The following is a 247,150-nucleotide window of genomic DNA, read 5'->3' as shown; positions in this document are numbered from 1 at the left end:
GCTAGGCTTAAAAATTACCTGAGGAGGCCTCATGTTCACCTAACGTGGTACCTTCGTCTGTTAGGTTACGCAAGACTTAAGCCAGAAACCTGGGAGCTTTTCCCTAAAACTTATTCCCGCCCCCCAACCCTCTTATTCAGTAAAGCACTAGGTTCTCCTTATTCTGCCTTAGTGTTTCTGAAATCTGGAGTCTCCTCTCCGCTCCTGCTAGTAAGAAGATCCTTAGTACAGGCTCCATCTGAACTGCTGTAAAAACTTCCTAACTGCTTTTTTCAGTCTTTGCTTCCAGTGGAGTTCAGTTTAAGCCCGTTCTCCATGATGAATGCAAAATCATCCATCTGAATGCAAATCTGACCTGCTTAAAACCTTCCGTGGCTTCACAATTGCCTCCTACATTGTAGGAATACTCCAAGGCTGGCAGGGGCCCCACAGGTATATGAATGCTTAAGAAAAGAAGGAATAAGACAATGGGTGCTTGTATTGCAAGGAACCGTAACTCCCATCTAGTTATATTCATTGCCTTTTCCCTATTACATAGGAAAAGACAAAAATAAACACTATATTGGCCAGACAAAATTAGAGGACGAAATGAAGTGACGGGATACTGGCAGAAGATAAGGGAGAGGTGGGGGTGGGGGAACGAATCACAAAGGGCTTTGTGGGCCCTTGGTAAGGACTCCAGATTTCATTCTGAGTGAAATGCAAACCATAGCAGAGTTTGAACAGAGAAATGACATGACTTTATTTCTATTTGAAAGAATCACTCTGGGTGTTGTCTAGAGAATATATTAATATTAGCATGACTCGAAGTGGGCAAGAGCTAATGGTAGCTCAGTCCGGGTGGTTCAGCACAAACAGTACAGGTTTGAGATAGATTCTGCAGACATTTTAACAGTAGAGCCAAGAGGATTTCCTGACAAGTTGGACATGGGAGCGAAACAAAGTAGTTGAGAATGACTCCAGAATTTGGTCTGAACAGCCAGAAAAGTTTAGTTGCCATCAACAGAGTTGGAGAAAGCTGTGAGTAGACCACATTGAGAGAGAGTTTAAGAAGTCTATTACCCTAAACCAAATTGAAAAACATACTTCAGGATACCATCCAGGAGAATGTCACCAACCTAGCAAGACAGGCCAACATTCAAATTCAAGAAATGCAGAGAACCCCAGAAAGATACTCCATAAAAAGATCAACCCCAAGACGCATAATCATCAGATTCTCCAAGGTCAAAATGTTAGAAAAAATGTTCAGGGCAGCCAGAGAAAAAGACCAGGTCACCTACAAAGGGAAACCCCTCAGACTATCAGTGGACGTCTCAGTGGAAACTTTACAAGTTAGAAGAAATTGGGGGCCAGTATTCGGCATTCTCAACCGAATTTCCAACCCAGAATTTCATATCCAGCCAAAATAAGCTTCATAAGTGGAGAAGTAATAAGATCCTCTTCAGACAAGCAAATGCTGAGGGAATTTGTCACCACCAAACCTGCCTTGCAAGAGCTCCTGAAGGAAGCACTAAATATGGAAAGGAAAAACCATTACCAGCCAGTAAAAAAAACAAACAAAAAAACACTGAATGAAGTACACAGACCAGTGACACTATGAAGCAACCACATAAACAAATCTGCAAAATATCCAGCTACCTTTATGAAGACAGGATCAAGTCCACACATAACAATACTAACCTTAAATGTAAATGGCTAAATGCCCCAATTAAATGACACAGAATGGCAAGCTGGATAAACCACCAAGACCAAGACAGCTGGCAAGATGGTCGAATAGGAACAGCTGTGGTCTGCAGCTCGCAGCAAGATGGACACTAAAGGAGGGTGATGTCTGCATTTCCAACTGAGGTACGCAGTTCATCTCATTGGGACTGATTGGACAGTGGGTACAGCCCACAGAGGGGAAGCCGAAGCAGGGTGGGGCGTCACCTCACCCAGGAAGTGCAAGGTGTCGGGGAATTTCTCCCCCACCCAAGGGAAGCCGTGAGGGACTGAGCCTGAGGAACTAGAGCACAGATACTGCTCTTGTCCCATGGTGTTTGTGACCCACAAACCAGGAGATTCCCTCTGGTGCCTACCCCACCAGGGCCCTGGGTTTCAAGCACAAAACTGGGTGGCCATTTGAGAAGACACCAAACTAGCTGTAGGAGTTCTTTTTTTCCGTACCCCAGTGGCACCTGGAACACCAGTGAGACAGAACCGTACACTCCCCTGGAAAGGGGTGCTGAAGCCAGGGAGCCAAGTGGCCTGGCTTGGGGGTCCCACCTTCCCAGAACCCAGCAAACTAAGATCCACTGGCTTGAAATTCTCGCTGCCAGCATGGCAGTAGTCTGAGATCGACCTGGGACACTCCAGCTTGGTGGGGGGAGGGGTGTCCACCATTGCTGAGGTTTGAGTAGGTGGTTTTACACTCCCAGTGTAAACAAAGCTACTGGGAAGTTAGAAGTGGGTGGATCCCACTGCACCTCAGCAAGGCTGCTGTGGCCAGACTGCCAGATTTCCCTTCTCTGGGCAGGACATCTCTGAAAAAAATGCAGCAGCCCCAGTCAGGGACTTACAGATAAAATCCCCATCTCCCTGGGACAGAGCACCTGGAGAAAGGGGTGGCTCGGGGCACAGCTTCAGCAGACTTAAATTTCCCTGCCTGACAGCTCTGAAGAGAGCAACAGACCTCCCAGCACAGCATTCTAGCTCAGCTAAGGGTCAGACTGCTTCCTCAAGTGGGTCCCTGACCCCCGTGTATCCTGACTGGGAGACACGTCCCAGTAGGGGCCGACAGACACCTCATACAGGAGAGCTCTGGCTGGCATCTGGCAGGCACCCCTCTGGGACTAAGCTTCCAGAGGAAAGGTCAGGCAGCAATCTTTGCTCTTCTGCAGCCTCTGCTGGTGATACCCAGGCAAACAGGGTGAGGAGTGGACCTCCAGAAAACTCCAGCAGACCTGCAGTAGAGGGGCCTGTCAGAAGGAAAACCAACAGAAAGAAATAGCATGTCCACTCAAAGACCTCATCTGAAGGTCACCAACATCAAAGACCAAAGGTAGATAAATCCACAAAGATGGGGAGAAACCAGTGCAAAAAAAGCTGAAAACTTCAAAAACTGAACGTCTCTTCTTCTGTAAAGGATCACAACTCCTTGCCAGCAAGGGAACAAAACTGGATGGAGAATGAGTTTGACAAATTGACAGAAATAGGCTTCAGAAGGTGGGTAATAACAAACTCCTCCGAACTAAGGGAGCATGTTCTAACCTAATGCAAGGAAGCTAAGAACCTTGAAAAAAGGTTTGACAAATTGCTAACTAGAGTAACCAGTGTAGAGAAGAACATAAATGACCTGATGTAGCTGCATAACACAGCATGAGAACTTTGTGAAGCATACACGTTTCAATAGCTGAATCAATCAAGCAGAAGAAAGGATATCAGCTATTGAAGATAAACTTAATGAAAGAAAGAGAGAAAACAAGATTAGAGAAAACAGAGTGAAAAGGAACGAACAAAGCCTCCAAGAAATATGGGACTATGTGAAAAGATCAAATCCACGTTTGACTGGTGTACCTGAAAGTGACGAGGAGAATTGAACCAAGTTCAATTCGCAAACCAAGTTCAGGATATTATCCAGGAGAACTTCCCCAACCTAGCAAGACAGGCCAACATTCAAATTCAGGAAATACAGAGAACACCACAAAGATACTCCTAGAGAAGAGCAACTCCAAGACACATAATCGTCAGATTTGCCAAGGTTGAAATGAAGGAAAAAAGGGCAGAGAGAAGGGTGGGGTTACCCACAAACGGAAGCCCATCGGGCTAACGGCAGATCTCTCTATAAGCCAGAAGAGAGAAGGGGTCAATATTCAACCTGCCTAAAGAAAAGAATTTTCAACACAGAATTTCATATCCAGCCAAACTAAGCTTCGTAAGTGAAGGAGAAATAAAATCATTTACAGACAAGCAAATGCTGAGAGATTTTGTCACCACCAGGCCTGCCTTACAAGAGAAGGAAGCAATGAACATGGAAAGGAACAACCGGTACCAGCCACTGCAAAAACATGCCAAATTGTAAAGACCATCGATGCTAGGCAAAGCAAGCAGCTAACATCATAATGACAGGATCAAATTCACACATAACGATATTAAAGTTAAATGTAAATGGGCTAAATGCCCCAGTTAAAAGACACAGACTGGCAAATTGGATAGAGTCAAGAACCATCAGTGTGCTGTATTCAGGAGACCCATCTCACATACAAAGACACATAAAGGCTCAAAATAAAGGGATAGAGGAATATTTACCAAGCAAATGGAAAAAAAAAAAAAAAAGCAGGAGTTGTAATCCTAATCTCAGCTAGAACAGATTTTAAACCAACAAAGATCAAAAGAGACAAAGAAAGGCATTACATAATGATAAAGGGATCAATGCAGCAAAAAGAGCTAACTATCCTAAATATATATGCACCCAATACAGGAGCATCCAGATTCATAAAGCAAGTTCTTAGAGACCTACAAAGAGACTTAGACTCCCACACAATAATAGTGGGAGACTTTAACACGACATATCAACGTGACAGAAAATTAACAAGGATATTCAGGACTTGAACTCAGTTCTGGACCAAGCAGACCTAATAGACATCTACAGCACTCTCCACCCCAAATCAACAGAATATACATTTGTCTCAGCATCTCATCGCACTTATTCTAAAATTGACCACATAATTGGAAGTAAAACACTCCTGAGCAAATGTAGAGAACAGAAATCATAACAAACAGTCTCTCCGATCACAGTACAATCAAACTAGAACTTAGGACTAAAAAACTCACTCAAAACCGTGCAACTACATGGAAACTGAATGACCTGCTCCTAAATGACTACTAGATAAATAACAAAATGAAGGCAGAAATAAAGATGTTCTTTGAAACCAATGAGAACGAAAACACAACGTACCAGAATCTCTGGGACATATTTAAAGCAGTGTGGAGAGGGAAATTTATAGCACTAAATGCCCACAAGAGAAACCAGGAAAGATCTAAAATTGACACCCTAAAATCAAAATGAAAAGAACTAGAGAAGCAACAGCAAAGAAATTCAAAATCTAGCAGAAGACAAGAAATAACTAAGATCACAGCAGAACTGAAGGAGATAGAGACACTAAAAACCCTTCAAAAAATCAATGAATCCAGGAGCTGGTTTTTTGAAAAGATCAACAAAGTAGATAGACCACTAGCAAGACTAATAAAGAAGAAAAGAGAGAGGAATCAAATAGATGCAATAAAAAATGATAAAGGGGATATCACCACCAACTCCACTTAAATACAAACCACCACTAGAGAATACTATAAACACCTCTACACAAATAAACTAGAAAATCTAGAAGAAATGGATAAATTTCTGGACACATACACCCTCCCAAGTCTAAACCATGAAGAAGCCAAATCCCTGAATAGACCAATAACAAGTTCTGAAATTGAGGCAGTAATTAACAGCCTACAAACCAAAAAAAGTCCAGGACCAGACAGATTCACAGCCTAATTCTACCAGAGGTACAAAGAGGAGCTGGTACCATTCCTTCTGAAACTATTCCAAACAATAGAAAAAGAGGGAATCCTCCATAACTCATTTTATGAGTCCAGCATCATCCTGATATCACAACCTGGCAGAGACACAACAAAAAAAAGAAAATTTCAGGTCAATATCCCTGATGAACGTCGATGCCAAAATGCTTAATAAAACATTGCCAAACCAAATCCAGCGGCACATGAAAAAGCTTATCTACCACGATCAAGCTGGCTTCATACCTGGGATGCAAGACTGGTTCAACATACACAAATCAATAAACATAATCCATCATATAAACAGAAACAATCACAAAAACCACATGATTATCTCAATAGATGCAGAAAAGGCCTTCAACAAAATTCAACACCCTTTCATGCTAAAAACTCTCAATAAACTGGGTATCAATGGAACATATCTCAAAATAATAGGAGTTATTTATGACAAACCCAATATCATACTAAATGGGCAAAAACTGGAAGCATTCCCTTTGAAAACCAGCACAAGACAAGGATGCCCTCTCTCACCACTCCTATTCAACATAGTATTGGAAGTTCTGGCCAGGGCCATCAGGCAAGAGAAAGAAATAAAGGATATTCAAATAGGAAGCAAGGAAGTCAAATTGTCTCTATTTGCAGATGACATGATTGTATATTTAGAAAACCCCATAGTCAAAACGCAAAATCTCCTTAAGCTGATAAGCAACTTCAGCAAAGTCTCAGAATACAAAATCAATGTGCAAAAATCACAAGCATTCTTATACACCAATAACAAACAGAGAGCCAAATCATGAATGAACTCCCATTCACAATTGCAACAAAGAGAATAAAATACCTAGGAACACAACTTGCAAGAGATGTGAAGAATCTCTTCAAGGAGAACTACCAACCACTGCTCGAGGAAATAAGAGAGGACCCAAACAAATGGAAAAACATTCTATGCTCATGGATAGGAAGAATCACATGGATAGGCCAATCGTGAAAATGGCCATATTGCCCAAAGTAATTTATAGATTCAATGCTATACACATCAAGCTACCACTGACTTTCTTCACAGAATTGGAAAAAACTAATTTCAAGTTCATATGGAATCAAAAAAGGGCCTGCATAGCCAAGACAATCTTGGGCAAGAAGAACAAAGCTGAAGGTATCACGCTGCTTGACTTCACACTATACTACAAGGCTACAGTAATGAAAACAGCATGGTACTGGTACCAAAACAGATACCTAGACCAATGGAACAGAATAGAGGCCTCAGAAATAACACCACACATCTACAACCATCTGATCTTTGACAAACCTGACACAAACAAGGAACAGGGAAAAGAATTCCCTATTTAATAAATGTTGTTGGGAAAACTGGCTAGCCATATGCAGAAAACTGAAACTGGACCCCTTCCTTGCACCTTATACAAAAATCAACTCAAGACTGATCAAAGACTTAAATGTGCTAAGACCTAGGGCCATAAAAATCCTAGAAGAAAACCTGGGCAATACCATTCAGGACATAGGCATGGGCAAAGACTTCATGTCTAAAACACCAAAAGCAACGGCAACAAAAGCCAAAACAGACAAATGGGATCTAATTAAACTAAAGAGCTTCTGCACAGCAAAAGAAACTATCATCAGAGTGGAGAAATAGGAATGCTTTTACACTGTTGGTGGGAGTGTAAATTAGTTCAACCATTGTGGAGGACAGTGTGGCAATTCCTCAAGAATCTAGAACTAGAAATACCATTTGACCTAGCGATTCCATTACGGGGTATATACCCAAAGGATTATAAATCATTTTACTATAAAGGCACATACACACATTTTTATCGCAGCACTATTCACAATAGCAAAGAATTGGAACCAACCCAAATGTCCATCAATAATAGACTGGATAAAGAAAATGTGGCACATATACACCATGGAATACTATGCAGCCATAAAAAAGCATGAGTTCATGAGTTCACATCCTTTGCAGGCACATGGATGAAGCTGGAAACCATCATTCTCAGCAAACTGTCACAAGAACAAACAACCAAACACCACATGTTCTCACTCATAAGTGAGAGTTGAACAATGAGAACACATGGACATAGGGAGGGGAAGATCACACACCGGGGCCTGTCAGGGAGTAGGGGGCTAGAGGAGGGATAACATTAGGAGAAATACATAATGTAGGTGGCAGGTTGATGGGTGCAGCAAACCACTGTGGCACATGTATACCTATGTAACAAAACTGCACTTTCTGCACACGTACCCCAGAACTTAAAGTAAAAAAAAAAAAAAAAAAAAAGATATTTTTAAAATAATAAATAAATAAAGAGATAACACACACAAACAAAAAAAGAACCAAGAACCATCAATATGATGTCTTCAAGAGACCCATCGTACATGCAAAAACACACATAGGCTCAAATAAAGGGATGGAGTAAAATTTACCAAACAAATGGAAAACAGAAAATAGCAGGGGTTGCAATTCTAGTTTCTTACAATAAGGACTTTAAACCAACAAAGATTAAAAAAAGACAAAGAAGGGCTTTACATAACGGTAAAGGGTTCAATTAAACAAGAAGACCTAACTATCTGTGATGGTTAGTACTGAGTGTCAACTTGATTGAAGGATACAAAGTATTGATCCTGGGTGTATCTGTGAGAGTGTTGCCAAAAGAGATTAACATTTGAGTCAGTGGGCTGAGGAAGGCAGATCCACCCTTAATCTGGTGGGCACAATCTTATCAGCTGCCAGTGAAAATAAAGCAGGCAGAAAAATGTGAAAAGGAGAGACTGGCCTAGCCTCCCAACCATCTTTCTGCCATGCTGGATGCTACCTGCCCTCAAACATTGGACTCCAAGTTCTTCAGTTTTGGGACTCGGACTGGCTCTCTTTGCTCCTCAGGTTGCAGACAGCCTATTGTGAGACCTTGTGGTTGTGTGATTGTGTAAGTTAATACTTAATAAACTCCCCTTTACATACATACATATATATATGTGTGTGTGTGTGTATATCCTAATAAGCTCCACTTCTATATATATATATAAAATATATATATTATATATATAAAATATATATATTATATATATAAAATATATATATTATATATATAAAAATATATATATTATATATATATAAAATATATATTATATATAAAATATATATATTATATATAAAATATATATTATATATATAAAAATATATATTATATATAATATATATTAATATATAAAATATATATTATATATATAATTAGGATATATAGAGATCCCTATACACCATAGTGATATATATACACACACACACCCCTATATATAGATACATATATAAATACATATATATCCTATTAGTTCTGTCCCTCTAGAGACCTGTAATACACTATCCTAAATATATATGCACCCAATACAGGAGCACCCAGATTCATAAAGCAAGTTCTTAGAGACCTTCAATGAAACTTAAACTCCCATACAATAATAGTGGGAGACCTTAACACCCTACCGACAATATTAGACAGATCATTGAGATAGAAAATTAACAACGATATTCAGGACCTGAACTTAGATCTGGATCAAGTGGACCTGATAGACATCTACAGATCTCTCCACCACAAAACAACAGAATATACATTCTTCCCATTGCCACACAGTACTTACTCTGAATTTGACCACATAATCAGATGTGAAATAGTCCTCAGCAAATGCAAAATAACTGCAATCCTAACAGTCTTTCAGACCACTGGGCAATCAAATTAGAACTCAAGATTAAGAGATTTACTCAAAACCACACAACTACATGGGAATTGAACAACCTGCTTCTGAATGACTCTTGGGTAAATAATGAAATTAAGGCAGATATCAAAAAGTTCTTTGAAACTAATGAGAACAAATTTACAACATGCCAGAATCTCTGGGACACAGTTAAAGCAGTGTTAAAAGGGAAATATATAGCACTAAACGCTCACATCAAAAAGATAGAAAGATCTCAGGTTAACAATCTAATATCACAACTGAAAGAACAAGAGAACCAAGACCAAACAAACCCCAAAGCTAGCAGAAGACAAGAAATAACCAAGATTAGAGCTGAACTGAAGGAGATAGAGACATGAAAAACCCTTCAAAAGAGTATCAAATCCAGAAGCTGGGTGTTTTTTTTTGTTTTTTTTGTTTTTGTTTTTGTTTTAAAGTAATAGACCACTAGCTAGACTAATACAGAAGACAGACGATTCAAATAAACACAATCAGAAATGTTAAGGGGGATATCACCACTGATTCCACAGAAATACAAACCACCATCAGATAAGACTACAAACACCTCTATGCACATAAACTATAAAATCTAAAGGAAATAGATAACTTCCTAGACACATACACCCTCCCAAGACTGAACCAGGAATAAATCGAATCTGTGAATAGACCAGTAATGAGTTCTGAAATTGAGGCAGTAATAAACAGCCTAACAACAACAACAACAATAAAAGTGCTTAGGACCAAACAGATTCACAGCTGAATTCTACCCAGAGATACCAAGAATAGCTGGTACCATTTCTACTGAAACTATTCCAAACAGTTGAAAAGGAGGGACTCCTCCATAACTCATTCTATGAGACCAGCATCATCCTGATACCAAAACCCGGCAGAGACACAACAACAAAAAAGAAAACTTCAGGCCAATATCCTTGATGAACATCAATGCAAATATCCTCAATAAAATACTGGCAAACCAAATCCAGCAGTACATCAAAAAGCTTATCCACCATGATCAAGTAGGGTTAATTCCTGGGATGCAAGGTTGGTTCAACATACACGAATCAATAAATGTGATTCATCACATAAACAGAACTAAAGAAAAAAACCACATGATTATCTCAACAGATGTAAAAAAGGCCTTCGATAAACTTCAACATCCCTTCATGTTAAAAACTCTCAATAAACTAGGTATTGAAGGAACATGCCTCAAAATAATAAGAGCCATACATGACAAACTCACAGCAAATATCATACTGAATGGGCAGAAGCTAGAAGCATCCCCCTTGAAAGTCAACACCAGGATGCCCTCTCTTGCCACTCCTATTCAACACAGTATTGGAAGTTCTGGCCAGAGCAGTCAGGCAAGAGACAGAAATAAAAGGTATTCAAATAGGAAGAGAGGAAGTCAAGCTATCTTCGTTTGCAGATGACATGATCCTCTATCTAGAAAACCCCATCATCTCAGTCCAAAGGCTTCTTAAGCTGATAACCAACTTCAGCAAAGTCTCAGGATATAAAATCAATGTGCAAAAATCACTGGCATTTTTATACACCAACAACAGGCAAGCAGAAAGCCGAATCATGAATGAACTCCCATTCACAATTGCCACAGAAAGAATAAAATATCTAGGAATACAACTAACAAGGGAAATGAAGGACCTCTTCAAGGAGGACTACAAACCACTGCTCAAATAAATCAGAAATGACACAAACAAATGGAAAAACATTCCATGCTCATGGAAAGGAAGAATCAATATCGTGAAAATGGCCATACTGCCCAAAGCAATTTATACATTCAGTGCTATTCCCATTAAACTACCATCAACATTCTTCACAGAATTAGAAAGACTATTTTAAAGTTCATATAAAACCAAAAGGGATCCCAAATAGCCAAAACAATCCTAAGCAAAAAGAACAAAGCTGGAGGCATCACGCTACCTGACATCAAACTATACTACAGGGCTACAGTAGCCAAAACAGCATGGTACTGGTACAAGAACAGACACATAGACCAACTGAACAGAATAGAAGCCCAGAAATAAGATCACACATCTACAACCATCTGATCTGCAACAAACCTGACAAAAACAAGAAATGGAGAAAGGATTCCCTATTTAATAAATGGTGCTGGGATAGCTGGCTAGCCATATGCAGAAAATTGAAACTGGACCCCTTCTTTACACCGTACACAAAAATTAACTCAAGATGGATTAAAGATTTAAATGTAAAATCCAAAACTTGGCCAGGCGAGGTGGCTCACGCCTGAAATCCCAGCACTTCGGGAGGCCAATGCGAGTGGATCACATGAGGTCAGGAGTTCGTGACCAGCCTGGCCAACATGGTGAAACACTGTCTCTACTAAAAATACAAAAATTAGCTGGGAGTGGTGGCACACACCTGTAGCCCCAGCTACTCGGGAGGCTGGGGCAGGAGAATCACTTGAACCTGGGAGGCAGAGGTTGCAGCAAGCTGAGATCGTGCCACTGCACTCCAGCCTGGGCAACAGAGTGAGACTCTAGCAAGACAAAACTATAAAAACCCTGGTAGACAACCTAGGCAATACCATTCAGGACATAGGCACGGGCAAAGATTTCATGACTAAAACACCAAAAGCAATTGCAACAAAAGCAAAAATTGACAAATGGGATCTCAGTAAACTAAAGAGCTTCTGCACAGTAAAGGAAACTATCATCATAGTGAACAGACAACCTACAGAATGGGAGAAAATTTCTGCAATCTATTCATCTGACAAAGGTCTAATATCCAGCATCTGCAAGGTACTTAAATAAATTTACAAGAAAAAAAAAAGCCATCAAAAAGTAGGCAAAGGACATGAACAGACACTTCTCAAAAGAAGATATACACGCAGCCAACAAACATGAAGAAAAGCTCAACATCGCTGATTATTAGAGAAATGCAAATCAAAACCACAAGGAGATACCATCTCACACCAGTCAGAATGGTGATTATTAAAAAGAAGTAACAATAAACGTTGACAAGATTGTGGAGAAAAAGGAACATTTTTACACTGTTGGTGGGAGTGTAAATTAGCTTAACTATTGTGGAAGACAGTGTGGCAATTCCTCAAAGACCTAGATGCAGAAATACCATTTGACCCAACAAACGCATTACTGGGTATATACCCAAAGGATTATAAGTCATTCTATTATAAAGATATGTGCATGCATATGTTCACTGCAACACTCTTCACAATAGCAAAGACATGGAACCAATCTAAATGCCCATCAATGATAGACTGGACAAAGAAAATGTGGTACATATATACCATGAAATATTATGCAGCTATAAAAAGGAATGAGATCATGCCCTTTGCAGGGATATGGATGGAGCTGGAAGCCATTATCCTCAGCAAACTAACACAGGAACAGAAAACTAAACACTGCATGTTTTCACTTGTAAGTGGGATCTGATTGATAACACATGGACACGTGGGGGGAAACAACACACACTGGGGCCTGTTGGAGGGTAGAAGATGGGAGGAGAGAGCACATCAGGAAGAACAGCTAATAGATGCTGGGCTTAATACCTAGGTGATAGGATGATCTGTATAGCAAACCATCATGGCCTACATTTATCTATATAACAAATCTGCACATCCTGCACATGTACCCCAAAACTTAAAAAGTTTGAAAAAAATTAAAAAGTCTATTAGTCATCCAAATGAAGATTTTCAGTTTGCATTTGACATAGGAACTCAGAATTTGGGAGACAGCAATTTGAGAGTTAGCATGTAAGTGGGCTTTTCAGGCTTTGCTTGTGCTATTTCCACCGCCAGAGAAACTCTCCCGGCCTTTCTTTACCAGGCTAAATTTTCTCATTCTTCAAAACTCAGCTTGGGTCTCATCTCCTTCAGTATACCTTCCCATGAATTATTTTCATTTGTCTCTCCTCTTGCTCTTGAATACTTGGTGCAAACCCACATCTCAAAAATGTATTAAAATCACTGGTATGAAGAGGTACACCCTTTTCCCCTAGTGCCACCCACCAGACAGTAAATTCCTGGGGACTGAGGGAGCTATATTTTATTTTAACCTCCTCCCAGCCCCCACCACATCCCCTGCTGAGTGCCTACCACTCACTAGATCTTTGTTGAAATGAACTTCTGGAGTTGCTCTCCATTGAGATCATTCTGCATGGTGCTTTGCTCACAGGCAGGATTTGTTCATCCCTTTTTAGATAGCCCATGCTGATGGGAAGTCAATTTGTTTTAACATTAATAGTAGCTAACACTTATTACATATTTGCTATGGTTTCCTAACAATAGCCCAAAGAGATTGATACTAGTCTCAATTTACAGTTTAGAAAACTTAGAAAGGTGAGATAATTTGCTCAAAGATACATAGTTTGAAAGTGCTGAAGCCAAAAGTCTGATTCCAAAGCCCTTGCTCTTTACCACTATGTTATGTGACCTTTCTCTCTAAAAACAATCTCACGAGATTAAAGAATGGCGTGAGAACCACAAAGACAGGAATTTGAACCTAAATGCCTAGGTTATAAACTGTTATAATGTTTTGCTAATTTCTTTGGTAACAACTTCATTGAGATATAATTGACATATCACAGTTCACCCATTTAAAGTACACACCTCGGCTGGGCACGGTGGCTCATGCCTGTAATCCCAACACTTTGGGAGGCTGAGGCAGGCAGATCGCCTGAGGTCGGGAGTTCAAGACCAGTCTGGGCAACATGGTAAAACCCCATCTCTACTGAAAAAAAAAAAAAAAAAAATTAGCCAGGTATGGTGGCACACACCTGTAAAACCCAGGCATGAGAATCGCTTGAACTATTTATTTTAGCACATTATATTCTGTCTTTGCCCCCAAGTGATAAACCCTAGCCAGTTTTTCTTTTTTCTTCTTGTTCTTCTTCTTTTTTTTTTTTTCTTGAGATGGAGTCTCACTGTGTCATCCAAGCTGGAATGTAGTGGTGCAATCTCGGTTCACTGCAACCTTCACCTGAGTTCAAGCAATTCTCCTGTCTCAGCCTCCCAAGTAGCTGGGACTACAGGCACACACCACCATGCCCAGCTATGTTTTGTATTTTTTCTTAGCAGAGACAGGGTTTCACCATGTTAGCCAGGCTGGTCTTGAACTCATGAGCTCAAGTGATCCACCTGCCTTGGCCTCCCAAATTGCTGGGATTACTGGCATGAGCCACTGCACCCAGTCCCTAGCCAGTTTTTCTAAAACTGTAGAAATGCCATTTTACTCTATCATTGTTGAAACCAAGATAGTTAAAATCAAAGTCTTTAATGGCAAATAGAAATGTAAGCATAAACGGACTTAAGCCTCTCTGTTTTTCTCTTCTAACTCTGGATATATAATCAGCAAATTTGAAGGGTTTGTTTGGGATGTTCTTACATAGATACATTTTGTACACCTGCAATTCAGCTTAGGGAATCCTAGAGAGCATCTCAGACAATCACCCTGCAGAACAGCTAAAACTATGATATGAGAAACCAGTATAATTGCGGGACAAAAGTGATATCATATTAAGCTGAATAGACAGAGAAAAAGACCATAGGTTTTCTTTTTTTTTTTTTTTTTTTAATTTTTGATTCTACTTTAAGTTCCAGGGTACATGTGCACAAAGTGCAGGTTTGTTACCTAGGTATACATGTGCCATGCTGGTGTGCTGCACCCATTAACTCATCATTTACATTAGGTGTATCTCCTAATGCTATCCCTCCCTCCTCCCCCTATCCGACGACAGGCCCAGTGTGTGATGTTCCCCACACTATGTCCAAGTGTTCTCATTGTTCAATTCCCACCTATGAGTGAAAACATGCGTGTTTGGTTTTCTGTTCTTGGGATAGTTTGCTGAGAATGATGGTTTCCAGCAGCATCCATGTACCTACAAAGGACATGAACTCATCCTTTTTTATGGCTGCATAGTATTCCATGGTGTATATTTGCCACATTTTCTTAATCCATTCTATCATTGATGGACATTTGGGTTGGTTCCAAGTCTTCACTATTATGAATAGTGCCTCAATAAACATACGTGTGCATGTGTCTTTATAGCAGCATGATTTATAATCCTATGGGTATACACCCAGTAATGGGATGACTGGGTGAAATGGTATTTCTATTTCTAGATCCTTGAGGAATTGTCACACTGTTTTCCACAATGGTTGAACTAGTTTGCAGTCCCACCAACAGTGTAAAAGTGTTCCTATTTCTCCACATCCTCTCCAGCACCTGTTGTTTCCTGACTTTTTAATGATCATCATTCTAACTGGTGTGAGATGGTATCTTATTGTGGTTTTGATTTGCATTTCTCTGATGGTGAGTGATGATGAGCATTTTTTTCATGTGTCTGTTGGCTGTATAAATGTCTTCTTTTGAGAAGTGTCTGTTCATATCCTTTGCCCACTTTTTGATGGGGTTGTTTTTTTCTTGTAAATTTGTTTGACTTCTTTGTAGGTTTTGGATATTAGCCCTTTGTCAGATGAGTAGATTGCAAAAATTTTCTCCCATTCTGTAGGTCGTCTGTTCACTCTGATGGTAGTTTCTTTTGCTGTGCAGAAACTCTTTGGTTTAATTAGATCCCATTTGTCAATTTTGGCTTTTGTTGCCATTGCTTTTGGTGTATTAGACATGAAGTCCTTCCCCATGCCTATGTCCTGAATGGTATTGCCTAGGTTTCTTCTAGGGTTTTTATGGTTTTAGGTCTAACATTTAAGTCTCTAATCCATCTTGAATTAATTTTCATATAAGGAGTAAAGAAGGGATCCAGTTTCAGCTTTCTACATATGGCTATCTAATTTTCCCAGCACCATTTATTAAATAGGGAATCCTTTCCCCATTCCTTGTTTTTGTCAGGTTTGTCAAAGATCAGATGGTTGTAGGTGTGTGGTATTATTTCTGAGGGCTATGTTCTGTTCCATTGGTCTATATCTCTGTTTTTGTACCAGTACCATGCTGTTTTGGTTACTGTAGCCTTGTAGTATAGTTTGATGTCAGGTAGCGTGATGCCTCCAGCTTTGTTCTTTTTGCTTAGGATTGTCTTGGCAATGCGGGCTCTTTCTTGGTTCCATATGAACTTTAAAGTAGTTTTTTCCAATTCTGTGAAGAAAGTCATTGGTAGCTTAATGGGGATGACATTGAATTTATAAATTACCTTGGGCAGTATGGTCATTTTCACGATATTGATTCTTTCTATCCACGAGCATGGAATGTTCTTCCATTTGTTTATGTCCTCTTTTATTTCATTGAGCAGTTGTTTGTAGTTCTTGAAGAGGTCCTTCACATCCCTTGTAAGTTGAATTCCTAGGTATTTTTTTCTCTTTGAAGCAATTGTGAATGGGAGTTCACTCATGATTTGGCTGTCTGTTATTGGTGTATATGAATGCTTGTGATTTTTGCACATTGATTTTGTATCCTGAGACTTTGCTGAAGTTACTTATCAGCTTAAGGAGATTTTGGGCTGAGATGATGGGGTTTTCTAAGTATGCAATCATGTCATCTGCAAACAGGGACAATTTGACTTCCTCTCTTCCTAATTGAATACCCTTTATTTCTTTCTCTTGCCTGATTGCCCTGGCCAGAACTTCCAACACTATGTTGAATAGGAGTGGTGAGAGAGGGCATCCCTGTCTTGTGCCAGTTTTCAAAGGGAATGCTTCCAGTTTTTGCCTATTCAGTATGATATTGGCTGTGGATTTGTCATAAATAACTTTTATTATTTTGAGATATGTTCCATTAATACCGAATTTATTGAGAGATTTTAACATGAAGGGCTGTTGAATTTTGTCAAAGGCCTTTTCTGCATCTATTGAGATAATCATGTGGTTTTCATCTTTGGTTCTGTTTATACGCTGGATTACGTTTATTGATTTGCATATGTTGAACCAGCCTTGCATCCCAGGGATGAAGCCCACTTGATCATGGTGGATAAGCTTTTTGATGTGCTGCTGTATTTGGTTTGCCAGTAGTTTATTGAGGATTTTCGCATCGATGTTCATCAGGGATATTGGTCTAAAATTCTCTTTTTTTGTTGTGTCTCTGCCAGGCTTTGGTATCAGAATGATGCTGGCCTCATAAAATGAGTTAGGGAGGATTCCCTCTTTTTCTATTGATTGGAATAGTTTCAGAAGGAATGGTACCAGCTCCTCCTTGTACCTCTGGTAGAATTCAGCTGTGAATCCGTCTGGTCCTGGACTTCTTTTTGTTGGTAGGCTATTAATTGTTGCCTCAATTTCAGAGCCTGTTATTGGTCTATTCAGGGATTCAACTTCTTCCTGGTTTAGTCTTGGGAGAGTGTATGTGTCCAGGAATTTATTCATTTCTTCTCGGTTTTCTAGTTTATTTGCATGGAGGTGTTTATAGTATTCTCTGATGGTAGTTTGTATTTTGGTGGGGTCAGTGGTGATATCCCCATTATCATTTTTTATTGTGTCTATTTGATTCTTCTTTCTTTTATTCTTTATTAGTCTTGCTAGCAGTCTATCAATTTTGTTATCTTTTCAAAAAACCAGCTCCTGGATTCTTTGATTTTTTTGAAGGGTTTTTTGCGTCTCTATCTCCTTCAGTTCTGCCTTACTAGTTATGTGTTGCCTTCTGCTAGCTTTTGAATGTGTTTGCTCTTGCTTTTCTAGTTCTTTTAATTGTGATGTGAGGGTGTCAAATTTAGATCTTTCCTGCTTTCTCTTGTGGGCATTTAGTTCTATAAATTTCCCTCTACACACTGCTTTAAATGTGTCCCAGAGATTCTGGTATGTTGTATCTTTGTTCTCATTGGTTTCAAAGAACATCTTTATTTCTGCCTTCATTTCGTTATTTACCCACTAGTCATTCAGGAGCAGGTTGTTCAGTTTCCATGTAGTTGGGCAGTTTTGAGTGAGTTTCTTAATCCTGAATTCTAGTTGGATTGCACTGTGGTCTGAGAGACAGTTTGTTATAATTTCTGTTCTTTTACATTTGCTGAGGAGTGCTTTACTTCCAACTATGTGATCAATTTTGGAATAAGTGTGACGTGGTGTTGAGAAGAATGTATATTCTGTTGATTTGGGGTGGAGAGTTCTGTAGATGTCTATTAGGTCTGCTCGGTGCAGAGCTGAGTTCAATTCCTGGATATCCTTGTTAATTTTCTGTCTCATTGATCTGGCTAATGTTGACAGTGGGGTGTTAAAGTCTCCTATTATTATTGTGTGGGAGTATAAGTCTCTTTGTAAGTCTCTGAGGATTTGCTTTATGAATCTGGGTGCTCCTGTATTGGGTGCATATATATTTAGAATAGTTAGCTCTTCTTGTTGAATTGATCCCTTTACCATTATGTAATGAACTTCTTTGTCTCTTTTGATCTTGTGGTTTAAAGTCTGTTTTATCAGAGACTAGGATTGCAACCCCTGCCTTTTTTGTTTTCCATTTGCTTGGTAGATCTTCCTCCATCCCTTTATTTTGAGACGATGTGTGTCTCTGCACGTGAGATGGGTCTCCTGAATACAGCACACTGATGGGTCTTGACTCTTTATCCAATTTGCCAGTCTGTGTCTTTTAATTCGAGCAGTTAGCCCATTTACATTTAAGGTTAATATTGTTATGTGTGAATTTGATCCTGTCATTATGATGTTAGCTGGTTGTTTTGCTCGTTAGTTGATGCAGTTTCTTCCTAGCATCGATGGTCTTTACAATTTGGCATGTTTTTGCACTAACTGGTACCGGTTGTTCCTTTCCATGTTTAGTACTTCCTTCAGGAGTTCTTGTAGGGCAGGCCTGGTGGTGACAAAATCTCTCAGTATTTGCTTGTCTGTAAAGGATTTTATTTCTCTTTCACTTATGAAACTAAGTTTGGCTGGATATGAAATTCTGGGTTGAAAATGCTTTTCTTTACGAATGTTGAATATTGGCCCCCACTCTCTTCTGGCTTGTAGAGTTTCTGCCGAGCGGTCCGCTGTTAGTCTGATGGGCTTCCCTTTCTGGGTAACCCAACCTTTCTCTCTGGCTGCCCTTAACATTTTTTCCTTCATTTCAACTTTGGTGAATCTGACAATTATGTGTCTTGGAGTTGCTCTTCTCGAGGAGTATCTTTGTGGCATTCTCTGTATTTCCTGAATTTGAATGTTGGCCTGCGTTGCTAGGTTGGGGAAGTTCTCCTGGATAATATCCTGCGGTGTTTTCCAACTTGGTTCCATTCTCCCCGTCACTTTCAGGTATACCAATCAGATGTAGATTTGGTCTTTTCACATAGTCCCACATTTCTTGGCGGCTTTGTTCTTTTCTTTTTTCTTTAAACTTATCTTCTCACTTCATTTCATTAATTTGATCTTCAATCACTGATACCCTTTCTTCCAGTTGATCGAATCAGTTACTGAAGATTGTTCATTTGTCACGTAGTTCTCGTGCCACGGTTTTCAGCTCCATCAGGTCATTTAAGGACTTCCTTACATTGGGTATTCTAGTTAGCCATTCGTCTAATCTTTTTTCAAGGTTTTTTGCTTCTTTGAGATGGGTTCGAACTTCCTCCTTTAGCTTGGAGAAGTTTGATCGTCTGAAGCCTTCTTCTCTCAACTCGTCAAAGTCATTCTCTGTCCAGCTTTGTTCCGTTACTGGCGAGGAGCTGCATTCCTTTGGAGGGGGACACTCTGATTTTTAGAATTTTCAGCTTTTCTGCTGTTTTTTCCCCATCTTTGTGGTTTTATCTACCTTTAGTCCTTGATGATGGTGATGTACAGATGGGATTTTGGTGTGGATGTCCTTTCTGTTTGTTAGTTTTCCTTCTAACACTCAGGACCCTCAGTTGCAGGTCTCTTGGGGTTTCCTGGAGGTCCACTCCAGACCCTGTTTGCCTGGGTATCAGCAGCGAAGGCTGTAGAAGAGTGAATATTGCTGAACAGCAAATGTTGCTGCCTGATTATTCCTCTGGAAGCTTTGTCTCAGAGGGGTACCCAGCCATGTGAGGTGTCAGTCTGCCCCTACTGGGGGGTGCCTCCCAGTTAGGCTACTTGGGGGTCAGGGACCCACTTGAGCAGACAGTCTGTCCGTTCTCAGATCTCAAACTCCATGCTGGGAGAACCACTACTCTCTTCAACGCTGTCAGACAGGGACATTTAAATCTGCAGAGGTTTCTGCTGCCTTCTGTTTGGCTATGTCCTGTTCCCAGAGGTGGAGTCTACAGAGGCAGGCAGACCTCCTTGAGCTGCGGTGGGCTCCATCCAGTTCGAGCTTCCCAGCAGCTTTGTTTACCTACTCAAGCCTCAGCAATGGTGAACGCCCCTCCCCCAGCCTTGCTGCCACCTTGCAGTTAGATCTCAGACTGCTGTGCTAGCATTAAGGGAGGCTTCGTGGGCATGGGACCCTCCAAGTCAGGCACAGGATATAATCTCCTGGTGTGCCGTTTGCTAAGACCCTTGGAAAAGTGCAGTATTAGGGTGGGAGTGACCCAATTTTCCAGGTGCTGTGTGTCACAGTTTCCCTTGGCTAGGAAAGGGAATTCCCTTACCCCTTGCACCTCTCGGGTGAGGTGATGCCTTGCCCTGCTTCAGCTCTTGCTCGGTGGGCTGCACCCACTGTCCTGGACCCACTTGCCGACACACCCCGTGAGATGAACCCGGAACCTCAGTTGGAAATGCAGAAATCACCCATCTTCTATGTCACTCACACTGAGAGATGTAGCCTGAAGCTGTTCCTATTCGACCATATTGGCGATTTCGACCATAGGTTTTCTAATATGAGCCTCAAACCAAAAACCAAAAGGGCTGACTGTCTAAAGTACAAGGATTAATTTGCTTTAGGGCACTTTATGTAGCTTATTTACAGTGACAAACTGCATGGATTTATTTAATGATTCTCCCAAGTACTATTGGAGAGACTGGCTAGTATATGTATGTGTAAATATCTCCTTGACAATCAGGAGCATATTTCAGGCATCCTACCTATTGTTTAATGATTTTAAAGTATTAATCCTTCTTTGAGTTTGGTGTGGTAGGCTCCAACTTAAGCCTTGTTCTTAACTTTTCTGAGTGTGAACAGGAATAGCACCAAGAGACAAAATTCATATTATCATTGTGATTTTAATTTTTGATGGAAATTGGATATTCTATATGGCTGAGAGTCTGAATATACAAATGGACAGTGGCCATGCCATGTATGACAAAACTCTGGCAGCAGTCAGCCTTGGAAGCCAAATCACAACTTTTGCAGCAATAGGCTCAGAATGGTATGGACTTGGTTGGTAACTGCCAGCCTCCCTAATTTTACCCTCTCTTGCCACTCAGGACCAACAACAAAACAAAGCCCAGTATGTTCCCTAAATCAAGCACATAGGATGCCCACTAGATTCTAGTTAACTCATTTTCAGCTTCCTATGTTAACAGCCTCCAATGGGAGTATGCCTAAAATCTTCTCTTTTTTTCACTATAAAGATTTCCCACTACTTTGCCTATATCTGAGTCTCTGCAAAATACAAGTGATGGAGGCTGACTCCCTGGCTGTAGCAAGCTCTGAATAAATAGCCTGTGTTCTTATTGGGGCTGTCTTCATGTATTTCCACATAGCTAAGGCATACTTTAAATTTGTATACACAAAAGAATCTGAATGACAGGACAGGGCATTAGAGTGTTTTTCCTAGGAACTGGATGGCAACTCCACATGGAATGATATGTGGTACCACCCCCACATTCCAATCTCTAAAGTAACTTCATGTGGTAAGAAGATTTAGAAACAGAGGTTATAAATTTTATATATTGCTTATTTCCATTTTTTAAATAATCATTGGTTATTTTTACTTTTGTTAAATTATGTATCTTATCTACACCGGATAACAACTACCCACATCATTATCACATTTATCTGGAAAACAAATTTTTTCCCCTATTTCCTAACTTAACAGTTCATAATTTTTTTCCAAAAGGAACATAATTAGTTTAATATATTCATTAGGCAATTTCTTAACTTATCCAAGATAACTACCATCTGGACCTGCTGGTTTAGATTTATTCTAATTGTCAATATATTCCATTACATTACTTTGTTTCTTGCACAGACTGATGAGATAATTCAATTTTTAACCCTTCCCTAGTCAAAGTTTGAAAACTCTTAATATTGCTTTAGGACGTTAAAATTTTTACTAGTAGAGAATAATTTATTTTTCTCTTCTCCTCCTTTGTTTCTTCTTCCTCCCACCTCTTTTTGTTAAATGGATTTTAGCTCTAAGGAGTTTTTTTTTTTAACTGTGTTGGTCTCTCCTGTAACCCCAGCACCTAGAACAAAGCCTGACATAATGCAGTAAATGCTCAATAAATATTTGTTAAATGATTGGACCATATTTAATGAAGAAATAAAGATTATGTTATTACAACTTATAAAAGAATATTAGATTGGTCAAAATAAATGATCTCAACTTTTAATCCCCCAATCAGGTATCAGTGGTCAGAAAAAAAGAAGTCCAATAACTTCAATTTCCAATCTCCTTACCCAAGGCCAAAACAACAGCAAGTGATTCTCTAGTAAATCAGGGGTTAGCAGCACCAAAGTTGGGCTGATGCAGGAGAGGGGTACTATTCAGGGCAGTATGAGCAGGCAGAAAGCCAAGGTGAAATATTTGGAATCAAACAGCCACCATTTTTTTCACCCCAGCTCTAAATTTATTAATGTGGAATGAACATATCTTTAAGCTCCTCTAAGCCTTAGTTTCCTTCTCTGGAAAAGAAATTGCAGATAATAACAGTGCCACCTCATAGGGTTGCTCTTAACATAAGGAGATAATGTCTGTAAGACATATAGTTTACTGCCTGGCCAAACTGAAAATTAGCCACCAATGATAAAGATATATAAAATATATGCATACTGATAGCAAGGGGAAAGAAGGGAAAAAAGATATATATTTTTAACTGGTGTCACTGTTTCAGGATTCTACAGCCCTTTTAGTCAACATTTACTGTGTCTCTATCTGATTATAGTACCTGTAGCAGACACTAGAGCACTGGAGGGAGGTAAGCACAGCCCTTGCCCTTGGGATATTTACACACCTCATAAAACAATTCAAGAGTACTTATAAAGTAACTGGAAAATGAGTGCAAATTATACTCTGTATCAGTACATGAGAGGGAGGTAGCAGTTTATATATTTCTCACAGCACAGGAGAAAAAATGAGATCTTTTACATCAGCAGCCTTCACATCTCATTTTTTTTTTTTTTGAAACAGAGTCTCACTCTGTTGCCCAGGCTGGAGTGCAGTGACACCATCTTGTCTCACTGCAACCTCTGCCTCCTGGGTTCAAGCAATTTGGCTGCCTCAGCCTCCCGAGTAGCTGGGATTACAGGCATGTGCCACCATGCCCAGCTTTTTTGTATTTTCAGTAGAGACGGGGTTTCACCATGTTGCACAGGCTGGTCTCGAACTCCTGACCTCAAGTGATCCACCCACCTTGGCCTCCCAAAGTGCTGGGATTACAGGCATGAGTCACCGTGCCTGGCCTACATTTCCTCATTTTTAACAACAATAGGGAAGAACTGTTTGATTTAGGCGCTCCCTCTTTGCCCCATAGCACTGTGTGTATACCTAACTTAGACTGGGAACAGAAGAGATGGTAGGGAAGGCTTTTGCCAAACTGAACATCTGTTCAGTGCTGAGACACTAAACGAAGTAAGGACTGGGGACACAGACACAGGTCAAAGGAAATCACTGTCTAATAAGGAAAACATAAAAGATCTGATAAATGCTGTGATAACACAGTATAGAGGGGCTCCAGCTGTATTGAGGAGAAAGATACAACCGGCCTGGGGGTAGTGGGGAGGTGATCAGTTGAATGACCCCTGAGTAGTCTTCAAAGGCAAGTTTGAGTGAGACACATCGGGTAGGGAGAAAACAACAATCCAAGAGGGAAAACAGCATTGGCAAAGGCAAGGAGGAATACAAAAATGGAATGCTGTCCAAACTCCAAGTAGTTGGAGGGTTAGAGCAAAGGTAGTGTGAAGAGGGTGGTGTCTCTATTTTAGCTCTCTCAAAAACAACTGTATTTCAAGTTCCCCATGATACCAGCTGAAAATGTAAAGAAAAATGAGATTTGGATGAAATTTATCATATCATATGACAACCAGTCATCATTATTTCAGAAATTCAGTTAACACTTGCTGCACATTTTGTCATGCACAAGATACCATGCTAAAGGAGGTAGAGAGAGAAAACAGTTTGGCCCTTCAGGAACTTGCTAATGGTAGAAGACAAGTAAAGAATTTAACACAAACAAAACATGCCAGAAATACCATCAGAAAAGTATAAATACACACCAGATCCAACGAAGGTAAATATCTCATCTTGTTGGAAAGATCAGAAAATGATTCATGGAAATAAACTAAGGATTAGCAGGATTTTAATGTGATTTAATATGGCAAGGAGGAAGGAAGTAGAGAAATCACATGGGAAGTTTAGAAAACAACAAGGAGTCTAGTTTGGCTAGAACAAAGTGTACAGAGTAGAATGATGGGGGAGATTGCTAGAAAGTTAGGACCATTAGGAGATTCTAAATTCTGCTACATTTTTAGTAGGAAGCAACATGACTGGGGCCATATTTTGGTACAAATAACCAGGCAGTGTACGTTTGGGAGAGACTCAAATGGGGAGAATTTGAATCTCCCCAAATTCAAATTCTCATGTTTGAAACATGAGAAGAAAGAAAGAAACGTGTTAGGAGGCATTTACAGTAATCTAGGCAGGATGAGATTAGGACCTGAACTGAACACTACCTTTCTTCAGGAATGAGAATGCCAGAGGGAAACCATTGGTAGCATGCCACCACCATTCATAACAGCACTCACCTGCCAGGTTTCCACTGCTCCTTCTACTCCTCTGGCTCCACAGTCCATGCTGAGGGAGCCAGGAGTGTAGAGCTGTTGGGCAAGTAAACACAGATGGCCAAAGCACAAACCAGGGCCCGCCAATAGGTGTTCTGGGGAAACCAACAAGGTGTTCCAGGAAAACAGTACATTCTCGCAAGCCAACTAAAATATTTTAATTACCAACTCTAAGTAGTAACTATTACCAAAATTTATTCTATATACACTTTAAAAATTAACTCAAGGAACATTTCCCCTATTTGGCAATGTCACAGCACATCAACCTCAAATATATAAAAGCTACATTTACTTTTTTGAAGAAAAGCCAAAATCATCATAAATGAGTCTTTGGTGCCCCCTTGTGAAATGTTCAATGTAATCCTTGAAATACTCTCCATACAGAAATAATGGGTATTTCAATTTTTAAAAACGCTTAAAGCATTTTCTATTTATGATACACTATTTTTTAATGGAAATAATTGAAAATAAAGCCATAATAAATAACTTAGTACAAACCAGGAACATAACAGATAAATTTTTTTAAAGTTCAGTACATTTTTGTGTCACACATTTATGATAATTTTGCTTTGTGTCGTAAACTAAGCAAAGGTAGTAAAAAAACTTAGCTTTACACAGTGCTAAGTATCAAAATATTTTCTCAAGAGCAATTCAATCCTTAAATTATTGCTAGGAAATCCATAATAAGACTTAAGTCTTTCAATAGCTAGGATAAATGTAAATCTATATTTGTGTCCATCGAAATGCTAGTATAAAATTATCAGATAGCTCTTAAAGGGTTGTTTCTCTTTACATTATTTGCCACAAGTTTCTGGCAATTTTTTCTAAACTATGGTGTCAGAGAATACCTGCCCTTCCTGAAACTAAGTAGAAGTCAAATAGGACGAATAATCTTACCCATCAGTTAGCAAGACTGTCAAGGCAACAGACCACAGGGAGAAAAGATTGAGAGGTTATTACCCCAAATCAATAAAAGGTAAAACATTTATTGGCTTTCCTCTTAATTCTCATTCTTTTCTTCTATCCTTATTAAGAAGTGAAACAAACCACAAAAATAAAGTGCTAAATTTAATCCTTCCTCTTGTTTTGGTACCTCCTTGGGAACCCACAGTACATCCATCAATAAATGTTTGGTGAATTTTTCTTATTGCTTTCCCTCACTAATAATAAAAAACTGGTAAGAATGTAGCAATAACTGGAATGTTGTCATACTTACTCTTGTTTTCATGCCCTGTGCCTTTAAATTATAAAGACTTTGGAACTGGAGCAGTTCTCTCTTTTGAGCTGAGTTCTTGGATAACAGTATGCTCATTTCACTCATTTAAATTTTCAAGTAATGAAGTTGTTTAAGCTACCCATGAGCTAAGGAACTACTTTATTCAAGCAAAATTATTCTCAATTAGAATTGTTTTTTCCCTGGGTAGAACAACTTATTTTTAAAAATGGGAAAAATTTTTTCCATTTATGACACTATAATTACACGTGTACTGAGTTTATCAATAGCTCTACAAAGAGTTTTGTTTTGTACTAATGGCAGACTGCTTGTTAGAATACTCACCCCAATTTTCTGTGTGATTTTTTTTTTTTTTTTTTTTTTTTGTGACAGAGTCTTGCTTTGTCTCCTAGGCTGGAGTGCAGTGCTGTGATCATGGCTCACTGCAGCCTTGGCCTTCTGGGGCTCAAGTGATCCTCCCACCTCAGCTTCCTGAGTAGCTGGGACTACAGGCATGCACCACCATGCCCAGCTAGTATTTTTTAAATTTTTGTAAAGACAGGGTCTCACTATGCTGGCCAGGCTGGTCTCATACTCTTGGGCTCAAGCAATCCTTCTGCCTCAGTCTCCCAAAATGCTGAGATTACAGGTGTAAGCCACCATGCTCGGCCTAAGCCAGACATTTTTTTGAAAGCTGTTTAGAAGATGATTTTATAGTTTCATTTGGCATGATGATGATATCAAGGTTATATGTTCTATCCCCACAAATGCTATTTCATTTTATTCTATTCACATGCAGCCAAATGTGTAGTAACACAAATTGGTGTAAGAGTTTCCAGAGTGAGTTCACAATACATCAAGCCTTTTAACTTTCCATTTATAAAGGAAATAGGCTCAGATGCAATAAGTAACTTGCATAAGGGAACAACTAGTAAGTAGTTCAGGAGACCAACCCAAGCTTTTTTACTTCTAGCCTAAGGTTCCTTCCATTATACCATAAATGGTTCTAAGAAAGATCAGCTAAAAGAATGAGTAGACCAAATATATTCATGACTATATGTTTACATGGAATTTAAGAAATCATTTAGATCCCACTTTTTGTATATTAAAGCATTAATCACTGAAAATCAAACATTAATTAATAAATTATTAGGATAAAATTGTTTAGTTACTATTTTATAGTGGTTTACTTGGATGAAAGTACCAATAGCACCAACTCGTTCAATAACTATTTACCAAGCACCTTTTACTTGGCTGGCTATTACGCTAGGTGCTAGGGATGCAATGGTATTTACATCAAACATAAGATAGTCTAGGACTTCACAGAGCTTACAGGGAAATAAAGTTAACAACTGATTTAAATAAAGTGAACTAAGTGCCACGACAGAGGGTGTACAAGCTGCTATGGAAGTACACAGTTGGGATAACTGGTCCAAGTCAGTTATGACAATACACAATAACGATAGTGTCACTTTTTTCTGGGTAGCTGGATCCTCTGTTCTATAAAGTTGTACACAATACTGTATGACTTTCTTCTAGTTAACCTATCTCTTGACCCCATCACAAATATAAAATCCACCAAAAAGAAACGCCTTTTGAATTCCTACTTTGATCCTTTTTCTTCAGTTTTATTACAAAATCATTACAATATGGGTATTCAGTCTTTATACTATTTCATTCACATATACTTGATTGTAATATTTAAACCCCAAATAAAATCAGAAATATAAAAAACATCAACTTCCATTGTTTCACAGTACTTATAGTAAAGAGAACCACTTACTGTTAATTTCTAAAATTAAATGTGATAAAATCTTTTTCACCACCAAAGTGAAATAAAAGATTACATTCTAATGGGCTGGTGCATTAGTCCGTTTTCATGCTGCTGATAAAGACATACCCAAGACTGGGAAGAAAAAGAGGTTTAATTGGACTTACAGTTCCACATGGCTGAGGAGGCCTCAGAATCATGGTGGGAGGCAAAAGGCACTTCTTACATAGAGGTGGAACAGAAAATGAGGAAGAAGCAGAAGTGGAAACCCCTGATAAACCCATTAGATCTCCTGAGACTTATTCACTGTCCTGAGAATAGCACAGGAAAGACCTGCTCTCATGACTCAATTACCTTCTCCTGGGTCCCTCCCACAATATGTGGGAATTCAAGTTGAGATTTGGGTGGACACACCACCAAACCATATCATTCTGCCCCTGGTCCCTCCAAATCTCATGTCCTCACATTTCAAAATCAATTACACCTTCCCAAAAGTGCCCCGAAGTCTTAACTCATTTCAACATTAACTCAAAAGTCCAGCCCAAAGTCTCATGTGAGATTAAGGCAAGTCCCTTCTGCCTATGAGCCTGTAATACAAAAGAAAGCTAGTGACTTCCTAGATACAATGGGGGTACAGGTATTGGGGAAATACAGCTGTTCCGAATGGGAAAAGTTATCCAAAACAAAGAGGTTACAGGGCCCATGGAAGTCCGAAAACCAGTAGGGCAGCCAAATTTTAAAGCTCCAAAATGATCTCCTTTGATTCCAGGTCTCACATCCAGGTCAGGCTGATGCAAAAGGTAGGTTTCCATGGTCTTGGGCAGCTCTGCCCCTGTGGCTTTGCAGGGTATAGCCTCCCTCCTGGCTGCTTTCATGGTCTGGCGTTGAATGTCTGCAGCTTTTCCAGGCACATGGTGCAAGCTGTCGGTGGATCTACCATTCTGGGGTCTGAAGGATGGTGGCCCTCTTCTCACAACTCTCACAACTCCACTAGGCAGTGCCCCAGTAGGGACTCTGTGTGGGGGCTCCAATCCCACATTTCCCTTCTGCACTGCACTAGCAGAGGTTCTCCATGAGGGCCCCACCCCTGCAGCAAACTTTTGCCTGGGCATCCAGGCATCTCCATACATCTTCTGAAATCTAGGCAGAGGTTCCCAAACCTCAGTTCTTGACTTCTGTGCACTCACAGGCTCAACACCATGTGGAAGCTGCCAAGGCTTGAAGCCACAGCCCAAGCTGTACACTGGCCCCTTTCAGCCATGGCTGGAGTGGCTGGGACACAGGGCACCAAGTCCTTAGGCTGCACACAGTATGGGAACCATGGGCCAGGCCCATGAAACCACTTTTTCCTTGTAGGCCTCTGGGCTTGTGATGGGAGGGGCTGCTGTAAAGGTCTCTGACATGGCCTGGAGACATTTTCCCCATGGTCTTGGGGATTAACATTTGGCTCCTTGCTACTTATGCAAATTTCTGCAGCTGGCTTGAATTTCTCCCCAGAAAATGGGTTTTTCTTTTCTATTGCATAGTCAGGCTGCAAATTTTCCCAACTTTTATGTTCTGTTTCCCTTATAAAACTGAGTTCCTTTAATGACACCCAAGTTACCTATTGAATGCTTTGCTGCTTAGGAATTTCTTCTGCCAGATACCCTAAATCATCTTTCTCAAGTTTAAAGTTCCACAAATCTCTAGGGCAGGGGCAAAATGGCACGAGTCTCTTTGCTAAAACATAACAAGAGTCACCTTTACTCCAGTTTCCCAACCAGTTCCTCATCTCCATCTGAGACCACCTCAGCCTGGACTTTATTGTCCCAGACTGCTGTAAGCATTGGGGCAAAGCCATTCAACAAGTCTCTAGGAAGTTCCAAAATTTCCCACATTTTCCTGTCTTCTGAGCCCTCCAAAGTGTCCCAACCTTTGCCTGTTATCCTGTTCCAAAATCGCTTCCACATTTTCGGGTATCTTTTCAGCAACACCCCACTTTACCGGTACCAATTTACTGTATTAGTCTGTTTTCACACTGCTGATAAAGACATACCCGAGACTGGGAAGAAAAAGAGATTTCATTGGACATACAGTTCCACATGGCTGGGGAGGCCTCAGAATCATGGTGGGAGGCAAAAGGCACTTCTTACATGGTGGTGGAAGAGAAAATGAGGAAGAAGCAAAAGTGGAAACCCCTGTTAAACTCATCAGATCTCCTGAGACTTATTCGCTATCCCAAGACTAGCACGGGAAAGACCTGTCACCGTGATTCAATTACCTCCTCCTGAGTCCCTCCTGCAACACGTGGGAATTCTGAGAGATACAATTCAAGCTGAGATTTGGGTGGGGACACTGCCAAACCATATCAGCTGGGTAACCACAAAATGACAAAGGTGATCAAACCAAGAGGTCAGTATGACTGCAATATATAAAAGACAATAACAAAGTGTGTCATGATGGACTAGAAATAGGATTCTAGATTCCTTCATTGTACTACTGACATTTTTCACATGTTAAGTAAAAGAAATGTTTCTATTTCCTTTTGCATTATTCTGTAATAAAATAATAAAAATTCATAAGATATTAGGAAATGTGAGTATTTAAAATGACCCATTAAATTGAATAAATATTGCTTTTCATTTTTTAAAAATATGTCAAGGAACTGGATCTGTGATTTTTAAGATCTAAAAAGTCACTGAAGGAATATCATTTAGGCCAGGCAGAAATCAAGAGTATAAAATAGCAATACTGTTCATATGACAAATGAAGATATGGTTTGATCTGAGCCACAGAAAGAGAGGGCTTAGGTCAGGCGCAGTGGCTCACACTTGTAATCCCAGCATTTTGGGAGGCCAATGCGGGCAGATCACTTGAGGTCAGGAGTTTGTGACCAGACTGCCCAACATGGTGAAACCCCATCTCTACTAAAAATACAAAAATTAGCCAGGCATGGTGGCAGGCACCTGTAATCCTAGCTACTCAGGAGGCTGAGGCAGGAGAATTGCTTGAACCCAGGAGGCGGAGGTTGCAGTGAGCTGAGATCATATCACTGCACTCCAGCCTGGGTGACACAGTGAGGCTCCATCTCAAAAAAAAAGAAAGAGAGGGCTTAAATAAATTAAATAATTAAATTAATTAAAGAATCAACTTCATAAATTAAGAGAATCAAGACTGAAATAAATTTCCTAAAAACAAAGAAACTTCTCTTATAGAGAAAAAAGTTAAGACTAAGTGAAGAACATTAATTAGTAAGTTGATCCTGATGTGAAAGATGTCTCAGAAAATTTATGAATAAATATAATTTACATAAATATAATTTAGCCTCCAAAAACCCTTTGTGGAATTAGAAAGGATATAGATGAAAATTTAATATTTAGCAGCTAATCTAAATTTTATAGCAAGTTAAGTAACAAGTTAAAATTTCAGGCAGATTTCCCCCACATATGCCTATATCTAACTCATACTTCAAACTGCTTTGTTAAAAAAACACGTAAGAGCTACATTTAAGTCTATGCATAGATTGTGAACACAGATATGTATATATATCAGTTACCCATACACAAACAAAAAAATTATGAAACTATCTTCAAATTTTCCCCTGGTATTAGTAATTTGTTCAACAGTAGAACTTATCTGTTTCTTAGCCCAGCGCGGTAGCTCATGCCTGTACTCCCAGCACTTTGGGAGGCCGACGCGGGTGGATCACTTGTGGTCAGGAGTTCAAGACCAGTCTGGTCAACATGGTGAAATCCCATCTCCACTAAAAACACAAAAATTAGACGGGCATGATGGTGCGCGCCTATAATCCCAGCTACTCTGGAGGCTGAGGCAGGAGAATCACTTGAATCTGGGAGGCGGAGTGTGCAGTGAGCCAAGATCCCATGAGATCATGCCACTGCACTACAGCCTGAGAAGACAGAGCTAGACCATGCCTCAAAACAAAACAAAACAAAAACTTATCTCTTTCTTGCTGTTCTATAAACAGAACATGCAAACTCAAATCATTTTTGGAAATGATTTATAAATCATTTAAGTACTTTTTAAAGTACTTTATAAATAACTTAGTAAACCTTCTTACTGAAATCTGTCTTTTCCAACCAGCCCAAATTTGTCAGAATATCCAGATTAGATTAAATAAAAGAAATCTGTGCCTATAGTTCTAGAATTTTTTAAAGTTCTTATTTGAAATGTGTTACTTATAAGGGTATATTAACTAAGACTCCCATTATGAATAACTACATACTTCTAATAAGTTACTCTTTATGTCTTCCTAGTTATTAATATTCAGTAAATTTTACTTAACCAGAGACTGAAATTATAGAATAAATTCGATAGAACTTCTGAAAATATTTTATTTATATTTCATTTCAGTCAAGTACTCATTTTCCAAATCTATAAGGCCATCTGTCTCGAGTTCAAAATCTTTAATACTATTTGAAAAACTATTTTTAAAAAAATTATTGAAGAACATTTCAACAGAGTGATGAAATGCACAAATTTAAAATGTTATATAAAACAATAAAATACATACATATAACAACAATGAAAATTCTTTATTTAAAACACCAAGTTATTAAAATGGGTAAAATGACATAGTAAAATAAAGTTTTTTCAAAACGAACTTTAAAGAAAACATACAATGCCATGGATTATAATATATACAAAATAGGAAATAAATCATCACCTGTCATTAATGGGAAGATTTGCATGTATTCAAAATATTCATAATTTTAAGTCAGATAAATAGAACACTGCATGGGGGAGTGCTTCTATATTTAGTCTCTTCAGAGGCGTTTTAAATTCCGCTTACTCTGGGCACTTCCTGGGAGAGCATCTTTTCTATTTCTTGGCTTTGCTGCTCCTCTACTACATTCTTCAGACCCATGATAAGCACACAAACATAACACACAAAAGTCAAAACCACAGGCTGTGCGGCTACACAGTCCCCTTTTCTTATATGGCTGGTATTTAGCAGGGGACTGGCACCTTGGGCAAGGTTTTAATGCTTCATCAATAAAAAGTGTTTTGGCAACCTGCAGTGAAAGCACACACACTAAATCTTCTGGTTTCATATAGAGGAGCACTTTATTTCAAACTCTGTAAATATTTCTAATAACTTATTATATAATAAATACTCACCTGAACATATTCTTCCTGTTTACTACTTAAGTGAGTAACAGAAGAGCTTGCTAGAGGTGTCAAAACTTCTCCCCAGGGAGATAATGTTGACCCTTGCTCTCTCTGAGAACCAGGTATCCTAGCCTGTGCCTGCACAGATCTTAAAGCTGAGCGATTTAAAAGCTGGAGCCGAGTGGCAGCATCCTCAACATTTAATACAGCCCCCTGTGGTAAAGGACAAGAGGCATCAATATTGCAATACCAAAACAGTTCCAGGATAGCTTTCTGTTGCACACGGATTTACAAGCTTTGAAGAGTTTTTTTTTTTTTTTTTTTTTTGCCATCAGAATTCTCTCCCTAGGCCATTCCTTTTTAGGAAAAAAAAAAAAAAGGACCTTTTCTCACCTAACATATAAAAGTTAAATAAATATAAAAAGAAAAAATTTTAAATTAAATTCTACATCTAAGTTTGTGTGTCTGGTTACTTTTCCATTTTTTAAAGTTTGGTTCAGCAAACCTTTCCTGTAAAGGACCAGATAATATATAGTCTAGACTTTGTGGGCCATGTAGTTCCAGCTACTCAACTCTGCGGTTGTAGAAAAAGCAGCTGTAGGCAAGAAGTAAACAAAAGAGTGGAGAAAACCATCAAATAACTTTCTTGTATAATTTTTTTTGTTTTGGTTAATAATACATTGGAATAGTTCAAGTAGGAAGCAACCAGTCTATGTTGGAATAGGACAGCAAAGGGCCCCAGGAAGGATGTCTCTGAGGAAAAGAAGGAACAGGTAGAATACCTGATTTGTTTGGACTTACACAGAGGAGACTTTCAGTTCTGGTGGATAATGGGAGATGAATCAGGGATCTGTATAGAGAAACACTAAGCAAAAATAAATAAATAAAAGAGAGAGACAGAAAACTAGGCAATTATTAACTCTGGAGGGAAAAAGTTATACAAGAACGAAAGTGTAATCATAGTGTACGACATACTAAAGCTGTGAAAAAAGTTATAATAATCTCAATACAATCTTTATAATATCAGCACCTAATTCTGATTCATTCCCAAATGGTGGTGTAACTATAGTCATAAGATAGGAAAAGAGAGAAAGGAATTCAGAGAGAGAGAGGGGTTATGTTGGTAGTGGTAGTAGTAGTGAGAGGTTAGAGAACCTAATCCTTCTATAGAAAATAGTAAAGAAATGACAAGGAAATAAAATCATTTAGAAGTATGGAGCTAAATACTAGAAGAAAGTGTTGAAAATGATTGTCTTAATGGAACAAGAATCAAGAGTATGAAGGCATAATGGTATATTTTGTTACGATAGTCCAATTTGACTTTTTAAACCATGTATTACTTTGAAAAAGATTTTAAAAAGCAAGTCAAAATAAGAAAAAGAGCATAAGAAAGGAGGAAAACTATAGTTCTTTAAGAAACTGAGTTTTTAAAAAAGTGATTGCAGAGTATGAGGATAGAATTTTTTCTTTTTCTTTTTTTTTTTTTTTTTTTTTTTGAGACAAAGTTTAACTCTGCCACCCAGGCTGGAGTGCAGTGGCATGATCTCAGCTCACTGCAACCTCCACCTCCCAGGTTCAAGCGATCCTCCTGCCTCAGCCTCCCAAGTAGCTGGGATTACAAGCCTGCACCACCACACCCAGCTAATTTTTGTATTTTTAGTAGAGACAGGGGTTCCACCATGTTGGTCAGGCTGGTCTCGAACTCCTGATGTCAAGTGATCCACCAACCTCGGCTTCCCAAAGTGCTGAGATTATAGGCATGAGCCACTGTGCCTGGCCAAATATGAGAAAATTTCTTTTTTTTTTTTTTTTGAGAATTGAATATTTCATTATCTGGAGTTACATGGAGGGTTGCCAGCACAACCATATGCTTCTTCCTTAGAGGAGTTAAGGAGTATATGGAGCCAAATGTTTAAATATTAATAAGTGCATGCTTAAACAACGGTTTTTTAAGTCTGTCCTTAGTATACAGGGCAGCATTCAAAAAAGAGATGTTAAGAAGGCAATTAATATCTTCCCTATTATAAACTCCCAGAGCCAGTAGCTACAGAAGTGGCCAGGAGCTCTGAAAGGGTGAAAAGGTAAAGCTTTTCTTCAAAATAAAAAAGAAAGTCAAAGTTTTAGTTAATAGCAGTCCCTAATAGTTCGCTGTAATGAAAAACCTGCCAATCTATATGTAGATGTTCATATTTGTTTATGCCATGCTTCATTCCAATTATTATATTTAGTCAAATTAGAAATTTACTTATAGTATGTTATTAAATATTTTTCACTAGAACAGGAATGAATTATTGAACTCTCAGAATTTTTTTTGGCCTAAAGTTAAATCTATAATCAAACATGGGTGCTAGAGTCATCAGATACCTATTACACAAAACAGCATGACTGACAGGAATCCATCAGCTTCTGTAGGACTTTTCTTGTAATTTTAAAGCCAGAATTAAATCCTCAAGGGATTGCAAGTTTATGATGCTTCACAGGTACTAATTTGCTTTGCTCACTTACCTCCAGGCTTGTACATAGGTTATTTTCTCTGCTAAAACCCTCTTCTCTGTGTTCACCTGGCTAACTGCTAACTCATCATTCAGGTATCAGTAGAGACGTACTTCTCCTGATTCCCAAGTATCAGTCAAAAACTCCTTTAAATAACTCTGGGCTTCCTTTAACATACCTGGATTGTAGTCACCTATTTGGGTGTGTGCTCCAAGAGAGCAGGAACCATATCAGAAATGTTCACCATTGTAATCTGAGTACTGGTACAGTCACTAGCATGTAATGTCCACTCGAAAGACTGGATTAAAAATGCTATAAGCATATCTCATTATGATTAGGATCCAGCATATAATTGGTATTCAAATGTTGCTAAGAGCACATACACATAAGCAGCAACAAAGCCCAAAAAGATGTTCTTGATGCTATGTTGTTTATTCCATTTACAGACTGGGTGAAAATTGAGTTTGGGAAAGCTAAAGAATTTATGAGTAAATGTTTGTTAAATGGAAAAGATTAAAAGATAGCAGGAAAACCAAATTAGGTTGTCTAGCAACAGGAGATTATTATGTATTTATACAAATCCATTTTAGAGAAGTATTATATACATTACCTTGGAATCTGTTTTCAGTTGTGTGATATAAAATTTTCTCCTCCGATTTGCATTTTTATCTTGAACAACAATTTCACGCCAATTTCTGCTTACTTTCCAAACACTATATAACAAAAAGATCCATCCTTATATTGCATACATTCTATAGGATTAACATTTTGTTGTGTATGCTAACTAATGAGAAAAATTTGTCTTCAAGATTTCGGGCAGTAAATCTAAACCTAAAAATTTAGATTAAAAATATGACTTAGTCAACACTGTTATTTCATACTGATTCATCATATAAAAGAATTCCTATTAAAATGTAAAATATATGCCAGCATTATATAGATTACTCTTTTATAAATGGTCATATAAAGCCAGTATGAATCCACTGGGAGACTGATTAAGAGGATTTAACTTCAAATGTAACATTAAAAATTTGGAACAAGAGATACAGGAAATGATTGTCATCTATAACACAAGAGGTTTCATCAATTTCTCCTATTCCTGTGTTTATCTCTGTCATTTTGATTACATAAACACAAGCACAATTAATCCGTCATTGGTATTACTAAGTGCCAACTATAAATACTATTATGGGTCGTACCAGAGTTCCTACTTCATTAACCAAAGTTTATGAGAATGAAGCAGCTAAAAACACAATTTTTGTCCAGTGATTGCTGATTTATCAATAACTTTGATAATATTATTATTAAAAAGTAACACTTTGACTGTTAATCTGGTCTTTTTTTTTTTTGTTATTCTAACAAATCAAAAGGAGTAAGGTCAGAAAAGATTGAAATAAAAAAGTCACTTCTTACAGAGGGTCCCAGTTGTCAAAACTACTATTCTTCCAGCTACCATGGCCACTTCAATTGCCATTGACTCTCTCTAAGCTGATATATGTGCCCTATATCAGAGGGAAGGAAAGGAACAGACATAAAGTCACCCAATAATGGGGAAGAAACGAACTACATAATTGGGTATTTGCCACAGATACTGCAACTGATCATCAACTCACAAGTTACCAGGAAGAACAGTACTGCCAACATAGTTACATACTTTGTAGTACCAATACTGTACTTTTGGAGAGATGGGAAGGAGAGACAATTGTTGAAATATGACTGAAAATCAACTGCTCACATAAGCAAGCACCCAAAAGTGTCACCCAATTTTAATTTTAATTGATGCAAATACTCCAGCATATAAAAATAGCATTCCTGGCTGGTCACAGTTGCTCACACCTGTGACCCCAGCACTTTGGGAGGCCAAGGCAGGAGGATTGCTAGAGCCCAGGAGTTTGAGACTAGCCTGGGCAATGTGGTAAGACCCCATCCATACCAAAAATATTTTTTAAATCCTGTATCTCAGCCATCTCCTTAATTTTTTAAAAAGTTTATCATTTGAACATTTTTAAAAGGCATACAACATGGGTGCACTAATCTGTTTATTATCCTACTTAAGACATACCAAATACATTCTTGATCAAATCTATTTCAGAAAGCCTTAAACCTTAATAAAAGTTTATGGAAAAATACTAGATTAGAAATCAGAGAGCTCATTATAGACCTAGATCTATTTCTATCTCCTTGAGTGGCTGTCAGAAGCTTACTTCTCTGGGGCTTATTTCCTCCTCTGCGAAACATGTGATTGAACTAGATACCTTAGAAGACTTCCAGCTAAGAAATCCTACAGTTCTCTACAATAAACATACAATTAATGTGTGGAGGAAAGATAAAGAAGGGCTTTGATAGAAGTAGTGGCCATAAAAACAAGGACAGAACAAGCAGTGGCTCACACCTGTAATCCCAGCACTTTGGGAGGCCGAGGTGGGAGGATCACTTGAGCTCAGGAGTTCCAGACCAGCCTGGGTAACACAGTGAGACCCCATCTCTACAAAAACTAAAAACAAAACAAAACAAAAAAACCAAGGACCCTATAAAAAACTCTTGACATATACCTGTCAAGAAAGAGGTTCGCTAACTTCCTGCATGTTCCTCCATAACCATCACTTTGCAGAAATTCTGTTCCACATGACTTCTCTCCTTCATTGCCATGGCATTCCCATGGGTCTTGTCTTCTGATTGTCCTGTAACTCCCCCAAATTGGCATGAACAGAGGCTCATTTTAGTCTCTGTAACCCTAGTTCCCACCCTCAATATTCTGAAATGTCTTTCTCTTTATTATGCAGCAGCATTCAATCTACTGCAACATCTGTGAAAACAAATTCTTCAGTTTCTAATTTCTTGAAATTCCCCAAAGTAATTAACTTTCACTGCTGTGTTAACAATAAAAATGAAATAATCCATATTACCCTGATCTCTGGAAAGATCAAAACCTAAAATGAAAGCTAGCCACTGTTTTTAAATTCTAGAACTTAAATAATTAAGTGGTATTCTTTGTACACTGCCATTTCTCAGTCACCACAGTGCATTACAATATTTCTGACAAAGTGTCATAACTTTAATACTACTTGCAATCTGACAATATGATCTGAACTATTAAATCATTAAACAACTTACATGGAATAGAGCTTGCCATCTTGAAAATTTAAAATTCAACATTTAGCAACTCTCTTTCCAAGTGACAGTGATAAGAACTTTATTCAGAAAAAAAGACAATATTATTGCTACTTAAGCAGGCTTTTAAACAGAAGGATTGGCCGGGCGCGGTGGCTTATGCCTGTAATCCCAGCACTTTGGGAGTCCAAGGCAGGTGGATCACAAGGTCAGGAGATCGAGATCATCCTGGCTAACATGGTGAAATCCCATCCCTCCTAAAAATACAAAAAATTAGCTGGGCATGGTGGCGGGCACCTGTAGTCCCAGCTGCTCGGGAGGCTGAGGCAGGAGAATGGCGTGAACCCGGGAGGCAGAGCTTGCAGTGAGCCGAGATCACACCACTGCACTCGAGCCTGGGCGACAGAGCAAGACTCCATCTCAAAAAAAAAAACAAAAAACAAAAAACAAAAAAACAGAAGGATCTGTACTAGTTAGCTTTGCTGGGAAGTTCACTTAAACTACCTTTGATATAAGATAACAAAAGATAGAGATAATAAACAAAATAAAGGACAACCACTCAAGTCACAGAAAAACTTTCCAACTTAAAAAAAGGTAAGTTTTATTTCATAAATAACTCTTACTTCTTACCTGCATAGGCTCTCTGCAGTCAAGGAATCTAAAACCATAGCAAGAATATGCTTTAAATTTCTGTATTTTAATTCTGTTAAGATGTCCAGTTTTTCTATACCCATTTTCTTGCCAATCAGTCCTGCAAGTATACACTGTAGCACAGCTATTTTCTCCCCATTCCCTTGCTCTAAGAATTCATGTCCACTATTTTCCTGTAATCTTTTTCTTTTGCTTTTCATGAACAGCTCATGCACCAATTGCAAGGCTGGGGTCTTTGATAAATTCTTTAAGCTAAAGGTCAAATCCCCACTCTCATCACTGCTCAGCTGACCCTCTGAGATGGCAGAAGCAGCTGCTGCTCTTTTTTCAGAGTCAGGGTGGACAATCTGCTTTTCCTCTTCTGTCTCTGACTGCGAACTTTGCTCCCGAAGGGTGGACAGTCTTCTCGACCTTCCAAGATGTCTTGTCTTTCTTATGGTGTCCCCCACTTTGGGAGTCCCCTTATGTTTCTGAAGTAGTTCTTGAAAAGAACCCTCCTGGTCAGAGAGGGAATCTTCTGATTTCTCCAAGCTAAGTGAGTTAAAACCACTGTCTTCAGGCGTTGAAATATTGCCTCTCACTTCAGGTGAAGGAGAAAGTATTTGACTTGCATTAAATCTAATGTTTGCCACAAGATTACTTATCGGAGTCACAAATATGTCCTCATCTGTTCCACAAGTTGTTCCACTAACAGAGGAGCCCAGGAGCTCTGGACATGCATTCTCATCATTAATGCATAAACTGCTATCACTAAAGTCATGCGTGATAGAGTCTTTAAAATCATTGCCCTGAATTGGAGATATACATTCAACTTCAAATAGGCTACAATCATCTTTGGAATCATCAATTGTGGAAGTCTTTTGCTGAGAAAAATTAAGCCTCAATTTTTGACTGCATGAAGTCACTTCTTCTGTTTTTAAAGTGCTAGTAACTAAAGGGCTAAAATTATTTGCCCTGGAAAAACCTGAAGCACTGCTTGGAATATTTTTTTCTAAGTTGAGAACTTGGCTTATACTACTTTCTAGAGCACTATTTTGTGATTCAAAGTCCCCCTTTAGAAGAGAGAAAGATACATGCAACCTTCTGCGAGGTAAACATTTTTTCCCACTAATTTTAGGTGTTTCACAAAGTTCTGGGGTTTTATCATTTTCCTTCCTAGGCAAGATAAATTTCTTTTTTTGAGTGGGAGACTCTAAAGAATGTGTTAAGCCCAGGCCTGTAGTTTCAGGGTGCTCATGGAGTAATGTTGGGCCTTTTACTTTCTTTCCAAGATATTCTTTATCTGTATTATCAAAGCTACAAGATTTTAACTCATTGTAGCCACTATCTTGAAATGAAGATGTGGAACAAAAATCTCTGAAGGTGGAGTACTTGGAGTTGACAATTGGAGGAGAGTCCACCCCACTTCCTGCTTCAGTGCCAGCTTGACCTGAGTGTTTTTGAGACATCTTCAAAATCTCTGTTTCTGCAAAGTGACAACAAAGTTATTCTGCCTTTGAAATGAGAATCCAGGCAGCTTACACCAAAATACATTATTTGTTATGAGTACAGATAATAATGGAAAATTGTAAGACAATTTTTGAAAAGTTACTTTAAAAAAAAATTCTACTCCATAAAAAACTGTTGTATATCCTACTTAAAATGAGTTGTTGACATCAAAAAGCCAAAATGTTCAGTTTATAAATATTCAAAGATCACTTGATTAACTATAGGCTAAGCACCATGTACACATATTTTATTGAACTACCCTAAAGAGAAAAAACCTAGAAGCATTATTTTGATATTATTACCTTATGATTTTCACAGAACTAAACAATTTTCATTTTAATATTCCAGCTTATTTGTGCCAGCCTATATTAGTCTAGTCAGAAAACACTATATGCTACTTTTTAAACATCTTTGGGAAATGTGTCAAATAATGAGTGCTGCCACTACATCCACCTGCAATCAGGCTGAACAACTCGAGTAATGTTCAAACATGTAACACAGACCTGTTGTAGAAATCTAGTCCCCATAACCATTCACAAGGTGTGAATTCCCAGACTTAAGCCTTTACAAAGACTCTGGCTCATCAATAAACTACTAATACATTCTTCTTGAGCTAACCATAATGCACCACTGCACCACAGACAGGGCCATTTCAAACTTGGCATGTTGTACTTATTCATATCTCACTTTCTAAATATTTTGTGATGCAAGGTCCAGTTTCAGCCTTGAATTCACAGTTAACAGGCAACTATTTATGGGAAAACCACCATTTAAAATATTCTTGAAGTTGCAAATAAAGAATGCAACTCAATTACTTAAAGAACAGTTACTCAGTAGTTACATGAGCAAGGAATGACACTAATAAATATTTTACTCTTTAACCTTTTCAACAGTATCATCATATTCCTTCTTTTTAGAAACCTGAAATAAATCTTAAAGAAAGCTAACAAATTTGTTTTGATAAAAATAGTGTTAAGAAAAAAAATTTATTATAGTTTTCGATATTTTTCCAGATGATTCAAAGGACACGAAGAAGACTGTCATTCCTTCAAAGTTTTCTCCAGGACAAATGCACAATTTTTCTCCATTAAAAGATCCTGGGAAGATCTATTTAGTTGGCTGTAATGTGACAGTAATTTATTTATGCTTAAATTTAATCAAATATGAGTGAATGATCTTTGTTACAAAAGCAAATTGCTACTCTAAACACAAATTATTTCTTTATGGTTTGATGATCATTAAAAGATTATTTTTACCAAACAAAGTCTAAGTATTTTTTAACCTTTTAAGTCTATACTCATTTTTGATAAATGTCATATATGTCCCCTTCTGATCTACATCCTCTCAGATCACTGCTAACTTCTGCATATGGTCACAAGCCAAGATTTATCAAACTGCTTTTTATAATTTTGTTCTATTTTTAAACAATTTTGTTTTACAAATAATAAACTAGAATGCATATTCAAATTACACCTCCACCCATGAACTGTTTTCTCCCTCTCTGAAAGTAATTCTGCTAAATAACACTTTTCACTCAATTTGGATCACAGTCCTTTTGTTTTTATTTTTATATTTTTTATTTATTTATTTATTTTTTTTTTTGAGATGGGAGTCTCTTGTTGCCCAGGCTGGAGTACAATGGCGCGATTTCGCCTCACTGCAGCCTCTGCCTCCCGGGTTCAACCAATTCTCCTGCCTCAGCCTCCCCACTGGCTGGGATTACAGGTGCCCACCACCACGCCCGGCTAATTTGTGTATTTTTAGTAGAGACGGGCTTTCGCCATGTTGGCCAGGTTGGTCTCGCACTCTTGACGTCAGGTGATCCACCCACCTTGGCCTCCCAAAGTACTGGGATTACAGGCTTGAGCCACCGCACCCGGCCGGTCACGGTCCTTTTAGAAGGTTATGGCAATTGTACTGCTACTTCACCACTAGGTGTCTCACAATGCTAGAATTTGGGAAACTCAAGAGGCAAACTGTTAAAAACAAAGTGGGGAATGCAGATATCATCTCTTCCCCTAAAATGTTATCCAAAAATCTAATCTGGCCGGTCGCTCACGCCTGTAATCCCAGAACTTTAGGAGGCCGCGGCGGGAGAAATGCTTGAGTCCAGGAGTTTGAGACCAGCCTGGGTAACATAGTGAGACTCCATCTCTTCAAACAAAAACACAATTTGTTTCTGTTCGTCTACACACTTAAAGTTGCCTCCAAAGTCCTTTCTCTGCTATCATTTTCATCTTTCTACTACCCCAAGACGTTGGTCTCAAACGTGGTTCTTCCCAACTGAATTTTAAAATTATTCATGTAAAATCATGGACTGTGTGTTGTATTTTACGGACTCAACAGTTCACGGATAAATTCAATCAAGCCTCTTCCATATTCATTTCAAAAAACTAGGCTTCTGATAAAAGGCTGAGAAAATTTATCCCTAAAGAGTTCTTCAAGAAAAAAAGAAAGAAAAAAGCAGCGGCCGGACGCGGTGGCTCACGCCTGTGATTCCAGCACTCTAGGAGCCGGAGGCAGGCGGATCACGAGGTCAGGAGATCCAGACCATCCTGGCTAACATGGTGAAACCCCGTCTCTACTAAAAATACAAAAAACTAGCCGGGCGAGGTGGCGGGCGCCTGTAGTCCCAGCTACTCGGAAGGCTGAGGCAGGAGAATGGCGTGAACCCGGGAGGCGGAGCTTGCAGTGAGCTGAGATCCGGCCACTGCACTCCAGCCTGGGCAACAGACAGAATCCGTCTTAAAAATAAAAAAAAAAAAAAAAAAAAAAAAAAGCACCTATCAAATCAGAGAATGAAATACTTACATTAAACCCAAATGTCCTTCATTTGTTAAAGTGGAAACTCTTACCATCAGTAAATCTTGAGCTCTTAGATGACAGTTACGTAGCTTCCAAACAAGAAATTCTCTCATCTTTGTCTTTAAAATTCATGCCAAAATAATGCCACTCAAACAGGAAAACTTTCGTTTGCACAATTAATTGAAAGGTGCGGCAGCACCATGACTGCTCAAAGTCGAAGGGTACACAGTGTGCACGCCGCAGGGATTATTCCTAACATTTGAGAAGGTCTAAATCATTTTGAATTTCCCTCAGCCCTCCAGAAAATAGTTATCGTAATATCCTTGTTTTCTCCAGCTGCACTTAGACATGAGTAAACTCCCCAAATTCGGGTTCCTGAAAAGGCAGTGTGTGCTGCAGCCTGGCACTGACTCCCCCGAGGAGCTATGGCGGGCGGGTAGGTAACGGTCTCAGCAGGGCGTCAAAGATCCGCTAGGCCCAGAAAGCCAAGGGCGGCAGCGGATGGGCTGGCGTCACCAGGAGCGGAGGAGTGAGGACTGCCGCGCGCTTCCGTAGGCCTACCACCTGGAAGACACAGAGGGGCGCGGGGCCGGGGCCGCCGGGAGACCCGCTAACGGGCACTCGCCTGGGGTCCCCCCGCCGCCCGCCTGGAGGCCGCGGGGTCCGGCGAAGCGCCGAAGCGGACAGGTGGGAGGGGAGCCGGGCAGCCGCCGCTGGATGCGCCCGGGAGGAGCCCCGGCCTCGCCCCCTGGGATGCGGACTATGGCAACCCCCACGCCAGCTTCGCTTGGGGCCGCCGCCTTTCACTCCTCGGGTTTGAACGGCCCGCCCGGAGTAACCGCTACACGCAGCCCCGCCCCGCGTCGCCCCGCCCCTTCCTCCGGCTCCGCAGCGCCCCCGCCCGGCCGCCCGCAGGCCTCGGTCCTCGCCTGAGCGGAAGGCGCGCCCCCTCTCTTGCTCACCCCTGCACCCGCCCTAAGGCGAGTCAGAAAGGCTCTGCCTCTCCCCATTCCCACATTGGGAAGCATTACCGTATTTAGGAAGGCTAACGTGGCCTACAGTGGGATGCCATTAGAAATCATGTATGAGAATGTTCGCCTGGAAATGTTTCTCCAAACTGTCAAATGTAAAAAGCAAGTTACAAACTGACCCCTTTTAGGTTAAAAATATGGATATACACGGGATGAGGTCTGAAAGGTATGAATAACTTGGATACGGTACCTTTGTACAGGATTATGCTTGCTTTTTAGTTGTGTCTTTTTATCTGTGTTTTCTTCTCGTGTTTCAACAATGAATATATACAGATTTTGTGATAAAAAAGCTAAGCCGGGCCTGGTGGCTCACGTCTGTAATCCCAGCACTTTGAGAGGCACACATGAGAGGATCACTTGAACCAAGGAATTCGAGACCAGCCTGGGAAACATAGTGAGACCCCCGTCTCAAAAAAAAAAAAAGATTTAAAAAAAATCTATTAATAAAAACCAGACTGAAATGTGTTCGTTATTTACAAACATCCCTTTTTGGGCATCATGAACTCCCAAGTACCCTCGATGCCAAATAAATTTTTTAAACCCTAATTTTTTCATTCAATAAATATTTACTGGGCATCTATTATATGCCAGGGACACTCCTGCTGCTCTTGGCTGCTTCTTCCTAGTCTCCTTTTTCTGGCTTCTTTTCTTGGCCTACTCCCTAAATGAGAGGTCCTACCTCAGCCTTTTTATTAGTTTATCATCCCATGCTTATGTAATTCTTATTCAGAACTTCAACCATCACTTTTAAGCCAGTAACAGGCACTGCCACCACTCTTCTCTGACTGGACATTTCTCTATCTGGATGTTCCTTAGTCATCCAAAATCAAACTAATATTATTATTATTATGAGACAGGGTCTTGCTCTGTCACCCAGGCTGGAGTGCAGTGGCGCGATCTTGGCTCACTGCAACCTCCACCTCCCAGGTTCAAACGATTCTCCTGCCTCAGCCTCCCGAGCAGCTGGGATTACAGGCGCCCACCACCAAGCCTAGCTAATTTTTGTATTTTTAGTAGAGACAGAGTTTTGCCAGGTTGGCCAGTCTGGTCTCGAACTCCTGACCTCAGTTGATCCACCGCCTCAGCTTCCAAAAGTGCTGAGATTACAGGCGTGAGCCACTGTGCCCGTCCACTAACGGTTAATTTCCAACTATGTGCCAATTACTGGGCTAGGTACTGGGAATACAAAGCTGACACAGCCACAGTTACTGCTGTTGAGGAGCTCATTGGTATAGAGCAAGTGCTGCAACAGAGGAACAGTAGCAGCACAAAGAAGAACCAGCTAACCCTACTGGAGAACAGAGTGCATGAGATAGATTTTGATTTTCAAGTGGCAATTTAAAAGGCAGACAACAGGAAATTCCTAACTTAAAATGTGCAAGGGCAGGAAAATTTCAAACTCAAAACAAAATGTGCAAGAGCAATTAGGCACATGGAGAAACTGCAAATAATTTGTTATATGCAGAAACTAAGAGTTGTTGGAGGAAAGGATTAGAGAAAATTCCTGAGAAGTGAAGAAGCTAAGTCTTGGAAAGTTCTGGATGCACGTTAAGAGTTTGAAGAGCATTTTTAGAAAGTCCACTCCGGTGGCAGAATGGAGGACAGAATGAAGAGAGGCAAGGGTGGCTGCCAGGAGACCAGTAGGAAGCTACTGCATTTCTCCAGAAGGCAGTAGGGGTGGAGCAGAACCAAGATGTGACATATTCAGTTGGCAGAATCAACTGCATGGGGCAAGGAGTGAGGGAATGAAGAGTATAGGCTTGAGAGAAAATAAGATGCATTTAGTGTGAGGTTAAGTTTGAGGTACTTGTAGGACTGTAAAGAATTAATGAATTACACATTCTTCAAGACAGCACCTCTCTGAAGCCTACCCTCACACTCACTGGTAGAGTGAATAGTACCCTCTCTAGCTCTTCAAACAAATCTCTACTACAGCCATTTTACCCTTTCCTGCCCCACATTTGCAATTCTGCAGAATTCTACTGAATTTTCTCTGTGTAGTTTATTATCTTCTAAAATCCCTTATTATCTACTCATTTTTGTTTAATGTCTGCTCCCCATCTCCACCCCAATGTAAACAGGGCAGGGAATTTTGCCTATGGTTAAATAAAATCCACATAACTCCAAAACCATTTAAACTTTGCCCTTTTCTTTTTTCTCCAGTTAATTAATTTTTCTTGAGATATTTTATTATGACTGAGGATTAAAAGACCATATCATATCTCCTTTATATTGTTCAAGGAAGAATCACTGTCACCTCTCCCCACCTTTAAAAACAGACAAAAGGGCACCTAGTTACATGTAGTTTGCCTGAGCTTTACTTACATACTCCGGATTTAAGCCACTGAGCTGTAATTTCATATTCTTTGCTCACCACAGTTTTTGCCTTTTTGCTTCCTTTTTTTTTTTTTTTTTTTTTTTTGACAGAGTCTCGCGTTGTCACCCAAACTGGAGTGCAGTGGGACAATCTCAGCTCACTGCAACCTCCGCCTCCCAGGTTCAAGCGATTCTTGCAACTCAGCCTTCCGAGTAGCTGAGATTACACGTGCATGCCACCATGTCTGGCTAATTTTTTGTATTTTTAGTAGAGACAGGGTTTCACCATGTTGGCCAGGCTGGTTTTGAACTCCTGACCTGAAGCAATGTGCCCACCTTGGCTTCCCAAAGTGCTGAGATTACAGGCATGAGCCACCGTGCCCAGCCCTTTGCTTTTCTTTCTTGCATTGGGTGTCACACTATCATTGACTTCAGAACTCTAAAAGCCGTCTGCTTACCACAAAATCTGATGCTTCTTTTTGGGACCATCCAATAAAACGTAATGGGAGATTTCCCAAATTACCATGATATTCAAGCTCTCTGGACATATTTAAGTGAATATAATCAAGGAAAAAGGAAACACAGAGATTCAGGGAAAAAAAAAACAGCAACTTGCATCTCCATAACCTTCTGAATAAAGAGGTAAAAAGCACTCTTGTCCAGGATGGCAAGACAACTACCCCCATTAGAACAAAGCAATACAATGACGTCTGGCATGTAGTACATGCTCAGAAAAAGTTAGTTAATGCTATCATTGATAATAGGGTAGCTTACACTGACCATACTCCCAAGTGATCCTAAAACTACCAGTCTCTGCTGATAGGAAAGAGCATGTTGGATTGGGAACTAGCACCAACATAAATTCTTGTTGAAATTCTGAATCTTCTTGCTATGACTTGTCATTACCTTGCCCTTTTGTAGGGCCCCAGGACCCATTTGTATTCTACCTATGTTGATCCATTTTGATCTCCATAATTGTTCTGCACCAGAATTATCTTGATATTTCAACTGGAGAGTTAGAATACAAGATAGCTTGTAAATATGAAAGTATGACTTTTGGGAACACTCTGTCATCTCTCTTAGGTTAACAATGGTTCCATCTAATAGTTCTTAAAGGGAAGCCTATTGTGCCTCTTCTGTTAGATCACCTCTTTGGTTAAGAGGAAAGGTACTTTGTGACAGTACTAATGGTTAAAATATTTATGCTCTGTAAGCCTGTCTGTGAAGAAAGAAGCCAGGAACTACTTGTTCCCCTGAAAGGTTTTTAAATGGCATCTTCCTGGGAAAGATCAACTTAAATCCCTCAAGCTGGTCTGGGGAGATGCAACAGAAGGAGTTTGAACTTCTGGAAGTGAAAGCTGAAGCTCAAAGCTCTCAGATTTCTGGATGGAGAGCCCGAAAGGAGTATAACCTGCTTAATAAAATATCAGACATATTGCGTGTTGGGGGAAAGAGTGCCTACTTCTTTCATTAACTTTAAAATAGTTATTAACAAGTTGTTTTTTAATTTTTTTAGGTAGCTTCATTTTCTTCACCCTACTAAGTAAAATATCTTCTGCAAAAAAGGGAAACCAACGTAAACGTTCTGAACCCAACTGATCCATCATATTGAAATTTTGGTATGTGAAAGAACACACCTCCACTGAGCAGAGTGTTTTGTTGTTCTATGGTGGAATACATAGAACGGAGGGAGGGAGAGTAGACAACAAAAGCTACCAAAATCTCTCAGATTTAAGTGGGAGTTGTTCATGTAGCTACCATCACGCTAGCCTTTGCTTTAAAACAAGTAAACGGATTCAGCAAAGGATGTAACAGTAGTGTGTCCAGAATTGGTCGGTTCTTGGTCTCGCTGACTTTCAGAATGAAGCCTTGGACCCGGGCAGTGTTACAGTTCTTAAAGACAGTGTGTCTCGAGTTGTTCGTTCCTTCCAGTCGTTGGTTCCTTCATGGTCTCACTGGCCTCAGGAGTGAAGCTGCAGACCTTTGTGGTGTTACAGTTCACAAAGGTGGCCCATCTGGAGTTGTTTGTTCCTCCTGTCTGGAGTTACTCATCCCTTCTGGTGGGTTTGTGGTCTCACTGGCTTCAGGAGTGAAGCTGCAGACCTTTGCAGTGAGTGTTACAGCTCATAAAGGCAGCTGGGACCCACTGAGCAGCATTAACGTTTATTGCCAAGAGCAAAAGAACAAAGCTTCTCCAGCATGCTAAGGGTCCCCAACCCTGTTGCCTCTGCTGGCTCCGCCGGCCTTTTATTCCCTTATCTGGCCCCACCCACATCCTGCTGATTGGTCCATTTTAGAGTGCTGATTGGTGCATTTACAAACCTTTAGCTAGACACAGAACACTGATTGATGCGTTTACAGTCCTTTAGCTAGACAGAAAAGTTCTCAAAGTCCCCACCGGATTAGCTAGACATAGAGCGCTGATTGGTGCGTTTACAAACCTTTAGCTAGACACAGAGTGCTGATTGGTGTGTTTACAATCCTTTAGCCGTACAGAAAAGTTCTCCAAGTCCCCACTCGTCCCAGAAGCCCAGGCGGCTTCACTTCTCACTGGCACTGGCCGCGGGACTTTGCAGCACCTAGTCCCGGGCACTCCGGCAGCCTAGAGGGGGCACTTCCCCAGATCAAGCCCAACAGGCGCCGGCAGGCCGCGCCCGCCCGGAAACTGCGCCGGACCGCGAGCGCCCCGCGCAGCCCCGGCTCCCGCCCGCGCCTCTTCCTCACCTCCCAGCGAGCAGACGGAGCCGGCTCCGGCCTCGGCCAGCCCCAGAGAGGGGCCCCCACAGCGCAGCCGCGTGCTGAAGGGCACTTCCAGCATGGCCAGAGCAAACGCAGAGGCCGAGGAGGCGCGGAGAGCGAGCGAGGTCTGCTGGCACGTTGTCACCTCAGTAGCCTATAAGAGAAAGGGCCAGAAAGCAAAAACAAAATCAAGAGAAGGATAAGCGGCAGCTGCCCCACTGCCACACTACAGGTATCCATTTTTAAAACCAATGTGGAAAAGTGTTTTCCACGTGAAAATCATTGGTGTAGTCGATTCTATTACGTTCGTCCGAATAACGGCTAGCCTAGTACTTCATGAAAAGTGTAATCTCGGTTTTTCTCCTAACCCTCTACGCTTCTGGAAAAGTGTTACTTTGTACCACTACATTAGTCAGAAACACACACCGCCTTGTACTTGCATAACTGTTACAATGCTGTGCTTTCCTGCAAAATTAAAATAGCTGGGGAACAAACAGGCACTTACACCCGTAAAATCTAACAGAAAGCCCCTGCTTTACCGCCTTTGCGCAATCCGGACTCTCGGGCCACGCCTGGGGCGGAAGAGGCGGGGAGAAAGAGAGAGAGAGAGAGAGAGAGAGAGAGAGAGAGAGAGACTCCACTGTGCGTCATGTACCAGCGCCGGAAGTTGGTCTTGACGCCTAGACGAGAGGGTTGTATTTGGAAACGCGGAGTGGGAAGTTTTTCGGTGCTGTGTAGGTAGCGAATTGGCGGATTGGGGTTTGTGGTGGATATCTGGGCCAAAACTGGAAAGACACCTGGAGTAAAAAGGTCCGGTATGGGGGTAGATTTGAGAGTGCCTGGGGATACAGTCCATGCTATCGTTCTTTTCCCTATTTTCTTTTAGTTTAGATGTTTAGCCAATAGGAGTTATTTCATTGTTCTTTCCTTCGGTTAGCCTGTTCCCCTGTTGAGGGATATAATTTTTTTTTGGCTAACTTCTACTAGAGTTTGGGAAAAATAGAACTTGTGTTAAACGAAGACGCGAGCTTTACAGTCAGATCTGTATCCCTTTGACTTTTAGTAGCTGAGTGATCCTGCGGAAATTAACGTGTCTAAATATCGGTCGCTTCATCTATAAAATAAGAGTGATGTCTCCGAGCATTGTTATGTAGATTATAATGGCCTATCATGTATGGAGTAGTTATTATGTCCAGTTTCGGGTAAACGCTCAATACATGTGTGTATGCATTTCGTGCTTGAGACCTATAGGATTTGGGGAAAGGAGCAGATTAGGAATTGGGATCTTTTTAGCTTTTCCTGAGAAAAATGGGCCCAGATGGACTTGTGAGAAGCCCTTTTGAGATATTCAGTATTTGAGTCTGTGATTTCAGGGGCTAACAATGGACACCCAGAAGGACGTTCAACCTCCAAAGCAGCAACCAATGATATATATCTGTGGAGGTAAGAGTAACACTTACATAAAGTAAGAATATTTTATTTAAGTTTTTTTGAAATTGTTACATTTATTCTTTGCTTAAATGAGTTACTGGTCTTCAAAGTTATAAAGTAGAACACTTTAGCAACCATAAAAAAAAAATCTCCTTAAGGTCAGTAGACCTGGGTTCGTCCTTGGTCTTCCGTTTACTAACAGAAAAAAACAAAACTCATTGAGATTTCATTCTCTCTCCTGGAAATATGCATGGCCTACAACCCTTTTCTTTCCTACCTAATACATTTAATAATAGCAGCACATCCTTGAGATTGAGTATATTTTAGTGTTTTGAATTGCCTTAGGTGAAAAATGTAGTTAAGATAATTTGTCTGTAATATTTTCCTTTTAGGCATTGAGTAAATTTTTTTTTTTTTTTTAATTCTAGAATGTCACACAGAAAATGAAATAAAATCTAGGGATCCAATCAGATGCAGAGAATGTGGATACAGAATAATGTACAAGAAAAGGACTAAAAGATGTATCCTTTTAACTGTGCTTTCTAAATATAAGGTAGGAGGAAATGAATAATGCTGGGGTTGATAAAGATGAATGATAGGGATACATTCTGAGAATTGTGTCCTTAAGCAATTTCATCATTCCTACAGAAACCTAGACCGTATATCCTACTATACATACACATCTAGTCTATATGGTATAGCTTATTGCTGCTAGGCTACACACATGTACAGCGTGTTATTGTACTGAATACTATAGATAGTTGTAATACAATGTTTTTGTATATCTGAGCATAGAAAAGGTACAGCAAAAATGTAGCATCATCTTATGTGACCACTGTTTATATGTGATCCATCTTTGACCAAAACGTCATTATGGATGCATGACTACATTTGTATAAAGTATTCATTCTTGAGCTTGATTTTATGGACAAGCTAAAGTTCACAAGAAGAAATACAAATATTGCATATACTACCTAATGGAAAAAGTTGAGCATACAAATTGTTCAAACATTGAGAGTAGGCCCAGCATGGTGGCTCACACCTATAATCCTAGCACTTTGGGAGGCTACAGAAGTTCAAGACCAGCCTGGGCAACATAGTGTGATCCTATGTGGAAAAAGAAAATACTGAGTAAATTGTTATGCTATAACTAACACATTTTTTTTAAATCGACAGATTATCACCTTTAATATTGCTTTAGTGTTTTTTTTTTTTTTGAGACGGAGTCTCACTCTGTCGCCCAGGCTGGAGTACAGTGGTGTGATCTCGGCTCACTGCAAGCTCTGCCTCCCGGGTTCACGCCATTCTTCTGCCTCAGCCTCCCGAGTTGCTGGGACTACAGGTGCCCGCCACCATGCCTGGCTGATTTTTTGTATTTTTTAGTAAAGACGGGGTTTCACCGTGTTAGCCATGATGGTCTCCATCTCCAGACCTCATGATCTGCCCGCCTCAGCCTCCCAAAGTGCTGGGATTACAGGCGTGAGCCACCGGGCCTGGCCTGCTTTAGTGTTTTTCGATACATTTTATGGAAAAGGTGGTGATAAAAATTGAAAGTGTTTTTAGTTTATTTAAAAACCAGTTATCATAGTAAATAGTGAATTCCATTCTTTTTTGTATTTTAAGTTAAATAACCAGCTTATTGCAAAGAGAAAGTGACTGAAATCTTCAATTTTAATAATGTTTAAGTACCGTTTTTGTCCTTAACTAAAATTAATACAGTGGTTGTTTTTGATGCTCGATGAAACCTGGGAATTCAGAGGAGTGTCTTCACTTATACTTGGATTTGCTGTCTTAACGTTTCTGATTGTTGTATTTCGATTTTGCATACAGTAGTTCTCTCTTATCTTTGGGGGATACATTCCAAGGCCCCCAGTGAACTCCTGAAACCTCAGATAGTACCAAACCTTTATACACTGTTTTTTCTATATATACTATGATATATGTGTGAGAGAGATATATATATGGTAAAGTATAATGTATAAATTAAGCATAGCAAGAGATTAATAACAATGTAATAGGACAATGCTAACATACTGTAATAAAAGTTATGTGAATGTGGTTGGTCTCTCTTGCTCTCAAAATATCTTCTTTTACAGTACTCACCTATTTTAGAATGTGGCTGACTACAGGTAACTGAAACCACAGAAAGGGAAACTTTGGATGAGGGGGGCACTACTGTACTTAGGAATACAACTATATATACATATGATTTTATTTTCAAGACCATATTGTATTTGGGTATCTACTAATATTCTGTATAAAGCAATTTTTTGTTCCATTACATTACTTTTTGTTTTATTGTATATGTAATCTGACATACAATAAAGGGTAAAGTTGCTTCCCCAAACCATACTTTTAATCAAAACCTAGAATCATCTGCAGTCCTTGTTAAAAATGCAGGTTTCTAGAACCCTCTGAAGTTCTGATTAAATAAATTTATTGGAAACCACTGTCCGTGTCACTGTGTCATTTGATATGGAGTATACCATTTTGCTTGTTGTCAATACGCATACATCATCTTGAGTTCAGTTTTTCATTTATTACTAGGTATAGGCCTTTCTGTATTTTCATATAATGTTTGACTCTCTTTTAAATCTCAGAATCATGAAGGGAAACTTTGTTTTCTGTAAGGCAAAATCAACCCCAAGCAAAGTGAATAAGCAGGCTATTAAGCCAAGTGCAGTTTCCCAGGTGTAATCACGCATTAAGGTCAACAGTTCTACTTTTAGGATATAAAAAGAACAGGCAGTGACTCGGGAGGCTGAGATGGGAGGATCACTTGAGCCCAAGAGTTTGAGGCTACAGTGAGCCATAATCGTGCTGCTGCACTCCAGCGTGATGGACAGAGCAACACCCTGAGTCAAGGGCTGGGGAGGGGAGCATTGGTTTACACTGAATTATTGGATAAATGTTTAAGTCTTTAACCTGATCTTTGGGATGTAGAATTAATGGTCACACCTACATGCTATTCTGTTCAAGGATTCCATGGTTGTGGAATGTCATGTTGGCCAGCCTGATGTGCATTTTAAAGATTAGATGTATTCCAACTTTATTTAAATAGCTATGTCTGTCTTTGACATTCAAAATATTGTCCATGATATTTTGTAAAAAAAAAAAAAAAAAAACCTGTATTTTTACTACCATCTTCATATATTAAATTCTATAAATTTATTACATGCTATATGAAATACTGCCATGCTCAGATTTTTTTTTTTTTTTTTTTTTTTAAGACAGTGTCTCCCTCTGTTGTCCAGACTGGAGTGCAGTGGCATGATCATAGCTTACTACAGCCTCCATCTCCCAGGCTTACATAATCCTCTCACTTCAGCTTCCTGAATAGCCAGCAAGCACGTACCACCATGCTGGCTGATTCTTTTGATTTTTAGTAGAGATGAGGTCTCACTACATTGCCCAGGCTGGTAATGAAATTGAGGTTTCATAATTTTATAATTCTAATATATTACTTCCTGAACTTTTTAGATATGGGAGTCCCAATACATGTTGGGACAGTTCCCTAAGCAGATAAACCCCAACTTATGGGATAATACACTTCTCTTAACTCTTCTAATTTTAGACTAAGTCCTTTGCATATCAGTAGTTTAATTAAATATTGTCAATCTGGTTAACTGGACAGAAGAACTTAATGCAAAAAGTATTTCAGACTGCTTTCGGTCAGCCACTTACCTTTTTGTGCTCCCTTCATCTATTAACTAGAAGAAATTTTACCTCTTACCTACCTAGACAGTTTCAAGGAAAAAACTGATATAAAATTGCTTTAAAAATATTCTTTTGAATAGTGCTCTGTCAATATGAGAATTAGTAAGCTTGAGCTTGATGTTAGCACATCACTTGGTACCCTATAAACTGCTTGCTGACTGGACACACTGAAAAGCACATCTTTGTCCATGGGAAAAGTACTGAATGGAAATTTGTTCAAATTCAGCCCTGCCCCTCAATGACTGGCCAATTCACTTTATTTCTTTTAACTTCAGCTTTATTATCAAACTGAAAGAATTATGATTATAAATAATCTTAGGGAGTATAAAGTGCTTTAAGATAGCTATCTTAAGAGATTGGAGTTACGAAAAATTCAAAAATGAAATCAGAAATGAAGCCAGGAGTGGTGGTTCACACTTGTTTTTTGTTTTTGTTTTTGTTTTTGTTTTGAGACAGAGTCTCGCTCTGTCACCCAGGCTGGAGTGCAGTGGCCGGATCTCAGCTCACTGCAAGCTCCGCCTCCCGGGTTCACGCCATTCTCCTGCCTCCGCCTCCCGAGTAACTGGGACTACAGGCGCCCGCCACCTCGCCCGGCTAGTTTTTTGTATTTTTTTGGGTAGAGACGGGGTTTCACCGTGTTAGTCAGGCTGGTCTCGATCTCCTGACCTCGTGATCCGCCCGTCTCGGCCTTCCTAAGTGCTGGAATTACAGGCGTGAGCCACCGCGCCCGGCCAGTGGTTCACACTTGTAATCCTAGCACTTTGGGAGGCCAAGGCGGGAAGATCGCTTGAGCTCAGGAGTTCAAGACCAGTCTGGCCAACATGGTGAAACCCTGTCTATACTAAAAATACAGAAATTACCTGGGTGTGGTGGTACATGCCTGTAATTCCAGCTAATTGGGAGGCTGAGGCATGAAAATCGCTTGAACCCAGGAAGTGGAGGTTGCAGTGAGTCAAGATTGCACCACTGCACTCCAGCTTGGGCGACAAGTTGCCTCATCATACATAATACACACATGTCCTCACCTTTCCTTAGAATAAGTTCTGTGTAATAAGTTTAGGTGGAGTGGTTATTTGAACAAAGTGGACTGAAGAATGAGAAAGAACATTATTGAAACAGGGAAAACACTCCATGTAAAAGCCCTGGGGTGGAAAGTGAGCTTAATCTTGTTCCCACCTCAGAATGAGGCCCATGTGACTCCAACTTCATGACAGGAGGGATAATGGAAGGAGATGAAGTTCCAGAGATGGGCAGAGGCCAGCTCACTTAGGGTGTTGTGATGTGAAGCCATTGGGACAGTAAGCAGGAGGGTGACCTGGTCTGATGTGAAGAATCACTAGGCTGTTCTGTGAGAATAGACTATATAGGACAGGTGGCAACAAAGAAACAACAGACCATCTGTAATAGTTAAAAGTTAGTGGTAATGGTGGTTGGGCCAGGGCTGTAGTTGTGGAGGTGGTGAGAAGTATCTGGCTGTGGGTTACATTTTGAGATTGAGCCAATGGGACTTACTGATGGATTGGTTAGTAATTAAGAGCTTAGTAAACAATATGGGCTTTGGTGTAAGGCTTTGGGTCCAAACACCCGCGCCACCCCTTGTTACTTGGCTAAGTGACCTTACCAGGCCTCGCCTTATCTCCTTGTTTCTTGGATGATACCTTCTTTTATCTCTATGAAGACTAAAGTGATCTTTTTTTTAAAATTTTAAAATTTATTTTATAGAGCAAGCCTCTCACTATATTGCACAGGCTGGTCTGAACTCCTGGGCTCAAGCAATCTGCCTGCCTTGGCCTCCCAAAGTGCTGGAATTACAGGCATAAGCCACCATGTCCTGCCAAGCATTAGAATTTTTGCCACTAACAGTGCTTGGTAGCAGACTGCAGATCTCTAATTTAAGTGCAAAAGGGAAAGAGAAATAAATTTACAGAACTGCCAGGCACTGTAAATGAACTTTGATCTTCATGATCTATTTTAACTATTTGAAATTATAAAACTGAAGTAAATTTCCTGACAAGTAACCTCTATTGTTTTACTCATCTGAGTTGTATTAGTATTTTGTCTTATTCACCTTTTCATCCCTGTGCTGAGTATGGTGCCTGACTCATAACCAGCACTCAGAAAATGTGGAATGCATGAAAAGGAAGAGGGAATCTTGTCTTTCATTTACTCTTTTGTTTAAAGAGGAAGAAGTAAGTAAATCTTGGTTGCAGTGCACTCTGAAATTTTAATTACATTTTTATAGTTAAATAGGAGTAATCAATTTACTTAGCAGGGAATATAGCAGTCCAGGATAACAGACCACTAACAGCATTTAAAAATATATTTTATTTATGGGCCAGGTGTGGTGGCTTACGCCTGTAATCCTAGCACTTTGGGAGGCCAAGGCTGGCAGATCACTTGAGGTCAGGAGTTCAAGACCAGCCTGGCCAACATGGTGAACTCCATCTCTACTAAAAATGCAAAAAAATTAGCCGGGCGTGGTGGCGGGCACCTGTAATCCTAGCTACTTGGGGGGCTGAGGCATGAGAATCGCTTGAACCCGGGAGGCAGAGGTTGCAGTGAGCCAAGATCACGACACTGCACTCCAGCCTGGGCAACAGAGCGAGACTCTGTCTCTAAAAAATTAAATACATGAATACAATAAAAAATTTTAAAAATTATTTATATATATAAATAAAATATTTATATATTTTATATATATTCATATATATATTGTAGAGGCAGGCTCTCACTGTGTTGCCCGGCTGGTCTCGAACCCCTGGCCTCAAGCCATCCTCCTGCCTCGGCCTCCCAAAGTGCTAGGATTACAGGCCTGAGCCCTCTGGGCCCAGCCGATTCCAGCGTTTTAACTCTCTACAACAAATTGAAACTCAAACGAGAGTAAGGGGACATCTCACACCAAGTCTTATGCCCAAATGGCCCTCTGCCAGTGAAGGCGGGGAAGGTGAACATGGGGCCGGTGGGCAGATCTGCCGGACAGCAGGTCGGGGCGTGGCAGAGGCCTAGTCCCCGCCCCGGCCGTCAGCCTGTCGCCTTTGGCTCGGGCCGGGCGACCAGCCCCTCCCTTAGCACCTGTAGCGCAGCTAGAGTCGGTGCGGCGGCCGCGACCTCTCCGAGGCGGCGCGCTGAGAACCAGGTGAGTGCCTGTGTGTACCTGCCGGCCGGGAATAGAAGACCTGTCGCATCTCAGTCCTTACTTCCCGGAGCAGGGGTGAGAGGTCGAGGCGGGGAGGCGAAGGGGCGGTGGGCCGCGAGGGAAAGGGAGCCATGGGGTGGACGTCCTTCAGGGCCGGGGAACACACGGGGCTTTCCAGGCCGCGGGGGACGGTGGCGGGTGTCGGGGTGCGGTGGCAACGCTGGAGTTCCCGGGTCCACTATCGCAGTCAGCCCTGGTGACCCAAGCCAGGGACTGGGGAGCCAACTGAGACCGTTGCGGCTGGGCCGTGGGGCTCCCCGCTCCCGGCGGGTCCTGGCGCCGCTGTACATAGAAACCGTTGCCACGGCGGCAGGATGCCGTTTCTTTTCGGTCCCCGACTGCAGGGGGCGCTCGGCCCTGTGGATGCAGGAAAGAGGGTGCCTCGGTGGGAGAGACCCAGCTTTTCGCGTTAGCACGCCCCAGCAGTTTGAACTGGAGGTATTACTAAGCTGTAAATCCAGCTGGGACCGAAGGTTTTCCCAATCAGAGACAGACTTTGCAAACAGAGGTGGAGGAGTTCTAAAGTATTGTATAACTTGGTTTTTGGAACTTGAGATGGATATTCAGTAGTCTTGAGGTGTATCCTACAGAAAGAAAAGGAAAAAAAATGGTAATTTTCAAAAAGGATTCTCAGAGAGACTTGGTCCAAAGGTAGTGAATTCTCTCACTTAATTGTTCAGTTATAGATCCAACTCCTTGTTGTACTCTTTCTCCCCTTCTCACTACTGCACTTGATTAGTCTTTAAAAAAAAAATTCTCAGAAATGTTAAAACGGTGTTCAGAATGAAATTCATTTGATTAGGTAAGAGATGGCTCTATCATTTCATGTGTTTTTAATCACATTTTATTGAAATCATAAAATCTCAGGGGTTGCAAAATACCTTCAATTCAAGGTAATCTATTTTAATCCCATTAGATGCTTACATCTCTCCCACCATAGATCCCCCATTCTTTGGAAAAATCCTCCTAAGGCAACCCATTCTGTTCTGGGCAGCATTAATAATTTACAAGTTCTTCATCTTGCTTTCCTGTAACTTCTACCCTTAAGGTTATCCTTGTCATGGGAGCCATTCATCAATAGGCCCTGCAAGTATGAGGTGAAAGCCACATCTAATTTATCAGCTAGGTCTCATCCTGAAGCCTAAGAACTGTCGTCTATATCTTATACCTAAGTCAAAGCCGGCAGGAATTTGGAGAAGTGGACAGTGTCATCCTTTTCTGCAGAGGTCTGATATATAAACAGACTCCCAGAGGGTTGAAAGAAATATTTCTATGAATTAGACCCGTTGCTACTTCTTGTTTTTAAAATTATTGCCCAAGTACAGTGGGTTTTTTAAAAACCTTTGACAGTGACCCACAATAAGAAATATAGTTTACTTGATAACCTCGTGCATTTATATAAACACATAATTTCCATTTATGTAGACATGAAGTAAAAGTTTTTATAAAGCAATATTTACTTTAATATTATATGTCAGGTAGTCCATTTTTTATTGTATTCCATCTCATTATAAAACAATGTTAATTGCAACTCACTAAATTTATTTATGGGTTGCTACCTGCCGTTTGAAAATCACTGGTACAGTGGTTAAGTATGTAGGCTCTGTAGTTAGCCTACTGAGACTCTTATCCTTAGTTCACTTGTCGACTTGCTCATTTATAAAATAGGAATAATTATTAATATCCTTTATGAGAGAGGTTTTGAAGATTAGGTGAGGTCATCTATGGCACATGATAATTTAGCTCCATAAATGTTAACTGTTATTACTAACATCACTTAAAATAAAATCTACCCGATACAGTAATTGAGGGATTAAATGAAGTAATATATGTAAAGTACTGAGAATGGTGCCTAGCATACATTAATAACTATATATTTGTTGCTATTATTATTATCATTATCATTAGCAGCAGTATCTTTAAAGTGAACTTCTCTAAGGCCTCCTTATTCCCAATTCAATTAAATTTAGTGAATGTTTCTGAAGGGGTATAGGCACTACTTATTATGTTAGCCCTGGAGCTATGAGGATAAATAAAGTAAGCTCTTTCACAATCTAGAAGGGAAGGCAAATAAACATAATTCAAATATGTGCGCTGAGAGAGGTAAGTACAGAGCCCGGCACGGTGGCTCACGCCTGTGATCCCAGCACTTTGGGAGGCCAAGGCAGGCAGATCACTTGAGGTCAAGAGTTCAAGACCACCTATCTCTACTAAAAATACAAAAATTAGTTGGGCGTGGTGGCCCACACCTATAATGCCAGCTACTCGAGAGGCTGAAGCAGGAGAATCGCTTGAACCCAGGAGGAGGAGGTGGCAGTAAGCCGGGATTGTGTCACTGCACTCCAGCCTGGGTAAGAGAGCAAGACTCTATCTCAAAAAAAAAAAAAAAAAAAAAAAGAGAGAGAGAGATATGTACAGAGTGCCCTTAGTGCCCTTAGAACATAGTTCATTGTGTGGCGGGGAGAAGAAGGAGGCCGGGGGTGGGAAAAAGGATTGTGTTAAGGCAAGTTACAGAAAGGATGTTATTATTTATGTTTGTAGTGAATCACAAAGAATGGGATGTTAACAGACAGCTAAACTAACAGAAGGTCATTCAAAATTAACATTAAAAAAATCTTAAAAAGCAGTTTTGGCACCACAACCTCCTCTGTCATTGTATTCCAGCTTCGCTTAAGTAAAGATTAAGTGAGGTAATCCATGTATGGCCCATAGTAATTTAACTCCATAAATGTTAACTGTTGTTATCAGGGACAGAGAATTCAAAATTAGTAGACTTCCTCCATGGAAAAAACCCTCTACCTTCTTTTCCTACAGAAGTACCTAGAAGGGCTGGGTGTGATGGCTGACACCTGTAATCCCAGCACTTTGGGAGGCCAAGGCAGGAGGATCACTTGAGCCCAGGAGTTCGAGACCAGCCTGGGGAACATGGTGAAACCCCATCTCTACAAAAAAACTAAGAGAAATTAGCTGGGAGTGGTGGCACGTGCCTGTAGTCCCAGCTACTCAGGAGTCTGAGGTGGAAGGATCACCGAGTCCAGAAGGTCAGGCTGCAGTGGCCCACGATTGCACCACTGCATTTCAGCCTGGGTGACAGAGTGACACCATCTCAAAAACAAAAACAAACAAAACACTCCACCTCCTTTTATACAGAAGTACCTATGTGGCAGGCCAGGTCTCACTAACACAGGCCTCCATAACAACGGTTTCAGTACTGACTGAGGGGTTAAGTTAAATATTAGAAGCCAGTGCCCTTAGACAAAGGCTGGGATGTAACAAAAGCTCACCAAGAGTTTTGCCTAGGCCTTCCCTGGGCCTTAAAGCATGACAAAATAGCAAAGGAATTTTTAACAGGACCCATTTAGGATTAAACAAGTTTTATTGTGGGTCTGAAGAAACTCCCCAGACCTCCACAAATAAGTTTATGGGGGGTCTGAAGGAACTCCCCAAACCTCCGTAATTTAGCAGGAGAAAAGATAAGGGTAATCGCCCCAGCACCTGGACCCATTTAAATTAAGTAAATTTACTGAGACCCCAGAGGAAGGTCTTCAGGACTCAGACCTTAGTTATACATTAAAAGAAGTTAATCACTTATGTCTTTAGATGAATGCACACTTACACATGGACATATAGCTTAGAAGGCATATAAGCTCTGGAAAACTTTGTAATTTTGAGTTGGTCTGGCAATAATTTCCAGGCCTTCTCCCTGTAACCAGTTGCAGAAATAAATACTCTCTTCCTCCTCAATTCATCTGCATCTCATTATTGGGCCACAAAAACTAGCAGGCCAACCTTCAGTTTGGTCCAGGAACACCTAGGTGGGACAGGTACAATGGCTCATGCTGGTAATGCCAGCACTTTGGGAGCCTGAAGCAGGAGGATTGCTTGAGGCCAGAAGTTAGAGACCAGCCTGGGCAACATAGGGAGACCCTGTCTCCACAAAAAAATTTAAAAACTTCAAAAAATACAAACAAGTACCTACATGGTTACTACTATCCAAATTGAGTATTATTTATACATTAGATTAATAACTTTTAAATATTGTATTTCAGCTATGACCACCAAAGATTATCCATCATTGTGGGGCTTTGGAACAACAAAAACATTTAAAATTCCCATTGAACATCTGGATTTCAAATACATTGAAAAATGTTCAGATGTTAAACATCTGGAAAAAATTCTTTGCGTGCTCAGGTAAGCATTTAAAATCATTTCATGTTTTAGTATGACCGTTTTAATTATCCTGTTGTTGCCTTCTAAAGGTAAAAGCTACGTTAGAAATTGTAGGGTCCAGCCCCACAGGGTCAGTGGGTTTTTCTCCCCGTCTGCGGAGACGAGAGATTGTAGAAATAAAGACACAAGACAAAGAGATAAAAGAAAAGGCAGCTGGGCCCGGGGGACCACTACCACCAAGACGCAGAGACCAGTAGTGGCCCCGAATGCCAGGCTGCACTGATATTTATTAGATACAAGACAAAGGGGCAGGGTAAGGAGTGTGAGCCATCTCCAATGATAGGTAAGGTCACGTGGGTCACATGTCCACTGGACAGGGGGCCTTTCCCTGCCTGGCAGCCGAGACAGAGAGAAAGGGAGGGGAGAGAGAGAGACAGCTTACGTCTTTATTTCTGCTATCAGAGACTTTTAGTACTTTCACTAATTTGCTACTGCTATCTAAAAGGCAGAGCCAGGTGTACAGGATGGAACATGAAGGCGGACTAGGAGCGTGACCACTGAAGCACAGCATCACAGGGAGATGGTTAGGCCTCCGGATAACTGATGTCAGGCCCTCCACAAGAGGTGCCCTCCACAAGAGGTGCCCTCCACAAGAGGTGGAGGAGTAGAGTCTTCTCTATAAACTCCCCTGGGGAAAGGGAGACTCCCTTTCCCATATTTCCCGGTCTGCTAAGTATCGGGTGTTCTTCCTTGACACTGACGCTACCGCTAAACCACAGTCCGCTTGGCAACAGGCATCTTCCCAGACGCTGGCATTACCGCTAGAGCAAGGAGCCCTCTGGCGGCCCTGCCAGGGCGTAACAGAAGGCTCGCACTCTTGTCTTCTGGTCACTTCTCACTATGTCCCCTCAGCTCCAATCTCTGTATGGCCTGGTTTTTCCTAGGTTATGATTGTAAAATGAGGAGTATTATAATATTGGAATAAAGAGTAATTGCTACAAACTAATGATTAATGATATTCATATATAATCATATCTATGATCTATATCTAGTATAACTATTTTTATTTTATATATTTTATTACACTGGAACAGCTCGTGCCGTCGGTCTCTTGCCTCAGCACCTGGGTGGCTTGCCGCCCACAAGAAATACTGAAGAAAATTCTCAAATATTGAGATTGTTGTTTTTGCCCATGCATGGTAGGTCCCAAAATAGTGGTTTTGATCCTATGGTTAGTTTGGAGAGTTTCACCTAGGTCTACTGCCAGCATGAGACTTAGGCTAATTAGTATCCAGGAGGGCATTTTTCTTGGCTTCTCTACATTTTCTAGGAGAAGGTAAAGTAGTTGTGAAAGCAGCCATTAGGGTGGGGTGTGATGGCTCATGCCTGCAACACTAGCATTTTGGGAGGCCGAAGCAGGTGGATCATTTGAGCTCAGGAGTTCAAGACCAGCCTGAGCAACAGGGTAAAATCCTGTCTCTACAAAAAATACAAAAATTATCTCGACCTGTAATCCCAGCTACTCAGAAGGCTGAGGTGGGAGGATTGCTTTGGCCTTGGAGGCTATAGTGATCCCTGGTTGTGCCACTGCACTCCAGCCTGGGTGACAGTCTCAAAAAATTAAAAAAAAAAAAAAAAAAAAAAAAGCTATTAGGAGATAAGCTTATCTCACCAACCTAGGCTGGTGGCACTTTCCCACTTCATATCACCTGACAACAAAGGAGGGTGACCCACCACACGCTGATCACATGGAGGGTGGCGGGGAGGCCTGAAGGTAATACCAGAAGGCAGGGAATCAGGACCTTTTCAGGGTAGAGCCCCATCCTAGTGACTGTCCCACTGAATATACATCAAATGTGATTGTTAAAAATGCATATTTGAGGACCCTATTCCCAGCAATTCTGCTTCAAAAAATCTGGGGTAGGGCCAGGGAACATATGATTTACCAGTGGAGCTGGCTGATTGATATGCAGGTGTTCAAGGAACCCACTTCAAGAACACTGTCCTGAGGAGTACCAACCTGTGACACCTCTTTTGGATTTCTTTTCTTTTATCCTTCCTTCCTTCCTTCCTTCCTTCCTTCCTTCCTTCCTTCCTTCCTTCCTTCCTTCCTTCCTCCTCCCTCTCTCTTTCTCTCTCTCTCTCTCTCTTTCTTTCTTTCTTTCTTTCTTTTTTTTTTTGTGTGTGTGTGTTTTTTTTAAGACTGGATCTCACTATGTTGTCGAGGCTGATGTCAAACTCCTGGACTTGAGCAATCCTCCTGCTTTGGCCTCCCAAAGTGCCGGGGCCTCTTTGAGCTATTTTCATTTAGAGACCAGAGTTGTATTGCAGAAGACACTTGTGGAGCATGAGCTACTTTCCAGGAATCTAGAATTCCTTTTGCTCTGTGGTGGTTCTTTATTTCCTCTATCCCTATTCCTTATCGCTGGGTTCTTTCCTTTTTCTCTTTCATCACCTTTAGCTTCCTGTCTTCCCTGTTGGTCCCCAGCCAGACGCTGATGGAAAGTGAAAAATCAGTAATATCAATTGTTTTCCCTTTTTTAGCAGAATATTATCATGTATACTTGGTCAAGGACGGATAAATAAAAATGAAAAGTTTATTGGATGAAACAGTTGGAAAGCTACAGTTATAATAATGTTGGTTCCAAGAAATTCTATGAATAGCCTAATTCAGTGATAATATATTGAACTTGGAATTGTTTTTTAAAATTTAATTTGGAAATGAAATTTTTTTTTTTTTTTTTTTTTTTTTTTTGAGACGGAGTCTCGCTCTGTCGCCCAGGCTGGAGTGCAGTGGCCCGATCTCGGTTCACTGCAAGCTCTGCCTCCCAGGTTCCAGCCATTCTCCCGGCTCAGCCTCCCGAGTAGCTGGGACTACAGGCGCCCACAACCTCGCCCGGCTAATTTTTTGTATTTTTAGTAGAGACGGGGTTTCACCGTGGTCTCGATCTCCTGACCTTGTGATCCGCCCGCCTCGGCCTCCCAAAGTGGGAAATGAAATTTATTTATATTTTTCTAGAAATGTAAGAATGAACAGACCTACAAAAGAATGGGAAAAGACTGATTTTCCTTAAAATAAAAGGAACAGATGTCTCCATTTAACTCTCTAAGGAAAGAATTCTGTTCCTTGAGTGGTTGAATTTCAGGGTGTTTTGTTTAAGCTGTTTATCTGCCATTTTCTTCCTACCTCTTTGAAAAAAAAAATTTAACTATGAACAGAAAATCTTTGTTGAAAAGGAAGTCCAAATTATCTTTCTGCCAGTCTCTAATACTGACTTTATGAGTTTAATATCATGTACAAAATGAACATATGAACATACATATGTTGAAGAGAAAATATCATTCCATTTTTGCTAAAGTTTTGTTTCTTTGGTTGATATTAAACTGAAATTTATATGATACATGAGATTTGAAACTTAAAAAAAAGTAAATGACAATTTTTTTTTTTTTTTTTTTTTTGGGACAGAGTCTCTCCCTGTCACCCAGACTGGAGTACAGTGGCGTGATCTTGGCTCACTGCAACCTCTGCCTTCTGGGTCAAGCGATTCTCCTGCCTCAGCCTCCCACGTAGCTAGGATTACAGGCGCTCGCTGCCTTGCCTGGCTAATTTTTGTACTTTTAGTAGAGAGTCCGTTTCGCCATGTTGGCCAGGCTGTTCTCGAACTCCTGACCTCGAGTGATCCGCCTGCCTCGGCCTCCCAAAGTGCTGGGAATACAGGCCTGAGCTACAGCGCCCAGCCTGATAAAAATTTAATATAGTTAACTATTCATTGATATGTTTATTGACTTCATCATAAGCTATATATTTAATTAAAAATCAAACTATGAGTCTGCAAACCAGATGCTATCAAACAAATTGCCATCCATGATCCATAATTCTTTTTATATTTTTAACTCAGACAAATATGTAAGATTCAGTAAATTTTAATGTTTCAAATGTTTTCCAAAAAATTATCAGAAATGCCCAGTTATAAAATAGTTGGATAATCCATTTACCCCAAATGAACTACCTGTTTGTGTGTGAGGTAGCAATGTTCTGTGACACTATTACGCTTAATTCATATGCATTCCCTCTTCACATGAAGAGTACAGACAACAAAAAGGGACAGATGAGTCTTATTATTCATTGACTCTTGGTGTTTTCATCGTGCGTTAAATGCCTGATTTCAATTTTACGGCAACAAAAAATACCAATATTTATTCTGAAAGGTAATTGTATGTTCCAAGCAGGCAATATTAACAACTTCCATCACGACTCTAGGAATAATTCGCAGTTCTGAACCATGTTTTAGAAAAACATTTCCAGCAGTCTGTACGGGATATATTAATATTCCATCATGGATAATAATTGCACTTCTTGGAGCAGGAACTTGAAATTCTGAAATTCTTCTGTTGCAAACTATAAGACTGCTGTGAAAGGTGTACTTTCAGGAACAGAGTACTTTTTATGCCAGCCGCGGGTCAGACCTCAGAGTGATCTTAAAGGAACCCATTCACGTGGTGGTGCCGGGATGAACCCAGAACCCACGCCAACTCCGCGGAGCAGCCCCACTGCCTCCACGGTGCTGGGGACCACCCCGCCCCAGTCACCCTTATCCAGTTTTTAAAGTGTATGATGAAAATTGGTTCCTTTGGACTTCCTTTTTTTTCTTCATTGTATCGTTCCGTAGATTAATGGGTAAAAATTGAGACTGTGCGGGTTGAGGAAAGAGACTGGGAAGCAGCCCTTGAGATCTCCACAGAACGTTAGGGCTCCATGGAACCCAGCCTGCAAACCACTGGTCTAGATGATCCTAAATAAGGTGCTAACTCTAAAACTTATTTATTTCTTTTTAAGGTCTGGCGAGGAAGGATATTATCCTGAACTTACAGAATTTTGTGAAAAGCACCTTGAAGCCTTGGCCCCTGAAAGTAGAGCTTTGAGGAAAGATAAACCAGCAGCAACAGCAGCCAGTTTTACAGCTGAAGAATGGGAAAAAATTGATGATGATATAAAGGTATAGAGTAATACCAATTTTCCACAGATATTGTTGAGACATTGTATATGTGTTTACTTATCTGAAATCCTAGGCTTCTTGTTTGTCCGTAAAGGGCTTCTAGTGTCAATTAGGCAGGATTGGTCGCTTTTTACACCCAGGGGAACATTGCAAATTTGTGTGTGTGTGCACGTCCATACATGTGTGCATTTAAATTAGCTGAATAATATTCCATCCTATTAAAAAACCTATAATTTAATCATCTTCAATAAATAGTGCTGAATAAACATGTTTATTTGTAATTTTTTTTTTTTTTTTTGAGATGGAGTCTCGCTTTGTCGCCTAGGCTGGAGTGCAGTGGTGTGACCTCGGCTCACTGCAACCTCTGCCTCCCAGGTTCAAATGATTCTCCTGCCTCAGCCACCCCAGTAGCTGGGATTACAGGCACATGCCACCATGCCTGGCTAATTTTTGTATTTTTAGTAGAGATGGGGTTTCACCATGTTGGCCAGACTTCTCGAACTCCTGATCTCAGGTGATCCGCCCACCTCGGCCTCCCAAAGTGCTGGGATTACAGGCATGAGCCACCATGCCTTGCCTATTTTTTGCACCTCCCTGATTATTTCCTCAGGATAAATTATTAGAATTCAAATTGCTTGGTCAGGTGTGGTTGCTCACACCACCTGTAATCCCAGTACTTTGGGCGGCTGAGTCAGAAGGATCACTTCAGGCCAGGAGACCAGCCTGGGCAACATAGTCAGAGCTGTCTCTACAAAAATACAAAACTTAGCTGGACATGGTGACATGTGCCTGTAGTCCCAGCCATTCAGGAGGCTGAGACAGGAGGATCGCTTTATCCTGAGAGATTGAGGCTGCCGTGAGCTGTGATGGTGTCATTGCACTCTGGCCTGGGTGACAGAGTGAGACCCTGTCTAACAACGAAAAGCAAGAGAGAGAGAAAAAATTTAAATTGTTTGATCAAAGGGTTTGAATGTTTTTAAGGCTTTTCAAACGTATGTTCTCAGAAAAGTTGTACCTTCATACATCAACCCCAACAGTGTATAAGAATGCCCAAGCCAGGTGCAGTGGTGTGTGCCTATAGTCCCAGTTACTCAGGGAGGATTGCTTGAACCCAAGAGTTTGGGGCCAGCCTAGACAATACAGAGAGACCTGGTTTCTTTATTTAAAAAAAAAAATGCCCATTTTTAGGTACTCTTTATTGGATACTGTAATCATTTTTAGTCAATTAAATAGTTGAAAAAATGGTAGTACCATAGTCCCTTCTTATCTTTTGGGCATACTTTCCAAGACCCCCAGTAGATGCCTAAAACTGCAGATAGTACTGAAGCCTAAATATACCATGTTTTTTCCTCTATATGCATGTCTATGATAAAATTTAACTTATAAATTAGGCACAGTAAAAGATGAACAATAACTAAAAAAACAGAACAATTATAACAACATACTGTTGTAAGAGTTATGTGTATATGAGCTCTCTTTCTCTCAAAATATCTTACTGTATTGTACTCACCTATTTTTGGACTGCAGTTGACTGTGGGTAACTGAAACCACAGAAGGCAAAATTACAGATAAGGGGAGGACTATTGTAGTATATTTTTTGATTACTAGTAAAGTTGAGTTATCTTTCATGGATCTGTCACTTAAATTTCTTAAATATTTACAGATTTCTTTTAATCAGCTTTATTGAGGTAAAATTTATATTCCATAAAAATTACCACCTTTATAGTGTACATTTCACTGAGTTTTGACAAATGTATATGATACCGAACATTTCCATCACCACTAAAACTTTTCTCTTGCCCATTTGTGGTCAGTGCAGACCCCACTGCCTGGGCTTTGGCAACCACTGAACTGTCAGCATAGTTTTGCCTTTTCTAGACTTGTGTATAAATGTAATCATACAGTATGTTGTCGTTCCTGTGTGTCTTCTTTCACTTACATAATGCTTCTGAGATTCATCTATGTGGTTGCTTGTGTCTATAGTTCATTCCTCTGAGTTGCTGAGTAGTATTGAATTGTATGAATATCCTACAGTTTGTTTACCCACTTACCTTTGATAAGACCCCCAGTGGATGCCTAAAACCTAGATAATACTGAGCCCTAAATATACTATGTTTCAACTGCCAAAATGTTTTCCAAAGTGGCTGTACCATTGTGCAATCCTGACAGCAATATATAAAATTTCCACCTGCTTTATATCCTGGTCAGCACATAGTATTGTCAGTTTTGTTAGTTTTAGCCACTCTACCAGGTATCTCATTGTGGTTTTAATTTGCGTATCTCTAATGACTAATGACATTGAGTGTCTTTTCATGTAACTTCTATTGTGAAGTGTCTTTACATCCTTTGCCCATTAAAAAACAAAATTGCATTGTGTTCTTATTGAGTTATGAAGTACTTGTTCTTTATCAGATACATTGCTCTGTTGCCCAGGCTGGAGTGCAGTGATACCATCATGACTCACTGCAGCCTTGATCTCCCAGACTCAAGCAATTCTCCCACTTCTGCCTACAGAGTAGCTGGGACCACAGGTTTGCACCACCATGCTTGGCTTTTTTTTTTTTTTTTTTTAATTGTTTGTAGAGACAGGGCTTCACTATGTTGTCCAGGCTAGTCTTGAATACCTGGGCTGCTTTGGCCCCTCAAAGTGCTGAGATTACTGGCATGAGCCACCATGCCCAGCCATCTTTTATTTTATTTATTTATTTATTTATTTATTTTGAGACAGAGTTTTGCTCTTGTTGCCCAGGCTGGAGTGCAATGGCGCAATCTCAGATCATCGCAACCTCTGCCTCCCAGGTTCAAGCAATTCTCCTGCCTCAGCTTCCTGAGTAGCTGGAATTACAGGCATGAGCCACCACGCCCAGCTAATTTTGTATTTTTAGTAGAGATGGGGTTTTTCCATGTTGGTCAGACTGGTCTCAAACTCCCAACCTCAGGTGATCTGCCCGTCTTGGCCTCCCAAAGTGCTGGGATTACAGGTGTGAGCCGCCACACCCAGCCTCTTTTCATTTTTTTTTAACAGTATCTTTGGAAGAGTACAAGTTTTAACTTTTGATGAAATCTTTTCTTTATTGTTTGGGCTTTTGTGTTTTATCTAAGAAATCTTTGTTTAATCCAGGACCTCTAATTTTTCTCCTAGAAAGTTTATAGTTTTAATTCTTATATCTAGGTCTATAATCAGTTTTAATTTTCGTATTGGTGTTTGAACAAAAAGTATTCAAGCACCGTTTAATAAAATATTATCTTTAAATTTCTTGGTACCATTGTCAAAACTCAGTTGACCAAAGCTGGGTGTGGTGGTGCATGCCTGTAGTCCCAGTTTCTGTGGAGGCTGAGACAAGGAGATCACTTGAGCCCAGGAGTTTTAGGCTATGGTGCACTATTACCAAGCCTGTGAATAGCTGTTTAACTCTAGGCTGGACAATACAGCAAGACCTCATCTCTAAAAAATCTTTTTAAAAAAAATCAACTGGGTTGAGCACAGTGGCTCACGCCTGTAATCCAGCACTTTGGGAAGCTGAGGTGGGTGGATCACCTGAGGTCAGGAGTTCAAGACCAGCCTGGCCAACGTGGCAAAACCCCATCTCTACTAAATACCAAAAATTAGCTGAGCATGGTGGCATGTGCCTGTAGTCCCAGCTACTCAGGAGGCTGAGGCACAAGAATTGCTTGAACCCAGGAGGCAGAGGTTGCAGTGAGCTGAGATGGTGCCACTGAACTCCAGTCTAGATGACAGAGCAAGACTGTCTCAAAAAAAAAAGAATCAATTGATCTTATGTGCACGTCTATTTCTGACTCCCTCAATTCTGTTTCATTATTTTAATTTTTATATTTATTTATTTATTTTATACTCCTTGATAAGCAAGGCTACCCCATAGGCAGTCTGTCCACAGTAGCATGTTTCATTATATTAAATGTCCATCTTTATTACCTTCTTGTCTTGATTGCAATAGTTTTACAGTAACTCTTGAAATTTTACTGTAATAAAAGGCTGAAAAAAAAAAGAGGCTGGAGTTAGTGCAAGTCTTCCACCTTTGTTCTTTTTAAAAGTTGTTTTGGCTATTTTAGGTCTTTTGCTTATTATAAAATAACTTGCTTGTGTTTGAATTGGGATTGTGTTGAATTTATGGATCAATTTTGGAAGAACTGACATCTTAATACTGAGGTTTCGGATCCATGAACATTGTATATTTCTCCATTCATTTAAGTCTTCAATTTTTTTTTTACAGCAATGTCTTATAGTTTTCAGTATATAGTTCTTGCATAGTTTTGCTAAACTTATTCCTAAGCATTACATGTAGCTCATGCTATTATAAATGTTAATATTTTTGTAATTTCAATGTTTTGCTCATCCTGTCACCTCAGTTATGAAAGTTTGTTTTTTTCATTATAGTGAAATACATATTACATGAAATGTATTATCTTTACCAGTTTTAAGTGTACAGTTCAGTAGTGTTAAGCATGTTCACATGGTTGTGCAACCACTCTTCAGAACTTTTTCATCCTGCAAAACAAACGCTATACTCATTAAACAACTCCCCATTTTCCCCACTCCCCTATCCTCTAGCAACCACCATTCTATTGCTGTTCCTGTAAGTTTGACTACTCCAGATACCTAATTTTAATTTCAATTTTTAATTGTACAAGTTTATATTTATCTAATTGCTTTTTCATATTGACTTCATATCCTGCAATTTTGTTAAATTCATGGATTAGTTCTAGGAATGTTTTTGTAGATTCATTGGATTTTCTACCTGCAGGGTCATGCCATCTGTGAAAAATGAGAGATTTGCTTCTTTTCCAGTCTGCCATTTATTTATTTATTTTTTTTACTTGCCTTATCGAACTGGCTAGAACCTCCAGTTTAGTAGAAGCGGTAAGAGCAGATATCCTTGCCTATTTCCCAGTCTTACAGGGAAATCATTTTGACTTGCACTATGAAATATAATGTGAGCTTTAAATTTTGTGTAGATGCCCTTTATCAAGTTGAAGTTTTCTTCTGTTCCTTGTTTGATGAGAATTTTTATCATGAATGGGTTTTAAATTTTGTGAAATGCTTTTTCTGCATTTATTGAGATGAACAGATGATTTTCTTTGTAGTCTGTTAATAAGGTAAATTATGTAGATTGTTTTCAAATATTATACCAACCTTACATTCCAGGATAAACTCTACTTGGTCATGATATATCTTTTACAAATATATTCCTGGATTTGATTTGCTAAAATTCTGTGAAGGGTTTTTGTGTCTATGATCATGAGAGATATTGGTCAATAGTTTTATTTTCCTGTAATGCCATTGCCTGGTTTTGGTAGCAGGGTAATGCTGGTCTCATAGAAGGAGTTGAGAAGTATTGTCTCCTCTTCTGTTTTCTAAAAAAGTTGGTATGTAATTGGTATTATTTCTTTCTTAAATTTTTTCAATTCACTGTTGACACTGTATAGGCCTGGGGTTTTCTTTTCAGGAAAGATTTTAACTGTGAATTCAATTTTTCAAATAGATACAAGGCTGTTCAGGTTATCTTTAGAGCTCTCTTTCTGTACAGCTTCCTCCTCTCTGATATTTTTTCCCCTGAAACCTCATAGTCTTGGTCTCCCTAACGTCCAAACTTTGTCTGCTGAATTCAGCAAGACCACAGGGTTCTGTTTGGGTACTTTAACTGTGCTGCAGCCTGGAAACTGCAGACAGTGAGTTGGAGCAAATGTAGGGCTTACCTCATTTGTTCCCCTTTCTTTCAATAATCACTGTCCTGTGCCTCCCTGGTTCAGGTGATTCTCCTACCTCAGCCTCCCGAGTAGTTGGGATTACAGGCACATGCCACTGCGCCCAGCTAATTTTTGCATTTTTTCTATTAATGTATTTCTCATTGTTTTGTAAGAGTTCTGTACTGTATATTGTAAATTTTCCTCTAGCTTGTTGTTTACCTTTTAAATGTTGTGTGTGGTGTTTTTTATTTTTTAAAAATTTTATGCTATCCTCTTAATTTTATTCTTTAAGATCTTTTCATCAGCTTTTATAGTTAGGAAGGTTTTCTCTCCACCAGATACACATTTACTTATATTTTCTCAGAGTTTCTTCAGTTTCATTTTGCTTAAGAAATTATTTTTTGGCTGGGCATGAGTGGCTCATGCCTGTAATCCCAGCAGTTTGGGAGGCCGAGGAGGGCAGATCACCTAAGGTCAGGAGTTCGAGACCACCCTGGCCAACATGGTGAAACCCTGTCTCTACTAAAAATACAATCAGCCAGGTGTGGTGGTGCATGCCTGTAATCCCAGCTACTCAGGAGGCTGAGGCATGAGAATCAGTTGAACCCAGGAGGTGGAGGTTGTAGTGAGCAAAGATGGCACCATTGTATTCCAGCCTGGGAGTCAGAGCTAGACTCTGCCTAAAATAAAGAAAAAAAATATATATATATATATATGTGTGTGTGTGTGTGTGTGTATGTATATATATATATGTGTGTGTATGTGTATATATATGTGTGTGTGTGCATATATATATAAAATATATGTATCTCACAGATTCTGGAGAACCAGTTTTTTTGTTTACTTTATTTTATTTATATTTTTCTGGGGTTAAAAACAATTTTAAAACATCTAAAAACAATGTTGAGGTATATGCATTCTGTAACTTATAATGCTGCTTTTTAAACTTTCAGCCTTCTCATTTTATTGGCTTGAGCTCAAAAATATGGTAATTAATCTACCAGTCAAAAATAGCACTTTATGTCCAGACTTTTTGGCCTTGTTTTCAGGATTTAGACAGCTTGATTTCAGTTGAAGAGCCTATGTTTTTCCCCGTTGTGTGTCTTTGCTCTTCTTGACCACTTTTTTTTTTTTTTTTTTGGAGATGGGGTCTTGCTCTGTCACCCAGGCTGGCGTGCAGTGGCACAATAATAGCTCGCTGCAGCCTTGAACTCTTGGGCTCAAGTGATCCTCCTTATTCTCCCAAGTAGCTGGGATTATAGGCATTTACCACCACACTCAGATAATTTTTTTTGTAGAGACATGGGTCTTGCTATGTTGCCCAGGGTGGTCTAGAACTCCTGTTGGTCACTTCGCAAGTTAGTCTCCTTTTCACTTGCCTTTCTTTCATACTTTGTCACTTGTCCCCTTTTCTCCATTCTTTCTTGCTCCCTTCCTCCTCTATAAATCTTCCTCTTATCTTTTACCACTCTAACCTTATTGCTTTTCTTTTTCTTCTCATATTTCTCCTCTTTGCCCTTTTTCACCCTCCCTGCCTTCTATATACAGATAGGACAGATAATATAGTTTGTTTTTTTTTTTTTTTTTTTTTTTTTGCTGTATCCCAGTGCTTTTAAGAGTGTCTAACAAATATTAGAACTCTCAATACATCTTTTCTGAATATTAAGTAATACTATTTCACGGATAATAAATATCTTACTCAATTTTTTTTTCTGGCACCTATGACAATTTAATAAACATTAAGAACCTACTATATGTCAGACACTGAATCACAAAGATGAAATTAAGACATAGGCCCTGCCCTCAAGGAATTTACAGTGTAAGAAGAGAGACTAACAATAGATGATTTTTAAATATTTATGCTAATATATTATGGAGGAGAAGCACTTTTAGCCCAACTAGGAAGTTCTGGGAAATCTTGCTGAAAAGAATGATGAATAAGGTCTTGCAAGATAAATAAAAGTAGGAAGGGCAACAACAATGTATATATACTTAACAAGACTGAACTGTAGACTTAAAAACTGTTAAGATGGCCAATTTTATTATGTTATGCATATTTACAACAATTTAAAATAAAAGGTACGAAGTATGTTCCAGATAGTGAGGATGGCAAGATCACATTGTCTAAAAAATTGACTCATAGGAAACTATGATAAATATAGGTGACTCTTGAACAACACAAGGAGTTAGGGGCACTGGCTCCCTTTACAATCAAAAATGTACTTACAACTTTTGACTCCCCCAGAACTTAACTACTGATAGTCTTTTGTTGACTGAAAGCCTTACCAATAACATAAACAGTTGATTAACATATATTTTGTATGTTATATAGATTATATACTGTATTCTTACAATAAAGTAAGCTAGAGAAAAGAAAATATTATTAGGAAAATCCTGAGGAAGAGAAGATACATTTTCTATGCATTAAGTGGAAGTGGATCATCATAAAGGTCTTCATCCCCATCATCATCAAATTAAGTAGGTTGAGGAGGAGGAGGCACAGGAGGGGTTGGTTTTGCTGTCTCAAGGGTAGCAGAGATGGAAGAGGTGGAGGAGATGAAAGGAGAGGCAGGAGAGGCATGAGAAGTGTACTTGGTGTAACTTTATAGAAATCAATCATAATTTCTGTCTTTTGCTTTTTCATTTCTCTAAAAATGTTACGATATGGTACCAATCCTTCTTCTACCGTTTGCTTTAGTTTTAGTCCCCATATCACAGAGGATAGATGTTGTAACAGAAGTCAAAAACAGTCTTCAGTAATCAGAGCCCTTCTGCCAGATTGTCTTATGTTAGTTTATTTTCTGGCATTGCTTCTTCTGTGTCTTCTCATTGTCTGGCACTGGTTCAGAAGCACTTACCTTCATGAAGTCATCTTCTGTTAATTACTGTGGTGTGGCGTTAGCACTTGAATTTCTCCAACATCCATATCTTGAGACACTTCACCCTCAACTTTTTTTTGGCATATTCATAATCTCTTTTATGATTTCCTTGATTTACTCTATTGTAAATCCTATGAAATCCTGGACAATATCTGGACAGTTTTTTTCTAGCATGGATTTATTATTTCATGGCTTTTTTTTTTTTTTTCTTAGAGATGGGATCTTGCCATGTTGCCAGGGCTGGAATGCAATGGCTATTCACAGGCAGGGTCATAGCACACAGTACAGCCTACAACTCATGGGCTCAAGTGATCCTCCTGCCTCAGCCTCCAGAGTAACTGGGGCTACAGGTGCATGTGCCACCACTCCTGGCTTAATGGCTTTTTCTATAATAATGATGGCATTTTCAATGGTGTAACCCTTCTAGACGTTCATGATGTTCTATCAGGGTTCTCTTCGGTAGTATTGACAGTCCTTTCCATAGAGTAGGGCATGCAGTGAAGTTCTTTTTTTTTTTTTTTTTTTTTTTTTTTTTTGAGACAGAGTCTTGTTCTGTCACCCAGCCTGGAGTGCAGTGGCTCACTGCAAGCTCCGCCACCTGGGTTCACCCCATTCTTCTGCCTCAGCCTCCCGAGTAGCTGGGACTATAAGTGCCCGCCACCACGCCTGGCTAATTTTTTTTTTTGTATTTTTAGTAGGGATGGGGTTTCACCATGTTAGCCAGGATGGTCTCAATTTCCTGACCTCGTGATCCACCCGCCTTGGCTTCCCAAAGTGTTGGGATTACAGGCGTGAGCCACCGCGCCCGGCTGGCATGCAGTAAAGTTCTTAAAGATCTTTGTGACCCCCTGATCTAGAGGTTGAATTAGAGATGTTGTTTTGGGGTAAGTAGACCACTTGACCCCTTTGGTCTTGAACTCATGGGGTTCTGGGTGGTCTGGGACATTGTCCAACATCAAAAGACAGTCCCTTAGTGGCAAGGTACATCCTGACTTCAGGAACAAAGCATTGATGGAACCAATACAGAAAAAGGTTCTTGAATAGGCCTTCTTGCTGTACAGTCAAAAGACTGGCAGCTGATATCTATCTTTTCTCCTCAAGGCTTGAGGGTTAGCAGCTTTACAGATAAAGTCAGTCCTGATCATAAACCCAACTGCGTTTGCACAAAATAGTTGAGTTTCCCTTTCCCTTCCTGCCTTAAATCCTGGTGCTTGCTTCTGTTCCTTACTAATAAATATCCTTTGTGGCACTTTTTTTTCCCTAGAATACAGCACTTTTGTCTGCATTAAAAACCTGCTCAGACAGATATTCTTTCTCTTTAGTGATTTTCTCAATGGCACCTGGAAACTTGTCTGCTGCTTTTTGGTTGGGAGAAGCTGCTTCTCCTGTTCTCTTGACATTTTAAAAGCCAAACCTTTTTCTAAAATTCAAACCATCCTTTGCTGGCATTCAATTCTTCAGCTTTATAGGTTCATCATCTTCTTTTGCTTTAAGTTGTCATATAGTGACTTTGCTTTTTCTGGAATCATATTAGAATCTATAGGAATGTCTTTCTTTTTCTCTCTTTTTTTTTTTTGAGACTGAGTCTTGCTCTGTCTCCCAGGCTGGGGTGCAGTGGTGCCATCTCGGCTCACTGCAACCTCCGCCTCCTGGGTTCAAGCAATTCTTCTGCCTCAGACTCCCCAGTAGCTAGGATTACAGGCGCCCACCAACCACGCCTGGCTAATTTTGTGTTTTTAGTAGAGACGTTGGCCAGGCTGGTCTGCAACTCCTGACATCAAGTGATCTGCCCGCTTCGGCCTTCCAAAGTGCTGGCATTACAGGAGTGAGCCACCACGCCCAGCCAGGAATGTCTTCTTTACATCAATCTTGCACCCACATGAAGGCTGCATTTTCAATACAAGATAAAAAGGCATTTCACAAGAAGTGCAAAGTCTTTGCACCTGATGGTGTATCCGCAGTGATGCAATGATGGCCTTACAAATTTCCTTCTCCTCTCCTCTCCTCTTCTCCCTCTTCCTTTCCCCCTCCCCCTCCCCCTCTCTCTTCCTCTCTCCCTTTCCCTCCCCCTTTCCTCTCCCTCTCCTCTCCCTCTTTTTTCTTTTCTTTCTTTTTTTTTTCAGTGGTCCTTATTCTGGATTCATTTATTTTGAAATGGTGGACAACTGCAACTGTAGCTTATGCCAGATCTTAATCTCTGGCACATATCAAGCAATTCAACTTTTTCTTTTGTAATATCATGTGTTTTCTCTGTTTCTTGGGAGCACTTCCAGCATCACTAGTGATACTTCGTATGGGTCCCATGGTGTTATTTAAGGTTTACAGTGTTGCACTAGACATCATAAAAATATGTGAGAACTGTGAGAGATCACTTTTTATGACAAGATGCAGTTTACTAGAGACAAACTGCTTCTGCAGAGATGACTAGTGTCACAAGGCATTTTAAGCAGATACTTGTAACTTAAAGCTTACAACAACAGCAACAGGAGGTGGCTGTGAAATTATTATGTATTGTAGTGTGTAATACAGTCAGTTTTATGCAGTTATGATTTAATATTGCATCCTTATGTCTTTTTTTTTACATTTCTCTTTACTGTGAATGGTGCTATTTATGGTCTGTAAGTGTTTGTGTGGGTAAGTTTTGATAAATTTTAACTTTTTATAACTTATGTATACTTTATTGTAGTAAATGATAAACTAGGCTAGTATCTACATATATTTTATGCATTCATGAAATACCTAACTTAGCTTAATTTTTTGATATTTCTAATTCATCTGTGAGTTTTTTCAAACTGTCACAAATCTCCAAATATTTTTCCAACATTTTTACTGAAAAAAATCCACGTAGACCCATGCAGTTCAAACTTGCATTGTTCAAGGGTCAGCTATAGTTCTTTCTTATGCTTGGTTATAATTATTTCAAACTATATATTTACCTTTTTCTCTATTCTCAGAGTTGGGTATCGGAAATTAAAAAAGAAGAAGATAAAATGCACTTTCATGAAACCGAGACATTTCCAGCAATGAAAGATAATTTGCCTCCAGTTCGTGGTTCAAACAGCTGTCTTCATGTTGGCAAGGTAGGCCTTTTTGATATCTTTGTGGGTGGTAGTGGGAGAGGATTGTTGCTGTTTATTAAGGGGCAATCTCAGTTGAATCGGAGCAGCCTATGTGTGATGTCCTCTAGGAGAGTTGGGGAGTTTGTTCAGCTGGCTGGGAACTATCACCTTCTTCACTAGGCTGTATCTCATTACTTGGAGATCAAAATGAAACAGTTTTTTCCTTTGAAGTCTTGCATCTTGGGCTTATTTACTGCCTTTAGTCTTTTTTTTTTTTTTTTTTTTTTTTATATACGCCCTGTCTCTTCTGTCCAATTTTGATGAGAGCAAAAGGTCTGATTCAGTGTGTGAAAATTTCAGGGAACAATTATATATATATATCTAGTAGGGCTACAGAGGATATATCATATTACATAATTTAATTATGGATTTAAAACAGTAAACAGATACTTTCAGTACTTATAAATGTCATTCCTCTATTTAGTGCATGTGTTCTTCCCCTTATTCCCATTTCTCTGTGTGGTCCCTATTTTGTCACATAGACCTCTCCTTTTTAATCCGTGGGCTCCATACAGAACGGGCCTGTTGAAGTTCCAGGCCCATTCTATTTAACTTTAGATTGAAACTGGGTTTCCTGGCATCCATCTGACCTTGTAATTTCTCAGATGACTCCTCAAGTCTTTTCGTTTCTAGGTTAACTCATTCTTGTGATTCTCATCTTTTCTTTGAATCAATTTTATTTTAAAAATATCCATGGCTCTTCATCACTCTGCTCTCTGATAATTTACCTTCCTGGATCTTTTTACTCCTCATTAGGAATTACGTACGTAACTGAGGTGTACAGTAATCTGGTGAGGATGCCACTGTCTGCAATCCATGAAATTGTATTTATTGAATAGTCGGTCGGGCACGGTGGCTCACGCCTGTAATCCCAGCACTTTGGGAGGCTGAGATGGATGGATTACTTGAGGCCAGGAGTTTAAGACCAGCCTGGCCAACATGGTGAAACCCCATCTCTACTAAAAATGCAAAAACATTAGCCAAGCGTGGTGGCATGTGCCTGTAATCCCAGCTTCCTGGGAGGCTGAGGCACGAGAATTGTTTGAACCCAGGAGATGGAGGTTGCAGCGAGCTGAGATCATCTCCTCTGTCTCAAAAAAAAAAAAGAAAAAAAAAAAAAAAAAAAAGAATAGTCCTTGTGCACTAAGACTGTGCCCTGAAAATATAACAATGAATAAGCATTGCTGAAGGAGCAATGGGGTGGACGGACTAGTGGTACAGTAGTTCTCAAAGTATGGTCTAGGAAGCCCTTAAAGTCCCAGAGATTCTTCCAGGGGATCCAGAAAGTCAGTGCTATTTTGAAAATAATACTAGTGCTTTGTCCTTGTCACTGTGTTGGCATTTGCCCTGAGGATAAAGCTGCTGTTGCTTTAACATGAAGCAAGGCAGGCACCACACTGTACATACAGTAAAAACAAATTCCAATATTACTTAAAAATACCTTTAATAAAATAATAGAATATTTACTTTGTTAGATCTTGAACTTCTAGGACATGTCCTTTTAGTATTTTGTGTGACAAAGTGAGAAGTATGCAGAAAGCACTTCCCTGCATAGTGAAATATGATGGTTATGATATGATGCATAGCCACGTTTTCCTGGAACACTGTTTCTACTTGAAATAATGGTTGACAAACTGTCATTATTCAGAATTGGGATTTCAGCAACAATTTTGTTGAAAGTGAATGAAGGAGGCCTGTCACTTTAAGGAAAACAACTCACAGTATTTGTTGCTAGTAAGCAAATCTGAGCTTTCAAGTGCAAACTAGGTCCAGGCAAGTGGGGCAGTGGCTCAGGCCTGTAATCCCAGCACTTTGGGAGGCCAAGGCGGGTAGATCACTTGAGCCCAGGAGTTCGAGGCCTGGGTAACAGAGTGAGACCCCATCTCTACAAAACTTTTTTTTTTTCATTAGTGTGGTGTGGTGGCACATGCCTGTAGTTGTAGTTCTAGCTACTCAGGAGACTGAGGTAAGAGGATTGCCTGAGCCCTGGAGGTCAAGGCTGCAGTGAGCCATGATGACACCACTGTACTCCAGTCTGGGCAACAGAGCAAGACCCTGTCTCTAAAAACAAAGTGCAAATTAGGACTTTAGGTATTAAATATTTAGTATAATATAATAATATCTAATAATTTAGATATTATGTGTTTCTCAAATTTCTGCTTGTGACAGAAAATAGCCCTTAAGGGGGATACTTGTCAAAGGACAACATTATAACAAATTTCAAGATTTAATTGGCTTATATTAACAATTTGTGAATCAGGATGACATCTCCTCTAAAAATTTAGAAAATGTGCTCCAATGGCCATGGCAGAACAGCTGGTTTTTATAAGGTAGCTTGAGCAGGGACAAGGAATACAAAAAGTAGACTATTTAACAACAGGTTATTTTCCTTATAAGGGTTAAAGCAGAAATTTGGTTATTATCTATGTCTTTTGATTTCTCTAGTCAGGTAAGCAAGTTAATTTTGGGTTGGTGATATGGAACTTTAGCACCAGTGACTACATTTTAGTCTGTTGGGGCCTAGTGCAGGAGCTTATTCCAAATCACTGACCTCCTATAAATTTTATTTAACATACCTGAAAGTCTTTTTTGATGAGCTCCATGCGGATATTAACAAATTGTGATTTATAAAATTGTATAATGAAATCTGTGAATATTTGGAAAATCTGTATAACTCCAATGACCGATAGTTTTGAGGAGTGTGAGCGTGTCATGATACTGAAAAATTTGAGCCGCCCCATGGATTATGACAGTAAATATGCAGTGTTATAAGAATACATAGAAGGCACATGTCCCAATCTTTCAGTCAGAGAGCATTGCCTTCTTAAAATATCCAAATATAATATTACACATTAGATTTTATCCCATATACTAAGTCCATGTCTTGAGACTTTTATTGCTCCCCGTTCATTTTTTTATTTATTGAAAATTTTTTTCTTCTTTATTCAGTTATAATTGATAACACTTGCATATATTTATGGTGTGATAAAACAATGTGATGTTTTGATATATCTACACAGTTTGAAATGTCAAGCCAATTCATGTCCATTTCTTGATCCCTAAAGGGGGATATTTTTTGTCACAGGTAGGTATTTGAGAGCCACGTATGAATATTAAATACCCCTGATTTCGCATCAATGCCTTTTGAAACTAAGTGATACAACTCGTATTAGTTTCCTAGGGCTGCTGTAACACCACAGGAAGTGGTTGGCATAAAACAACAGAAATGTTTTCTTCCACAGTTCTAGGGGTTAGAAGTACAAAATCAAGGTATTGGCAGGGCCTCCAAAACCTGTAAGGGAAGATCCTTCTTTGGCTCTTCCAGCTTTTGGAAGCCCTGGCCTTCCTTGCCTTGTAGCGGTACAACTCTAAGCTCTGTTTTCATTTTCACACCGCCAGCTTCCTTCTCTTGGAACTTCGTCTCCTCTTTTTATAGGGACACAGTCATACTGGATTAGGGCCCACCCTAATGACTTCATCTTCACTTGATTATATTGCAAAGACTCTATTTCCAAATAAGGTCTCATTCACAGGTACCAGGGTTAGGACTTCATCATACTGTTTTGGGAGACACAATTCAACCCATAACATCATCTTAGCATTGAGAACATTGTCTTGATGAGCAGGAAATCAAGTGCAAGCATCAAATGAGACTTTTTGAGCCTGTAAGGACTGCATAGTACTCATTTATGTGGTTTATATAGTTCCTAGTATTGCTATTAGCAAACCTGAGCCTAATGAGAATGAAGATATGTAACAGTTTAAAAACAAATCAGCACCTACTTTATTATTATAAATTCTACTATACTTCCCTTTCTTCAGACTATATAGATAAATATTTTAAAGTTAATAATTCCTTAGTACTTACCTAGCAAAAAATTGTACCCTGTCTCGGAGACTGATTATTGGTGAGCATTATGGCTATTGTTTGCCTTTCTCTCATTCTGTTCCGGTGCAGAACCTGCCCTCTGTCTTCAGCAGTGGGAATGTGGCTACTTTGGGCCACTGTTAGTGCTTGGTCAAGATGGGCCCATGACCCGAGCTAGCCAGTCAGTTCTTCCTTGGAATTTCTCTAACTGAAGACAGAGAGAAGAGTCACTCTCCTTTTCCTCTGGTGGAGAGAGCTGTGAGGTTATAATTCCAGAATGCTTGTGGCGATGTTTCCTGCCACATAAAGAAAGCAAGTACCCATCAGGGAAAGTGAAATCAGTAGGTAGAGAGGAGCAGAGACTGGGAGGGACATGGAGAGCTGGAGAAAGGGCATAGGAATCCCCTCATCCAGCAATACCCTGCCCTTCCATCAGTTTAGTTATATAAGCTGATAATTTCTTCTTTCTTAATGTAATTATTCCAAATCAGATTACTGTCATTGCAAACTTCTGACTAACATAGCAGTTATTCTTGTTTCTCCAATGCCTAGGTTTGAAAAGAATGAATCAGAATTTAGTACTTTTTTATTATAAGAAAATCAGTAATAATCATATTCACACATAAGTTTTAAAATTATACATATATATACTTAAAAACCTATAGATTGTCCCCAGAATAACTACAAATTTAAAATTCTTAATAACTTTAATGCTGAAGTTATAGTAACTTCCAGGGTACCTATTTTTCTTATCCATTCCATTTGTATATCTTTATTTTATTTTTTTGAGAAAGTCTCGCTTTGTCACCCAGGCTGGAGTATAGTGGCTCAATCTCTGCTCACTGCAACCTCCACCTCCCAGGTTCAAGCAATTCTCATGCCTCAACCTCCAAGTACCTGGGATTGCAGGCATGCGCCACCATGCCCAGCTAATTTTTGTATTTTTAGTAGAGACAGCATTTCTCCATGTTGGCCAGACTGGTCTGGAACTTCTGGCCTCAAGTGATCTGTCCACCTCAACCTCCCAAAGTGCTGGGATTACAGGCGTGAGCCCCTGCATCTGGCCTCCATTTGTATATCTTAACCCAATACTTTACATTGCATTTACAGTAAAACCTGATAATCTTATATTAAATATACCTCATAAAATATGATTTTATTCTTTTAGGAAAAATGTTCTAAAAGACCAACTAAAAAGAAAACTCCAAGGGATTATGCAGAATGGGATAAGTATGTTTTACATGTCTTTATATAAAATGTATCACTAAAAAAGTTATCTACCACAAAATACTAAAGTAATTTCTTAAATAATTATTATAAACCTGAACATGTCAAGAATACCAAATTACTTTAATAGAGTACTGAGAATATCTGGCCTCAGCCCTTTTGATGTTTTTTCAGTACATAAAAAACTACTATATCCTTTTTTTAAATATAAAACCAACCAAAAAAAAACTAATGTAATTTTTACACCCATCCAAACTATAAAAGAACAAAAATGTAAAATTGAGATAAGTTAGTCACATTTTAATTTCAAAGTTCTGACCAGTTTAGATTTGATTAACGTTTAAGCTCTCACTAAATTGTGTGTTTTCTTAAGAAGGAACTCAGATGACTTGAACTATAAAGTTACTGCATATCTTTGAATATGGATCCAAAGGCATACTTGTACAAATATAAGAATATCAATAATACATTTGTTTTCTTGCCTGTATTGTATTTCGTTTGGTTTTTATTGTTCTTTCATTTAAGATTTGACGTGGAAAAGGAATGTTTGAAAATTGATGAAGATTACAAAGAAAAGACGGTAATAGACAAGTCACACTTGTCTAAAATTGAGACAAGAATAGATACAGCAGGTAATTGGAGAAAAAATAATAATTTAGTAGTCTTTAAAGTTTTTGAATTATAATAAAAACTGTCAATCTAGAAGACATTGTCTTTGAGTACTGCACAGATTACCATGAAAAGCTTATGGATTTTCTCCGACAGTTGACCATTCAACAAATTTGCTTCTCTCTTTTACCCACTTAATTTTTAAATGTAGTAAGACTTTAAAATATAAACTTATTTTTCTTACTGTAATTCATTTGTAATTCCTTTTTTTCCAATCCTCTTTTCCCTCCAAATTCCTCAAATTGTTTTCTATTTGCTTCAAAACAAAAAGATGGGGCAGTTTATTTGTTTTTGTTTGTAGTCAACAGATGAATGGCACCTATAAAGTAAAACAAAATCAATCATTAAAAAAATTCTGAATCCTCAAAACTTGTGAATGATTTAAAAAGAAAACATCACTAAGCTTAAGGAACCTTTTATTTTCTTTTGTTTATTTTATGATCTTTCTGCTCTCTTCTGCTTCTGTTAAAATAAGCATTCTTAGATTTAAACTTTAAAAATTCTGTTAAATTATATGTTTACATATAGCAGATAACATTTATTTCTAGGTCTAACTGAGAAAGAAAAGGATTTTCTTGCCATTCGTGAAAAGGAGAAAGGAAATGAAGCTTTCAACTCAGGAGATTATGAAGAAGCAGTGATGTATTATACCAGGTGAGCAGACGTTTGTTGTGGTTTAAACTTGCCTTTTAAAAAATGATAATGTCTTAATTGTTGAAACATAAATAAGCGAAAGTCTATGTCAGAATCTCTCAATGTATTGTACTTGTGATTTACCATATATTCACTTATGTTTCTCCTATTTTTTCAATACTTTTCTCAAACCTTTAAGCTCCCACTCCACTCCTACTTTTGACAGAGGACGTAACTTCCTATCTTGCAGAGAAAATAGAAGCCATCTGACAGGAATTCAACAGAAGGCCCATATGATATAGAAGTGAATAACTTAGGTTCTACTGTAGACTGCCTGGATTTAATTCCAGTATTTGTGGTGCTCCTTCCTACCACAGGGCCTTTGCACATGCTGGGTCCTCCATCAAAAATGCTTTTCCCATGGCTGATCTGAGTACAGTGGTGTTTACAACTAATTGATCACAACCAGATACAGATTTCCTTGTCCCTTCTCCACTCCCACCGTTTCACTTGACTAGCCTTTGAAAGAGAAAAGAAAATTAAGAAGAAAAAAATGCTCTTCCCTCCTCCCATTATCTAGTTAATTCTGATTTATCCTTCAGATCTTAGTCTTCACCTTACTTCTTTGGAGAAGTCTTACTTGACCTTCCAAACTAGGTTAAATCTCCATCCCACCCCACCCACTTCACCTCCCAATTTATAGGCTCTTATAGCAGTCTTACCTCTCCTTTGTAGCACTTGTCAGAAGTATAATTTAAGCTTGTGTGATTTGATAATAACTAGAATGTAAGATTTATAAGAGCAGAACCCAATTGTCAAGGATTTTTACATCATCGTATCCCCAAGGCCCAACAAAGTACCTGGTTCATAGTAGCTGTTCAATAAGTATGTATATGAACTTCTGAAGTTCTTAACAGCCTATGAAAAGTAGACTAAGTTTTTAAAATGTTGTTACAGATAAACTGTTCTTATAGAATCACCAATGCCACCTTAGCCCTAAACTCTGTACAATCTTTTTTCCACCTTTGGAAATAAGATAGATTTTTTTCAATGTTGTTGATGTCTCTAAAGAAGTTTTCTCAGACTGTTTAAATGAAGACATGAGGTAAAGAGGATATATGATGGATCATTCATTCAGTACAGCCTCCCCTGTTCAGGCAGGTGGATGTCAGTCTTGATAACTGTTCTTTCTTTTCTTGTAGATTTATACCACAGAGTCTCTTGTCTATTACAGGTTGCAAAACTCTTTTCTTCTTTTATGAGGAATCATGTAGTTGAAGAATTAAAGCAGCATAGTATAATGGTTAATGGTTAAGGGAATTCAGACTACCACTTTCTGACCTTGGGCAGATTCTTTTTTTTTTTTTTTTTTTGAGACAGGGTCTCACTCTGTTATCCAGGCAAGAGTGCAGTGGTATGATCATAGCTCACTGCAGCCTCAAACTCCTGGGCTCAAGGGATCCTCCCACCTCAGCCTCCGGAGAATAGCTGGGACTACAGGTGTGAGCCACCATACGTGGATAATTTTCTCTTGTATTTTTTTGTAGAGACAGGCTCTCACTATGTTGCCCAGGCTAGTCTGGAACCCCTAGCCTCAAGCCATGCTCCCACCTTGGTCTCCCAAAGTGCTGAGATTACAGGGGTGAGCCACCATGCCTGGCTCCAAAAAATGTGTTTGGTATTTGATATTTGATGTTAACTGACATCAATGGTTTTTTTTAAGGTGATCTATAGGTATTTATCTTTTTCTACCTTCATTTTAATTCTAGTAACTAAAGCTCAGATTCCAGATATATGAGTATTTAAATTCTCATAATGCCTCTAAAGCCTGAGTTAACCTTAAGGCTATTAACTGGATGTTTAAGCATCTGTTTAAATATTGATTTAGTATGCTTATAGAATTGTATTTTATTATTTTTGATAATATAGGCTATATTTGTTTGCAAAGGTTGCTGTAACAAAGTACCACAGACTGAGCGGCTTAAACGAGAGAAATTTCTTTTCTCACACTTCTGGAGGCTGGAAGTTTGAGATCAAGATGCTAGTAGGGTTGGTTTTTTCAAGGCCTCTCTCCTTGGCTTCTAGGTGGCCGTCTTCTCCCAGTGACTTTACAGTCTGTCCATACATGTATGTCCGAATATCTTCTTATTATAAGGAAACCACTTTTATGGGATCAGGGCCCCCTCTCATGACTTCATTTCACCTTAATTGGCTTTTTAAAGACCCTATCTCCAAATACAGTCATGTTCTGAGATACTGTGGGGTTAGTGCTTCAACATATGAATGTTGGTGGATACAATTCAGCCATTCAACAATTATACACAGGTTATAATTGTTTTATGTGTAACTTAAGCTGAATTTCTCTATGTTCTTGTGTTTACCTTAGGCTTGCTTGTTGCCAGTAACGGTTTCTTTTCTAGGAGCATATCGGCGCTTCCCACTGTAGTTGCCTATAACAATCGAGCTCAAGCAGAAATCAAATTACAGAACTGGAATAGTGCTTTTCAGGATTGTGAAAAGGTCTTGGAGTTAGAACCTGGAAACATAAAGGGTAAAAAATATTATAGAATTCTTTTACATTTACAGCAGGACCCATTAATAAAGACCATTCATAGATACTTGCAATGTTTACATTAAAAATATTTCAGATAAACTCAAATTTCTGTATGTGAATCACCAACTTCACAAAGTTGCCTTTAAGTTTAACTTGTAAGTTAAGTCCCTGATTATTTGTACGGAAGTAGCTAATAATCCCAGAGGATTTAATAAAATACATATATATTTTTAAGAAGTATCTCAGTAAACAAAAAACCAACAACAAAAATAAAAGAGAAGTATCTCGGCCAGGCACAGTGGCTCACACCTATATTCCCAGAATTTTGGGAGGCCGAGGTGAAATGATTGCTTGAGTCTAGGAGTTTGAGACCAGCCTGGGCAACACAGCAGAACCCTGTGTCTCAAAAAAAAAAAAAAAAAAAAAAAAAAAATCTCAAGCTTGCATTTGAACATTCTCTTTATCAAAAAAAATAATAATAATAAGTATAACTTAATGTAGATTTTCTGTTATTTATAAATATAATAAAATTATAAGCCCACACTGGACCTCTAGAACCTTCTCCCAGCTTCTTTGTGGATATTTTCACCTAGGTGGCTGTATATAATTTTGTTTGTTTGTTTGTTTGTTTGAGACAGAGTCTCATTCTGTCACCGAGCCTGGAGTGCAGTGGCATGATCTTGGCTCACTGCAACCTCTGCCTCCTGGGTTCAAGTGGTTCTCCTGCCTCAGCTTCCCAAGTAGCTGGGACTACAGGCATGCACCACCACGCCTGGCTAATTGTTGTATTTTTAGTAGAGAGATGGGGTTTCACCATGTTGGCCAGGCTGGTCTCGAACTCCTGACCTCAGGTGATCCACCTGCCTCGGCCTCCCAAAGTGCTGGGATTACAAGCGTGAGCTACCGCTCCTGGCCTGTTTTTGTTTTGTTTTGTTTTGTTTTGTTTTTGAGATAGGGCCTCACTGTGTCACCCAGCCTGCTGTGCACTGGTGCAATCTTGGCTTACTGCAACCTCCGCTTCCCAGTCTCAAGCAATCCTCCCACCTCAGCCTCCCAAGTAGCTGGGACTACAAGCATGTGCTACCACACCCGGCTAATTTTTTTTGTATTTCTTTAAAGATGGGGTTTCACTGTGTCGCTCAGGCTGGTCTCAAACTCCTGAGCTCAAGTGTTCTGCCCACCTCGACCTCCCAAAGTGCTGGGATTACAGGCATGAGCCACTAAGCCTGGCTTGCTATAAATAATTTAATTTTCACTTTAAATTAATAATTTGAATAACTTAATTATAAATTAAATTTGTCCAAAAATGACTCTTTCTGCCAGAAACCTGCACTCTATTTTGATTCCCTGTCCCTGTGACTGACCACCTTGTCATGGTTCAGACCTGAAGTATGCAAATCAGACTCTATTCTCCTTTTCTGTTATCAAGAAGGAGTCATTCCAAGAGGGAGTGACATACATTGTAATTGACACATTATATTTCTTTAAATTTTTATGGATTCAAAATAAATATAAACACTTTTTCACATGGAATGTATCCCTTTTTGCCTATAAACATGGTGGAGGTGGCAGAAGCCATGGGAGTGCTTAGGGGAAGCCTGGTGCATCACCTGCCACTGTCATTGTCATGGATTGCCCTCCATTTACCAATAAAGTCCTGTTGGGCCTGTGTTTTATGCAAGCTGGTCTCTGTCACAGAGTATGACTGGGCTCCCAGCTTTAGGCAGCAGCCCACTGAAGGTTTTGCCAATCCCATACCACTGCTCTGTCAGGCCCTGTGCCAAGCACTTTACGTGTATTAACTCTGTTAATTTTAACAAGTCTCGGCCGAGTGCAGTGGCTCATGTCTGTAATCCCAGCACTTTGGGAGGCTGAGGTGTGCAGATCACCTGAGGTTAGGCATTCGAGACCAGCCTGGCCAACATGGCAAAACTCCATCTCTACTAAAAATTAAAAAAAAAAAAAAAAAAAAAAAAAAAAGGAGGGGTGTAGTGGCTCATGCTTGTAATCGCAGCACTTTGGGAGGCTGAGGTGGGTGGATCACTTGAGGCCAGGAGTACAAGACCAGCCTGGCCAATGTGGCGAAACCCCATCTCTACTAAAAACACAAAAAATTAGCTGGGCATGGTGGTAGGCACCTGTAATCCCAGCAACTTGGAAGGCTGAGGCAGGAGAATCACTGGAACCCAGGAGGCAGAGGTTGCAGTGAGCCGAGATCATGCCACTGCACTCCAGCCTGGGCGACAGAATAAGAATACGTCTCAAAAAAACCTATAATACATTTTTTAAAAAATTAGCTAGACGTGGTGGTGGGCACTTGTAGTCCCAGCTTCTTGGGAGGCTGAGGCAGGAGAATTGCTTGAACCTGGGAGGCAGAGATTGTAGTGAACTAAGATCATGCCACTGCACTTCAGCCTAGGCAACAGAGCAAGACTCTGTTTCAAAAATAAAGAAAGAAAGAAAGAAAGAAGATGTTAGCATTAGGTAAAGCTGAGTTAAGGGACACAGGAACTCTCCGTACTATCTCTGCAACTTTTCTGTAAATCTCCAATTATTCCAAGATAAAAAGTTTTAGAAAAGGACAATCATTATGTCATGAATATTTCTTCATGGAAATTCCCTTCAGGAATCTGCGTAGCAATAGCAATAGCTAAATTATATTTAAAGTGCAGTGCTACAACTTTAATTAAATTTAAAACAAAATGATTTATCATTTAGATTTTCATAGCTCATTCTAAGACTAAAATTCAGATTGGTCAAATTTATAATTATGTTTTAAAATAGCATATTAAAATATGCCAGATAAAATTTCACACCTTTCGGCCAGGTGGGTGGCTCATGCCTGTAATCCCAGCACTTTGGGAGGCTGGCGCAGGTGGATCATGAGGTCAGGAGATTGAGACCATCCTGGCTAACATGGTGAAACCCCGTCTCTACTAAAAATACCAAAAAAAATTAGCTGGATGTGGTGGCATGAGCCTGTAGTCCCAGCTACTTGGGAGGCTGAGGCAGGAGAATCGCTTGAACCCCGGAGGCGGAGGCAGTGAGCCGAGATTGTGCCACTGCACTCCAGCATGGGCAACAGAGCAAGACTCTGTCTCAAAAAAAAAAAAAAAAAAAAAAAAAAAAATTCCCACTTTTCAGAATTACCAAACTTGATTCTTTTTCAAAGTAATGACGTATTACACCAAGTTCTCCTTATATAATAGTTAATGATGAGTCTAGAGAGGCATTCATTGTCAGTATTAAATAATAATCAAATTATACATTGAAACGTACCAAAAAAATCAAATACGAATTATCAAAGTGCTTAATTTCTGGACCTAACTGACTTAATCATCAGGATTCTCTCAGTTCCCTGTGCTAAGTAACTCCTTCTAATCATTTTAAGGATTGCTATACAGATGTCACTAATGAGCCATATTCTGAGCTAGATGCTGGTCAGTAACACACTATTTTTTTTTGTTGTTTTGTTTTGGAGACAGAGTCTTGCTCTGTCACCCAGGCTGGAGTGCAGTAGCACAATCTTGCCTCACTGCAACCTCCACCTCCCAGGCTCAAACAATTCTCCTGCCTCAGTTTCCCGAGTAGCTGGGATTACAGATGTGTGCCCCCACGCCCAGCTAAAATTTTTTTGTATTTTTAGTAGAGATGGGATTTTGCCGTGTTGGCCAGGCTGGTCTTGAACTCCTGGCCTCAAGTGATCCGCCCACCTCAGGCTCCCACATTGTTGGGATTACAGGCGTGAGCCACTGTGCCTAGCCAATATACTAAATTTTGATAAGGGATTCTATGTTTTCAAAAAGTGGCAAAATAATACTCACCATAATTATAAGAAGGAAAGGATTATTATCAGTGAAAATCATTCCGATATTGCAATACAATGTGTTGCCTGTGAAGGGTTGAGGTATGAAATCTCTTAGTCCTTGGAAACACTGGCAGGGCCTGGGGCTGCCAGAGGGCCAGAGGGTTGTTATAGAGGGGACAGTTGCCTGATGCAGCCTCTCTTATGTACCTCAGTGTCATCTCCTATGTGTGTATCAACATGAAAATGGGTGTAGTTGAGCTTTGGGTAATTACATCATAAAGTATTCTGTGCTGCTCATATTCTTCCACTTGCAAAATATGTTGCAACCATAATGCCAAATATTAAAAAACACACCTTTTATTCTGGTAAATTTTCAGCTCTTCTGCGTCGTGCTACTACATATAAACATCAAAACAAGCTCCAGGAAGCTATAGAAGATTTGAGTAAAGTACTGGATGTTGAGCCTGATAATGAGTTGGCCAAGGTAAGTGCAGAAAGTGATTTCTCACCTAATTCTGTAGTTGGCTGTTTCTGTATTTATTTTAAAGTGGTATCAATCTTGCCAAACAAATTCTGTTGAAGATTAGGTCACAGCTTTAAAAGGTAGGTATGTTCTAGACACCCCAAAACGTTAACATCTATTTGAAGTGGAAGAAAGCAGAATCTTAACTTTTTTTTCAAAACTATAAACCTTCCTCTGAAAGACAAATATCAATTTTTCTTTTTCATATATGCTGGGTGTGGTAGCTCACACCTATAATCCCAGAACTTCAGGAGGCTGAGGTGAGAGGATTGCTTGATCCCACAGGTTTAAGACTAGACTGGGCAACCTAGTGAGACCTCGTCTCTATATTTTAAATAAACAAACAGCATATGTAGCATGATTTCATTTGTGTAAAACTATACATCTCTGTGGGTATATATGCATAGAAACATCTAGAAAGATGATTATCAAAATGTTAATAGTAGTATCTGAGTAGCAAGATTTTAGGTGATTTTTTTCTTTATTTTTTATACTTGTTACACTGGTTTTTTTGTTTATTTGTTTTGTTTTTGTTTTTTTACAGTGGACATGTATGATTACAATCAAAGGCCACCCCAAAAAAAGCCGTGTCTTAGTTGTATTCTTTTTTCAACATCTTTATGTTTTTACCTGAAAGAATGGTTATATTTATTATTAAAGGAAAATATTTTGTTTAATATGGTGATTATGTTGCAGAAAACCTTGTCAGAGGTTGAAAGAGATCTGAAAAATTCTGAAGCTGTATCTAAGACTCAAACCAAAGGCAAAAGGATGGTTATTCAGGAAATAGAAAACTCTGAAGATGAAGAAGGAAAAGACAGCGGAAGAAAACATGAAGATGGCAGTGGAGATAAGAGTAAAATATCTTTTCTATTTAGGTTATGTAAAAAACTGCCTTTTTATATGATGAGCTGGCTCAGTTTTTCTATTTGTACAGAAATTCGTAATCTACCAAAGTTTTTCTAGCTTTGCCTTGTAAATTCACAAGCCAGCTTCGCTCATCTTTTTCTTAATACAGCTTGACAGAATCTCTCAAACCCATTTTCCTTCTTAACCTGTCACCTTTTTCTAGTGCTCAGTTTAATTCCTGGTCACCACCTTTAAATGTAAATGACTGTGTTCATATGACACAAACCATTTGCAAGTTAACCTTAAATATCTCTCTCTGATAATTGTTTTGTATGTATCTTCTTGACTGCAAACAAATGTGTTGGTTTCAAAACAGGTATGGGTAGCCCCATTTATATGCTCAAAAATATTTTAAATATGCAAAAGAAATAAGTATAATTTAACACTTGAAACAATATTTTAAGAGACTCTAGACTAGATAAAGCGTTATCTTCATAATATAAAACATCAAAAGTTATGTCAACTTTGAGGGGAAAGATTTGCCTCGTCACTTGACAAGGGACATAAAAACTTTCCCCTCCGTCAGCTGGGTGTGGTGGTTCACATCTGTAATCCCAGCATTTTGGGAGGCCGAGGCGGGTGCATCATGACATCAGGAGTTCAAGACCAGCCTGGCCAACATGGTGAAACCCTGTCTCTACTCAAAATATAAAAATTATCTGGGTGTGGTGGCATGCACCTGTAATCCCAGCTACTCGGGAGGCTGAGGCAGGACAGTGGCTTAAACCAGGGAGGTGGAGGTTGTGGTGAGCCAAGATGGTGCCACTGTACTCCAGCCTGAGCAATAGAGTGAGACTCCATCTCAAAAAAAAAAAAAAAAAAAAAAAACTTTTCCCTCTTTCTTGAGAACACCTGAGCAACCGGCAGGGGCAGGGCAGTGGAGGGGGGAGATAGTATCAATTTTGAAAATCATTCACAAGTAAAAATCAACTTGTAAGTAATTTGACAGAATATTCTAATTTTGAGAGAGATACAAAATGTTCAGTTCAGTCCATTTGAAAAATAAAGAACAAGTTTTAATTTTTTTACATGACAAAAAATAATGTAATGTATACACTTCAGATTAAAATACAATCAGTTAAGATAGGATAAAGACAAAGGAACAGAAAGGGAGGGAGGGAGAAAGAGGAAGACAATCAGAGAGGTGAGAAGGAAGAGAGAACATAAAAAGGATTCAAAAGGGAGAAATTAAGGTAACCAGTTTTTCAAGGATTCAGGCTTGCCTTTTAGCCAGATTGTAAATACGATCTGGCAGCAAATCTTCTTAGGGTTTATATTTAGCTTTGCATAATTAACCATATGTCTTACAGTTAAAGGAAATAATTTTAAATCTTATCTGAAGTGAGATGAAGTATAAGCTATATTAATTCCTGTTATTTTAAAATTATTAAAAAATTTTATATATAGTAAAAATGGACCTTTTGAATATACAGTTCTAATACATGGTAACCATCACCATAGTCAGGATACAGAACAATTCTACCATCCAAAAAGGCCTTCTTGCTGTCCTTTCAGTGAAACCCTTCCCTCACCCCAGCTCTTCTCTGTTCCTATAGCTTTACCTTTTCTAGAATGTCATATAAATGGAACTGGAAAGTATGTCACGTTTTTAGTCTAGCTTCCTTCACTTAGCATGTCACTGAGATTCATTCATGTAGCTGCATGTACCACTGGCTCATTCCTTTTTATTGCTGAGTAGCATTCCATTAATAGTTATACCAAAGTTTATACATTCATTTATTCAAGGACATTCGGGTTATTTCCAGTATTCGGTAATTATGAGTAAACACTGCTATAAACACTCATGTGCAGGTTTTTGTGTAAACATATGTTTTCATTTCCCCTGAGTAAATATCTAAGAGTGGGACTGCTGGTCCATATGGCAAGTATATGTTTAACTTTATTGGAAATTGCCTGACTCTTTTCCAGAGTGGCTATACCATTTTGCGTTGCCATTAGTAACATATGAGAGTTCTAGATGCTTCTCATCCTTGCCATCATTTGGTATTGGCATTTTTTCCCCTTTTTACCCATTCTATTAGGTGTACAGTGGTTTCTCATCAGTTTTAATTTGCATTTTCCTGATGAGAATCTTTGTATGTGTTCACTTACCATCTCTATATTGCTTTTAGTGAAGTGTCTCTTGAAATTATTCCACCACTTTTCAAAAATTGGGTTGTTGTTTTCTACTGTTAAGTCCCGAGAATTCTTTTTATAATCTTGATGAAAGGTCTTTCTTATGTATGAGATTTGAAAAATTTTTTTGTCTGTAGCTTTTTTCGTTCTTTTAACAGTCTTTTACAGAGCAAAGGTTTTTTCATTTTGTAGAAGTACAATTTATCCAATGTTTTAAATGGACTGTGCTTTTGATGTTATATCTATGAACACTTTGCCTAAATCAAAGTCATGAAGATTTTCTTAGAAGTTTTTCTTTTTCAGAGATAGGGTCTTGCTCTGTTGTTCAGGCTGGAGTGCAGAGGTGTGATCATAGCTCACTGCAGCCTCAACCGCCAGGGCTCAAGTGATCCTGCCTCAGGCTCTCAAGCAGCTAGGACTATAGCTGAGTGCCATCATATCTGGCTAATTTTTAAAAATTATTTAGGCCAGGCGCAGTGGCTCACGCCTGCAATCCCAGCGCTCTAGGAGGCTGAGAGGGGTGGGTCCCCTGAAGTCAGGAGTTCAAGACTAGCCTGGCCAACATGGTGAAACCCCATCTCTACCAAAAATACAAAAATTAGCCAGGCATGGTAGTGTGTGCCTGTAGTCCTAGCTACTTGGGAGGCAGAGGCAGGAGAATCGTTTGAACCCGGGAGGCGGAGGTTGCAGTGAGCCAAGATTGCACCACTGCACTCCAGCCTGGGTGATAGAGAGACTCTATCTCAAACAAAAACAAAAACAAAACAAAGCAAACAAATGAACAAAAATTATTTGTTGTAAAGACAAGGTCTTGCCATGTTGCCTAGGCTGGCCTCAACCTCCTGGGCTCAAGCGATCCTCCTACCTCAACCTCCCAAAGCACTGGGATTAAAGAAGTAAGCCACTGTACCTGGTCTGTTTTCTGAAACCATTTGTTGAAAGCTATCTTTGCTCCTTTGAATTGCCTATGCACCTTTGTAAAAGATTACATTTGTATAACCAGTTAGTAGAATCCAATTCTGGACTCCATTCTGTTCCATTGACCTATGTGTCTATCACTTCATCAATACCACACTGTCTTGATTAACACAGATTGGCAGTTAAGTCTAAAATCAGGTTGTGTGATTTTTTTTTTCAGCTTTATTTTTCTTTTTCAGAATTGTTTGGCTGTTCTAGTTCCTTTGCCTTCACACATAGTTTTCATTTTAATTTTTCTGAGACAGGGTTTCGCTCTGCTGCTCAGGCTAGAATGCAGTGATGAGATCACTGCTCACTGTAGCCTTGACCTCCTGGGCTCAGGCAATCCTCCTGCCTCAGTCTCCTGACTGAGACTGCATGTGTGTGCCACCACACCTGGCTAATTTTTAAAATTATTTGTAGAGATGAAGTCTCCCTGTGTTGCCCAGACTGTTCTCAAACTCCTGGGTTCAAGCCATCCTCCCGCCTTAGCCCCCCAAATTGCTGGGATTATAGGTGTAAGCCATCGTGCATGGCCACACATAGTTTTAAAATCAGTTTTTTTCTGTTATATTTTCCTTTTTTTCCCCTAGGATATAGATTCTGAATATTTTACTTTTTATGGTCTGCATTCCTCCCATTTCTCTTAATTCAATTATATTTATTTATCATATGAAATTACTTAACAATGACTTATATTTGGTGACTATTTTACCACAAGTCTTTGTATGGGCCAGGCACTGTGGCTCACGCCTGTAATCCCAGCACTTTGGGAGGCCAAGGTGGGTGGATGGCTTGAGTGCAGGAGTTCAACATGGCAAAACCCTGTCTCTACAAAAAATACAAAAACTAGCTGGGTGTGTAGCGCACTCCTGTAGTCCCAGCCACTCAGGAGGCTGAGGCAGAAGAATTGCTTGAGCCCAGAAGGTAGAGGTTGCAGTGACCTGAAATCACGCCACTGTAAAAAAAAAAAAAAAAAAAAAAAAAAAAAAAAAAAAAAAAAAAAAAAAAAAAAAAAGTCTTGTATTTTTAGTCATTGTAAAATACAAGAGATTTTCCTCTATATATCATTATATAAAGATCTATGATAGAATATAATAATAGTATGGCAGATATAAAGGAGTAAAATTGGTCTTTCTCTATTTAAAAAAAGTCATCCAAAAAAATTAGCCAGGCATGGTGGTGCATGCTTGTAGTCCTAGCTACTTGGAGGCTGAGGCAAGAGGATTGCTTGAACCCAGGAGTTTGAGGCTGCAGTTAGCCATGATCATGCTACTGCACTTCCATATGGGTGACAGCAAGACTCCCATTCTCAGGGGGAAAAAGTCATGCTGGGAATTTGATTGAAATGGAACTGAATTTATAGATCACTTTGGAGGAGAAATGACATTGTGACTATATTGCATTTTCTAATCTATGAACATGGTATGTCTCTCCATTTATTTAGGTCCTCTTTGATTTCTTCCATTAGTGTTTTTTGTTTTGCAGCATACAGATACTACACAGGCTTTGACAGATTTATACTTCAGTATTTTAGCTTTTTGAAGTTATCGTAAATCATATTTTTAAAAATTTTATAAAATTGAAAATTCAGTTGTTCATTACTAGAATATAGAAATATAATTGATTATTTTCTAGGTTGATCTAGCACAATCTGGCTAATTCACTTATAAGTTCTAGGATCCTTTTTGTAGATTCTTTGGAATTTTCTTCATAGACAATTATGTTGTTTGCAAATAAGGTGAGTTTTATTTTTTCATTTCTTCTCTCTCTTGTTCTCTCTTGCTTTATTGCACTGAAGTGAACATATGTGTCTTGTTTTCAGTCTTAGAGGGCAAGCATTTAGTCTTACCAGTAAGTTTGATGATAAGTGTTGGGTTTTGATAGATGCCCTGTATCAACTTAATGAAGTGGCCTTCTGTTTCTAGATGGTTGGGAGTTTTTATCTTGAATTGATGTTGATTTTTTAAATGCTTTTTTTTTTTTTTTGCATCAGTTGATTTGGTCATATAGTTTTCTTCTGTTGTCTGTTAATATATTCGATATGAGATATATTGAACTATAGTTTTTATTCCTTTTTTCTTTACTTTTTCATTTTAAAAACCTGGTTTTGGTATCAGGACAATGCCAACCTCATAAGATGAGTTGGAATGTGCTTCCTCTACTTCTATTTGTGCAAGAGATTGCATAGAATTGATATATATATGTTTTAAATGTTTGGTAGAATTTGCCAGCGAAGCCATGCAGGACTGAAGTTTGTTTTGTGAAATATTCTGAATTAAGAATTTTATTTCTAAATGGATGCCGGTGGCTCATGCCTGAAATCCCACCACTTTGGGAGGCTGAGGCAGGAGCTTGAGGCCAGAAGTTTGAGACCAGCCTGGTCAACATAATGAGATCCCATCTCTTAAAAGAAAAAAAAAAGAAAAAAAGGAAGAAAGAAGGAAGGAAGGATGGAAGGAAGAACTTGACTTTTTTCATAGATATGCAACTATTCAGGTTATCTGTTTTTTCTTAGCTGAATCCTGGTAGTTTGGTAGTTTCAAGGAATTGGTGCATTTCATTCCAGTCGTTGAGTTTATCTACATAAGAGCTGTTCATAGTACTCCCTTGGTATTTTAATGTCTGGTAGGTCTGTAGTGATCTCCCCCTTTTTGATATTAGTAATTTGTATTTTATTCCTTTGTCAAACTGGCTAGAGGTTTAGCTATGTATATTGATGTTTTCAAGGTAACAGCTTTTGTTTCATGGATTTTTCTCTGCTTTAAAATTCTTTTTTTCAATTTCATTGATTTTTACTCTTTATTATATTCTTCCTTCTGCTTGTTTTTATGTTCATTTGCCTCTCTTTTTCTTTTTTTCGTTTTGAGATGGAGTCTTGCCATATCACCCAGGCTGGATTCGAGCTCCTGGGCCAAAGATTCTCCCACCTCAGGCTCCAGAGTTAACTGGGACTATAGGCATGCCACCACACTCAGCTTGCTCCTCTTTTTATAAGATAGTTTCTCAAGACAGAAGCCTGGAATATTTATTTGAGAATTTCTCCTCCGACTATGAGCATTGGATGCTGTAAGTTTCTTTCTGATACAAAGAATATAATTTTTAAGCTAGGCACAGTGGCATGCACTCATAGTCCCAGGAAGCTCAGGAGGCTGAGGATTGCTTAAGGCCAGAAGTTCAATCCCAGCCTGGGCAACATAGCCAGACCCCATCTTTTTTTTTTTTTTTTAGAAAAATAATATAATATAAATTTTAAGACCAGTAAGTTCCCTTTTATCAGAAAAGTAAATTGAGATTAAGTAGAATAAATAGCCAGAAACTCAGACATAATCTTTTCATCCTAAAATGAAATGAAATCAATTGAACTAGTTTACATTCACCTCTAGTTACATTGAACTAGTTACATTCAGACAAGTTACATTGTTTGATACAGTGTGAAAAGAGGTGCTAGAGCCTTGGACACAAGAGAAGCAACCTGAGTCACTTTTAGGAAAATCATGTTAAAGCCCGGAGGAAAGTTATCAGGTTGGAATCTTTACATGTGGTTCTCCATCTCATCACATTCCAGGAAAGAATTCTCAGTCGTTATGGGGTATGTTCCATGACCGTGGAAAAAGGCAGCAATTTGTGTTTTGTAACCTTGGCTGGTAATGCTGTCCCTTTATGAACTCCACTCAGGTTGGCCAGGCCCAGTTCATCCCGACTGGGGTATTACATAACTGATGGATTTAATTTAACAACTGACAATTACTGAGCACCTGCTCTGTGTCAGGTACTGAGATAAGACAATTGATAGGCTTTCTTTGCCTCTCCTTCTAAGGGCCAGTATTAACAAATTGCCTATTGGCCAGGATGATTACACCTGGGGATTTGAGTTCATGGACTTTTTCCTGGAAGCTCCCTATCTGTTTGCCTTCACTAGTAGAGATCATTTAGAAGGAAGAAGTGGCCATCACCATACAGCTGTAGCTGTCAAAGAGTTTGGTATTTATTCCATCTATCTCCTTACAGAGACGCAATCAGAGGAAAGTGAGCATCTACCCTCCCTTGCAGTGTTCTTGGTATTCCTACTTAAAAATGAAAGCTAAGAAAATTAAACAGTCACTCACAAACAGAAGAATAAAACATAGATCAGTATTTCTCTCGTCCTAGAACCGGCAGGATCAGGAGGGTGGAAGTTGGAGATTTCCAGGAGTTCAAACCATCAACAAAATCATAAAGAGAAAGGTGAATAATTTTGATTAGTGAAAATGAAAAACATGTATATGTTAGGTGCCGTAAAAAAACTAAAAGACAAATGACAAACTAGGAAAGATGGCAAAGGGTTGATAACCTTATAATATGAAAAGTTTCTACAAAATAAGAAAAAGATGACGTGCTAGTACAAAACTGGGCAAAGCATACAAACAGACAAATCACTAATGAAGAAATAGAAACGATCAATAAACTTTGTATTACTCATAAAAATGAAAATTAAATAGATTCTTTTTCTTTCCTATCAAATTGGCTGAGATAGAAAAAAAATAGTACCCTTTGTTGTCAAAAGTGAGGTAAAATAAGCATTAAAAATATTTTAATATAATTCATATATAGTAAAATCCATCCTTTTCAAATTCAGTGAATTTTAGTAATATTCACAAAGTTGTACAACTATCACCACGATCTAATTTCAGAACATTTTTATAAAGAAATTTCATACCTATTGGCAGTTACTGCCCATTTTACCCTTCCCAGGGCCCCTGGCAACCACTAGTCTACTTTTATTTGTATGGATTTGCTTATCCTGAGTATTTCATACCAATGGAATCATAGTATATAGCCTTTTGTATCTGTCTTTCACTTAACATAATGTTTTCAAGGTTCATGTGTGTTGCATCTTGCATTAGTACTTCATTCCTTTTTCTGTAGAAATAATATTCCATTGTGTAGATAATACCAGATTTTCTTTATTCACCAGTTGCTGGACCTTTGGGTCGTTTCCACTTTTTGGCTGTTATGAATAATGCTGTCGTGAACGCTCATGTACAGATTTTTGTTTGAACAGATGTTTTAGATTTTCTTGTGCATTATTTGGGAGTGGATTGCTGGGTGATATACTGTGTTTAACTTTGAGGAAATGCAGACTATTTTCCAAAGTGGCTATCCTATTTTACATTCCCACCTGCAATAAGCGTTCCAATTTCTTTACATATTTGCCAGCACTTGTTATTGTCTGCCTTTTTGTTTAAAAGCCATCCTAATGGGTATGTAGTGGTAGCTCCTTATGGCTTTGATTTGCATTTTCCTAAGAACTAATTATGTTGACTGTCTCTTCAATCCCTATTGGCTATTTGTATATCCTCTTTGGAGAAATGTCTATTCAAGTTCTTTGCTTTTTTTTTTGAGATGGAGTTTCGCTCTTGTTGCCCAGGCTGTAGTACAATGGCATGATCTCGGCTCACTGCAACCTCCGCCTCCCAGATTCAAGCAATTCTCCTGCTGCAGCCTCCCGAGTAGCTGGGATTACAGGCTCCCACCATCACGCCTGGCTAATTTTTTGCATTTTTAGTAGAGATGGAGTTTCACCATGTTGGCCAGGCTGGTCTCGAACCCCTGATCTCAGGTGATCTACCTGCCTTGACCTCCCAAAGTGCTGGGATTACAGACGTGAGCCACCGCGCCTGGCCTCTTTGCCCATTTTTAATTGGGTTATTTATCTTTTTATTGTTGAGTTGTAAGCATTTTTTATACATTCTAGATACTAGACCCTTATTAAATATGATTTGCAAATACTTTTCCCATTCTGTGGGCTATCTTTTAAGTTTTTTGATAATTTCCTTTGATGTACAAGTTTTTAATTTTTATATGAAGTCCAATTTATCTAATTTTTTTCAGAGCCCCCCTTAAGAAAGATTTTTTTCAGGTATTTTTTCTTTTGTTGCTTGTACTTTTGATATCATATATAAGAATCCATTGTCAAATCCAAGGTTTAAATATTTACCCCTGTGTTTTCCCCTTCCTTCCTTCCTTCCTTCCTTCCTTCCTTCCTTCCTTTCTTCCTTCCTTCCTTTTTTTAGAAAAGGTCTCTCTCTGTTGCCCAGACTGAAGTGCAGAGTGGCACAATCATAGCTCACTGCAGCCTCTAACTCCTGGGCTCAAGTGATCCTCCTACCTCATCCTGAGTAGCCTGGACTACAGACACATGGCACCATCCCTGCTTAATTTTTTCATTTTTATTTTTTGTAGAGACAGGGGTCTCATTATGTTGCTCAGGGTGGTCTTGAACCCCTGGGCTCAAGACATTCTCCCATCTCAGCCTCCAAAAGTGCTGGGATTACAGATATGTAATGGGGTGATTGACCTGGACTCTCAAAATGAAATCAGTCTACTCCACAGTGGAGGTAAGGAAGAGTATGCATGGAATGCAGGAGATCCATGAGGGCGTCTCTTAGTATTACTATGTCCTCTGATTAAGGTCAATGGGAAACTGCAACAACCCAATCCAGCCAGGACTACAAATGTCCCAGACCCTTCAGGAATGAAGGTTTGGGGCACTCCATCAGAAAAAAAACCAAGACCTGCTGAGGTGCTTACTGAAGGCAAAGGGAATACAGAATGGGTAGTAGAAGAAGGTAGTCAATACCAGCTATGCCCACGTGACCAGCTGCAGAAACGGGGACTGTAATTGTCATGAGTATTCTCTCCTTTTGTTAAAAACATGTTTGTGCAGTTATACATTTGTACTAAGAACATGTCTTCATTTTATTTCCTTTTTCCTTTATCATGTGACATAAGATTGACTTCATATCAGCATTTAAGTATTATTCACTTTATGTTATAGTATTTGGGTTGGGGATTGGTGCATTTCTGGTTGTACAAAGGACAGTTGTATTATGTTAGGTATAATTATGACCTTATTATTGTCTTTATTTGAAGATTATGTATAATCTTGGGAAATGTATATGGGTTCAGGTTGACAAGGGGTGGTTGTTATGGTTAATACTGTCAACTTGATTGAATTGAAGGATACAAAGTATTGATCCTGGGTGTGTCTGAGAGTGTTGCCAAAAGAGATTAACATTTAAGTCAGTGGGCTGGGGAAGGCAGATCCACCCTTAATCTGGTGGGCACAATCTAATCAGCTGCCAGCGAATATAAAGCAGGCAGAAAAACATGAAAAGGAGAGACTGGCCTCCCAGCCTACATCTTTCTCCCGTGCTGGGTGCTTCCTGCCCTCGAACATCATATCACACTCTGAGTTCTTCTGTTTTGAGACTTGGTCTGGCTCTCCACGCTCCCCAAGCTTGCAGACAGCCTATTGTGGGACCTTGTGATTGTGTAAGTTAATACTGAATAAACTCCTCTTTACATATATATATCCTATTAATTCTGTCCCTCTAGAGAGAACCCTGACTAATATATCATTAAAGTGAGACCCTGTCTAAAAAAAAAGAGAGAGAAAAGAGAGCCCTTTGATTTTATTTTTTCAGGATCTTTTTGGCTATTCTGAATTCCTTTCAATTTTCTATGAATTTAAGAATTGTCTTTTCCATTTCTGCAAAAAGTTTTGATAGGATTGTGTTGCATCTGTAGATTGCTTTGAGTAGTATTGACATTTTAACCTTAATAACAATAAGTTTTCCTATCCATGATTACAGGATATATTTCCATTTATTCAAGTCTTTTAAAAAATTTCTTAAAGTAATACTTTTATCTCCTTGGTTAAATTTATTCCTAGATATTTTATTCTTTTGGATGCTATTATAAATATAATTGTTTCCTTGATTTCCTTTTTGTTCTGTTGACTGCTAGTGTATAGAAACACTGATTTTGGCTTGTTGATCTTATACCCTACAACTTATACCCTACAACTTAGCTGAATTTGTTTATTGCTCTAGGTTTTTTTTTTTTTGGTGGGGGTGGTGAAGAGGGGTGGATTCTTTTTTTAAATATAAATAGGATCATATAATTATGAATAGAGATAGTTTTCTTTTCCTTTTTTTTTTTTTTTTTTTTTTTGAGGCGGAGTCTCGCTCTGTCGCCCAGGCCGGAGTGCAGTGGCCGGATCTCAGCTCACTGCAAGCTCCGCCTCCCAGATTTACGCCATTATCCTGCCTCAGCCTCCTGAGTAGCTGGGACTACAGGCGCCCGCCACCTCGCCCGGCTAGTTTTTTGTATTTTTTAGTAGAGACAGGGTTTCACTGTGTTAGCCAGGATGGTCTCGATCTCCTGACCTCGTGATCCGCCCGTCTCGGCCTCCCAAAGTGCTGGGATTACAGGCTTGAGCCACCGCGCCCGGCCGATAGTTTTATTTTCTTTCCAATTTGGATGCCTTTTATTTCATTTTAGTGCCTAATTGATCAGTCTACAACTTTTAGTGCAGTGTTGAATAGCCGTGGTGAAAATGGGCATCCTTGTCTTGTTGATGATGTTTAGGGGAAAGCTTTCATTACTTTTATCTTTGAATGTGATGTTGGCTCTGGGTTTTTCATAAATATGCCTTATTATGTTGAGGAATTTCACTTCTATTCCTAGTTTTCTGAGTTTTTTTTTTTTTTTTAAATCATGAAAGCACGTTGGATTTTGTCATGCCTTTTCAGCATCAATTGTGGGATCATGTATGCAATTCTTTACTTTTTCTGTTAATGAGGTGTGTTGGCATTGATTGATTTTCTAATGCTGAACTATCTTTGTATTCCTGGGATAAATCCCACTTGGCCATGGGGTATAATCCATTCAGTATGCTGTTGAATCTGTTTGCTAGTATTTTGCTGAGGATTTTTGGTCTATCAACCACTCACACTACCCTACTTGAGGCTACACTGTTGGCCATTCATTCCTTTGATAGTTGTTATTGTTGACTCCTTTCTTCCCAAACTATTCTTGGTGTTTCTGAGGCAGTATGCGCTCCTGTTTTTTTTTCTTTCATTTCTAGGCATTTCTGTGCCTACACTGTAGATTTTTCCTCTGTTCATCCTTTTAAGTGTTAGTATATCTCAGGGATCCTTGTGAGCCTTTGAGTGATCCCATCTACATCCAAACTTTTATTTTTATTTTTTGTAGAGATGGAGTCTTGCTATGTTGCCCAGGTTTGCTTCAAACTAGTGGCCTCAAGCAGTCCTCCTGCCTCAGCCTGCCAGAATGCTGGGATTACAGGAGTAAGCCACCTTGCCAGTTCCACACCCAAACTTTTTTTTTTTTTTGAGATGGAGTTTTACCTTGTCGCCCAGGGTGGAGTGCAATGGTGTAATCTTGGCTCACTGCAACCTCCACCTCCTGGGTCCAAACGATTCTCCTGCCTCAGCCTCTTGAGTAGCTGGGATTACAGGCATCCAATACCATGCCCAGCTAATTTTTGTATTTTTAGTAGAAACAGGGTTTCACCATGTTGGCCAGGGTGGTCTCGAACTGCTGACCTCATGATCTGCTTGCCTCAGCTTCCTAAAGTGCTGGGATTACAGGCATGAGCCACGGTGCCCGGCCCCAAACTTTTATATATTAGTAACTCCCAAGTCACTGTCTCTGGATAAGGCCACTTCTCTGATCTACATGTGGAGCCACCCCCTGAACAGCTCCACTACATTGTCCCATGGGTATCCCAACACCCAACAGAACTCACAAGTCTTTCATGTTTGGGCCTCTCTACCTGTCCAGAGACTATCAGAGTTGTTTAGGGCCATTTCAGTCTTAAGGAAAGAATGCTTTGCATTCAGTTCAAATCTGGGTTATGGCTGAGCACAGTGGCTTATGCCTGCAATCCCAGCACTTTGGGAGGCCAAGGAGAGAGGATTGTTTGAGACCAGGACTTTGAGACCATCCTGGACAACACAGCAAGACCTCATCTGTATAAAAAATTTTAAAAATTAGCCAGGCATCGTGGCTGGCTCTCGCCTGTCGTCCCAGCTACTCTGGAAGCTAAGGGGAGGATTGCCTGCCACAGAGGTCGAGGCTGCAGTGAGCTATGATGGCCCCATTGCACTCCACCCTGGGCAGCAGAGCAAGACCCTGTGTCAAAATAAATACATAAAAATAATAAAAATAAAAACAAATCCGAGTTATGCTGGCTTCTAGCTCTGTGTACTAGAGCGCATTCCTTAGCTTCTTCCTTGTTTCTCTGTTGCCTCATTTGTAAAGTGGGAATGATAATACTTGGTATTAGGATTAATGTGACCCATATTAGTTCTAAATGAACTGCCGTGATAGTATTGGTCAGACCTGAGGGGATACTGTACAAAGGGGTGAAAGTAATACCAAGCTGACCATTGTTTCTGCCAACCCTGACTTTTGTGCTTTCACCCAGTTTCTGGTGGAGAACCTGACTGACAGAAACCACATGAAAACTGGAGCCTTACTCTAATAACCCTGCTGGGTTTAATCTGCAGATTTATCTTTATAGCAAAATATTTTTTATTGTTTTAATTAAGATCCCTTTGGCTGGTGATCCAAATTGAATGTTATTCTGCTATATAGGAAACAGTATTTATTAATGTGTTTTTATACTTGATGCTTGTCTTAAGGTGATCACCTACTGATTTTCACTTAAATAATTGTGCTTTTCTGTTCCTTCTGTCTCTATGCTTAAAATCTTGGCTTTACCATTCATGAAAGAGAATGGAAAATATATCCATTAAGAATCAGATAAGAATTAGTTAGAGAAAGCTTGGAAATCTCCATATTTAAGTATGTTTTAACAGTGTTTTGAAATGATTAATTGCTTTGTTTTAAATATTGATAAGACACCATAAATTAAATATTTATACATCCTTTTCATATTTAAAAATAGATTCAACAACTATTAAAGCTATTAATACCCGAACTCCTAATCAAAATCAAATAAATTTTTAGTTTGAATAAGGCAATGGGATGGAAAATTTACTGTTTTTAAGGCTCCCTTTAAGCTTAAAAACTAGGTGCCTAATTTGTGAGTTTTTTTTGCTAAATTCACTTTTAAAATGACTTAAAAATCACTTACGCTTTATTTTTCTTTCAAATCTTTTTCTCCTAATATTTTAAAATAAGGAAAGGTGCCTCCGTGTTGGATACTATAATTGTATTCAAGTTTTTGCAACTCCATTCAAAAAAGTACGTATTTTGTAAGCTCTAACTGGACAGGTGGGCTTGATGAAGGGGATGGCTCTGAGGTGCCGGTTTTCAGCCACAGGCCCTTCAGCGCTTAAACAGTTACAGGCAGGGTAGGTTTCTGGCCGGAGCTCGGGAGCCGAGTCCTCAGGAAGCCGCAGAGGCCCCGAGGGCGCGGACTGGGCCGACGGGCGGCAGAGGTCGTCCAGCACCAGCTCCGCCCGCAGGGGCGGAGCCCGACCCGGCTTCCCCAGAGCCCGCCCTCCGCGCCGGGCGCCCCCGCGGCCTCCCCGGCAGCTTTCCCAGTGATGCAAACCCTCACTTCCCGCATCCACTTCCCCACAGAGCCCGCGGAGCCGGCGGGAGCCGCGCGCGCCGCCCAGCCGTGTGCCATGGGCAACATCCAGAAGAAGCTGACTGGCAAAGCCGAGGGTGGCAAGCGGCCGACAAGGGGCGCGCCGCGGCGGGGCCAGACCCCGGAGGCGGGCGCGGACAAGCGGAGCCCGCGGCGGGCCTCTGCGGCGGCGGCGGCGGGCGGCGGCGCCACCGGGCATCCGGGCGGCGGACCGGGCGCGGAGACCCCCGCCGCCCCACTTAGCCCCGCCGGCCTGAAGAGCCAGGGCAACGAGCTGTTCCGAAGCGGGCAGTTCGCCGAGGCGGCCAGCAAGTACTCGGCGGCAATCGCGCTTCTGGAGCCGGCAGGTAGGTGCGCCGCGCCCCGCCGCTTCCCGGGCCCCTTGCTCTGCGGTTCACCCGACCCCCAGGGGCCCCGTGGGAGAGGCGCTGCCGCCTCCTGAATGACAGGCGCCGGCATCGCTGCATTCCTCCCAGGTGACTAAGAGCGCCGTGCCACCTGACCTCAGTGAGCAGCACCTTGGAATGCGGGCATGTTCCCGGCCAGGCACATTTGCCTCCGTCCCCGCCGGGCTTTCCCTTGGTGGCTATTGCGGGTAGCAGCTCCGCCGAGTTCTGCATGATCAGTCTGTAGGACTGCAGTGCCACCCCACCGGAGACCTCGGCTGTCTTGTAATTCTGGTGAACTGTGATCTTGCTAATGGATTTTAACTGTATTTAATTAAATGTGATTTTTAGGAAGTGAAATTGCAGATGATCTAAGTATCTTATATTCAAATAGAGCAGCATGTTACCTAAAAGAAGGAAACTGCAGTGGCTGCATTCAAGATTGTAACAGGTAAACTGCACGTTTTCAGGTTTGTCAAGAGATTGTTATAATTTCATTGTGGTGAATGCAATATCCAAGATCCTAAATTTTCTGCCTAAGGATCTAATTTCTTAAGAGCTTTATGGTATGTTAATTGATTGATGCATAAAAATCAGAAATTATCTCATGTATATGAAGGGAGTCATAGAAGACTGTGCAAACTTTTTTCATTTCCACTGCTACTGCCTAATTCGTGCTCTTTTCATATCACTCCTAGACTACTGGAGAAGCCTGATAACTAATTCCAATCCACTGCGGCATCAGAATAACTCTCCTGAAACATTATTTTGTTCAGATTGTTTCCAACAGGCCTTTAATGGCTCAGTATTGGCTTCGAAATAACTGTAAACTTCTCTGTCACCACACTGCCTCCAAGCAAGTTTCTGCTTCCATTTGGTCTACTGGACCACTTGCTTACTCTCGCCCACCCTGTTCTCTGAGCCCTTGCCCAGGTTGCCCCTAATGGTGGTAATGCCCTTTGCATATCTTAGCTTCTGAAGTTCTTGCTCAGCTACCCCTTCTCTCTACCTTCTTGGGTGCCCCAGACTTCCTGGTCATCTGCAGGCCTATAACACCTACACTGACACTTGGTCACACCTCTAAGTCCTGTTATCCACTGAAGGGGGTTTAAACACATTGAGGTTAGGCACCATGTCTTTTCTTTTTTTAATAGACAACTAATCACTGTACATATTTATGGGGTACCGAGTGATGCTTCAATATATATGATGTGGCCAGGCGCAGTGGCTCATGCCTATAATCCCAGCATTTTGGAAGGCCGAGGTGGGCAGATTGCTTCAGGTCAGTTTGAGATCGTCCTAGCCAACATGATGAAACCTGGTCTCTACTAAAAATACAAAAATTAGCTGGGTGTGGTGGCACACCCTTGTAGTCCCAGCTATTCGGGAGGCTGAAGCAGGAGAATCGCTTGAACCTGGGAGGCAGACGTTGTTGCAGTGAGCCGAGATCCCACGACTGCACTCCAGCCTGGGCAACAGACAAGAGACTCTACTGTAAACTTTACATATATACACACACACATATTTATATATACACATATGTATATATATGTATATATGTATATACACATACATGTGTATATATGTATATATGTATATACACATACATGTGTATATATGTATATTTATGTATATATGTATATATGTGTGTGTATATATATGAAGAGAGTTATAGAAGATTGTGCAAACTTTTTTCATTTCTCATTTCCACTGCTACCGCCCTAATTCGTGCTCTTTTCATATCACTCCTAGACTACTGGAGAAGCCTGATAACTTCTCCATATATATATGAAGTTATCCATATATATCCATATATATGAAGTATATGTATATGTGTATATATGTATACATGTATATATACACATATATACATATACATATATATGAAACTATGTATCGTTGTTAACTATAGTCATCCTACAGTGCTATGGAATACTAGAACTTGTGCCTCCTATCTAGCTGTAATTTTGTATCCTTTAACAAATCTCTGCCTGTCCCCCACTTCCCCCTACCCTTCCCAGCCTCTGGTAGCCTCTGAGGAACCGTGTCTTACACAGCTTTGTACCCCTCGAAGCATATTAGTCACCCATGGTACTCAATAAGTTACCTGCCTGGATGGTAAATATCTACATAATAAAACATTGTTTTCCACCATTAAGTAATAAGAAGCCCAAAAGAAGAAGTCATGCCCTAGTTTGACTAACACAGCTCTGGCTTACCCATGTTGTCTCATATAATACTCTCAGAACCTCTAGTTTGAACAGTAAATTATGTGGACACTGTTTACAAGGTCAGTAATTTAGTATTGTTTTCATTGACTGTATCAGTTTATTGATACGGGTAAAGCTTGCTAGTATCTGTGCCTAAGTTTAAAAAGAAGGCCTGGAGGCACTTGGATTTTTTTGCCAGTTTTACATATCTAAATTTGAAGTGAATAATACTTATATTCTCTTTGACCTGACATCAGACCGCATCCTCAGTTGTGTTGGCTCATACTCGCTAATTATCACATTTTTCAGGATTTTGTGAGCTGGTTGATGTCAAGTTGATATTTTGAAATCTGCCATGGTGGGATACCATTTAATACCATGAAATGAGCAAATGCCACAAATCTGGGCTTCCCACCCCTCCTTTTTTCTTTACCCAGAGAGCCAGTTGTTAAGGGCTTTTACCAGTGCTCTTAACAGACCAGACCATGTGAATTTGTTGGATACCAAGCCCGTGGTGATTTGCAGCCAACATCCTTTCAGCTCAAGTGTCTGTTTCTAATACATAACCCTTCAGACTTGTTTTAGGCCTTTCCACAGTGAGGGAGGTCAGGACATTTTAGTTAAAACTTGAGACCCCTAACATTAGAGCTGCTGCAGAAGAGTGGATTTGTGTTGTCTTTACCTGAGATCCTCTAAAGCGATGAACATTTACTGGCTAAAATTGGCTGCGTTTCAGTGTAGACACAGGAGGAAGTCAAGGATGGGACTCCAGCCATAGTGTCCAGGGAAGCTAGAGTGGGGGCTTGTCCTAGGGGAGGGCAGGAGATGGCTTGCCTGAGAGGGAAGTGGACGTCGGTTTAGGTAGGTTGTGCTAACTAACTTAAGAGCTGTTTTCTAGGCAAGGAACCTGGCCTTGCTGTTGGTGCTGACCTCTGTAGAGACCGATCTACTCAGATGTTTTCTTTGATAGCTGGCCTACCAATCCCAGTGTAAGAGAAATGGAGATGAGGCCCAGCAGGGAGTGATTTTACACTAAAGCAGTGATTCTCAATCTTGTTTAAGGCTAGAGAAGCCACTCTGCTTTTGTGAACATCTTTTTAGCTCAAGTGATTATATTCAAATAGATTGCATACATGTTAAAGGGAGTTTTTGTGTTTTTTTGTTTTGTTTTGTTTTTTTAGTTTTTCAGTTAATTATCTTTTGCTCTTTGGAGAGTTCCATGAGGTTTTTTTTTTTTTTTTTTTTTTTTTTTGAGACTGAGTCTTGCTCTGTCCCCCAGGCTGTAGTGCAGTGGCGTGAACCTCGGCTCATTGCAACCTCTGCCTCCCGGGTTCAAGTGATTCTCCTTCCTCAGCCTCCCGAGTAGCTGGGATTACAGGCACTTGCCACCACGCCTGGCTAATTTTTCATATTTTTTGTAGAGAAGGGGTTTCACCATGCTGCAGGCCAGGCTGGTCTTGAACTCCTGACCTCAAGTGATCCACCTGGCTTGGCCTCCCAAAGTGCTGGGATTACAGGGATGAGCCACTGCTCCTGGCCCAAAACTTCTTATTACCAGATAAGTGGTATCAGGAGTCAAACACTGAGAAAGAAAAAACTTCACTTTTCTTATCTATCAGAACGTTTTTGGTTTATCTAAACCACACCAAAAGTCTTTTGGTGACTTTCCATTGAGGACATTTCAACAGGCTAAATACAAACGAATGTTGCCTAGTAATTCTCTGCTTTTTCTTTTTTCTTTTCTTTTCTTTCTTTCTCTTTTTCTTTTTTTCTTTTTTTTTTTTTTTTTTTTTTTTTTTGAGACAGAGTCTCTATCACCCAGGTTGGAGTGCGATGGCATGATCTTGGCTCACTGCAGCCTCTGAACCTCCTGGGTTCAAGCGGTTCTTGTACCTCAGCCTCCCAAGTAGCTGGGATTACAGGTGTGCACCACCTCACCCAGCTAATTTTTGTACTTTTTTTTTTTTTTTTTAGTAGAAACAGGTCTTGGCCAGGCTGGTCTTGAACTCCTGGCCTCAAGTGGTCTACCAGCCTCAGCCTCCCAAAGTTCTGGGATTACATACAGGCTTGAGCCACCATGCCTGGCCAGTTCTCTGCTTTTTCTTATCTTTGCTACTCTAACAGTCTTGAAATTAGAAGATTCTTTAGGGTCTTAACTGTGTTACCTTGAATAGATAGCCTCTTTTGTGAGCTCTGCTTCAAAAGTTCTGTGTGCTTACTTTTATGTATGGGTGGTTTTTTTCCTTAATGGAATTTCCATTAATAAGTTCATATTCATTTGCAGGATTGCGGTTACAGAAAAAAATCTTGCATTTACTGGGCAGAAAGTGCTAAAAATTAAATACATCATCTCATCAATTTTAGATCCCAAGCTTGGCTTAAGGCCATCTTGAATAGATAAATGGCACCTTGGTCATTGGAAGTCTTCTGTGAAGTGAAGGTAGTCACATGGTTGTGACTCTGCTCATAGAGTTAATATTACCTAAACAATAAACTGAACTAAATTTAAGGCAGTGGTACAGGTGACAGATCCTAATACTCACGGATCTATTGTCTAGTGTTGAAATATGTTTACTTGATTTTAATTTTATATTTTAAATAACATTTACTGTTTAAAAAAAACCAGTTACCTATTATAGAAAACTTAAGAAAAAACTAGCACAGCACAAAGATGATCATTAAAATCAATCACAATCCTAACACCTAGGCAGAGTGAAATTGGTTATTTTTTCAGAGAAGTGAAGCAGATTAAGTTTAACAGCATTTCTAGAATAACTTCAATGATACGCTAGAAGGGCTCCCACAAGTGCAGCTGAGTATCTGTATGATGTGGGGAGTGGTCTGAGTGGCAGATGACTCAGAGTTCCTTCATTTGCAGTGGTTCTGTGTGTACTGCGTTAGGCAGAGTGTAGGCTCTTGAGGGCTCACAGAGAAGTTTGCCAAGTGCCTCTCATGACCCAGGTGTTGATCTAGGACTAGGAATATAGCGGTGCTCAGGACAGGCAATGCCCTTGCGTTCACGAAGCTCACCTTAGAAAGAACTGACCTGTGGGCACATCACTCCTCATGTTTCTGTTTCTTCACCCACATAATGAACATATTAATATTTATCTGACAGGTTTGTTGTGAGATTAGATGGGGAAGTCTACAGTGATTAGCACATAGCAGATACTCTGTCAATGTTTCCTCATTGCTGAATCATTATAGACAGGAATACACAGCAGATTTCTAAGACTGTTGGAAAAAAAACAAGTTAAAGAAAGCAGCCCTTGCTCATGCTTTCCTGGAAAGTTAACTACTTGATATGTTAACTGCTTATAGCATGAGCTGAAAGAATAAATCCACAATCTTCAATGTGGACAGTCTGGTGCAGATGCTAGTTAGTAGGTTATATAGAAAGGAGGCTCTTCATAGGATCTCTGCATGGAGGACTTCTTTGCAGCTTCTGTTGATTTTGTTAAAACCAAGCGTACTATAGTTTTCATTCATAAATACAGATGGTCCTTAACTTACAGTGGTTCAATTTACAATTTTTTAACTTTACCATGGTGTGAAAGGGATACACAACCACAAGGTTTCAGTCTTTAAGCATTGGTGATTCTTTAACCAAAGACTCTGTGCTGCCTTTTGACTTAACATATTTTCAGTTTACCATGGGATTATTGGGACATAACCATATTGTAAATCGAGGATTATATGTACAGTTTTTTTATTGTTCTACTTCAGAATATAATGAAGTATATTAAATGCTGAAGTAGCTTTAAACACTTCAAACAAAACCAAAAAACACAACCATGAGATACATCTTTAGTGATATTGGAAACACTTCATAAGAATAAAACATGCAAGATGAAAATTCATGACTTAGAAGAAATCATTGTATGTTTAGTTCCTTGATTCCCTTCTGGTCTGTTTTTGAAGCCCTTTTGCAGCAAGTGAATCATAATAAACTAATAAGTTTTAGAGTGCCGATTTTCAAAATGTGATGCAACTTTTATGGTTCTGTACTTTATTATTAAATACATAGATGCAAATAAGAATTTTCTTTTTAATCTGTCAACAACAAGAATCTGTTGAAACCCTGCTCTGTGCCTTGTGCCATGCTGCTCTGTTAGGGGACTGGGGATGCCAGGGCATGCTGCCAGGGAGCTCTCGCCTCAGTGGGAGAGAGTAAATGCAGAGTGCTTTGCTATTGGTTTAAAAGAAAGGAACACAAATGTGATTGCTCTCTTACTCTGGATTTGCCTTTCTGGCATGTTGCCTGGTGCCCAAGACGAAGTCTCGGATGTGTACATATTTGAGAGTTTAGTACGCAGTATCTACTCACTGAAGTATATACGAAAGACCATTTTTCAAAACAAATGGTATATAATATTTTTGTCTTCTTTAGGGCTCTGGAACTTCATCCATTCTCAATGAAACCTCTTCTGCGGCGGGCAATGGCCTATGAAACCCTAGAGCAGTATGGGAAAGCTTATGTGGATTATAAAACAGTGTTGCAGATAGACTGTGGTCTCCAGCTTGCAAATGACAGTGTTAACAGGTAATTAATCTGAGGCAGCTACCTAAAATCTAGTTGTTTTGTACTGTTTTTCCCTTCCCCTCCTTCAAGAACATGTCAAAGTATAGCTGTGTTCTCAGTTACTTTTATCGCCTCAATGATTGCCGCCTTTTACTCCATTACATCAAATGGTTCTCTTCCTTAACTTAATTTCTGACTCTCTCTTAATACATTCTGAGTTGTTCTATAATGCCTTTGTATTTGTTTTCTGATCTATTTATTACTGCTCAATCTATATATATATTTTTTGATCTTAGTAACACAGGATATAACTCATATGTGCTGCTTAAATATATGTGGTGATAAGAAGGTATTTACATTGCTATCATAAAATCAGTACTAGTAGCTGGGTATGGTGGCTGATGCCTGTAATCCTAGCACTTTGGGAGGCCAAGGCGGGCAGATCACTTGAGGTCAGGAGTTTGAGACCAGCCTGGCCAACATGGCGAAACCTCATCTCAACTACAAATACAAAAATTAGCTGGGTGTGGTGGCAGGCGCCTGTAATCCCAGCTACTCAGGAGGTAGGAGAATTGCTTGAACCCAGGCTGTGGAGACTGCAGTAAGCTGAGATCACACCACTGCACTCCAGCCTGGACAACAGAGCAAGATTCCATCTCAAAAAAAAAATTAAAATTAAATAAGTAAATCAATCAGTACTAGCTGTAGAATAAGATCCAAAAATGTGGTGAAAACTGCTGTGTTGAATCCTCTCCTCCCACAGGATTTGCAGGTGTTCACTGGCACCATATCTGACAGTGGAAACATATCTGTTGTTTCTCCTGAGGAAAACAGCAATCTTCATGAGCCCGCCAGATATTTCTGTCATATGCCCTTGTAAATAGACACTTATCTAGGATGAGTAGTAATTTATAATGGTGAAATAGCAAATAATTTGGATTTAATTTATATTATGACCTATTTACTCCCAGCATGAGAATGGGAAGGTAAAAACTTCCAGACTTCATCAATTGCTTTCCGGTGAAATTTGAAAAATTACTAGTTGGATAACATTTCTAGTTATGCATGATATTTTCTGATCCCATTTGCTTAAAGTATAACTTCTGAAATATTTATATGTTACACTGTACCCTGTGCTGGACCACGGCCTGCTCCCCTCAAAAAAGAAAAAAGGGGAAAAACATTTCTAGTTATGTATGATATTTTCTGATCCCATTTGCTTAAAGTATAACTTCTGAAATATTTATATGTTACACTGTACTCTGTCCTGGACCACGGCCTGCTCCCCTCAAAAAAGAAAAAAGGGGAAAAAACGACATGATGTCCGTCTTTAAGCACACTAGAATATAGCTGGGTAGAAACAGTGTACAGCAGTTCATCCCCAGGCTGGGGGAAGGGATCACAGAGCGACCACGCCACCTGTGTCTGTATGGGCGGAACTTGTGGAGAGAGCACTTGAGGGGGCTTTGAAGGATGCCGAGAGAACGTGAAGAGACCTTAAACAAAATTGTCAAAAATGAGAATGGTAATTCAAGGTAAGTTTTAAAATCAGACCTTACCTTCCCATGTGGTCCCAGCCCTGCTGGAAAGATACATAGGCAGAGCTGACAACCGCTCTCTTGGTAGTCACAGGGAACCTGTCTGATCCCAGCCTGCCTAGAAGAAAGGGACATACATCCATTATCTGTGATGGGGTGAGATGACACTGAACCTCTGGCACCCACAGTCTCCTTGACCTTGAGCCTCCTTGGCCTTGATCAGGCAGTCTCACCTGGCCCTGCACAGCCACCCCACAGGGCGCCATCTGCTGCCTCCTTTTATGTGCCTGCAGGCCCTTTCTCCTTTTCGTCTTTGAATTCCTTCTCATCTATCAGGAGAGGACTTGCCTCCTCTAGAAAACTACTTTCCCTGATCTACTGTCTCCCTACCCCAGAGGTGCGCCTTAGGTTCCCTTTCTCAGTGCCCCCATAACACTGGGCCCTCTTTTATTACCCAGCTTCCATATTGTTTTTAAGTTTGCTGTCTCTCTGTCTAAAATTTTTTTCCTGTGGCTCTAGCAGGTGTTCCCTGAGGTCAGAAATTGTGTTTTTTCATCTTTGTTGCTGCACTGCCCCTATGTGTGCGTCTGGTAGACATCCTCAATAAAAATGAGTGCGTTTTCAAACAGAGAAGATAGGGTTCACTCCTTTGCTTTGGGGCATTGCTTGTTGCTTTTAATTCGCCCCATCCTCGGCTTGGTAGTTTTCAAGGTAGAGGTGGAGAAAGTAAGATCTTCTCACAGTGTTAGAAGTTATCATGAAATGGAAAATGGGGAGACACCGGAAGTATCTGGCAGAGAGGAGGGCCTGAAGAAAAGGTATTTTAAGAAGTCTAATTAATAGTAGGCTGAATGGTTGAAGGGAGAAATGGGTCTGAGAGACCATGATTACTGACATTTCTGACCTTTTTGCATTATGGTTTTTCTAAAAAATTGAGGTAGAATACACATACATAAAATTAACTAAGGTGTACCATGCAGTGGCATTTTGTACACACACCATCTTGGGCAGTCATCACTTCTTTCTAGTTCCAAAACATTTCCACCACCCCAAAAGGAAGCCCTGTACCCAGTAAGCAGCCACACCCCATTTTCCTTTCCCCCTAGCCCCTGGCAACCACAATCTGTGTTCTGTCTCTATGGATTTATCTGTTCTGATGTTTCATCTAAATGGAATCATATATGGCCTTTTGTGTCGGGCTTCTTTCACTTAGCATGTCTTCAGGGTTCATCCACGGCATAGCATGGATCAGTACTTCATTGCTTTTTATGGCTAACATTCCATTATATGCATGTATATATCATATCACATCTTGTTTATCCATTCACTGGTTGATGAACATTTGGGTCATTTCCACCTTTTGGCTCTTGTGAACAGTGCTGCTGTGAACATTGATGGACAAATTTTTGTTTGCATACTTACTTTCAGTTCCTTTTCGTATATGCCTAGGAGTAGAATTGCTGGGTAATACTATGTTTAACTTTTTGAAGACTGTATTATATTTGTTATATGTACTTAAGAAGGTTCATTTAAAGTAACTGACTTTTAAGACTCTTTTTTTAATTGAATGGTTCTTGTTGATATTTTGTTGATGAGGAGGCTTTGGTTTTGCCATGTATATTTTTATATACAATATCTATTTAAAATTTTTCACTATTTCTTATTTGTGAATCCCATATTTATGCTTGCTTTTCCATCTATTCCAGTTCATTATGGAAAATTAAGCAGCAGCAGCTTTTTTTGTTTTTAAATTTAAACATCTGTATTTATTTTGTTTCTGTCTTCCATTAACCATATTCCTCTCTTCCTCTCCAGGAATCTTATATGTTAAATTTCCCTGCATATACTTATTTATTCCCTGGCAACACATCATCTCTTTTCAGCTGCTTCTTCCTTCCTCTCTGCTGGTAATACAAGTTTTGCTTGAAAATTCTTTTTTCTCAAACTTCTTTTTCTTCTGCAATTCTGGGTGGTTATACATTAATTAAAAAAAATTTTTTTATCTTAAAGCATAAGATTCAATTATTATAACCAAAGATCACTATGGAAATTTAAGTTTAAGAAACTACAGGGAAAGTATGTGCATTACATTTGTCTACATATAAATATAAAAGTTTTTCACACAAAAAGTATGTGCGACTAGATTTAACTAACTTGACTTTATTCTACTAATTGCCAGTAAACCAGTTCAGTCTTATGAAGCAGTTCTTTTTAACCAGATGTGTTCAAAAGACATAATTTTTAATTTATTTTTAAATCTAATTATGACATTCTGTATGTTTAAAATAATGAATAAGTGATCACCGAGGACATTAATCTAAATTTTATGATGGCCATCAGTAAATGCCATTAATAAAAAAGCCCTTGTAGTAGAATCTAGTATCTTATTTTTTCATCCTCATTCATATGAAAAGAGAATAAATGGGGCTGGGTGCGGTGGCTCATGCCTGTAATCTCAGCACTTTGGTAGGCTGAGATCACCTGAGGTCAGGAGTTTGAGACCAGACTGGCCAACATGGCAAAACCCTGTCTCTACTAAAAATACAAAAATTAACTGGGTCTGGTGGCACATGCCTGTAATCCCAGCTATTCGGGGGGCTGAGGTAGGAGAATTGCCTGAACCTGGGAGGCAGAGGTTGCAGTGAGCCGAGATTGTATCACTGCACTCCAGCCTGGGCGACAGACAAACAAACAAACAAAAGAATAAACTGATAATTATGAAATGAAAAAAATACAGAGCAAGAAAGAGTATCTTAACCACATGTAAATGTTTTGAGAAAAAGCATTATTCACATGACAGCGAGCCCTTACCAGTGTTGGCAGCCAGTCTTGTACACCTGTTGTCAACCACAGTAGTTGGTAATGTGGTTATCATAATGTACAGTTTGGGCATAGAAATTCTAAAATACTTCTGATCATTCTCAAGAGTAATACATTATCAATTTAGTAATGATTTTAAATATTACAGGAGACATTTCTTCTAGGCCTCTTAAATTTTAGTTTTATTAACATATTTAACTTTCTCAAAAAATAAAATTTTATTATGTATACATTAAATTTTTTAACAAATTAAAAATGTCTTAATTTTTTGTTTTGATTAAAAAATAGTCTAAGTTGCATCATTTATGATAACTTGTAAAAATAATTTTGAAAACATTTTAGTTTATGTGGACAGAAAATGCTCAGGATTGCATGTTTTCTACAAGGAAGTACACATTTGCATAGCACTTGTAAATTTTACTCTTAATCTGACCTTCAGTAATATAAAAAGCAAACTAAATGATCAACAGAGAAAATTCATTTTCTCTTTAGGCTATCAAGAATTTTAATGGAGCTGGAGGGACCAAATTGGCGGGAGAAGCTGTCACCTATTCCTGCTGTGCCTGCTTCTGTGCCACTGCAAGCTTGGCATCCGGCAACAGAGATGATCTCAAAACAAGCAGGAGACTCCAGCAGTCATCACCAGCAGGACATCACAGGTGGGGGACGCCTACACTCATTTCTTCTCAAGGTTACCTTGAGCTGTGTGTGTACTTTCACAGTAAAGCAGAGAGATAAGAGCATTAATTCTAGAATCAGACCTAGGTTTAAGTGAAGTCCCTGTTCTCCCTCTTTGGCTGGTCTCAAACTCCTGACCTCAAATGATCTACCTGCCTTGGCCTCCCAAAGTGCTGGAATTATGTTCTCCCTCTTTAAAACTACATGGTCTTAAGAAGTTGCCGTATACCTCCTGTGTCCTACTAGTATACATGTAAAAGCGTTTTTTGTTTTGTTGTGTTTTGACACAGGGTCTTGCTCTGTCACTCAGGGTGGAGTCCAGTGGCGCAATCACGGTTCACTGCAGTGTCGACCTCCCAAGCTCAAGCAATACTCCTGCCTCAGCCTACTGAGTAGCTGGAACCACAGGTGCATACCACCGTGCCTGGCTAATTTTTAAATTTTTTGTAGAGACGGAGTCTCCCTATGTTGCCCAGGCTGGTCTCAAACTCCAGGGCTAAAGTGATTCTCCTGGCTCAGCCTCCCAAAGTGCTGGGATTATAGGCATGAGCCACCATGCGTGGTTTGAGGCAGGGGAATGTATTAATAAATGTCTCACAAGGAGGTTCTCAGAAATAAATGGAGATGTCTATATAAAATACTAAATTCTGACTGTGTAAACCTGTAGTAACCTCTTAAACATTGTTAACATAACTAATAAGAAAAAGAAGGCCAGGTGCAGTTGGTCATTCCTGTAATCCCAGCACTTTGGGAGGCAGGTGGATCACTTGAGCCCAGGAGTTCAAGACCAGCCGGGGCAACATGGCAAAACCCTATCTTTATAAAAAATATAAGAATTAGCCAACCGTGGTGGTGTATGCATATAGTCCCAGCTACTTGGGAGGCTGAGGTGGGAGGATCCCCTGAGCCCAGGAAGGTTGAGGCTGCAGTGAGCTGTGATGGTGTCACTGCACTCCAGCCTGGGTGACAGAATGAGATGCTGTCTCAAAAAAAAAAAAAAAAAGTTAAATAACATGTAGCTCTACAGTAGACCCTATATGTGATGAGGCTAAAGAGTAAGACTGATATGTTTAAAATAATAAAATAAAGCCCCACAACATAAATATAGTCATGTGCTCATAATGGTATTTCAGTCAACAGTGGAGCACATCTATGACAGTGATCCCATAAGATTATAATACTGTAACTTTACTGTGTTTTTACTGTACTATACCCTTACCATACCTTTTCTGTGTTTAGATACACAAATACCATTGTGTTACAGTTGCCCACCGTATTCAGTACAGTAACATGCTGTTACAGGTTTGTAGCCTAGGAGCATTAGCTTGCACCATACAGCCTGGATGTGTAGTAGAATATACCATCTAGGTTTGTGTAGCCACATTCTATGATGTTTGCACAACAGCAAAATTGCCTAACGACAAATTTTGCAGAACGTATCCATTGTTGAGTGATGAATGACTGTGTAATGCAGGTACTTCCTTCTGCCTTTATCGTAGTTGTTAAAAAATTTGTATTCCTTAGTGCCTACATTATTACTTTGAGCATAGTAAGTAAGCATTTAATAAATGTGACTTCACCCTTGCTTTCTGCTTTAAAGCCAGCTAAGGCCCCATTTCTCCCACAAAGCTTAGAAACTCCATTTGTGTCCCCAGGCTGTGCTTCATTTTATAGATGCCCTGAGGTTCCTGAGCCATGATGTCCAGATAGCTAGTGTTGGACCCTCATTTTCTTTACTGCCAAGAAAGAGCAGACAGGGGACGTCTGCCAAGTAGATGATCTAGCAGTCCCAGGAAAATCATGGAGATCTGTAGTTTTCTAGAGCCTGTTATTAATAGGGCCTGACACAAAGCATTTGCTCAGTAAATAAGAGCTACTTCTTACTAACAAAATGCATCCATAGCTGTGAGCTAGCACACCATAGCACAGGTATAATCAACTGTGTTTGAATTTTTCTGTCCGTATTTGTTTACTGATTGATAGTGAGAATGGATACCAAAGGTTTAAAGACACTGGAGGATAAAAGCTTGAGAAAAATTTTTCAGCAAAATCTTCCCTAATATTCTATTTCAGGGTTTCTATACCAGGATTGGGAAAGTACTATTTGACCCTATTATGTCAGGAATTTTTTTTTTTTTTTTTTTTTTTTTTTTTTTTTTTTTTGAGACAGGATCTTGCTCTGTTGCCCAGGCTGTGGTGCAGTGGTGCAATTTTGGCTCACTGCAGCCTCAACCTCCTGGGTTCAAGCAGTCTTTCCACCTCAGCCTTCTGAGTCACTGGGACTACAGGTGTGTGCAACCATGTCTGGCTAATTTTGTATTTTTTATAGAGACAGGATCTCATTATGTTGCCCAGGCTGGTCTCAAATTCCTGGGCTCAAGCAATCCTTCTGCCTCAACCTCTGAAAGTGCTGGGGTAACAGGTGTGAGTAGCCTAGACTGTGTGAGATCTTTTGAAACATGAAACATGGGCAGAAATATTCTGTGATTTGAAATAAAAGATGAAAAGTAAACTAGTATTTTATACAATTTGTGCAGAGGGACAAATAAGATTATTGTTTACATTCTGAGTTTACATTATAAATTTAAGGGGCTGGGCATGGTGGCTCTTGGCAGTAATCCCAGTAGTTTGGGAGGCCATAGCAGGAGGATCGCTTGAGGCCAAGAGTTCAAGACCAGCCTGTGAAACAAAGCAAGACCCCCATTTCTACCAAAAAAAAAAAAAAAATTGGCTGGGTACGGTGGCTCATGCCTGTAATCCCAGCACTTTGGGAGGCTGAGGCAGGCAGATTGCCGGAGCTCAGGAGTTTGAGACCAGACTAGGCAACATGGCAAAACCCTGTCTCTACTAAAAATACAAACATTAGCTGGACATGGTGGCACGTGCCTGTAGTCCCAGTTACTTGGGAGGCTGAGGTGAGAGGATGGCTTGAGTCCAGGAGGCAGAGGTTGCGGTGAGCTGAGATTGCACCACTGCACCACTGCACTCTAGCCTGGGCGACAGAGCCAGACCCCATCTCAAAAACAAATAATAAAAAAATAATAAATTTATCTATCAGAAGATTTTAAGATTGCAAAATCCAAAAGTTTAATTTATGGATTTTTATTATATATCAGATTATTCCATAGGATAAACTTATTACCTAGGTTTAAAACTTCAAATTTTAATATTTTGTGTATGTTTGAAAACTTGGTTGTAAGTAACAGAAAATCTGTTGACTTAAAGTGTAAGAGAGGGTCTTGGCTCATGTCACTGAAAGGGCCCAGACAGGCTGTAAATCAGGCTCAGCTCATCGAGGCTTAGGCTGTAGCAGGAAAACAATAGAACTGTAGCAGTTTTAGGCTTTACATCTGCACATAACAATGTCCAAAGAGAGAGGGAAACCATTGCTTTTGATGGCATTAAGAATGAGGAAGTAGCCCAGGCTTGGTGGCTCACGACTGTAATGCCAGCATTTTGGGAGGCCAAGGCAGGAGGATCACTGAGGTCAGGAGATCGAGACCATCCTGGCTAACACGGTGAAACCCTATCTCTACTAAAAATACAAAAATTAGCCGGGCGTGGTGGTGGGCACCTGTACTCCCAGCTACTCGGGAGGCTGAGGCAGGAGAATGGCGTTGAACCCGGGAGGTGGAGCTTGCAGTGAGCCAAGATTGCGCCACTGCACTCCAGCCTGGGCGACAGAGTGAGACTCCATCTCAAAAAAAAAAAAAAAAAAACACCAAAAGAATGAGGAAGTACATTTCCTCAAAGCCCAGGCTTTTTAATCTGTTATTCTATTCATCTGAATTGGACCATGTGCCCATCCCTGAGCCAATCTCTTTGATGAGGAAACGCCCCATGCACTGACTGGCTTAGACCTGGGGTTTTGATCAGTGAGGTCGGCCTTCCCTGAACACGTGGTCTGAATAGGAGAGGGGTGATAGCTGAATGAATACTGAGGTCCCGGAAACAGATTCTGAGCAGATTGTCAGCGATGTTCACGGCAAGTTAATAGGGATAGTCTATAATTCTGGTAATGAGCAGTTCAGACTCTGATTACAGATGAAAGAAAGCCCAACTTATAATGCCTCAAGTAAGCAAAAAACTGTTTATGGGCACTTACTATGGACAAGTCCCCAGGTGGAGTGGTTGCAGGGATGGCTGGATTCAGGACTCAGAGATTCCAGTTCTCCATCTTGGCCTCTTACTTGCTCTGATGGCCCCATTCTCACACCATCCCTTTTTATCGCAAGATGGCAAAATAGCTCCTCTTTTGAGCCTTAAATTCCACAGGAAAGAACAAGAATTATTTTACAAGAATCTTTCAAAACATTTTATCAGCTCTTATAGACCCATCCCTGAACAATTGGATTACTATGGCCATAGGACTGATGTGCTGATTAATAAAATGATTATCCCAAAGGTTAGGGCTGGGGTGAGGTTTGCTTCACTTAAACCAAAGGAGCAGAGAATGAAAGATATACGATTTCCCAAGGAAATTTGGGGTGCCAGATAGATGTTCACTTCAGGCTTTAAGAAGAGTGTTCACTATTCACAAAATAGTTGCCAAACAGAACACTGTGGATATTTGTATCCCATTTCATTGACTGGTTCTGTTGTATCCAAGCTTAACCAGAGGTCTGAAGTGCTCCTGTACCACTGTAAAAGTGCTGTGTGAGGCAGCATAGATGGAGATGACAGAAAACACTGAGGGTTACTAGTTCACATGTGCAGCCTTACTGGAGATTCTGCCTCTTGTCATATAGTCACCTGAGCCCTGTTAGCATTGTTTGCTCAATTCTCTCCATCTCTAAGGTGGTTCTGGCCTCTGTCACTGTCTTTAGAATCCTAGTAGAGAAAAGATGGCATGTCAAGATGGATAACATGATGAAATTATTACTTGTGTCTTTTTTTTTTTTTGAGATGGGGTTTCGCTCTTGTTGCCCAGGCTAGAGTGCAATGGCATGATCTTGGCTCACCGCAACCTCCGCCTCCCAGGTTCAAGCGCTTCTCCTGCCTCAGCCTCCTGAGTAGCTGGGATTACAGGCATGCGCCACTACGCTGGCTAATTTTATATTTTTAGTTAAGATGGGGCTTCTCCATGTTGGTCAGGGTGGTCTTGAACTCCTGACCTCAGGTGATCTGCCCGCCTCAGCCTCCCAAAGTGCTGAGATTACAGGCGTGAACCACCGCACACGGCATTTGTATCTTATTTTCTAATTAGAAAATAATAGTATCATAATTCTGTAATTACATTTACTTGTAGCCTATTTGTCATTTTAATTTGTCTACAAAGTTTTGTTCCATTTAGATTTTTGCTCTGCATGCTGTGTGGTCAAGTTAATTTGCAATAGAGGATTTACTTACAGCTCTACTTAAGGTTTCATAGAGGTCCGTGTACAAATACTTCCTCTTTTTTGTTTTTTTGTTCTATAGATGAAAAAACATTTAAAGCCCTTAAGGAAGAAGGAAATCAATGTGTAAATGACAAAAACTATAAAGACGCCCTCAGGAAATATAGCGAATGCTTAAAGATTAACAATAAGGAATGTGCCATATATACAAACAGGCAAGTTCTTTGTAACTTTATATATTTCTTATGTTAATAGTTTTGATTAAAAATATTTTAAGTAACTTATTAACACAAATAATTGCCAAAGTTTTTGTGATGGTTCTAGGAATTTCTATAGCAAGCTGTCCTAACCAAGGGTTTCTGAAAGAAATGAGACTGCGGGAGTTCTACAGAGACTGGAAGCCTGAGGTGTGGGCGGGATGGGAGGTCTGACATAGTATGTGCCACCAGGTTCCCAAAAGCGACCGTGGCTGCTTTGGCTTGTGCAACTCTGATTCAGCATTTCCTGGCTTGCCGGCCTCGTTGCAGCTAGCTGGGCCTGGGCATTGTCCAGTGTGGGAGGAGCAGGAATCAATGACCTTTCAAAATAGTGTCTTACGGAGAACACCCTTTTCCTTCTGAAGTGCTGCGGGAAGGCACCAGCGTCATTGATAGTGTGCAGCAGGAATGGGCAGACTGTTGCTTAGGTACCATCTTTACCTCGTGGTAAAAGATACCTATATAGAATATGGTGATAGAATATTGGACAAAAGATGTCACTAAATCCAAAAGATGTCACTGAATCCAACAGATGTTTTTCTGCCCTTCTCCTGTTCAGCCTCTGTAGGATTGGGCATTATTGGCCACTCAGTTTTCTGTGAAGACTCCTCCTCCTCTTGGCTGCAGAGGAGGCAGGCAGCTCATTGCCTGCTTCTCTTCCTCTCCCTCTCCTTCTGTAGGCTTTTCTTTCTCTAGAATTCTCATAGTTCTGAGGGTCTAGATCCTTTTTCCTTTCTACATACTCTCGAGGCCATTGCATCCTCTCCCCAGGTCCACTTACTGCCTTACAATGATGTCTCCCAAATCTCTGTCTTCTGAGCTCCAGACCGAAGCGCCCCCCCATCTCTTCTGCACTCAGGGCTGGATATCATCCCCGACCTCCCTCTTCCAGTCAGCAATCTCAGATGCTCCTACCTTCTAAATCCCAAATCCATCTTCAGCGTGACCCTGTCTCCTTGCCACCACCCTCCTGTCATTCCCTTGCTCTGGGCCATTTTCCTCTCCTAAATGTCCACAGCACCGTCTTGGTGTCCTTGCACAGCTTTGTTCCATCATCTCATTCTCCAAGCTGTAGCCAGAGGGACTGTCTCAAACATGGCAAACGTGTCAGCCCCTATTAAAAACCCTTCATCGGACTTCCAGTAAGCTCAGTTTATAAAGCTCAGCCTCCTTGCCATGACTTCCAGTGCCCTTCGTGATCTGGCCTGCCTGCTCATCCAGCCTCATCCCTGCATTCCAGCCATATGGAACTCTTCTTAATTCTTCAAGAACACCATATTCTCTCCCACCATAGGTCTGTGTACTTGCTGTGTCCTTGGCCTCCACTCCCCGCTACCTCTGTCTGAACTCTTCCAACCCAGTGCGTTTACATTGGATAATTCTTAACTTCATACTCTAGATTTTGACTTAGATGTCACTTATTCCAGGAAGTCTTGCCTGCCTGCTCTGCGCCTTGTCTCAGCCCCACTGAATCTGATGTAGTTCTCAGCCGTGTGCTCCCAGAGTACTTTGCACAGATTTTATTGTGTTCACTTGTTTTAATGGTCTGTCTCTTCCACTTGATTGCATCCTCCTTGAGGGCTGTGACTGTATTTTGTTTGCAGTTGTATCCCCAGTGCCATATAATTGAATCAAATGTTAAGTTTCAATGGAAACCGCAGTGGTATAGAAACAGACATATTGAGCTATTTTCTGATTTTTCTTAGCTATCTAAACTTATAGATATCCAATCTTTACCTTTCATAATACTGAGTTCCGTTGCATTATGCCAGAGCTCTCTGTTACTTGAAGCTGTGCCAGTTTGAAGAGGCAAAGCAGGACTGTGATCAGGCACTTCAGCTAGATGATGGGAACGTGAAAGCCTGCTATAGACGAGCTCTGGCTCATAAAGGACTCAAGGTGAGGAAATCTTCATTTTAATGCATAAACTTCAGTTCTGAACAAATCAAGTGGTTTTCAAAGGATAAATCTCCAGATCTTGGGATGGGATTGAGATTATTCTTGGATTTAATCCTAGAACTGTACTAACCAGTTCTAAAACCTTGATAGAGGCCTCAGATTTCACCCCTAACCATAATGCGAAACTAGATTGCTTCTAAGATTCCTTCCAGCTCCAAAATGATGATTTGTTCTCTAGTTTTCTGAGGAATATTGTTAGTAGGTTCATTTTAAGACACAGGAAGGTTTGGTACTGTATTACCAAAAGCTAGGGGTAATGCTACTGGTTCCTCCAGCAAGGATTGGTGTTGGAGGTTGGGTGGGGAAGGCATTAGAATGGAAGATGGGTGACCCAGCGGAAGTTGAGAGAGACACGTCAGTGACTTGAAAGCTTATAGTGATCTGGGCCTTAAACCAGCTGATGGTCAGTGTAAGTCTGTAGAATGCCATTCTTCTCTAAGAAAACCATACCATTAGTTTAGAAGAAAGTGGACATTGTCACTTTTCTTCATGCAGATTCTTCTGCATGGAAATCCTAATGAATGAGTGTTCATATTTATAGAAAATAACATCACAAAGAAAAACCAGAACATACTGGAAAATAGTATTTCCTGAAATAATTTTCTTAAAACTCAATTTTATTAAGGTATAATACGATGAAGGTCATACATTGTAAGTATGCAGATCATTGACTTTTGGTATGTGCATATCCTCTTGTAGCCAATATCCCAATCAAGATAAAGAACATTTTCTTCCGAAGGTGCTGTGTGCTAAAAATTAAAAATAACATTTTCATCTTTCTAGAAAGTTCTCTGTGCCCCTGTACAATAAATCTCCCTCCCTCCGCCCCTACCCTCAGGCAGCCATTCATCTGACTTCTACCACTATAGATTAGTTTTGATTCTTTTGGACATTACCATAAATCATATAGAATGGACTCTGCTGTTTGGCCTCTTTCAGCATAACCTGGTATTTGTTTATACTCTGTGGGTATCAGGAACTGTTCCTTTTTATCACTGTGTTGTATGAATATATCACAATTTGTGTATATATTCACCAGTTGATAACACTTAGGTTGTTTCCAGTTTGGGGCTGTTAGGAATAAAGCTGCTGTGACATTCTTGTGCACATTTTTAATGGATGGACTTGTTTACAAACTGTACAGCTGGAGGCCAGATGCGACTAGGAGTGGGGATAGAGGGAGATGGTCAGATCCTGAGGGGCTTGGTAAGCCATGCTGAGGAGGCTGGACTTAATTCTGAAGGTGGCGGAGGCTCCAGAGCAGGGTAAATGGTGGTGTAATGAATCAGATTTGGGGACCTCATGGAAGGTTGATCAGAGGGGCCCAGGATGAGGAGGAAGGCAAGTGAGAGATCACCAAGGTGAGAAGCAGGTACCTGAAGGAAAGTAATGTCCAAGGAAAGGGAGAAGTATGTTAGCTGCTGTGGCTGCTATAACAAAGCACCACAGACTGGGTGGCGTGAACCACAGAAATCTATTCTGGAGGTGGGAAGTCTCAGCGTAAGGTGTTAATAGGAGTGGTCTCTTCAGAGGCCTATGTCTCTGGCTTACAGATGCTGTCCTCTCCCTGGGTCTCCATGTGGCCTTCCCTGTGTGTGTGTGTGCGCGCGCCCACATCTTCTCTTTTTATAAAGACACAGTAATCTTGGACTAGGTGGGGCCTACTGATTTTAACTCGATTACCTCTTTAAAGGCCCCGTCTCCAAATGTGGTTACATTTTGAGGTACTGGAGGTTAGAATTTCAACACAGGAATTTCTGTGGGGACATAGTTCAGCCCATAACAGAAGGGAAGGGGCCAATTCATGGGTTGATGGTAAAGTTGACAGGACATAGCAGTCAAATGTCTAGGGGAAGTGATGAAGGGGATGCCTCCCAGGTTCTGGCTGGGTGGCTGAGGGCAGTGGTGTGATAGTGGGGAGCATTCAGGAGCAGGGCAGCTTGGGAGTGGGGAGAGGATTGTTTTGACTGACTTAGTCTGAGATAGTTGTTTTAATTCCGTGCCCATCACTGAAAAGGAAACTATCTAGGTTCTGCAGGGAGAAGAGCAGTCATGTTGCATAGGATAGCAAATGAGGACCACCCAGGTGCACCGCATGGCCAGCTTTTCCAGATCATAGATCCACTCTGGTTGCAGTGCAGTCATGCCTGCACGTCCTGCCAGGACCCCCGTGCTGCCCTGTGACCCCCGCCCCATGCTGACAGAGCCACACAGTGTCCATGTGACCCTAACACATGCCTCCCCGCTGGCCCTCTTTTTTTTGGTTAGCAACACACTCACTTCTTAAAAAATTTCCTAGATGGTGTATGGCACCACAAATTAAAAGAGACTCCTTGAAATGTACTCACCTCTTTGAGCTTAGTAGATTTGGTAAATGAGGAGCTGTATGGCTTACGAGTTTACAGATGGCCAAACTCTTGGAGCATGTTTACCTCTTAGTGGCTGCCTGACTTTCTGAACCTGGTGAGCTGACTAAAGGTCAGAAGCTGCACCCTAATGAAAGACTGGACTTTAATTTGTGTGGGTATCATCATTAATACTTCATTGGACTTTTCTATTTCCTTGGAATGAATTCTAGAAATTATATTATGATGCACAAAAATAATCCCAAATTTGAGTAATCCTATCCCACCAGATTATGAGGCTGGTAGCTTATAGCTTGATTTGTTGTCCAGTAATTTGAGGTATGTGCCAGGTGAATTTAATTTCAGAATTCAAAAAAATGTTTGAGAGAGACAGGGTCTCACTATGTTGGCCAGGGTTGGTGTTAAACTCCTGGCCTCAAGCAATCCTCCCACTTTGGCCTCTCAAAATGCTAGGATTACAGATGTGAGTCACCATGCTTGGCCTAATTTCAGGATCTTCAAAGGCCACAACTGCTTATAGAATGTGTCAGAACTCACGCCCAGGCCTGTTTGCCCAGTGTGACTGCAATGAGGAAGTGGCACAGGGGCTCACCATGGTAGGTGCCCTGCCTTTTTAGCTCCCAGCTCAACACTATGCTTTTCTCAGATCTTCTGTTTGTTTTCTGACTTTAATAGTTATTTTTAATGGTGCTAGCTTTGAAAAATATGAGCTTTCTTTAATGTACAGCTATTCTTTGTAAGAAAAGATCACTGAACATTTTGCTTTTATTTACAATTTATTTCTCTTATTGAGTGCCAATTATGTGCTACGTGTTAGGAGTATAGAGGTGAATAAAGACATGGTGCCTACTTAGGGAATTTACACCCAATAGAGGATGCTGCAAGATCCACCCAAAAGAGGATGCCATAGAGGATGATACATACAATTGTTATGTATCAATACAAATATCAAAAAGAATATCATAAAATAACTTTACTTTTATGGTTTCAGCAAAACTATTAATGGTAAATATTATCACAAACATGTGATCATAATACATCCCTTTTTAAAGGCCTAATGAGGTTGTTAGCAACTTTTATTGCCTTTCTTGTCAAAGCCACATTTTCTGTTTTTTTGTTGTTATTGTTTGTTGTTTATTTTTGAGACAGAGTCTTGCTCTGTCACTCAGGCTGGAATGCAGTGGCATGATCTTGGCTCACTGCAACCTCTACCTCCCGAGTTCAAGTGATTCTCCTGTCTCAGCCTCCCGAGTAGCTGGGACTACAGACATACACCACCACGCCTGGCTAATTTTTGTATGTTTAGTAGAGACAAGGTTTAGCTGTGTTGGTCAGGCTGGTCTCAAACTCTTGGCCTCAGGTGATCCACCCACCTCAGCCTCCCAATGTGCTGGGACACACTTTCTGTTTGTATGAGCTCTGCTCTTCCCTCTACACTGCATGGCTGGGTTCTCTTCAGGTCTTGACTTCTCTGACACCTGTAACTGTAGAAAAAGGAGGCTCTCTTGTTAGTATCCATCTCAACCTTTAGTTTTCTTCATGGCATCAATGACAGTCTGTAATTATTTATTCATTTGTTAACATGTTTTTAATTGTTTCCCCTCATAGGACGTAAGCTTCCATAAATGCAAGGCCTAAGTCTGTCCTTCCTCGTCTTGTCCGTGGTCCTCTTAGCTCCTGGCACATGGACATGCTCAGAGACCATCTGTGAGTGAATGAGCCTGGCCCCCTCTTAGCTGCCTCCTTGCCCAATTCTGTCTACGCCCTTGCTGCCATTCTACCCTCTCTTCATGCTTGTCTGCAGTGCTAACACTTGTCAATGTGCACTTTTTGTTTTCTTATGTCTCTTCCAACCAGTCAGGCTGCTCTTTAGGCAGAGACTTTCTGGATTCATGAAAATGATCCCATTGACTCCTAGGGTGTTGAGCTTCCATTTCCAAGGCTGTGGCTCACAGGTCTCTATTTCCAGTCCTTTCCCTTGAGCTCCACACTGTGTAATCATCCACTTTCTGGTCATTGCTGTCGTGATCATCCCATTCTTCATTTTTAAAATGGGAACAATAAAAGGTAATATTTATAGGGCTGTTGTGAGAGTAAAGTAATACTTGTAAAATGCTTAAAATGGTAAGAATTAGCTTGTATTACTTCCTCAGCTTGCCCTCCTGCTCCACTCCCTTGCCTTTCAGGTATGGCTCCCTGCCTAGAACACTTAGGATATACATACAGTGTCATTTTCCCCCCTAGTAGGTTGCAGTGCTGGTGTAGGACAGTGGTATCTGGAGATTTGTTATACTTTGTAAATAATTTACTTTTATAAATTAGAGCAGATTTAAGGTTATCCCTTTAAATATATCCCTCTTGCTCTGGTGTGTTGCTGTGGGGGAGGGGAAAGGCATGTGGGATTACAGCTAGGCCCCCAGGAATGTCACATAATCACTAGCTCAGCTTATCTGTGCTCAGCCTCTTGTGCATGCTGTTAGTGATGTGTCATGAATACTTAAAGAGGTTACACATCCTTGCAGTTCTTTGCCTCTTCACAGTTTGGTTTATTCAAAACATGGGTCTAGTCTGTAGTTTAGAACATAGCTTGTCACAACAGACTGACTTTGGGGCATCTGTCTCTGCTACTAGATTCAGTGGTCATGTCTTGTTAAATGCCCTTTCTTTCACCTCAACTTCTTCAATGTATTGTGTGACTCATGGAAGATTAAATGTTGACTCTAGCCAATTTCAAAGAATAAACAACCTGGAAGGATTTTATGGAACAAAAGTATTATAATAACTACCATTTGCATGGTCCTTTATAGGTTTAAGCCACTTTTTATTCATTTATTTAGTTCTTGGTACAGCCTTGTGAAACTTTGAATAGAGCTTTTGTTCCCTTTATGTTAAAGATGAGAACACTGAAGCCCAGAAAGGTTAAGTAGGATCTTGTTTAAGTTTCATTGCTAGTAGGTGCTAATACAAGGATGAGTTCATTCTTTCATTTATTCATTCAGCAAGCAACAAGTGCTTAATGTGTCAGGGACTGGGAAGGTTGTGGTGATACAGAATTTAACTTGCGTTTTCTAACTCCAGATCCTGTGCTTTTTCTTCTATAGTAGATGTTCACTGTATTATGGGTTATAATATTTCAGCTGCATACTCACCCCTTAGGCTCACTTTATAAGAGTGGTATTAAAGTGGACCCTGCACACATACTGCACAACTCACTTCGTCAACCCCACTCCCACTCAGGTTACTCTAGGCTCCTTCTATTTATGAAAGTTATTTTCTCTTGTCTTCCTACTTACAGAATTATCAGAAAAGCTTAATTGATCTCAATAAAGTTCTCCTACTAGACTCAAGTATTATTGAGGCAAAGATGGAACTGGAAGAGGTAACTAGACTCCTTAATCTTAAGGATAAGACAGCATCATTCAACAAAGAAAAGGAGAGAAGGAAAATTGAGATTCAAGAGGTATTTGTATTTGATTATCTTTTAAAGTACTCTTTTGGGGACCTCAGACTGGATTCTAAGGTCATATTCCTATGAGTTCTAAAACATTTTTAATTTTTTATTTTTATTCTGATGATCAGTGACAAAATTTTAACCAGCAACAAAACGTCTCCTTTGCAATGATAGCCATTGTATTTCCCAACGTGGGTCCATGGATGGTACTGGGAATCTCTGCGTTACTGCAGTTCTTCCTTTCTTTGGCCTCCATCTGTACTGCTCCCACTCCAAAGTACACTGGGAACCAACGGCCACTGACTTTGCTTCAGGATACACCTGGAGAATCCTGACGGGACTGATTTTGTTACAGGGGCCCTGAAAACCTCACCTCATAGAGGTTTTCCAGATTGATTCAGACCTTTTTAGCACTCTGAAATATGACTACCTCATCAGAGATCTCAAACTACCTCAGGATCAAACTGCCTTTGTGATTCAGATAACTAAAATGTTTTTCTCTAATATTAGGGAAGAATGTTAGGCTGTGAATCCCTGTACATTCATGAATGCTAATACCCCATTTATAGTCTCACATTTCCACTAAGAGTAAGAGGCTAATATGTAAGAGAAGCTAGGAAAGTTTTTTTTTTTCTCTCTCTTTAAGGAAGGAAGAAAAAACTGTTTTAGGATAATCAAGCAATGTAAGCTAATTTCTCTGTTAAAATTTACTGTGAAAAGGAGATAAAACTGATATGGGCATTTATACAACAATTGTATTTATGGGAAGGTCTAAAAATTAAATTTTGTTGTCATAGTTTCAATGTCAAATAATTTTTTAAAACTTTTATGAATTGGATCTTATACCCTAAAACTTCTCTTCCTAAAAAAAATTATTACAAATTTTTCACTTGGAACTGGACTACAATACAGTCTACTTGTAGTTTTCAGTTCTCATTCTGACAGACGTACTTAGGGTATGTGTGGTGATTGTGGTTCAGTGTCACAATGCGTTTTTTTTACCTCATGAAGGTGAATGAAGGCAATGAGGAGGAGCCTGGAAGACCCGCAGGGGAGGTCTCCACGGGATGCCTTGCTTCTGAGAAGGGAGACAAAAGCAGTGGGTCACCAGAAGACCCTGAGAAACTTCCGATAGCCAAGCCTAATAATGCCTATGAATTTGGTCAGATTATAAATGCTCTCAGTACCAGGAAGGATAAAGAAGCCTGTGCACATCTTTTAGCCATCACTGCACCAAAAGATTTGCCGATGTTGTTAAGTAACAAACTTGAAGGGGATACATTCCTCCTCCTCATTCAGTCTCTGAAAAATAATCTTATTGAAAAAGATCCCTCACTGGTGTATCAGCATCTTTTATATCTGAGTAAAGCAGAAAGGTTTAAGGTAAGTGGCTAAGTATTTTATTAATAGAGATTGGTCTTATTAGGGTTTCTGTAACTTAAAAATGTTACTTATGCTAACATAGTTTTTTTTTCTTTTTCTTTTTTTGCTGCTTTTAGATGATGTTGACACTAATTAGCAAGGGCCAAGAGGAGCTAATTGAACAGCTGTTTAAGGACCTTTCAGACACACCAAACAACCATTTTACTTTAGAAGATATACAAGCCCTAAAAAGGCAGTATGAGCTTTAAATCAAGATAATTAGATTTCTTCCATGCATGTACGTGTTCCAGGCATGTTAATGAGATGGTATTGTAACAGAGTTGCATGGATAAAACCTGGCCTAGAAAAGATCTTTTGGTCTGCACTATAAAACATTTTACTTATTTTCCTACATAGAACATGTATATTCTACAATCTGCTTTTTATTAGTTGTAAGTATTTTCTTATGTACCAGAGCCAAATAAGTATATTTGAAACCTGTTAAAAATGCATTTTAATTTATAATATACATATTATTTTAATTACTTGTTAAAATTTTGAGTTAAGCTGCATTTCTTTGGGCTATGAAGGAGTCCTCTTAAGTTTGATAGAAATGAATTTCTTTAACATTCTTTTTTAAAAGTGGAAGTCATTAACAGTGATTATTATATCACATATCCTGCTAAGATACACATAAATCCCATTTTGTACTAGTACTCGTGGATTACAGTCAGTTAAAATGAAATGCAACACTGAAGTCTATAACAAGAAATGAAATATTTAGAGCTATAAGAGGAATTTATTTTTTCTAATATGGAAACATTGCCTAATAGGTAAGAACAAAAATTGCCAAAAATTTCTACCACTTTTTACTAGATTTTAAAAAGCTACTTTCCTTTATATATTGCTTATATAAGCAAAAAAATCAACCACTGTATTAAAGCAAACTAAGCCTGCATTTATATCTGAATTATTACCTCCATATTTTACCAAATATTTGAATGTCCCCCTTTCCCCCCTTTCTTTTTCTGCTTTTATGACTATATTTATTCCTTTACTGTAAAAGAACATGAAGAACTCATATATGTTGAAAGCTCCTTTGTTGACTGGGTCAAAGTGAAGGAATTTCAATCTCCATCAGTGTACTGTCATTTATTGCTGCGGTTTATAGTGCGTTCCCCCTTTCTGGAGCATTTTCTTATTCACTTAGAAGTGAAGATAAAAGTTAGTATCATGTTTACTATTTCCATATTCATTATTATTTTATCTAATCTTTTATAGTTACAGAATATTTTAACTCATCTTGGGTAAACAGTATCTTTCAAACTGTGCCATTTTTCTTTGAAACTGCTTTCTTTGTTCATAAGTGAAAAATCTGTAATAGGACTTTAGTCTTCAAACAAAATTTCTCCTTTTTAATGTGACTGAATTTTTATAAAAGTAAATGGTGGATTGTTAGAAACGTATCCTATGTATGGAGTTTACTTACAGAAATGGGACCACTCTTTTCCTATACATAGCAACTTGAAATTAACTTTAGAGACATAAGGGAACTTTCTCTTTTGGTGCCTGACACAGTGACATTAATAACTGTAGGTGATTTTGTTGAGCTTTGTGCTAGGCACTGTGTGTCACTTATCACACATTGTCTAATTTAATCTTCATAACTCTGCTACAGATGAGGAAACAATAGAACAGAAGGTTGTATAAATTAATGAGGATTTACAAATGTTGCAAGTGCTCTCCAAGATCCAAACCTGGGCAGTCTATCTTTTGAGTTCATATACTCTGTGCTGTGTAATGGAAAATATTAAATATGTGAATGGACTAATAGTTCAGGTCCTTATTCCTTAACAGCTACAGATGAGTAAAAGCAGATCAGTGAATGTAAAGTGGCAATTTTGGTATTTATAGTGGTAACACAGAGCAAGAGGAATGCCCAGGCCTGCCTGAGAGAGGGTTAGGAAAGGTTTCTTATGGGGCACAGTTCTTCCACAGCTTGAGTATGTCATATGGATAAGAGAAAAGGATGTGCCAGGCAGAGGAAACAAGATGCAAGGGTATCAAAGTGCATATTGAAGGTGCAGGTTGAATGAAAGTGTGAAGTTACTTGGCATGTTCAGAGAACTGCATGAATCTTAATATTACTGGAACATGTGGCTTGTGTGATAGCTGGATAGAACAGAAAATTGCATGCTGCATATAAAATGGCAGAAAATATCACAATTTTAATTATACTCTGGCATTCTACTCTTAACTAAGACCTGGTTTTCTTCCCCTTCTGGGCATACACAAGATTGTACTTTTCAGCCTCTTTGTAATTGGTTGGGGCCACATGACCACTTCTGCCAGTAGGGTTTAGGTAAAAGTGATGTTGTCACTTCTGAGCCAAAGTATGCAAGATCTGGCCCCAAACCCTCCCTGATCTTTTCCCTTGCTACAGTGACAAGGCCTCCTGTTGCAGTCAGTGCAGTTACAAGATGACTGGCTTGGTCAGCCTGGTTCTTTGAATGCTGGTTTGAAGCAGGGTTCTGCCAGTCCATATTGGACACACAGAATGAACAAGCTTATGCTTTTTTTGTTAAGCCACTGAGATTTTTATTGTTTGTACTATACCCAAACACTTAACCTCTCAGTCTGTTTCTGTATCTCTTCTTTTTTCAGCCTTTAAATCTTTCCTGAGCTTCGACTTGTAAAGCCAACTTCAAACTGTTCATCTCTACACAGATGTCTCAGATACTGTAACTATACATGCCCTAAATGGAACTCTGTTCCCTGAAACTCAGACTTCACTTATCTCATAGTTCCAAAAAAGGTACCAGCATTCACACACTGGCCTAAGAAACCTGGGCTTCTAAACTTTCCTTGCTCTCAGTCCCCATATCTAATATTTCATCCTGGCAGAGATTTCATTACACAAACATGGAACACTCACCTAAGATTAACTGCGTTTGCACAGGATGTCTTACCCACATTGTTTTGGTGTTTTTGAGTTTACTTGTCTGACATAAAATATCTGGTTCAGTTCTGTTTCCCACAGTGCTCAGCAAAATGCCTGGCATAATAGATTCAGTAAGTTATTCACTGAATGAATGATGCTTAGTAATTTTATAATTATATTTGTGGGTATATATATTACCTAAAGTATTTTAGTGGAATGTCAGCACTTGTTATATCTAATTGGTTTGCTGTAAATTGTGTATCTGGAAGGAGAAAAGTCTCAAAAGTAATTCCATACAGAGTGTGGGTTATTTAATCATCAGAGCTTAACTCATGCCTTAGGGACTTTATGAACAAAGTTTCTAGACAAAAAGGGTGAAAGACAAAATGTTAGAAAAGGAAAGGAAAGAAACTAAAAGCCCTTGAATTAAAACTGTGTGACAATTATTTACTAGGTGTAAAACATCCGAGCAAATCACAATCACTCTGGGCTTAAGTTTGCTTATTTTTAAATGTTAAGTAAATATCATCTGGGATGACAGGTTTGTTGCAAAATAACATGAAAATACTTCCTAAATTGCACACTTTTAAGAGACTAATATCATTACTATTTCTGGCTCGTGGGCAATGTGAAAGTTCCCTGTGTGCAGATCTTGAATGCAGGATTCCACACCTCCTATGTCCAGCCTCTTAATGTCTGGCCTCTGGAGTTGTTAACACATGCTTCCATGGTCACCCTCAGCCTCCTGATCTTAACTGAAGTAATGGACCATCCCATAGGACTGCTCCAATCAGCTTCCCCTCCTCTTGACTCATCACCAGATCCTCTGCCTCCAACTGTTCCTCTCTGAAAGTAGTCTTACCCCTCTCTAATGCTGACCCCTGATCTTATCCCTCCCTTTTCTTCTAGGTCTCTCCTCTGAGAATAATACCTTCTCTTTCATATCTCCCTTTTCATTGCTGCCATCCTGTCAGCCTATAAACCTATGTAGCTATTCCTCACCTAAAGAAAAGTCCTTCTCAACCTTCCATCTTTCCATATACCATTGCTTTCAAAACTGGATAACTTTGTTTACAAGACAAAATGAAAAATAAAATGATTCTCCATTTTCCCCACCTCTCATTGAATCCTTTTTTGAAGGAATTTTGGCTTCTGCCTCCCATCACTATTGAATTAAAACTCCTCTCAACATCCTTGATCAAACCCAGCAGCCTTTTTTTTTTGAGACGGAGTCTCGCTCTGTCACCCAGGCTGGAGTGCAGTGGCATGATCTTGGCTTACTGCAAGCTCCGTCTCCTGGGTTCATGCCATTCTCCTGCCTCAGCCTCCCAAGTAGCTGGGACTACAGGCACCCGCCACCACGCCCGGATAATTTTTTGTATTTTTTAGTAGAGACCGGATTTCACCGTGTTAGCCAGGATGGTCTCGATCTCCTGACCTCGTGATCCGCCCACCTTGGCCTCCCAAAGTGCTGGCATTACAGGTGTGAGCCACCGCGCCCAGCCCCCAGCAGCCTTTTCTTAGTCATAGAATTGTATTACATTGTAGCCTGGAGAGAATTGTTACAGATCATCTCATCTAAATCGTTTCACTTATATTGAACTCCAAATAAGAACACACATAAGGATATTGTGTATTGTGAAATGCTGACAAACTGTGACTGGTTTGGCCCTTTTGCTATCTGGGATTTGAGGGAAAAGGTGAAATTTGGAAGGCAAAGAAAGCAAACCTTAAGGACAGCTATGATACTGAGTCTAGACAGGCTATTATATTTCTTAACTGCTCAGAGTGAGCCATAATCTAGGCAAATTCAGAGAGTGCCTCCTTCATAAGCAAGATCTTAAAATGAAAAGGCCTCTACAAGTTGGGACTGCAAAGTGATAGATATATTGAGAATTTGTTATTTGTCAGGAAAGCTTCAAAGACATGGAGCTTTTAAGCTTAACCTTTTCATTTCCACTTAGGCATCTTCGTGAAAACTCCCTTTATCCTACCAAGTGGTGATGCCTATTGGTAGTATACTATTCACTAGAGGCCTCCCAGGAAGTAGTTCAGAAGGCTTGATTCTATGTTATGTGCAGAGATTAAGCATGAGTTATGGCACAGCATGTTGTTAAAGTGATTTCAAACGTATTTTCTTATAGTTTCTTTCCTAACACATGGGTTTTGCTCTCTAGGAAGAGGATGGAGCAAAGTGTGTAGTTGGAATTTGTTTCACTTTCCTATTAGCCTGTAGGTACCACTCAGACCAAAAGGACTCCCTAAAAACTGATGTGCAAGTCATAGAATTCTCCTGCCTGAGCTCTATCAAGGGATGTCTGTAAGGAGAAATCTATCTCTAGAGTACTATGAATTTTGTCACGTTTATAGGTTTTTTGCTTGTTTTTAGAGACAGGGTCTCAGCTGTGTTGCCCAGGTTGGAGCGCAGTGGCATAATCATGGCTCACTGCAGCCTCAACCTCCTGGGCTCAAGCAGTCCTTCTGCCTCATCCTCCTGAATAGCTGAGTCTATGGGCGTACACCACCATGCTCGGCTTTTTTTTTTAAAGTAGAGACAGGGTCTCATTATGTTACCCAGGTTGGTCTCAAACTCTTGGCCTCAAGCGATCCTCCTGCTTCAGCCTCCTCAAGTGCTGGGATTACAGGCATGAGTCACTGCACCCAGCCGAGTTTATAGATTTTGATGCCTTTTGCCAAAAATCAAAGAAGTGGCTGAAAGTCAATTGATATCAGAAGAATCAATGAAAAGCAAGAGACTAACTTTCAGCAGCTCTCCTTTTCCTCTGGGAAACTGCTTAAGAGCACAGACTTTGGCATCAGATACACCTGGTATCAAATCCCAGCTCTACTTAGGAGCTGTATGACCTTGCAGTCTTCAGGTTCCTCGTCTGCAAAATGGGGTATCTTCCTACCATTTGGGGTTACTGGTTTATGTGGTTAATGTAAAATGCCTTCTGTTATTTGATAAGCACCTTATCTTTCCTTCCATGTGTCTAACTGCTTTCTTAAGTATAATGATCTCCTCTATGTGTTAGAAAAACATAAGAAACCTCTTTTCAAATAGTATGGACACCTTAATAGTTATTTACTGGAGAAGAGGCACATATTAAGATCCCTCCAATAGCAATATTAATATGGAGAGAAGCAGTTAGTCTTGGACCTCTGGTGCCATCTCCTGGAAATTAGTCAGTCATGGTACAACAGCCAAGAGGTTACCCCACAACTTGGGCTACAGAGAATGTTTGCAATAGCATCTTTATTTTCCAATCTGTCATTGTTTTGAGGATGAACCAATACACTAAGTCCAGAGTCTGGTATAGGCTAATGGATGCTTAGTAAAGTTTGCTGAATAAATGAATCCAGAGGACACTGCCCCATTGGTGTTCTTGTCGCCACAGTTCAGATTAGGAAGTTCCTATTACAGAAATGTTTACAATGACACTCTAAATATTTCTCAAACAGTAGTTCTTGAAATGTTTGCACAGAGTCACTTGAGAATCTTAACAATCTAGGGGGTTGGAAATCTAAAAATCTCTCTTATGATGCTTAGGGAAGTTAGAATTTATGATCTACTGGCATAGAAGCTGAGGATGCAATAATTAACATCTGAATTGCATAAGCACTGCCAGTGAATGACACTATTTATGACGCTCTGAATAAGTATTGTGGGGGATACACTTTTAAAAAGATAGCCCCTGCTTTTAATGAGCTCATACTTCATTTGAAAAAAAACTGGCAGTAACACCAAGTGCAAGAGACTCTCCTAGGAGAAAACAGCATCAATGAAACGTTCAAGTGTTAAAGGTACTAAAAGGGCCAAATAGGGTTACTCGAAAACATTTCAGGAAGAGGTAAAACCTAGGCCATGTTTTGAAATAGACTCAGGTCAATGAGAAGGAAGAGCTCAGTGTGACTGGATTACTTTACTGTAGAATTTCCAGTACCACATTGCACAAGGAAGGAACTTGGTAAGAAAAATTCTGCCACTGCAGGTATGCTTCACAGTACAGGAAACATAAACCAGACAGGAGACTTACAAAGCAACCTGAATTAATATTCTATTTTTAATAGTAACCCAAGTTCAAAAATAGCCTAAAATTTAATCTTACTACCTGCCATTAGATCTCTTTTGTATCAGTTTCCCATCTGTAAAATAGGACCAATTTGTTTTTATTTTTAAAAAGGCCAGGGTGTCCCTTTTGTATCAGCTGTTTTTTGTTCTTTGTTTTGTTTGAGACGCAGTCCTGCTCTATCACCCAGGCTGGAGTGCAGTGGCACAATCTCGGCTCACTGCAACCTCTGCCTCCCAGGTTCAAGTAATTCTCCTGCCTCAGCCTCCCAAGAATCTGGGATTACAGGTGTGCACCACTTCGCCTGGCTAATTTTTGTATTTTTAGTAGAGATGGAGTTTCATCATGTTGGACAGGCTAGTCTTGAACTCCGGACCTCAAGTGATCCATCTGTCTCAGCCTCCCAAACTGCTGTGCTGGAATTACACAGTGCCTGGCAAAACAGGACCAATTATTTTCTGTAATTAAGCAGTGGATTGGGACGACTACTTCAATAAACATAATTTTGATCCTAATTCATACTTGTTCTAAAACAAGGGCAAAGATTTTGTTAGGGTGGCTACGATAAAAAAGGTGGGCAATAGTAAGTACTGGTGAGGATGTGTAGAAATTAAAAACCACATACATTGCTGATGGGAATGTAAAATGGTGCAGCTGCTTTGGAAGTCTGGCAGCTCCTCAAAAACTTAAACAGAGAGTTGCCATTTTGATCCAATAATTCTGCAACCCCTATTACTGAAAGAAAGTAGAAAACATATGTTCACACAAAAGCTTGTACACAAATGTTCATAGCAGTTCTACTCATAATAGCCAAAAAGTGGAAACAACCCAAATGTCCATCAACTAATGAATGGATAAACAAAAATGTGGCATATCCATACAACTGAATATTATTCAGCCATAAAAAAGAATGAGGTAGTGATACATGCTGTCCCTTGGATGAACTTTGAAAGTAGTAAGTGAAAGAAGTGGGACACAAAAGGCCACATTTTATTATTCCATTTATGTGAGATGTCCGGAATGGACAAACCCATAGAGATAGTAAATTAGTAGTTGCCAGGGACTGAGAGGAAGGGGAAGTGGGAACTGACTACTAATGGGTAAAGGGTTCTTTCTGGGGTGATGAAAATGTTCTGGAGTCAGATATTAGTAACAGTTGTACAACCTTGTAAAAACACTGAATTGTACACTTTAAAATGTGAATTTTATAGTATGCAAACCATATCTCAATTGTGAAAAATGAACGAAGTGGGGTGGGGAAAAGCAAATCACCCAAAGTAGTGAATAACTTAAGAGGCAAACTCTGCGGTTTTCCAATCAATCCTGATAAGGCCACCTACTTGAGTTTTTCAAGAACTTGCCAGGAGGGATAAAAACTGAGGAAGGCCGAAAGACTACCTCCACCCCATGAGTGGAAACAAGGTAAAGATGTCCTCTTACCCTTTCTATTTAACACTGTACTAGAGGTTGAAGCCAGAAGGGGTTAACGTTATAAAAGGCATCCAGATTGGAAAAGAAGTAACCTTTCTTTACTTGCAGACACAATTATCTATGAAGAAAACCCTACAGAGGCCTGGCAGGGTGGCTCATGCCTGTAATCCTGGCACTTTGGGAGGCCGAGGCAGGCGGATCATCTGAGGTCAGAAATTCAAGATCAGCCTGGCCAACATGGCGAAACTCTGTATTAAAACACACACACACACACACACACACACACACACACACACACACACACACACACATATATTAACTAGGCGTGGTGGTACACGCCTGTAATCCTAGCTACTCTGGAGGCTGAGGCAGGAGAACTGCTTGAACCCGGGAGGCGGAAGTTACAGTGATCTGAGATCAAGCCACTGCATTCCAGCCTGGGCGACAGAGCAAGGCTTCTACTTAAAAAAAAAAAAAAAAAGTCCATAGAATCTACAAAAAAACTACTAAAACTAATTTGATTTACAAGGTCGTAGGATTCAAGATCAATATACAAAGATTATTTTATTTCTGTATACTAGTAATGAATGTAATCATAAATTGGTATTTTTAAGAGATCTGTACACTGAAAACTATAAAGCACTGTTGAGAGAAATTTAAAAACTGAAAGGACAGATATACTGTATTCATGGATAGGAAGACTTGATATTGTTAAGATGCCAGTTTTCCTCATATTGATAAATAGGTATCAATGGTATTTCAGTCAAAATCCCAGCAGACTTTTTGGTAGAAATCTAGAAATGGATTCTAGTGTAAACACGGTATTCAAATTACTGGGAAAAGGAAAGATTACTTTAAAAATAGTGCCATCACAAATGGCTTTCCATCTGGAAGAAAGTAAAACTGGACCTTTATATTACACTAAATGCTAAGATAAACTGAAGATAGATTTTTAAAAATATGAAAAATTCAAAATCTCACTACAAACTACCCAAAGAGACTACAAGTATAATTTAGAAAGAGAGGAGAGCTTAATCATGACCAGAAGGTCTAAAATATTACAATTAAAGACACACAACAGGTTTCATATTGCAGGAAAAAAAATGTAAAGAGTATGTGGAAACCCTGAACTATCTGCATCTTTTCTGTAAATCTAAAAATATTCAAAAATTAGAAGTTTATTTAAGGATAAAATAGAATGCACACACAATGCTAATAGTCAAATGACGTATGTGGAGAAAAATACAAGAGTCAAACTATTAACAGCTACAGTATAAAGATATGTTTCTTTTTTTTTTTTTAATTTATTTTTCTGAGATAGAGTCTTGCTCTGTTGCCCAGGCTGGAGTGCAGTGGCATGATCTCAGCTCACTGCAACCTCTGCCTCCCGGGTTCAAGCTATTCTCCTGCCTCAGCCTCTCAAGTAGCTGGAATTATAGGTGTGAACCACTGCATCCGGCCCTATTTTCATTTTTATTTATTAACAGAGATGGGGTCTTACTATGTTGCCCAGGCTAGTCTTGAACTCCTGGCCTCAAGTAATCCTCCTGCCTCAGCCTCCCAAAGTGAGCCACTGCACCTGGCCAAAATACCTTTCAAACTGACAAGAAAACAATAAAAATAAATAAAAATAGACAAAGGATGTAAGAGCCAATTTAAAGAACAGCAAATTCAAATACCATCTTCCACCTCCTAGGCCAAAAAAAAAAAAAGAAAACACAAGATGATATACACATTTACTAGTCAGGAAAATGTAACATTAGATAATAGATATTACTTTACACCAAACAGTTTAAAAATTTGTAAAGCTCTAATACCTATCGTTAGTAGAATGCAGGGAAAAGGGAACTCCTGTATTGTTAGCAAATTGTAAATTGTGACAGCCTTTTTTGGGAGACGATCTGGTAACCTTTTAAAAATTCAATATACATGGACTTTAACCTAGTCATTTGAGTTCCTTGAATCTATCTCCCATACTTAGAAGTACCAGAATATAAGGATGTAAGTATTACAATGTTTTCTGCAGTGTTTTATATTGAAGAAAGAAACAACAAATAACAAAGTGAATGCTCATCAATATGAGAATGTCTGAATAACTGCAGCACATTTATACTACAGAATTCTTAGGCAGCCATTAAAAAGAATGAATTGGAGTCATACAGTTGACTTGGACAGATTTCCCAAAGATATTACTGAGGAAAAAAATGAAGAAAATTAACGTACATATGCATTGTATGTGACTATGAACATGGAGAAAACTGGCATCACACACATTTTGTCATTTGCACTGGTTATGGGGGAAGATAATGAGGGAAAGAGGCAGAGAAGAGAAGGGGAGAACAAAACACAGAAAGGTAAGGAAAAAAGGATGGGGAAATAATTTGTTTGTGCGCATTTTATTTAAGCTTTCAAAATAGAAAGTCTCTAAAACATCAGTTCATGATACCTCTAAAGTAACTGTGATTTCTTTATCTAGTTAAAAGTATTACATTTTCTTTAAACAAGCAAAAAAACAACAAAAAGCCCCCAAAAGCAAAGTTAAAATGTCTTGGCTATATTAACCCTGGAAATTAGGTTCCAATGGCTGTCATACATGATAGAGTATTTGTAAACTTAACGTATTTGGTATAAAACCTTGTTAAAAGTTAACTGTCTTTTCAGCCACTGTATTGTTTCAAACAACTTATTTTACTGTACAATATTATGAAGTGACTGGTTATCAACCCTGAGTCCACAAACATTCTCATTCCCTTTGCTCAGTTGTTGTTCTGTCCCATCAGAATTTCCTATATAAATACCTTTATATATACTATATAAATACTATAAGTATAGAAAAAATAAAAGGAAAGACAAGGTCCCTGCCCTCATGAGACTAGAGTTTAAGATTTGTTCTCCTAATATCTTGAATACAGAATTAAGAATCTGGAGGTATTAATACCTGGAACACATAGTGTTATGAATGTCTATATTTTACCTCCATGCAGGACAAAAAGTGGCAGAAGTACGTGCTCCAGTGCTATTTAGGCAAAAGGCTAGAAAGAAAAAAAAAAAGCGAAAGCAAGACTATCTTGTCACCAGCCAGCCCACACATTCTAGAATTAATCAACTCTTACAGAGCAGAGACTGCCTTATCTTACTGCTCATATAGATGAAAATGAGCTGCTTACTAACCCTGAAAACCTGGCTCTCTCTTGTACTAAAAAACAAACAATTCAAATGCAGACAGTCTTAATAGCAATTTCTACCAAACATTCGAGGAAGACATCATTCCAATCTCACATACTCTGATCACTGAAGTCTGCCCTAGGTTAACATTTGAAGAATCAAATTCACCACATTAACATATCAAAGTAATCACAATTATATAGCAGATGCTCCCCCCACCAAATAAACAGCCAATAAAATTCAACATATTTTCCAAGGTAAAAACTCTTGGCAAACTAGGAGTTAGAAGATAATTTACTAAATTCAATAAACGATATCCTATAAATATATGTGCGACAAATAATAGCTGAAATGATGAAAGGTTTCCCTTTGAGGTTAACAAATCAACAATGCCCCCTATAACCACTGCTATTCAGAAGTATACACTAGAAGTCCTGGCCAGTGCAAAAGGCCAGAAAAATAAATAAATGATGCAATGATCTAAGAGAAAAAAACCAAAACAATGGGAATACCACCTCTACCACTTAGCAGCTGTGCAACCCAGGCAAATTACTTAATATCTCTGTGCCTCAGTTACCTCCATCTGTAATGAGGATAATACCGCCTTCAGAGTTGTTCTGAGGAATAAGTATTTTATTTTGAACCAACTCTAATGATAATTAAGACTTTAATATATAATTTGATATACAATTATCTTTTGCACCTTTCTAAATTATATGACCCCTATTCACTGTTCAAGGTCAACCTAATATTAGTTTTTAATTTAACTTTTAAGTTCAGGGATACATTTGCAGGTTTGTTATATAAGTAAACTTGATAAGTTGTATTTTTCTTTTATTATTTTTTATGTTTGCTTTTCTATAAGTTACTATTTTAAAAGTGCTCAGAAAGTATTTGACACTTCAAAGCACTGTAAAAGTGTTTAATACAAATATTCAAAATTACTGTACAGTGATATCCCAAAGAATCTGGGGATAAACCATTGGAATTAAAAGAGTAAGATTCACCGATACAAAATTGTTATACAAAATCAATGGTATTTCTGTATACTATTAGTTACGAACAGAAAATGAGGACGGGCGTGGTGGCTTAATGCCTGTAATCCCAGCACTTTGGGAGGCCGAAGCAGGTGGATCACCAGAGGTCAGGAGTTTGAGACCAGCCTGGCTAACATAATGAAACCCCTTCTCTACTAAAAATACAAGAAATTAGCTGGGTGTGGTGGTGGGACGCCTGTAATCCCAGCTACTTGGGAGGCTGAGGCAGGAGAAACGCCTGAACCCAGGAGGCAGAGGTTGCAGTGAAGTGAGATCACACCACTGCACTCCAGTCTGCGCAACAAGAGTGAAACTCCGGTGTCTCAAAAAGAAACGACATTTTAAAAATATATCATTATTATAGGATAAAAAATATCAAGTACCTGGGAATGTACTTTAACAAAAGATGTAAAAGACTTCTATAGGGATAATTATAGATTCAATGTATTCCCAATCAAAATTGGTGAAACACAACAAGGTTATTCTGTTTATGGAAATGTAAAGTGCCAAGGACAGTCAAGACACCAAGGAAAAAACAGTGGCAGACTTGAACTATTAGATAGCAAACTCAGATTTCAAGACTGATGTCCACATTGTCCACTAACTCACCTTGGAGATGCTTCTGAGATGTTCATCCACCAGGTATGTTTACATGGTTCCTTCATTTCCTTTAGATCTTGGCACAAATGTCTTCTAACAGAGACTTTTCCCGTTTTGCCCTGTATAAAACAGTACTGCTTCCCCCAAACCCCAGTCACTCTTATTGTGCCCACCTCAAATTTTTCATAGCAACCATCATCTGGTTATTTTACATCTGGTTCCATTATTTTAAGCTACATGTACATGTTTATTATTTTTGTATCCTCCAAATTCTAATATAAGCCTTCTGAAGCCAGGGTGTTTATTTGGTACTATGTTGTTATTTCCAGCATCTACTTTGTTGAATGAATAAATTGGTAGAAGTCACAAAAATTCTGACTAGCATATGATGTACAGTGATTCAATTTGAACTAAATTTTAAAACTGCCAACTTTTTCATATCCATCTATTAAATGATAGCCACCCTAAATAACATAACTCTCCCCAAGTGTAAAATACTATTTTTGGCATTCAAAAATCAACCAGTATGTAAACACTGGCTGTTAGCAATGATATCTCATACTCTAGTGAAGGAAATAAATGAAACAACAAATCCATTAAAAGGAACCATATGAAATGTAGCCTTGAGAAAAGAATTTTTTTTCCTCAGATCCAAGTACAGACTAGAATCTGTAAGAAGCGTGCTGACTCTGAATGGAAAGGCAAAACAATCTGTGGAGCAGGAGTTTCTTTTGCTCATGTCATGTAGCAATTAATAGCTCTGACGGTTTTCAACATATACTTTATCCTTTGGTGAATGGTCTATACGTTTACCTAGACAACAGGCTAGGGAAAGCCTTACATGTTTACAAATTAACACAATTTCCAGCAAAATAAGTTAGGAGTGGTGGATTATGTGCATTTAATATAAAAAGCTAACTAATTCAGTGCTCTGAAGCTGGGCATTTGTACACTGAGGTGAATCTACCAGTTAAATTGGTGGTCTACATAATCAACAGTAGGATATACTATTATAATCTTTGTATTTCTTTTCTCTCATTACCAGATGATTTTTCCAACAGGCTTTAAGGTACAAAGAGTTTTAACAAGATTTCAGTGAGTTAAGGTTTATTTTGAATACCCTGGAGGTATCTCTTGTTCGAGGCTAGCCCAGAGTTGAGCTCCAGGGAAAACTGGTTTGGTCCTAAATTAATCCAACTTTGAAGGATCCAGGAGACAAGGAATTTCTGAAGCTAGTTTTAAGGTGAGACTCAAGTGATACTGGTTGGGAGTATCACCAGAAGGTGTAGGGTGAATGAATGCACCAGCCTCCTATAGGGCACTATTTTTGCTGTGTTCCTCTAAAGATCATTTAGCTTTCCATTTCATCTTCAGCCTTTTAAAGAAATGTCAAGAAGGCAGTCAACATATTCAGAAGATTATTTTGGTCGAGCATGGTGGTTCACGCCAGTAATCCCAGGACTTTGGGAGGCCAAGGTGGGCGGATCACTTGAGCTCAGGAGTTTGTGACCACCCTGGGCAACATGGTGAAACCTGTCTTTACTAAAACACACAAAAAAATTAGCCGGGCGTGGTGATGTTCACCTGTAATCCCAGCTACTTGGGAGGCTGAGGCGCGAGAATTGCTTGAGCCCAGGGGGCATTGAGCCAAGATCGCACCACTGCACTCCAGGCTTGGGCTACAAAGTGAGACTCCATCTCAAAAAAAAAAAAAAAAAAAAAAAAAGAACAAAAAAAAAATTATTTTCATCAAGTATTAACTATATACCAGAGAAACAGAAAAACCATCTACGCATTTTACAGAGGCTACAAGAATAGAAAGCATCTGATTACAATTAGCTTGAATTTAAATGGCTCCAGTTTCATAATCCAATGTTGCTAGAATAGAATCTCTTAAAACAGTCTTTTAAGATCTTTTTACTTTTTTCCCCTTTTCCCAAGTTAGCTGACCTTTCCATTTTTCAAAGATGAGGATTTATAATACTGATTTCTCTTCACAATTTAATGATACATATATTTACTCAAGTTAAATTCAACCAATTTACTCAAAAAAATTATGTTTATGTATATGGCATCTTTTCTTCTGGTGGAAAAGCAGGAATTAGACAGGAAAAAAGGGTAGTTTCTAACACTGTTGAAAAGTTCAGCAAATGCTTCCTTTGGGCTGAGACCAAAAGGCAGAATAATCACCAAGGCTTGCAATATTTATGAACACTACCACAGGGCCAATGAATATTCCCATTCTTATAATAAAACACTTGTGCACACACCAGAAGGCAGCAATACATTAGTATTTACATTTATTTAACATATGCAGTTTACACACTCATTAAACAAAATTGGAATGCAAACAAATATACAAATACCATAAGCATTATCAAATAAAATAACTGGCACTAGTGTTATAAGCATATTAATGGACCTGGTAGGGAAAAGTGATGGAAGAAGACTGCAGCCCATGGCATTTTTCTTTTTACCAAAAGAAAACGCTCAGTAGCACCATAATGGTAATACTTAAAAGAAATACATAAGATAGAACATTTTAACTGCTATCATTGAGGTTAACCTGCTTTTATTTAAGTGAATTATACAGGAAATTAACAGTACAGGCAGTATTTTGGCCAACTTCTGCTTATGTCAGCTGAACATTGTCCATAAACAAAAGCAAAGGAAAATAATGCTAATCATACATGGACCTTTTGTACTTGGTACAAGCTCTGCACCGTGCTTTGATTTCATGGTTGGAGAAGATACGCATGTGTTAAAAATTGAGGTTATGTAAAGTTATTCACTAAAGCCTGAGTGTGTCTTTGGTAGGCTAATACTTTTTCAGCATTATTATTAATCACATTCATGTTTATCTATTTCCTGTATTTTTCTATATAATCCAAGGTGACCAGAGAAGACATGGAAAACAACACAGCAAAATCCTCAAATAACTAGGCCATTAAAACCCAGTCAAACCCAAAGGCACCAAGAATCAATGGGGTACAAATTTCCCCTTAGAGAAAGGTGGTTTTTTTGTAATACTTATAACCTAATGGGACTTTATTTTGTAGTTTTATATATCTTATTTGTTGCTGTCATATGCTTAATTACTTACCTTTACATTTTTCCTCTAAGATGGCATCAACAATATACAAGATAGAGTACCACGTATTTCTATTTCAAAGTTGTGCAAAAACTGCCACAATCTTGCTCAAAGTGTCTAAGTATCCAAATGGTAGCAAATGAGCTGCTTTAAGCTTTATATAACCACATTGCATATGAAGAAAAAAAATGAAATTTATACCCAGATATAAATAGAAATGTTACAAAGAGTATCATATACTGAGAGTAACCTATGCAGTTCCTTTAAACTTATCTCTTAGTGGTTTCAATAAAATATCACTAACCACTTATCCCTAAAGCCTCAAGTTTTCATTTGAATGCTGTAGAATTGCATTAGTATTTTATATTGATTATAAATTAAGATCAATTTCTATCTAAGTATGTGCTTCAAGCAATGTTTTGTGGCAAACACACAAAACGTGCTTTGCTCTTCAAATTTATTATCCTTAAAATAATGCACTTTTAAAGCCTTCATTTCATAGTTTGGTAACTAAGATCCACATGACACACAATGCCTTGCTGAACACAGAAAATGTATCTGCATTATGATAATGAAACCTGGCTTTTGCTGGTAACCTGAAACTTAAGAAGTCACATGTAGTTCAACCAGCTCCAAACACGGTTGTACAGTGGTAATTATTTTGCAGCATTTATGGGCCTAAATTTCAGTCTGAATTGCAACTTTTAATTCCATTGTCTGATGTGAGTGGTTGTTATTTGTTTCTTTTAGTGTATCACCAAAATATAAATCAACATTAGATTTTATTCCATTTTTACTATGTTCTTCAGCAATATGATTCAACTGTGGAACTTCTGAACAGGAAGCAGTTTGGGTAACCACAGAAATGCTACACTGATGTGGGGAATTTTCCAGACGGTCATTTTCTACCTCAGGAAGAATGTTAACAGTAGCAAAGCGGGTGTGATAATCACTGGAACCATGACTACAAGAAGTTTTCATGCTTTCTAGGTCAGAACAACTAAATTCAGAAAAATGACTAGAGTGGGAATCTGCTACAGAAGGCATACTGTCACTGAGGGATGGAGCCTCAAATTCACTTGAGTTCGTGCTTTGTTGTTCTAACAACTGTGCATCCATGTCCTCTCTTGTCTCATTTATCTTCATGTTACCCTTTTTCCTCAATTTACCACTTTTTGATTTTTTCCCTGCTGTTGCTTCTTTGGACCACTTGGTGGCACTAGATTTACCTTCAGGCAAGCCACTGGATGAACCACCAGCATGACTCCGGGTGGCACTGCCATCATCCACACTACTGCTTCCACTGTTGTGCCTGAATTTGGATGGCTTTGACTCAATATCTACTTGCACCTCCATACTGTTGCCTTCTCTGAAATATAAGAGTAACAAATACAAACATAATTGCTGACTTCTTTTTGTTCAGATGACTGGGGGCAGGGTTTCTGTGTGGAAAATTCAGACTATACATAAGCTATAAGAACATCTTAACACAGGACATGTCTACTTAAAGCATGTACTTGATATAAGAGAACTCTTTCTAATGCTTCAATTTTTTAAAATAGTAGTAAATACATTTATTGCTTATGCTGTTCTAGACACTATGCTACTTTTTTTTTTTTTTTAAGAACAGCTTTATTCAGATATAATTCCCCTGTTTAAAGTGTACAATTCAGTGATTTTTAGTTGTGATCAGAGCTGTGCAACTATCACCACTACCTAACTTCAGAACATGTTCATGATCCCAAAAAGAGATCTTGAACCCATTAGCAGTTAGTTCCCATTCTTCCCTCTCCCAGCCCTTGGTAACCACAAATCCACTTTATGATCTATATAGATGTGCCTACTCTGGACAGCTGTTTCCTTTTCTCAGAGAATTTAACAGTTGGTAATCACTTTTCACTGGTAATCTGTCTAATGATAGGAATTATTCCTTTTAAATTAATTTTAAAAATACTTTCGATTTTATAACAGTTTTTTCCTTACTTGTCCAATGGGATGTAGGAATTCAGAATGGATCCTGCCATTGCTTTGGTGCTGGCATTATCACTAACTGTTCCCAAGCTGACTGTGCCAGATTCTCCACTTAGACTGTACCGTTCTTTCTGTACATCTGCTTGTACTTCCAACCTTAAAGGGGGGGTATGAAATCACCAAAATTATATTTAATATCAGCACTATTGGAATATGTATCTTTAAATAATTCAGTTAAGAACCCCAGTAACCAGAAGCTATTTTAGGAACCATTTTTTAAAATTTTCCTTTTATTTAATTTAAATTCTACTGCAGCACACTGCATAGTACCAGTCATCCAAATAAAATGGGAAAAATTAGCTGTCTGCCAAGTAAAGTAGTAATAAAATAACACAAAAAAGACACAAAGGATTTTCACTTAAATGTACTCCATTATTCTCACTCAGGATACAGCACTTTGTAATGTTTCAATGCAAAACACAAAGTTAGAATACAGTATTAATCATTAAACATGACAGACCAATGAATCCAAAAATCCTGGGCATCTATATTAAAAAATGGCTCTATAAATAACACTTGCCTTTTGATATTTTATTTATTTATATATATTTTTAGAGACAGGGTCTCGTTATGTTGCCCAGGCTGGTCTCAAACTCCTGGCCTCAAGCTATCCTCTCATCTTGGCCTCCCAAAGTGCTGGAATTATAGGTGTGAGCCACTGAACCCAGCCAACATTTGCCTTTTTAAAAAGAGGTAATATATACCACTATAACAAAGAGTTTTTATTTAAAATGCAAACTACCGAAAAATAAGATAAATATGTCTAATTTATCTTTTAATTCATGTATTCTCCCCTACATTTAAAAAAGGCAAGGCTATTAAGCCTAAGTGAAAAGTAGTGAATTAAAGAGAAACAGGGGAAGATAATTTTTCCTACTTATCTATATGGCTATTGATAAAACACTTGGTGAGAACAAAGTAAGCAAGCATTAATACATAAAAGGACCCTAGCCGATGATCCCGGTCCCAGTTCACACATTCCTGGATGTCCTGACTCCACCTGTTCCCCAGGACTCAGCCGAAGTCCCATCTCCTAACATCCGGCTGTTGTTACCCACAGAGGTAAGATCTAGGCTTAAGTATTGCCTTTGCTTCAATGTCTATTGAAGCAGCTGCAGCAATGATTTATAATACAAAATCTGACAAGGACAGTGAAAAAATTGGCAGAATGTTATTGCTTAGACTTAGAAATCTACCACCAAATTTCTTTTTTCTTTTCTTTTTTTTTTTTGAGACAGGGTCTCACTGTCACTTAGGTTGGAGTTCAATGGTGTGATCTCGGCTGACTGCAACCTCCACCTCCCAGGCTGAAGTGATCCTCCTACCTCAGCCTCCCAACCAGCTGGGACTACAGGTGCATGCCACCAAGTCCAGCTAATTTTTTATATTTCTTTAGTAGAGATGGGGTTTCACCGTGTTGCCCAGGCTGGTCTCGAACTCCTGAGCTCAGGCAATCCACCTGCCTTGGCTTCCCAATGTGCTGGGATTACAGGCGTGAGCCACTGCACCTGGCCCCAAATTTCATTTTTAACAGTACTATTTTGAACCTCGACATAGTAGGGTTATATATAATCATCATGCTTTATGTTCAAAATTTTCACCTAATCAGTAATTTGTAGTTACCAGAAGGCAGAACCAAACCAAACCAAAACACACACCTGTTAAAACAGTTTACCATGGCACTTCCTGACAGACTCCCCGTTATACTGGCTCCAGCTAGTGCCATGGTGCTGGCCGTTTCACTCAGGTTGTCTCGGATGGCTCCTATTCGATCCATGTGGCTTCCACTTGCACTCAAACTGCCAGTCAGCCCACCAACACTTCCCTCCCCTATGCTCGGGTTGTGTCTTGCTTCTGCTACTGATGTTGTGTCTAAATGCAAATATTCCAAAGAAACTAAGTAAGTATGATTATCAATTTTCTTCTTCTTAAATTCCTCCATGATTTCAGAGAGGGCGTTTTATAAGGTATAAAATATACACAGACACGGAAAATTATTTTTTTTCAGGCTAGTCCACTAGAAGCAGTGGGAAAAGAGCCAACAATTTTAAATTGTCACTAATTTCTTTTTTCAAAAACCCAGATTTAGGAATTCTATAAAGAATCTGTTAAAAAATATAGCTGACTTTAGAGGAAAATTATGTGACAATTTTCATTAAGGGTGTCATTTAAAGAGCTTATTATTCTCTAAGTCAATAACAATAGGCTAAAAGTTGATTTCTAGATATATCCCACAGTTCTGTCTACAAGCTACTATTAAGATGTGATAACACTATGTGCCAATTTTACAGTACCTCTCACACATTTTGTATTGAAGGAGTCATTTATTTGCACCAATATTTGAGTTCCTATTATATACCCAATCACATGGTGATAAATGCTACGAGGAAAAATACAAGAGAGTAAAGGGGAGGAGACTGATGAGAAGTGCATGTACGTACATGTCTGTGAGCCATTTTATATGACAGAAGGTCTCTTTAATAAGGTAATACTTGTAGAGACAAATGAAGTAAAAAAGTGAGTCATGAAATTTTCTAGGGAAAGAGTATTCCAGGCAGAGAACTGCAAGTTTAAAAGCCTAGAAGTAGGAGCATGCTTGGCACCCTCAAAAATCAAGCAAGAATGGTATAAAATAGGAGGGTGACAAGAGATGAGCTCAGACACATAGTTGGGGCAGATCATGTGGGACCTTTTGGGCTATGATAAGGACTTGGGATTTTCTTCCCCAGTACAGTTAGAAGCCACTGGGGAAGTTTTGAGTGTAAGAAAGTCATAATCTGACAGGGTTTAGACATGTGACTACGGCTGCACTACGGAACAGTGAATAGAAGCTGACAAGTTGATACAGCAGTTAAGAGGCTATTACAATAGCCCAGGAAAGAGGATAGTAGCTTGGTCTAAGGGAAGGGTAGTGAAGAGAATAAGAAGTAGTTGGATTATGGCTAAATATTGAAGGAAGCAGCAGAATGTGCTGACAGATCAATCAGATGTAGGGTAAGAAGGAAAAGAGGGAGGCATTGTAAGTGAAGGTTTTTGGTCCAAGCAACAGGAGGAATGGAGAAGCTACTTATTGAGTTAAGGAGGATGGAGGGAAGAAGAGATTTTAGAGCAAGGAATTTGGCTGTAGACAAGTTAAGCTTGAAATTCTTGTCAGACATTCAAGTGCAGATTAAAGAGGAAAGTCAGACATGCAAGCTTGAAGTTCAGGGGAGAGGTCAGTCTATATATTATTTAATAGATGAGATTATCTAGGGCAAAAGTGTAGATACATAAGAGAAGAATTCTGAGAACTGGGCTCCGGGTAACAAACATTTAGAGGTCAGAAGAGGAAAATGAGCCAGCAAAGATTAATGAGACGGAGTGGCCAGGAAATATGGTAAGAAGTGGTTTCCCAGAAGGAAAGTGAAGTATTTCAACAAGGGCAGAGTCTCTACCATGTCAGATATACTGCTATATTAAGATGAGGACCAAGAACTGACCACTGTATTAAGTTACATGGAGGCCACTGGTGACTCTGCTTTAGTGAATAGTAGAAACAAAATTCTGGAGTGGTAGGGACAAAAATCTGATTGAGGTCAGTTCAAGAGAAAATGAGAGGTAAGAAAGTAGGCATTATCTTTACACATCTGCCTAATTATTTCCCTATGACAAATTTTTAAAATAATAATTGCTAGAATACAGAACATGCACTTTTTTAAAAAGGTTTATTGACATACTCCTACGGACAGTCTATGAAGGCTTTTTTATTCTTCTTAATCTTTGCTTGTTACTGTCCTAATTCACATTTCTTTGAATAATATTGAGTTGAAGATATTTTTGACTTATTAGTCATCCATATTTCTTTTATGAACTGTATTCCTCTTCATATCCCTTACTTAGTTATTTGTAATGTTTCAGGCAAAATTTAAGATGAAAAGTTTATGATATCTAAGACATTATATTCCAATTAGAAGTCAGGTACCCAGAATTACCCCCACCTCTTTCATCCATACTCCTCCTTGGCAGTTTATTCACTGATGTACTTCTGAATTAATGCTATTAGGCCTAGTAAAAGGAAGGCAATGGAAATTCTGACTTGCATGCTATCTCTGGCCTTCCCACTACTTACACTGTTAATAAGCACATTTTCCTCCTTTGCTTAAAGGACTTACCTACAGCTGTGTTAGTTCCACCAACATTTATATCATTTTCATCATCAAATTCAATCCTGACTCCTTTTCCATTGCCTGCTGAGACTCCACAACCTCCACTTCGACAAAGAGAAATTGGAACAACGCCATAGACATAAGCTAACATAATAGGAACACCAATACCTAAAGAGAAATTAAATAAATCATTACAAACAACAACAAAATAACTTACAGAAACATGAGTTTTAGAAAGTCCTTTCAACAGAGGCATACAGAGAAAAGTGCCAGGGTTCTGAAGAATTGGCTGGAACATTTGCCAAAAGTAGAGTTACCCAGTTGTTAAGCAAATTCAAGGTTCCCAGCCTTTCAGGTAATGCACATGAGGAGAAAAAGACAGAGATGTAAACTTTTCTCTTTTGAAGTGCCCGGCCTCTGAACTGTACTTGGGGTGGAGCTAGAGCGGAAGGGTATCAGCCACTAACAATTTACCAACTACTTTAAGGCTAGGCTCTTCAATCTCTAATACTTTTAACCAAGGAAAGACTTACTGTAGGCTCAATTTAAATTGTCCTCAAATTAAAAAAAAAAAAGGTAGGTCTTATCTTCAAACACTTTGCTTTTAAAAAATCCTTCCATAAAACTTTAACTCCATAAAATTTTAGGTAATTAGTACTTTCCAGCATTTTCTTACCTACAGTCACTGCAGCTACTACTGGAGACACGATTACAGACAACGTTACACCACCTGCTATGGCCAAATTCCGTTTGTGCTTTGAAACATCCTTGCCTTCATAGCGATTGTGAATCTTGAATTAATAAAAATAGGGGTGGGGGATTAAAGAGAAAATACATTACAATTTAACTTAGTTGAAAAAGACCTATACTTGCTAAAGTGATTTTTCATAAAAGTTCGTAGCTGAGTATCTTAGTTCAAGGTAAACCTACTAGTGTCCTTAAACTATTAGTATATTCTCACAAATAATTTGCTCCTTTTTAATAAGTTGCTTAAGACAGTGATTTAATGGATTTTACTTTGTGCTTAATTTTGAAAGTCTTGAGTAAAAGTAGTCTCTATAATTTTAATCGAGTAGTGTAATTATGTATTGAGTAAAGAGGAAGAAATTAAGATTATTATTTTGAACACAGTTATGAGTTACATGGTTCACTAACAGGATAACTCTAGCATTCTAAAGGTTTCTTTCTAAAGAAGATTCTCTAAATGGTAAAAATTGGCTTCTAGGGAAGGTTTCTTTTTAAAAAATTGACCTTAAAAAGCAGTTCTAATAAACAAGTATGAGTAAACAGTATTATTTTTTCTCAGATCCTTTTTATGAAGACAAATATTGACAAATGACTCAAATTCCAGGGCTCTCATTTATAGCTCAAAGTAAACGGCAGAGAAAGAAAAAAGATGATAAATAATGGCTACCAGAGGACAGGATTGAATTCACTCAGCAATCTCTGTACAGGACAGGTGTTAATAAGTAGAATTTGGTATCATTATAGAAGCAGTGATTAAAAAGTGGCTTGTGAAATTACATGAACTTTGAGATCTTTATTTTCATGGTTTGCAAGGGCTAATAAAGTACATTTTCCCCCTCTGTTCCAAGACAAATTCAAAACAGCCTCAAAAGTATGTGGACTCTCTAAAATAAAAAGACTTATAAACAATATTACAGGTGGGACTTATAAAACAATCTATTATTACATGGTATAATAATACCTTTGGCCTTTGGAAGGCTGTGAAGTATGATAAGTGCTGTGGAAAACAGTGGAAAAGTTGGGGTGGGAGGTGGGTGATGCATGTATGGGACAAGAAACCTTTCTATTTCCTAGTCAGAATCCCATTTCCCAGCATTGACTAGAGGTTCCTTGTCAATGAGCCTCCTCATTTCCCTACACAGTCCATGCAGGCAGAGATGGCAGACCTTCCCAAGGTACCTTTCATTATCCTTCAGCACTGCAGCCTAATTCCTGCTCCTCCTCACTCCCATTCCTGGGAAACTTAGCACTGAAGAAGAGAAAAGGCACAACGGATGGAGCAGACTTGCAAAGGTAGGCTGCCAAAAGAAAGGAGTCTTCTAGAAAATTTTTCAGCCTCAAGCACCAATGTTTGACTACAGTGATCATATCATTCCACTATTTCTGTTTCAACTTAAATTTTCTGTTTACTATTTTTTGCCACATTCTCTACTTTTTATTGTTAAGTGAAGGCTCAGCTTTTGGGTACTTTATTGACTTAGTAGGTTTTCCTGGGCTGATTGGGATCCCAAAGCACCACAGAACATTATTTCAATGGAAAATTCATTCATTTATTTACAAACCTTTGGATACATGTTTAAAAAAAGAAGACCTGTAACTGTACCCTATGACCTAAACAATGAGGTAAATAATCTGTCCTCTATAAATTATTTGTAGGTACATGTGGTACAACAGTCTCTCTTCCCCTTCTATTTCTAAGTACCTGAATAAATAGTTTTGCTTTCAGCAAAACCTTGATTTGAATAACTACATGAAAAATTATAATCAGCTACTATATTTTGAATTTTTTAATTTTCTCTCTCTTTTTTGGAAATAGGGTCTCTCTCTGTGTCGCTCAGACTAGAGTGCAGTGGCACAATCACAGCTCACTGCAGCCTCAACCACACAGGCTCAATCAATCCTCCCACCCAACTTACTTAATAACTGGGGCTACAGGCATGCACCACCACTCCCAGCTGATTATTTAATTTTTTGTAGAGACAAGGTGTCACACTGTGTTGCCCAGGCTGGTCTCAAACTCCTGAATTAACGCAATCCTCCCTCCTCAACCTCCCCAAGTGTTAGGATTACAGACGAGGGAGCCACCACACACAGCCCAACATTTTTTAAAGTTCAAGTTTACTCACTTAAAACCTTCAGAAATAAATATGTGGGTTATAAATATGTTTGTCATCAGTCCCAAAACTAATTTTTAAGAAATAGTATATGTTATTTTTCTGATTATAAAATGTAAGGTGAATATAAAAAATTCAGCTGTTTTACAGAAGAGGATCAACCTTATTCCCAGTGTGGTCCCAGAAGTTAGAAACAGAAACAAATGAAACAAAAGGAAACAGATCTGACTCAACATAAGAATTTTGTAACAATTAGTAGCCATTTTACAACAGAATGGGTTGCTTCATGAGTTGGTGGTTTCCCCATGACTGAAGTTCCCAAATAGCTAATGAAACTTAATCAGGGAACTCATACTAAGAATTCATGCCTCTGAGTTCAAATCTCTGCTCTGCTTCTTTCTGTGTAACTGAAGATATATTACATAAACTTTCCTAAACCTCAATATTTTAACACACAGAGACCAAAATATCAAGGTTGCTGCAGGGTTAAAATGAGTAAAAGTACATACAACACCTATCACACGGTATGAAAACCTTTAGAGCCTTTTCTTATTTTAGAGATAGGATCTTGCTCTATTGCCCAGGCTGGAGTGAAGTGGCATGATCACAGCTCACTGCAGCCTCTACTTTCCCATCTCAAGCAATCCTCCCACCTCAGCCTTCCAAGTAGCTGGGACTACAGGTGCATACTACCATGCCCAGATAATTTTTAAATTTTTCGGAGAGATTGGGGTCTCACTATGTTGTCCAGGCTGGTCTTAAACTCCCAGCCTCAAGTGATCCTTCTGCCTCAGCCTCCCAAAGTGCTATGATGACAGGAGTGAGCCACCATGCCACCATGCCCTGCTTGTTAGTTCCTTTTTTTTTTTTTTTTTTTGAGATGGAGTTTTGCTCTTGTTGCCTAGGCTAGAGTGCAATGGTGCAATCTCAGCTCACTGCAACCTCCACCTCCCGGGTTCAAGTGATACTCCTGCTTCAGCCTCCCGAGTCTGGGATTAGAGGCACCTGCCACTATGCCTGGCTAATCTTTTTTTGTGTTTTTTGTAGAGATGGGGTTTCACCATGTTGGCCAGGCTGGTCTTGAACTCCTGACCTCAGGTGATCCACCAGCCTCAGCTTCCCAAAGTGCTAAGATTACAGGGGTGAGGCACAGCACCCGGCCTGTTAATTCCCTTTTTAAAAGTTGCTATCCCTTTGTTCTGCTTGGGTACAAGGTTGGGATTAGATAATTTCTTTTTATTTTTTAAAAAATGTTTTAACTTTTTTGATCTTCTTGGATACCAAAGAAAATTTCTTTTTTTTTCTTTTAGCTATCTCCTACTGAAAGTTTCTTCTCAATACAGAGATTCTATTAATTTAGGCAACAACAGACTTCTTAGGACCTCATAAATTATCCCATTAATCCTTAACAAAAGAACTATTTGCTTAGTTAATGAAATATAATTCATCAATTAGAGACCAGTGGTAGTCACTGGTGTTTGGACTTTCACAAGATTCTAATAATTTGCAAAATAGTGTATTTATTAATAGCAGTAATCCAAAAAACAAGCTTTGAACTGCAGCAGAAATAATTCAAGAACTGGCTAATCATTCTTTTCCTGAGGGCATGTGTTATTTAGCTATTAACTTTCATTAAAAAGATCTGATAGACCTGACCTTACAAGGATATACCTATAGAAAAATCTCAGGTGTGTATCCTTCAATATTTTATACTCAAAGTTTTACAATATAAACACACTAAAATTTTCAGCTTCGCAACATTTTAAAGCAAGTCTGCTTTATACATATTTATATATGCTTGCCAAACACTAAACATTCATGAAAAAAGAGTAACTGTTTTACACTGAGGAAACTAAAGATACCCTTTGTCTAAAAAAAAAAAAAAAAAATCCAAAAATCATCAATACTACAAGAATACACCTAAAGATTTAGAATAAGATAATGGACTAACAAGAAGTATTCATTTTACCTTGCGGCCCACATACACAGGAATGCCAATAATCATTGCAGGAATAGCAATGCCAGCTATTAAAGCGATTCCGACAGGAGCACCAACCAGTGTTCCCAGCTGCCACAATATTTTCTTCTTTCGGCTCCAGGGTTTCTTCCCCCAAAAAGTACATCCTGATGGACTAATCGAAAAAATTATAATGTAAATAACTGCTGCAAAACACCACAACAACAAATTAGTGCAATATATTAAAGCAATGACTATTTTTAAAAACTTCTCATAGTTAGGAGTTTTTTTCCCCTTTAAATTCTGAGTTCATTAAACTAAGGTAAGAACCACTATAAATTATATTAACAAGATATTGATGTATCTTATTTTGTTATATTTTATTATTTATTATATTTATTATATTATAATTTTTATATAATTTAGATATTACATAATTTATATTATACTTTATATATTTTATTTAAAAGATACTGATAACTGAGATTCAGATTAAAAATTTATCCCTAGTCCTCCATTACCCTCAAACCCTTAAGTCAGTTTTTTAATAGTAAATTAATGCAAAACATACATATTTTTAGGCATCAATTATCTGATTATATCATAAACTAAATGATAAAATTTATGTATGGGAAAATTCAATGGAAGTATAAGGTAAGAACCACTATAAATTATATTAACAAGATACTGATAACTGAGATTCAGGTTAAAAATTTATCCCTAGTCCTCCATTACCCTCAAACCCTTACGTTAATTTTTTAACAGTAAATTAGTGCAAAACTTGTATTTTTAGGCATTAATTATCTGATTATATCATAAATTCACTCTGTAGCCTAAATGATAAAATTTATGTATGGGAAAATTAAATTAAAGTATTTATAGTCTAGCATAATCACACAGGGTATTACATACTTATCAGCATTCTAGTTTAACAAAAACAAAAAAAGGAAATATCCATTTCCTATTTTGACTAGTTATTAATTCCAAATGACTAGCATAATAACTTGGTTTCTTTTAAATTTATTTAACTAGAATAAAACCAATCCCTTTAAGTATCTTATAAAACTCAAACTTATTTTGTCTTACAATATAAAATTATATTTACATATAAATAGTTCCTCCTATAAGCTTACCTTAGATAATGTAAATCTGAGATTTCCTTCATACACAACCAACAAAACTCACAACCACAAACAGCACATGTCATGTGATTGCAGCTCCCATCATTCATCTTTATTATATAAGCAGCACATCGTGGACATGGCTTTATATCATCAGCTATTGGGAACATAGAGAAATCTATTAAGCATATAAAACTGGTCTAAAAATAACTTCTGGCAGTTTACCAATTGTAGCACTGCCAAAAAATCTTAAGATGTAGATAGTTTGTGAACTCATAGCCTCAGCCTGCTGTTTTTAGCATATAAAGCATTTTTTCTTCCCTTCTAAGAGAACATATTTTACATTAAAATATCAAGTTATAAACATTTTTTAAACACAGTAGTGAAACAATGAGAACAAAGAATAACAAAAGAATAAAAAGAGAAAGGAGAATCAAGGACAGCTCTAGCAAATTGTGAATTATGTAAAGTTTGTCTTTGTCCTGGTCCCATATAAGTCTTCTGAGTGGTAGTTCCTGGTTCTAGAACTTTTCTAACCATCTTCCCTTAATTCAAATGTACACGTTCTGTATACTATTCCTTTAGTGAATGAACACTAACAGGAGGTGACAATTTGATATTAATCTGAGGTGTATTTATTCTAATCACATCAATTATAAGCACTATAAAAATAGCAAAACAGGTATCTTTAGAAAAGCAGCCTTTTCCCAGTATTTTACTTCACACGAAAGAGAGATGGACCTTGCAAAGAATCAGTACCCAAAATACAAGGAAGGAAGGAAGAGATTAAGGAAGAGTCATATGGCTATAAACGTTATAAACCATGGAAAACAGTTTCAGAATAAAAGCAATCATTGTTAGTTATGCTCATGACTTTTAAATTAGTTGTGTTTATCCTTTTTATTCATTTATTCACCCATTTACTCAACTGTTGTTGGTATATGCTCCTTGTATAATAATATGGTTACAATGCACAATGGTGTCAAGTTAAAATCAAGTATAACATAACTTTAGGAAAATTATAACTATTTTGCATGTTGGCATCTGTTTAAATAGTAACTTGTAATTACTATTAGCCAGCTATATTTTTCAACTACTCACAGTCTAGTAAAGATATTTATAGTACTAATCACTGAATCTAAGTATTTGCTCCAATGTCTTACATTATAAGCATTAAGCTATATTCCATTCTTTCTACAAGTTTTATGGTCAAACTTTACCTGTGCTTTATCAGTTAATTCAGGTTTCCTTAGTGCTTCTTCTAGGACCAAAGATGCTTTTTTTTTTTTTTTTTTTTTTTTTTTTTAAACTTAAGATCTGGTCAATGCTCACAATTAGTATTTATTTTAATGATTCAAGCAATTTTGAGCAAACTGATACCCTAAGCAGCCAGACCAGGACAATTGATAATTACTAGAATATACAAACTAGAAATATTCATGTCATGACTTAAATGATTAAAAGAACATAAAGTCTGCATTTAACAATTTTAAACATTGGGGTATGACTAAAAAAAGCTGGCTTTTACGCCTGATACAGCACATAGTATACCAAATTAAAGAAATGCTAATCCTATCCGCTTAAGCAGCATGTTAATCGATAAACTTTCTCATACCCAAGTATGCTCAAGTAGTAGGTATCTCAATAAGACGGAGGAGTAAAAAGACTCAAGCTTTGGTACTGATGCATGCAATCTTTGGAACAAACTAAGGTAACATCCCCATTTATTCCTACGGTTCTAAAAACATAAAAAAGCCTTTTAATATGCTAAAATTACACGTTAGAGAATTAATACCACAAGCAATGTATTTTTGATAGGTCTCTATATACTTATACCCACATCTTTCACTCTCTATACTTATTTACCTATGAAAGGCTGTTTAGTTTGCTTTGTCTTTCCTCAAAGCAACAAATTAGGAAAAATTTACTGTGCACATTATAGGATGACATATTTCTCTCCAAATACTCTCATAATGCAAAAATCCTAAATGAAATTGTTTAGGGTCAGTTGATCCCCCATTCCCCAAGAATCAATTAAGCCACAGTTCCCTCATATGAAAAAGCTTCCCATTTCTATTTACAGTGTTTGGCTAAGCTTTTGTCTTCTTTATCTGTTTGTTTACTGTTAAAATATGGGCCACTGTCATATTAAGAAAAAACAACAGGTTACAAATCACCATGTCCTCAAATGTTAACAAAGATTATCTCTTAGGGTGGTAGTGGTAAGGGGACACAGGCAGGAGTGGGGAGCCAATTAAATAGTTTATTTTTATAAAACGGGAAAACTACAGTAACAAAAATGAAACATATGTGGTTCATTTAAAATTTAACTCCAAGTGCATAAACCTAGTAGCTATAAGAAAGAGCCTCAAGTGGATGCACTACTGTCACAATTTAAAGACAAATGTAAACATTATACTATAAATATTGTATTATTTTATAAACACAAATATTAATGTACCTTATGTAACTAAGCACACATTTATCTTCTGTAACCAATTAGGGAAAAAAAACCTAATTATTATACTAATTAATAATAAAAGTAAAACTAGTTTTTCAGCATATCATGATACAGAAAACAAACAATACCAAAATATCTAGAATAAGAGTAATAAAACCATTTAGATGGGAGCTTCCTTTTTAACTTTCTACAAGTCTGTGATAAGCCAAGTTCACTACACTTTTTTAATTTTTTTTTAAATAGGGTCTTGTTCTGTCGCTCAGGCTAGTGTGCAGTGGCACGATCTCAGCTCACTGCAACCTCCACCTTCTGGGGTCAAGCAATCCTCCACTTCAACCTCCCAAGTAGCTGCGACTACAGGCGCACACCACCTCACATGGCTAATTTTTGTATTTTTAGTAGAGACGGGATTTCACCATGTTGCCTAGGCTGCTGAAGTTTGAGAACTTCTGAGCTCAAGCAATCTGCCCACTTCGGCCTCCCAAAGTGCTGGGATTATAAGCACGAGCCAAGGCGCCCGGCCCTCACTGCACTTTTAATTCTTCCTCTTGTTTTTGGAAACAGGGTCTCACTCTGTCACCCAGGCTGCAGTGCAGTGGCACAATCACATTTCATTGCAGCCTTGACTTCCTAGGCTCAAACGATCCTCCCACCTCAGCCTTCTGGCTTACTGGGACCAGAGGTGCCCATCACTATGCCTGGCTAATTTTTTAAATTTTTTGTAGAGAAGGAGTCCTGCCACGTTGCCTAGGCTGGTCTTGAACTCCTGGGCTCAAGCGATCCTCCTGCCTTGGCCTCCCAAAGTGTTGGGATTACAGGTGTGAGCCATTGCGCCAAGATTTTTAAACAAACATGGAACAAATTCCAAATAAAGTTTTTTTTAAAACAATCACCTTGAGACTATTTATTCCAACAATGTTATTGTTTGGCTCAAAGCATTTGGTAAGGTTTTCTTTCATAATTACCTTCAAATCTCCTTTATATAAAAGAAAAATCACTCATGATCATATAGTCACATCTCACTCTGCATCTATCTGAAACCAATAATCCAACCTGGTATGATACTCTAGCTGTTAGACTTAGCTCTAAAGGAACTTCTAGTCATTCTCAGAAATCAAACTGATATTAAACTGACGTAACCTAAAGGTTATGCCAATGAGGCATTCCAGGGAAGCACTGCTGAAATAAACACAAAAACTCCCATGGTGGCTACGTTGAGGAAGACCAATATTCATTTGGATAACTAAATCATGATCTTTATTTTAAAAAATAATAAAAGCCATTTCTGTCATTTTTTAATTTAATAATAGCCCAGACATACTTAAATCTCTAGAAAGTGACTGTGGTTTCTCTAAGGTCCCCTACCTCATATAGCAAAAGCACTTATTATGAGCCAGGAAATATTTCAACCATATGGATATAAGCATTACTAGCATCTTTATTTATTATTATTATTATTATTATTTTTTGAGACGGAGTCTCACTCTGTCATCTAGGCTGGAGGGCAGTGGCACAATCTCGGCTCACTGCAACCTCTGCCTCCTGGGTTCAAATGATTCTCCTGCCTCAGCCTCCCGAGTAGCTGGGGATTACAGGCACCCGCCACCACACCCGGCTAATTTTTGTATTTTTTTAGTGGAGACAGGGTTTCACCAAGTTGCCCAGGCTGGTCTTGAACTCCTGATCTCAAGTGATTTGCCTGCCTCAGATTCCCAGAGTGCTGGGATTACAGGCATGAGCCACCATGACTGGCCAGTATCTTTATTTTAAAGATGAGACAAGTAACTTGCTCAGGATTGCACAAGGAATAAGCAGAGAATGTGGGATTTGAATTCAGGCAGTCTGATTCCAGAGTCATTCTCTCTTGCTCTATATGTCTGTGTATTCTGTGACCAATAAATACACACCCCCTACTTGGAGGAGAGGAATATCATTTCCAAGTGAACTACCCAGTGGCTACTGCTGACTCTTTAGGGAACAGTTTAGGTACATTCAGGTCCTCTCTGAATTGCTTCTGGACCCATACCTACAAATTAATACTAATACTACTGAGTTCCAGAAATCTTTAGGAAAGAGAAACAAATCAGCAAGCAAGTATAAAAATACACTTACGTAACAAAAGTATTAAATGTCGAATATTCTGTGTTAAACCTTCATGAGACTTTTTTTCTAGTAGCATAAAGTACATGATTATCTCAATACACTGCTGGCAGGAATATAAATTATTTTTAGTAGAGGTGGGGTTTCACCACATTGACCAGGCCGTTCTCAAACTCCTGGCCTTAAGTGGTTGGCCCGCCTCAGCCTCCCAAAGTGCTGGGATTACAGGCGTGACTCACACACCTGGACAGATACCTTTATAATCAACAGTTTCAGACCCTCTTTGGCTACCAGTTACATAAATTATCATGACACTTCCTTTTTTCCTTTTTTCTTGAACAATAAAATATTTCTAATTTCAGAACCACTTTCTTCCACAGGAAAGAATGAGTGCTTCTGGGATAGAAATGCACTTAAAAACACTTTTGGCAAGTGAAAGGAAAACAGGAATACTTAACTTTAAAAAGTTAAAATAACTAGTGTTTTGTGTCAAATATTTCATTAGAAAAAAATTAGACATAAATACCTGCTGCTCCAGACTCTTGACTATAACTAATGGATGAAGAACGTATAGTTCTCAAACGTAAGCTCTGGGCTCTCTCTTGTCGAGCAGCATCACAGGTCTGGTTGGGGTGCCAAATCTGTTTACAGTGGTAGCAAAACTCTGTTCCACAGCCCTCTCGCCCACAAGTTAATTTTGGACAGCTGGCACATCCAAATGCTATCACAGCATATCTTGAAAGAACAAGAAAAATGATTTAAAATGTGACATAAAACAAGAGATACTCATTTCAATAAGTATCCAACTAAAGATTATTCCTGAAAAACATTTTCTATTTATACATTAGCAAACAGTTATAAGCACAATCTCACCAATATAAAAATGGGGGAAAATGAAGTTTACGAATGAAGATATATAAATGGCATAAAATATTTTAAAAGTTCAATTTTTAACTTTCAGGGGTTTTTTTTTAGATTCAGGGGGTACATGTGCACATTTGTTACATGGTCTATTGCATGACGCTGAGGTTTGGGCTTCTAATGATTCTGCTGCCCAAATAGTGAACATAGTATCTGACAGGTAGTTTTCCAACTCTTGCCCCTCTCCCTCAACTTTTGACTTTTAAGTAGGACACCAAACTGCATTTAGCCTAATCCCAATTTTAGAAAAAAACATATTAAATTAATACAGTATTGTATGCACACAAAAAAAGACTAGAAGGAAAAACACCAAAAATCTTAATAATGGTTTTCTTGGTATTGGGTTTTAATTTTCTTGTTTATATGTTTATACATTTCTGATTTTCTACAATTACTTGTTAAAGTGGAAAAAGTTAAAAGAAAAAAAGAATGCCTGTTTAAAAATGTAATGACTAAAGGTAAGTTTTAACTGTCAGGTAATGGCATACTGTGCCAATTTATAAATTTTGTGATAATCTTGTAGGTATGCAGAAGTCACACATTTTTCTTTGTAAGATGCATGGCAAAAGTGGTCTTTGGTGCCAATCTCCTGCCAAAAAAAAAAAAAAAAACTGGTTTCTTTTTTTTTGCTTCAGATTAAAGACTGAGAACGGTAGATTCATGACTAGCATGAACACCTTTATCTGACTTAGTATTTTTGACACTTTTAAAAACTTATGACTTAAATTCTGGGCATTCTTTGGCATTTATCCCAAACAAATGAATATTTGTGCTCACACAAAAACATGTAATGTTCACAGCAGCCTTATTCATAATAACCAAAACTGGAATGAGCCCAGATGACCCTCAAAAGGTAAATGGTTAAATAAGCTATAGTGCATACACACTACCATCAAGAAAGAAAGTACTTACACAAGTAACACCTTAGGTGAATCTTCAGAGAATTACACCGAGTGAAAAAAGTCAATCTCAAAATGTTACATACTGTATGATTCCATTTATATAATATTTTTGAAATTCAAGCAGATTAGTGGTTGCCAAGGATTAGGAATGGGGATTGGGTCAGGGAAAGAGTGGGGGGAAGTACATGTGATTATAAGAGAGCAACACAGGCCAGGCATGGTGGCTCACACCTGTAATCCCAGCACTTTGTGGGGCCAAGGCGGGCAGATCACTTGAGGTCAGGAGTTCAAGACCAGCCTGGCCAACATGGCAAAACCCCATCTCTACAAAAAAATATTTAAAAAACTAGCCAGGCGTGGTGGCACACCCCTGTAATCCCAGCTACCTGGGTGGCTGAGGCAGAACTGCTTGAACTTGGGAGGCAGATAGAGGTTGTAGTGAGCCAAGATTGTGCCACTGTACCGGAAAAAAAAAAGAAAAAGAAAAAAAAGGAGTAAAATGAGGGATCTTTGTTGTGATGGAACTGTTCAGTATCTTGACTGTGGTGGTGGATACACAAACTTAAACGTGATAAAATACATGTAACTAAATACACTGCACAGAAATAACTAGAAGTAAATCAGGAAATTTGAGTGAGATTGGTAGATTGTATCTATGCCAATATCCTGGTTCTGATATTGTTCTATAACTTGTGCAAAATGGCACCACTGAGACATACAGTGAGAAGGGTACATAGGATCTCTGAATTATTTCTTACAACTGTATGTGAATCTACCATTACCTCTATAAAACTTTCATTTAAAAAATTTCTAGAAGTTTCTAGTTCCCTTTGAAAGCAGCAACAATCAAGTTTTATCAATGCATGTCTTTTATAAATACTAAATATTTCCTTTTGCCTGGAAATTTAGGGGAGTTTTCAGAGCTGGCAATAAAATTTAAGTAATAACTGTAACTGAGATTGCAATTAAGTTTCAAGATACTCTATAAAATTGTGCAGGATTTTAAGAGTCAAGGAGTTCCCTCCATTTTTGGACTTGTTGGTCCCTTAGTACCATACTCTTTATTTATTTATTTATTTTTTTTTTTTGAGACAGTCTCGCTTTGTTGCCCAGGCTAGAGTGCACTGGTGTGATCTTGGCTCACTGCAATCTCCACCTCCCAAGTTCAAGCTATTCTCCTGCCTCAGCCTCCTGAGTAGCTGGGACTACAGGCACCCACCACCACGCCCGGCTAATTTTTTGCATTTTCAGTAGAGACGGGATTTCACCATGTTAGCCAGGATGGTCTCGATTTCCTGACCTCATGATCTGCCCGCCTCGGCCTCCCAAGTACCATGTACGCTTTAAACACATCTTAAATTCCATCTTATTTCTGAAAGACCAATTATCTAATTACCATTCTCTATCACACACATGTTCAAACAGGATTGAATTAAAGGCAGTGTATAATCAGCAATGGGTCATTTAACAAAGCTTCATTTCCCTGAGCTTTAAAATTCCCAAGACAGCTTATTCATTGCAGTCCCAGATAAAGAAAAAAGACCTCATTTTTTAAAATCAAAGTTATAATCTAAAGTATCTATACACTAAAGTGTAGTCTTTGTTTTAAAACAATAATGTCAGTGAAAAGGAAATGGCATTCTCTTCCAAATTTTTTCTCTACCTACCTTTTATCGAAGGAAGGAAGAAGGAAAGAGGAGGGGCAGAATGGAGAAATCTGTGTATGCAGGAGACAATGCCAAAACTATTTTCTGAAGTTGGTTACAATTTACAAAGGCAGCAAAGAGGTTTTAGCATGGCCAGTTCAAATTCTACTTCCACCACTTATTATTTGTGTAATTTTAAGTAAATTACATAATCTCCCTACAACTAAGTTTTCTCATACATAAAACAGGCATTCACTTTAGTTTGGCTTAGCCTCAGTATTCAGCCAAAATAATCTTCAGCTTTGGCCTTGGCCTTTAGAATGCCAAATAAGCAAATGGCTGCTTTGATGACATTTCTCATAGCCCTGCACTTGTGCTTGACTACTGACCACGTGATCATACAAGTGACAATCATTTCTACATAAATAATATAAATTATGTTATTAGGATTGAATATTAATATCTGAATACTCATCTTAAAATAAATATTGGTTGGCACTTTAGACATAACTTAACAATAGAAATACTTTATATGGTGAAATTTTACTGGATAACTTAAATGTCCAGTATGTTACAAGAGTAAAATGCTATAATCTTTGTGATGACTGTAAAAGCCAAATTTAGTTACATGCTTAACTTTCAAATAATTAAATAGGAAAACAATTTACAGCTAATATGAACACTAAGAGTGCTTTGCCTATATAAATTTAGGAAGAACATATCGTTTCTGAGCAAATAATATTTATAAAAATATACAAGGCAGATGAATAGAAATTCGGTTACATATAATTCCAACCTTTGTAGAAGGCTGCTCAATATACTAGTATTCACAGCACTACACAAACTTTTAAGAACTGACCTAATTTTTAATGATTTAAGTAAAAAAAAAATTAATGAATTAAGTTTTAAAAAAAAGTGCTTCTTCTTGACAAGAAGAATTAAAAGCAGAACAATCAATATTGCCCTTTAAAAATTTCATGACAAGTTCCAAAATCTGGTACAATTTCCATAAAAACATGAAGGGGTTTGGCGAGAAAACTGTGAAACTAAAGCATATTTTCTTCTCAATTTTTTCCTTTTATTTCTAACTCTGTTCAGATCTTCTCGATAATTAAACTTCAAAACAGCTTCATAAATTGCTTTCAGATGATAATTCCTTACAGTTCTGAGTCTAGAGACTTAAGCTCATTGAAACTGGCTGCTTATAGAGAACAAGATTTTTGAGATTTATCCAAACTTCATACCAAATACAGTGTTCCTCCTATAAAATATATTACTATAAAACTTTCTCTTGAATTATATGAATAGTGTTGATGTTAAAGTGAACATCTATTTGGAATTTTTTAAATAGATAGTATAAAATATATATATATACACACACACGGTATATTTATCAGGAGCAAACTAATAGCTGGTAGTGTAGGGGAAATTACCAATCCTGCATTATCATGTCAAACATTTAATATTTGATTGCCAGTTTTTTTTTTTTTTTTCTTTTTTTTTTTAAGACAAGAGTCTCACTCTGCCACCCAGGCTGGAGCACAGTGGTGCAATCTTGGCTTGCTGCAACCTCCACCTCTCAGGTTCAAGTGATTCTCATGCCTCAGCCTCCCAAGTAACTGGGATTACAAGCGTGAGCCACCAGATCTGGCCAATTTTTGTATTTTTATTTCATTTTTTATTTACTTTGAGATGGAGTCTCGCTGTTGCCCAGGCTGGAGTGCAGTGGCACAATCTCGGCTCACTGCAACGTCTGCCTCCCAGGTTCAAGCTCCCAAGTAGCTGGGATTACAGGCACGCATCACCACGCTTGGCTAATTTTTTTTGTATCTTTAGTAGACACGGGGTTTTGACGTTGGCTAGGCTGATCTCGAACTCCTGACCTCAAGTGATCCGTCCGCCTCGGCCTCCCAAGGTGCTGGAATTACAAGTGTGAGCCACCACACCCAGCCTCAATTTTCTGTATTTTTAGTAGGGATGGGGTTTTGCCATGTTGGCCAGCTGGTCTCCAACTCCCTGGCCTCATCTGCCGGCCTTGGCCTCCCAAAGTGCTGAGATTACAGGTGTGAACCACCACTCCTGGCTTCCTTTCTGATTTCATTTTTGAATTTTTCGTAACTCCAATCTCTTAAGATAGCTATCTTAAAGCACTTTATCTCTATACTCTCTCTGATTACTTATAATCGTAATTCCTCCACTTTGATAATTAAGCTGAAGTTAAAAGAAATAAAGTGAATTGGCCAGTCACTGAGGGGCAGGGCTGGATTTGAACAAACATCCATTCAGTGCCCTGCCCTTGATTGCTAGTTTTTAAAAATTAAATAAAAATTTCCATTTATTCTTGTATCCCAGAAGTTCATCATACTATGATGGAGATATCTGACTTTGACCACCTGACATTTGGTCAAAATATATCCCCAAAACTAGGAAATAATAAATAAGAGTTGTGAGATTAAAATAAGATTATACATATGTAGTGTTTGTGTGTCTGTGAAGAGAGATGGGGAGAGAAGAGAGGAAGACAGGAGAGGCAGGGTTACAGGGGTACAGCGAAAAGGAGAGTTTAGTTCACGGCACATTATGTGTACTCAAATGTTAAAGTACCAACATTTTATGCTACGTCTCAGTATTTTTTAAATGGAAAAGCTAAGATGTCCTTCCCCTAGAACTAAACATTCAAGTCTACTGAATTTACACAAATTCCAAAGAAAAACAGGATTACTTTAATAATACTGACCAAATGTTTTCATAAATGTATAATCTGATGACAAAAGTTAGAGCAGTTTGTCTAGTAGTTTTTTCTTACACTAACACTCACTGAGTGCTTCCTATGGAGGTTTTTCACATTCATATGTATTCAATCCTAACTATAACAGTATTAGGCAAGTTCTGTAATATATCAAGAAATTAAATGTACCTAGCATTCACACATTTTGAAAACAGCTTGTCAAGCCTCTCGAAGATGACTTTCCTTTTGTGGGAGTTAAATTTATTTTCCATTGAAAAATAACTCTCAAATTATAATGGAAGCAAATGGTAAAACTAAATTAAATACAAAACCCTTGCTTTACAGAAAATTCCATGAGTCTCTCTGCTCTGCTATAATGTGTTATTTGGAAAAAGAACAGGCTCAATAGAAGGTCTCAGAAATAACTGAACCCCTCTGGCTCAAACAGCACCCAAACATTAGTTTGGTGGTTAGTTCCATTTCTTTCTATGGTCCATTATTTAATTCAAGCCTTACTTTCCTTCTCTATCCTTCAGCTGAAGGTCTCTAGCTACTGTACTTGAAATGCTTAACCTAGGAGTGGATGGACAGGAAGAAAGTGGGGAACACAGGAAGGGGCTGAAACAGCAGTTTCTCCAGAAGTATCTTCTGTTCACTGCACTGTTAACAGGTGATCCACACTAAGAACTCAGTGGTCAAGTTAGGAAAATGCCAAGTAAAATTAAAGAAGTTTTTGTTTTCTATTATAGGATTTGCTAAAAGAATTTTTAACATACCAATGTTCAGTACATAGTATGCAGTATTTTCTTAATTTATTTAAATTAAGTCATTTATAATATCTCCTGGGAGAATTTCATAGTACTAATGTTTTACAAATTATACTATTGATAACATCAAGCAAGTAGGGATACCAGCTAGGGTGATATATTCTACCTGGAGCAAACTCCTTGTAAGGAAAAAGAAAGAAGAAAAAAAAATACCTAACACGAAATGTAATCCTAAGAAAGACATGACAGTCTCAATAAATATTTTGATTAAAAAATGACACTGTCTCTCATGTCACTTCTGTCAGTTAAAAGAGAATGAAGAAGTATCTGTAAGTCCAAAATAATTTTTTAAAGCATAAAGCTTTTAACATATCTTTAAATAACTTTCTTTTATCTTTAAAGTAAGAACAGAAAGAAAATATAATCAGAAATAACAAAATTATTTGATCCAGTTAAGGGGAACAGTCAAGTTTTATATCAGAATCAAGAGGCTCATGATTCTACTTTAACGTTTTGATTATTCCAGTGAAAAAGGAATAACTTACTTAAGATACTTGAGAGAAGGTCTAGACAAAGTGAGGCTCATCTCCTGGTTCCCTTTTCTAGGATTTGCATCCTGCAGACAGGATGCGTTCTGTTCTGTTTTCCACTACATGCTGCAGGAGAGGCCTTCGGTTGTTCTCAGGCCTACATGCCTAAGACTAATTGGGGAAGTCTGTCCCCAATTTAGGGATGAAGTGTTAGCAAGCCATTTTGGCTGCATATCCAAAGCCACATTCTTTAGTCAACTAACTAGAGAAAGCTGACATGTCTCCTGGGTCATATGTTAACATGGTCTTGAATGAGGGTGGAGGGAAAGCATGTTATTTTTATTGACTCATAAAAACACCACCAAAGATCTTAGTATCAATTAACAATGTTTGGTACAGGAGTAATATACAGGTTGAGCATCCCTAGTCAAAAAATTCAAAATCTGAAATGCTTAAAGTTTATTACATTGTCAGAAGACACAGGAAATGTGATTTTTAAACTTCAAAGAACTACCCACATAGTATACTGAATTATTTAGTGTTAAAATATACCTGGATTAATTTTATGGTTAGGAAGAATAAATTAAAAATAGCACTCTCAGTTCAAGCTATTAACTCTTAGAATATGCTTATGTATGTGTGTTCTAACACATATAATTTATCACTAGTCATGAATTACAGCTTCCCCTGAAATGTAGTTTATTCATTATGGCTCTTTATACCCCAAATCTGTTTTCTAAGTCCCATGTACTTATTTTCTCTGGATAAAATCTAAGTAGGATCTGTGGTCTCTGCAAAATTTGTAAAAGGCCAGTCTACAAAAGCATTTCCAGCATGTCAAAAGATGGTCAAGGTATAGCTAAAACACATCTTTGTTGGATGAGAATGAGAGTTACACAGACATTAATTAAAATTCTAAAAATACATGTTATTTAGTCCCTAAGCCTATGGCCCTATTTTTTTTAATCTATTAAGAACAATATTCTCCACCAGAGTAAGATATCATTGAAAGCCATTTAAATGTCATAGCAAACCAGCTTGAAGCTTACAAAGCCAATTATAGTTGATTACATTACCCAAAAGTATATGAGTTATGCTAGTGGCATACAGTCAGGCTGGTTCATTGAACAATTTTTTTATTGAGCATGAGGTTAGCCTGTGGTTCCAAAAGCAAAAACGAACTTTTCTGGAGGATCCTTGGGAGGCTCACAGACAATAAATCACTAATTACGTCCCAGTAAAATAAATGTTCTTGTATATTCAAAGCTCCCCAGCAAAGTCAGAAGCACTCACATGGGATGACAGGGATAATGTGTGCTGGTAGCAGGGTGGCCTCAGCCAACTGAAAACAGGTGATAGAAACCAAAACAACGACTTTTTGCTATCTGCCTAGACAATGTACAAACTAGGACTCCAAGGCAGAAGGTAATCAGGTATTTTTATTCAAGGCAACTTCTATGCTTCTTCTCCTTGCACACTGGGATCCCTCCCCCAATTTTTCTCCTTAACTATGGCTGTATTTTTCTCTGAACCTGTGAGGACTGGCATGTTCTAGAAGCTGTCTAGTGAGACTCACTCTGGTTAAATCACAGCACTCAAATTTGGCCCTCTGGGCCCCTCCTCAAGTGGGATTTTTAGAAATACCGTCCTTTAAACAAGTGTGATCAGTCCTAGCCCTCAAGAGTGGAAAGAATATTAGGTCAGAAACCCCAAGAGATCTTAAATGGAAATCAGGTCAGGTAGAACTCTTTTCTACTCTGTGGTAAGTACAGTATTTCTCAAGGTGTGTTAAACTGTACGTTTAAGTAAAATTAATGTCAGATACAGAAAATGGCCATGTTTATAAATAACAAATGCAAAAGAAAAAATTCATAATTTCACATCTAGCATTTCTGGAAAAGAACATTTCAAGTGTGTTATATAATAAAAGGGGCTAAATACTACATATACGCCTATGGTCCTGGCACCGTGGCTAAACATTTTTATAAAAACCAAATATTCAGAAATTTACCAATATTCCCTATGCCAGATTTAAATAAAAAATGGGGTTTTAATTTAAAAAAAAAAGGGGGGTCCTCTGTGTGTTTCAAAGGCTTCAGTAAGCTCCAATAGGTCAGAGATTTTTGTCTTGTGTTCATTAATAAATCTCCAGTACCTGGCACATAGGTGCATTAAATATTTGAATGATTATCTGATTTTTTAAAAAAGCAAAACTTTGGAAATAGAGATGAAGAATAGTAAGTAAGAGCAATGACAAGTTTACTGTGTACTAGGAATTTTGCTAGTAATAGCATTAAAGATCTCACTTAATCCTTATAACATGATAGAATAGGGACTCAAAATCAGGTATTTACAGCTCATAATAAGTAAAGCTAACTTTTAATGAGGGTTTGTATAGTATCCTACGTTTTCAAAGTATACACACAAATTTTATATTATTGGGTGACATTTTCTTCAAAACACAACCATAAAACCTACATCATCAAGTATGTGAAATACGACCATAACAACTTACAGAGCAGTATAAGCCAAGTATAAAAGAGAATACACAAAAGTAATCTGTGACGTTTTTTCCTCTGTCCTTTGTGGGTAAGACTACTGACAACCAATAACACCAAAAATTAATGTATAGCCAAATTAATCAAGGACAATTATTTGTTAAACTTACATAACAATCATGTGGTTGTTTTCACAGTAACGGAGTCTAGTAAAGCAAATGTTTCTATTATTTTATGATATTTTATACTTGAGTTAACATTTGAATTATCATCTCTAAAATATTAATACTGAGCCATTTTACTTTTTAACAACGAAGTCTCAATGAGAAGAAAATGTGCCAAAATATCCCAAAGTATGAGTTTCTGAAAAAAATCTTTATTAAGAAATATATATAAAAGGGTTTATAAAGAATAGTAAAAGAAATACTCCTGTATGTACCACACAAGTTAAGAACATTATCAGTAGGATGATCATTAACTCGCAATCTAAATTGGAACACTTTGAGAAAGAAATGTAGTGCTATCAAAAATTATGCCAGTATACTAAGCATGAACTGGAAATCAAAACCTTTATTATCAGTGGCTTTAGAAGTAACCTGGTTACCCCCTGAAGTTCACATCCCCTCTTCCTACTCTCAAGAGGTAACCAATAAACTAAATATATTTACTCTACTGTTAATGAACATTTTTTTGTTTGTTTTGTTTTGTTATTGTGGAACATCCTTATACAAATCTCCTGGTATACAAGTAAAGATTTTCCCTACAGTACTGATCTAGGAGTTGAAATTCTCAGTTATATAATAAATATGTGTTCAATTTTAATACACAATGTGGCAGTAGGTTAGCTAATCATTCACCTATATTTTCTTTTGATTTTTTCCATTTATTTATATAACTTACACCTCTGTAATCTGTTTTGATTTTAACATATGTGGTGACAATCTAATGTTTTCCCCCTCAAATAACTAATTCTATATGTTGAATAATCAATCCTTTTTCCAGTTGGTTCGGCATGCTTCCCCTAAAATCAAGTTCTTATACAAATTATAATTTGCTTTAGCCCTACCTACTATGTTCAATTAGGTTGCTAATGTTAACTATATATTATGATGACATTACCAATCAACCCAGGACAAGATAATATACAGCAATTAAGTGACCAGAAGGTTTGTGCCCCTGGATTTATTGTCTTAATAACTCCTGGCCAAAGGCTGTGACAACTTAAGTCTCCTTTTCCTTTGTTTTATCATTGTCAGATTTTTTTTTTAAGACAGGGCTTTATTCTGTTGCCCAGGCTGGAGTGTAGTGGCGCAATCACGGCTCACTACAGCCTTGACCTCCTGGGTTCAAGTTATCTTCCCACCCTGGCCTCCCAAAGTGCTGGGATTACAGGCATGAGCCACCACGTGCAGTCGCAGATTTTTTTTAAGCTATTAAAAATTTAGAGGAATGTATTAAGCACCTCTTGTACCCTGGGGTTCTATGAAGGATAGACAGAAAAACCACACTCTTTCCGTAGATGAAACATAACAGACATATTCCTCAGCATTTGAACTCTTGCTATGGGAGTATTTGTTATAACGACTCACAAAAAGTTTTTTTAAAACTAAAATTTGCTATCCTACTTGAAATCTACTCTAATTTCAAGAGTATAACTTGCACTTGTGCACCAGTGGAAATGCACACTTGCACCTGTGAAAACGTTATGCAGGGGTCGGTCCACAGGATCAAGAGCGATTCAATCATATCTAAGCTGTTTTTCCGTCAGAATACTGTCTTCTGCTCAAGTTATTTAAAGCTACTGTTCATTATTTTCTTCCCATCTTTTTCTTGAAAATTTAGCCCTGCATACATCCCAGAGTTTGCTTCTGCCATTACACCTGGAAACACAGCTAACCTTGGCCCAGTTTAGATAGCATCCATAACATATTTTGTTGTTTATCTATATTACAGTATAAGCTCCCCACAGTATAGGACAGCATAATTCAAATCTGATAATGAATAATATCTGAACCCTACATACAACTAATTAATTCATAAAATATTAATAAGGTAATTTTAAAATGTTGTATACTACACAGAAATCCTTGGTGGATGATAAAGTGCTAGTGATACCTGGGAAAACTGGGATTTGCACAGGCAGGAAACACTACTTTTCTCATTTAAAATTATGGAATGTAGGTGAGATGCGATCTGAAAATTCACTACTCAAGAAACTTTTAAATCGTGGATTTGATTCAGGTAACGAGTCTTGAAATTGTAATTTGATAAATGAAACTCACATTCCAGTCTTGCCTCTGAGATTATACCCAGATAATCTCGGAAGTTCTGGGTTTCCCCAAACGTTACTTATAATCTCTGGTTTACTAACAGTGTGCTATATATCACATTAATTGTTTGTGGCTTTTACTATTCTTGAATAGTATATGACTACTGTTTCCCTAATTCTGACAACTGTACACAATAAATGCTCTATAAACAGGAGCTGCTCACCAACATAATAATCAAATATATATGCAAAATTATTTTATTTTAAATGTTGAGAATACGGTATGTGTTAATTCAAAAACTTGAGGCAAATCAAATATTACATAACCCCTAGAACTTGAGACTAGCAAATGTTTATGTATATCAACATGAACACATCATACTGTGGCACATGCTAAGGTAGGTACCTTTCAAAAGGGCCATTTATCTCTCATGAGAAACATGTCAACAAAGAGAAAAAAATAAAGAAGAGGGTCATTTGAGTTTATGACCACAAATAATCTCCTCTTCACAAACAATGCTCATCATTTCGTCTGTTATTCCAAAATCAAAATTCTCCAAATGGATGAGAAAACCAATTTCAGGTAGATCCTGAACTCTACCACCTTACCCTTTTCTTCTAAATGTGCTCCGTGAATATGTAATGCAGAGACAATACAGAAATGAGTAAGACAGGACCACTGCCTTTAACAGCTAGCATAGTGCCTGATATATGGTGTGCACTCAACAGGCCTGTTGAATGAATTCTCCAGCACGTAAAAATTTTTGAGTAACAGCAAATTATTTTATCCACAGAGAAAAAAATTAACTCAAGAAAAATCAAACAATATCTTCTTACCCACAATCTGGAGCTGGACACCACCTGCAATCAGGATCTGCAACAAGCCACCGTCTAAGCATAAACTCTTCGTATTTTTCCATCAAGACATCATCACTTAATATCAAGCGAATATCATGGGGATTAAACCGTTCAGTACATTCTGGGCAACTAATATTAACTCTACTTTCAGAGATTTCTATCCTTAAATATTGTCGTAAGCAATCCACACAAGATCTATGATGACAAGTCATTATATCAGGAAATCTGTCTTTAGAATGCCGCAAAAGGCACAAAGGGCACTCTATGAAGTCTCCAATTTGTTTGCTGATGGAAGTTAATCCATTGTCAGAAGAGGTATTTGTAGAGAAAATGGAGTTCTTATCAGTACACATTTCAGAATGTATACTTTCAATACTTGCAATTCCATCCACCCCGCCATTTAGCTCCCTTGATTTACGTTTGCTATCTTTTTTCCTCCGAAACAGGGAGCCTATTGAAATTCTTCTTTTTTTGGGTGCCTTTTTGACTGAAGGCAAGCTCACAGATGAAGCAGAGGACTGAAGATCTCGATCTGAACCCATTTGCCGATGTAAACTCATGTCTAAAATGTTTGTTAGAATTGAGTCAGGGTCAGTGTTTACACACAGCCCTTCATTATATTTAGAGATAAAACCTATTTCTTGTTCTTGCATTCAGAGTAAGTCATGATGTAAGAATATTCTACTTGGTTCTTTCAGAGAATTCTTCAAAAGTTCGATTTACAGAAGACTGTTATCACGGATGTTCTGAAAAATAAAAAATAAAAAAATCAAGATCATTTAATTATGTTCTTAGTTTGTATATTTTCATAAATATCAAATTTCAAACAAGTATGTTCCTTAACCATTAGTAGCTGTTGTTTTTTTAAATAAGGCCAATTTATTAAATAGTCTGTAAGAAACTACAAGACTAATGCTGAAATAACAAAAAGGGATTCTTTAATCTTAATAAAAGATTCTAGATTTGAGCTGACCTAATTATTCTTAAAATCTTAGAAAAAAACTTCTGGTCATTATCACTCTGACTTCAATGATTTCTCACTGCCTTTAGCAGGTCTTTCTGTTGTTGTTTATAACTGACAATCAAGTATACATGCAAATACAAAGGGCTAAGAATAGCTTACATAATCTTGCAGAACAAAGTGGGGAAAGGCCTCTAACGCCGCTAGATATAATATTATAAAGTTACAGTAATCAGATAATGTGCTATGCCACAAGGATGAATACAAAGACCAGTGGAACAGAAAGTAGTCCAGAAAAAGTCCCATATAGGCCGGGCGTGGTGGCTGACGCCTGTAATCCCAGCACTTTGGGAGGCCAAGACGGGCAGATCACGAGGTCAGGAGATTGAGATCATCCTGGCTAACACAGTGAAACTCCATCTCTATTAAAAATATAAAAAATTAGCCGGGCATGGTGGCGGGTCCCTGTAGCCCCAGCTACTCCGGAGTATTCTTCTGAGGCAGGAGAATGGCGTGAACCCGGGAGGTGGAGCTTGCAGTGAGCCGAGATTGCGCCACTGCACTCTAGCCTGGGCGACAGCGTGAGAGTCCATCTCAAAAATAAATAAATAAAATAAAATAAAATAAAAGTCCTACATACACACACACACACACACACACACACACACACACACACACACACGAGACTTGATTTATGACAAACATGATGTTGCTGAGGACTGAGAATAAATGGCCTTTAAAAAAATAAAAGTACTATGTCTACCGGTTATCCACCTGAGAAAAGAAAGGAAACTTGATGGATGGATGGCTTGCCCATATATGAAAATCAATTACAAATGGTTTACAGATCTGAATGTAAAGCTTCTAGGAGACAAGAGAAGAGACTATTTCAATGGAAAAATTCTTAAACAGAACATACAAGAATACCAACCATAAAATAAAAGACTGTTAAATTGGACTAGAATAAAATCAACAGACAGTATTAAGGGTATGGGAGGAGACTTTTGCCACATATAACTAATAAAGGCACAGTGCCCAGACTATGTAAAAAATGCTTACAAATCAATAAGAAAACATATACAATCCAATAGAAAAATATGCAGGGGCATTTCACAAAAGCATATGAAAAGTGCTCAACATCATCAGTCATCAGGAAAAAACACATTAATGCCCCATTCAGAGACTACAACACACCTAATAGGATGGCTAAAATTAAAAGACTGTCATTTCTAAGTGTTAGCAAGGATGTGGAGGAATAGGAACTCTCTTACACTACTGGTGGGAGTGTAAAATGGCACAACTACTTTGGAAAACTGTTTAACAATATCTATAAAATTGGCATACAGCGATAACCTATTACCCAACAATTTTATTCCTAGAAAGGAACGAATAAGAAAAATGACATACTTAACAATGCTCACAATAGCATTGGTAATAATATTCAAAATATTGTAAACAACCATATTTTTATCAGCAGTAGAATGAATACATAAATTGTGGTATATTCACACTCTAAAGCAATGAAACAATGAAAAGGAACAAAATACTGCTACACACAAGACAGGACTCTCATACAAAAGAGTATGTGGTATAATTCTATTTATATAAAGTTCCAAACAGAGAGAATTAATGTACAATGTTAGGAGTCAGGATTGTGGCTACATTTTATGGTGAGGCACAAAGGGAACTTTTTTTTTTTTTTTTTTGAGACAGAGTCTGGCTCTGTTGCCCAGGCTAGAGTGCAATGGCAAAATCCCAGCTCACTGCAACCTCCACCTTCCGGGTTCAAGCAATTCTCCTGCCTCAGCTGGGATTACAGGCATGCGCCACCATGACTTGCTAATTTTTGTATTTTTAGTAGAGACAAGGTTTCAGCATGTTGGTCAGGCTGGCCTCGAACTCCTGACCTCAAGTGATCCGCCCTCCTTGGCCTCCCAAAGTGCTGGGATTACAGACGTCAGACACAATGCCCAGCCAAACTTTCTTAATATGTGCAGTATGCATAGTGTCTACAAAGGTATGTTCACTTTGTGATACATATATGACCCAGAAACTCATGATTAATGTGCCTTTTTCTATGTGTTTTTTCCTCCTATGGCTTACCTCATAATTAACATATGTTTTCTGGAAAAACATTTCACTCAAACAAACTTCACTCATGTTCCTCAGTTTATATTTTCCCTCACAAACACAGGATAGATAAGGAACAGAGAGCTCAATCTATACAAATATAGTTACGCATCACTTAATGATGGCGATACATTCTGAGAAATGTGTCATTGATTTTGTTGTGTGATCATTGTGCAATTACACGAACGTAGATGTTATAGCCTATTACATACCTAGGGTATACTGTATAGATTACTGCTCCTAGGCTACAAACCTGTACAGTATGTTACTGTAGTGAATAATGGAGGCATCTGCAACACAATGATATCTGTGTACCTAAACATAGAAAAGGAATGTTTCATTCCTTTGGCTCTCCAATATCCTGCCAGTGCCTCACATTGAGTAAATCCAACCAGAAGCCAACTGCCTCTAAGTCAGTCCTTCTAGTCAACCTCCTGAGGGGGGCACAGAGCAGGGTAGAGAAGGGTGAATGAGAGTAGATCTGGACATGCAAACAAAAAACATCCAGTGTTGTATGTTTAAAGAAGAGAACTTGGGAGTCAAAAGACCTGGCTCAGCTATTTTTTGTTATCATATCCTAGATAAGATACATTCCTGAATCAGCGATCAGGACCACAAAATATGGATACCACTCACCTCAAATAGATGTTCTAAGAATAATGTGAAATTGACATGTGTTAAACATGCCTAACAAACCTGGCACCGTACTAAATGTTAGCTGAAATGGAATGTAACGTAACTTAGTGCTTTACAAAATGTGTACCTTACAGCAAGTGCTTAATATTAAATGAATGAATGATGCTTTTCAGTTGCTATTACTCTGTGATCCTTACGCCATACAGCCTTACTACATCCAGTTTTTTAACTGTGGAAAGACAAGGACCTTTTACCTTCAGAAGTGCTTCAGGATTCGTAAAACATGTTAAGTATCCTGATACTACAACTTCAAGAATTATACATTTATAATATCCCACCAATAAACATCTTCTAACCACAAACACTTCAGCAGGATCTAACAGCCACCTATGTGCCTAAATGATTTACGTATCATTAGACAGGTATTCTGGAAATGAAGGTAGGGCAAAAAGTTTGCATACATAGAAAACACTTACTTCCCAAGAGGAAAATCTACTACATGGTCAAATAACAGTTTTTGCTTCTGTTATTCAGCGAAAATTAGGTTTCTTCTGTCACTTCTCAAACAGCTTAAAATATGCAGAAAATCCAGTAATTTTGTTCTGATGGTCAAAATACTAAATCTAAGAGCAGTGTACCTATGTCTTCTAATTTTAATTTGTTTTTTAGATGTCTGACATCCAGATGTATGGTACTTCTAAAATAAGCATGCAATAAAAGCAGCATGTGATAATATTTACTAGCAGTGTTGAAGAGAACCGAAAGAAGACAAAGTCTTTTTTGTTTTTTTAAGTAAAGACGGAATAGGTACAGAGAATTCCCAGCAGAGTTTCTACTGATCACTAACTTGGTGACTACAGAAGCTTGAAGCTATTCCATACTCAAGTGAAAGTGTCAATAAACACAACAAATAAAAAAGACTATTTTAAATGCTGCATTCTGTATTACAAAATAATAACAGGCTATTAAACTTCAGCACATGCTTATGCTGAGAAGATGAAAGAAGATGAAGAATAAAGAAAACAAATTTAACTTTAATGGCTATGTATTTGTATGTGAGATTGGGAATCCACGAGGAACATTTGCTTTGTTGGGAAATATATTTTTAGTATTTTCTCACTACAACTCATTTACATTTCACTTTCTGTGAACTAGGCACATGTTCATATCCTGCTGCAGCACTTTTCCTTATTGATGTGTAAGACATAGTTCTATTTAATAAAGAGCCTTGCTATCATGTGGGTATGTGTGTGTGTGTATGTATAAATTGTATTTGACTACATGGCAGTTTTCCAATGCAGAAATTTCAAATGTTTTTAATGTGCTCAGATTCACATATCTTTATGACTTTTGACTTCTACATCAGCCTTAGAAAAAGCCTTGCCCACTCTAAGATTGTATTTTTAAAATTCCTTCACATGTTTTCTACTGGTAATTTGATAGTTTATGAATAAGTAGAGATCAAAATTTGTTTTCTAAATGGCAAGCCAGTTACCTCAACACTAGTTACTGAATAATGATCTTTCCTCCATGCCCCACCCCCTACATACACACTGATTTAATTTTCTAATTTCTTATTTTTTATTTTTGAGACAGGGTCTCACTCTGTTGCCCAGGCTGGAGTGTAGTGGCACGAGATCACTACAACCTTCACCTCCCAGGTTCAAGTGATTTTTGTGCCTCAGCCTCGAGAGTAGCTGGGACTACAGGCATGCGCCACCATCCCCAGCTAATTTCTGTATTTTTTAAGTAACAATGCAGTGTTGACATACTGGCCAGGCTGGTCTCGAACTCCTGTCCTCAAGTAATCTGCCCAGCTCAGCCTCCCAAAGTGCTGGAATCATAGATGTGAGCCACCGCGCCTGGTCAATACACTGATTCAACAAGTCACTTCCTGGTGTAAGAATCTTCTACTATCTAGGTGGTATGGACTTCTAAAATAATCCCTTGAAATGGAATACCAAAATGTTTTGTTCCAATTTGTACTACAACTCGCCAGAAAGGTTATTTCCCTGAATTCTCACCAGCATCCTTTATAAGAGTTTCTTCTTTCTTTGAGTAGCAAAAAATACACACTTTAATTTCTATTTCTTTGATTGCCAAACAATTTAAACATTTGTTCACATGCACTGTCCTCTTCACTACTTCTATGTTTTATTTGTTCACATTTTATGCCCATTTTTACACTGGAATATTAATGCTCCTCTTTGATTTTAAACAATATTTACTTTCTCTAAACACTTGTCCTTCAATTCTGTGATGTTTTGAAGTACAGTTGTCTAAGTTTTTAATTTAGTAACATCTAACAAGGTCCTTTATAAATTTTTCCATTGCTCTATAGGCTTACAAAGTCTTCTTTTGGAGGATGAAACCTAATTGTTACATATTTACTTTCTGGTATTTTTCATTCTTTCTTGTGCAGCGGTGCCCAAACTTTTTGGCACCAGGACCAATTTCACAGAAGACAATTTTTCCACAGATGGAGATGGGGAGTGGGAGCGGGGATGGTTTCATCAGGCATTATATTCTCATAAGGAGTGTGTGATCTAGATCCCTCGAGTGCAGTTCACAATACTGCTATGAGAAATGAACGCTGCCACTGATCTGACAGGAAGCGGAGCTCAGACAATAATGCTCACAGCTGCTCGCCTCCTGCTGCGTGGCCCAGTTCCTAACAGGCCACACACCGTGGCCCAAGGGTTGGGGAGCCCTGTTCTTGTGGATCCACTTTTCATCTGGTGTCATGTATCTTCAGCCTCAAGAACTTCCATTAGCATTTTTTGCTACGCAGGTCTCCTAGCAATGAATTCCTTCAACTTTCATCTGGGAAAAAAAAAAAGTTATTTCACCTTCACTTTTTATGGATATTTTTGCTGAATATAGAACTCCAGGTTGATATCTTTATCCTTTCAGGACTTTAAATAGGTTATTACATTGTCTTCTGGCCTCCATTGTTTCTGACAAGTCATCTTTCCTGATATTTTAATTCCCCTGTATAGAATGTGTCTTTTTTTCCTTTGCTTGCATTCAACAGTTTTCCATCTTGGATGTTCAGCAGTTTGATAAAGATGTGCCTAGATGTGGTTTTCCTTATATCTATCCTGCTTGGCGTTCACTGAACTTGTTGAATTTGAAGTTGATTTAAACCAAATAAAGGAATTCGGGGGAAATTATTTAAGTATTTTTTACTATACTGTCTCTGTCTGTCTGTCTGTCTGTCTGTCTCTCTCTCCCCGCCCCCCACTCCTGGAATTCTAATTATTTGTATGTTAGTTTGATTTCTGTCCCTGGAGCAACTGAGGCACTATTCTTTTTTGTAATCTTTTTTTCTTTGTTCGGTAGACTGGCAAATTTTTATTGATTTATCTTCCACTTCATCAACTTTTTCTTCTGCTGTCTCCAATCTGCTGTTAAATCCATCCAGTGAAATTTTCATCTTAGATACTGTACTTTTGGGTTCTATAATATCTCATTGTTCTTTTTTTATAGTTTCCATTTCTCTGATGAGATTACCCAGTCACTATGATATTTCCCCCTTTAAGTCCTTAAAATATTACAGTTGCTATAGTCTGTCTGCTACTTGTGGGGTCTGTTACCTATTTTTGAGGGGGTCTTGACATGGAATGAACCATATTTTCCTCCTTACTTACATGTCTAGTAATTGCTTATTATAAACTGGATATTGTAGATATGTTATAGAGGCTCTGTAGTCTCTTATCTTCTCCTGAAGAGTGAGGACTTTTATTATACTGGGCAGTTAAGTCACTGGCTAGTCAACATGAACTTCTGAAAGCTTGGTTTTATGCTCTTTTAGAGTAGATCTGTGGAAAGCACCCATGTTTACCAATCCCTTCTATCTTGGTGGGAATCAAACACCAAATTCCGTCACCCCTGCAAAAGCCATCAGCTAAAATCTCTATTTAGTTTTTTCTGCCTGCCAGCTGTTGTTTTCCACTGAACTCCTTGGAATCTCCCAAGCACAGTTCTAGGGGACATCTAGGCATCTGAAGGGAGTTTACCCATAGATTTTTGGGCTACTTACCATAACTCCCTCCTTTCTGGGATTTATCCTATTTTTGGCCACTTAACTCCTTCCCCTGATACTTCAAGCCAGTAAGACTCCGACTTTCTGCTTGACTTTCAGCTGCCCTACAATACACAGACTATTCTTTAGGGGGAAAGATGTATAAATTTTTTAAGGAAAACATCTGGCAGTTTTCCAAAGGATATCTTCATCTAGGCTTTGAGATACAGTATTCTTGAATTTGTACAGAATGCTGTCACAAGGAATTTTAGCCTACTTATGCATCCATGATCTCCACAATATAACTGCTTACCAGGCTGCTTTTTAAAAATGATCCTTTAAAAGATTTTCTTTCATTATTCAATACCTGGAACTGTAAGGTCTTCTACGAGTGACTAAATCTGTTAAACTTTTTGCCTTATTTGCTCCAAGTAACCTGTGTAAGTATTAATTCATTTACTCTTTCAACAAATATGTTCAGTGCCTATCACGTGCCAGATACTCTTGTAAGTGCTGGATAGTGAACAAAATAGACAAGAGTCTATTTGTTCTGTGGAACTTTCATTCTAGTACATTTAAGCATTGAACAGATACTTCAGATGATATCTTCTCCAAAGAGTAACATGAATAACTTTGTAAGGATCTAAATTTTAATGAAGTAACTCCCTCTTTTCTAAGCATAATTTTAAAGAAAAAAAATTGATTTTTATTTGGGCATATATAGTAGTCCCATAATTGAAACCAGTATTTATTAAAATCCATTTTAAAGCTTTCTTCCTGAGTTTAGATACTTTTGACAGCACTCTATTTTTCACAGTTACAATGGTTTTCTAATACCCGAACATTCCAGTAGACAATTTAAGTTGCACAAAAGAAACCACTATTTATCTAACCAAATGATCTAGTATAGAGAATATTCATTTTGCTCACTGGGCATAACTTTAGGAACCAATATTAGCAGATAAAAGGTGGGGAAATCCTCAACCCTAGACTCACTATTTTGGATCTGCTCAGCCTCTGGTGCTACATAAAGGTTCCTAAGGCAATGAAAAAAGGAAGTATCTGTCTTTGTGTAGCATTTACTATATGTAGTGTTGCAAACACCACCTCATCAAATTTAAATACAGCTATGTACAATTTAATGTAGTAGCTGACTACCAAAAAATAGATAATTATCATAAGCCACCCTTTGATCAGACCACAACTTTAAGTGATCTACTAGAAATGATGTATTTCTACCCAAGCTAATTTTGGCCCAAACTAAATAGTTTTTATAAATCTGAATCATATCATTAAGAGAAGTATGAGACATTAAACTAGATTCTCATATATCGCTTTCTCTTAAGAGATAAATCACTGAAGTTCATTATAATAAAGTTTGCTATTACTCAAAAATCTCATTTAAATGTTATTTTTAAGTTATGTCATTCATGATCTATGCTTACTTATGAGACTTGCTTAAGAACCTCAAATTTAGAAATGTCATTATTTTCCTCTAATAAATTGATTCCCCAATATAACTACCAAATTCAGATACCAAGCAGCAATGCATTCTCTGGGCATTATTCTTTTTTATTTTTTTCCTTTTTCTTTTTTGAGACACAGTCTCACTCTGTCGCCTGGGCTAGAGTGCAGTGGTGCGATCTCAGCTCACTGCAACCTCCGCCTCCCGATTTCAAGCCATTCTCACGCCTCAGTCCCCCTAGTAGCTGGGACTACAGGCACGTGCCACCATGCCTGGCTAATTCTTGTATTTTTAGTAGAGATGGGGTTTCACCATGTTAGCCAGGCTGGTCTCCAACTCCTGGCCTCAAGTGATTTTCCCACCTCAGCCTCCCCAAGTGCTGTAATTACAGGCATAAGCCACTGCACCCAGCCTCTGGGCATTATTCTTACTGCCCAGGTAATAGTATTTATTAAACATCTCTTTCTACAGCCTATTAAACTAAAAATATAACAAGCACAATACATTTTTAGAAAAAAATTAAAATGCTTAAAAATAACAGTTAATGCATGGACTGGCTTCAGAGAAATCCATGAAATCTCAAAGTGTATGTTAAACTGTGAATATATGTATATTCTAGTCACAGGATACATCCACAGCTTTCAACACATTCTCCAAGGAGTCTAAAGTACAATGAAAGGTTAACTGTTAACACTAAGATGTCAGATTTAACTTGCCAGTAAATGTTAACAGTTTCTGTAAATCCTTCCTACTCTTGCTAATTTATATTATTAGTACAACATTCACAGCTGTACCAATTATAAGCTCAGTTAGAAAATACTTCTATTCCATTAGAAGCATTCCAGTTGAAGTTGCAACTCTTTGCACAAGAGTTAAGTTTTCGGGAAGGTTAAAAAACAACTTTCATCCCTAAACAAAGTCTCCGATTCATCACACAAGAATAAACATTACATGGATAGATGGCCTAGACTAACCCATCACATGTATTGAAAACAAAAATCATATAAATAAAGGTTAATCAATATTGTATATTCAAAGGACAGGTGACCATAAATATGTCCATAAAGATATTATAATGCTATTGTGTCATCTTTACTTAAAATGGCAATTACCACCAAAAAAATTTTCAAGCTGATTATTCCCTATGAGGTAAGTCAATTAATAATCTATTTAAAATGTATTAGTAACAGACACGAAGAGGTTAAGACATTTAATGCCCAATGCGAAAGAAAGTAATGGTACTAGACATACAATCTAAATATCTTTCAATTATTTCAATGTGTCCTTAGAAGCATGAGCGCATAATATACAGATCTAAGGAAACCTAGGTTCTATGATCTCTACCAAGTGGTTTTATGCCTGTTGTTCAGAAAGGCCCTCTCTGTATCATCTGTAAAATGGGGAAAATAATATTGTGAAGAGATGCTGTTATATGCTTATCTGCTTCATTTTCCTCCTGAGCACAAAGCAGGGCTACATTTTCCCATTCCACTTATGGCTAGGTGTGGCCATGTTATTAGTCCTGGCCAATGCAATCTGAGTATAATAATGTATGCCCTTTCAAGGACTGACCTCTACATCATCCCTGAAAACAACCCTCAAGCTCTCTTTCTCTTCACACAATGGCTGGCTGAATGGAGTGATTCTAGTGGGTGACTATAAGCAGAACTTAGAGGACAGAGAAGTCACAAGATGGAAAGAATCTGGATACCTGAGTACTCCACATGGTTTTTTGTGTGAATGAGAAATAAATTGTTATTGTGTTCCACCATAAGATTTTGGGTTTTCTGTTACAGATACAATTACCTATCTTACCCACCTTAAAGTTGGAAAATATGAGGTAACAAAATTTAGATTAACTTGGGGGGAAAGGTTTTTCAAATGCTATACAAATATGGGGTAATGATAGAGTACATTTTATTGAGTGAGTAAAGCATGCACTTTGGAGTCAGTATATCCTGAGTTCAAGTTCAGCCTCTGAAACTTACATTAAGTATGTGACATTGAGTTAGATTACTAAGACTCAGTTTCTTCAATTGTAAAATGGGAATTACAGTACCTATAGTCCATAAAGATTAAATAAAATAACACATCAAGAATTCAGTAAAGGGTATGGTACATATAAATCACTTAAATATTACCTGTAAGTACACTCATCTGAGAAGATAGCACAAATATATCTAAATTTACCATGTATTGGGTAAAAAAAAACTTATCACACATTAGGTTACAAATAAAAACAAACGCTTGCCTCTGAAATGGCTTCCCTAATATAATCAGAATAGCCACTTGGAAGTTTGGAATACATTATTAAAGTACACGAATTTCTCAAAGGTAAATATAAATGTACAGCTAGTACAAACTTACCTCAAGTGGTCTAATATTAAAAATGGAATAAATATTTTTAATTCAACTACTTATAAATAAGGAGATGGGGCTAATACAACTTATAATCAGCGTAGGCAAGTATCAGTTTCCAACAAGTTCTTTAGAAAGTAAACATTTATCAAGACCCAGATATACTCTCTTGGGTTCTAGCCTTAAGACAGTTTCTATAATCTCTCAGAAACAGAAACTCAAAGTTCAGAATAAGCTATTCCCATAAGCCACAAAGCCTCCCAAAAGAGGTATTTTTTAAACAGCTTCACAGTCACGCACCTGCCACATTTACCTGTTTAAGCCTATATCTGATAGGGAGAAGAACAAAATGGTGCTTTGTGGTTTTAATAATACTCATTACAAGTAATATTCATTACTCAAGTCATTACAGAAAGTAAGCTGCTGCAGAAAGGAATAAAGCATTACTCATTCAATTTCCCCGGTAAAAAACATTTTGGTTAGCTTATTCCAGGCCCTCGTTGACAAGAAGAGCAAACAATACAGCATTAGTGAAACCACAGGAAAAGCAGAGTGCAAAATGCCAGGTATGATCAAGTGCCCAGAGACATGTAAGTTTTTAAATAGGTTTTAAAAAGATACCTAGCTGTCAAAAATGTCCTTCAATTGGTTAAAATAGACATTGCTGAAGAGAGACTAATTTGAATGCTGCATATCCAAAGGAAAACAGACACATTTTGCTTACTGTGTCTCTTGGTTCTCAACAGAAGGGAAACACTGACCTAGTATTAGATCTTAACCAAGTTTGTCTACGTTTTTGAATTTTAACTTCCATATTCAAAAACTAAGGTGATTAAGACCAGATAATGTCTAGGGTCCCTTAGTTCCAAAAGACTATGATGATAATATACAAATATATAGGCATTTTTAATACACAGAATACTCTAGGTTAAGTAGATGATTATAATCTTCTAGGATAAACAAATAATTGTTGTTTCTGTTCTTTACAAAATGTCTCCAAATTCTCCCAAGTATTAGTACACCCTTCTTAGTAAATTCAGTGTCAAAGTGAATTTTACCAAGTCTCATGATTAATCTGATTCTACTATTCAGACAATTAGAAGTATCAAGTGTTTGGACTGGGTGCAGTGGCTCATGCCTATAATCCCAGCAGTTTGGGAGACCAAGGTGGGCAGATCACCTGAGGTAAGTAGTTCGACACCAGCCTGGCCAACATGGTGAAACACTGTCTCTACTAGAAATACAAAATTAGCTGGGTGTGGTGGTACATGCCTGTAATCCCAGCTACTTGGGAGGCTGAGGTAGAAGAATTGCTTGAACCCGGGAGGCGGAGGTGAAGTAAGCCAAGACTGTGCCATTGCACTCCAGCCTGGGTGACAAGAGCAAAACTGTCTCAAAAAGAAAAAAAAAGTATTAAGTGTTTGGACTAATCTTATCCTAACCACTTTCTCTGGATATCCCTCAACTCCATACAAATTATTGATTAATAGTAGCATCCCACCTCTCCAATTCTGGAAGCTCATTTGTCTCTTTCTCCTAAAGGACACCATGAGTAAGGGGGAGGGAAGACCTCTGGTTAGCGAAATCATTGTGTGTGCATGTAATTGTATGATATATGTACATAAGAGATAGAGTGTAATCTGTAAGAGGTGTTTGGGAGAGATCTATTTTCTTCAAACTAAAAGTAATTCTCAGATGGAATACTATCTCCTGGGAACCAAGAGGCACAATAAGCAAAATGTATCTGTTTCCCTTTGGGTATGTAGTATTCAAATTAGCTTCTCTTTACACAAGTCGCCTCAAAATGAGATTAAAAACTCATGTACAAAGGAAATATTATTAACTGTATAAGGAAAGAAAAGGGAGTATTTTCTAAAGACAGAAAAATCTAGGTAATAATTACACAGCAGGCAAACAATTATAAAGGTTTATCTCTGTTACAGTTTTCTTATTGAGAATTCAAAAGCAACAAAATCAGCTGGGCATGGTGGCTCATGCTTGTAATCCCAGCCCTTTGGGAGGACAAGGCAGGCATATTACTTGAGCTTAGGAGTTCAAGAGCAGCCTGGGCATCACAGTGAAACCCCTTTCTACAAAAACTACACAAATAAGCTGGGTGTGGCGGTGCACACCTGTAGTCCCAGCTACTTGGGAGGTTGAGGTGGCAGGGTTGCTTGAGCCCAGGAATTCCAGGCTGCAGTGAGCTATGATCACACCACTGCATTCCACCCTGGGTGACACAGTGAGACCCTGTCTCTGAAAAAATGAAATAGAAAAGAATTAAAAAATAAAAAAACAAAAGCATCATAATCAGTTTAACTACAATTCCAAAACAGACTATTAAATTAGATGTATCAGATATTTAACTAGTCAACTCCTGGGAGACAGTAATCCAAAGACTAATTTGAAAAAGTAGCCATCAAAAGACAGAGTGGGTCTTTAAGTAAGTCAAGAAGATACAAAGAGTGAAAAGGCTACAAATTCTGGACCTATTTCACACACACGAAAAAACTAGCCATGTAAAAGTCCATGCGCTCATGTACTTACTTGCTCTTCTCAAGAGGCTGCACCAACTTTATGTGGCTGTGAAACCTATCTTTCTAGTGACACTAGCATTCTAATCTAACCTATTTTGTAAGTGAGAAAACTGAAGTTTAGAGCTACTAGGTTCGATGTATCACCACTAGTCACATGATGCTATTTAAATTAAAATTAAATTTTAGTTCCTCAGTTGTGCTAGTCACATTTCAAATGCTCTACAACCATAGGCTATTGGCTACCATACTGGACTGAACAGGTCTAGAACATTTCCTTGACCACAGAAAGTTCTATCACACAGCACTGGTCTAGAGATGTGACTTACCCACACAGCTAAAGTGGCAGAGCTAAAGGCTCAGTGTTCTTCCTACTATCTTACTGCCTAGACTAGGCCTTCATTAATCACCTGGTATCCAAATTACCACATCACCTTCTTTGTTAAAGTCTGCTTACAAATTTCCACTGGTTTCCCTGAGATGAAGAATAAATTTCAAGCTTCCTGTGGCATTAAAAGCCCTCCACAGTCCAACCTGTTTCTCACTGTTCTACATAAAAACCCACTTTAGCCAACTGACCTATTTGTTAAATATCTTAACAAAACATACATAGTTTCACCTCTATGAATTTTCCTAAGCCTTTGTCTCTGCCTAGAGTATTATTTTCCATCTTCTGTGCTAGTCCTACTCCTCTTTCAAGGCCCAACTCCTATCTTATCTCCACTATCATTCTAGGTCAGTAACTATAAATAAGCATTACTAAAAGTTACTCCATGCTCTTATATACAAGTTTACAATTTTCTAAATATCGTCTAAATATTTTAATATCCTTCTCTACTAAAAGGTGGGGAAAAAGTTTGGCAGAGGAAAGGAGATCAGTGTCTGTGTGGTGTTGATTACTATTTTAAACAGGGTGATCAGTCTCATCAAAAGGGTGGCATTTAGCAGAGACCTAAAGGAGGTAAAGGAGGTGTTAGCTATGTGGAAATCTAGGGAAAGAGCATCCAAAACACAGAACAGCCACTGCAAAGGCCCTAAGGGAGGAATGGGTCTGGTATGCTCAAGGAACAGCCAGGAGGCCCTAATATGACTGAAAATAAATGAGCAAGGCAAAGACTATCTGAGATACATGAGAATGCCAGGTTGTGTGGGGTTAAGGCCACTGTAAGGACTTTGGCTTTTAAGTGAGACAGGGAAACTTATGGGGTTTCTAAAGTGACAGAGATAGTTTACAATCTAAGAGTTTAAGAGGATCATTCTGGTGTTGTGAACAGATAGAGGTATCAAGGATGGAGCATGGAGAACAGTTTAAAGACTATGGAAGTAATCTATGAGAAAGATGACGACGGCACATCAGTGAAGGTGTTGAGGACATGTTTTGATACATGTTTTGAAGATGGAACTGTAAGGACTTCCTGATGGATTACAAGAGGATTTGGCCTGATTAACCAGAAGGCTGAAACTGCTATCAACTGAAATGGGGAAGGCTATGAAACACAAGTTTCAAGAGGGAGTCAAGACCAGAAGTTCATTTTTAGACATTTATATTTGAGATATCTCTTATACCCAGGTGGAGATGTATATCCAAACACCCGTTTGACAAGCCCAGAGTTTAGGAAAAAAGTAAAGCCTAGAGATGTAAATTTTGGAGTTGCTGTTATTTGGATGGTATGTAAAATCACAAACACAGACGAAATCACCAAAAAGTAAATACTAAAGAGTAGGGAATGAGGCCTGTAGCATTTCAACATTAAGATGTAGGGGAGAAGAGGCAAATTCAGTAAAGGAGACAGAAAAGGTGGAAGGGGGATCATGGAGGAATTACACCTTAAAGAAGACAAAACCTGTTGGTCTATCCTACCAGTGTTTTACTCATTCCCCTCCCCCACGTCAACTACATCTTAAAAAGCATACAAAGAGCAAAGAAGGAGCAAGTTAGGAGAGAGAAGAAAGAAATGATACAAACAAAAATAACAAAACGCATCTTACAAGATATAATCGATTCCTGTTGAGACTGGAGGGTATTAAAACACTTCCTCTGATATTTCTCAGAATTAGAATTCTAACGAAAGGGCTGTTTAGTCTCTGACCATCACAGAACATGATATAAAACAACAATAATTAGAGATTTTTGGTTTACTGAAGACTTTGACTGTATATTAGTTTCCTGTGGCTGCTGTAACAAACTACCACAAACTGGTTGGCTTAAGACAATGGATATTTCTCTTACAGTTCTGGAGGCCAGAAGTCCAAAACCCAGCAGGGCCGTGCTCCTACTGGGGCTCGAGGGGAGAATATGTTCTTTGACTCTTCCAGCTTCTGGTTACTATACGCATTCCTTGGTTTGCGGTTACATCACTCCAATCTCGGCCTCCATGAGCACACTGCTTCCTCCTTTTCTGTGTGTCTTCTCTGTAATTTGTCTACTTTTCCCTTACAAAGACACTTGTCACTTGATTTTGAGGCTACCTGGATAATCCAGGATGATCTTATCTCAAGATTCTTAATTACATCTGCAAAACCCTTTTCCAAATAACATTTGTAGATTCTGGGGATTAGGATGTGAACATATCTTTTGGGGGACTACCATGCAACGCACTACAATATGGTTCTGGAAATTTTTGCTAAGGATATCAGTAAGGTATGCTGTATTTATGCAAAAATCTAAAGGATATTTAACTTATGTGCATAATTTAAAAAATGGGTCAGGTGCAGTGGCTCACACCTGTAATCCCAGCACTTTGAAAGGCTGACGTGGGCAGATCACTTGAGTCCAGGAGTTCGAAATCAGCCTTGCCAACGTGGCAAAATCTTGTCTCTTGTAAAAAAAAATACAAAACGATTAGCTGGGTGTGGTGGCAGGTGCCTGTAATCCCAGCTACTGGCAGGCTGAGGAATGCGAATGGCTTCAACCTGGGAGGCGGAGGGTGCAGTAAGCCAAGGTTGTGTCACTGCACTCCAGCCTGGGTGACAGAGCGAAACTCTGTCTCCAAAAGAAAAGTTTTTATTTATTTATTTATTTTTATTTTTAAGACAGACTTTTGCTCATCACCCTGCCTGGAGTCCAATGTCACGATCTCGGCTCACTATAACCTCCACCTCTCAGGTTCAAGCGATTCTCCTGCCTCAGCCTCCCAAATAGCTGGAATTGCAGGTGCCCACCACCACACCCAGGTAAATTTTTTTGTGTGTTTTTAGTAGAGACAGAGTTTCACCATGTTGGCCAGGCTGGTCTCCAACTCCTAACCTCAGGTGATCCACCCACCTTGGCCTCCCAAAGTGCTGGGATTACAAGCATGAGTCACCATGCCTGGCAAAAGTTGGTTTTATATTAAAGGGTATGGCTATAAGGAGAAATCTACTTGATATGGCTATGTATACAACCAGAAGTCTCAACTGCTTACCAGGTAACCACTGCCACCCTTGGTTTGGATAAAAGAATTACAGTCATTGTGCTATATACATCATATACCCTGAGATAATAGGCTTTTCTAAATGGTTATTTTCCCCACTTAACGCACTCACACTACTTACTAGTTCCCATCCCCACTTTCCAAAGGACCTTATTTCATGATTTTGATTTAAGGATGCCTATATAAAAAGTCCCGTTTACTCCATACAAAAACTGAAAAACAGATTTGTTCAGGCAATATTATATAGATGAGAGGTTTAAAATCTGGTGCTCAAACCAACCTAGTCGTCTCTCCTGATTCTATTTAAGAGCATCTTGTATTGATTTACTGTTACTGACTCCAGTGTGGGAGGTAACAGTACATTCTATATGCACTAGTCTCATGGGAACTTCTATCCTGTTTTTTACAATGAGCCTCGCTCTGACTAGTTACTAATAATTAGAGGATCTCTTTTATAACAGTATTGTCTGAGTAGCCTAGAGTGTTTCAAAGGCATAATTAATTTATACAATCCAATGAAATAGATGATGAACATCCTTCCTTATTTTATCTTATTTTAGAGATGGTGTCTCGCTCTGTCACCCAGGCTGGAGTACAATGGCACAATCTCAGCTCACTGCAACCTCTGCATCCCAAGTTCAAGTGATTCTCCTGCCTCAGCCTCCCTAGTAGCTGGGATGACAGGTGCCTGCCACCAAGCCCGGCTAATTTTTGTACTTTTTAGTAGAGGCAGAGTTTCACCACTTTGGTCAGGCTAGTCTTGCCCGCCCTCAAATGATCTGCCTGCCTCAGCTTCCCAAACTGCTGGGATTACAGGATTATATATGGGGAAAGACAGTAACACACAAAGTCATTTTTGGGGGAGATGTAAAACTGAGAGAAGAGAGGTAGCCTGACTTTCAATCCAACTCAATAACTCCAATTTGAAGGTGTATGCAATTCTGTATTTGGCCTCAAAAGACACATCAATCAGTTAGAAAAAGACTACAAAAAGACAAAGAAGTTCTGCAGAAAGAAACATGTCATACAAAATGCCCCTACAGCTACGCTATCCAATATGAATAAAAGTATGTAAAGTCACTCATGATAATCTTTTGGATCTATTGGCTTAAATGCATTATGAAAACTAATTTTGCCTGTTTCCTTTTACTTCTTTAATGTGGCACTAGAAAATTTTAAATTATATTTGTGGCTCACATTGTATTTCTATTGGACAACACTGCTGAAGAGATAGTTATAAAATAAATACCTTAGATTGTAGATACTTTAATTCTATTAGCAAATACTTATTCTACATCTTTTACTGTCAGGCTTATGCTAAGTGCTGAGATTTGAAGAGTGAACAAAGAAAATGGTCCCTGTCATCACAGAGCTTGCATTATCTCCTATACTTCTGGACATTTCACATAGTCCCATTTGTGATTATGCATTAGAATAACTTAATTTAGGATACCTTACCATTTTCAGGGGCAAATGCCATACTTGACTTAGAAATCACAAAATATAAGTCAATAGATTCATGCTAATGAGTTTATTTTTCTGATATAATATTTATATTAATATGCTATATAATTTTTATCTGGAAGCCTAATATCATCACATTCCCAAAAGTTTCTCCTGGTTTCTTGCTCCTTCCCTTTAACAACTCTGGCTCCCTCCTTATGGCTCACTTCTACCAGTCTCTTCAATTGGCAACCTGCCTGCTATTCAAATCATAAGGACTATTTTTACCCTCAGGGGTCTCCCCAACAGGACAGAAGTTAAAAATGCTAAGTATACATAATTTTATGGGGCCAACTCCAGTTTTTTGGACCAAAGACTCAGTTTATAAGTTTCTTTTGGGCGTAAACAAGCTAACATGATTTCTGAGCAGGGTTTTGCTTCAGAATTCACTGCACAAACTTATTTGAGACTTAAAACAACGGATCACTTCTGTCATATTGAGAGTTTCATATAACAACACCTTCTCAAATAGGACTTCTAAAACAAATTAACACTAATTCTTTAGTAAATGATTTATAAAATAAAATACTAGATAATATCAATAGGATAAGACTATATAATGGTTTTAAGGCTAATGGCATAACTTTCAAAAAAATGTTACCAATAAAAATAATTCTTCAGGAGTTAATGACAGTGATAAAGAGAGCAACACAAGCAAAACCTACTTTATCAAAAAGTGTTACTTTTTCCCACTTTGATACATAAAGTATCACTGACATATGACAGCTTTTGAGAAACAAATGAAATACACAAGTTTTAAACACCCAAAGTGATTTCACTGCCTATTTGGTTGAGGCCTACCACCATCTGAAATACAGGTATGTTTAGCAAGGAAATATTATCCCTTAGTCTTAAGATGTGCAGGTATGGTTAAGTAAATGAATTGTTTCAACGTTAGGCATCTTCTGTCTGCTAACAAAGAACTGGCATGACTTAGAAAATTCATAATTACTCCTAGTTGGAGAAAAACATTTCGGAAGAAAAATTTAGCTATTCTCCGTAAGCAGTAAGATGAACATTTTGATAAATAGCTTTTAAGCTGAAGTACTACTCCATATATATGGGTCCTTTCAGACAATGTAAATTAAACTACCATTTTGCTATGATATGCTAGTTTGCCAAATACAATGCAATATGCAATCAAATATAAATTTAGAAATTCAACTTTACTTCGGGCTTTTGCCCAAGGTGGCCTAATTTTTATCTTGGCGAAGAATGTTAAAAGAGCATAAGCTCATTAGTTCAGTACAAAACCAGCCTGCATTTGACAGTCAGTTTTCACTTGTTAATGACATTAGAGAAACGAATAACAATTCCCTAAGATTTCCTATATAACCTGAGTACAGATGATATAAGTGAGCAATTCAGATGTAAATATTAATATAACAAAATTTATCTCCAGCTTACTCTGTGCCCAGCACTTGACTAGGAACTTTTACATGTTATCACAAATATTTTGCCTTCTTTTCCCTACTTGGAAATTTCAGAAAACTACGTATCTCAACCATCTGTGCCCTGTAGATTAAAAACGACAACAACAACAACAAACTATGTGTGTTGGAGAAGGGGGAGAAGTAATTTGAAACCAAAAAATTTCTATATAAATCTAAATAAGTGTTCAAGATATAAACTGCTGTAACAACAACAACAACAAAAAAAACCATAGGGGGCAGGGAGTGTCAGAACCTTCCATAATATACAAGTGATTATTTCAAATAGTTAAAACAAAAAGTTTGCTTTTAATTACCCATATTTAATACTAAACAACCCCATAATAAATAGTATCCTTCAATCCAACCCCATTAAAATAGAAGTGACCCAAGTGTCTTACATCCTCAACTGCAAACATACTGCTTTACGACTTCACTTATATTCAAATTTGGGAAGTGCATTTACTTTCCACCAAGATGCTAAGTATTTTATTTATTCATCCATGTTCTTGAATGAAGTATCTTTAAAAATACGAATCTTAGCGCCTCTCATATGTTAAGTAGAAAATAATAGTTTTAGTCAAGCAAAATACTTCAAAAACTCAAGAAATCACCAATTTTTAAAAAAAATCCCAACACTGGTTGACAGTATAGCCAGTTCTTTACATTAAGTCTACTGATCAACTGAGGGATCCCCTAAATGAGAAAACAAAATTTCCAGCGGCCACTATTTGGATACTAAGAATTGGGTTGTGCTTCAACTCCTAAAATAATGTTGCAGTTTAAAAAATTAATCTTACTGGAATCTCCTGGAAGCTGAGATAGTGAAAAAAATACACTAACATTAGTTGCCAACTGCAATTTTTTCCTCAAAAAGACACCTTGCGATGCCATTAAAATATTTTTCCAGGGACACGTAAAATTTGAACTTCAGTTAAATTCCATACAGTAATTTTTAAAAAGAGAACATTAACCAGGGCATTAAACTAACAAATTTTAAAAGTGTTTTTTAGCACAATTTGGTTTATCAAGTCCCAAGGCTTAATTCTAAATCTTTACCATGGAACTGTAGCAAGGAAAGAACATTTGAAAATACGATCATCGCCATTTTCTAAATAGAGAAGTATTTACATTTTAACTCAATTCAGATAGTTCAGTCAGTGTTAAATAAGCATAAACAGGTAAACACGGTAATGGCTTGCATTATAAACAGAAGTGGTAAAATGTGTATTAAGACGGGTAATGGCAAAACTGAAAATAAAATTTAGGTAAACCGTCAGACTTCAAACAACCAAAAGTATCAATGAATCTATGTTAAAATAAGAAAAGATAAAAAAACAATAAAAAGCCATGTTCTTAAAAAAAAAAAAGTGGAATGTAAAGATCACAATTTAAGGCAACCGATCAAAGGAAAGGACTGCTTTAAGCCTCCACTGTTTTCTAACACTTAAAATTAGCATTTCCAGCCAACACCTAGGTTTGAAAATTGCAGCGGCACTTAAACGCTGTCTTTTCTAACGTCACCCCAACAGAACATTCTGCAACACTGTGGACAGTAAACATTAAGCAAAGTAAAGCATCGTTCATGTATCTATCTCTCCAAGGGCCAATGGGAAAAAATTAAACCTTTCTCTCTCCCATATATAGCCTTAACCACTCTCTTCCCTCTCTTTATTTACTGCCCTTGTCGCGGGGTTAATGAACCCTAAACTTCTTTTTCTTCTTCCCATTAATGGAAATGGGAAAAAAAGAGCAACTGCAGAGTGGAACCCAGATAGAAAAAACTGAAAATTCAAAGTAGTAGCATTACTTGCTGGGCGAGGGCTGGGAACACCCTAAAGGCTTAGCAAGAGGAGACAATCCCGGAAGACCCCCGTTAACACATACTTCACCCCAAGGCTACACCGTTTTGGTGTGTTGCGTAATTTTTGCTTTTAAAGGAGGTGGTAGCAGTCCCGGACGAACCTTCCCCGGAACACAGCTCCCCTCCCTAGGGCCCCAGGCAGCACGGCTTGCGGGGCGATGTCCCGGCTCCGAATTTGCAGCGAGGCCCGGAAATCGATCCCGTTAGAGCCGATTTCACCCGTCAGGAATGCGTTCCGCCCCCGCCGCCTCCCCGCGGCAGTCGCCCTTGGGTCTCCCCTGCTTCAGGGGCTGGAGACAGCTCGAGGGGAGCGCCGCCTCTGCCCGTCACAATATCGCCGGGCCGGCCGCCGGCCGCCGGCCGCACAGGCACTCGGGCCAGGAGGACAGGGCTTGGGGCGGATCCCACGCTCCGCCTCGGCCCCCGCGGCCCAGAAGGCGCCCGCGCCAGGGCCGGGTAGGGGACCCAGAGCTGCCCGAGGCCTGACCCCCTAAGCCAGCCACGGCCCCGGGCCCACGCTGGACACTGGAGGGGGGCGCCTTTCCCACGGGACTTCCGAATCCATTTCTGTCTCGGGGAGGGGCGCGAGGGCAGCGGCCCGGCCAGAGCTCCCTGGGTCGTAGGCGAGAGCCGCCCCTGCTCTCCCGCTCCGGGGCGCAAGCTCCTCCGGGTGCCCGCCCGTACCTTTAACTCCTCAGAGCGGCTGCAGCGCAGAGCGGCGGGCTAGTAGGCCCATCTCCCAGCAGCGGCGACAGTGGCCTGAGGAAGCGCGGGGGAGGGTCCCGCCGAGGCGCCTCTCAACCGGGGCGGAGACGACTGAGGGGAGGGGTCCCGACGGCCGCTTTCCCGAACTCCTCCTCCGCAGTTGCGGCTCGACGGCTGTTCCCGGGAACCTGCGCCGCAACTACCACCTCCCCCTCCCGCAGCCCCCGCTTTCCCCGCCTCCTCCTCCCACTTCTTCCTCCCGCCCGCGGCAGCCCCGCCCCGCCCCGCCCCGCCCCGGCGTGCCGCCCGCGTGCTGTGCGTCATGGCGTCACGCCCACCGCGCCCGCCGCAGGCGGGTCTGGACGCGGTTGTTCACTTGCGCACGTTCGTTCCGCGCCCGCGCAGGAGCCGCCCTGTTGCACCCGGGTGGCCCCGACTGCGGCCCCGACGCCTGTCACTGTCGGAGGCGACTTCGCCTCGAGCGCGCCGGGCGTTGGTACCGGTGTCTCCCTGCCCGGTTCTCCGTGGCCCCGAGAGCGTCTCCTGCAAGGACAGGTCGGGGTGACTGGAGCTGCGCCCGGTTGAAGGGAGTTGCCAGACTTGGCGACCCTGGCTCTTGGCAGTTTGCCGGGCAATATTCATTCCTTTGTGTTCTCAGGGTTCACCTGCTAGATCGGCCGGCCCAGGGAGAGAAGTGCCGGAATGTTGCAGCTCTCGGCGAGGAAATGTCCTTTCCCAGAGGGCGGCAGCACCCCGTGCGTCTGCAGCCGCCCTATCTTAGTCTTAGTGGACCTGTCTTTGCAGAGGCTGTTAGGAGCAGTATTTAGCCACGATAGCAAGCCTTCGTGAGGAGAGTATCTTCCACTCATCTGTTTTCTTTTTTTTGCTATTTTGCAGTCACGTAATCAGAATTCCTGTTTCATCTCTAATACATTCCTAATTACTTTAATCCAGCTTTATTTGTTCCTTCCTCTCATATCTTTTCAGCCAGTTATATCCCCTTTGAATGTTTCAATCTACACTGGTCTTGGTATTCTTAATTGAATAAACAAATTCATTCTGGGCCTGGTGCATTTCCTCCTGGTTTATTTCTCTTCAAGATTTAGATCACTCTTCCGTGGAATACTGAGAAACGAATGTTACAGAGCCTGGACAGAATGTCCATTTGCCATCTGTTACTTAACTAAATATATCACTCTCTCAGTCCTTGTTTAGTGTGTCTGTGTAATTTAAATTAGGAACAAACCAAGGAGCCATGGTCTTTCCGAATGTACTTGGTATCTTTGGTAACCCAGTAAATGTTTACCAATTAGAAAATTGAACAAGCTAGGCAGTTTAGGTTTAAGTGTCTTTGACCTCGAATCTTAAAGGAATTAATTATGGGTATGTTTATTTTCATTTATGGAAAGTTTTAAAGCTGTTATACCTTTAAATGCTACTTGAAGGCTGCCAGCGACTTTGCATATGGGATACTTTAAGCCTACAGATAGCACAAGAATAGTAAGTTAAGTACCCGTACATAATATCTTTCTTGAAAATACATCAACATGTTGGCCGGGCGCGGTGGCTCACGCCTGTAATCCCAGCACTTTGGGAGGCCGAGGTGGGCGGATCACAAGGTCAAGAGATCGAGACCATCCTGGCTAATACGGTGAAACCCCGTCTCTACTAAAAACGCAAAAAAATTATCTGGGCTTGGTAAAGCAGGCGCCTGTAGTCCCAGCTACTAGGGAGGCTGAGGCAGGAGAATGGCGTGAACAGGGGCGGCGGAGCTTGCAGTGAGCCGAGATTGTGCCACTGCACTCCAGCCTGGGTGATAGAGCGAGTCTCTGTCTCAAAAAAAAAAAAAAAAAAAGAAAAAGAAAAGAAAATATATCAACATGTTAAACAACATTTAAGTACAGATGCTGCTTCTGGCTTTCTTGTCTTCCTAAAAATTAGAAGGACTTTCTATTCTTCACTAGGCCAAATAAATCTATTAAAAAACAAATACTTATTGAACATCCCTGACTTGAATTCCTAGAGGCACCTTAGACTCAGGCCGTCCAAGATGTAGTTTGTCCTTTCCTCAAAGCGTGCTTCTTTCATTCACCCAGACACAAGCCAGAAACTTAGGATTCTTCACAGGCCCCATCCTTTTTGTCCCTTCCAATTAATAACTAACCACCAAGTCCTGTTTATTATACCCCAGAAATATCCCTGTGCTCTCTCTTCTATATCTCCCTCTGCTTTTAGAGCAGTGTTTTCAACTTTGGCTGCATATTCTCATGTCCACGTTGCACCCACCAATTAAATCAGAATCACTGAGGGTGGTGCTCAGGCATCAGTAGTTTTTAAAACTCCCCAAGTGTGCTGGGCACGGTGGCTCACACCTGTAGTCCTAGCACTTTGAGAAGCAGAAGTGGTTGGATCACTTAAGTCCAGGAGTTCAAGACCAGCCTGAGCAAGATGGCGAAAATACAAAAATTAGCCTGGCATGGTGGCCCACGTCTGTAGTCCCAGCTACTCCAGGGGGCTGAGGCAGGAAGATCATCTCCATAGCATTAGGAGGTCAAGGCAGCAGTGAGACCTGGTCACACCACTGCCCTCCAGCCTGGGCGACAGAGTGAGACCCTGTCTCAAGAAAGAATGAAAGAAGGGAAGGAGGGAGGGAGAGAAAGAAACTGGGCACAGTGGCTCATGCCTGTAATCTCAGCACTTTGGGAGGCTTAGGTGAATGGATCACTTAAGTCCAGGAGTTTGATACCAGCTTGGACAACATGATGAAACCTCATCTCTACAAAAAAAATATAAAAATTGGCGGGTCATGGTGGCACACTCCTGTAATCCCAGCTCCTCGGGAGGCTGAGGCATGAGTTGCTTGAACCTGGGAGGCAGAGATTGCAGCAAGCCGAGATTGTGCTACTGCACTCCAGCCTGGGCAATAGAGCAAGACTCCATCTCAAACAAAACAAAACAACAACAACAAAAATAAAAAATAAATAAATAACCTCTTCCCAGGTAATTCCAATGCATAACCAAGGTTGGAAACCACTGCTGGGGCCTCATTATTTCTCACTGGAATACTGCAAAAGCCTAATTGGCCCCAGGTGCCTTATTTTTTGGCCATATTCTCTTTTATTTCCCTCCTCTCTTCTAATTCATTTAACATCAATTCGATAAACATTTGAATGCTTACTATGTTGGGGATGGGGTGTTTGCCGTTACAGGCACTGAGACTATAGCAATGAAAAAGCCTACATATCTGTTTGCATGGTGCTTACGTTGGGGGATGAGGAGTAAAAAAGGAAAAATAATGAAAAAGAAATACACCTACCAGAGTAACAGAAACCAGAGAGGCTGTAACTTAGTTTGGTCTCTCAAACTAACGTCAATTCTTCTGACATTTGAGCTGGATTCTATAAGACAAGAAGAAGGCAAACTAGTTAGGAGGTGGGGAAGACAGAGGAACAGCAGATGCAAAGGTCTTAGCCAGAAACACTTGTCAAATCCAAGGCAGCTAGAGGCTGAACATAGTAAAAGGGAGGGGAGTATGACATGGGCCGGGGGGCAGGTGGGTGGTCAGAAAAGTAGGAGGCAGCCAGATTATTTAATACCTTTTTAGGCATGGTAAGGAGAATTCCAAATGATTGATATGAAGTGTGATGAGACAATAGATGTTTAAGCAGCGTGACATCTGATCTGTCTTTGAAAAAGTTCACTCAGGCTGTTCTGTGGATCAGATTAAGGCAGAGCAAGAGTGGAAGCAGGGAGACCAGTTAAGAGACTATTCCAGGAATCTAATAAAGATGTCATAGTTCTTTGAACCAAGGTGGAGACTGTGGAGACAGAAGTGGATGGTTTTGGTTTTGGTTTTAGAGGTATAATCAGTCAAACTTGCATGGAATGGAATAAAAGTGGCAAGTAAAGAGAAAGAGAACTACTTTTCTTTTTTCTTTTTCTTTTTTTTTTTTTTGAGACAGAGTCTTACTCTGTCACCCAGTGCTCAATCTTGGCTCATTGCAACCTCCACCTCCTGGGCTCAAGCAATCTTCCCACCTCTGCCTCCCGAGTAGCTGGGACTTCAGGCACGTGCTACCATGCCTGGCTAATTTTTGTATTTTTTGTAGAGATGAGGTTTTGCCATGTTGCTCAGGTGGGTTTTGAACTCCTGGGCTTAAGTGATCTGCCCACCTCAGCTTTCCAGAGTGCTGGGATTGCAGGCATGAGCCACGTGCCCAGCCAAGAACTACTCTTTAGTGAGTACATACTATATATACTATATATAGTACACTATATGTACTCTTTATTTAAAGAGTACGTATATTTATTGAGTACATATACTATATATACTCTTTATTGAGTACATATACTGTATGACAGGCACTATTTTGATTGCTTTGTAAGTATTAAGCCACTTAGTTTATCATAAAGAGTCCCTAAAGTTCCCATATTAGGATCTGAGGCACAAGAGTTTAAGTAATTTGCTGAAAGTTACATAGCCAAGTGGCAGAGCTGCGATTTGAACCATCCAGCAGGCTGGTTCCAGAGCTCATGCTCTTCTCTTAACCCTACCTCTGGCCCCTTCGCTGGTGTCACAGTCCAAGTGAACATTTCTTTAGCCACAGTAAGCTACTAGCACTACCACAAATCCCCCCATCCTTTCTTCTCTTCCTTCTCTTCTCTCTCTTACACACCCTGCTAACTTTCTTTCTCTTTGTAGGTACTACCTAGCTTTGCAGATGCTGCTATGCCTAAAATGCCCCCTCCCCTCTCCTCTGCCTGGCTCATTTCTATCAACTCTCACTGGTCCTGACAGGCTAAATCAAGCTCACGTTCCCTAGCTCCACAGCAACCATGCTTACCTCTATAATTTTTCTGTATAAAGCACTTCACTGTCATTATTTGTAGGCCTTTCCCACTAAACTTTGAAGGCAGAGAGCTTAATGCCTGATACCTAGTGAGAGAAGAAGGAAGCAGGCAAAGAAGCTTAGCTATGCACATGACATACCTTCCCTAGGTGTTGTGAGACACCAATATGGTAAAGTATTGTCCCTCGCCTTGAGCAGCTTGTAAACTTGCCAAGGAAACTGACATAGAGAAAATCACTCTAGGCCAGTGTGGTGGCACACGCCTGTAATCCCAGCACTTTGGGAGGCTGAGGCAGGCAGATCATTTGAGCCTAGGCAACATGACAAAAGCCATCTCTAGGAGTTTTGTCATGTGCCCAAGCATAGCAGCACACGCTTGTAGTCCCAGCTACTCAGGAGGCTAAGGTGAAAGGATCACTTGAGCCTGGGAGGTGTAGGTTGCAGTGAGCCAAAATCACACCACTGCACTCCAGCCTGGATGACAGAGCAAGACTCTGTGTCCAAATATATATAATCACTCTAACATAAGAGCCAATAAAGTACATATGATATAAACACAGGACAAGGTACCATTAATTCTGCTTCAAGATATCAAAGGCAAGAAGTTTGGCCTTATGTTTGTTTCACTGGGGAAAATAAAATGCAACCAGGAACGAATGGGAGCTTGGGGGCTTTATTCTCCACCATCCTTTCACCTGGCTTAGGGAGGCAGTCTTGGGCCTTGTCTAGGGAGAAAGAGATTCTCATTTGGTACAACTGATCATTGGAATGTGCTACTTCTTGACTCTCCTCCTTACCTGTCCTTATGTGACTAAATATACTGATTTCCAAATTGATTCAGTTTCTTTCCCAGCAGGGTCATAGAAATTTTTTCTTCTTCTTGTTCTTTCTTTCTTTCTTTCTTTCTTTTTTTTTTTTTTTGGAGACAAAGTCTCACTCTGTTGCCTAGGTAGGAGTGCAGTGGTGCAGTGCGATCACACCTTGACCTCCTGAACTCAAGCGATCCTCCCACCTCAGCCTCTTGAGTAGCTGGGACTACAGGTGTGTGCCACCATGCCTGGCTAATCTTGCTCGTTAAAATAGATGTCTGAGTTTTATCTCAGACTAACAGAATCATTAGCTGTGGGGTTGGGGTGCTAGAAACTAGTTTTCCACAAGCTCTCCAGGTAATTCATATCACATGTTTGTGAACCACAGCATAAGTGTTTCAGTCATTATGATAATATCCCAACTTCAGGAAGTTTTCTTCCACTAGACCTCTCACTGGGCCCTTCAGAGAGTGCCAGGGGAAAGGAAATTTTTTCTTTCCTCTTCATGGGACCCAAGCAATTACTTAGAATCTTCTTTATTTCCCCTCCCACCCATTCTCCTGACATATTCCCAAAGCTCTTCTTGATGAATTCTCATGCGACTGTTCCCATTTGCCTACTCCAGTCTTTCTTGGTTCCCTTCCCTGTTTGACTCACAGGCAAGCCCACACTGTGCTGGTGACCTGGACCAGAATCCCCCAGAGGCTCCTGCAAATTGAGCTGGTTAGACTCACTCCACGTTTGACAGGATGAGGTTGGCTCACTGTGTCTAGAGTGGCAGGATGCACTGCGGCAGGATGTCAGCAGGTGATGAGCAATGACTTAGAGTTAGCTTGCCCAGGACGGTCATGGCTTCCACCTATTATGGGGGCCTGATTGTTAATAGTACCCTCTTTCATTCTCAAGAAGTCCTGGGTTAGACAATAAATTACATGGTCACCCTGGTAATAAGCCTCATGTCAAGGCCAACTGTTGTGACATTTTAGCCCCTGGATAGGGCCTAGACCACCCCCTCCCCACCCTCTCCAGCCCCTGACCCAGTGCCATGGCTCCTTCCTCCCCTCAGATTTCCTTAAAGAATCCCCTGTGGTACAATACTTTGGGCCTACATTAAGGGATTTATAGGAGCCATGAAACTTGTTGCTATATTTACTCTCTCTGACAATATCTGGAAAATATTTTTCTTTGGTTTTAGCACCTGGTATAGTTGTGTTTCCCTTGTTTATTATCCCCATTTGTTTTTGCCTGCTGGAAACCTAATTGTGGAACTGACAGTATTTCCCTTGGCTGTGAGAAAGCTTAAAGCCTTATATGTGGTCTCCTTCCGGTCTGTGTATAAGATTTAACAGGATGTATTTTATATACTTAACTCACTCTTGGCTTAAATTCTCTGTTCCCATTTCTTCACTGCCTTCAGACTGAATTTTTCTGGTGCTATATTTTATGTATATTTCTAGCCCTTTTATCAATTTTGAAACAAGGCAAATATAAAAAAAGTGTATGAATACATGCACACAAAAAAACGGATACTGATTGTTATATAACTGAAAAGGATTATATTTAAATGTATACACAGAATAACTTCCACACTTATGAAATATAATTGTAAGCATGAGTAGCACTTCAAATAATGCTGGCTTTAGCATTCCTCAGCTACATTATTATCTAGAGAGTGAAATGATTCCAAACAAAAGCAAACAAACAAGAGATTAAATTAATTTTCAAGCTGGAACACTTTTAGGTATGACCCAGAACCTTGATACCAAATAATGTAACAAAGAACACTCACTGCCGGATTTACGTAGCCTAATTTGATAGCATGCATGATTGTTTACCCTCAGAGTGAAATCCTGTGCTGTTGGAAATGAAGAAAGGGAGAGGAAGAATAATGGTTGGGGGAATCATATTTGGGAATGCACAGTCCAGATGATAACAGTGACCCACAAGAAGGAATTATGGCCAGAAGCACATGGCCCAGAGCAATCCCCAGGCAACTGTTCTTCCTGTTGCCCTGGATAATGTTGTGAGAGGCTGTAGAGGCTGGTACCCTGTGGTTTGCAGCTAATGTAAAACTGAATAAAGAAATTCACCATAATCAAATTACTAAGGAATATATTTTACAACTAGCTTATTTTGGAGGATACATTGAGTTTCCAAGACTCAAAGATAGACATTCTATGGATGGTTTACTAAGTTATTTTATGGATAAATTGAGCTTGTAGTTAAATCTGCTTCAGATTTAATGCTAAATTTTAGCTAAAATTTTAGTGAGATTATGTTTTATATGGTAATTCCTGCTCTTTTCCAGCAATAATATAAATTTTTCTTAGGATGGAAGTTTTTTTTTAATACAAAAGCTTTCAGAAAATAAGGTAATAAATCCACGTAGACCCTGTAAGAATAAATGTTAACTTTTCTCATATTTGTATTATTATTTAAAACAAGATAAATTAAACATAGAAATTGAGTTGAGGCCTACTTTGCACCTTCCCCTAGTGCACCATTCCTTTCTTCCCTCAAGTAACTGCTATCCTGAAGTTTTACCTATCTGATTCACTTTTTTTTTTTTTTTTTTTTTTTTTTTTTTGAGACAGAGTCTCACTCTGTCATCCAGGACGGAGTTTAGTGGCACAATCTCGGCTCATTGCAACCTCCCCATCCCAGGTTCAAGTGATTCTCCTGCCTCAGCCTCCTGAGTAGCTGGGATTACAGGCACGCGCCACCATGCCCGACTAATTTTTGTCTTTTTAGTAGAGACGGGGTTTCACCATGTTGGCCAGACTTCTCAAACTCCTGACCTCAGGTGATCCGCCCACCTCGGCCTCCCAAAGTGCTGGGATGCCAGGCGTGAGCCACCATGCCTAGTGTTATCTGGTTCACAATTTTATACTTTTACAACATAAGCACAAATTCACAAATAACATATTCTAGTGTTTTATATTTTAAACAGTTTTTACTAAGCAAAATTTTACATAAATGATTTTATACTGAATGTATCATTTTATAGCCTTTCTTTTTTAAACAACAACAACAACAACAACAAAACACTGTTTTCAAGATATACCCATGTTGATATATGGAAATTTAGTTTATTCATTTTGACTGCAATGTAAATACACATTTTCATACATGTATCTTCTTGCTCATGCAGGAGAGTTTCTCTAGGGTATATGCTTAGAAGCAGAATTACTGAAGAAAACCCTTTAAAAGTTGAAAAATACTATAACCAACTTCTCTCCCCATACTGGTTATACTTGTAGGTGCTAATATTCACTGGGTGGAAAAATAACAGGTGCATTTGGATTCTCAGAGCCCTTCCAGTAAAAGGTCTGAAATGACTAAATCAGGGTGATGAATGCCCATACATCAAGGTCCTTTAGGCCTGTTTTCTCATCTTTATAATGAAGGTAATAAAAATACCTTCTTCATAGGGTTTCTATGTGGATTAGATAAAATAATACACATAAAACATTTAGCACAGTGTCTGGCACTTAGTAATAGCTCAATACAGACATACCTTGAAGACATTGTGGGTTCAGTTCTAGACCACCAAAATAAAACAAATATTGCAATAAAACGAGTCACACAAATTTATGGTTTCCTAGTATATAAAAGTTATATTTACATTATACTGTGGGCTATTAAGTGTGCGATATCATTATGTATAAAAAGGTATATATCTTAATTTAAAAATACTTTATTGCTAAAAGTACTAATGATCATCTGAGCCTTCAGCAAGTCAAAGACATAATCTTTTTGCTGGTGGAGAGTCTTGCCTCGATATTGATGGTGGCTGAATGATCAGGGTGGTGGTTGCTGAGAGTTAGGGTAGCTGTGGCAGTTTCTTAAAATAAGACAACAATGAAGTTTGCCACATCGATTGACTCTTCTTTCCACAAAAGATTTCTCTGTAGCATGCACTGCTGCTTGACAGCATTTTACACACAGTAGAAGTTCTTTCAAAATTGGAATCAATCCTCTCAAACTCTGCTGCTGCTTTATCAACTAAGTTTATGAAATCTTCTAAATCCTTTGTTGCCATTCAACAATGTTTCCAGCATCTTCTCCAAGAGTAGATTCCATCTAAAGAAACTACTTTCTTTGCTCTTCCATAAGGGATCAACTACTCACCTGTTCAAGTTTTATCATGAGACGATAGCAATTCAGTCACATCTTAGACTCCACTTCCAATTCTAGTTCTCTTGCTATTTCTACCACATCTGTGGTTACTTCCTCCCCTGAAGTCTTGAACCCCTCAAAGTCATGCATGAGAGTTGGAGTCAACTTCTTTCAAGCTGCTGTTAATGTTGACATTTTGAACACTTCCCATGAATGACAAATAGCTTCCAGATTGGTGAATTTTTACAGAAAGTTTTCAATTCGCCCAGATCCATCAGAGGAATCACTATCTATGGCAGCTATAGCCTTACAAAATGTATTTCTTAAATAATAAGACTTGAAAGTTGAAATTACTCTTTCATCCATGGGCTGCAGATGGATGTTGGGTTAACAGGTATGAAAACAATATTAATCTCCTTATACATCAGAATTCTTGGGTGACTAGGTGAATTGTCAGTGAGACATAATATTTTGAACGGCATCTCTTTTCTGAGCAGTAGTTCTTAACAGTGGCTTAAAATATTCAGTAAACCATGCTGTGAACAGATATGCGATCATTCAGGCTTTGTTGCTCCATTTCTAGAGCACATGTAAAGTAGGTTTAGAAAAATTCTTTTTTTTTCTTTATCAATACTCTGACATAATTCAGCTTAATTCTGAAAAGCCCTAGCATTTGCGGAACAGTAAATGAACACTGGCTTCAACGTAAAGTCACCCCTGCATTAGCCCCTAACGAGAGAGTCAGCCTCTCCTTTGAAGCTTTGAAGCCAAGGATTGACTTCTCCTCGCTATCTATGAAGTCCAAATGGCATCTTCTTCCTATATGAGTCTGTTTTGTCTATATTGAAAATCTGTTGTTTAGTATAGTCCCTTTTACTAATGATCTTAGCTAGATCTTCTGGATAACTTGCTGCCGCTTCTACATCAGTACTTGCTGCTTCACCTTGTACTTTTATGGTACAAAACAAACTCTTCCCTATACCTCATGATCCAACCTCTGCTAGCTTCAAACTTTTCTTCTGAAGCTTCCTTACCTCTCTCAGCTTTCATAAAATTGAAGGGAGTTAGCGCCTTGCCCTGGATTAGGCTTTGGCTTAAGGGAATGTTGTGGCTGGTTTAATCTTCTATTCAGACCACTTAAACTTTCTCCATATTAGCAATAAGGCTGTTTCATTTATGAGTTCACTGGAGTGGCACTTTTAACCTCCCTCAAGAACTTTTCCTTTGCATTTACAACTGGGCTAACTGGCATAAGAGGCCTAGCTTTCAGCCTATCTCAGCTTTTGGCCTGCCTTCCTCGTTAAGCTTAATCATTTCTTGTTTTTGATTTAAAGTGAGAGGCATGCGACTCTTCCTTTCACCTGAACACTTACATGTCATTGTAGGGTTACTAATAGGCCTAATTTCAAGATTGTGTTTCCAAAAATAGGGAGGCCCAAGAAGAGGAAGAGAGATGGGGGAATGGCTGCTCAGTGGGGTAGTCAGAACACACACACACACATTTATTGATTAGGTTCACATTAGGTGGGAGTGGTTCATGGCACTTCAAAACAATTACAATATTAACATCAAAGATCACTGATTAACAGGTCACCATAACAGATATAATAATAACTTAAAAGTTTGAAATATTGTGAGAATTATCAAAATATGACACAGAGGCACGAAATGAGCACAGGCTGCTGAAAAATGTTGCCAATATACTTGCTGGATGCAGGGTTGCCACAAACCTTCCATTTGTAAACAAAAACAAAAAACAAAAAAAATCTGTGAAGTGCAATAAAGTGAAGCACAATAAAATGAGGTAAGCCCACAAATACTAACTGTTACCCAGAGTGTTAAGACGATGGGATATAGGACTCAAAGGCTTTTATTTGAAGATAGTATTTCATAGAAAGTTTTTAAGGAAGAAAAAAAACTTTATTCTTCCCTGTAATATCATTTTTGGAAGTTTTATCTGAATATTTTCCTTTTCCTTCCATATTGTATTTAATTCATATTCTTGGCAGAATCTCAGCACTGAAACAGTAAGAAGAAAACGGTAGAGAAAGGCAACTAAGTAGAAAATAACTCCTGCTGAAGCTGGACAGCCTGTTTTTGCAGGACGACCACCTTTCACCCTTCTTTTCTGCCATCCGTTCTTAGAATTGTCACATTAACTGCACGTATGCTAGCCAAGAAACTCATCAGCAATTACCAAAAACAGTTCTGTTTCTAGTACGGCTCCAGTTTTTAAAATCCCATCTACCTTTGCCAGGGGAATCCCATTAAAATGTGTTAGGGGAAGACATATTTAAATAGTAATTTCCTAGCAAATGTGGTCAGAACCCAAAATGGCTAATTGAAAGTTTGTGTGATATAAAAAGATAGGCAAGAGATGACATATAATAACTTGAACATATCAGCTGATATTTATGGCTGGAAGGGAAAATTTAGGGCCCTGTGTTAACTTGTTGAAATTCATACTTGGGAGTTTTCAACAAACATCACAAGTTGTTTGTAAAATGACTGTGCCTAGCCGACATTCCTATCAACGATCAAAGAAAGTAAGATTTTTAAATGGTTGGATAACTCAGCAAGGGAGAAAAATTTATCTGAGGTCTTGGGGCCAGAGATCTGTATTCAATTTCAAATTGTTTCTAAGGGTTTAGTATCCTGTGATAAAAGCAAAACTTTGTACAATGTATCCCAAGGACATGAGGGAAAAACTGAACAGTTACTACAGAGCTGTGATTTTGAGATGACTTTGGTCAAATAAAATTCCTACACACTGAAGTTGCTACTATAATTTATTTTTTAGAGGAGGAAGCCCAATCTAGATTTATAAAGTTAGTTCCATAGATCACATGAGCTCTTTCAAATGATCTTCTGTGTATTTCAGTGTTGAATAGAAGAGGAATAATTTAGTGGCAAGCATTTTGGGGTATAGAAACAATACTTGAGACTATTTTCAGAAGTACAATCTGCAACACAATCAAGTTCAAGAGTTTGGATGACTAAAGTAGATGATTAATCACAAAGAACTATTTCTTTTGTTTCCACCTTAATATTTACTGATTTATAGAACCAACAGGAAAACAAATGTGGAATTTTTGTTTTCCTTTAAAACAAACAATAGATTCCCTTGAAATACTACATTTTAAAAGCTAAGGAAATCTGGAGGAGAGTGGAAGTTCCTTTCATTCTCTCCTCTGTCCAAACCCTATTCCCACCTTACCAGCATCTAGTAATGAATCACTGTTTTCTTTTAACTAGGCTTCTAACATATCTTTGCATTGATTTTTCACAAACGAAGAATTTCCAACCTGAGAAACCTAAATATGAATCTACATGTTTGCTTCAAGAAAATTCAAAACAAATAAACAGAACCTCATGACAAGACATTTTGACAAGAGATGATAGGAAAATTGATTAAAAGCATTGATCTTTCTTTCTCTTTCTCTTTCTCTTTTTCCTTCCTTCCTTCCTTCCTTCCTTCTTTCCTTCCTCATTCTTCCTCCCTCCCTCCCTCCCTCCTTTCTTTCTCTCTCTCTCTCTCTGTCTCTGTCTCTCTTTCTCTCTTTTTTTTCTCTTAACAGAGTCTGACTCTGTCACCCAGGCTGGAGTGCAATGGCACGACCTCGGCTTACTGCAACCTCCGCCTCCCAGGTTCAACCCATTCTCCTGCCTCAGCCTCTCGAGTAGCTGGAATTACAGGTGCCTACCACCACACCTGGCTAATTTTTTGTATTTTTAGTAGAGATGGGGTTTCACCATGTTGGTCAGGCTGGTCTTGAACTCCTGACCTTGGGTGATCCACCTGCCCTGGCCTCTCAAAGTGCTGGGATTATAGGCATGAGCCACTGCGCCCAGCTTAAAAGCATCGATTTTTAATAGAAAATCCTAGAAGAAGAAACGTGTTTGATACTGAAGGCAGAGAACTTAAGAGCCTGAAGGGTTTTTGCAGAGGGTTTTGTTTCTGAGTCTTCCAAAAAGTAGTTACAATGTAACTGTGCAAATTTATAAATTATAAAATTACAAAGTAATTCTGGATCTGCCTATATGGTGTTTTGCTAATTTGCCCCTCTGTTTAACCTGGCCAGTTTCATGGTCTCTGATGCTGTTGAGACCATACCTTGTCACCTCTAGGTCCTCCCTTTTCAGTAAGTGACCTCTGAACAAGACATTTCAACTTTATGTATACCCAGGAATTTGGATCTAGTTCTCTGCCCTCTGTAGCACCACACCTCTAGTCTACCCCTGAGTCCTCAAGCCCAGCCTATATTTACCATATCTTGGCCCCATCCTACAGTACGGAAGATTGAACACAACTTAACGGACCGATTTTCTAGTCATTGTTATCAACCCCAATATTGCAGAAAATATCTGTGGATGTTTATGGATGGTATATGTATTTGTGTGTGAGTATGTATTACACACACATACACACACACATTTATATCCATAAAATCTAAGCTCATTTCAATAGATATAACACATGTCAAGCAAGACTTTAACTCATTTTCTTCCTTCTCTCCTCTTTTTAAAATTTATTTAATTAACAAACTGAGCTACTAGAGAAAAGACATCAGACACAGTCCATGTCTGAACACTCACAGAATTCAGGGTATATATTTGAGTTGGACACTTATCCTATTACAAATCTATGTGCTACAAAGCTTTATGCTATCTGCTATTTTGGTGTTTTATGCTCTTTGCCTAAAGCCTTCAGAAGTGCCTATAATCTCACGACCTTGCCAGTCTATTGCTGTTTTCAGTCTGTCTCCACCCTTGACCTCATTTCCAGCCTGGCTTTCATCACCCTCACATGCATACAAAACTCTCTTACCCTGTTTCCATTCCACTCTGCTGGTCATGCCAATTCCCATCTGCCTGCTCTTTCTGTTCTTTCTTCTGAACTTCAGAAAAGTGCTGATTCAATTCTCTTTAAATGCATACCACCTAACCTCAGTTTAGTAACCTCATTATTCATCTCTTGTTGATTCCAGAGCACAGTTCCTAACACAGCGATTCCCAGCATTTTCCATTCTTCTAAGTCCCTCATGCTCACATTCTTTCATTCCTTTTATTTAGCAAATTCTAATTGAGAATCAAAAATATGCTATATACTGTGCTGGGCAGAGGGCATTACAGTAGGGGCAGAACAGAGCCAGTCCCTGCCCTAACAGATCTTGCAGTCTAGCGAGGGAAACTGAGGTAGCCCCTCCCCTTTTCCTGCTTTACTGATAACATTCAATAAAGGGGAAAGCTCTTGACCCCCTTAACCACCTTTGTCCCATGCCATCTCTCCCTGTCTTCCCTTCAAGTTTCTCTTATTTCCTTCCCATGAGCTCTCGAATTCATTCCCTTCTTCCTGCTTCCAAGACCTTACTCCTTATAGGCCTAAATATTTTTTTATTCTGAAGTAAGTGATACTTATCTTAAACCCTTTAAACAGTCTGTATCAAACACAAAACTGTATTTCGACTATCTTTGATGAAAGAAGTGCTGAGCATATTTGCTAATATTTTCAAACTCAGAATTGGCATGGTTTCTTTGAGTGTTATCTTATATTTCTTTTCCTTTTGAAATTTGGTTCTGTCCCAAAATAATCAGCAGAGGAGCCAATGGGTTGACATCCTTGGATCTGGTCTAAACATTCTGATTAACAGTTCCTCAGCAGATGTGTCAGCATTACTTCTCTTGAAATGATTTTATGTGGATTGTCTTCCAGGTACTTTTTATTTTGCTATGAAAAAAGTCCCACACATCTCTGATTTGGTTTTTCAGTTTTTAATCTTAGCCGTGCTAACAAATGTAAAGAAAAATTATTCTCATTTTCTGGCTTACTAATTTTGGATTGGTAAGGAAGAGTGTTTGAATATCTAGGAATTCTTATAAAATTTAGCAATTACTTCTTCTTCTTCTTTTTTTTTTTTTTTTTTTTTTTTTTTTTAGACAGATTCTCACTCTGTCACCCAGGCTGGAGTGCACAGGCATAATCTTGGCTCACTGCAACCTCTGCCTCCTGGGTTCAAGTGATTCTCATGCCTCAGCCTCCTGAGTAGCTGGGATTACAGGCGTGTGCCACCATGCCCAGCTAATTTTTGTATTTTTAGTAGAGATAGGGTTTCACCATGTTGGCCAGGCTGATCTCAAACTCTTGATTCAAGTGATGTGCCCACCTCGGCCTCCCAAAGTGCTGGGATTACAGGCGTGAGCCACTGTGGCCAGCCACAATTACTTCTTATATGCTACTTACTGCATCAGTTCTTGAAAAACTCTCTCCTATAGGTGATGTCATCTATGATTTTATTGTGGTCATAACCTGGGAAATCCTGAGTGGATGGTCCCTCAGTTCCAGTGTCTTATTTTTCAGAAAGAGGGTGTTAGAAATTTCCCTTTAGGAAAACATCTGGTTCCTCTTTTGAAAATAACACAAAAAGGGCATCACACACAACAAGTTTGGAAAGGTGATGAGAGCATCATGGATGGTTCTGCTTCACCATTGTTCTTCGAGGCACCATTTCTTCTCCAGGGACTCAGAATATGTGAGCAAGAAGCACAAATATATAATTTCTTTATTGCTCTTGACACAATCTGACAGCTATTGCAGAGATTTGTGAGAAAACTGAGAAATAAATCCTAGCAAACAGGTAGGCTCTTCAAGTGTTTGAGTTAAGAGTCTCGCATTATGATGAGTCTGAGAACTCAGTTCTTTTATAAGAGTAGCTGTCTTTGCTCTTGCATGCATGCATTATGGGAGGCGAGATGAAAGGGCAGGTGGTATCTACATCCCCCCACTCTCCACCCACTCCTCGCACAATGCACCTCCCTTTCTTTGAGTCAGGGAAGACTCTACCTTCTGCCACACCCTCAGTGTCCCAGTTGCCCGTTCTCCTTAATTATCATAATTGGCACTTTCCCAGAGCCTCAAGGTACTTAGGACCTCGTGGCAGTGTTGGGGCTGAGACTCATTGAGTGAAAAGATCTAGCTTCTGCCAGGGAGAGGTCAGTAGTGGAAATTATCAAATCCAAGAGACAAGGTGAACTTTAGTTCATTGTGTGGTCTGTCTACATGCACAGGATCTAGTCTAAGGGGCCTGGGACAGAAAGCAGGAGAGGACTTCTAGGCATTAATGTTTTTGTTTTTTGTTTGTTTTTGAGACAGAGTTTCACTCTGTTGCCCAGGCTGGAGTGCAGTGGCACAATCTTGGCTCACTGCAACCTCCACCTCCTGGGTTCAAGCGATTCTCCTGCCTCAGCTCCCTGTGTAGCTGGGATTACAGGCACGTGCCACCACACCCAGCTAATTTTTGCATTTTTAGTAGAGACAGGGTTTCACCATGTTGGTCAGGCTGGTCTCGAACTCCTGACCTCGTGATCCAACCCCTCTTGGCCTCCCAAAGTGCTGACATTACAGGAGTGAGACACTGTGCCTGGCCTGCTTTAACGTTTTAAGACAGCAAGTGGTTGTGCAAATCTTAGATCAAGGAGAGAGGAAGCAGGTTATAGCCTTGTGCAAAGGGTCTTCTATAAACCAGGTGAAGAGGTCATAAGGGAATCAGGACCCCCAGACGACACAGTTAGAGTACGAAGGGTTTCAGTTTCACTAAGGATATGGGGGTGGATCTAGGAATCTGGGACTTGGGCAGAAGGTTTATCAGTTTGGCTATACGGTGATGACTCTTCTCCAAAGCATAGGCCAGATATGACTAATTCCAGGTGCCTCCAGAGCTGTCCTGGCTACTACCCTTTAATTTAATATAGGAGGGGGAGAGGGGTGGTGCAGCTTACAGACACCAAAGTGTTCATTCATCCAGAACTGCTGGCACAAAGCAAAAGTGGGTGCAAAGGTTGGCAGTGGCTGATTTGAAACCACAGGTCAAAGTTCATCTCACACATGCACATATGCACACCTACACGTACACAAACACACACATTAGGACGTTCTCTTCTTTTGGCTCAAAAAATACCACCTACATAATTACAAAAGGCCTGACTTGCCAGCCATTCGTGAGGAAAAAGAAAGACTTGGGGATTTTAATGGTCATAAGCTCAAAATGAGTGAGTTGTGATACAGTGCTGATAAAAAACAAAACAAAACAAAACAAAAAAAGAACAGTGAATATTAGGTTGCATTAGCAAAGTATGTATAGTATCCAGATAAAGGAAGTCAGTGGCCCCACTGAACTCAGCAATTGCCAGGCCTCATCTGGAGGCTTATATTTAAGCACATTTTAAAGAGAGACACATGCAAACTAGCATGAATCCAAAGACAGACAACTAGGTTAAGAGAAGTCTGGAAACCATATCACCTGATATGTGGTCAAAAGAACTGGTTGTACTTGGCTAAGAGAGAAAAGACTGGAGCAGAAATGAAGTGTCTTCCAACACTTAAAGGATCGTCTGATGAAAGAAGGAGTAGCCTCATGGTTTGTTAATCCAGAGGGCAAACTGAGTACTAGATTTCAGTCAATGAAAAGCAGACATTTTAAAGAATCAGACCCATACGACAATAAAATTAAATATTTTCTCATGCATCCCATACGTTTGCACAAATGAAAAAAAATTAAATACTTTCCAAAATCATGAACTATCTATTACTGAATATGTTCAAGTAGAGTTTAAATGGTCATGTAAGGGATCCTAATTTGTTTTTTTGTGAGGGAGGCAGTGGGAGGAGGCTTATAGGAGAGGTGGGGGAAGTTGGATTAGAGGGCTGCCAGGATCCTTCTTAGCTCTTAGAGTTCATAATTATTCTCTACCGACAACGTTTCCATCCAAACATCATCCCTTCCATTTCTTCCAGTTTGCCCCCACAATCTCCCCAACCTTCTCTAGCATCTTAACTTTTTCTCCCTCCAAAGGCTCTTTCCAATTTTTGTTAAGGAAGGGAACAACTGTCATTTGATCTTGTTTTTTCCCGTAGTGGACTGTTATTATTTTTATTATTTTCAACTGTTCAGCATCTTTGTGTTTGGAAACAGCATCCTGATTTATTTGGGGACCCATCCCTCCCTCACTCTTGGTTCATAATATTAAAGTCATGCCCTGTAAGGGTTATGATCTTTGCCTGGCTTACCAGTGTTTGGCATAGTGACTATTTTAGGGATGGGCATGTGACACAGTTGTCCGATATGAGTTAGTGATGAGATTTTTACCGGACCTATTAGGAACTGTTGGGGACACTTATGTGTTAATTGCAAAGCTGGAGTTACCAGAAGCCAACACGTGTAAAGAGTCTGCAAGAGAATAAAGCCAACACAGAAAAGTGGGTGTTAGAGAGGGTTGGAGAAAGAGAAAGAATATCCTGATAATATTGTTGAGTCTCTGGACTTTCCAGTTACCCAAGGCAATAAATTACCTATTTTATTTAGCTGTCCATCTCTTGAAGCCAAAGAAGTCTGAACAATATGTTTGTCCTTTCAGTTTCTAACTTCTCTCCTTCTCTCTCCTTCCCATGGCTTCTAAGGCCTATGAAAACTTGGCCCTGCCCACCTCTCCAACTTCATCTCTCTCCATAACCCTCTTGAGACTCCTGCTGTGTATATAGCATTAATGCAAAAAGTGCAGACTGGCTCCAAGGCTCTGAGCTGGTCTTTCTGAAATCTGACTCCCTTGTAACATGTTTGCAGGGAATCTTCTTTTCACTTCTAAATGCTTTTTGTCTCTGAATCTTCCTTTCACATTGATCTGTCCATTTCTGTCTATGGCTTCTCCACTTTTCTACTCTTTAGGTTAGAATCCTAATCTACTATCTAACATATTTATTAAGCACATCCCATATGGTTCAGGTGCTGGGCAATTCAATAAGAAAGACAACATTCACAGCCTAATCATCTTGGGCTTAAAGGGAAGAACACTTGACACAGCTGTATCTGAATCACAGTTTGGAGAGAATCCAAGTGGCTGTCCTTTTGAACCTTGATTTCACATAATGTAGAAAAGCCATCATCCTCTTGAGATTTTCCCAGTACAACTCCTTTCAAGACATCTTATTTAGAATAGAAAAACAGATATAGGCTAGGTATGGTGGCTCATGCCTGTAATCCCAGTACTTTGGTAGGCCAAGGTGGGAGGATTGCTTGAGCCCAGGAGTTTGGGACCAGCCTGGACAAAGTGGTGAAACTCCATCTCTACAAAATATTTTTAAAAAGTAGCTGGGCATGGTGGCGTGCACCAGTAGTCCCAGCTACTCGGGAGGCTGAGGCAGGAGGACTGCTTGAGCCCAGGATGTCAAAGCTGCAGTGAGTCATGATTGTGCCAGTGCAGTCCAGCCTGGGTCACAGAGAGAGACCCTGTCTCAATAAACAAAACAAAACAAAAACCAGATGTATGGCGCAAAATTTGAAAGGAATAAAAGGGTAGAGTGAAAGTCTCTTTTTAAATTCTATTCTTTAATTTCTACCTCTTCAGTGCCTCTCCTCCAGATGACTATTATCAGTTTCATATGTATTGACCAAAAGCAAGTCTGTGCACATACAAATAAATCTATATGTATCCTCCCCAGCCCTATCTACCTCTCTTACACAGTACTAACCTTTGTACCCTGCTTTTTTACTCAACAATATATCTTGGAGAATTTCTATTAATATATCAGTACCTACAAACCCACACTGTTCTTTTTAATGGCTGCATGATATTTAACTTTACAGATATACCATATATTACCTAAATAATTTCCTATTCGTATACCTTATGTTGTTTCCAATATTATGCTCCTACAAACACACTTGTAAGAATTATCTGGGTTATATATTATTTTACACATATTGTGAATTATCTGTAGGATAAATTCCTAAAAGTGGAATTGCTGGGTTAAAGGATGTGTCCACTTTCCATATTGATATCTGACTGGGTTTGGCTCTGTGTCCCCATCCAAATCTCATCTCGAATTGTAATCCCCATAACCGCCAAGTGTCGAGGAAGGGATGTGGTGGGAAGTGATTGGGTCATGGGAGAAGTTTCCTCCATGTTCTTCTCGTGATAATGAGTTCATTCTCACATGATCTGATGATTTTATAAGTGTCTAGTATTTCCCCTGTTTGCACTTCTTTCTCTCCTGCCACCTTGTGAAGAAGGTGCCTGCTTCTCCTTCCACCATGATTGTAAGTTTCCTGAGGTCTTCTCAGCCATGCAGAACTGTGAGTCAATTAAACCTTTTTCCTTTATAAATTACTCAGTTTCAGGGAAGTTCTTTATAGCAGTGTGAAAACAGACTAATACAATATCTATTGTCCAATTATCCTACAAGTGATCACATAAATCACATTGATAAGACAACTGGTCTTATCAGCAATGTATGCATTGCCTATTTTCCAACATCCTCTTTAACAAAGTGTATTATTAAACATTTTGGTCTTTGCAAATCTGTTAAAATATTATCTCATTATCAATTGTGAGTGAAGTTGATTATCTTTTTTCTTCTTTAAAACCCATTTGTATTTCCTTTTCTAGAACCATTTGTTCATATCCTTTGCCCATTTTCCTATTAGGTTGTTGACCATTGTTGATTGGTACTTGCTGTTTATATTTTACAGAAATTAGCCTCTTTTCTATCATACATGTTTCAAGTTTTTCCTATATTGCTGTTTAATCTTTCATTTTGTTTATGGGTTCTCTTTTTGCTTTGTCTTATTTACATTTGCCAAGAACATGACAACTTTAACTGTTCTCTTTTTCACCCTCAATATATTGCTAACTCTTAAAATTTGTTCCTTCTTACTATTTCTGGTATGGGAAAAAAAAAAAAGAACAAACCTAGGCTCTTCCCTCATAAGTGGAGTGGGTTAACATGGGAGTGGGTTTGTCACAAAAGTATGCTTGGTCCTGCCTTGCTCTTCCTCTTGTCCCATGTGATGCTTTCTGCCATGTAATGATGTAGCAAGATGGCCCTCATCAGATGTGCCCACTCAACCTTGGACTTCCCAGATCCAGAACCATGAGCCAAATACACTTCTACTGTTTAACAATTACTCAGTCTGAGGTATTATATTATAGCAGCACAAAGTGGACTAAGACAGCTGTTGTCTTATAAGTAAATCACAGTGCATCTATACCAAGGAAGGTCACAGAGCTACAAAAACAAAGCTTAAAGCTATTAATGACATAAGAAAATGTTCACACTATTATATTAGAGGCAAGATTTAAAATTGCTTATACAGTGAGATCAGTACTATATAAAAGTATATTAAAATCAGAAAGAAATATGTCAAAGCACATTTACCTGTGTTTAGAGATTATGCATCATATTTTTCTGGTTCCTTTTACTTTTCTGTGTGTTGCCTGGGCAACATAACAAGAGCCCATCTCTAAAAATTTTTTTAAAACAATAGCTGGGCATGATGGTGTCTCCTGTAGTCCTAGCTACTTAGGAGGCTGAAGTGGGAGGATCACTTGAGCCCAGGAGTTCAATGGTGTAGCCAGCTATGATTATACCACTGCACTCCAGCCTGGGCAATAGAGTGAGACCCTGTCTGTAAACAATAACAACAAAAACCCGAAACACATTGTCTATCTTTATTTATGACCCCATAATGACTCCCTGTTCCCTAATGCATGATGTTTAAATTATTCAGGCTAGTACTAGTACCCCAGTCTTCTAAATTTGGTTCCGCTCTACTTAAATTATCCTAGTGTATTTACTACTACTGCCCAATAAACACCCTCCATCCTAGTTGGACTGGTCTGTCGCTGTTTGTGCCCACATCATGCCTTTTCTTGATTTTGCTCATTCTGTTCACTGTGCTTGTAATGCACTTCCTCGTGCTCCCTTTGTGCCCAAATCCTTCTCATCTTCAGGAGGTTCCACCTCCTCCATCTTGACTTTCACCTTGCCCTTCGCCAAACTCTCAGAGCATGTTCTTTTAATCATAGCCACAACATAATGCTATGATTAAAGCCACACAATCTGCCACCATTTCTTGTGTGCTAATTTTGACTCTTCAACTGTTTTGAAAGCTCTGTGAAGGCAGGCAATATTAATCATAATCTTCTTTTCACCCTCTGCTCAGTTTCCACACATTGCTGAGGCGAGGGTAAGGCTTGGTAAACTGCTGACAAGGCTGATATGATGACCAAGTTCTTGGGCAATGTCTTCTTTTCTCCTTTCCTCTGTTCTTACCTGCTAGCCTCTCTTCTGAGTAGTGCTCAGTAGCAGAGGCAAATTAGTTGAAGCCCTAGAACACTGGGGTTCTGAGCCCTGGCTACAGATTATAAGCATCTGGGGAGCTTTAAAAAATATGACTGCTCACCTTCTCCCTTTCCTGTGCCCCACCTCTGAGCTCCAGAATTTTATTGGTCTAAGATGGGACCAGCATTGGTATGTTTTCTAAAGCTCCCTTGTTGATTCTAATGGTTTCATCAAGTTCCACTCCTTTCAAGACCCAGCCCCATTGGCGTGCGCCCATTCAGCACTTTCCTGTCTTGTTTCCAGGCAGGAAGTCATCCTAGAACTGGCCAGAGACTCCAAAGAGACGGACTTTAGATAAGTCCTTTGACATCAGCTATAGCCTTTGTTGTATTTCAAAGGTGTTTACCTTCAAACTGACAACTGTCTGCACTGGGGCCTGCTCTGAACGTTGCCTTTCAGTCTAGGCACCAAGATAAGCTAATGGATAGATAGACCAGCAATAGGGTTAAAATAAGCTCAGATCTCCCCAAACAATACCCTGTTGTTATACAGTTAAGCAATCCGATTGAAGTAATTTGTTTTAATTGGAAATGCAATACACAATTTTTATGACAGAGCTAGAACACTGTGTCAAGGAAAAGTAATCATGTATGTACAAATAGGAAAACCTCAACTATTGTCAACCATTATAAAAACTCTACTAATATGTTAGTACGTAGCTCCCCTATTTATTTATGTAAGAACAACAAAACAACAACAGCAGCAATAATAATAATAGTTAACAATTTTTAACACTTAATGTAAACCAGGTACCCATCCTAAATGTTTAATTTGGATTTTTCTAATTTAAAGTGCCAACCCTGTGAAAGATGTACTACTATTATCCTCATTTTATCGATGAGGAAATTGAGGCACTGTATTACAAAAGAATTTGCTTTGCTAGCTGGTAAATGGCAGAGCCAAGATTAGAAAATGTTCAGAGATATGTACTCAACAACTTCCTAGTTTCTATTTCAAAGGAAAATGAGATTAAATTGAGAAAAAAGAAACCCAAGCTGTCCCAAATATGAATACATATTAAATACCTTTTATTATTTTTACTTTAATAATTTTTAATGGAAATTACTCCAAAGTCTTCTATACACATCACTGCTTCCTTAAATAGAAGAAACTGAACACAACTTAACCTTTTCTTAAATATTTCATGTTACTGTCACAGACTTTAATTATCTTGGGAGGCTAGATGGAACCTGATTCTTTGGAGCTTTTTAGGGTTTGAAGAGTTGGGTCACTCTTACCCAGTGCACTGGACAGTGACGGTGGCTGCCTGTTCCTAGGTGCTTTCTAAAGGTAACTGCTCTGCCCACAGTCCCTGTGGAGGCGCCAGCCCTAGACAGCAGTGCTCTGGTCTTAGTGGGCCAGGCTGCCCCTCAGCCACAGCCGATTGGGCAAAGTGCTATCCTATAGGCTGGACGCTTTCTATATTATGAACGAATGGGACAAGTTTAGCCAAAAATGGGTGGGATGGTCCAGAGTCTCCCTTTGGAGAATTTGAATGACTGGTTAGCAATGGGAGCTAAAGGGATATACGGTACAGAGAGAGTCCATGGGCTAGAACAAGCAAAACTGATAAGAAACCGGATATTACGATGAGCAGAAGCTTTGGGGTAGAGAAGAAATGCAGGGCATGGGTCTCACACTCAGACGCCCTCGGCAGTCAGGCAGGCAGTGCCAAGGAGAGAAGAGGGCGCGGCGAAGGTGATCCCGCACGTAAAGATTCCGGGACTGCCAAGCACATGCCACGCCCAGAGACTTCGGGATTCTTAACAATGCAAAGGCGTCATGCTGGCCAAACACAATGAGTCTGCAGGCTGAAATAGGTCAGGAGCTGCCAGTTTGCAAATTCCAAAGAAAGGACGAGGAAGTCAGTTAGGGGCAAGCCCAGAAACTCAACGACACTGACAAGCACAGAGGCAAGGGAGAGCAGATTCACAAAAATAACTCATCGCTGAGGTGAACTCCCGATGCTGAAGTCCTGGGGTAACCTTGGATTCCTGATGACGTCCTGGCTCCAGTCTTCATGAGGCTTCTGGCTCTCGAAGCTCCTGTTCTTCCAGAGGCTTGGTGATTTGGCCTCTCCTGGGTTCCCACGAGGCCTTTTGGGGCTGAGATCCCTGTTTTCTTCATTCCTTGTAACTCCTTCCCCTAATATTAGATGTAACTTGAGCTATTCCTCGGAACCAAAAGAGCCTAACGAAAGCACTCTAAATGGCCCCAGATTGCTTTTTTTTTTTTTTCTTCGTTGGAATTATTGTACTCCTATTTATAGTTTTTCTGTTTCCTCCTTTGCTGCTAGGCTGTCAACTGTCATTTTTTTATTGCTGTAGTGTGCTTGCTTCTCCTGGCTGTTGTCTCTGTTAATAAAGCTACTCATAGACTTGGACACTAGATCTGGAAGCTTGATGGAATTAAAAAATTAAAAGTAAACAAACAATGAAACAAGGATGAATTTTATAGGACGTAAGTTAAATCTCAATACAGTTGTTATACAAATTTAAAAAGTAATAAAAGATTTTTAGTATCACAAGAGCTTTCGTATATAGTATTTTGAAAATGCAATTTGGCTATTCAGATGCATTTCTTGTTTACTTTTTTACTTTTGGCTCTAGTCCAGTTGGTGCATATCTTACTAAAGTAACCTCTGGTTCTGAGGAATCAAAACATACTGGAGCCAGCACAAGTAAAGGGAAGGAGATTTATTTTAAGGTATTATACAGAACCCAACTGAAGAAAGCATGTGTGATCAGACAGCTTCTCTCCCTCTTTCTATTCCTCCTTTTGCTTGATTTTCCAGTCTCTTTGTCCTTGTTTCACATCTGCTCCATTTTCCTTTTTGCAAACTAGTTATTCTGCATCTCTGTAAGTTTTTTAAGTTTCTTTTCCCTTATAACACTGGCTTGCATATGGCTTTGAGCTACCATGCTGCCAGTTTTGACAACAACTCTTTATGACCTTGCATCTTTAGTGTCAACACCATCCACTTCAGCTTCTGTGTCTCTCAGAATATGATTTACTCAGTTTGGGCCAAGTGACTGCCCCTAGTCAAATTAGCTGGTCAGAGAGCAGAGCACAGCCCCTATTATTTAAGGAATGTCCTTCCAGTCTGCAGGCAGATAGTCTCTCCAAGGAGATTTTGGCAGGGGTGACATGACTGGCATTTTGACCTGAGTGGAATTTCTGAATTTCTGAGCTGTGATAATAATGTGTTATTACATATTTACTTTTCCTCTTCTTTTTTGCTCTTTATTTAGCACTTAAAGTCCTACTAACAATAAACAAATTGTTCATTGGTGATATTACCTGTCAGCACCTGGAGTTAGATTATCTAATCTAGTAAATAATTGCTATTTTGGTCTTTATTTATGTAAAACTACAAAAATGTTAAAGACAATTCTTCCCTTCAACTCTTTTCTGTCATTTCTCAAGACTCTACTACTAAATTATCCCTGTAAAACTAGTCTTGTGGTTTGGTTTGTTTTTTTGAGAGAGAATATCACTCTGTCGCCCGGGCTGGAGTGCAGTAACACGATCTCAGCTCACTGCAACCTCCACCTTCCGGGTTCAAGCAATTCTCCTGCCTCGGTCTCCCAAGTAGCTGGGACTACAGGCACCCACTACCACCGCAGCTACTTTTTGTATTTTAAGTAGAGATGAGGCTTCTCCATTTTGGCCAGGCTAGTCTTGAACTCCTGGCCTTAAGTGGTCCCCCTAACCTCGGCCTCCCAAAGTGCTGGGATTACAGGCGTAAGCCACCGCACCCGACTATAAAACTAATTCTTGTTCAAACAAAACATAGTGGAGATTTAATTTTTAACAACATAACTAAACGTTTTTGATGTTTTGTAAAATCAATTTAAACTCCACATTTCATCTACACAGGGATGCTTTCCTGATCAAAAATTCTTCAGGAATGTAGGGGTGATTTGAGAATTTGTCTAAAATCACTACTTTCTATCATACTTTCTTCCCTTCACAGAAGTATGAAATAATTACAAGCCAACCACAGGTGAAAGAGTTTATTAGTAGTTTTTCAAAAGGTGCCAGGTATTAGAGAAAACATTTCCTCTAAGCCAAAACCAGAAAAGTTCTATTTAAAAAACAACAAAATACAAAGTAAATGTTTCTCCATTTTTATTCTAGCGTTTGAATGGTACTAAACAGTTTACAAAACATTTTCTTTCGCATAGTTAAACTTAATAATCAAAATAATGTTCTGGCCAGGTGCGGTGACTCATGCCTGTAATTCCAGCACTTTGGGAGGCCGAGACAAGAGGATCACTTGAGCTCAGGAGTTCAAGACCAGCCTGGCCAATGTGATGAAACCCTCTCTCTTAAAAAGAAACAAAACAAAACAAAACAAAACCTGGTGTGGTGGCACATGCCTGTAGTCCTAGCTACTCAGGAGGCTAAGGCTAAGAATCACTTAAGCCCAAAAGGTTGAGGCTGCAGTGAGCTGTGATCGCACCACTGCCCTCCAGGCTGAGCAACAGAGCAAGAGCCTGTCTCAAAATAATAACAATTAATAATAATAATGTTCTGAGGTTGGTGATATCATTTTGTAGCTAGAAAACAGGCTTAGAGAGGTTATGTGACTTGTTCAGGGTCACAGTGTCATGTGCACCAGGTAAAAACTAAAGTGGTCTTACTCTAAATCTTAATGGGGTTTGAATGGCACTTACTCTCCCTTTTTCCTATCCTTAAAATAAATTTGGGAGGTGGAGGTAGGGCATTAGTTAAGTGCTGTATCTTAGGGTTATCAAAGCCTGCAAATTCTCCGTACAAACTTTCAGTGTAATCTTGATTTGTTTCTCTAACCTCAAGACCCATACATATTATGATATAACAAAATGACTGCCTAATTATTTATGATAAATTGAGGGTCACCACAGCCTAAGGCAATGTTTGAATCTGTCCCTTGCAGTTGAAATCATATATACCATTTTAATTCAGTGTATCCTTTTCTAACCCTTTCTAAATTTGTCAGGCATATAACTCTATAGAGATTAAAATAATGTAAAATGTAAATCGCTAACGAAACCATTCTTGGAAGGAATAACTTTTACTGCTATCTGAAGTAGGCAAATTAGTCCCCTAAGTGAGACTGTGATTGTGTGGTTGTGGTGGTTAGGATGTTAGCCTACTTAAAAGCAGAGGAGATAGATGCATTTGCTATTTATATGTAAATAGATACAACTAACTACCCAAAGTGTTATTCCATCACTAAAGTAGGCAACTAGAGCTTCTACTTAGAAACCCCTTCTTACTAGTTCATGTTACTATATGTTTCCAAAAGGAATAAAATGATTTAGGGTTTTAAAAAAATTATTATTTTACTTTAAGTTCTGGGATACACATGTAAGACGTGCAGGTTTGTTACATAGGTATACACGTGCCATAGTGGTTTGTGGCACCCATCAACCTGTCGTCTACATTAGGTATTTTTCCTAATGCTATCCCTCCCCCCACCCCCAACCCCCCGACAGGCCCCAGTGTGTGATGTTCCCTTCCCTGTGTCCATGTGTTCTCATTGTTCAACTGCCACTTATAAGTGAGAACATGCGGTGTTTGTTTTCTCTTTCTGTGTTAGTTTGCTGGGAATGATGGTTTCCAGCTTCATCCATGCCCCTGCAAAGGACATGAACTCATCCTTTTTTTATGGGTGCATAGTATCACATGGTATATATGTGCCACATTTTCTTTATCCAGTATATAATTGATGGGCATTTGGGTTGGTTCCAAGTCTTTTCTATTTTGAGTAGTGCTGCAATAAACGTATGTGTGCATGTGTCTTTAGAGTAGAATGATTTATAATCCTTTGGGTATATATCCAGTAATGGGATTGCTGGGTCAAATGGTATTTCTGGTTCTAGATCCTTGAGGAATCCCCACACTGTCTTCCACAATGGTTGAACTAATTTACAGTCCCACTAACAGTGTAAAAGTGTTCCTATTTCTCCACATCCTCTTGAACATCTGTTGTTTCCTGACATTTTTAATGATTGCCATTCTAATTGACGTGAGATGGTATCTCATTGTGGTTTTGATTTACATTTCTCTAACGACCAGTGATGATGAGCTTTTTTTCATGTTTTTTGGCCATATAAATGTCTTCTTTTGAGAAGTGTCTGTTCATATCCTTTGCCCACTTTTTGATGGGGTTGTTTGTTTTTTACTTGTAAATTTGTTGAAGTTCCTTGTAGATTCTGGATATTAGCCCTTTGTCAGATGGATAGATTGCAAAAATTTTCTCCCATTCTGTGACTTGCCTGTTCCCTCTGATGATAGTTTATTTTGCTGTGCAGAAGCTCTTTAGTTTAATTAGATCTCATTTGTCAATTTTGGCTTTTGTTGTCAATGCTTTCGGTGTTTTAGTCACGAAGTCTTTGCCCATGCCTATGTCCTGAATGGTATTGTCTAGGTTTCCTTCTAGGGTTTTTATGGTTTTAGGTCTTACATTTAAGTCTTTAATCCATCTTGAGTTAATTTTTGTGTAAGGTGTAAGGAAGGAGTTCAATTTCAGTTTTTTGCATATGGCTAGCCAGTTTTCCCAATACCATTTATTAAACAGGGAATCCTTTCCCCATTGCTTGTTTTTGAATGATTTAGTTTTTTAAAGTCTCTAATTCAGACTTTTTACAACTTCAGAGTTTTCTCGCTACTACATGTAAATGAGTAAGATTTTGCGATGTTTATTATGTGAAAGACCAATATTAGGTTGGAATTTAGGTCTTCTGTGTGCACTGTTCACTAGAGTTACATTTAGTGCTTACAACAGAACAGTCACAGCTGTGATGAGCAGAGGAATAGTTCTTATGGCCTAGAGAGGATGAGCAAGAAATAATCTACATGCAATAACTTACTAAGAAACAGAGGGCAGTCATCAACAGATGAGTTATTTTAATTTCTAACTCTCCTTTATGTTGACTATATTTCTAATCCCTTTGCCTAAAGGCATTTAGAATCACTCTGGGAAGAAAAATAATTGAGACGTTTGGCCAACAATGTAGGGATAAGGAAAAAGAGTATGACTACAACAAAAAGGGCTGAGAGGGGAGAGCTGCAGTTCAGCAAGGAGAGGAAATGTCAGAGGTAAACATAAGAGGAACAGCAATATTAGATTTCTGTTAAGAGTAAAAGGATTGGTGTGGGTATTGGGAAGGAATGAGATAAGTTGATTCAACAAAATCACAGGATTGGAGAATTTTGAATATAAAGAAAGGAAGACGGTCCCCTTTTCATACTCGAGTTTGTTAAAATGTGATTTAAATCAGATGTGTCAAAGCTGAACAATAGAATTATATGTTACAAGGAGGATTTTATTCCAGAGTATAAACAATTGTGTATATCTATATGAAACTTTAGGCATAACCTTTGGCAACATGGTTCTAGCATTTTACTCATATTATCAATTTTGTTTTTCCATTAAAACTGAACAAAAATTAACCAGTTTATGTCTAAAAAAGCATCTGAGGAGGCTGAGGATTCCCATCTTTCTGACTGTCACAATTGTTTATAAGACCAATGCTTCTAGTTCCCATTATTAATACTTTCATTTTATATTTTATACTTTTAGTAAAATGAAGGTAAAATGCAATAACTATTCAAATAATTGTCAAAACACTGAGGCAGAGAAAGATGGAAATATATTTGAAATCAACCTGTTGCCTTCCAGGTAGCTCTGTCTACCTACCTCAAATGTCCATTTCTTAGCTTAAACACAAAAGATCCAAGTTCAGCATATGAAGACACTTTAGTGGCATTATCTAACATGTGACTGTCGACTAACATCAAAGAAGTCAGGTAAATGGAAGGCCTAAGGCTGAAATTATTTAATTAATTAATTAATTTTTAAGCCAGTCAAAGTTACTAGTGGGAGGTTGTATACCAACCAATGGGAACAGAGAGAAATCTAGTGGGGAAAGAACACAGTCAGGGTATATTTTGGAGATAAACAAAACAAAACAAAAACAGTGGAACGTGCTGATGGATTGGATGTGTGGGACCAGGGAAAGAAGTCAAGGATGAGTTCCAGCATGGAATGGCCAGAATAACCCAGGAGGAAGGATGTGGGTGATGGTGGAAGATAAGCACGTTTGCTCATAGTTGATCAATGTTAAAGTGGAGTGATGAGTACATGGGGTTCACTTTGCTATTTTGTCACTTTTCTTTATGCTTTAAACTGTCCACAATAAAAATGTCTTAAAATGCCAAAAACAAAAAACAAAGAGTAAGGAATATGGCCATGAAAAGATGTAAGGCTTGGTGTTCTGGTGGCCATTTTGTAATTATGAGAGCAAACCAGGCCAATAGCAGAGAGATTGCCCCCAGAGTCCTGACACTATCATGCCACTTATTTCACCATTCCCAGAGCTTCCTACTTCCAGGCTTCTTGTTATGGAAGAGAAACAAAATGGAGAAAAAACAAACCTAAACAAACCTGTGTTGCTTACGTCACTTTTATCTGGTTAAACCAAATTTTTTTTACTTGCAGCCAAATGCATCCTAACTGAGGTATAGATCAAATATGTAATTTGATCCCATGAGGAGAAAAGCACAGAATAACCACTGGATTTGGAGTTTGCTCTGCAGCCTCACGTAGACCTCTCATTCCTGCAGCCACTTCTTACAGTCTCCTCCTATCTGTTTCTCCTGGAGTAATTTCCTCTTCTGTCTAAACAGGAGTGTCACTTCTCATCAGTCTCAGTGAATTCACTCCCTTGTCCTCTGCCAAGCCTCTCCCGCATTGGCCTCATTGCTGGTATGCTGATCATGTTTAGCAATACAACCAAGGACAATTGCCTAACAAAAGCAATTGCAATTTCAAGGTTCCCAGGCTCACCTGGGCCCTTATCATCATTTAGCTTCCCTTTTTTTTTGTTACTGGTTACCTCTCTTCCCCATTCTCCATGGTATCTATGCCAGATCTTAGTTACTCTTCTCCAACCTACTGTTCTCTAGCCTTGTCTCCCTTCTTTTATCAGATAATCTTGTCTCCTTCCAGAGAAAATGGGGACCAAGAGGTGATCCCATTTAACACCCCCAACCCCACCCACTTACAAATTTTGCTTTAGTTTCTTTCCTTTTTGTTTTAGTGGGAAAAGGGATTCATTTGTGCCCTCATGAACTCCTGTTCCAATCTGCTTTTGATTCTTGTAATTTTTTATATTATACATCTTCAATCACTTTTTTTCTCTAATGGTAAGTATGTTCAAATCTCTTATTCTCTCCACATACAAAACCTAACTCAAAATGGATTATAGACCTAAAATCTAAACTATGAACTGTTTAGAAGAAAACATAGGACCTTGAATTAGACAAAGATTTCTGAGATAGAACACAAAAGTATGAACCACAAAAACTTGATAAATTGGATTTCATCAAAAATTTAAACATCTACTTTTCAAAAAACGTTGTTAAGAAAATGGAAAGACAAGCCACAGACTTGGAGAAAATGTTTGAAAAACACCTATCTGATAAAGGATTTCAATTCAGAGTATGTAAAGACTTTCACAACTCAATAATAAGAAAACAGACAACCCAAAAATTAAAATGAGCAACAGATTTGAATTCACCAAGAGGTACAAATGACAAACACATGAAGAGATACTCAACATAATTAACAGAGTGCAAATGCAGTAGGAAATGGAAATTAAAACCACAGTGAGATATCACTGTACATGCATTAAAACAGCCAAACTTTTAAAAACTGATGATATCAAGTTCCGAGGAAGATGCAAAGCAACAGGAAGTCATACACTGTTGGCATGCAAAATGGTATAATCACTTGGGAAAAGTTTGGCACTTTTCTTAAAAAGTTAATTTATACTCAGTAGCCCTCTCCCAAGGACCAAGAGAAATGAAGATGTACGCCCACACAAAGACCTGTATGCAAAGGTTTGTAGCATTTTTATTTATAATTGGCCAAAACTGGAAGCAACTCAAACATCCATCAACTGAGAAACAGACAAATCGTGATAGCACTCACTAATCAAAAGGAATGAACTACACAAGCAACAACATGGATGAATATTAAAAGCATCATACTAAATGAAATAAACCAGATGCAAATGGCTCTGGTTTGATTACCTAGTAAACAAATAGACTCCTGTTTGAATGTCATTTGCATGACATTCTGAAACAGTCAAAACTATGGGGACAGAAATTAGATCAGTGGTTGCCATGGCAACCCCCCACACTGGAGGGTGTGGGTGAGGGACATGAGGGAATTTGGGGGGTGAGGGTGATATAAATAATCAATAATTTGTCATGGCTGCTCTATGACCGCATTTGTTTGTCAAAACTCAGAGAGCTGTATGCATAATATCATAAACTTGAAAAACTAGTATCTTTTATCTTGAAAAAAACCCTCAACCATGCATCCTACCCCATTTATTTATTTACTTACTTGAGTGTGAGTTCTCTAAGGGAGGAGCCTTTTTCTGTCTAGTTTGTATTCAGCTAATATTTATTCATTGTTTACTACATGCAAGCATACATCTTGATTGGAAAGTCAAGATGGAACAAGATAGTGTCTTTCCTTTCAATATAAAGTCTGAGGGTTAGTTTTTGCCTGATCCTGTTCCTTTTCTTTTGAAGCAAATTTTGTGGAAGAATCACCTAAACTTAATGCTAATATTTTGTTTTTTGTTTGATCCTTAATTTGCTGCAGTCCAGGTTTCCCATCCGCTTTAATAAAATTCCTCTTATTATGCTATCAAAGACCTCCAAATGGCTGAATTCAATAGAGACTTTTCAGTCCTTATTTCATTTGACCTCCTTATGATATTTGAACTGTTTATTCTACTCTCCTTAAACATCTTCCTTCCCTTGATTCTGGAGGCACCACTCAGTTCTGATGTTTGATTTTCCAGACTTCTACATGGGTTATTCTTTTTTTTTTTTAAGTTACCCAGCAACTTTCAGTGTCACTCGGGGCCCTAATATTTTGCTCTTTTCTCTTCTTACACCATGTTCTTCCTAGGAATGAGGAGGAAGACACTTCTCACCCCTGCACTTTTAAGAAGACTTCTTGAAAGTCCCACAGAACACTTGTTAGGATTTCGTTAATAAAACATGACCAAACTGTGGTATGTGGTCCTTTATTTCAGGTAGTAATGTGTCTGGTTAAAAATGGAAGTTCTGGTGTACAGTATGGAAGATTTGGAAAATTGCAATTTTGCAAACATCATGGTAAAGATTGATCTGGACAAGAATCATCAGAGAATGCTAATCTAGGCAAGAAAGTTTGTTGAAGAGCAGAATATTTCTGTAGTCTTAAAGTATTTTCCCACTAATCACAAATTGGTAACAAGAAGGAAAATAGTAACTATACAGTGGGAAAACCAGACAATATCCTGACCAGATAATCAAGATTAACATAACAAATGAAGAGCAGGTGGACATCATGTGGTCTCCAGATGTGACCGTCAGAAGGACATAGCATTGCTTATGTGGTATTCCCACTGGAAATGCATAACCCAAGTCAAATCTTGAGAAAACATCAGACAAACAAAAATTAAGAAACAACCTATGAAATAACTGACCTGTACTTTTCAAACATGCCAGTGTCATGAAAGATAATGAAAAGCTGATGAACTGCTTCAGATTAAAGGAGACTAAAGAGACACAACAATTAAACACAATATGTGACCCTGGACAAGATCCTGGACTGGAGGAAAACAAAATGCCATAAAGGACATTATTGAGACACTTGACTAAATTGGTAAAGAAATTTCAGGGAGAGAATGGACCAGACCTGATGACTGTTGACTGTTTTCTTCATTCTATCCCCAAAGCCACTGTCTTAGTCTTTTGTACTTCTCTCCTTAATGTATTTCTAGAACTTTCCAAGTGATACTGTGAAGTCCATTGTCTTTCTCTTCCAGTCTGTCCTCCATATGATCACTACTGTGACTTTTTGATCTGATCATGCCCTACTCCTAATTAGAAAACATTTGTGGCTTGCTACTGCTCAGTCCTAGTCCGGCAAACCAGATGAAGCTCCAGAATTCATTTTATTTGTCTGTCTGTCTGTCTGTCTGTCTGTGTGTTTGTTTGCTTGCTTTGAGACAGGGTCTTGCTCTGTTGCCCAGGCTAGAATGCAGTGGTGTGATGACGACTCACTGCAGCCTAAACTTCCTGGGCTCAAACAATTCTCCCACCTAAGCCTCCCAAGTAGCTGGGCTCATAGGCATGCACCACTGTGCCCAGCTAATTAAAAAAAAATTTCTGTAGAGATAAAGGTCTCACTGTGTTGCCCAGGTTGGTCTTGAACTCCTGGGCTCAAGAGGTCCTCCCACCTCAGCCTCCCAAAGTGCTGGGATTACAGGCATGAGCCACCACACTGGGTCTCAGAGTTCTTTAGTAGCCATTTCCCTTCTGAATTCACATCCCAAATTGCTCTAGTTATTGATCAGTCCTTCCACCCAGTGTGGAAGGACTTAACACCCAGTGTGACATCACAAAGACAAGGATGAATGAAAGATGAAAGATGGAATGAAATAAGCCAGGAAGATAGGTAGTACTTTTAAAGCTTTGTACCTAGTTTGAGATATAGGCTGTTTTATTAAGTGAAATGACCCCATTAAAATATATAGCTAGCTAGCTAGCTAGCTAGAGATAGATATAGATATATAGATACAGAGTCTCGCTCTGTAGCCCAGGCTGGACTGCAGGAGTGCAGGGTGCGATCTTGGCTCACTGCAACCTCTGCCTCCTGGGTTCAAGCAATTCTCCTGCCTCAACCCCCTGAGTAGCTGGGATGACAGGTGTGCGCCACCACGCCCAGCTAATTTTTGCATTTTTAGTAGAGACAGGATTTCACCATGTTGGTCAGGCTGGTCTTGAACTACTGACCTTGTGATCCACTCGCCTCAGCCTCCCAAAGTGCCGGGATTACAGGCGTGAGCCACCGTGCCCGGCTAAATTTTTTTTAAATAATTTATTTTTTAGAGAAATAAGTGTCCACTGTGTGTGCCAAATTAAAGGGCAAATGAAGATGGCTTTCTTGGCTGACTTCCATCCTAAGATGTCCTGTGAAACTATTAGATGCAGCCAGCTAAGGATCTCATTATCTGGGTCAGGATTATTCTATCAACAGCCCTTTTTCCCTGTCACAGCTGGTGCTGACAACCATATGTCATAAGACTCCCTCTGCCCCCAAAGTGTAGAACTTTTGCTGAATGGAAAATAAATCACTGTTGTTGAATCAAGTGGCCTATGGGGTTCCCAGGAGAATTTTCCTTTATATTTTAGTTATGTGGTGAAAACTCATGATTTTTATTACCCATGTGGCTTTTCTCCCATTTCCCATCTGCTTACTCCCCATAATTTTGCCAAAATGTGATTCCATCATTCTCTTCAATAAACAAATAGTGTTTCCTTACTTGCTCTCAGAAATAAAGCCTTACAAGAATTGCATTTAGTGATGAATTGATACAATTCATTTACTCTGGGCTTATTAAATAAGATTACCAGCAAATGAATACTTATCTCGAATTCAAAGCAGAAGATTCAGCTATTATATATTAATATCTATTCCACAAATTCATAAGGTCACGGCTACATTAATACAATGAACAACGAGAGAAGATTGTGAGTATAATTTGGGAATATAATGGTGAATTGCCAGAGTAAAGATTATTCATTCTGCACCATATATTCTGCAAAGTCAAGTGGAATTGGAATCTGTGACCAAATAACCATACTCATTTCTATGTAGGAGCCATGGTCTATTTAGCTCCTCATAGCTTTGCGTCTCACAGGGATGTTGCTATGTCAATTTATACCTAATCTATGTATTTGCTATGTTTCTATTTCTACTTTACTCTGTCAATCACAAAAGCCACTTACCTTATATTTTTGGAGTAAGTGAAGTAATATATTATTTGCAGCAGCAACCCTTCCTAAGCTACACATCTATTAATATGTTATTATACTTAGACTCTAAAGTTATCCAAGATTTACAGTTAGATTCCAGTACATTGATGAATAAAATCTAAGTTACCCTCTTACCTTCTCAGAGAATGTTCCTGGTTCATAAATATCTATGTAAGTTTCCAAAGAATTGTCAAAATATTTATGTGTTAGACACTCCCAAATAAAATAAATTAGTAATTGCTCTTTTAATGGGGCAGATAATATCTGTTCTACTCACTTCACAAGCTTGTAAGAAGCTTATGAAATACAGGAAAATAAATAAAGTGTTATTCTAATATTAGGCATTATTAAAAATAATATATAATAATAGGTATAATAAAAGAAATATAAAACTTGGGAAGACATATAATATTACTCTCTGAAAACAAGGAGACATATATTCTGTTCACGAACCAGGAGAGTGAATTCTACAGCCCTAATCCTAATATTCATTGTCTAAGTAAAATCAACCAAGTTTAAGCATCCACCTTGAGGTGAGCCTTTAAGGGCCTAGACTTATTACCTGAATTGCCCCACTCCCTCTGCCTTATTTAAAATATCTAGGGTGTGTGTGCATGCATCTTCTACTAAGCCTTTATTTTACCCATTCTCAAAAATAAGAGTCAACAACTGCAACAGACTCAGCACTGGAGGGAGGCGAGGTGGTAGGACTCCTATGTCTAGTAGAGACTGCTAGTTGTTTAAGGCTGACATCCATTCTTTTTGATCAGAGTCTATGTTAAACAGTTCTATGAGGTGGGTATTTTTATTAATATCACCTCTATTTTAAAATTAGAAAATTAAGAGATTAAATAACTCTCAAGGTCACATACTCAAGGTCATATAGCTAATAAGTGCTAGAGCCAGTATTTGAACTCAGTCTGTCTCCAGGCTCTGTGCTCATAACCTTGACACTATTGTCAAGTAACTGAGTGCAAGCGTCTATGGAAAAGACTCCTAACCAGGACATGAAGGGGAATCAGATAAGTGGAGAGGGTACAAAGGGGAGATGGCAGAACTCCAAAGGCAATTCTGTCTGCCCTACCCCTGGAGAGGCCTAGATGGAATATTTGTAACTGAATATTATGCATTCAATGAGCATTTGAGCTGGCCAGGACTTGGAAAAACTAGACTGATGCTGTGATGGCTAATTTTATGTGTCACCTTGACTGGGCAAAGGGGTGCCCAGATATCTGGTAAAAATGTTATTTCTGGGTGTGTCCATGATCGTGTTTTCAGAAGAGATTAGCATTTGAATTGATAGAGTGAATAAAGAAGATCCATCCTCACTGATGTGAGTGGACATCATCCAATCCACTGAGGGCTTGAATAGAACAAAAAACAGAGGGAAGGCAAATTATCCCTTTCTTTTCTTAAGCTGGGATATCCGTCTTCTCCTACCCTCAGACACTGGAGCTTCTGGCTCTTGGGACTCTAGCAGAACCCCACCTGCTCACCCCCAGGCCTCAGGCCTTCAGATTAGGACTGAATACCGCCACTGCTTTCCTGGTTCTCCAGCTTGCAGATGGCAGATGATGAGACTTCTCAGAGACTTCTCAGCCTCCATAATCACGTGAGCCAATTCCCATAATAAATCTCTCTCTCTGTATCTCTATCTTACTCTCTCTTGATTCTGTTTCTCTGAAGAACCCTAACTAATACAGATACCTTCGTTTTACAAATGAAGAAAGTGCAGTACCAGAGAAGTTATGTGAATTGCCTAGGGTCATAAAGCTCCTTCATTTATTTAATCATTCATTAAGTCAACTAGTGTCCTAGGTGCCAAGGAAGTAAACATACTAGACCACATTGCCTGTCTTCAAGAAAGTTATGTTTTGGTTAGAAAAGCATATAGGAAAACCAAAATTATGAAACAGCAAAAATACTATAAAAGAGATATGAGCAAAATGTATGAGAACCCAGAGACTTTCCTGGGGGTAGTCCTTGAAGGTTTCTCAGAGGAGGCAGCATTTGAGCTGATTCTTAAAAGATAAGTAGGAGTTTGCCAGACGGAGAATGGAAGAAGATCATTCCAGGCAGTACAGCCGGTTGGTGGCTGGGTACAAACTAAAACCCCTGTATCCTGCCTCAGCCAGTAGTCATCGCTTTATAACTGCCAAGGAAAGTAGTCCTGTGTCTTGGGCAAGCATTCTTAATTGTTTTTTGTTTGTTTGTTTTTTGAGACAGGATCTCACTCTGTCACCTAGGCTGGAGTGCAGTGACGTGATCTCTGCTCTTTGCAACCTCTGCCTCCCCTGCTCCTCCTGCCTCAGCCTGGAAAGCAGCTGGGATTGCAGGCACACGCCACCACACCCGTCTAATTTTTGTATTTTTTTTTTTACAGATGGGGTTTCACCATGCTGCCCAGGCTGGTCTTAAACTCCCGAGCTCAAGCAATCCTCCTCCCACCTCAGCCTCCCAAAGTCCTGGGAATACAGGTGTGAGCCATCATCCCTACTGAGCAAGCATTCTTGACAGAAACATACCAAATCACTGGAGAACACATGTCAGAAAAATATACACAACTGATGGCAACTATTTTAAAATTTTTATTCATAAAATTTTAAATAATTTCTATTCTAAGACTTTTTTTTTTTTTTTTTGAGACGGAGTCTCTCCCTGTCACACAGGCTGCAGTGCAATGGTGTGGTCTTGGGTCACTGCAACCTCTGCCTTTTGGGTTTAAATGATTTTCCTGCCTCAGCTTCCCGAGTAGCTGGGACTACAGGAGTGTGCCACCACACTCAGCTAATTTTTGTATTTTTAGTAGAGGCGGGGTTTCACTATTTTGGCCAGGCTGGTCTTGAACTCCTGCCCTCATGATCCGCCTGCCTCAGCCTCCCAAAGTGCTGGGATTACAGGCATGAGCCACCACACCTGGTCTGACTTTCACATCTTTTACTACTGACTTAATTATAACTTGCAGCTGTATTGAAATTACATGTAGAAGGTATTTTGATGTATCTATTTTTCCTGTTGTAAAACCAAAGAGATAATTTATTGTTCGGCTGCCTCAAATTGCTCTTAGGATATTTTGCTTAAAGAAGTTATGGGAAAAATTTGTTTTACTACTATTCTTTTAAGCCTCATATAGGACTAGTGAGAGTAACCACTATTTTTTAATTCCAGTCTCTGTTTAGCAAAGCATTAACACTTTCTGCTGAGAACCATAATACATTTTGTTCTCTGCTAGGATCCTAATTCTCTTAAGAGAGTAAGAATGGCCAGAGCTTCTAGAATTAAGTCTCCCTGGTCTTGAGTGGTGGCAAAAATTTCTTTTTTCTTTTTCTTTTTTTTTTTTTTGAGACGGAGTCTCGCTCTGTCCCCCAGGCTGGAGTGCGAGGGCACTATCTCAGCTCACTGCAAGCTCCGCCTCCCGGGTTCACACCCTTCTCCTGCCTCAGCCTCCCGAGTAGCTGGGACTACAGGTGCCCACCATCACGCCTGGCTAATTTTTTGTATTTTTAGTAGAGACGGGGTTTCACCATGTTAACCAGGATGGTCTTGATCTCCTGACCTCGTGATCTGCCCGCCTTGGCCTCCCAAAGTGCTGGGATTACAGGTGTGAGCCACCGTGCCCAGCCAAGTGGCAAAAATTTCTATAAAACTCATGGACTTTGTAATTTTTAAATTAAATGACATTTTTCCTCCAAGTTTTTTCTTCAAGACTAAAATAATAAGTATGTTAATTACTGTGCTCTGGGTATATGTGTTAAGGTTATGCCCAGCACAGGGCTCCCAGGCAAGGGTACGAATTGGGAGTGGAGTCCTGCCTGAACTTTCTCAGTCTCAGAAAAGGAAGCCTTTTCCTGGTGACACTTAGATGCTAACTGGGCTAGCTGCAGTCCTTTAGGTTACCCAAACATGGGTTTGGTCTTCTGTGGGAACTCAGTAAAACTTAGAAAACCAATTCCAGTCCAACTTTGGGCTTTTACAAGAAGGTGTGTTAGGCCATTCTTGGAGTGCTGTAAAGGAATATCTGAAACTGGGTAATTTACAACGAAAAGAAGTTTCATTGGCTTATAGTTCTGTACGCTAAACCATTCGTGAGAAATCAGCCCTCATGATCCAATCACCTCCCACCAGGCCCCATCTCCAATACTGGGGATTACATTTCTACATGAGATGTCGGGGTACAGATATCCAAACTATATCAGCCGGATTCTAGTTACACCATTAGATTAGCTTTGATGCCATGGTAGAGGTAGAATTTGACCCCGGACAGTCTGACTCCAGAGCCCTTGCTCGTAACCACCAAGGTGTGTTGGTTCCCATTGTGCAATTCTGCCTCTCTAGTCTAAACATACAAGTCAAATCACGAAACAGCATTTGTGCCTGGAAGGTCCTGTGCTTGTAGTTCTGCCACTCCATCAACCTCCTGCCCCTGACCAAGTAAAGAACACTTCTTCCTGGGCTATTTCTGGGAATTCTCTAGGGAGCAGATGAGGAGATGGAAGTGCTCACACACCTGCCTGTTGGCAGCACCTGGCCTATTTCTCTCTCCTGTTCTCATTCCCTTCATCAATATCCACTGTTTGGGAAGCTGCTCCAAGGGCCCTCAAGATCACCATGGACAGTGATGTCCTCCCAAACAGTGTTAAAGCAAATAGCAAATACTTGTAGAGCACAGGCACTGCTCTAAGGACTTTCCACATAGAACTCATTTGATCCTTCAAACAGCCCTGTGAGGTAGATACTGCATTATCCTTCTGTTTTATGGATGAGGAAGCTGAGGCACAGAGAGGCTGAGTCATTGCTCAAGGTCAAGTAGCAAGTCATAACGAAAGTAGCGATGTCAGAGTTGTTGGTCTTCAGCACACTGCTGACTGCTAGTGTTCCAAGATATGCTCCTGATGCTTCCAACAGATGAGGTGAAAAAATGGTACTAGGTTTATTTTGTATGTAAGAAAAAGGGCTTTTTCCCATCTTGAGGCTGCACTTGGGCCTCTCGACTCCAGGAAACCATCTGTGCTCAGATTCTCTCAAAATCTTCAGTGCAAAACCTCCTTAGGTTTCTCGAGTAAATGCTTACTAAAGGGTATTCATGGCTGGGTGCAGCGGCTCATGTCTGTAATCCCAGTGCTTTGGGAGGCTGAGGCGGGAGGATCACTTGAGACCAGGAGTTCAAGGCTGCAGTGAGCTATAATTGCACAACTGCACTCCAGCCTGGGCAACAGAGACTCTGTTTCTAGAAAAAGAAGAAGAGAGCCGGGCGCGGTGGCTCACACCTGTAATCCCAGCACTTTGGGAGGCCAAGGCGGGCAGATTATCTGAGGTCTAAAGTTTGAGACGAGCCTGACCAAGATAGAGAAACCCCGTCTCTGCTAAAAATACAAAAATTAGCCGGGCGTAGTGGCGCATGCCTGTAATCCCAGCTACTCAGGAAAGCTGAGGCAGGAGAATCGCCTGAATTCCGGGAGGCGGAGGTTGCAGTGAGCCGAGATCGCTCCATTGCACTCCAGCCTGGGCAACAAAAGTGAAACTCCATCTCAAAAAAAAAAAAAAAAAAAAAAAAAAATTAGAAGAAGAAAAAAGTGTTCATGTTTCCATAAGTGCAGGCAACAGTTTATCCTTTCTCTAGGAATTGGGTGTTTTTGCTGTGCATCAATGGGTTCTTGTATCTCTGACAGTAAAGATCACTGAAGTCATAAACTTGCATTGATCATTGACTAATAATAAAATATAGCTACACTCGAGGAATAGAAACCTCCCCAAACCATTGATTTGATCTCTTTTTGCACGCTTTGGCTCCCGATTTGTGATCCATCTACTTTTTCTTTCTCTCATTTCTCAGGTAGTGATGGGAATGGTGAGCTGTTTGTCCCTTAGATACCACATGAGGCAGAGGGAATATGGCAGAAATGGAAATAGGAAGAGTTATGACCCTGCTTTTGGCTAGATTGCGATGTAGGCAGCTGGACTCTTACATTTTTCCATGACCTTTATATCCTCCTCATTGTCTGAGACTCATTTTTTTCTTTCTCAACAACTGCTTTGTGGAAGGTGAAAAAGAGAAACAATCAACTACGTTTTATCAAAATACGAATGACCAATCAGACTTAATGTGGGCCATGGTGGCTCATGCCTGTAATCCCAGCATATTGGGAGGCCAAGGCAGGTAGAATGCCTGAGCCCAGGAGTTTGATACCAGCCTGGGCAACAGAGTGAGACCCTATCTCTAAAAGGGAAGGTAGGGAGGAAGGGAGGGAGGGAAGAAAGAAGGAAGGAAGGAAGGAAGGAAGGAAGGAAGGAAGGAAGGGAGGAAAGAAAGTGTGTATTTCTTTTTGTGATATTTCCATTTTAACTTAGTGCTAAAACCATTTGATTATGCTTCAGGATGATGAGCTGATAGGAGAATTCCAGGCCAGTCAGTAGGGGCTAGAGGCTGTGTGAGGAGGGTTAGGGAGGGGAGTTGGGGGGCAGGAAAGGAGAAATCTTTCCACTGCTCCGGATTCTCATTCAGGAGTAGTCCTGAAAGACCACTTCTACCTGGAATAAAATAGAACGGCTTTG

General features: G+C 39.2%; 4 protein-coding genes across 18 annotated transcripts; 2 read left to right on the top strand and 2 right to left on the bottom strand.

Moving 5' to 3' along the window:
* Positions 1-32,588: 32,588 nt before the first annotated feature.
* On the bottom strand, positions 32,589-44,576 carry FBXO43 (F-box protein 43). Of its 3 annotated transcripts, none has more exons than XM_050801199.1 (5): positions 43,739-44,576; positions 39,419-40,904; positions 36,288-36,390; positions 33,194-33,397; positions 32,589-33,087 (listed from the first exon to the last, which is right to left on the bottom strand). In XM_050801199.1, the coding sequence occupies exons 2-5, from the start codon at positions 40,885-40,887 to the stop codon at positions 32,839-32,841; spliced, it is 2,025 nt and encodes a 674-aa protein (XP_050657156.1). In that variant the 5' UTR covers positions 40,888-40,904; positions 43,739-44,576; the 3' UTR covers positions 32,589-32,838. The 3 variants fall into 3 exon arrangements, with proteins under 3 accessions (XP_050657156.1, XP_050657158.1, XP_050657157.1); XM_050801201.1 differs by lacking the exon at positions 32,589-33,087 and adding an exon at positions 33,986-34,049 and having other exon boundaries at positions 33,320-33,397; XM_050801200.1 differs by lacking the exons at positions 32,589-33,087; positions 33,194-33,397 and adding an exon at positions 33,556-34,049.
* Positions 44,577-49,792: 5,216 nt separating this feature from the next.
* On the top strand, positions 49,793-53,699 carry POLR2K (RNA polymerase II, I and III subunit K). Of its 3 annotated transcripts, none has more exons than XM_050801219.1 (4): positions 49,793-50,050; positions 51,192-51,261; positions 51,678-51,770; positions 52,969-53,699. In XM_050801219.1, the coding sequence occupies exons 2-4, from the start codon at positions 51,201-51,203 to the stop codon at positions 52,989-52,991; spliced, it is 177 nt and encodes a 58-aa protein (XP_050657176.1). In that variant the 5' UTR covers positions 49,793-50,050; positions 51,192-51,200; the 3' UTR covers positions 52,992-53,699. The 3 variants fall into 3 exon arrangements, with proteins under 3 accessions (XP_050657176.1, XP_050657174.1, XP_050657175.1); XM_050801217.1 differs by lacking the exon at positions 49,793-50,050 and adding an exon at positions 50,455-50,552; XM_050801218.1 differs by lacking the exon at positions 49,793-50,050 and adding an exon at positions 50,479-50,628.
* A 4,280-nt stretch (positions 53,700-57,979) lies between these two features.
* Positions 57,980-135,750, top strand: SPAG1 (sperm associated antigen 1). Of its 5 annotated transcripts, none has more exons than XM_050801170.1 (19): positions 57,980-58,102; positions 62,212-62,353; positions 67,170-67,329; positions 78,869-78,994; positions 84,070-84,131; positions 84,654-84,760; positions 85,346-85,451; positions 87,851-87,981; positions 92,170-92,276; positions 93,012-93,171; positions 107,721-108,077; positions 108,468-108,567; positions 114,717-114,869; positions 119,699-119,865; positions 125,303-125,435; positions 127,250-127,376; positions 133,098-133,262; positions 134,265-134,636; positions 134,753-135,750. In XM_050801170.1, the coding sequence occupies exons 2-19, from the start codon at positions 62,214-62,216 to the stop codon at positions 134,882-134,884; spliced, it is 2,805 nt and encodes a 934-aa protein (XP_050657127.1). In that variant the 5' UTR covers positions 57,980-58,102; positions 62,212-62,213; the 3' UTR covers positions 134,885-135,750. The 5 variants fall into 5 exon arrangements, with proteins under 5 accessions (XP_050657127.1, XP_050657131.1, XP_050657128.1 ...); XM_050801174.1 differs by lacking the exon at positions 57,980-58,102 and adding an exon at positions 58,154-58,177; XM_050801171.1 differs by lacking the exon at positions 57,980-58,102 and adding an exon at positions 58,263-58,600.
* RNF19A (ring finger protein 19A, RBR E3 ubiquitin protein ligase) lies at positions 87,881-204,038 on the bottom strand. Of its 7 annotated transcripts, none has more exons than XM_050801180.1 (13): positions 203,748-203,984; positions 180,725-181,491; positions 168,153-168,361; positions 163,078-163,222; positions 161,957-162,119; positions 157,803-157,917; positions 157,133-157,294; positions 154,640-154,853; positions 152,934-153,077; positions 152,180-152,319; positions 123,990-124,145; positions 116,408-116,504; positions 87,881-87,966 (listed from the first exon to the last, which is right to left on the bottom strand). In XM_050801180.1, the coding sequence occupies exons 2-13, from the start codon at positions 181,396-181,398 to the stop codon at positions 87,960-87,962; spliced, it is 2,226 nt and encodes a 741-aa protein (XP_050657137.1). In that variant the 5' UTR covers positions 181,399-181,491; positions 203,748-203,984; the 3' UTR covers positions 87,881-87,959. The 7 variants fall into 7 exon arrangements, with proteins under 7 accessions (XP_050657137.1, XP_050657136.1, XP_050657138.1 ...); XM_050801179.1 differs by lacking the exon at positions 87,881-87,966 and adding an exon at positions 114,864-115,504 and having other exon boundaries at positions 203,748-203,985; XM_050801181.1 differs by lacking the exons at positions 87,881-87,966; positions 116,408-116,504; positions 123,990-124,145 and adding an exon at positions 128,058-128,185.
* Between the last annotated feature and the right edge of the window lie 43,112 nt (positions 204,039-247,150).

Source organism: Macaca thibetana, chromosome 8, assembly GCF_024542745.1.
Source record: "Macaca thibetana thibetana isolate TM-01 chromosome 8, ASM2454274v1, whole genome shotgun sequence".
In the NCBI taxonomy this organism is placed as follows: domain Eukaryota; kingdom Metazoa; phylum Chordata; class Mammalia; order Primates; family Cercopithecidae; genus Macaca; species Macaca thibetana.
This window is presented reverse-complemented; position numbering and strand designations above follow the sequence as displayed.

Bases quoted from the DNA above. Each gene is read 5' to 3' on its own strand.
- FBXO43 (XM_050801199.1), bottom strand. From the start codon at position 40,887: ATGTCTCAAAAACACTCAGGTCAAGCTGGCACTGAAGCAGGAAGTGGG. The intron at 36,391-39,418 runs GTAAGAAGTAAG...TTTGTTATATAG, and splicing joins ACTGCAGAGAGCCTATGCAG to TGTTTGGAAAGTAAGCAGAA. The intron at 33,398-36,287 runs GTAATGTATATA...CCTTTACCACAG, and splicing joins AACTGAAAACAGATTCCAAG to GGGGCTGTATTAAATGTTGA.
- POLR2K (XM_050801219.1), top strand. From the start codon at position 51,201: ATGGACACCCAGAAGGACGTTCAACCTCCAAAGCAGCAACCAATGATA. The intron at 51,262-51,677 runs GTAAGAGTAACA...TTTTAATTCTAG, and splicing joins AATGATATATATCTGTGGAG to AATGTCACACAGAAAATGAA. The intron at 51,771-52,968 runs GTATCCTTTTAA...AAATTAATACAG, and splicing joins CAAGAAAAGGACTAAAAGAT to TGGTTGTTTTTGATGCTCGA.
- SPAG1 (XM_050801170.1), top strand. From the start codon at position 62,214: ATGACCACCAAAGATTATCCATCATTGTGGGGCTTTGGAACAACAAAA. The intron at 85,452-87,850 runs GTGAGCAGACGT...TTTCTTTTCTAG, and splicing joins GCAGTGATGTATTATACCAG to GAGCATATCGGCGCTTCCCA. The intron at 133,263-134,264 runs GTATTTGTATTT...TACCTCATGAAG, and splicing joins GGAAAATTGAGATTCAAGAG to GTGAATGAAGGCAATGAGGA.
- RNF19A (XM_050801175.1), bottom strand. From the start codon at position 181,398: ATGCAAGAACAAGAAATAGGTTTTATCTCTAAATATAATGAAGGGCTG. The intron at 163,223-168,152 runs GTATTTATGTCT...TGTTCCCAATAG, and splicing joins TCAAGAGTCTGGAGCAGCAG to CTGATGATATAAAGCCATGT. The intron at 157,295-157,802 runs GTAAGAAAATGC...ATTTCTCTTTAG, and splicing joins AGTAGCTGCAGTGACTGTAG to GTATTGGTGTTCCTATTATG.